Raw genomic sequence first — 288,358 nt, forward strand, 5'->3', positions numbered from 1 at the left:
ATCTGACACTGTCAAAGACACTACACCTGGAATCTAGAGTCAACTTTCGTCAGAAGAGATTAATAAAAAGTCAAAAACATCTTAGTGCACTCAATGGCAGCTTTATGTCTTAACTAATCCAACTAATCTTCACAGTGTGCGACTTGTATTGCTAAAATGTTTTTAATAACCAAACTAAAAACATAGCAAATACTATATGGGTCTTTTGAAAAGCATCTACTCATACTCGTAAAAACAACTGGAAAAAATAAAATCCACTGGGTCCATCTTTTAAACTCGGTTTTAGGTCATATTTTTACTACATATAGATCATTACAATGTATAACTCCAAATAGGCTATCATTATATATTATTTTCCTACTCTTGATAGGCCATTCCCCAACGATAACGGACGATAGTTCACTACTTAGAAACTTTTGAATATTAAAATACATGTTGATACTGTAATTGAATGAAAATACAATTATGTTAGATATATAAATAACAGAATGCAATTCACACTCAACAACAAGCTATACAAAGCCATAGTAAATCAGAGAGCATCATCATAAAAATCCTATTTAATTGTAAAAGAAAGAGAATAGCCCTAGTAAACAGAGGTTTACATTCATGACAAGCACTATAACTTTATAGCTTCAGTAATTAAACAATCATTAAAATTAATTTTATCTACAAACTTTGGCGTAAGGCATTTTTAAATTATCGTGCTCGAGTGTTGGCAAGCACTTGTAGGAATTACTCTATTGAGAATTTCATTAAGCTATCTACATTATCCGTTGTATTCTTAGTGTTAAATTCCAGGAAAGACTTCGCTCGCTTTGCTCTAGCGCTGGAGAGCTATGTAGCCTTGTAAGGCGATTAGATCTCACACTGCCGCGCCGCCCATAGAGGACGCAGATCTCCGTCATCTCACTTCCCGGTACTCACTGTCTCACCGGTCACCGTCTCACCGACTCTGATATAACTCGCACCTGCCTTCAAAGCCACACCGCTCTCGGATATAAAATGTCATCTCTTGCCTTATTTATGGTCAAGGCCGAACCGGATTTTCACACGAACTTTTTATATCTTCATGCACTTTACGACTGAACTGTGTTCAGTTTTCCACGAGGCCGTTAATTTTACAATGATTTAGCCTTTATGGTTTACTTGGAGACGTGTCAGTATTTCAGTTCCAAGCAGAAGCCGATAGTTTCGGTCTATTTCGCTTTTGATATTTTTAGTATCATAAAGCGCGTTCTATATTCAGTACTGTAGTATTTAGATTGTTATAGTTACATTTTAATGAACACCCGTATATAAGTGTTTATTCTTAGAATCATGTTCAATTTGAGTTTTAAAAGGTGTATTATCTCTGCCCAAACTTAAAAAGTAGGCTAATATGTTCAATACAAAGTTATTAAATCTTGTTTTCGTTTATAAGATGAATACCAGAGCCAAATATCCGATATTCCTAATTTTCCTAATAAAAATGTAATTCCATACATTAAGTAACTCCGCTCTTGACCTCATTAAGGACCAGGCAGGTCCTTATTAAAATCCTGTCTTTGTCTATCCTTCTGTGCGGCAACGCCTGATAAAAAGAGCATAGAGACTTTAAAAGTTGGGTTATCTTTGTACACGGAAGATATATATGAATTTTGGAGTCAAAATATCGAAACAATATAAAACTCTTATGATCTATTTTGAAACACATTTATCAATGTCTAGAAGAAGTATTTATTAGTAAATATGTCCACGTATTATTTCGTTATTTAAAATATATAAATATTATTATAGTGAATTAATTATCAACTTTTGTATGAGGATGACACACTTGAACACATTAAATATTTAAAATTAAGTTCAATATATAGAAATTCTTTATATTGTCTATAAAAACTAATCATAAATCATAAATCGCGTAGCAGGAAACAGTAATTATATATTTTAAATTAAATTGTGAATGTTGAATTTAGGTCTATTACACCTTACTCTTGGTACAGCACCTGGAAACTGGCATTCTCACAGACTCGACTCCTGGAATTTGGAGTCATGTCTCTTGAAGAGTTCCAAAAACGGTCGGCGACGAAGGAGTTCAAAACTAACTCTACATCGTTTCGACGATAGAGACACTTAGAGTACAAAGTATAAAAATATAGAATAATCTAGGCGGAGAGGTATGCTCATTGTCTCATCAGATGCACAATTGAGTCCACTGCGATGATTCCAGAAATGATCTCTAAACATGATGGAGCATCCGAGATTTCTATACATAACGTAACTATGTTGGAAATGGTAGATTCAATGTGAATGTTGAGTTACGCTGCAGTTCACCTTCCTCATAGTGTAGCTTCTGGAGGATCAATCATCAATTAAACTTACCCAAAATAACATTACTATGTTAAATAAAATATCATAAAAGTATTTAATTGATTTCATTTTTTTTGCAATTGATTACTTTTGTTTTTAAGAAAAGCGCTAAAACTATTAAGGCTAAATATAATTAAAAACCGAATTTTCTGGGCATAGATGTCAATGGCCACATCCCTTAATCGGAATTGGTGAGATAACGAACCCATTGATAATTGTTGTTGAACCCATGTGGTTTTAGGGATGTTATCAAGCCAAGGTGTAAGTTAGAGCGTCTAACTGTGGGAACGTAGGGTGTATACGCATGCGCTCATGATGCCGTAATAACTTGTTTGCCTTATGGGGATTAGCTAACTCAGAATTTACCACATACTGGGTCGTGTGTATCGAATGATTAACATTGTGTCGATTTAGAGTGCCATTTAAGAGTTATTTAAGTCCTATGATTGGGAACGATGCTTGGTGCGGAATGTGTTAATTACGGTAGCCCATGTATTATTCAGCAGAGTGTACCTCAAACATCGCAGTCTGGTGCGCATGCGTATTACAATACAATGGAGTGAGGCAGAGACGGTCGTACAGCTTACAATAAGTTTCAAGTTCGTGTCGTGACGGGCGAGCTGATGGAGACAGTCGTATATTGTCCTCTCTAAGACTGCTAAGAGAACTTACCATCTCAAGAAGTATTCCATCAGGTGTTCCATTCAAGGAAGATAAGATATTCTGTACTCGTAAAAACTACAGTACTGATATTTATTCTACGACAAGGAGCCGTAGTTACATATTCGTAAATGTTTCTTATGCTTTATTGTGATATCTAAACTTTAAACTGCAACATTACAGAGTAAACAAAACTGTAAATCTGTATGTACGAAGGTTTAATTATTAAACGATGAATTAGCATAGACGTTCTACAAGTAATTGTAAAGTTACGTTGCTAATAAATTGGGGGATAATCAGACCAAACTGCTCAAGACGTCTTGTGTTGGAATGGATTCAAACCAAAATTGGTATAAATATTTTATGATACAAATTTTAACTGAAAACATTTCTTAGCCTACCCCCCCCCCCCCTAAAGAAAGCAAATTTCCATGCACAAAAGGAATTTTTCAAAACAATTCAGGACGTTCTTGAGAACTATAGACTTGATCAAAAATCGTTAAGGAAGGATTTATAATAAATAGAGGTCCAGTATAATCGATAGCTTAAAATATATTGTAGAAAAGCGAGAACTTAAACTTGCCTAGACCTACCAGACACCAGTGGCCCAGTACTCTCAGGGTATTGAATCTTTTAGAGGCAGGAGCTTTTAAGATGTGCATTTAGTAATGGCAGAAAAGTTTCAATACCACGGAACTATCAGAAACCAGAAAATATCAGTAGCCAGCAGTTCGTAGGTGTAAGCTCTAGGAGTTCTTGAGAGATTTCAGGTGCTGGAATATTCCAGAGATCAGAACGTTCCAGACGTGGCAATTTTTGGAAACGACAAACTTCCAGTTTTTGGGCACTGCCAATAGCCGAGATTTTATAGAGACGATCACCTTCAAGAGGACGGGAATTTTTATAGCTTTACTGTCCAGAAGATTTTAGAGAGTTTTAGTTTAACTCTAAATATTAAAACTTTCTAGAAGTTTTCAATTCAAATCAAAGAAGTTTAGAATCCCGCAACTGGTAAGGGTCTACCAGAGGCCAGAATAACTTCAGACCTGGAACGTTTACAGGAGTTTCAGACAACAGGAGTTCCGTAAGCTCTATAAGACTAAAAGCTTTCAGAGATCAAATCTGGTTGTTTAAAATGGACGAAACGTCCAGAGAAGAGAGCCCTCTCAAGGCCTAGAGCTTCTTGAACCCAGAAATCCTTGGAAACTAAAGTTTATAGATCAGCTTATTCATCTATCTCAGATATCAGTACTAGTAATATAAGACCTAAAACACACATCTTGGAATATTCAAGACACTGGATTATAATAAGAGACTTACCCTCTTGTGGTCCTGAATGACCTAGAGGCCAGGAGCTCTCTAACGCCATGAGCTCCGATATTTTGTAAGTTCCTAGAGGCCATAAAATTGTAGAGGGAAATCCAAGGAGGTTTAGACATTGGGTACACATGTATACTGGAGCTGTCAATGGTCGAAATTTCTCAGAGATCCGGAAAACATCCCATCCTCTAATGGTTCTAGAGGAACGAATCTTTCAAACGCCAGATTATTCTAGAGGTTTCTGTTTGACAGCTAAAAAATAAATAAGAAGATCCCACAGCACCAGATTTTTAGTCACTGTAAGATTTAAGAGGTTCCATGTACTTAAAGCTTACATAAGCCGGTCTCCAGAGATTCTATAAACTAGAAGTTTGGGGTGAAGTATTCAAGAAATCCTTCTCAATCATATACAGATATCATTGGCCAAGTTTCCCAGGGGTTAAGGTCTGAGATGTACCGTGTTAATAAAAATATAAGTATTCCTAAATATTGGATTTTTCTAGAATATACATTGTGCAATAGGTGAATTTAGCAATATCGGTCGTTTTCGATAATCGTTTTACGAGTTATTTCATTTTTATTAAACTCGGCGTTCAGTTCTTATCCATTAGAACTCTATATTATTCTTAAATCTTTCCAAATTTTAAAACCATTACAAGGATTTTTTTTGGACAATCAATTATCGGGGAAGCAACAATAAGAGGTATTTACGTTAAGGATTGCGTTTTTTAAATTTTAATTCTATTAAATAGCTCTAGAAATGACGTAAAATGTATCTACGTTAACATTCTCACTCAATAAATATCTACCTTCAATCTTGATAAGATACGAAATTAAAACACGTAAAATGACAATGCCACTGTTTACAGACAACTCTATTGTTCAACAACCCATATTCTCTAGAAGTAGTAAGTAGTCTGTAAAAAACAAAATACAACGTTTCTTAGGTAAATGATGAAATATTACCCATATTTTGTGTTATCAGATAACTAATCTTTTATGAGACATTAACTCGGGAAGATTGATGGCCGCGCGACTAAGATGCCGGCCGTCTCTAGATCTGATATAAAGATAGCGCAGGTTCAAATCCTGTCTGTGACCTAGTGATATGGCACTAATTGTATCAGTGCCATCGACCTTTTAATTTATCGACTTTCCCCCTTATTCTGTTTCATACGATCCTCGCACAGGTCAGTGACCCGTGAGGACGGGCAGAATAAGGCTTAAACGGATTCGGTCTCTCCTTAAAAAGCTCTTTAACGTTCAATTGTTCATGCATTAATTAATAACTGCAAAAAATATTTGAATCAGCAACTCAAAATATTTCACATTCAAGTAGTGTTAAAAGCATTTTCTATAACTCACTGAATGTTAATATCAATAAAAACTCAATAATGTGAATTACAGCATATTCAATCTTGAGTTTTAACGAGATCATGGCATGCACGGATAACTTGTTGATAACCGTACTGCGACGTACCCAGCCAGCACGTTGAGGTTAAGCTGAACTACGTGCTTACTGCACGTAAATGTTGACACGTCTGTGTGCAATATACAACCACGTAAACTAGCACCGTCCACGTGCGCTCAGTATTACCAGCCTCTATTTCCAGCTCGCCCTATGCCACTGATTATACACTCTACCTTCTCAATTATATCACACATATAGACAAGTATCATAGGTCATCATAGATGTGTCATATCCATTCAAAGTGTTGTGTCTGTTCCTATATTTTAAGGACCCAATAGCATCTTATTGAAATCGTACCGTTGTCCATGCGTCCGTCTATACGATAACTCTTCATAAAAAGGTCCTAGAGACTCGGTGTATAAATTCTTCTTGATCTTAGGAAGAAACCTCTTTATTTTGAGATTAAAACATCGAAGGGAAGTTCTTGTGTCTTGCTATCTGTCTGCTTAACCATCAGTGCAAGTTTTCTTGATAAGGAGATCCCAGAGGCTAGAAACTTGGTGCATAGGTTCATCTGGGTTCAAGGAAGATCTTTATTGATTTTGGCTCAAAAGTCCTGCAAAATTACTAATCCAAGAAAAAATTGCACTTCGGTCAAAAGGTAAGAGGTATAACTAATTAAATAATTAAAGGAAGTTGAGAATTTAGAAGTATCCAATACCTGTAGCTGGACATAAATGTGCTATATATTCTCCCTTCCCCTGTTATACATTTTATAAATAATAGATTAGGAACTTCCAATAATAAAAACCATGTTTTGACAATAATGATTTCATTCACATAAAATGAAATTTAATTATTCTTTATAAATTCTAAATAAATGATCATTAAATCGCGTTATTGGTTGGACGAAGCCATGAGTTACCACGCCTTAGAATCAACACGGAAAACCTTTATCAAATGTTGTGCAGGTCTTCTCAAGAACAAATTCCCCATAGGAGTATAGTAATAATAATAATTTATTCCATCAATAATTTACAAAGTATAATTCACAATAATTTTTTTCGGAATTTACTGACCACTATTACCAGTAGTGTGGCCAGTGATATAATTTAACAATAATATTAGACACTTAATCTAGAGTCCAGCAACTTAAGTAGTTATTTAAATCGAGCCTCCAATTGTAGTGCTTTCTTTTTATTTTATTTATTTTTTAATACTACTGACGTGAACCAGTGCTAATAGGTTTGTACTCATATTCAAATATTGTTGAATAACGCCGGCCAACAGTGATTTTATTTTCATTGGTTGTCCAACCTGTTCAGAGAGCAAAGTTCAGTTTTGCTCTCCGACAGAGGTTTGTCCAAACTGTGCCTGACTCAGTCATGCATTAGCCGGCATCATTCTGGATACTTAGTGACACAATTCATCAGAAATAAATACTAAACTATCCATTTACAATTTACTATCCTATCCACATTGTGTTTTCCTATATTATTATCGATATTTTTTATTATATATTATCGATATTTGTCACACCATGGTTCTTCTCACTTGATCCAAAAGTGATTTGTGTGAGTTAAGAGGCTACTTAAGACACAAGCGATAGAAATGCTTTACTAATTTACGTTACGATCCGTCCAATGATAAGAGGACAAGAGGCACTTAGTCACTGCTTCTACCTTATGACTTCGCTCTGGGGATGAATTTTATTGGCCTTATATAAATTATTAATGTACACTCAACTAATAGAGCTTCCATAGCAGTGTTCTTGACAACTGTTTTGCCGTGGGACATCACCTGCACGGATTCAAACTTGTTAAGCAGCAATTGTGAACTCTCTGTCGACATAAATCGAAGCGTGTCCAATCAAAATTTGGTCAAGATGAATCCAACTGTAATGACAGGCGTAAATTAGTTACTTTATTTATTACTAATTTCTACCCTAAAGCTTTATCTTTACCATGTTTTAATTCCCATTTTTAACTAAAATAAGTATATGGAGTTTTTGTCAAGATCCTTTTAAATAACAAAACTCTTGGCATAATAATTGCTAAAATAATTTTCATCTTGAGCTCTTTTGTGTCCAGTAGATTTAAGTAAAAAATTTAAGTTTGGATTTACAAGAGGAAGATTTGGAAAAAGGGGTGAATTTTTGGGTAATACATATGAACCCTTTAATGGTGTCAAATAGATACACTGACAAACACTGGCATCTGTTACTACCCGATGATTGTTAAACAAATTATCCGTTGACTAATGAAATAATAAGGTAATTTTGTTTAATAAGATTATTTATCATTTAATTAGTGACATATATTAATTTAGTTTACAACCACATTTTACATAGTTTTACAATCACGCAAACAACTAAATACCACTTATTGTGAATATTCACGTGAGTGTCTCCTGAGAGTTCTTGCCGAATACTGTTCAGATCAAATAATGGAGACTGCATATTACGTTGGTCCACCCACATTTATCCCACGGTATTATATTGTGGGGTGGCTGTTCAAATAGCGACTTCCACAGACTGTTTGTCTTGCAGAAGAGAGCTATCAAAAATATTGCTAGATTAAAGTTTTGAGAATCATGTAGGAATTCATTTATGGAGCTCAAAATACTAACATTACCATGTTTGTATATACTAGAAACTACTGTACACTGCCGGTTTAAGAGCCCAATGGTTCGAGGTCGGGACATTCACTACTACGATACAAGGTATCGTGAAAATCTCAGACCTGCTAAGCATAGACTGAGAAGATACGAGCAACTTCCTTCTCAAGCCGGCATAAAGTTTCTAAATGGGCTCCCTGAAGAAATAAAATCAATAAATGATGAATATCGGTTCAAGAGTGCTTAGCGACACTATTTAGTGTCTCATTCATTCTATACAGTATTGAATTCAAGGGCCATCTCACTAGCTTCAATGTGCGATAGTACAGGGGCGCTGACATCCAAAGTTATTATTTATTATTTATAAATTTTACTGCTTGACAACCTTTATTGTTAACTAAAAACTATATTGTTTATGTTTATGATATTTTAAAATTTAATTCTCAGCATAAGGCATTTTATTATTTTAATGAATATAAAAATTATTATTATTATGTGACGCATGCTATGCAATGTTAAAATTGTTTATGGCAATTAAAGGTACCTATATTGGATAGTAAACGTGCACTCGTACTTGTGATTAATCACAAATATTACCAATATAGCACGAATTTTGAGAAAAATTACAGTAACATCCATTTATGCAATAAATATGACTTGTACTATGTAGTGTGATCAATTCAACATGACATACAGGAGTGGCGCAAGCAAAATCATCCAAAGAGTATTGGCTGATATACAATTCCACTATTCATAAAAGAATACGCAAGCAGGTGTGACTGGACGTAAATATCCACGTTATGGCAAGCTAATGTCCACCTATTTTAAATAATGAAGACTCGTGGCTGTTTCTGAATCGATTACTTGTTTTGAGACATAAATATCTAACAGCGGGAAGTGTGGGCGGAGGAGGTGACTATGCGAGCTAGGTTCCTGTTTTGACAAAACTAAGAGCAGTGGAGTCCGTAGGCGTGATGTATTCATGCAGGCTGGAGTTGCAGGACAGGCCAGAGACTTCGGCCAAAGGTCACATACTCTCTTGGTATCACTACCTGAGGATAGTAGGCTTTAAATTTAGTACGAACGACAAGTTTTGCCGAAACTATTCTTTCCATATTACGACACTCATCAATTGTTATAAATGCATCCAGCTATTTTACTATGGAACTATCCAAGTTGCAATATCATGTAAGGTACATTAACTTTTATGACGTTACATAATGAATTGAACATATATAAATTTATAACGAATGTCAAGCTTTACCGAAACTATTGTACCCACATTAAGACACCCGTCAATTGTTGTAAACGCCTTCGCCTTTTTAATAATGGAACTATCCAAACTCCAATGTCATGGAATAGCCTTTAACTTTTATGACGTTACAAAATCAATTAAACATTTATAAATGTATAACGAATGTCAAGCTTTTCCGAAACTATTGTACCCACATTAAGACACCCATCAATTGTTATAAACGCATCAGCTAATTTACTATGGAACTATCCAAGTTCCAAAGCCATGTAATGGGCTTCAACTCTGATCTGACAGAAAAAATTGAGCATATATATATATATATATATATATATATATATATATATATATATATAACTTATAGCTATAACACATTTTATTTGTTCATTCATAAACGAATGAATCTTTTAAAATGTGTTATATTACGACTCACCAATATTAATTCAGTAGTAATAAATGTTATAATACGAGATGTAACAATTCACTAACAAATAACAATAAATAATAATAAAATTGCCAGCCAATCTAAAATCAGTCTAGCATTATAAGTCTCCAAATATTTGTTTGAAAGAGAATAAATCCAAATATTAAAGCAAGATTTTGCTTGCTGTTCTTTGGATTCTGCAAAACTTTGTTCTCGAGATACCGTTCGGACAGACAGACAGAAATGAAATTTGTTTAGCCCTCGGGTGCCGAGATTCGCTAACGCTCATCCACACGCTTAAACGCAATTAATTAATAACATTTTGGAAAATAAAAATATAAAAACCAAAGTAAATGTGGGAAGAAATTTAAAGAAATGTGGGAAGTCTCATGTCCATTCATTTATCAAAATCATATAATAGTAGCTTACAATTCATCAAGATTTGCATGACAAGGCTGTACAGACCCAATGGTTATTGAAAGCAACACCCACTACAGCGCATAGACCACGGTAGAGGTCGGTTTGAGCACATATAATAGCGCTATTACAAGGTATTCTTGTCCCTATATTTCATTGCTTCGCCTCGACCATGGGTGGATTGTATTTCTCTATGCCGGAAACAGTTGTATTGATAAGCCCATAGAGACCAACACAGGGATGCACTTAGCGGCGTGAGGTTGGCAGCATTTGTCACGGACAGCGCGATTGTGTCTGTGTTTACCTCCATTGTTTATTATGCTCAGTAAACTATCGCCACTCTATCATAAGTCATTTTGAATAATTGCTGTTCAAGCAGTTGAGTGTAATCTGAAGTCAGTCAATCCTTTGCGAATTTCCGGTCTCCCGTGTTCTTACTACTGAATAATTATTGGTGTCAAGTGTTTTTTTATTGCAATGCCGTATTTATAGTATAATTAAAGAGAATTTTATATTTCTGTTATCTATTCCCAAATCTTAAACCATACGGTTATTTACCGCTAAACCAATACTTATTCCAAATTGAAAACAAATAAGTTCTAAGAATCAGTTTACGGTGTTTTCAGTGAATCTATCAAACTCAAATCGCTATGAACATAACAGACTTTCAACTAATCCAACTGGCTTGGAACTCTTACTTTTTTAAATAAAAATAAATATGAAAAGTATTTTATGATATCGGATAGTTCTCTGAGGCATTTGGGATCGGGATCCTGTAGAATTGTATTATGATCTAAGAGTTTTTAATTTTAACCATTTAAAGTGCTGCCGTATACCACACTGATAGCCGTAGGCATTAGTGCCAGACCATTGGCACTAGAATTACTTTTTAATCTTGTAACACCTTGCATTAGCATATTATATGCAGAGAAGGGTCTCAATCGTCATAATGCCCTTAATTCTTAGCATAAACAACCTCCTCGCATTATCTGTTTATTACCTAACCTCTTTGCTTACAATAATGTTCAAACCAAAACTGTCTACTACATTATTTAAGTTATTTATGTCATTTTCTAGTCAATATTAAAATCTCCAGTGATAGTTATATCTAGTTTCAAACCATGCCATGCTGGAAAGCTTTCATGCAAATTATTTTAAAATAAGTTGATTTTACAAGCTGGTGACCTGTAGAAGGTTACGATGACATAATTTTGGCTGTTCAGGACTACTTCAGAAACCTCAAAGGCCAGCTCCTTCGCCGAGTAAGACACTTTATCATATACAGTAAAAAAGATGTTCTTCGTAACTAGTATCACTGATCCACCATGAACTTTGTCCTTCCTGGCAAAGAAGGATGCGGTTATTTAAGAACGGCTTGTCTCTCTGTTGGTCGGTCCTTAATAGGTGACGTGAGTGAGTGATAAGGACTTACACATGTACATGACACCACAGTCTAGTGAATATATTCTGCTCTCTGTAAGTATTGTAACATATTTATGTATTCATTGTCCACATAGCCGATGGAAATGAAGGCTTATGAAAACGTCCAAACCTCTTTCTAATTACCTCATTAATTTAATTACTTATCTCTTGTAATTGAGAAGGTAAGTTAATTCGCACACTAATATCGATAATGTAAAAATGTGGCTTTTATTGATTTACTGTAACCTTGGTTTAAGGTAAAACCTTTAGAATCCATATTATGAAAAGTGTGTGTCACAATAGCTTAAAACACCAAAATCACCAATACTATTTTGTATATTTGCGACTTTATAGTATATTCATGTATTGTTAATGGAAATAAATTATAGTTGATATCAGTTTGTGAGGCATTATACTTTGCTTAGTACGTATTCACTCACTCAAAGTTGCTCTTTTACGTTGGCGATTTGTGTACTTTTTCCCAAACTGAAGAAACTTTAACATGTTAAGAGTAGTATGAAGAACATGTTTATGTCGTTGGACAAGTAAAACACGTTTGTCAGCAAGTTTCATATAGTTTATATTTATGTACTGATCTTTACGCATGACTAGCCCAAGCAACAAAACATAAACCTAACACCAATAAATCATTTTCCAAAATATCAACACTTTCCTTATTAATAAAACCAGATTTTCTGTATTAGAAATCCACACACTACTTCATCAAAACTTTTTCACTTATATAATTTAATTGGATTGAATGTTTATTACTATTAACATATTTTATACAAATTTTAAAGTGCTTAGTTTGTAACTAAATGGAGAAACAATGATGTATTATTGAGTTGAAGTAATAAACACTATGCAAATTAAAATTCGTACGATTACTTGCACTACAGTGTTAATTATACTTTAAGAAATTCATTGTTGGAGTTTACTATTACTTATTAAAATTTCTTTAAAAAGGAAAGTTTCAATTTTACATGGAAATCTACTGATCGTAAACTACGAAATGCTCCAACGTGGTGAGTTTATTTGAGTTAACACGAGGTTAATTTATAATTCTGCTATCAAAATTCATGTTTCGCAGAGAACAATCTGAATAATGACGTGCATATAAGCTATATTAGGTGATATATTGGTCTTAAAAATCTATGACACCCCGGTAACTAAGATAATTTTATAAGGGTAAGGTTTAGTCATTTCGGCTTGTCATTGACTAATCTTTCACAACTTCGAATATTATTGTTGACTTTCGGGACACCTTATAATCTTGATGAAACATGGTTTTGATTTTATATAACTTTATAAACCTATAAATTCATTCATACATATAAGCCTACTAAATAAACACACACATACAGGAATTATATTTTATATTTAGGTTGTTTGTAATTCAGGTCTCAAAAAAGTATATTTTATTTTAAGGATTTTACGCTTAAGTTAAAATACTGTAGTTGACATGCTGTATCCAGGTGTACAGAAATAACAAATAAAATTGTTTAAATGTTCAAACTTATCAACGAATACATCATCCCTACTCATAACTCAGCCTGTCAAACTAGAATATTATGATATTCATTATGTGTACACAATTGCCCATACAAAGAGACTTAATCAGTTCCTATTGAATCTTGTAAATATTCGAATATATGAAAACCATTATAAACAAGTTTACAAAGTATATCAAGTACTGTAATTTTGGAAACATAATTAGTTATTATAATGTATACATATCACAAGTACTACCTTGTTATTTCTTATTTTAATTCCCGTGATTTATTCCAGTCGTGTTCTCAATTCCATTCACATTACGTAATGAATAAAACAAATCCGAGTACCGAACCTTGCGGACGCCCAACTGAGATCACTTACAATATAAATGAAAACATTATACAAAGGTTTGCCGGGCGGCCCATTCTCGTCTTGATGGCTCTATATATGGCCCACTTGTTCTCTATGCCTCCTTCAAATCATAACTCATCACTTATTTATAAGGGTAATCTGTATGCCGCAAGTGTATTGTTTCTGCATTGTAATTTTTTCGCCGGGTGATTTTGTGACCTACTTTTAAAAAGGAGAATTATTGCAATTCAATTATGCGATAATGACAAATTGACATTCTCTTTTATACACTCGTAAAGTACGCTAAGTTACAGGATTCTCTTAATGTAAAGGAATTCTATCAATTATATATGATGATATTATAAAAGTAATTATATGTCTGCAATATTTATTTTTATGTACCTTTTATAGTAACCGTGGTAGTTAGACAATGAAGTGCGTTTGTACCGCCAAAGTATAAAACAGTGTCACATTATTATTTCTCATTGCTCAAAGTATTGAGGCTAATTAAATTTCATCAATTCTTAAAAATTATTTTAATGATAGTATTGCTGTGTTTTAAAGGAAATGTGGCAACCATATGGAAATGTTAGAAATATTGTGTTACATTATAATAATCTGAGATTATTTTGCATTTGGTGTAACTATTGAGCAATAACTTTTATATTCATTTGTTTATATATAAGAAATATATAGTTATATTTTTTTCTATGATTATGAATTTAACTATATTAGTAAAATCTGCTAGTTTACTTTAGTTTATCTTCACTCTTTCTTTATATAGTCATTTGGCGGTATACTGTCATATAGTTACAATGGCCGTAATGGAACTTTCATTCTGTAGCTGTTATGAAAAACTTATGAACGAATTAGTAAATAATTCATAACTACCAACTGCCACTTAAATACATACCTGTAAAACGTCCTGAAACTAGATATTTATGTGTAAATGAAATATTTTCTTCACAAGCTCATACAATATTCTATAGAACAACAAAGATAACTTATACTGCCACGTGTTTTTACATCTAAAAAATTATATTTACATGATTATATTACGGAACAGTATTACATTGCTAAATATTATTGTCTAACAAGAGTTTAAACAAAGACATGTTAAACGTTCCTGTATTCGGACACGTAGCCTGGAATAATTTCAAGGATGTCAACATATGAAGGGAGTAAGGAGAAACCAAGGTTCTGGATGAGGTATTAGAAACTTCACGATGAGTAACTAGCATTCTATGAAAGTATGTAGCTTGTATATAACAACACTTGGAATCATATTGGGCTCCTGGCTTTGAAATCGGTAATCTTTTAAATACTGTTTGTATAACAAAACGCCTGATCAGTTTGATATTATTAGTCATTATATTACAAAGGAAGGTAAATCGATATTTATGACAGAGTATTAAACCATTATCAACCAATTGACTGTTCTAACCGTAACAAAATAGAAATCAAAATTGTATTTAAAATTCTTTGGCTAAACAAGAGGCCAACCAAGACCTGTGCTGATTTAATTTTGTGGGCAATCACAGGAATATTTTATTTGACGACTGGCTAGTAACACGTCTCCTTTGTCGCTATCTTGGTCTTGTCATAGAACGCCAGAGTGACAGACACGCACAGAACTGCCCCACATTCCCCACACTGACTCTCCACCTCCAGGTTTGTTGCTGTTGCGTAAATCCTGTCCGGCAAGCCCGACTCGGCTCAAGGATATTTGCACGTGTTTTGAATAATTTTCATCAGCTTGTTCCTTTTTTTCTCCGATCTCATTGTACGCGGCGTCGAGGAAATGTCGCAACTGATAAGAGCCAACCGATAAAGCAATTAGACCTGCTCATTACGTAACTCTTTGGTACTTTTGTTTTTTGGTACTTTTAACTCTTCCATTCGTTTTTTGTGGAAACTGAGTAAAATGTTACAAAATATTGGACTTAAGTTCTTGAATTAAGTATCGCGGTACCATTAAAAAATTTTATAGGGCCTATCTGTATCAGCATATTAATAAATGAAATTTGTTTTAATAATTATAACTTAATTGTTACCTACATAATTGTTAAAATGGGATACTTTGAGAGTAAGGTAAAAGGAGTTATTTTAGATTTTATGAGTGATTTTATGGTGTATTGAAATCTTTGAGCACTGAATCACATGAATCTAGCAAGCCACTGTTTTCTGAGAGTGGACTACACCACTTCCGGCACAACGTAAATACTGGAAACCAATTGCCTATATAATCTACTTATTATAAGGATCATCCCAGTTTTAAACTTCTCCAGCCTTTAGAACTACTTATTACAGTTTTGTTTTGAAAAGTTAATAGTTCATATCATTTTTTGTTTGTTTATAAAAGATTAACAAATAACTAAAGGAGTTGATACCACATATACCTACACACACAGGAATCCATACAAGAAGAAGAACATACACCCATACAATTTCGATAACTTACAATAAAAATATATTAGTGAATAGATATTAAAGTTAAGATAAACTAGCAAACTATTTTAGAGTTAACATAAGACAAATTATCATACATATAAGATAGAAATACATAGACTATTCTAACACTGAATCATCAGACAAAATAAAGTAATTTCTCTAGACCAAATACCACAGAATACATTAAATCTTAATATCAAAAACAAGAGGATTGTTATGCAAAGTAAGTTTACAACACCTGGAGTTATATAGTGAATTTAGAACACCTGGTGACTTTACAATAATGGAATTTATTCTTTTGAATCAAGACTTAATATGAGATTGAGAAGAACCTTTTTCGTCAAGAAATGTATTAAAAAAACACAATGTTAATCAATATTTGAGTTATTAAATACAGTCATACATTTTATTATTTGTGTTAAATTGGTGAATCTCGATTTTTTTAAAAGAACAGAATAGAAATTTACTAGATGATGAACACTCGTATATTGGATGGCAACCAGAACTCTCAGATCTTAAAGGATTAACATTGCCAGTATTAAATCCACACTAAACCGACAAGGATGATTGGAAGATAAATCAATGAAGTATTAATGGAACACACAAAGTAAAACTGGATTTTAACTCAAGTAATATCTACCCAATTTATGATTCCAAATCTTTCAAAATTCAAACTTTTTTTGTATAAATTCAAACCTAACATGTACCAAAACCTTCTCTATGTTGGATATTTTTTTTATGTGCCCATAGCAGTATAATTCACGAAACCCTGTATCATACATATGACAAATAAACTCAATAATAATTTAAATCAAACGTGTATTTATTTATACCAATAGCTAGTTAAGCAAGGGCAAAGAAGGAGTTAATCAATAAATAAAGTAAAAGAAAATTAATATACTTATGCCTTGATTTACCCACGGTCTCTAAAACCTATACTCTTCATAGAATCTGACAAAGGATATTTGTATTTCGTTGCATCGGACTTTTTCTTACTCATTTCTGGAGTACGGCATTTGAATCCTCTAGAGGCTTTTGGCCTCTGGTACATTCTTCTAGCTTTTGGTATATGAAAATTTCCCATCGTTGTGGGAATTCTGAGTTTAGAAATCTACAGCCCTTGGAACCTTTTCTCGTTTAGGAGAACTGGAATGTTTTAAGACTATAGTCTCTGGAAATCTACGTCGAAAGAGCTCTCGCATCGAGAAGTCTTAAAATTTAAGAGCCATCTTAAGTTTTTTCATCACCTAGCACCTTAATTTTCCATCGTCTCAATTTTCCGACTCGGGAGGACTTTGAGATTTAGGACCATAGAACTTCCCGACGTCTTGATCTCTTGACCTCTGAGAAAACTACGGGAAATCTTGGCATCTGGCAGGGGGATGAATTTATAAATCATTTCTTCTGTGAAAATTGTTCCTTTTATCTAAAGGAAACATAACATACAAAAATATTTTCTCAATTTCGGTAGATGGCAAGCTAGGTTTAATTGAAATTCATAGATCACTAGGACGTTAACACTTGTCATGTGTCCTCCAGGCTTCAAAATCACTCGCTATAAATGTTTTGGTATAATTTTCATAAATTACTATTTCATAAGTTTCCTAAAACGTTTATTGCATAAAATTCATACAACCATATTATTCTAGAGTAGTTGTATAAATAATTGTTTTACAAGTATTATTTTATAGTTTTGAGAAGTTAAGTTATTTTCGAAAAAATAACAATATTAATTAGAGTGAATTACAAGGACAAGTACGAACATGATACTTCGTACAAGAACGAATAGTACAGTAAGACTGTATTGTAAAATAATAGCGATACCTTTGGCTAAATACACACTCATGGTCTATATTATTTAAAATTGCTTGCTTTATTTAATATTTAATCTTTATCTAACATAATACGGTTGAATACTGTTAAACAAGTAGCTGATCCTAAAACATAAGTCAATTATTTTTTTTTTAATCTGTTGCATAATAGCATTCAACAAATAGAAAAGAATATAAATGTTTTCCTGAAAATAATTTAAAACTTTATATTGAGTCATTTTTCTTAACAGAAATAACTGCTTCTTTTAATGAATGGCAATACATTGGAAAGAAAGAATTGACTCGATTTAAGAACTCCTGTTCACTTACTTTCAGTAAATATAATTGTTATGATTTTTAAGTTAACAATATGACTCGCAAATGTACAAAAATGAGTGTTAATAAAACAGTAATAACAGTCTAACAGTAATAACAGTTTAACAGTAATAAATATCTTTTGAAATATTTTTATAGATCAAATCACGCAAGTAACTCCAAATATATGCACATAAAATTATTGGACTTCTCCAGTACGTAATGTTTTTACTGCGGATGGCTTATTTAAAGTATATTATGTCTCCTGTAGTTTCGAGATCCATAAACTGCACATAACACTAATATATGGAACACAGTGTATAGATATTTCCTTTATACAAAACTAGGCAGTGAATGGATTATGCATTTACTTAACTAGATCTTTTGACTCACCCATCACTAGTTTATATGATAATTATAACAGATCTTCCTTTCTGAATTTTTCAAACACCGAACCAATTGGTCTCCAAAAGCCGAAGCGCCACTGTATGCACTACATGTGGGTTATCCCACAACTTCTTTGTGGGAATATAAAATTTTGTTTGTTTAAAGTATGTTATTAGAAGGTATGTTATTGTATGTAGTATGGAAGGTTTGAATAGATAACAGGATTTCGTTATATGCTCGTTAGGATCGTTAACGTTTGGTATCGTTATACGTTACAAAAGTAAAAACAAGACGTTTAAAGGATTGGAATCTATCCTGTTCGTCAGGTTGGGGAGGTACTAGGACAAAAATATAGATAAGAAAGAAGAAAAACAGAGAAAGAAAAATGGTCATACACACCCGAAAGCTGTTTGGAGTTCAGTCCGGGCGTTGTCACTGCACAGAGTTCAAGTCACGAGTACGAAAATCACAATCAGAACGACATCGCACTAGCACAGGTGAAAGTGTTATAGATTCCAATCCTTGAAACGTTGTGTTATACCTTTTGTAACATATAACGATGACAAATGTCCGAATTCCTCTTATCCGTTTATAATAAATTGTTTTATAAACGATTATTCACCTCAGCAATCCTCGTTTGTATTGATTTATACCGGTTTTCTTTTATGCGTGTTTTCAGACATGAAATTATATATGAAGCTTAAAAAGCTTATGTTATTTTTTTGTGGGCTGGTCGATCATCATCATAAGTTACACATAAGTTCATTTCTTTTGGTTTTCATAAGTTTATTTGGATGTAAAAGTGTTTCTTAAATTGTGATATGTAAAAAACCATTTATAATTGTTAGTAAGTTACTATCACGAATTTGTGAAAGTTTGTTTTCCTGAATTCCAACAATATTATTATTATATTTTTCGGTAATACATAAGGGGTCAATTTACTTTAAGATATGAGTTGGATATATACTCTCCAGCTCGTATGTGATCTAAGTAACTAATTATTAATCACAATCGAACAATACAGAGATTACACCTCCTTCTAGACTCATAATATGTTCATATTAAATATAGATTTATATACGAGTATTTTAAAATTATTTCTTGATCATGATTTTTTATTGCCATTTGCATTCAAAGTGATCATATTATATTATGAATTAGGTTAATTCCTCTTCTTAATAACTAAACTCCTCTACTGTATACGCAGCCCACATTAAATCTAGTATCCATTGTCTTTCAAACTTTAAGAGCCAGGAGAGTTATATTTTGCATGTTTAAATCATTTCAATATTCGGCATATACCGGTAAAATATTTTGTAGAGTTTATGACTGGTTATCTTATATATTCAAAAATTGACGATATTTATCTCCAATTTGTTCACGAAAATAAGCGAAATGCAGGGAACAATGAAAGCAAGGTGAGGAGGAGAGAGTGAACGGTGGGGAGAGCAGAGTGCGCGCCGCCAGCAAAACAAGAAACGAAGAAGAAAGAGAGCGAGCGGATGACGGTCGGTCAGTGGTTGTATTGGTGCCGACTTGGACGGACCTAGACACGCCCGCGAGCCCTGTTGTTGTTTTCTCAACAAAGTAGACAATAACCTAACAAGAATAACTAGAAATAACAATTAACTCCACAGAAACTCACAAATTTAACACGCTCTGGTTGTGAAAACTATGACACAATTTCATTTGTAAAAACTGACTATTGAGGAAGTTTAACACCACTAAATTTCTAACCGAAAAATGGGACATTGTTGAAGAGGAAAATTTTGACTCTGAAGTGATTGTGACGTTGAATTGTGACAAAGAGATGATAGTATACCCTCCGCCCGTGACCATGGCGACCAGACGAGGGGTGCATCCGAGATTTCTGAAGAAGATGACGAACATCAAGACTCCCAAACGGCAGGTGGTGCAATGGAAACAGACCAATGTCGAACATGGTGTTGTCATTGTGGACGAGAAACAGTTGCTCAAACTGATAAAGACTGAACCCATCGAGAAATACTACGATTTGGACCCTGAACCTTTTGCTACGTAAGTACTCTTGTAATATAGCATGTCATTTATGTTATTCATTTAATCAGTTATATGTTTTTTTTTTATTTTGTAATTTATGTAAACCGGAGGGATATCGAACTTTTAGTGTCTTACGTGAACCCAATAACACCAAACGATAAAAAATTGCATAAACGACAAAAGTTTTACATTTTTTTATTAATCTTGTAAAAATAAATATTTTTTCTTATTATTTAAATTTTTTAAATACACTTCGCCTAAGAGTAACGTATGATATACTATGATAAAGTTACACTTTTTCTATAAAGACACTTAATGCCTTTTATCTTAAATGTGTTAATATTTATAGCCTTGCTAAATAAATGTAAAGTTCCCTTTTGAGTTTTCTGAAAACCCTGTTATATTCTTAGAATTAAAAACATTTATCACTTCAAATATTTTCACATCACTGTTGACTGTTTTTAAGTGTTATTATTGATGGTCCAACTGCTTTGGTAGAAAAATCTCCATTGAAATAAAACCATGCAAAGGAATTTGATCATTCACTTCTCTTTGCAATAATAATTTGAAAATTGTTGTAATTTCATGTTCTATACGCTTATTTGTTATTCTTATTTTTAATTAATCATTATAAATTTCTGTTTCTGTTTTAATTACATTTACAATTAGTTAAATTAATAATTTAAAAAGACATCAATAGTAATTCCACTTTTTATGTGAGGCATTTTGTATTCAATAAAAACATTTTCAGACCCACATAATTGAGATAAAATACTTTATTTCAGTTATGTGAGTCTCATTATGTCTTTGTTAAAAACGAAAGGCGTCACACAAATAAAAATTGAATTGTTCTTGAAGTGTTTGTTTTTAATTTTTCTTAATATACATAACAAAGAAGTTTCTAAAATGAATTCGTTAAATTTTTAACGTTTTTCTGAAGTTTTGATAACAATCCATAAAATTAAACCTCTGGTATAAACAATCAATAATACAAAAATGATTATTGTTTGACAGTTATAGATTTCATCAGAATGTGTACCAAACATTACGTTTGCGAATATATTTTCTTTTAATTTAGTAGAAGATTATTCGTTTTTATTACTTTTTAGACTGTTTAGTTTGTTTAGAATATTAAAAAAGGAAGCAGGATATGCATATCTAATTGTGTAATAATTGAACAATCGAGGAAATATTTTTTACAACCGAAAAGAATACTGTACACGTTTATGAAAAGCATAATTTTAAAATTATGCTTTTCATAAACGATCGGTAGTAATATCTTTTGTTAAAAAGCATGGTTAATTCTGACCCACCATAAGGCTATGGATTTATTTGTAGTCTAAAAGTGTTTATGGTACTCAGACCAATGCATTTATTCATTATTTTATTCATAATCCATGATATATTAGCATCGTAGAAATACTTGATCGTGATCATCACTGATACGATCAGCGTGATTTCAATAACTATTATTTATCCGTTTTAAGAAAATTTTTACGATCTGAATATATATTTTATGAAAAATATTTAAATAAAATTCTCGACCATTTTTGTGACATCATTTCTTTATCTTGTCAAGAGAGACACAATATTGTTGATAATAATGAATTTTTGCGTTGTAAGAAATAAGTAAATTTTCTTCACAAATGAAAAAATTCACAATACAGCATTCTAACCTATATTATTCTTTATAGTGACACGCTTGCATTTTTAAACTGAGCTCTAAGTGTTATTTTTCTCATTACAATGATTGTTATTTTAAGGATTTTTAATTTCATTTGCATTTTATTTCAATTTGAAAGTAGTTATGAAAATAAGTTATAAAACGTAAACTTGCTGCTTTTCACTATTACGGGAGACAAGTTACAGTCATTTCGGAATGTCTTTCGTTGCAACTTGTCGGTTATTTCGAGACTTCCTTGTATCGGTTTATTTACTGGCAATTTTCCCATCTGTAATTGCGGTATCATAAGTCAAATTTATATTAATGTGACTTATATAAAATAAGTTATTCGCAATTTAATTACCTGTACAGATGAGAAAAGTGTTAACAAAGTTTTTAATTTTTCTTTTTCAAGGCGACCAGAGAAAATTACTCAAACTAAAAACGATTCCAAAAATAAATTTTACCACCACCTAAGAAAATTCATTTTTCTAGTCTGATTTACAACTGATAAGAATCAATTTTATATGAACATTTGTTTAATCCGAAGAAGTTTAATAATATGTGGAATATAAAGTACTAATATAATTGTATTACGAAACTGAAACACATACACAACAATAACAGTTCGGTAAACAACCCGAAATGTGTTCTAGTGGTTGTTATTGATGCACATTGTTTCATAGGTCTCGTAGGAGGGCAACCGTGGTAACTTATTTTACCATGGAAAACTCTAAACAAAACCTTTGAGCTATCTTCCTAAATATTGGGTAATTCTATTCTTCGCCAAATAATTTTCGATAAATAAACAGATATAACGGAATATCGAAGAATCGACAGAATGCAAACAACAGTCATTACTGAAGAGTCTGTAACTTTTCTTCTTCTCGAATTTTCCTGAATTTTCCTGGACTGTAGCTACCTGTTACCATTCAAACTTTTGAATATACTTCTTAGTCTGACCAAGAGGTAAGTCGTACAAGTTTCAAATTTATAAGATTTTCCTGTCGAGAGTGATCACACAAATTACCACACAAACTGACGGATAGACAGAAATTGTTAAAATATTTAGAAGTTCCTGTCAAAACCTTAATAACTATTTATATTATTATATATTTTTTAACACCTTAAACAGCTAAATATTGTCTGCTGTATTTATTTCGTAACAGCTTACTTAAAGTGAAAAAATAACTACTCTTTAAAGCAATATCACACACAGGGACTGGTTCCTATATGATGTCATCTGCTTCGTAGTTATTATAACTAATAATATGTTAGCTACTGTTTGTTTATTATTTATTGGTAGTGCAAACAATTTTGTTCTGGCATCACTGACAAACAGCTGTTCACACCTACTGTTACAGAGTATGCAACAAACCTTTAAACATACTAGAAGGTAAACGTGTTATTACCATAATAAGACGAACGACATGGTGATAAGCTGATTTAACAGCTGGGGCGCGTGCGGCCTGGAGCCACGGCCATTACCGCTTGGCCCTGCCTCAGTATTGATGTGCTGAGGTTTGATGGTAACTGGGACCGTGATTATAACTTATCATACGATTAACTTTCGGTGATTGGCACGACCTCAGTCTGAGAGTCAAGTACGGGTTGAGGTCTGAGTGTTTGGCCTCAAATTGGTCATGATTTGATTCCGGTTGATTCACAGATGCCGTTCAAGATAATTGGGAAAATTATTACCTCTTACATGCAACCAAACATCTGTTTGAGGAACTACTGTGGGAGCATAGTGGTTGTGCATAATGATTCATTGATTATGGTTTTCCAAACTTAATTGTTTATTTCATTGCACGACACAATATACAAGGTAGTAGTGCTCCAACCTTGTATTCCGAAACAGGCTCGCGCGCAAAATATCAAGTCTTTAGCTCATTTCATTGTCGAATATGTTCAACGCACACAGACAATTTTTGCATCAATCTGAATCAGAAAGGGAAATTTTGTCAGCCTACTGTGCCTTCAATGACGCTAAACCATGTTCCATAGTCGGACATGTACTGCAATAATCATTCTTGTTTCTGTAAAAATGAAATTTCATAAAGAAAGTACACTGTACATACGAAATCTATCTCAAGATAATTTTCCATATGGTACATTCACATTGTTTTCACTAAGTTAGATTTCATATCAGTGTTTAAATAATAAAAAGTTCTGGTGGGCTAGGTACGGTACTACAACGCAAGAGTGTGCTGAAATCGAATCTGGTCACTGACTTTTCACATTGTATTTTTACTCTATTGTAATGTTGGGAAAATTAACTACATATGTTAATATATCATACGTTAAAATGTCTTACTAGTGTACTTAATTTGTTTACAAATTTAGTCTGCTAATTTCTCGCTGCATCATGATTACCCATGGACCAATATTCACTAACGCTCAGCCAATTGTCATGAAGCGATATTCACCATAATTTAACTCAGTATTTTTCATATATAAATGAAGCTTCGTACACAGCTTCAAGTCTACAGATTAATTCTTTTTCGAGATATTGAGGTAAGAGAGACAAAGAAAATTTGTTTTCGTTATCGTTCACCCAATTAGTTTTTTTGCATTAGTGTATACATTTAACAATTAAATACTGCAGTTTTACAACTGCTGCAACATGGAATAAGAATATGATGTTAACTCTTTAATTAAAGATACAACGTTCACTAAAACGGCTTTAAGTTTAAATTACAGATTTTCTGTCTGTTCACCACTTTTCAACAGTACCAGTTTTCAAACATACTTAAAAGCGAACCAATGTTTGAAGCGTTTGTAAATTTAGTATTAGTTCATTTCTTTAATTATTGATCTCTTTTTTCATCTGCCTTCATATAGAATACGAATATAGAATAGGGTATGACGTTAAGAATGTTTATCTTACATTTTTTTATATACTAACTATATGTAGTTTTATAATAATATACATCTAATACACATGATTTTTGAACCTAGGGTTTAGTAAATTTTACTAACATCAACGAAAATCTTTTATTTTGTGTAATATTTCAATACTTTCCATTCTAAAACCATGAGCAATAGTAAGGTTCGAAAAAATCGTAGTATTACGTAATATCATTTACAGTTTATACAAATAAAAACCCTCATTTTTACAAATTTCAGTTATAACTTATATAATATTTATGGTTAATTTGGTTCTTAGATTTAAAAAAAAATTAACTAACTACCTCTATCCCAAAAATGGTAAATCTCATAAAAAGACATTGGTCCAAATATCTTTAATCTTAGATAGCTATAAGAACTACGTGGCTGGTGTCAGCTAACAGCATGTCTTCCGGTATTGCACTTTGACCGAAATATTGTTTACATGTTTAATTTAAATATGTTGGCCTCACAATGGAGTGCTCTCTCCGTTCAATTTGTGTTATGAACAATTAATCCATAAGTATTTGGTGCAAATTAGTCCAATTACATTACCTTAACGATCGTAAAACAACTATAATATCAGAGTTTGTTTGATTAAAAATTGTATTTTTTAATTTGGCCATCTTTAAAAAATAATAACGATCTAACATGTACTAAAAAAACAACGTTGTAAAACCTTCAAACAGCAGTGTTTTTTTTTTTTTTTTTTTTTTTTTTTTTTTTTTTTTTTTTTTTTTTTATCATACTTTATACTAATAAAGTAATCCACTTCCCATTTCGCAAGGAAGACACTATTGTTATCAGAAAGCACCAAGTAAATGGATGTATTTTTTTATTAATGATGCTGAAGTTATCAACAATAAATCCTACAACTCTTCATTACAATGTATTGAATAATATGGCGCTATAGAAAAGAATAGTTTGCTACTGTATATTTTAGGTTACGCTCACATTGTTTTTGGATTACAAAAATAATTTCAAATTCTGACCTAAATTCTTTGTAATAACCTAAATTGCTAATCCTCAATTTACAGGGATTGTAACGTTTTTTAAAAAGTAAAAAGAAGAGAAAAGCTTGAAAACACAAAAACTGATGACTGATTTAGCTTATATACCACAAAGCACTGCGAGAATATTTGTTCAAACTGTCTTGCTCGAAAAGTATTCGTGATTCGATGTTGCTGAAACAGTTCCAGTAAAGATTTTAAATTCTGAGCTAATTTTCTTGTAATAAGCTGAATTGCTAATCCTTAAACTACAAGAATCGCGTTTTCTAAAAGGTCAAAAAGAAGGGAAAACTTGAAATCACAAAAACTGATGACTGATTTAGCTTATATACCACAAAGCACTGAGGGAATGTTTGTTCGACCTTTGACGTGCTCGAAACGTATTCAATATTCGATGTTGCTGAAACAATTCCTGGAAAAGTACTCCAACTTCGCAATAAAGGTTTGCACTTTTCCGAAGTGCAACCTAAATAGCTGAACCAACATCACTGCAAATAATTTAAAGACCGGTATTAATGGTCGGCGAAATGAATGGTTTCAGTGTGAAAAGTCGTGAGTTCAGGGAGCTGGTAATGGCTTGTTTGGGCAGATGAAGTCGTGAGCCTTCCTAGCACCCAACGGTGGCTGACAGACAGATGGACGGTCGGACGTGACACTTCTATGTTCTGTATATTCACGATCAGCTGGGAACAGCTGAGGAGACCACTTAATCACGATCAGCTTCTGTAGTTTGTAGGTGGTCGCAGCAACACTTTGTAGTGGTTTTTGTGGCAATCATTAGATCATTTCCTGTACTTAAAATCAAAACCAAAGCGTTTTCAGTACAGTCCTATTCCATTGTTTACAGTTTCAAATTCAGATCACGAGTACATGTGATAATGGTGCGATGTTTTTGGCAGGGTCAATAATATAACATTTTTAGCCATATCTCTGTATGACTCGTTTCCTAAACATCGGAAAATATAAAAGTACTTTTTTACATGCCATGAAGTCTAAGCATTGCCATTGATGGACTATTAAAATCAGGTACCTACAAAAACCTACAAAATAATATTTTAATAAAATCATGCCAAAGGCACATTGTAGTAGGTACGGCAGTTGTCACTAGATAATTGAATCAACCACCATCAAGTTTTGCTGCTGCTTGGATGGGTGACCGTTGGGCGATCCTGTCCTTACAAACAACCCGTCTGCTCCACCATTGGTATTGATTTGGAAGTAACATTTAAGTCGTTGGTCCCCAGGTTGTGTTAGTGAGAGCTTCTTACCCCTGAATAAGCCTGGTAAAATAAGTCATTCTTTACTTTTCTTGAACTTTTAATGTGCTTGGTATGATTATATATCCTGTAAAACATACAAATCTTAATTTTCAGCCATTTTCTTTTGGGCTTAGTTATATAGGTGCCCAAAATCTTTATTCTCATGCTGCGATAACATTGCATGATTATTCTGTATTCGTGGTTAATTTATCTTAACATTTTCTCTTAACACTATAAAACTTGGACGCAAATTAGACCAAATGTCAACATATTAACAATTAAAATTGTATGCAACGCCCCCTATAATTATTTGAACAGTAAGTGATTTAAATAAGTGACATTTTGTGTAGCCAAACCTTTTTATTCGAGGATATTAACTCGATAATAACTACATATGAATAAAAAATGAGATAGTTTTGTCACTATATTTTTGCATTAGTAAATTAGTCCTAATACACACGACCCAAACTGACAAGCTGACTGAGTTTTTACTAGGTTAATGTAATATTATACAACAATACAAATATTTACTTTGGGTTATAGAAACAGAAGTCCCCAAATCCCGTTTCCATATGAGTTATGGTTATTTCTGTTTAGTTAGTTGATTACGTGTATTACCTAATCTAGAAGCAATTCCTAAATATTTAATTTTTTTTTAATTTATGAAATATAATAACTTTATTAGAGGAATTTAAGGTCGAAACGTGGCTTCTATAAAAATTCTGAATGACATACAACTTCAATAAGTTGTACCTGCACCTCATTTTCAATAAAATGAGGTGCAGGTTTTTATCAATCAGAGGTACATTGTTCTTATCGCTGAATCTTAGAAAAAGAAAACTTAGTGTTTTCCCTCACCATGCTCTACAAAAGCAGACCTGAGAGACTGAGATCCAGTGGATTATCTTCATGTACCAGTCTTTCTACTGACATCCCAACATGCTGACTCAGCGAGTATAGGGTTTCATCAAACCGGTAGCTCAAGTTTCGTAACTGTCCCAGGTGATAGTCGGTGACGATCAGTGTTTGTGACATACTGAGCAGCCATTTCCTACCATAACAAACAGAGGAGATCAGCTAATCGCGTCAGAACTGGAACTGAAGTCTTTGGTTAGTTGGAATTTTCTCAGTGGTCGATATTAAATTAAATAGTAATTGTTGATCTGTCCATTGTTACCCAAGCTAATATGACATTAGCAATCCATATGGATTACATAACATTTTGAATTAACTTAAAGGCAGCTCTAAAGGTTAACTTAATGGTGCGTTTATGAAAATCCATTGACTGGAAATAAGTACTGAGCATAAAATGATAGAAATTGTTATATCCTTGAGATTAGATTATTAAATAACTGAAAGATCATTAAGATCGTGACATAATACATACATACATCTGAGCAATAACTCTTCATAAAAATTTTGAAGAAAGTTCACACTTGCTACATGGGGTCCTCTAAGAGCAAGAACCCTTTTGAGTTTGAAATCAACTGTCTGCAAAGCGCAATAATCCAGGAAAGTCACATAAGATGTATAAGGAATGCTATACTCCGTTTTATTCATTTATTATATTTCCTTTGGTCCTTTACACCATTATCTCTTTCTTTTAAAATTTTTTTTTAATTCTTTTAAAAGTTTCTAATGAAGTGCCTTTTTGTTCTTCTTTCTTCCAGCATCTCCACCGTAATATAAAGAAACTTCCTAATGGAACAATTCTTAATACAAATAACTAAGGGATTAAACTGTATTTCTCCTTTTATTGCTTTCCCACATCCTCTAATCATTTCCTTCCTCCTTCCTTTCATCGCCTCTAACGCCTCCTTCACCGGATTCGTGTGGGAGCAGACCACTCTCTCTCGCCGTGAAGCCGATGCTCCCGGTCACCCACGGTCCGAGCCTGGGGTAATAGAAGTATCAGTGGTAGAGGTTGCTAGAAGATTTAATTTGCCGAGAGCCCACGACAGAGACCGTTACAGAGCACAATTCATATTCAAGTCGTACTAGCACCATGAATCACACCGAGAGGTAGGCGCACGTCCCACAGCTAGCTGGGCGTGGCTTGCTTCGGGCTACTAACAGTGTCCGCTAATATCTCGTCCCGTCTCTGATGAGTAACAAATTATAGCTATAATTTAAAATAGTCCAAGCCATATTATTACAGAAATCAGGGTTTTGACAAATTGAACTAATTTTATAATCCTTTAGTGATTGGTAGTAGGTTATTGCTCACGACATTTTGGGAGACTTTAACGAGTGGTATGTATAAACTCGTGTGAAAATGCATCTGCTCTCAGTAGCCAATAAAACACATTATTATTTACGCATATTGCAATACTTCTTGACACACTCATACCTAGAGTCAGTTACTTAATCTCTAATAATCTCTAATACAATATTCACGTCATTGAGGTAAACACTATCACTGTACACATGCATTGTTCAGAACCATTCAGAATAAGTTGAACTGTCGCGTCGTTCAAAATTTCGCTCATAGTGTATTAGTTTACTATACTCCTAACAACGATATAACTATACATAGCCTTCTTTCTTGCTATGTGGCTGTAGGCGAAGTTCACGATTTGTATATTTTCGTGAACTACTCCGATCTACCAAACGAAAGATCGATTTCTTTAAACATGTTCACCATTGTATACTGAAGTTTTGCCAACGTACTATAAATATATAAATAATCTATGACGTAACATTTTGCGGTCAACAAGCTCATAATCAACAAAACTATCCTGGAAGCATAGTTTTTAATCGGTTTGGAAGTTGAGAACCGGGTGTACCATCTTGATTGTAGCCACGTTAAAAAATGTTTAATGTCTAACTTATTTGCAACATTATTAAAAGCATCTGGAGATTATGTTGCTTCATTTAGAAAAATGAGGGGTTGGTTGAGAGAGGGGGCTATCGCACTCAAAGTTGCTATTAGGGTTGACAAAAATCTATTCTCCTGCAATCTGTGTGATTATATTAACTAGCTGAAGCTACGGTATGGCTCCCTAATGCTTTAATAAATCACTAAAATTTGGGTATGAAACACTTCAGCTATCTATTGAGTTAAACAAACAGATACACCATACTTGTTGTATTTTCTAGAGGTGGTACTAAAACATCTGCTTTAGAGAAAACAGATAGTTTGTGTGTAGTCTCAAGACCTAACCTATAGTCTACAGGTTATGCTAATCAGTAATGAGTGTGAAAAAAGGAAGTAAAAAGTGTATAATAAATGAAGATAGTTAGCAAGAAAATATATCAGGTCACCATTGCCACAGCGCAGTCTGAAAATTAAATACTACTTTTTGCTCAGGAATAAGCGATTCCACAACTACTCGAGCCTGTCTCATGTTCTCTCTGTGCACATTACAAGCTCCTTCCAGTAATTTGTATGTTGAGATGGGCATAAAACTCGCTCAAACAAGGCTTCATTGCTATATGTCTCATTGGCGACGGACATCATGCCGGTGTCACTTGGGAATTTACAACTGACATGTTCTCTAAATCAAGTAGAAAAACTGGTTTTTATTATTTTTGTTCAGAGCTCTTGTTTTTCTCTTTCTGCTAAAGTATTTCCTTAAAGCTTCGAACCTTAGAAGGTCATGTCAACTAAAACCGTATTAAAGCTGAAAAACTCATTTATTATTGTAGAGAGGAGGAAATAGAAAGATCATTTTCTACTTTTGATCACCTTTTACTGTTAACCTAATATTATCTGCTCGCAACTCAACACCACAGATTTCGATTCTATAAATTATTTCCAATAATAAACCTGAAGGTAATCTTACCGGAATAAAAAGGCGGTGAAGTCACTTAAACATATCTCTGTATGCTATAGGTGCTATGTTCACCTTACCTATCCTTCAGCTTACATTATATCAGTAATGCATTGCAAGTTCCTTTAACGCTAGTATATACTTATTTTCGCCTTATGTGTCGTTAGGACCAAACTCATAAGTTTAGTATTTACATATAAGTCCACTTATTAAGTTTTTACAAACTACTTTTACCAAATAATGTTATTTTTGTAACATATCGTTGATAGCTTAGCCGACAGTATTGAAGAACCGACAAATTGTGAATTTTTGCCTTATGCCGGGTCATTCCCTAAGAATTACGAAATGCGTTCTATGTTTCTGGAACCTGTACTCTTACAGGACCTGCAAGACGCTGTCAACTCATTAAAGAATGGCAAGTCTCCCGGATTAGACGGAATTAGTTCAACTTTAATTAAACACACATTTCCTAAAATTTGTTATGTTCTTTTATTTATAGTAAATTTAAGTTTCCAAACAGGAGTTTTTTCCGGAAAAATTGAAGTCAGCAGTTGTTATTCCGATTCACAAGAAAGGCCCCTCAACAATTTGTAGCAACTTCCGCCCTATCTCTTTGGTTTCTACCATATCTAAGGTCTTAGAGAAAATTATGAAGCGAAAATTGATTAATTTCCTCACTTTGACGGAGTTTTTTAGTCGCAATCAGTATGGGTTCAGAGAGGGCGTGAGCACCGAAACTACACTTTTAAATTTCATTGGATTGATATCTGAGGGACTTGACCAAAACAAACATGTTAGTGGGCTGTTTTTGGACATAAAAAAAGCCTTTGACACTGTTGATCACGGAATATTATTGGGAAAAATGTTTGACTGTGGGATAAGGGGAGTTGTTTTAAATTGGTTTCAAGATTATTTAAAATCTAGAAGACAGTGTGTAAAAATTAATGGAGTTTTCAGTGCAATGGGTGAAATTAAGTGTGGTGTACCTCAAGGATCAGTTTTAGGCCCTACTCTTTTCTTAATTTACATCAATGATCTTTGTAATGCTAGTCTTCAGGGTAGTATAACTTGTTTTGCTGACGACACTGCTTTGTGTTATTCCAGCTCCAGCTGGGGTGATATAGAGCTTGCTATGAATGTTGATCTCAAAGCGCTAAAGTGGTGGTTTTGTAAAAACAGAATGGTTCTTAGCCCTGAGAAGACAAGTTATATTAATTTTAGTTTAAGAGGTCAAGTGCCTTTTGACGCCGGTGCAATTATTTATAAATGTTTTAATTGTCTTTGCAATAATTCTATTTGCAATTTATCTTGTAAACCGGTTGCAGAAGTAAGTGAAGTTAAATATCTAGGCGTAGTGTTGGACAGAGAATTAAACTGGAATAACCACATATTAGTATTGAAATCTAAATTAAAAAATTATTTACGAGTTTTTTATTTTCTGAGGAATTTTTGTGACAAAGAGATATTACGTCTTTTTTATTTTTCATTGGTAAACAGTCGGTTAGACTATGGTATTTCGTGTTGGGGAGGCACTTACAAGACAAAGCTACAGCCTATTTTGAAACTTCAAAAACATTTTATTAGAATTATAGTAAACAAACCTAAAACTGAAACCTCATTCCCTCTATTTGTCAGCCTTAATATTTTACCTCTAAGATTTATGTTTGTGTACAAAACTTTAAAGTTGTTCTACGATAAGAGTGGAAACCTACCGGATGTTGACATTAATGAGTATAGGTTTAAACTTCGCAATGCAAATAACTTTAGAACACCTAAACCAAAAAAAACATTTTTTACTAAAACTTACTTTTTTTTAGCCCCAAGAATATTTAACAAAATTCCTAATGAAATAAAATTTAAAAAGTCAAAATTCTGTTTTTTGAAGACATTAAAACAATGGTTGTTTTCTTTCTGCGACATTGAGGTTTTAATTGAGGTTCAGGAATAAATGAATTAAATTTTCATTAATTTTCCAAGCATGGTCCACAAAATTTACCCTGAAATAGATTCCAGTAGCATGTATTATCTTACACATGATTACAAAATTTCAATAAAATAGCTTATAGGGACTTTTTTCTTTTTAAATTTAACTGTCTGAACTTTTTATTTTTTTTTAGTTTTTAATAATATAATTACACGGTGTCCTCTAAACAGGCTTGCCTTGGAGGCCCTAAATTTTCTCAGGATTTAAAATATTGTTTTATATGTACATATTAAAAATGTTATTAGTTTTTATTCCTCTAGTTGTGTATTTTGTTAGCTTTTATCTGATGTATACTTTAATTAACATTCATATTGTAGTTGCTGTAATGTACATAGTAGTTAAGACTTAACAATTTGGACAAAGGTTTTTTTTAGTTTGTATAATTTGATTTTTTTTTTTCTTCATTAAGGTCAGACCTGGGAGAGTTTTTGTTTTGTTTTGTTTTTTTTTCACGCTCTGTAACTACTGTATGTATTTATGTTATCCTGAGAAAATAAATTTATTCTTATTCTTATCTCTTATATCTCAGTATGAGTAGCGTATTAAGTTGTATTCTTAGAGCTCTCACCTTGCCGCGATTATCAGCAGCGTTATTCAAAATCTCTCAGTAGGAGTAGCGTGTTAAGTTGTATTCTTGGAGCTCTCAGCTTGCCGCGATTGTCAGCAGCGTTATTCAACATCTCTCAGTAGGAGTAGCGTGTTAAGTTGTATTCTTGGAGCTCTCAGCTTGCCGCGATTGTCCGCAGCGTTATTCAACATCTCTCAGTAGGAGTAGCGTGTTAAGTTGTATTCTTGGAGCTCTCAGCTTGCCGCGATTGTCCGCAGCGTTATTCAACATCTCTCAGTAGGAGTAGCATGTTAAGTTGTATTCTTGGAGCTCTCAGCTTGCCGCGATTGTCAGCAGCGTGAGTAACGTGTTAAGTTGTATTCTTGGAGCTCTCAGCTTGCCGCGATTGTCAGCAGCGTTATTCAACATCTCTCAGTAGGAGTAGCGTGTTAAGTTGTATTCTTGGAGCTCTCAGCTTTCTGCGATTGTCAGCAGCGTTATTCAACATCTCTCAGTATGAATAGCGTATTAAGTTGTATTCTTGGAACTCTCAGCTTACCGCGATTGTCAGCAGCGTTATTCAACATCTGTTATTAAGAGTAGCGTGTGAAGTTGTATTCTTGGAGCTTCCAGCTTTCCGCGATTGTCAGGAGCGTTATTCAACATCTCTCAGTAGGAGTAGCGTATTAAGTTGTATTCTTGGAACTCTCAGCTTGCCGCGATTTTCAGCAGCGTTATTCAACATCTGTTATTAAGAGTAGCGTGTGAAGTTGTATTCTTGGAGCTCCCAGCTTGCCGCGATTGTCAGCAACGTTATTCAACATCTCTCAGTAGGAGTAGTGTGTTCGGTGCTGCTACCAATTTCATTCACACCGGGATATCTTTATTCTACATGACTTGCAATTTGGAATGACTTCATTCCTGGCCTCTATGTGGCTACTGCTGACAGTTATTGATGGAAAGTCCTAAAGATTAAAATAAACGTAGATCTTCCAGGTTTTTAACGGTAAGTTTATTTCTTATAAAATCCACTTCTTGAATGTTGTGAACCTAAACTCTTTTGAGCTCTTGTGCAAGTAAAATAATCCAGTGGTATACTTTTTTTTATTGAGGCACGTTTGCAACGTTCATGCACTAAATATATGCTAAAATTTAAAGTTTCAACGTCCATTTAAATCCTCTATACCGTAGGTTGAAAAGTTTACCGACTTACGTGTGGTTAAATCTTTGCGATTTAATTATTTAAATTTCTTTTTATCTTGTCTTCCTCGTAATTAATTCATTTATGTATTGTTATAATTCATGATTGTTATTTAACTGTTTAGCTCTCAGTAATCTCTTCATGAGACAAAAATGGCTGAGTGTAGAACCTGACACAACATTAATCCTTTAAGACTGTGGAATATCCTTATCCAGACTGCAAGGTCGTGTGAAGGAACCATGTTCTTAATCCTGTCGTCGAGGCTCTTGCAGTGGAAGTAATGGACGGAGGAGGTTGACGGGCTGGAGTTGAGTAGTAGATTGTTTAAGGAAAAAGGAAATATTAATAGGTGAATATCAAACATAGTCTGTTATATTTAATTTATATGTAAGCTCAAACAGATTCAATAAATACCCTATGTGTATCAGCAATTTAACTTATATTCCATCGAAAGAAAATATACGGAAGGAGAAACTGTTTATTTGCTAAGAGTGCAATCGCTATGTCTCTGTGCACAAAATTATAAATGTCTGGTATTTTTATTCATAAAACTTGCTTCATTAAAGTAATTTGCTAAAACTATACATACACTGTGAGTTTATAGACGTTAAACTAAGTGGTTTTTCATTACTGAATAATAATCTCCTCCCACAAATAAGCTTTAGGATCGGAATAACTAATACAGTCAGACGGATGTTAAGTAATAAAAAGTTTGTCTACTGCGTTAATTTACTTTTATTAATCCTACTTTTACCTTACTGTTGTTAGATTGGAAGTTTCCCTTTCTATAGGGCGCTATAGATTGATTTCCATTTACTTACTACCGCCGAGGTTTTCTGGGCATATACTTATCTTTATTTAAACCTTTTATACATAGGAAAGATTTTGCAGGAAACAGGACACTAGCCACCGGTCAGTGATACAAGAAATCAATAACACTACGTTTCTAGGTCCACAATCCAACCTTTTCCTCAGGTGGATAAATAACTTAATACATAATTATAATCTAGGTTAGTAATTGTAACTATATTTTAGTTGTGTATTAGTTATCATATTAAGATAGATATCAGATACTGATTAAACGTACAGGTACTGATTTCTAGTACTACAGAAAAATCCAGTTCCTTCATAAGTTAAACTGTTCAATTCTTTTAATCAGCATAACATTGTATGAAAAATAGTTGTTCGACACAAACAACAGTGTCTAAATGCATGCATGACTGGAAATAGGTTTAGTGCAAAATCATTACAATCAATTTTATTCACATCCAACGAATGGCCTTCTTGCAGGCAATGCACTATCATCGTATTATGCAGACGATCCTGTAGCCACAAAGAGATTGTTGATCATTAAGTGTCTGGAACTGCAGTTATGAGCCGTTGAGTGGGTGAGAGCCATTTAATTCAGTTGTCTTTGCTCGACTGGTACAATGATGTAAGTCCTCGTGGGTTTAATACTGTTCACAGACCAGTTATCTTCATTAATGTAACGAAGGTAACAATAAACATGTCACATCTAAACATGGTTCTCCTCTATAGACAGATACTCGTATATAATGGACATACATTAGTTATCTCTTCTAGTCAACGCAACTTTGGAATTTTTCATTTCGTATTTTTCTGTAAAATAATACGAAGAAGCTTAGCAAGGCCACGAGATAAGAGAAAAGTTGTAAGGTCAGCATTTAGACAGCTCCGATTTGGCATTCCAAATTATCATCTCGTAAATTATGGTCAATTGAGGAATTTCATTAGTTTGTTTATCGCCAGAAGAACAAAACGTCGAATTCAGTGGCTATTGCTTCTAGTTACTATTATAAATCTTATGCATTTCGTTACATAGATTATCACGTTGCTTAAACTGAATACAATTATAAACTTTCTACTCTATCTAAAGTTCTAGAAGATAGTGGATTGACATTTCAATGCCATATCTCCGTACACTACTACTAAAATATTTTTTTGAAAACAACAATACCGGTAAAATTAATGTTTTACTTACAACATCATACTGTAGTTGTTATGTTGATGAACCCTGAATAGTATATTTACTATGTAACCTGTGAAACGAATGTTTTCATTTATAAAAAATTAAAAAAGATATTAAGAAACTGTTAGGCCATCTTGGCAATTGGAAGGTTTCATCTGCTTTATATTAACACTTTTAAATCTAGTGCTTGAATTAAGTTTAAAATCGTTTACGGTAAAGACGGTTAAGAGTCGAAATATTGGCTTTATTTATCGCATTACGCAACGATATTCATTTCCTAGTAATACTAATGTTTGTAAATATAGCTCCCCAAACCTATTCCTCTTGATTATATTGTGCTAGTTAACGAACTTTATAGCAATCTTTTTTTATACTCAAAATTTAATTTCAATTCTTTAAGATAACAATTAAGATAGAAAGGAATTTTAGAGCTTAAAATATATTCGTCTCTTTGAAAGGACGTTTTCAAATTGCTCAGATTGAATAAAAGTTCTAAAACACTTTGAATAAAATAACCTGCAAAACCATATCTCTTAGTCGAATTTCACCATTTTAAAACGTCTTTCGAATAAACAAAAAAAGGGTTTGTGCCGATTTCAAATTAATTTATTAAAAATGTAACACGTAAACTGCCACAAAACATTATGCAGAACATTAAAAAAAACAAATAGGCTATTTTTCGTATGAAACCCACCATAACTGATCCTAGAAACTTACTATTACGAGTTTCTTACTAGTCCTCGTAATTAACCTAAATTTCTAAACTGTAAAGGACTGAGAATATTGTTATGGAAAATTAAATTAAAAAGCTTACAATGTTACACTTGGCCGGTAAGCAAATTTAACTATATCGACGCCTCCGAATAAGAACATCGTATCCCAAAATCTGCAATTTTTTCAGGAGAGCAGTTTGAAAGTTATAGAATATCCCTGAGCCCAGACTATTCTCTCTAAAGTAATGAATTTTATATTGATAAATACACTTATGCTGACACACATTTTAGTAGTATTGTGCATGAAGAATTTTTTATTATTTAGATTGTTTACTGAGTTACGATTTTTTATACTCACAGTTTTCCAAATAAGAACATCGTAATCTTGAGTTAAGATGTTCTTATATGGAAGATATTTTATCTTCTATTCACAGTTTACCAAATAAGAACGTCGTATCTTGAGTTGAGATGTTCTTATATGGAAGAAATTTCATCTTCACTGTTTTTGACTCGGGTAACACAATGAGTAAAAGTTACTGTTATTAGAAAAAAACAGTTTAATTTTATTTATTAAAGAAACATTTTCATGATTAAAACTATATAAAGCTATCATTTTTTTTACTATTAAGAAACAAATTGTGATTTATATTACATACAAAATGCAGAATACAGTAGTTTTTATGCTTTAAAAACAGCTCAAATTACTACTTCCAAACTATATTTAAACCTTATAGAAACATAAAACTGTTTTAAATTGAAATACAAAAAATACACAATATTTAGTATTCATAAATACAACTCTATTCACAATCTCTTTCTACACTTGTGGTGGTCTTACTATGTTTTAGTTTTTCTAAAAAAATGTTGGTACATTACTGGAATTTGCATACCATTGCACAAAGATAAAAGATCTTTATATTTTGAAGTTGTTATTGCTAACTTAGACTTGTAAGCAGGTCCTAAAACTAAGTCTTCAATATTTCTTCTGCTTCCATGTGCTTATGGTACAGATCAAGTACAAAGCATGTCTCCTCAGTATGGTTATATTTTTAAAGTCAGTGTTGTAGGGTTATCCTTTTCCATATGAACTTCCTTTATACAGTTCCACTTAATTTTTTTCTCCATTTATATCAATCTGCCAGTTCCTGTTATCAAATATTACCAGATCTTTACATTTTACAATGTCTTTTTGACATACCTCTTTAACAATATATTTTTCTCCACTTGACTTAGCCATCCTTATGAGCATGACTCATTGTTCAGGAACATAAATGGTTTTAGTTCTTGCTCCTCCTCTCAATTAGTGCATGCTTAGAATCATCTTCATTCTGTGTGTGCCCTTTTTCTAAAAAACAATGAAGTGATCGTTACACTCAGTTTTTTTTTGCCATAGCTGAATACATACTGTACATGATACGATTTCTCTTTTGGCCAGGGCAGTTATCGGAGTAAAAAAATAAATTCCTTGACACCATCTTTTACTCTAGACAAGATAAAATCCATAACGAAGCTAGCAAGTTCATTGGAACCTTTTTTCCCTATTTCTTCATGCCAGAAGTTGCTGTATCCTTTGTTATTACCAATATCAAAAATTGTGAATTGTAACAAGCGTACTTTCTCTTGTAATAAAATATACTTACATCGGATTGAGGGGATGTTCAAGGTCTTCTGCAAGTCAAAGACAGCTACACTTACTGACTTGTAACTTTGTGCTCTTTTCTTATCTCTATCTTTCATTTCTCGTACGGCATTTTTGTTTTCAAGTGGAGTTCTATATCTTTAGCAATTGATTATTTTTTTCCTGCATCACACAATTTCAAAAGCATTACATAACTCACACTGGTCTTTCTGGGAACAAAAAAGCCCAGATTGAATTCTGAAAAAAATATATATCAGTATATTTGCCTGATTGCACTTTCTCCACCTTGGTCTATTATCCATTCCTGGTATAGCCGATACATTTTTGCGATGCTCAATCCTTGCTCAAGATACCTGTCGCTTACTTTCCTTTCTTATATAGTGGGATTCGACACTTTAAAAGATTCAATGTGATTTCATTACACTTTGTTTAATAGAATGGCTTATAATAATCCGCTTACCACGCTCAGTGTGTTTCCCCCTTTTATCTGGGGTTACTGTAACTTCATCAGACTTTTCCAGTTTATTGAACGCTGTCCTACCCCACATATAAGTTATGCTTAATGTATCTAAGTACAGTTTGTTGCATACTTGAATAGAGGTGTTTTGAACTGGAATAATATATTTATTTGATTCAGCTGACTACTACACCAAGATGCTAATATTACTATTTTCTGACGTTGAACAGTTGATTTAAATAATCAGTGAGGCAACTCATGAGTTCCAAAATAACTTTTATAAGAATAGCTCATTTTATAGAACAACAAGAACATTGTGTTTTTAAACTAATGCCTTGAAATGTTACAAAACATAACATCACATTGTTTTGAAATGTTTGTAAATTTTACCATTAACTACAAAACATCCCATTAAAATCATTGTATCTCAAGATACGATGTTAATATTGGGAAACATAGAATTGTTAGAAAAGATACGATGTTTTATTTTTATTGATTAATTTAAAGACAAAAAGCAGTTTTAACACAGAATTTATACATAAAATAGAAGATTTTCTTCTCCATTGTTTATAGTAAAAATATAAAAAAGTTACGATGTTCTTATTCGGAGGCGTCGATATATTAGAATCTTCATTCTTCATGAACTAATTTTTGTTAATTAGAAGGACTCTTTTGAACTTAAGGACAAGCTATTAAAATATGTAATTAAATGGATGTACTGTTAATTTATTACATGATATAGTAGGCTTACTTTATACTTTTAATGTAGCAATATCTAATTTTCTTCATTCTTATCTTGCTTACTTTCATAGTAAATAAGTCATAAATTGATACATAGGTTCTTTACTATTAAATATATCACGATTGAAAACACAGCTGGTCTACTGTACCTTGAAAACAGATAAAAGAGCAAATCTTACGCTACACGTTTTGTACCAATAACTACAATAAGTCAATTAGACCCTGAGTCGGGAACTCTGGGCAAAGGCGTAGTTCTCTCTTGGGGGACAACAATATCGAGTAGGAGCAGTGACGTCACGGCTTTGGGCGGACAACTCAGCTCGTTTGGCCCAGGTCAGACAGACAACGTTGCTTTTTAGGCGCTCGATAAAAATCATTTAACGTATTTCATAAGTGGGAGTCCGCTTCCCACTCAGTTGTCGCTTCAAGTCAGTCCATTAGTGTGTTTGGCTTTATCAACGATTCCTAAATAGTCAAGCCATTGACTCTTCTTCTTCTCCTTAAAAGGCAACATTTTGGGACCCCGCGTTGTGGATTCTTTAGAAGTTTTTCAGGTTATGTGGAACTTGTATATTTTACATTTGTTCCTATTTAATGTTTCTATTAACGTTCCAGAAAAGATGATGTAGGAAATCCCAAGAATCGCGAAAATTCTCCATCCATTTATGAAGATAGCTTATTTCCATAGAATATCCATAGCACTTAATTAAATTTGCGTATTTCGTTGAATTTGAAGATATCTATAAGTAATACTTGAACATATTGTTGGCCTTGATCATGGAATTGTGTAGTCTACGAGGGTCAACAACGGATATCAAACTGAGCTTTTTCGGTGCCATTTGTTCTGTATAGAATCCATCCTTAATGCGAGAGTTCCTCGCAAAGCATGCGCACTTAGCAGGGGGCTGAATAGCAATTTGCATAATAAAACAGGGAAAGATGGTATCTCGAAAATAATTCACCATTATCTTGAACTCGCATGAGCTGTTCGGTAAGAAATAAATCCTACTGGCACTTTTTATTGGCTCTGATAACATTAGAAAGACAAGAAAAGAAACGATTTGGCATCGCAAAAGAATCAATGTAAGCTACCATTTAATTATGTGGATTACATGAGCCATAAATTGTACAAAGCTTTTGTGGCCGACTTTATACGCAAGGGTCAAAAAAGAGAAGCACGCCCTCTCGCGGATACCTGCGTACCGATGACCGCATAAAAACCGACTATAATCGCTGACAAGAAAAACCTGCGTTCTATTTTTGGAACTTCTAAATAATGACCAGATGAGGCTGACGAACGAGGCCGCTGTCGCTGCCTTTCCAGGCGACGCAATAAAACTACCGTCTCCTCCACCTGTTTTGTTTTCCGCGTTTTATTCGTCTCTTATTGTACCGATTGTGTCAGTCTTCATTGCCTTATCCAAGTAATTTTAAACACCTGTATTTCAACCGTGTGATACTATTTGAGTGCTTTTTTACCTGACTGTTGAGCAAATTTTTTAACTCTATTACCTGCTTAGAATGATTAGATCATATTGTATTTCTTGGAGCTGTAAACGTGTTTGTAAGTATTGAGACAAAACAAAATAAAATGCATAACTGTTTTTTTTTTTTTTTTTTTCAAAAGGAGGCACGTTATAAAATTGTATAATACGTATTTAAAGTAAAATATTAACTAATTGGATTTCGGACATTTGTCATCGTTATTTGCTTAAAATAAAGATAAAACACAACGTTTTGATGGTTGGGATCTACCCTCTTATTCAGGCATTCTTGAAAATGCTACGCATAAAGTGAAGGTTGTTTAACCTCATGCCTTAAAGTTTTTGACACCTAAAGGAGAGGATAGATCCCAGTCATCAAAACATTGTGTTTTTTTGTTTACATATAACAATGATAATTTTCCAAAATCTTGTTACCTTATCAAATCATCAATTGTAGAAACTGTTAATATACTGAAAACGTTTGAATTTTAATATTAACCTTTAACAAACTTACCTTAACTTGAATTACAAATTTGATACATATCCCATACAGTTAAGTAGAAAGAGAGACAAGTTTCATATGTGGTTCAGTTCAAGTTTAATAGAAATAAATGTTTTCGGGATTTAAAAAAACTAGCAGATTATATATGGTTGACTAACTGGCGCTTTAATAGCTGGGATATGATTAACGTACGCCTATTGCGTAAATGCATGTAAAATTGAAATTTTGTCTCTAAATTCTATGAGAAAAACGCAAAACTACATTACTAAGAAGTTCCTAATCACTTATTTCCTTTCATTTTATGTTAGATTTGAAATAAAGTTTTTCTATTAGGGAACTTTTAATTGAATAGAGCGGTCCTATAAAATCATGTAACACACATAAGAATATGGTTATCAATCTGTCGTAAAATAGGTGAATTACCTATCGCGTATTTGACTTATCGTATTATTCTTGAAATTGTCTACTTTGTCTCTATTAAAACCTTGCAAAACATGAAATTTTCATAAAACATATATGACATGTTATAATTTAAATTCTTCTATCCTTCGAAGTTCTGCATCTGCATTTGTATTCTGTGTTTATTTTTACATCTTTTTTATATTGCTTGTCAAATTGACTCCTAATTTAGCAATACTATTCTTCATTTTATCAAAAGCAAATTTCTCAGTCCATTCTTGTTGTTATTATAATGCCGCTTTTATTCACAAATCCTGGGGAAAACTTACAGCCCAGTTTACTTTTGTAAAGATAATTGTAACAAATATGCTATTATTTCATCTTAGCACACTAGTCGAATTCTTTTCTTTACTTTCCTTCTAAAAATAACAATTTTTTTCCTTAAAGAGATTGTAATTTATTTCATCGTTTGTTTAGGGTAGATTAACACATCCCGCCACTAACGGCTCATATCTCAATTTGTTTTGAATGTATCCAGGCGTATCAGGACTTAATTTACATCCTGATATTTAACACAATAATGAACGAAATGCTAAAATATTGTTTTTGTAGTATTAATAAATACACCGTATTGACGCTTCGGACCTTCATATATTAATAAGAAAATATATTTAAATACATATTTCAACTACATAATATTTGTTTTAATATATACTGTGAGTTAAATTTCTGTATTCGATAAATATTTCATATCTACGCCCTTTTTATGGTTTTCTCGATATTCGTGGGAAATGCATTTGCGAATATTCTTTCAAATATTAGATGTAACACTAATATTGTTCCTCCAATATTGCAGAAGATGTACCGTCGTCTTTTATTACACTTATTGGATGAGTCTCGTTCCCATATACCGCTTAGGTTAGAATAAAACATTCCCGTGGGTGACCTTTAATTCACCAAGGGCCTCCTCAAGTCCTCCGACATTTAGAGAGCTCTTGCTTCGATAATAAGTCCTTCGCTTCTACAAGACATCCTCTTGAATGCACAATCAGCCTTGTGACTCCACGATGACAAGTCGCCTTGTCGGAGTGACATTAATGTATTCCACATCCACTGTTCGTGACCACAGATCACGCCATCTTTGCTGGTTGGAGCCAACTCGAACTTTGGCGAGTGCATCTTGCCATCCGGAGATATCGCAAAATCTCAGTGACCACCATAGGAGAAACAACATTTCCGTTTTCTGCCGACAATGTTTGTGGAGGCAAATGGACACATTAAAATCGTGTTATAACTTGAAACCAAGCACGATTGTATAAATTTATTATTATTTACTAACCCAGTATTGGATTCAAGGACTGTCAAAGTTGTCGCTTTAGAATGATTTTTATAACTCCTCATTTATAAACATAGAAACAATAAAACTATATGAAAGCACTACATTTTTGAGAAACTATAAATTGTTAAACTCCTATAGATAATATAATTTTAAAGAAAACGATTTATTTCTTTAAGGCCCAACTCTAATGATATTTTGTCACCTTACGTATCTCGTGTGAATAACAGTTTTGAAAAAACTGGTTAGTGATGTTTTGAGGGAACCTTTACTTTTCGGCGGTGTCACTTTCCTGGAGCTCGTTGAGGATTCATAACGCGTAGGACTCACCGACGGGATATTTGATTACATGGAATCTTCTGTTACAGCTTGAAAACCAAAAATTACATCACCTTTGGCAGATATTAGTTTTGTTGTCTCCCAATGTACAGAACTAGAGCTTGTTTTATTTAATTTTTTTTTTAATATTGCGTCAATATAAATATAAATGGGGAGGGGGTAAAATACAGAAACGTTTACGAGGAGTACTTAATTATATTGCCTATAACATTAGTTTATGACCGATTGTGTAATAGGCCCATGTTTGGAACGGTATTTATTATAAATGTTTATTTATTTGTTTTGTAATAAATTAGCTTTGTAAATCTTTATTATTGCATACGATTTAGTTTTAAAACCGAATCAAACAACGGGTACTATAACCCCTACACTTTGAAAATAATGATGAGAGGATGACTTTGACTTTTACATGAGGCCGCTAAACGAGTGGAACGTCATAATAGTTTGATTTATGTAGGCAAGTACACGCACATGTCATTTCTCCACAAAAGGCATGCAGTGGTCGAGTTTATGGTTTACACACGTACACCTAAGGCGATCTGCAAGTGCGCTGTACGTGCTCACCGCGTGCACTAACGATGCACTTGTTCGTTACTGAGTAGACATGTCACTCGTTGGTGTGTTGCTATGTAGTTTGTACTACGCCATTTCAAGTTCATAAAACAAAGGATTATAAGCACTGTATTGCATTGTACTCCAGTTGGATTACTGTCCCGCTAGCTTTGTCTCGTTACTGCTATCCTTATCTGTGAAACTCGTCGACGTTCGACAATTAAAGATAAATCATCACGTTACATCAGGGCCCACCTCCCACCTTGCAGCCTACATTAATGGTGCCACTCAGACTCTTAGCTGAACAGCAGGTATGCTACATTGGCAGCCGTACTGGAAGAATTCACCACTTTTGTCCAGTAAACCATAATTCCTTAAGATTAGAAGAAGCATTTGAACTCCGTTACAAACTTTACTAGGAACGTTCACCTGAATAGCGAATCTTAAAGTAATTCTGAGACCCTAATAAAAAGGAGAAGCCACTATTGAACTCACTAATTGTTGATTCTCAAGTTAATAGAGACATCTCCGAAAATCCTTTTCTGAAGTCAGAGATAATTCTAGGCATACTTAAAATCTACGAGGACATCGTCTTACAAATATATGTTACCTCACGGGAATCGAACCCGGGAATCGAGACATAGCCTTACCCCCACGTATTGGTGAGAGTCAGTGTTATATGAACATGACCTAGTTCGTCTTAAATCTAAAGAGACATTTGCCCTACGAAAATACGTTGAGAATCAATTCGTTTTTTGGTACGGCTCGAAATGGAGGGTTGATCAGTTTAGAAAACTCATTACGATTAATCTTTGACTTTTCGTGTATTTTTTTGGAAGACGCTGAAAACTTACCATCAAAGACGTAAATATGGGGTGAAATAGTGACGTTTAGATCATTTTTAGTCTCTTTAAATCGTTTGCTAATAATAACATAACAATTATTTGAATATTTTACGGTTGAAAAACTCATTCCGATTACGTATTACTCGTATTATTCCCACAGGAGAAACACCGTATTGGAATTGGATACAGTTCCATGGGAATATCTCGTACTCATATTGTGCCATTGCTAATTCATACAGTGATATCCATACTATTTCAATTTTAAAAGTTAATTCAAATCATAATAATTGAAACTCACATAATAACATTGAGTTTTAATTAAAACACTGTAATGATTTTTATTGTTTACAACCCCATAATCAATAGTTCTAAACAATCTAGCTTAGTTCCATTATTTATATAAGTATATTACCAATTTATTATGTACTAAAGAATAACAATACTCTAACTCACAAATAAATCTTTTTAAATTTATATACATTTATCATTTATAAAATTCGTTGATTAAATAGCATACCCATTGCAATTATGAAAATTTTAAACTTTTTCATGATAAGTTGTAAAGTCATCCCTTTTTTCTCATTGAGGTCATGTTACATGCACAAGGTTCAATACTAAATTTAACTTCAAATGTAGAAAGTAAATGCTCTGTTTTAATACACCAAAGTTATAAGCATTCGTTTCTGAAAGTTGCGAAGTCAGTAATACATGAGAGATCGACTCGGTCAGTCAATCCATTTTGAACATGATATGTAACTAATACTTCTAAAGTAGTACTAATAAATAAAGGTATCAGCAAAATGGTTTCTTCACAAAACTGAATCTATTAATACATCGATATTGACTGTTAAAAATGGCATTAACTTCTGTACTAATCGTTTAAAAAGTAAATAATCTTATTACAAAAATACATTAATTGGCAGCTGCTCGCTATATTTACCTCCCGTATCGTAGCAAAACCTTTTTCCTTCAATTGGAAGTAGTTTTTACGTCAATGAACGCCATCTAGTGGACACCAATTATCGTCGTGTAATTGATTTCTTTGCACTCTCATTCAGCATTACAGGCTGTTTAATTACTGGGAAAAGAATTAAGTTAAATCCATAAAAACAAGTCTTATCAACCACTTGGCTAGAGAATACACGAGTTGCCTTTTTAATCTATTGGTAGGTGAATGCCAAAGCCGTCCTAGCCCTTAAAGGAATTCCGAACGGATAAGAAAACAGCCCTGACAAATATACCGAGGTCGCTGTCCCCCATTACTAGAGACCAAGTACTTTCATTATCATTAGTGGCTAGACCGACCTCGCGCTTGGGCCAAGGGCTTCGCTGATAAATTGGCATAATTTGAGCAATTTATTCATTATTGTCCAATTCTATCGCCACTTTTGGGCAAGTTATTTCTTTACTTTGGCACTTACAATGGAAGTACCTGGAAAGAATTATCACCAATGAGTTGCCGTTATTGAGTTATCCATCGATGAAAGTAATGAAAATCCTTTTGGGGTGTTCCTTAGGAACTTAAGGCTAACAGCTGAAGGGCCTGTAATTAGGATTTAATGAACATATAAAAGCATTGAGGACATTCAAAATATGCTAACCATTTCAATAACACCGGCCATACATATACTCGAAAACAAACTTGAAGTGTTACACATGTGAAAAGAGTCACCTATTGTCAACTAGAACACTTTCAAATTTACAAAAGTGGGAAAATTTAATCCTATTGTATTATTAAATGACAAATGTTTTTTAACAAATCCTTTATTATTTTATAAACTTTTAACAATATAAATTAATCATGTAAAATAAATACAAACATTATCCACTATGGTACATAAAACACATGTCAATTTGGTTCAATTATTTGTTTACTTAATTTATTTACCTTAACCTACAGTTCCTGAAGATGGATTTTTCTAATCCAAAATGTGCATACGAGTAAGAAATTAATACTAGAAAAGTGTTAAAGGGTTGTTTATTCTTCTTACTTATATTAAACACTCTTTTGGGAATACATTACTAAAACTGCAATTAAGATTAGTTAAGAGATAAAATTAGAAATTATTCATGATGAAACTTTTACTTATGCTAAAAATATAGCTTTTGTAAAATGGTAACATCTTCCAAAGTTTTAATAAGTACGGATAATGTATGAGTCTTTAGTCAGAACAATTCAAAATATTCTTTAAAGCTTCACTGTCCGAATTCACAAAAACAGAAAGACGGCAACTTCGAAAAGTAGCAAATTGGAACGCACCTTTGTATACATGGCTTTTTATGTTTATCATTGCATTTTTAAAGTCAAATTTGAGGTTTAGAACCTCAATAGCATACTGCTAGAACCAGCCATAAGCAACAACACATCCATAGTAACTATGCATAGAAATGAGATCCTCGCATGGGTCGTAACCTGTGCGCGAGAATCGAGTCCAATCAGTCCACATTCAGTAACTAAGTGATATATTAAAAATTAGCAGCAATTTTACACATTCTCTGTTTAAAGTGGAAATAACAGAGGCAATATATGTGGCCGCACAGACTGTGGCTCTAACTATAGCGAGGTACAAATATGTATTAAAACTGTAAACCATATGGGGCATAAATCGTTTGCCCTGCGTAACTCATTTCCAAATAGCAAACATTCCACGCACGATTGATTTCATAAACAGGCACAATCACAAGGTTTACCTAGTACCACCTAATTTGCGAATACACCCATCCTTTCTAGAGGTCCCACACATGCCAACTCACACACACACACACACACACACACACACACACACACACACACACACACACACACACACACACACACACACACACACACACACACACAGAGAGAGAGAGAGAGAGAGAGAGAAACACACACACACACGCACACAGACAGACACACACACACACGCACACAGACACACACACAGACACACATACACACAGACACAAGCGCAATCACATGCACGCAAACAGGCACACACACACACACAAAACAGGCTGACACGGACAAACAGACACCCACACACAAAACCGAGATACGTAAGTACCCCGGCATTTAAGTTGCCCTGTAAGTGGACTTAAAGAGATTATCTATCCCTGTTCTACCTAATTCTACTAGCCAATTATTAACTATTTTCTTATATGAATAGTAACTGCATGGACCGGGAGTTTTCATTTGGTGGGGTAATTTTGAGAAAACAGTACTAGCTATATAATAAGTGTCTGTAAAATTTATAGATTTATTGATTCTTGGTGTTATAATACCCGAGTTAATCTGTGTTCTTGTAACGTATGGGTGGTTGGTTTTTTTGAAAATATTTTCTTGATTTTTAAAAATATATAAGATTATTGTTCTTGCATATAACTGAGTTATATTAAAAACCTTGAACTCATTAAATAATAATTCAGATGAGTAACTAGTTGGTTTTTGTAATGCCGCTTTCATAATGGCTTTCTGTGAAGTATGTAATGGTAGAAGAATAGTTTTATATGCTCCGCCCCAAGCAATGATACCAAATTGTAATAATGATTGTACATATGCGTGATAAACTGTTGTCATCAAAGCTGGCGTTAATATTTTATGAAGAACAGAAAATATATAAATAAACTTTCTCAATCTGTTCTTTAACAATTGCATATGAGCTGTCCACTTAAGTCTACTATCAAATATTACACCGAGGTACTTGTAATCTGACACTCTTTCAACAGTTTCGCAGTCACAATACCTTAACACTGAACCTTAAAAATATGAGAACAATCTTCAACCTTTCCTTCTTCGACTTTCGTATCTTTATGGCTTACATGTAAGGTCAATAGAGTGCTTCATCATAAAATGAGATAATTTATAGCAAAATGACTCTATAATTCTAATTCCTCTGTCAAGACTACCTTGAGCGTAACCGGAGAAGGAACCAGTCGCTAAGTGGTCACCCAAACGTAATGGCACCCACCGGTGATAAACTTGGCCATCAGAGGAGTCGTAAATTACCTCACTTGGACCGCTCAAGTAGCTGGAACAAGACAAGGCGGGACTGGTTAATCTCTTCTCACAGCGGTGTGTAAGATGCACATGTTTTTGAGTATGAAGATAGCGATAGCCGTATTTCTCAATACAAAGTTTTGAACTTGTCGTCTTTTCAATTTGATTGGTATTTTTAGGTCTCACTTCTGGGAACTTATTCACTCTCTAAGTATTAGCCAATTCGTAATCCTCATATTTCACCTATGAGAATTTGATCAAACACAGCCCTTGTTACTTTTCTTTTTTTCTTCGATACTCTACTCAAACTTTTTTCTCGCAGTAGCTTTTTTGTTTTTGATAAAACAATTTAAAATAACAATGATAAATCTTCTCAAATTACATACACTTCGTCAGTGATAAACTATAAGCAAACAAGGTCAAATGTTATACAGCTTAACACTGTTGTTCCCTTTTTGTTGGCTTATTTATCTTCTGTCGTTAAGGAATGTATCCATCTAAATTTGAAGTTACTTCTCGATAATAACCAAAAAATGTCCTCCAGCTTTTTGATTGAATTCGACTCATATTGCTAAACCAATAATTGAACAATGAAAAAGATGGGTTCTGAATTTACCTGCTTAGGCTCAGAATATATGATCTTATAACGGGATTAAACAGCTATAGATGCGTGTATTTATTACCTCGGAGAGAAATGGCGGCTTAACATTTCATACTTCTGCAGTGTGAAGCCGACTTAGAAAAAATTCTTTTTGAGTTTGTTATTCATGACTTATTGTGATTATGGTTCTTCAGAATGGCTCTTTACTACTTTACCGATCATGACTAGGATTTTCCATTATGATTCTTCGTGACCAGTATGAGAGGAGTGTTTAATGACCACCATATGAACGATTTGTGAAGTGACATAGTTCTCCTACCCAGTCGTTAGGAAATCTCAGCCCTTCCAATCATCCCTTTCCTATTTCCACCTTTTTGCCAATGTTTCTTGTACATTCTTATAAATCTTTAAACGTTTACAAGCTATGAGTAAATTCTTTAAGCACGTTTCGCAGATTAATCAAACGTCAAGAATTTAATTGAACTATTACTCTTCACTTATCGTTTTATTCAAAAATATAAACCTTTTTAAATAACAAATTCTGAATAGAAGTGATAAGGGTTGCGACTAAAAGGAGACTAAAAGTGTATTGCAACCAAAAAAGTGATAATTGTACCAATTTACTGATTATGCGTCAGTTGTTTGTTTCAATTAAATAATCCAAAGATAAATTCCCGTGCTGGAGGTTATTGGGAACATAGATGGGCGGACAACTTTCTACCGATAAGTGGATATTGGAGCAATGACTGTAATCTTACTGAAGCACTAACTTGTTCTTTCAAAATGCGTAATCTCTAATCCCGTTACACTTTTAAAGCACGCAAATTAGGTCTGACAGGCCGTTAATTCCAAGTAAGTGCTTCTACCAGATTATCGAGAACTTCTGAGGTGACTTTATAGGAACGGGCGTTGTCTGAGGAAAAAGGTACAAAGCTATACATGATGGTGACTCAACTTTCCACAGTAAGGTCTGGATGGGTACTTCCGGCGAGGCAGGAAGTGATCTAGAAGGCAGCGACACTGTGGGTCTATCTGTCTTCTGCTCGTCCTGTGTCCACCGACGCGGTCACTGAACTACCCTACCCTGGACCGACCGCAGGAAGTGTGTAGGGTAGGAGTGACTGAGTGTCGCGTGTCCCTACGTGGGGTAAAACACAGCTTTGTTGTAAATCTCGTTATCTGGCCGATCTATCAGGTAAACTGCTTGGTCTCGGGGAAACTGCCGGTCTCTGTTTCATTTCGTATGCAAAATTATATTATTTATTCAAATCGTATAAACATTATGGAAATGCCACACACAAATATGGGAAAGTATGTGATTTTTAACCCATGAAGAACTTCGTGAATGGTAACTAACCACATTAAAGTTTTATACCAATACTTATGGACCTGTGCAGACATCTTTCCGAAGATTGCGTTGCTGCCCCCAATCCCTGCAAATGCAAGAATCCGTTGAGTTTTAAGAAAATATATATTTTGTCTGAAGCAAGTTTTTTTACTTAAAAGTGAAAGAACCACAATAAACGGTTTGTAATCAAAGACTTCCCTATCATAAAATGCAATTCAAATTGAAAATGATGAATATGAAGAAACTGTTTTGTTTTCCAATGTACATCCAGTGAAAAGTTACCAATAATTAATTAACGATACACACACTTATTTTTACAGTTGTTTAATAGCATAAGTCTTTTCATTATACCGTATTACAAAATATTGTTTTTTGTTATGTGAATAAATTTCTCATAACTTAATAACTGTTGTACCAAAACAAAGATGTTATCCACCATTATATTTGTATTTATAAATAACGGTGCGGCAAACTCCAGTTAACAGCTGCAGCAGGTGAAAGAAACTTTTAATCTCTCAGTGCCACCGCTTATCTAATCTAAGGTGTAAGAATTTAGATTTGGATTCTACTACTAATCTACCAGTCTATTCTAAGATTAATTGGCCAGTCTACCACTGGAAATCATGAATTTCAGTTAGCGAGAGTGGTATTTAAAAAAAATGCGAATCTTTTTTAGGTTAGCGAGTTTTCCTTGTGAAAAAGTGTTCGCAATTTTGTCAAAATTGTACCGATGTGTTTGCAGTATCTCACACACAGTGATGTAATATCAGTTCTGGACGATCTTAAGTTCTTATTTAGTTATCTTGGATAGCTGACATAACCCCTATATATATATATATATATATATATATATATATATATATATATACTCAATCTATGCAAATCCTCATCAAAATAGATTTAACCATATTAACAGTCATACATCTGCGTTTTGAAAAATGAACACCAAGTCAGATTAAAGCCAAAAGAAACTAAATGAAATAATTGAATTGGAATAGGCCCATGCTTGATCAACACAACACAAAGCAACAATCAAACGTTACTGAGCCAATTATAAATCCTCGGCAAGCTGGTTTGAAATACTTGAAATCCAACCCAGTCTTTAGCCTCGACTATAAACTGGACACGATTCTATCGGCCCATTGTCAGAACCGGTGTGGGTCGGGAGGCCAGCTTGTATCTTGTTACTTAAATTTAAATGTGGCCGCTTCCAAAAGTTGAATAACATAATTTGTTGGGTAAATTGGCGCGTTTGTGTCTGAAGCCCTCGGGCGGACCGTAATGGCGATAATGAGCCTTCAGTTTATGAGGCCGCTTTGCCGAAGAGTAGGCGCCATCTATACTACAGATAAGAGAACATTTGACTGACTCAGGACTCGCTAACTGTTCCGGACCTTTTTTGCCAAACGCCACAATGATTGATCTCTTCCTACCATTTGGGTCTGCACAACTTATCATTTACGCTGATGCTCCGGTATTAGTAAACACCTTCTACGCAACGGTAACATTTTGACACATTGATTGGGCACCACGCAACGCTTACATTATTTATTATTTCGATCTTTGTTGCGTAGACTTAGTTAATTGTTAAATAAGTATGCTCTAATAAATCTTTTTAACCCAAAGTAAGGATTTGTTATTAAGATGAGAGCCTACTCTTAAATTTCGTAGACTTAAGAGACCACCAAGTAACTTTAAGGTTTTATAGGTAAACAACTAACTTAAAGGTAAATATGCAAGGCAGGAAAACGCCACACCACCAGTCGCGTAACAGACTTCGCTGAGATTACATGCATAATCTTAAGTCCGTAGTTTAATTTATTCTCAATAAGACAGTCCATCATACAATAAAGAAATGTTATACCTCCCCTCTCGGTAGATAACAGGAAATTATGTCAGCCTACTCAATGGCAGGATTATGCAGGAGGGTGATAGGTTTGTTAGGTTGGACGCTCAACCAAATCCCGTGGTTGGACATGCACCATTATATCTCATTCTTGTATATGGAAAAGTTTTTTATTTAAACTTTAACGTCTACAGATAAATATTTCTCGAGATATCTTGCTATATGATACGTTCGCATATTATAAATTTTATCATTAAGTTAGCTTTCATAGCAATGATTAAATAATAAAAGTTTCTTTTTACTCTATGACATCGAGTTTCCAAACGATTATTTTTTGTATGATGAAGCAGTTACGCTACATGTATAAATATTTTAATTTTTAAAATACCATGTGTTATATTTGGTTTGTTTACGAATTTATTTATTCTAATATTTTCTCTTTATCATTCAGATTATGCTTAACACTTATGTAAAAATATTCGCTAACGCTCAGCTAAATCCCATGGAAAGATATGCACAATAATCTAACACAGTTTTCCCCATATAAATATGAAGCTCAATGCCAAACTTAAGTCAAGTCTGTGGGTTATTTTGTTTTGTTGATATCTTACGGACGGACAGACAGACATAAATGAAACTTTTCTAATTCCCATTAGACATAGGCTTCACTAACGCTCAGCCAATAACAGATGTCTTCATACCAACATACCATTGCATCCTGCTCCATAAGGGCCATAATTTCACGGGGTGGAAAAGAGTTTTTTATTAGGAATCGTTGCAAGGGCGACAGATTGCTTCCAAGCATTCGTCAGTGACGTATACTTAGAGATTTGCCATCTTGGTCCATAATTCATAGTTCAAAATTAAGCCCAGGACTTTATGGGCATTATTTTCCTCGGAATTTCCAAGCACCTTTACTTGGATGTCGATTTATCCCTAGATAATATCCTGGTCAGTAATGATAATTTTTAGACATCCTCTCGAAAATTACTCAAAAACTCTGGATCTCCAAAAGTTTTTGACCTCCCACAATTGAAGTATCCATGCTTATCTAAAGATAGTTATATACTGCATCCAGTTGTATTTAGCTGCACATGGCTCTGAAGGCAATTATCCAACAAGGATGCTATCTGAAGCCTTTACTTGAGTTTTAGGATTTGCTTATTAAGCATTTATATCAATTTTATTTGGGATAAATACGCACATTCCCACTCTCCTCTTTTATACCTGCACTAGACTTTAAAACTCGTATACTTCCACTGTGGCTCATCAGATTAAGGAGTCAGATGTTTGACGTCTGAAGAAGAGAACAGACCACAATCTCCGGTTTCTTAGATCTTGTTATCCTTCCAAATCATTAATCATCTATAATGGACTTTAAAGCTTTGAAACATGTTCTGAATTGTGTTTTTACTGATTTGCATGGTAGTGTGTATCTTTAAGTTGATTTTACAAAGAACTGTCACTGAGGTAAAGGAATAATCACAGTCGTGTACATTATGTATAGTCGTGGTTTTTCCGAATTGAGAAACAAATCTGTTTTGTTAGTCTATGAGCCAGTACAGCGGATTTACTGGTTAATTACGTAATATGCGTTTATTAGTTTCCATTCCATCTGGCTTCAAAGCAAAATTGACCCAAATATACTCACTGATAGGGTTGAGTGTTTAGAATTAATTAAAATTTATTGTCTTGCAGATTTATGACTTTACAAGTTGACGTAGACGTATAATGGGGGTGAGTCAGAGAAACGCAGCTATTCCAATTCTCTGCCCACACAAACCAATCGTATTTCCAGGTTTTTAGCGACACCTTTTCCAGCGAATTGTGGGTGGTGACCGGTGTTTCGTGGGAGGTTCATTATGTATATAGCTCAGTTAATTTATGTACACTGGGTTTTCGCATTACTGCTAATAGTTGTCCAAGGCCTCGTCCCGAAGCTGCCCGCTCCGTTGATTTGATTGTTATTTATGGCCAGACTACAACATCTCATCTTTCAATTTATATTTGCATCTGACCTGTCACCGATTTTTATTGGCGTATAAATTCTGCGGCCACTACTGTATAAAGTTTGCCTTCATTCTTGTCCATTACCAAGACATCCTCTCATTCACACGTCAAGTTGATTATCATAAATGAATATTCACCGTGGTAAAGAATAGACACTTGAACGGTGGGTATGTTGGATTACCATCCGAAAGCACTAACTAACTGGTGCATTAACTACATATAATATCTGTCAATAAAATTAAAAGAGTTTGTGTGTGATACCAGTATTTACTAAGCTATAATTGGTCCAAATATGATATTTAATTGAAATGTATACCTGGCTTTTAATTTTTTTTCAGTATCTGAAAGTTTGTGAAATAAAACCTAACTTTCTTTATAGTAGAGAACCTCTTAGGCAGTCAGTGATATACTGATTCTGTATAGTGAATGTAATCAATTTTAAAGTAGAAAATTACAACTAGTAGATAAATTCAAAGGCTTTTAATATTCAATGCATTTATCCTACGAAAAAGGTCTTTAGCTCATTTTATTCTTCCACCATTATTTCTATGTATCTATGTTGCTAGTTTATATTGGCATAGTAGATGTCATGTTTGTTTTAACTTGTAAGGTAAAACAAAGTTTATTTGGACTGCGTTCAACCTTGACTATACCCAGTCAAACACAGGCTTGTAAAACACGTTTATGATAAAACAGGATTCTTAAGAGGCTGCCTCCTTAAAACACTAAATAACCAAAGTAACGATTACGCCAAATTAGCAGATCTCCTTGGGAGACCCAGCAACTGGCCATCTCACCTCAGTATAAACTAAATTACCTCTCCTATCGCCTCAAGGATCCCAAAATTCCGTAAAAGGCAAGTCCATGAAAGTGACCTTAATGAGGACTATTCGTAAATGGCCAACGTAGTAGAATACTGTTATGCCCAAATATACAATTCAGAACCACAGTTTGAGTTATTGTATATCATAAATATTTTATTTTATATTATTCATATAATTCAAGAACCCAGCAGTGTTAGTTATACAATAGGTTGTGAGGCTAGAGGTTGTAAAATAATACTACTCCAGAAAATTCCACTTTTTATATAACCAACCAGCTAAGCGTCAATCATTTGAAAGCAATCGACAATTTAAAAAGTTAGGGTAAATTTAAATGATCGCACCGCACTACCCATACCTCCATTATCAATAGAACTTGTCCCATTATATCTAAAATTACGAAATACGTAATTAATTTAGTTGTATATCTTTAGAGAAATTTGTTGCTGTTTGTATTTTAAGATTTGAGGATCATATAAAGTACTATCTTTGACAATCTAGGTTCGTACGTGAAATATATTACAACTATAAGTGTCTACAGTAATAAATATCATTAAATGTAGATTTTCAGTTATACCAACAATACACTGCTAGTACGACTTGTACAGCTGAGGTTGAATTTGTATATTGCTCGGACTAGATCACGCCCTATATCTAACACTGTAGCGTAAAACCTAGAACGTAAATATTACGAAGGCAAACGCAGCGCCGCCAGTAACGCCAAGCACATTTACGTCAGTGCTACCCACAACTGTTACACAATCCCAGACAATCTACTGCCTCCACGGAAGCGAGTACGGCGCTATTAACGCTAACTGCGTTACTTTAATGAAATACCTATTCTAGGGAGACACTTGAGGCTATAGACAACGCAACGTAGATGTCCTTGCACGGCAGGAATGTCGATTCCAACGTCGCGTCGCGTACGTATGACGTCCTCGCACTAATAATGCGACCCGGGACATTTCAGTGATATAGACAGTTATAGCCACAGAGGTATACAAACAATCACACACACACACACACACACACACACACACACACACACACACACACACACACACAAAATTGTGTAACACAGCTTCTATTGAATCCAAAGGTGATTAAGCCCATTAAAACCACTATAACTCCTTGTCTTGCGATTACAGTCTCAATGCTCCATGTACAAACAAACATTCTTCAAGGGGTAATGAAGCTAGAATAGCCCTTATTGCACATCACTTCAGGAGCTATTCTCGTGTACAAGGTCACAGAGCATTCCTGCCAGGCGTCCGTCTGGGAGAAGGAATTTACCGGTTTTCCCGTTTAGCAACTCCTGGATTGTTTCCTTTTAACATTTATGGGTTATTCCCTCAAGTAGCCCATTAGTGTGCGTATCACTCTGGGAAGAATTTCCTGAGATCACTCATGAAAAGTGCTAAAATCTGTGGCTGTAAAAGGAAGCAGTGCGTCACGATGTTGTTATAGCTTGCGTCAATAGGGCAAATGCAAAGTGGTTTTGATAAAAACCACAACTGATAGTCTAATCCTCAGGTTTTATGTGGCACTTTGTTTTATTATGGTTATAAGCAACTTTTGCGCTCATAGCGATTTATTGATCTTCGTAGATACAGGTACAAAATAGTAAGAATCATTGCTCTTTAATTGCGTCTTTGTTGAAATTGTAGTAAAGCAAACGAGTAGCTATTAAATGTTATTTTCCGTTTTGAGGAAGACACTCACCTAATATTATATAGATTATCTAGACCTATTCAATAAATTTTGTATTAAGATAGATCTGTAATGGCACGTTTCCGATTAGCAGATAATTAAGTGCTATAGCAATCAATGGTGTCAGTTTGACAAAACTATTCAGTTAAAAATTTATACAATTTATTCTACCACCGTTTAATATTATTATTATAGTAGATATCCAGAGGATTCGGGCAGAAAAATACACATTTAAAATATTTAACTCGCCTGTGAATACTGAGGACAAATTGTACAGCAGTGATATCTCCCGCTGCTTCTAGAGGTTGATAAATTACGCCGCCGATATCCACCAGATCCGTACAAGTAGGGGTTCAATATTTCCTTCGCCGCACACGGCCACCTATCAGCAACGGCCACCCGTCGTAGCCTTCGACAGAAGATGGATGCGACTTTTGCGCCATTTTACCACCATAAAGTAAATTTATCGCGGGTATAGCCACGGAGTAGTAAATCTTGTGATGGTCTCTCGCCTTGACGTCTCAGCGCCGCCGGTAACCTTTGTATAGTTCTGGTCAAGTATAATTGTGTGTCTTCGACGGGGCCTTGAGCTGTTTGAAACTGTATTGGCGAAGGATACAAATACATTAAAACCTTTCAAACAGTTTTCTGCGGTAAAATAAACAATTTGAAGTATCATTTATTATATAATCTGGTTTTTAGCGATTTCCCAATGGTAATGAGTTGTTACAATAATTCTTGTGGCAATAATTGAAATTTAAACCATTCGTAGCCCTTTCAATGCGTTCTGAGGTTTTAAAACTGCATATACTTGTAATTAATCTTAATATATTGTGTTATATTACATTCTTCATTAGAATTAACTTAAAACAAAGGGAACAAAATAACACTAAGGGAAGGGCTTGATGGTTTTTAATTTTCATAAAATGAAGCTTTGAAACTTTTTTGTTTGCATAATTTTATAAAATCTAGAGCGTATAAAAATTAATTTTTAATTTCAACAGGAATTAAAACGTTTCAAAATTCTATAAATCATTCGCAGAAACTTGCAGCTTTTAAATTAGTCAAGTTTTAAGCGAAAGTCACTTTTAAATTGAGATTTTGAACTAATATATTTGTTCATATTTTGATTTAGTGCATTGAAAATTAGTGTTCTGCGAAGACTTATAAAAATAGTTCAATCTATTTAGTATTATAATAGATTATTCTAAAATGTGTTATATAAAATCGTATAAAAGTTTTATAATCATTTCTGGTATTTCATGGGAGCCATAAGAAAATTGTTTCATTCTCCTACATCACAGCTTTTTCATACTGCCTTTAAAGAACAATAATGGAAATTTGGAAACCTCAGAAATTATAACACTGAATGCCTTTACCTAAGTTACCGCATAAAGTAACTTGAAAGCTACTGTCTTTCTGTTTTTCCCCTCTTAAATTAAAAGCTAGAAACTACTTAAACCGCATACAGTTCTGGAATGAATACAGTAAATTATATTACAGGAGAGATAGGCGCAAAGTCGGTTTTTTCTGAAAGTTCAGGGCTTCACCAAATTGGCGTTACATTTATATTGTCTTACAAAAATTTATAAAATTTCTTAAGAACTGCTTAACAAAATTTTTTTGAAATTTTGCTTAGACTTTAATGTATCTCAAGGGTGTTTACTACAAAAATGCGTCGCTTCCCGACTGTACAACTCAGGCCTATATCGCCTTTAACCTTAGATATTCAAACATCCGGAACTGGTCCTTTAGAAAGGGCCACTTATGAAATCTTTGTTACGTTGAGGAGAAAAGTTTAACAACTTTTGATTAGTCGTTGGTGGTCTATATTTATGGGAATCCACTGCAACACATTAGCCCTTCAGGACACGTGTCCACCGTCTCGACACTTTCCCACAAAAAACAGAGCGCAAGCTTTCGAATTTTGATAGTTATTTTCTTGTTTGATACTTTATCGATACTTAAAATTCACCCCAAAAACTTGGCTCCCATAGGGTGTATGGCACTATTCAAATACAGTTGCCTATTGCTCTTGAAACCAAGAGCTTCCAAGAAATAAGTAAGAACAAAATTTATATAAAAAATACCAATTATGATTTATGTTAGAAAATACCAGAGATAAGAATTTAACACAAATGCAGAAGGAAGCATTGGCGCTTTTATTGGTTGAGGCTGGTAAACGAACTTTGAGTCTATGCAGGAAAATAGTTGAGTATTTTAACGTAAATGTAAATATCCGCCATATTAAAACATTTTATTGGTTAAGACTGTCTAACGAATTCATCCAAATACAGTCAGATATCCAGACCAAACTTGGTACAGATATCAATGCATACTATATAATGTACGGTACATTTTATTTACACAATTTTGGATTTTACTATCGTGGCTTGGTTTAAGGGGGCCATAATCGGAAACTATGCACAAATCTTCCGAAAATTCCATTACTATAGTGATTGAAATAGGTAGAATTTTATGGAATCTACCTAATACGGTTTTCATAGTAAGTAATAGTATTCTCTTACAAATAGACTATAGCAATCTACTTATAATACATTCACATTTTTAAATTGATGACGATTCTCATTGACTAAATTATGATTTAAACCACTTTGTATTCTACAGATTGCATATTAGGTCCTAGTCAGCTGGGTTATAATGAGAATTCTTTGAGGGATATCAAAAGTAATGTTCCCTTTTTACGCGACATATTCTTAAGTAAAATTACTTAATTGTACTATAATGGAGAATTTCAGGATAAAGGCAGCACAAACGATGCACATAAATTAAAATCCTCTTAAGTAAATGTTTAATTGGTACCTTCTTCCATGTTTGCAGTTGGTATTTTAATTACTTGTGCGGGGAGGAAGTTGGACAATAGATAACCTTTAGCTGGTACTTAGGAAACGGTGGTAAGGAGACAACATATAGAGACTCTCAGCCAATTAACATCCATTTCGGTCCACCACACCTGTGGGGGCCGAGGAAGGAGGGGATGTGGACCAGAGGTGTTGGTACTGGGAGCAAGGTGATAGCTATAAAAGGCGTTTATTGTGCTGGCCGGTTATTATTCTAATGGTATCATTAGGGGTAATAGAGGGGCGGCAAAAAGTGCGTCACGCCGAGAACAGGCATTCTCAACAAGAGAACTCCATTTGCCTTGTGCCCTTGGAACCTCGACGAACTTGGTCACCTCTGTGGACCAGCAGAGTGGACGACGACAGTGGTGGTTCAGATGCGAAACGTCACTATAGATGACTCACTCAGTGTCGGATATGATCTTGTCTTGTCGGCCGGCGAATCAGGTTGGCTCTGCCATCTATGGAGAAATTTTCTATCTTTTGAGCCACGAGGCTGATGATCCCAGAGCATTTCTCTCCTGGAAGATTGATTTGAACAGTCCCGTCCGTGTTTACGAGGAGATAGTAATACACCAAACTAAACCCCAGTTATGAATTGTAATTTAGTTGTATAATTTTACAGTGTATAAGGGTTTAGAATATTAATTAAACTGACAGAAATTTTAGAGAAACAATTATACAATTGAACCGTGCGGCTAGCAATTCAACAAATAGTTAAAAACAATAGGTGTTTGAATGTGGCTATGAAATCACGCTACCAAACTTAAAAACAATAATATATATTTTTATTGCATTACTTTTTATCATTATATTGGTTATACCAATGAAATGACACAATAATATATTTATTAAATGTCTTTATATAAATTGATCGCCTGATCTAATAATGCATCACCAGTTAAACATTTCTAGGTAATACCCGCACATGAAATCTGCCATTTTCTGATTAAGCTGGGAGGGTCATTTTTCTTTAAATTAGTCACTTCGTTTTCTAATAATATATTTTCATTTCATTTATGATTGAAATTTTTAAACAAACAAAAACAAAAAAATAAAAGTAGAGTCTAACTACATATATAAATATATGGTCAGATCTCAAGCCTCCAAAATGTATCGTTTGATCTCCATTCTTTAACACAATTTGCATAGGGACAATAAGATAAACCCCAGTGAAGGACTCAACGACAAGGTCCTGTCCCCAGTCGGCGACCGGACAATATGAATTGTGAGGCTTGTGAATGGACGACACCATACATTCACATCGTGTGTGGGGAGTGCGCCATTCATACTGCGTGAACGACAAGCGTGTTAATATTGCGAGGAAGTGCTCGTATACACGTTTACAGTTGTGCTTTACGTGGCTGTGACAAATGACCTTGGGGCGAGCCTCTATAATGAAACGTAAGCCGCGGAGCGAGTTGGATATCGTCGGCTATTTATCCTGCAGCTCGCTGTTGTGTGAATAGAGAATATAAATCGAGGAGTCGGCCCACACGCTCTCACAGACACGGCAACTTGCATAAGTAAGACTTACCGAGCTCGGCGATCCCATAGTCGCAGGTCGCAGACGTGCACTCTCAATTTACTGCTTATTGTTTACGGTTTCTTTTAATGGCTGGATGATTTTTCTTGACAGCGAGCCTGATCGATTGATGCCTTATTTTATAAGAAGTTCTTTATAAACCTACCTAATGGTGTATTTGGAGTTGTGCATATAACTTTTGCGCGAAGTTGACTGACAGGATGATTTTTCTTGACGGCAAGCCTGATCGATTGATGCTTTATTTTACAAGAAGTTCTTTATAAACCTACCTAATGATTTAGTTGGAGTTGTGCATATAACTTTTGCGCGAAGTTGACTGACAGGATTATTTTTCTTGACGGCAAGCCTGATCGATTGATGCTTTATTTTACAAGTTCTTTATAAACCTACCTAATGGTTTAGTTGGAGTTGTGCATATAACTTTTGCGCGAAGGTGACTGACAGGATGATTTTTCTTGACGGCAAGCCTGATCGATTGATGCTTTATTTTACAAGAAGTTCTTTATAAACCTACCTAATGATTTAGTTGGAGTTGTGCATATAACTTTTGCGCGAAGATGACTGACAGGATGATTTTTCTTGACAGCGAGCCTGATCGATTGTTGCTTTATTTTATGAGATGTTCTTTAAAAACCTATCTAATGGTGTATTTGGAGTTGTGCATATAACTTTTGCGCGAAGTTGACTGACAGGATGATTTTTCTTGACGGCAAGCCTGACCGATTGATGTTTTATTACAAACTAAGTTCTTCATAAACCTACCTAATGGTTTATTTGGAGTTTTTTAAAGAACTTTTGCGTGAAGGTGACCGGATTTTTCTTAATGTTTTTCAATTACACAAAAAATCAGCAGCTAACGGTTTTAATAACCGGTATATGATCTCTCTTCCTCAGGTGAATAACTAGTCTAACACAACTGCGAGCTTGCTTGAAACGTAGTATTAATGAGATTTTGTATAACTAGACAATGGCAAATGTCCGGAATAGGATTTTCACTTTCAGAATCATTCCATCGTCACAAAAACTCTGAACAAAGTATGCTGTTGCGTGCATGTCCAACAAAACAATAAGTTTTCTTTGTTTTCCAAAATTTTCATAAAACAAAATTTTACAAATTTTACGAATCTAATGCTTCATTAGAATGAATGGTGGAAATTACCATATTATACCACATTCCCAAACAAAATATTATTGTAAAGTAACAAAATACGAATGTGGATTCTTAGAGGTGAAATGCCATAACTGACACCACATAGAAGGATTTATTTTTACAAACCTACGATGAAGATAATTCAGAAATAAATCTATATAATTTATTTTGTCTGCTTAAGTCTTGGTATTTCAAACGTGTTTTTTTCCATAAATACAGTTTTTTTAATTTAAATATTTTAGTTTTCTTTCAAAAATATAGTTTTAATTGAAGTCGTTTACATGTTCACGGTACCATGTAGAGCCGATAGGATATCTACGTTCACTATATAATTCTAAACCTAACATATGTTTTCAAAGCACTAATAGTTTCGTAGTCGTTGGAGTACACAACCAAGGAACAATTATTAAATTTAGTGCTATTTATGTGGCTAAGGTGTAACATTTTAGATAACACAACACAAACATGTATTTTCCTATCAATTTTCGCAACACATGATTTTGCTCTAAAAAAGTAACAAGTGACAAGGTCAAGCTTAAGGAAGTAGAATCTCTCTTGTGGAATACAGTTACCGAATTGGAGATTTAATCCAAGTTGAACACTTGCGAAAATGGGACATTTTTCGATAGTAAAGGTAAGATTAGGGTAGGTCTGCAGGCAAATGTACTAATGCCGAGATTCACCCACACCACCTAAGATCTGGTCGAAATAAGTCCACTAATGAGTTCTATCTCCCAACATAAAAACTGGGCTTTTCTGTGTTGCTTAGCCTTTCTTATCCAGCTAAAATATGGGATAATGCCCTTTTAAGTCAGATATTTTTAAGCTCTATACGGGGCTTCTCTGAAATTTATAAACGAGTTTCATTTACGCCACTAGACATTTCTAACTAAGTTTAACAATGGACTAGCCAGCTAATAAAGAATTAGCTCGATACAAAATAGGCATGATATTCCTCTAAATCACTATCCAGACCCATAAATATCAACCTAAAACTCAGTACCAAGCTACACTTAATGCATCTCCGGTTATACCAGGTATCTTGCCTCAAGTTAAAATTGGGTAAAATGTCTCGGAAAACCTTTTAGGAATCTCAAGGTCACTCTGGATAGGCTGAATAAGAAACCATAAAGGATACTGACCATCTGACTGTCACTATTTCTAGTGACTGCCATTTTTTTTTTTTTTTTTTTTTTTTAGGTAAATCGAAGCCAGAATCCTTTTGTGCGTGGTGGGTTATGGCGAGGTTTGCTAGAACTCTTAAAACACTTGATACTAGATTCCTACTCTAACTATATTAGTGTGATTGTTATTTTCTTATTTATTTATTTTATTTTTTTCTTAGGACAAGAAGCTTATAAATTGCACTTAATCCTGTAAGAACCTTTGCGCTGCTTCCGGAGTGACAGGATATTCAGGGTGGATAAGGTTAGGGAGTAGGGGCCGCCTCCTATCGATATCCATGAGGAAGAATTAGGGTACTATATCTCAAAGCCATGTCTCCCAGGAAGAAGGGTAGGCCAGCTCTCCGATCAAAGTAGGCAGAGGGTGGCACACCCTTGTTGAGGCTAGCAAGAACCTGTGAGGTTAGGGAACAAACCCCACCAACTCCAACAGTCATCTCCCACAGTAGACTAGACCTATCGAATTGCCCATAAATCCCAGAATCTCGACTTTTGCGGTTAGTGATGTGCCGCTCCTGGACATCCATAAGTGCCCAGATTGAAGTGACCCATCGGTTTTTGCTGTGCCCAGTGGTAGGTTCAACTGGAAGGTATATAAACCACCCAAAAGTGATCTCTGCTGCGTTAGTGTGTTAGTTGGTATCAAAGAATATTTATTTTGCCATAGGAAAGGTTTTAACATTTAGGCATCGATAACATATAAATTATTATTACTTAGCAGATTTAAACGACCATACAGCAGCTCCAAGCCGTAAATCTCGTCCGTGTGCCTCTAGACCAGAGACAAGCATACTGACTCTGATCCCTTCCCACAGCTCGCCTCCAATCCGATGCCAACTTTTATTAAAGCGCGGTCTAAATAATGTGATTTATCTCGTTGCCAAATCACAGAACCAATCCGTGGTGAAAGTACTGGGACTCGCGATACCGCATGTAGCCCACCGCACCGCCCGCATAGCCTGCTCGGGCCCACGCCGAGATTTGACACATTGCCTCCCACTTCGGCTCTAGAACGGCTAATGGCATCTGTCACGCCAAGGGTCTCGAGTGTGGAGTGAATCGCATCAAGAAAAGGTCAGCAGATTTATTGCCGCTGACTGTAAAATCTGTGACAATAACAATACAATTAATTAGCAAGTATAGACAGCACAATAGGTACCGGATACAGTGTATATTAATAATTAAAATGTATGTATATGATAGACCAAATGTCATGGCTACCAATCCATAATCCTCGTAAGATCTCCATAATTACACTAACGCATTGGACTTCTTATAATAAAGTTTAATTTAATATATTATGTGATGGATGAAGACAACAATTTGGTCAAAGCTCTAGAGGAAAATTATCAAGAAATTTTGAAAGGTTTTGAAAGGACCTGTCAGCAAAATATATCTACATATCCTTCAGAAAAGTGATGCCCAATAATAAACGACCTATTTTACTACAAATCGCAACTTCATACAACCGTGGCTCAAGACCTCCATATAGGGAAACCCATCAAAAGCTTTCTGAACGAAAAACTGTCCAGCGAGTCCTTTTTATTTACAGTTACATCCCCTTAAGTTACATTTAAGACATCCCTTAACTCTTTTAAATCGACTCCACTCTTTCTATCAAAAAGCCCCAAAGCCTTCTTGCCTCTTCTAGCGCCAGAATCAAAAGACCGCTATTCCAAAGGATCACTGAATTTTTTTGTCAGTGATGGATTTGGACATTTTGATATACTTCATAAGGGAGAAGGAAAACAAGTATTCGGGAAACAATTGATCACATTTCAACTAAAACTGAGGTTCCATAAATCTGATACTCCATCGTATGTTTCATATAAGTAATAAACAAATAATCTGAAATTATTGCAGATTAACAACATTTTATTTTTTTTTACTGAAAACAAGGAATGTTTGTTCAAACTTTTTTCATAATACATATGTTAACAGCTAAAGTATCTTTCATCACAGTTTCTTTATCAGTATCTCGCTCGAGAGAGTTTGCAAGGGAACTATTAACATGGCTCTAATGGTTAATGTGATGCAGAAGGTAGTTGTAGAGGAGTAATCTTGAGTTCCACTATCTTTGTAAGCTGTGACAAATGATACGCTCTTTACCTATAACAGTAATATCTTCATCGGATATCCACATCTCTACGTGCTTCTACGTGTTAATGAGAACAGTGAAGATATGTGACACTCTTTTTCACAGTCACACTTGTCTAGCTACTCCAGACCAGTACTTTCGTGGTCTCTAAAACAGGGTTAGTTTGTGAATTTCGTTAGGAACTGAGACATATACCTGACACATACCGGTAGTACACAGCACTTTCAAATGTAAATTGCTTCTCTCGCATATTGTAGAATCAGTAGATCCAACAAGCTCAACATATTCCTCACTCGAGACTCGGAAATGAGCAGAAGCTTGTAAATCAGTCAGAAGCATTAGGATATTTTCTAGTTTTTAAACTGTCCTTTAAACTGTAAATCGCTCTAAACCACGACTTCTCGCGTAATTAGCTCTTCTTGATTCAGAGCCATCTTGCGATGCATGATACTTATAGTTAAATGAAGAAATAAAAGAGATAAATCAAAATAGGAAATGTTTCGTGGTCAACCGTGTGGTCAAAGATAACTTTATATATGTTTAGTAGCTAGGAAGAGTTTGGCGGTCAGATCACACCAAATGGCTGTGCACTACGAGAGACCAAGGTGAGATGATTGTTCAAGTCTCGCCAACGTGAGTGGGCCACTTGTCAGTCGTGACTGGCGGATCAAGTCACGGTACATAACAGGGAATAATTACCGCACCGTTCGACGTTCATCACTGACTTATAATCAAACATTGTGACTAGTAAGACCCACTGAGGTGCTAGTCACTGCCAGATAGTACAAGCACTTCCATAATGTCCCGCTTGTTTGTAGATGTTTAAAAAACAGAGATCACATTCCCAGTACAATATATATATGTAACGGATCCAATTCGGAGGTGGATTCATGTGAATACCGCTGTTTACATTTTTTATTATTTTTATTTAGAATAGTCCAAGATGGTCAGTAAAATCAGAAGTGAAGTCTCTGGTGTAGTTTTTCGACCTTTCACTCAGTCTTTTCGGTTCATCATCTCTTAACTAAAGATGGCTCTTAAATACAAAATAAGATGGATAAGCAATGTTTATATGTGGTGCGTAAAGGAAGACCTTGAAAGGGAAGATTTCAATCGGATTTTTAATGCAGTTTCGTTAATTTGGTTCAGAGTTTGAATCCCGGTTTTTTTGTCTCCATATTCCATTTTTATCACTTTTGTTAAGAAATTAAACAGTTTTATAATAAAACTAGGCTTTAGACGACCCAATATTATTACAGATTTTATTTGTTTTTGCCTTGGTTAACTCACATAAAGCGACCGGAGCCTTGATACACACCGAAGGGATAACTCATAGTAACCCGTTTCTGATTGACTAAAGTTTATATACTGCTGGATTAGTGTCAAAATGACTAATGTGGTTATTCACTATTAGCCTACGTTCTTTAGTGCTCTTGTTGTGGGGTTACAACTGTTAGCATATTTTATCCACATTTCCATATTAACTCATGTTTAATTTCATTTATCGAAACTTGTAGTTATGATTCTTACAGACTCAGTTTTCTCAGTTTTTTTATTTTATTTAATAACACCTTTTACGTTATATAGCCAAGCCCGTACTCAGACCGGTTTTCTGATCCCGGGCTCAGCCTCGCTACACATCTATTTCAAGGCACCGTGTTGACGGACGGTGGCGGGGTCCGGCCGAATATCTTTTCCAGGACCCGCCAAATTTCAATATGGCCCTGGTTGTAGCAATTGATGTTTTATACTAAATAGCAATTTAGAACAATTGAACAGTTAGAGCGAAATGTGTTCAAAACGAAGTCAACATAACTATTATTAGGTAATGGTAGTATCAATTTTGTAGTAATGCATTTCAAATTGGAGCCATGTGTAATGCGCGCGAAAGCAGGGCCTCCAATTTCCAGTGAGCTATTATGATTACTACGAAACGTAAGAGCGCGGTAAAATCAAATCTTTGCAACCACTTTTAACATTGAACTTTCATCCTATTATTTTTCCTTCTATGGTAACTACTTGACGATATAATACCAATGTCATGATACTCCTTTATAGGGACGACCATGATATCATGTACATTTTAAAGGGGAAAACATTCAATATAATTTGAATTTGGTTTGTTTACTTTATCTTCCTAATATTAGTATTAATTTAGTTACCATACATATAGATAGTATACATATCCTTAATCCTCTATAAAGATCTATATAACGTTTGCTGGTTTTATTGGTATCATGATTCCAATCACATTAAGTGTACAAACATTGCGTATAATTGATGTATGTGAAATAGGTTAAAAAGGGATCTATATACTTAAATTTGAATTTCAAGAATAATGTATGGAGTATTTCGTAATTTAAAACGCACTTGCATCACCGCATTTAAAACTATTGCCACATTCGACCACAATATTAGATAGATGTTAATCTAAATTATACAGGATTAGACACATATAGGAGCCTGAGGGTTTCGTCTCCTGACCACATCCACCGCAGCACGTGCGGACGCGTGCGTGTGTGTACGTGTGGGCGGCAGCGCGTGTAGGTGGGTGGCGTCCATGCCGTATTTAAATGAGCTCACTTCGCTTACATTATCAACCATCGCCGGCACAATCTCTTTAATAATAGTGCTGCACACGAGCGGCGCTAGTGTGCGCTGCCGCACGGGCAGGCGGTGGACGGCTACGCACGTTTTAAATTGGTTGAATCAGCACAAGGATTTTGTCTTGGATAGCCCTTGTGATATTCCAACACAAACACACATTTTTATCCAAGCCGTACAAAATATTTTTGGATTCCCATAGCTGTTATGCACACACATTTTTCTATAAGGAGTAGAATTGGGTTTAGATATGAACCATTCTCTATCTTTTCAATACGATTACATTAAAATCCCCCTATCTATGGAAACCCTAAAAACTATGTTTGATTTAAGGAATTGTTCTTCTTAAGATTTTATTCTTTTGTTACAATTTACGTGATAAAAATAGTAACTAATTTACAAAGTAACCAATTAAGCTTTAAATCTGGGTGCACTCACCCCCGTACAGAGCTCCATATGAACAATATAAACTTCAAGCACTTTTCGTATCTTAAAGTTAACTCGTAAAATTATGGTACATGTCTCATTTAAAAATACGTAGGCTATGCAAATAAAATGTACTACAAATCGCACCTTTTTGCACAATACAAATTAATAACAAAAACTCCTTTCATGCAACTTTTGGGTTAATGCCATACAAACGATTTTTATTACTCAAATAGATTGTTTGGCTCTAATTTAATATATAGGATGGGATTCTTTAGATTTAGCGTTATGTCCAAAATTCAAAAACATTTTTTCACTTTAGTTTAAAACGATAGATTCAAACGTTTGGATGCTGTATGAACTTTTTAATACGCTATTTTTGACAAGTAAATTCTAGTCACTACATTGTTACTCGTATGGTAATATTTAATTCATACAAATAATAATTTTAGTGTTTGATTGAAATTATCATATAATTTCAGTAACCTCTGGTTAGTTTCTACAACTATTATACTTGCACTCACTTCTACATCTTGTACTTTCTCATTATGATTCCGAACCTGTTCTCTTGTCACCTGCTGGTTCAATTAACATCAACACATGGTATGGAATTCAACATTTGGCCTGTTATGTTCTAAATATATAGTGTTAATACAAGTAGAAGCGTAGTACTTCTATTATTCCATTCAATACTTGGAAAATTGCAAAATATGAAAATTATAGAAGGTACAGTATTACCTTACTCTTCCAAATTGCATTTTATATTTGTCACAGTTCAGTGCTCCATGGATATAGCCTGCTTGTTTGCATACCTCTTTTTCTATCTCACGAACCAATAGCAATTCATAACACTATTCCCGTAAAAACATGGCGTCCCTCAAGGGTCTGTTCTCGGACTAAGTTTATTTGTTTCTACTAAAACAGCTACCAAAGAAATAGGGCTGATATTTTGGCTGTCACTAAATCTAAAAATATTGGTAGGGTCATTCAGTTAGTTTAGCGGCTGCCAAGTTTTAAAAGTTGAAATTTTTATCTGATGCACTATATTCTTTTTAGCCTTAATTCAATAAATACGCAAAGGTGTCATGAGTTAAGATACACACTCAATAATTAACTACCCCAAATTACTGTTGTAAAATGTTAATACATATAAATAAAAAAATATTTAAAACAATATAAACGTATAAAGTAAATAAAAATTTATTTGATTTTTATATTTTATTATGCTTTTCTTATAGCATGTAATACAAGTTATCAGGCTCTGCATCTGATTTTCTTCATTTAATGTTTTTTTTTTTTCAATCAGTGATACAACTGTGCCTACGCACGACGTTACGTATTCAGTTTATTAGTTAAAATTAAACACACTAGTGTTTACGTAATACAATTAACTTTATAATTAAACGTTTATAAACGTGACACACACATCTATTATTCCATCAGACCCTTAAGCGTTCATGATTTATTTTATTTACAAGTCGCCGGAAGATTAACGTCTCCCCGTCATCAGTATGACCCGGCGTCGAAGTCTCTACATTACGACGTGCCGCGAGCGGAACAGCTTATAACATTATCGCTTACAGCTGCGATAACTCAAACTAGCAATAGCCATAAATCGGCCATCGGAAAGCTCGCAGTGTTAGGCTACTACGGCTTATAACTACCAGCGGTTGATGTGCTATTTTGCCTTTATTGTCAATTATGTTTACGGGTAAACAGATTAGAAGCGCTCGTAGGTAATGGGGACGTGAATAGTTAATTGATGTTTAAACGATGTCGGCAAACAAAATTTCAAAGTTTGAGTCATATAATTGTCCACTTTGATAGGTACTGTAACGCTATATGATACGTTCATGAATGCTGCATTTATTAATGAATGAATATGGTCATCTATAATTACTACGGGAATAATTCTCTGTTTTAATTACACGACTGAAAATGAATGATTTTCAAAGCAAAACAATGTTGTTATTGACGTTTTTTATTGTGATCAGTTACAAAATGTAATATGACGTTATATATTTTAATTTATTTAGTTCATTATAGATGGTTATTGATTTGTAATGCTAATGTATTCCATCGTTATGTATTCTATGAACATAAAAATAACGTTTCTAGAACTAGTAACTTCTAACTTCTTCAATGTACAACCGAAAAAGCCACGATTAAGTATGTAAAATCATTTTTCAATTTAAAAATCTTGCGTCAGACATATCAAATTCCCAGTTCATAAGAAAAATGTTCAAGGTTAAAAAAAACATATACTTAAAACTCACTGAGTCAGGAGAAGCATAAATGGAAACCCAGGAAATTGCATTGATGTAGCACTGAAACACAGTCTTATGGCTTTGTTGTCTTATTTGACACCTGATGAAGAGACGAGATACTAGCTCTCGAAACGTTGAGTTTCTATTGTGGTGTCCGTTTTCTTCGTGAGTTACACAAATGCAGTAAATACAATACATGCCGAAAATGTTCTTTTTAGATTAATTTTAGGAATTTACAACTGAGGAAGAGATGAAATTTATGTTCTCGATATCATTTTGTTTATGTAAGTAACGATAACAAATATGATGATAATAAATGTTCAAATTTGTTCAACAAAAACGTTACTATGTACTGTGAACTTCCTTATTTATGAAATTAATCTTGAGGATACAGGTGAACTGGTGTAGTCTTGAGTCTGGCTAACGTACTACTAACAAATCACAACTATTTTTATCTTGATTTAAAGATTTCTTATATTTCTTCTCTTTGTCATCATTATTGCAATATTAATATTTTTATATATTTATATATTATAAGTCTAATTTTATTGTTGAGTCTAAATTTGTTTTTTTGTTACCAAGACATTTATTTATGTTGCAATATATTCCTTGCATATTTTAATATCACTACTTCATATTACTAATCTAGTTACTATTTTAATATTTATTATTCAGTTTTATTACTACTTTTTGTCAATTCCAATGCCCTTTTCCAAGTATTTTCCGATTTTACAATTTTTAGTAAGTTATTGTTACTTTAATTTGCCCGTTATACTATTGCTTATACTGCAAAATAAGGTTCATAATCGCGCTAATTTGTCCATTGCACAAAGATTTATGTGTAATCACTTCCAATTTCACTTTCATTTGGATATTTTTAAATTCATTTTAACGTCAAAATGTAACAAATTGAATAATTAGAAAAGTTGTTGTATATCAAATTTGTTTTCGAGCGCATGTTCAAGTTTACTCCTGTAAACACTTTAGATCCAATCTTTCTTTACACGTCAATCTGCGTAAGCATTAATATGCAGCAGCCATTTTCACCTGTTAAAGCACAGCACCTCAATTATCTACGATGATGAAACACGATAAGTTCAGTCAGCTGTTCTGTGCTCACAACAGCAGCTAACACAGACTATCAGACCAGCTGTGAGTACCAGATGTAGCAATCATTAGGTATCGGGTGTATAATTGACACGGGCAGATACATGTCAGCAATTTATGCTTTGATTCCGGCCGATATAATTACGGGCAGTGATCAACATGGCAAACATATCATTACCGAAGGCCAGTCCTAACACTTGGGAAGGTAAATGTCTCTGAGTCAACCTCGTAACGGCCTTTGCTCTCAAATCATTATGATAAGTGCAATCTGTTGGCATTTAGTGCAGTTGACGAAGACAGATTTGAAATCTAACTTTCTACATTCAGTTCCATTAATATTTACAAATTGCGAAAACTTTTAAAGGCGAATACAATTAATCAGACTCTTTCTTTAAAACAAAGTGTTTTTCTAGAAATTCCATCTGCCTTACTTACGCAGTGTAAGTCACTTTGAAGTGGAATGACCCTTATCTCTTTCAGAAGGAATAATGCATTTCAGCTATGAACACTGTGTAAGAAAGGAAACTGGCAGTTCCAAGAGAAATTCTTCAAACTATACTAAGAAATATTCTAACTGAACTCACCTCTAACGAGAACAATAGTGGTAGTGAATAGTGATAATATAAGTTAACGTGTCCAAAGTCTATCCCCATTTTCGTAAGCTATTAAAGTATTCCTTGTATAGAGCAACTATGGTTTAAATTGTTTTTGGAAAAAGTGAATAATTGTATACATGTTCTCAGTTTGATTCACAGATTGTTATTTCGGTTCGTGCATGGGGTGGTGAGGGGTTTATGGGGCGTATGGGGTAAGAGGAGCGGAAAGGCAGGAGCAACCAGTAGTCTACTAGAACTATTGCAGATGTCGAACTTATGCGCCTAGGTTTTCATTGTACTCCGTTAACATAACAGTCCAGGGTACTGTATCTCCATATATTTGCAAACGTAGTATATTACTTCATCAGGTTTTTACACTTTTCGAAATCGATGTACTACGGTATCCATTTAAGCACAGATATTTATGTTTTAGCCACATATTCACTAATAGAGTAGACATGTGTTCTGATCGGATGAGCGTTTTTGAACTGCGCGATTAAGTATCGCTCCATATTAAAGTAATCTATGAGTATATAAATAGCACAGTCATATACTTTTATAACTGCAGAAGTGAACCATTTAGGTAGTGAGAGCGAATAATTTAAAAATTACGTTTTATATTATATGTCATTAGAGCTGTAAACTTTTATGATACTTTATTCATAAGCATCTTATTGCTCCTTGCCATCTTGTTTGAAAAACCCCTTTTTAGTACATAGAGGAGTGTTTAATCACTATAATTATAGATCTGTTATAAGTTTACTGCAAAATTAACGCGGTAAAATGAAGGACTCGCCTCCAAAGAGCGGGTAATAAACCCGGAAGCAAGGCTTCGCGGCGCCATTAACTGCCTCTCTTTTGCCCCGTTCGTCACCAAGGTCGGGTTAATGGTGGCAGGAGTACGGCACAGAATCGTGCAGCCTGTGATTAGGAGGACTGTGGCGGCGGCGCTGATAATAAAGCGAAGTGAGCTCATTTAAATACGGCATGACTGCCACCCACATGCGCGCATGCCCACACGCGTGCGCACACTCGGTATAGAAGCCACCGAGATATATCCGTCCAGCAAGGATAATCGGAGTGCCCCGAGGGATCGTTCTGGGCCCAATTCGATTTCCTTATAATCAATGCTATATTATAAACAATCATGTTACATTATATTACGCCACTACAATTTTCAATGATAACAGACTCGGATACAAATTACGTGTAAATTGGAATCATTAGTAGACTATAAGACTGATATCCTGTTTAAGCGACTTGTAATCTTCTAGCTCTATTTCGAGCTTTTAGAAACTTAATGCTCCGATCGAAATTAGGATTAACCTAAATTACGTTACATCGGTTAACCTAGACTTAGCCCCACTGTCTAGAGCTAATCCGTTTCGAACTAAACGATTTTACGCAAACTAAAAACAATCGTTTATTGGTTGTTCAACATTGAGTGAAAAAATCCACTTTCATATCCATTTTTTTAGAATTGCTATGATGAATCATTTAAAATTAATAAATCCACACGCGTTTGTAACGAATAACCAAACAGAGGTTTGTATTGTTTTTTATGGCGGCTATTTCCTTTTTCTCCTTAATAAGCTTAAATAAACTGCGTAAGTAGTTTTTAATCTTTTACGATTTTATACTTTCTGTATGAATTCAAACTCGATACTTTAGAATAAATAAGTTGTGTTTTTGTTTATATTGGTAATTTTTTACTGTCAATTTGTTCTATTATTATTTCATGTAAGTCGCATTTCTTGTTGTCCGTTTGAAGCCAACACTCTGAGTTGTAGCATCTGTGTTTAACCGGAAAACTCTGAGCTGCCTCGTCCTCCGTCACAAACCATTGCTTTTACTAAGTGTTCAACAATCTTCTCGACCAACTCAGAATATGTTCTGCCTCGCATGTCAACGCTGTAAAACGACCTTCCGCGGAAGATCGGTAACATTAACTAGTTTCGACCCAATCGAGCGCGAGGCCAGGTCGCATAATTTTCACAGACACTAACGCGGGCCATAAATCCGCATGGCTACCCTGGGCAGAATTATTCCTCATTATGGTGGCGGTCGAACAGCGACAGTGGCACAGTGGTATCGGTTATCACGGAGTCAGAAGGCCAGCTGTTCAGTGAGGCCTTAGCGCTATGTTTATTGGTGGGCGGGTTCGACCAATCAGAGACTGGCCTAGATACATATCAGCTGATTCTATCAGTGAGATCACGACTGGCTCGTGCACTATGACATGGCACCTGCTTGTCGCAAACCATACAGAACAACATGTAAGTCCTTGCTGGGATCGGAACCAAGAGAAAGGTTCCCTTTCATTTTTACCCGCGGATTTCCCAAATGTTTGGTTTTTTAGAGTTTTTAACAACCATATCACTAATCATCGAACTAAAATTACTGCAATTAATCAAAACCCGACAACATACCTGAAAAGGTTTATACGAAATGTTGGTATAAACCCGATGTACAAGGTCATCTGAGTAAGAGATATCAAGGATAAAATCGTTCATATGGGCGTAGTACGACACCCTTGTGCTCTAAAACAATGTACCAGTGAACAACCTCAGGAAGAAAAATAATATAAAAACACTAAAATTCATTCATTAAACAATAAAAATATATAAAAAACGTTAATTATATCTTTAAAATTAGAATTCTGCTACAATTCTACGATGAAAAATAAATATGACCACCTGTACAGTCGGCTTCTAATAAAATGTTAACACTACACGTGGCAATACTTCTCACTTTCACTTCAAAAACTTGTATAAAAATTAAGTTTATATTTACCCTACAGTCTTGCATACTGATTTCTTCAGAAAGAGTTGTAATATTATGATACGACAAAATACTGTGCGTTTCTTGTTGTTTGGTTGGATTTGTCATGTGTAAAACCAAACACTTACTCAGTACCCAAACTAAAATTTCAGGTTTAGCCCTGTTGAAAGTGTTATATATTCTAAATAATTAATTTTTAAGATAAGCAATTGTTATACAATATACAATACAATATATTTTATTTGCCATATTATTTATGATTTTTAGGGTTTTATGGTCAAATATAAAATACAAATTTTTATTTAAACAAATATGTGTATTCAAACATAAGTAAGAGTTTTGAACAAGGTATTTTTGAAAAAAAATGTTATCTTTGAATAAATATGCAAAATCACTTTCACTAAGAAGGATGACAGCTACTCTAAAATCTTTATGAATTACCAAACAAATACTTTGTTTTGAATGTGTTTGGTCTTCATGGCCTAAACAAGAAAATAGCATTTTTATGTTTTGTTCATTGGAAATGGAATTAAATATTTTGGTAATGAAATTTCGGTAAGGTAAAGAAACCAACATCATTGTGCAGAAATAGTGTAAAAAATTATGGTTGCCTGTAAAGTCGGTTTTACGGGCGAAGATTTTACGTGACAACGTCTTTTTCTCGGTAGCATATTTATTGATATGAATATTATTAAATTGCACAATAGGAACAAGGAATTGAATGAAAATAAGAATTGCACAAATTTTAACTATAGAAATATATTTTGTTTACTAAAACATTGTACATAATTTGAAATTAATTAAAATTTGTTATTGTAAATGGTAAAGTTGAATAAAACATTTACTAAGATTGGAATTTGGAATTCTTGCTAAACACAGTTAAATTCTAACTTCGCGCGTGGTGATTGGTCGGTTTAGTTCGTTTGTTTGGTCGCACTGTTATGACAGGTTAGAGGTTATAATTTGTTATTTTAAATGTTTGACTAGCAATACGCGCTGTTTCTTCTCAATCGACTGAATTACGATTGATTGCAGAGTGATTTAAACTAATAATTTACTTAACACTATCAACATTTGTCAATAGTATGACATAACCTATAAACTCAGTTTCTCAACTTTTGTGTCAATCTAACAATTAATCAATCAATCATAGTTTACGATAATGAAATATCAGTGTACAATTATTTACCTTTATTGTTGTAGTTGTTGTAAATGACGAATCTAAGCACTCCACATTTTCACGAATAAACATAGTTATCTGCTTTATCCCGTTCGGCGGACCCACAGTTATCTGCTTTATCCCGTACGGATCCCGTGCGGCGGACCCACTGGACGGGCATCGTAACGTTACCGAGCGTTACACTTTTTCATCAGTGACTCCGAGCCGCAACCTGATTTAAGACGTTGTCACGTCAAAAAATGATATAACTGATCGAAAGTTGACTGTATTTGACACATACTTATTAGATAATAATAGTTCTGTAACGTTTTCACTCATGATAAAAAACAATAATAATGCCACTTTAAAAAAAAAATATCCCTAATAACTTCTCACAGTACAATCTTGTCCTGCTATTCACAGCAGTCACAACACTGAAAACTTTCACTTTTTCCGACTTGCGTAAAAACAATAAGTAATTTGTTTGTACGCTCACCACCTCCCAATTAATGAAAAACTTTACTGTTTCAAATGTTTTCTAATCGCTAAAAACTAATAAAACTCGAGGAACCTTTGTGAGGGAGTAAATTGGTAAATTGCAATGTAGCGAACAATCGTAATATAAACAAGGAACTCCCACAACGCGATATCATCACAAATCAGATGTAGGTTTGCAGCCAGAGGTACACAAAACTCACTGGTACCAATGGTACTGAATGACATGTTTCTCACAATTAACGTCAGGACGAGCGATCGTACTTATTATCTAAAGTACACTTTACAATATTGTGTAAAGTTTTTATGAATCATAAACCTGTTGAAACATATAGTAATATAATCATTAAAAATACTAGTGTATTTATTTACGAATAACTGAAGTAAACGTGCATTTTATAAAACCCTTGGTTAAAAGACACGTGAAGGGTTCTTTGCCACTGGAGAAACACTATCAAAACTTCCGTAAGTGGTTTTTTGTTACGTTTAGGGTAAATAAAAAATGTTTAGTCTTTGACACTAGTCATTATTCGAACAGTCAGAAAGTGGCATTTTACTTACAACGAACCCCGCCATTTTTATCGTCATAACATAAAGCAGACCATCTTGCTTATAATAATCGCATTAAAATATTCCATCCTCTTCGGGACTTTTCTGTAGATGAGCTTGTGTCGTTTTTGTCTTCGAGTCACAGGAGAGGTCGGACTCTAGAGGCCTGAGTGATTTATCGACTGTCCAGTGGAGGTTCTAGAGCGATCCATCCACCTCATGTTCTACTAATTGACCCCGGTGATCTATAGACTCTACATTTCAGCCGAAGCTAATTATTCTACCACAACGATCGACTGCCTCCTTACCAAGCAAAGCTCCTGAATACTTAAGGTCTCTCGTACACGCATGCAAGTTCCTGTGCCAGTTCTGTCACTCAGTACACTCTCTATTTGGGCTTAACGTCTCGTAAAATACCTCCGAGCCATTATTCTTGACAATTTCAGGTTTGTTTATGCACTCGAGTGATTTGGTTTGTAAATCGACGGCTTCTTAAATTTATAACAGAGCTTACTGCATTGTTTTAAACTCTCCCACACTTTAAGTACGTTTGGCACACAATTGCACAGTTTTGTTCGAACAAAACAAAAAGCGTCAGTGAATTTTTATTGCTTGATGCGCAGACATCAGTGTCTCAGAAAATATATACCATGTTTTAATCATCTTCTGGAGGTAATTTTATGCGGTTGCATTGTTTATGATCATTATCATGATTTATCTTAGCGATGAATCTGTATTGCCAAGTCCAATGTTTTTCTGTCTCGTGTGTTTATCGGTAAAAGTTTACAAATAGTTATTCAATGAACAATATCAGACATTGCAACTAAATACTTGAGTGGAAAATAACAAGCTGGAAATGATTTTAAGCCAATTTGAGTTTGGCAGAATATGCGACAGGTGAGCGCGTAATCCAGTATTCGTGAAACTGAAAAAGCGCACAGATGAATGGTTTGACTTTTCTCTTCCATTTTTCAAAAATCATCTGTTACTGTTAAGGCGTGCGCGATTACTTACACAATGATTTTCTCATACCTTGTCATCTTCCAGGGGATTGTTTGCCAATGTTCGCCGCTGCCGCAGCCGGGAGACCGGGGAGGTGTTTGCCGCCAAGTTCTCCAGCAGGGCGCGCTACGGCGAAGACTGTACCCAGGAGATCCACCACGAGATCGCGCTGCTGTCGCTTTGCTCGCCTTCTCCCAGGATCGTCCGCCTCCATGATGTCTTCCAGTCGAGCAAAGAGGTCATCATCGTGATGGAGTTGTAAGTTACACAGTTAGTTAGTTCAATCTATCGCTAGTTTACTGTTTCACTGGAAAATAACTAATATTGATCTCTATTAGGTTTTGTACAATCACCCGTTTACACCTACAAATGAGTAGTTCATATTGGTCTCTAATGTGTGACAATAGAAGCTCTACTATATTTTTATAAGGATCTTGTTTTTTTATCTGGTTCGCTTGGAGTAAGAACACAAACCTCTTCTTTTCTGCGCAAACTAGTTTAAGGTATATTGATTTATATTTGGATTTACGAATAAAAAGATATTATACTACTTATTATAGATTAAAATTAGTACAAGTAAGTTGGGTTACATAACATTTTGGAGAGCATAGGAAGAGAAGGGGGAATTCTTCCCCGAAGATGTCAATGCTCCAGACCAGATGTCTCCATTTCTTCTTCGTAAGGTAAAAACGCCTGAACTGATCTGATACGTTCTCGTCAGGTGGTGCCATAAATATCCCAGTGCATCAAGTGAGGCAACAGACGAGGTTTTGACCACAAATAGGAAGCCTGGGACCTGTAAACCACAATCTCGTCTTGTTCAGCGAAGACACACGATATTGTCGAGCCTGGAGATGCGAGGCTGAATAATACATAGACACGTGACGCGTAGCCATTAGTGGTTAGCACAGAAGGGAACGCTATCCAGGAGCAAATAAGGGAGTCGAGATGTGCGGTCTGTGACCAGTTAATCAGCGGTACCCTGTGGCTCTACTGGTCGGATCGGACAAGAGGCCATTACTTGCGATCAGCAGATATCTGGATGTAAATATGACAGCTTTGTGCATATCCTCGGGCATTTAATTGAATAACGTTGCCTCTACTGTATTGAATGCCCTCGAGTTAATGTCTGGCCATCTGCGCACTTATTTGCCTCCATTTGTAGGAATTCACAATGGCTATTGTTTTATCCATGACTATTTAAACTTGTGGTAACTCCCCTCTCATTTAACTCAACCGAAGACTCAAATAATGTCTGGAGTTTCTGATTTCAGCGCCCCTGGAGGAGACATGCAGACCATCATTGATGACAATTTGGTCCCGTTCGAGTCGGACGTGGTCAAGTTCGTCCAGCACGTTGTAGAGGGACTCGCCTACCTGCATCACCGTAAAATTGTGCACCTTGATATCAAGGTAGGGCAAACCTAAATAAGAGTCGTAATTATTATTTAAATTCCAATTCTAGTATTTACCAGTGGCATACATTTTTTAAAATTATTTCCGGTGGAGACTGACACTCTGGGTTGAAATACACTTTAAAATACACTTCAAAAATAGGGGATGAGGAACCCTTTCCCGTGAAATTTTTGAAGGTTAGGACCTCATAAATAATGAGGTTCTCTAGCATCAAATATAATGGTTGCTATTTAGATGTCTGCCCTTTTAAAATTTCGGGGTGTTTGGGCGCCGTGAGCCCCCCTTCCCTTACCCTTATCTGTGGTATTTATTAAAAGAAGACAATGTGTAGATTAAATGGCAACAGTCACATACTCGTAATCAGAACAACGCAGATGAATACAAGCAACAGAGGAACTCGTGAACAGAAAATGCGGTTGATAATAAGGGGTGTTATAATGGAGTTTTTTTTATTGTTCTTGACGTCCTTGAAATTGTATAGATCAAACTGATAGAATAAGCTTATTTCTTATATCAACGTTATCTGATTGATATAAGAAATAAGCTTAGAACACCGTCTATGGGATTTAATCTTGTAGAAATTATTTTACTTTAATTGATTCATACATTAACAAAATGTACTCAGTATTAATAAATACATATATTACAATGTTAGTTACATATAAGTAAAAGTTAGACTATGTCTTTTATATCTGCACTGCTAGTGGTATATCTGCTGCTACCCACATCTTTACACGCAATTCAGTAGGCGTAGCACATGTATGACCACTGCTGGTTCGAGTGACCAATGTTGAGTTTGTCTTATTGCCACGATCAAGAAAATACATCAAAAGTGTATATTATGGCCTTTGTAATTTATTTGATACTTATTATTTTGTCCCATACTTGATTTTTCCTTGTTTCCCCATCAAGAAAATATACATACACGTACATACACAGATCGGAAAACTCTGCTTCTGTCAAAAGGCATCTAAGATGGGTTTTACAACGGCCTTTAAATTTAAATTAAAAGTTAGATACTAGCTTTGTTTTTTATGTCTAATGATTAATATTTGCCAAATATGTACAGTTAAAATTGCATTATAATTACACTATATTTGTTTTTAGAACTGAATAATATTTTAAATATTTGAGAACAGTTAGGGCTGGAATGAGGACATTAGTAAAAAAGAAACAGAAACAGCGAACTTTCATCTAGCATAGTTCTTGCCGACTGCTTCAAAGGGAATCTTCGGATTCAAATTCTGTATTCCCATATTGTTTTTGGGAAATTGCTTAGGTTAGATTTGTATTTACCTAATGACCTAATGATTGTAAATCTAAAATCAGCATGAAAATTAATGATTACGCCTTTTAAATCTTGCGCACTATAAATGTAAACAAATTTAAAATAGTGGTTAAAGTAATTAAACATACGGTTGTGATGTTACAAAACAGCAAATACACAGGGTAGTTGCATTTCATTTGAAAGGTTCTTTTAATTAAGATTGCACAACGTTAGATGCCAAGATGGGATTTTCACTACTTTAAAAACCATTGGGGCTTAGGCCGAAGGGATTTTCGAAATGAAAATAGGTCTATATTCATTATAGGGACCGTAAGAATGTCCATGTAAAACTTTAAGTACAATCGGTTGAATAGTTTACGGAAAAAAGCAAAACAAACAAACAAAGGCACTTTCGAATTTATATTATTATAATTGAATGCTTAAAAAACTTATTTTTGAAATTCTTTTTAGGTTTGCCGATGTGTTTTTGTACTAAATCTGAAATTTTATATAATGTTTTTTAACTCTGTTTGACTATAAATCGTGGGGTATTAAACGCTTTTAAACGTTTTAAAAGGTTTTAAACGTTTTATTAGTGAACAATAAAATTTTAACGTTTCTCTATCCAACATGCAGAGCAAATTCACGCCCATTTTTATTTCACTATCAACCTCATTTTTCACTAGTAATCCGACCTTCACGTCAGTAACACTTAACTAGCTTGGAAACAACCTCAGAATGTCGGATGGAGAATTGTAAAGATAAAACAAACCGTAAATCTTTACGATCTATAAAAACTGTAACTATCAATCCAGCCCTTTCCCGTCCACAGCGAGCGGTGTTCGGCCTCCTTTACGGCCTGATAGAGAGCGGAACCCGCGTTATCAAAGTTCCCTCTAATGGGAAGGATTTGCTCCCTAGTACGCCCAACTGGCGAAACTTTATGTGGGCATAAAATTTCAGGACTTACTGTCCAACTGTAAACCCAAATAATGCCCTCAGCAAGTACCACTGCCCGGGACGTTACATGTAAGTGCATTTTTATCACCCCGTTCTACACATAAGCGATTTTAACGTGACAAAATGCTTTGCCTGACTTTATTGAGCAATTTCACCCTATTCATGATTATTATACGAGTAATACCACTTCATAACTGAAATTCCAACAATTTCACTCAATTGTATAATTTTTTTGAACGAACGTGCTATTTAAAATATTTGTTATATTTGAAGCATAATATCATAATAAGTAAAATGTCAAAAATAATGTAAGGAATTTAGATTTTTTTTATTTTGGGATCCAAACAATCTCAGATTGTAATTAGGGGCCGAAATCTCAGACAAACCAAATCTCTTCCTAGATTGTTTTATATGAGAAGAAATAGCTAGTGGTAATACAATTAGGAAGTAAATGAGTGAGAAATGTTTATTGATAAGAAGAACATTAAACGAATTTCTATTCACATCCACCCACATTCCTACATGTACAGGATAAGTAAAATCCCATTCAGATACAGGAACGAATCAAATAACCACCTCCCTCACGCAATGTTGTGATATTTTGTTATATCTAGTACAAATTATATCTAAAGTATCCTAGGTATCTGAATGTTTAGTGTCTGATCTTATCACTCCAGGATTGCCGATATCCGAGCGGTCTAACACGTTGGACTTTCAGTCTGAGTTAGAGATAGCGCAGGTTCGAATCCTGTCTGTGACCTTTGCAGTTTTTATCAGTACCATCGACCTTGTACTGTATCGACTCTCCCCCTTATTCTGTTTGATAAGATCCTCACACAGACCAGTGGCCCATGAGGACGGACAGAGTAAGGCTTAAAAATGTATCGACTTCTCCTTAAACAAATTTGACTATAACCTGATTTAATCGCATGAACTGTTCTTGGCTAAAGCGTCAGATCATTCACACAATGGCGGCTTTCTTGATTCCACATCAGTTAGGCTCAAACTTCCTACTAATTAGGTGCTATGAAACTATATATTTTAACTTATTTCGCATTGTTAATACTTGCGGAACAACTCTCATCAATGTGACGGTCAAATCTCATCAATCCGTCACCTAAAAAATTTCATCAAAACCACCTCTTATTCATTTCTAATATTGATTACCGGTATTGAAATCAGCAAAGAGCTCATCGAGTGTAATTTAAAAAAAAAAAACACTCTTGGCACAAGACTCACATAGCTCACTCAAGCCCCAGACAGTTTAAATCCTTTGACATAGAACATGCTCGTCAATCCCAGGCATCTAAATTAATGAGTTTGATACCTGATCGGATTATAAATGTCAGACACGTGTCATATTCATTTAGTCTCATCAGTTGTGAATAAACCACTGATTTCACTCGTTAGACTCATTTGTTTATATTAAAATTTATATTATCGTGCTTTAATTTTAAAAATCCAAACCTTAACTACTACACAATCTTCTTGAAACTTTCTTGAAGCTAAGGAAATATGTTTGGCATTCTGATACGTACTAAATTATATATAATAAGCAAGATGAACACATAATCTCTGTATAACTTGTGTTCATCTGTATAACCCTGTTTTATCCAGAATCACTTCTTAACAGAACACAGCATTATGATATATTTTAATTTATTACTTTCTTTGTTTGAAGTTTATTTTTAACGATGGAAGGATTGTGAAGGAAACAGGATTTTTTTTAACTGAACTACAATACGTCTGCATTCATCTACCAACCACCTACGTTGGCCTCTGGTCAGTCGTAGGTGGTTGGTAGACTAACGCAGACGTATTGTTACCTGTATTCTGTAGTTCAGATTAGTGTTTTGTATAATTTTTTATTAAGTACATGTTTTAGAGTTAGTGAAGTTGACACACAAAATGGTGGTTGTGTTTCCTTAGGCTTGCCACAACGCTTTGGTATGATTTGTTTATTTTAACCTAGTTTGTAATTATGTATTTGGTTAGTTATTTACCTGAAGAAGTGATCAGATTGCAGATCTCGAAACGCAGTGTTACTGATTTTTTGTTTCACTGGACGATGGCAAATATCCGAAAAAATCCTGTTTCCTTATTACTTTCAATTTACAACCTGACATTAAGCCCCATTTAATGTTAAAACCCCACAAACTTTATGTTGCAAAGCACGAAGTCTTTGAGTTTTAAATGTTATCACCAGTCGTGACTGCAAGCACGATCTATCCACAAGCACGATCAGTAGACATTCCCTCAGGCTCGCGACAATCCGTTCCTGTCACTCATTCCCGGAACCACTGCTGTGCCAGGCTGCAGTTGAGGATTTATTACACGATCCACGTCCACCTGCGTCGGTCTGATTGTCTACACCTCTCTTGCCGTCACACCTTGTGCAGCCAATATATAAGCTCTCCGCCAGGTCTGTTGCCCGCTGTGATTGGAATGCCACAAGGATCACTGCTCAGCCCAATGTTATTTGTAAACTGTTTCAGCCCGTTTCGTTTTATAACTATGTCTTATTTAGCGTTTGTTATATTCCTCAGTATTAAAAATCTCTAAATGCTTACCATTATACGTTTCATGATGGAATCAAGTAAAGGGGAAGTTCCCAATCAAAGAGGGAAAACCTGATTTCTTCAAACTAATATCGTCTAATGGTACAATTTAAATTTAAATAACCCGTTGACGTAATGGTACCGAGTTTCATACTAAAATATTTCTCTATCTCTAAAATTACTATTCTAATCCTTGATTTATTTTAGTGGTATTATTGTTCTAGTAGATATACTAAAGAGGTTCTTTGGGGAAGAACATACTCTTCGAGTTGAACTACTGTAGTTAACAGAAAGCGACTATGTTGTAGCTCTCCACTAACATTAATTTCTGTGAACACTAGAACCAACAGGTCATGGACATAGCCTAAGAGGTGCGCTCTACACAGCAAGTTTTGCTGAGTAGCCTGGATCCATAAAGAATTACAACCTCGTCGTATACAAGCGGTTCATAACGGTACAGAAGTTGCTGGCTGTTCTGATCTTATTATGATCTCATTAGGTGAGTATAGGATACAGATTTCAGTATCCAGCTCAGCTTAAAGATTTAAGCTCAAGAGGATGGAGTAAGAATCTTTAAACAAACCTCACTTAGCAGAATCTTAAACTTGATTAGAACTCGACCTCGAAAGAGGATGTGCTTTGGTACTTTGTGTACGCAATTTATTCTATCAACACTATCATTCTTAGTATAATCATCAACAATATATGTGCATCAGCTTTATCTCGTTACACTGCTCATGTAGACCTAATATGAGATGCAGTCAAATAAAGTTATTCAGATGAAACGCGTGTATCGATCGTATAACACGATTCGAGTGGTTGTACAGTACGTTATATGTAACACACGGCACGAGCGCCGAATACGCACACGATTATATATCCTAAAACAACAATGCCACTAAAACACTCATGGATTAGAATAATAATTTTAGAGATAGTGGTATGTTTTAGTCACTAAACAGAAATCAATGGTAAACCACCATCCTTGGTTTAGCGTCCGGATTGGATTTCGATCAGATCTTCTTAGCACTTGTATTCTGTGAAATTAATTATTAATGACGACACCCTTCCTTAAATCGTGGCCTTATATGTAGTCTATCCACCCACCTGTGCGATAACTCCTGATAAAATGAATCTAGGGTCATGAGTTTTGGTATATGGGTTCATCTCGGTCCGAGGAAGAACGCTGTTGATTTTGGGGTGATAAGGTCACAAGGCAGTACGTATGTCTGTCTTTCCGACTGCCTATCTGTGTCACAACTCTTGAGAGGAAGGTTGCAGAGAATTTAAATATGGTATGTAGGTTTCTCCTAGTTCAAAGAGAAATTCTATTGATCTTTTAGTCAAAAGGTCAAAGGATAGTAAGTCTATCTGTCTGTCCAATTACTGATCTGTGCGATAACCCTGGATAGTAAAGTCCTAGAGATTTAAAACTTGGTGAAGAGGTCGTCTTGGTCCAAGGTAGAGCTCTATTGATTTTAGGGTTAACAAATCCGTCCGTGCGCCACCATTAACGTTCGCTCGAGTCCTTCAATACTCCATTGTATCAGTTTATTTCCAGTGCTAACGATTTGAAATAACGCCCATACAAAGTCTAATTGGTATGCGCCAAATCAACAGGTTAGAACCTGACTTACATGTTAAGTTTCATTGTTATCCTAGTTGAATCAACAATGAGCGGTCAACAAAAGCTGTTTGAAGGTTGCAGTCGCCGATGTCACTGTCTGGAGAAGGGATCGCTTGATTAGTCTGCCCATTAGCCGTCGTCTGACAGGCTTATTGCCTTGATCCGAATCTGTGGCTGACCAAGGCCTTACTATCGCGCGCACAATGCTATCTCTACGGATCTACATGTCACTGAACATTGCGCCTGCGCGGCACTCTTCGTTTGTCTCGGCGCATGCGCAGTGGACATATCTTTACGGTGGTCGCCATCCTCGGGCAGGTTACACCACTGCGTCGTCCAATAGAAGAGTCATCAGTTTACAATTGCCTCGTTTAGTCGTAGACGGTACATATTACTTACTGGTTACTCTGTTTTATAGTCCTGGTTTACACCCTGTGTACATATTATGTTTATTAGCAGTGATATATTAACCTTAATAAAACTACTTTCTATTTAACTTTAACTGTTGCTGGTTGCCTTTAACTGTTGATTTATTGGATGAGCGTTATCGACCGCATGAGGGGCTGGAAAAATTTTATTTCTCAAAGTCTGCTTAATTGTCTCTCTGCACGAGAACGAACAGACCTACAAACGAAATGTTTAATGGAGCTTATCACTCGAGGGGCTGGAAAATATTGATTTATGTCTGTCTGTCTGTCTGTCGATATCTCGAGAACGAACTGGCCTATAAACTTCAAATTTTTCTTCAAGCTTTATTTCTATATAGACAACATTGAGTTAGTTCGATGATGGTGCATATCCCTCCAAGGGATTCAGCTGAACTTTAGTTAACTTTTTTGTTGTTTTTATGTATATAACCATGATGTCAGTATGATCACAGAGTAAATACATTTACACTCAAAATGACCTGTAGATGTTTAAATTTTCATACAACTTCAGCGAAGCCTGTTACGAGACACATGTTGTTATAATAAATGATAATGCTGGATTTATTTTCCTCAAGCCGTATATAAATAACTACTAGGGTTTTTTGGTTTTCAAACATTCTCTATATTACATTTTCTCTTTTTCTATCTTACTTCGCTTCTATCAAAATAACTAGTCACTGATAGGACAAAACAAGACAGCAATGTCTGAGAAACGATCCGATAAGACAAACATAATGTTCAAAATTCTGATGTCTTCCGATTTACATGCATCCACTTGTGTGATATGGGAAAAAATCAACTAACCCCTAAGCAGATTTAATGATAGTTTTGTTCCGCCTATTGCAGATAACATTGGTAAGTCTTCTCTAAAATCTGATTGGTTATCATACACCGTTGTTGTTTAAATTTCATGCAATTTTCTACAATATATTTTGTTCGCAACTTTAAATTTACACATTAAATTTCCTTTAATTTACTAATTCATAATACTCATTTTCTACTGTTTGAGAAGAACACAGTTAAGAGAGAACAAAATGTTGAACAATCTATTAGAATGTTTCAGTGCAATTAGATATAATTACTTTAGCGTATATAATGACAGCCAGCATACGCCTTGTTTTACCAATTCTATGGGTCGATATGCATGACCATAGATGAAGAATAAAGTTTCAGTTTTGTAAAACCAGATGTGTATAGTGCAAGTATGGTGTATTAGTGAAAAAAGGACCTCGTTATTGTCAGGTCCATCGCTGTAAATTTGACACCCGTTGTTGTGAAATGTTGCTACATTATTGCTAAATACGATAGTCTCATACATTGGTGCTAGAGTATTGCTTCAACCCTTTAAGCTAAAATCATTTTAACTTTAATTGGATAACACATTTAAACAAGATACGAGTTCTCCACACCAACTGTGTGTCTTTGCTGAAGTTGTATGCGAAATTTCAGGTTTATAGCTCGATTCATTAGGCTATAAGTGTTATTATGTTAAAATGTGTGTCGTTAAAATGGTATGAGATTTTATTCGGTTTGTTTACAAATTTATCCTGAGAATTGCTCATTTACATCTTGGTTACCCGTAATACCAGTGTAGAAAAGGTTTGCTAACGCTCAGCCAAGTCCCATTGTGACATGAACCATCATGGAACTCGTTTTTATATAGGACATTAAGCTTAATTCACAATTTAAAGTCTATGGGTTATTTTGTTCTCGATATGTCCTATGGACAGATAAACGAACGGGCAGAAAAACAGAAATGTAATTTTTAGTCACTTCAGTGATAGGCTTCGCTAACCCTCAGCCAATTAGTGACAACACACTCCTATTATCGATGAATGTGTTTTAGCATGTTATTCTCGATGAACATTGTTACTCTCTCCAGTTAAATAATATACACATTGTTAGGCACATTGTTGTCCCCTTACAAAATCCAAGACAAACGGAATTGACTACTGATTATTCAGTTTATACAGTTTTTCTCTAGCTTTAACTTATCTAATTACAGAAGAAAACAAATGTTTTAGATCACTATTTATCAAAATCTATTATATAAAAAAACATCCACTCACTAAAGGTCCATACGTATTGAAATCTCTATCGAATTATATTACTAATAAATTAACAGAAATAAATAACTTGAATCCATTCGGTAAATGCGAGTGGATCTAGTACTATTAAAATAGTCGCGAAATTAAAACGCCAGTCGTAGTTGCGTCTGGATGATTCACTTATCTGACTCAAGCATCAGCTGTTCACTTACAATCAGATCGACTTATAAACTGGACGTGTCAGATTAGAATCTAGTGTTTGCTATTGTAACCAATCTGCTGTTATAGAACAACAAATCATCCGCTTTTATCTATAACAAATTGTTTCTTTTGTTCTTTTGCCTCTTTTACGTCTGCGTTTTGCTGGAGCTCTTTAAATTTGTATCATGAAAATCCATTCTCAGTATGCTCTTGAGTCATTTCAGTATTTCACAAAATTGCGTAATTTACTGCTTATGTTCCGAAAAAAATGGATAATTTTGGTTAACGTATAAAACCTTAACGAAATATAGTACATCATGCACGGTCTTGCAAAGTATGTTAATATTTAGTGTATGAAGGATCCTATAATATTTAACAAAAACTATAGACCAATTATTTGGTACTAGTAACATTTTTGAAGGTTTTCTGCTATCTAAACTAGATCTGATAAGATTTTAAACATCTCCAAGAATAACTTTCCAACAAAGCATTATCCTCTGTTACTATTGCGCCACATTGGACATTTACAAACCCCCTTAAGTCCTTAAGTGTATATTGAACAGTTCAATTAACTTTTTATTTTAAAAAAAACCTAAGTAAATGAGGTAAACACACACATTGAACACAACATTGACACTAATCTTTCGACCTGTTAGTTTGCTATTTACAAGCAAGTATCATTTTAGCAAAATAAATAAATTCACATCATATTATAATTATTTTTTCAGTGCTTAGTGTACTATATATTTTTGCCACAAAACTTGTTGAATGTATTCGCCTCAATTACTACTAAAAGTATTTAGATTTTAAGTATTTTATACCTTACTTTTTATTGACTTTTTTTAGTGAATTAAAAATTGGATTTATTTCGTTTTATAACCTGAATGGTTAAGTAGAGTACATTATTTTATTTGCATGAAAATCATTTTTTTTATTTAATAAACTAATTATTAAATACGTGTATGTAAATCATAACTTAAGTGCGAATCGAATAAAGAATAAATGCCAAGCCAAAAAACTTACATAATAAACTCTCACGGGGATCGTGGACTATAAATAATTGCAGCTACTTCCATCGACACTAACGATCTCAGGCGGCGAATACTTGAATTACGATCGACGGTGTTTATTACTTCGATACAATCGGCATCCACAGGCCATTGTCTGATTCACTTAGAGGTTGGTACGACTGGCCTGTGGACTAATGCGACGGCACGTCCTCACGCCTACCAATGTGTTCTGATAACTGATAGTGTTATGGTAATGGCTGGAGTTATTTATGGATTTATTGAACAGTGTTGAGTCAGGAATTGCTTCACAGGTGTAATGATCGTGTGTCTGAAGACCTATTTACAACCTCTTTCAAAAACTCTAATCAAGATAAATTAAATAATGTTAATAAGTCGTAGTTGTTCACGCATTTTTAAACTGCTAAATTATAATACATAGCTTTCTTTTAAAATTCTCGATTGTAAGTCCAGAAGGAGAGCACCTAGCGTGTTTCAGATTTGGAATATGTATTGAAGCAAGAATTAATAACAACCTGGTTTCCCTCGTTAAATGATATCTTTTATACCAACGTGATATCATTTATATGGAGTACCAAATTGTACCAAGCTTGAACCTTTTTCTGCATTCATTTCGCCAGTTCTTAATATTCTTAATGAATCAATATCTCAAGAACTGTTCTATATCCAAAAATACTTGACTATCAAAAATACCTCAGAAATATTATTCTCGTTTCATTCTGTGTATTATTCAGTAAAGAAACGTGAAAGATCTCCAAGCTATCTCCAGATGTTATATTAATGGAATTTGGATTTGGCTATTATTTTATCATCCTACTAGAATTCCGTTGCATAAAGGGTAAAAATTTAGGACTCAAGATCTTCATTAAGTATTGGGTCTTCAATTGATAATAATTATTTAAAAAGTTTCTTCGATTTTGAATCTTATTTTTTAAATTGTTACAACTTCACAAGAACGAGCTTTATAACTTAGTACTCGTAACTAACTAATTCTACGCTTAATACTTCTGTACATCGGTAGTTGCAGTTAATACTATACAAATATAGTATACACCAAATGATGTAGTATTCTGAAATACCTTATTTAAAAAGTACTAAATCATTGATTGTTTGACATTTAACCCGTTGCACTCCGCATGTCCAGCCAAAGGTCAGCGGCAGTGTAGGATCCTGTACACTTTCCATTCTCTCAGCAGTGTAAGTACTGTTCCCGGAAAGCATCAGCAAATACATGCAGACAACAATAGTCTGTTTTCACCCTCGGAAGTATCTCAATAGAATCTTTTACAGGGTTACAGCGTCGTTGTCTCCGCCGTCGTGGTTCTTCGTAGCCAATAAAATGTTTTTATCGTCCCCTTCCAAGGCTGTCGACCCAGAGCCTCGAAGGATAGAAAAACTAGCAGTCTGTATAAGGCAGTGCCCCTACATGCCATTCCTAAACGGCTATACCGTCGACTTAGCGCTGCAGGCCTACTTCTATGGCAGGGAGGTTCGTGAAGGTTCTACAAGCTTTCGATTTGGCTCAAAATAGTTGTAAGTCATCAAACTAGTCAATGTACTAAAACAGAAGCTGTACGTTGTGCAAGTATTTTTAACACTTGTTGAATTTAATCCACAGCGCCAACAAGTCGACACCTCCGAGACCATTAGCTCGGACACTGACAGTCGTCTAATTTGTCAATGTTTTCCAACCATCGATTTACCAAAGATTAGCAAAACCTTGTGTTACCAGCCCCACACTAAGTTGTAATCAACGCCTTCATGACCATTCTTGGGTAATTAAAATTTAGGGCCGCCCACAGGAAAAGGCGATTTGGCGGTGGTAATGAATTTGTCTTGCGCGACCTAGGCGGGCAGTAAATCGATATCTCTCCAGGGGGCGCTGTCGGATCAGCTGATTTGTCACGGGATTTGTCGGGTGATGGGAGTCAGAGAAGGCGACTTGCTCTCACGTCCAACCTTATACTGGCCCACGTAGGACCAAATTTGACAATCTTGAAGGGCAATCGACCATATTATAAAATATACGTAACACATTGGAAATGATGAATTATGTAACGTTCTCTACAGGCCAGCGATAGGTTTTAAGAACATTCTTATTAGTATCGTTTTAGAATTTATTAATGTTTTACAATCAATAACGGTATTTGTAAGTAGATTGTTTTTACATTCCCCATTCAAACTATAATAATTACAATTTATTTATCTTCTTTAATTATGCAATAATAGATAGGCAAAAAGCTAGTTACAAGACAAGGCAAATCAAGAAGAGAAAGTGAAAAATATATAACTAATAACAACGAATAAGTTCAACATACAAAGTAACATAAATTAATGAGATGAAAATAAAAACTTAAGACAGTCAAGCTTTCCAAAATCTAGTAGTAACAACAACTAGTAAACATAATCAAAGAATATGCTATAACAACTGCAATAAACATTAATAACAAACATAGCAACATTAAAATCTGCTGTTATAGTTACCGGTGAAATAAGCTTACAAATTATGGTTAAATTCTAAGATTTCAATTTTTATTCAGTTCCTTCAATTTTTATTATTATTTTATTATTTCGCTAAAAACTCTTAACAAGCTGATTTTTTCAGTGTGAGAATAAAGAACTTAACTACTTTAGGCTCAAAAATTTTAGATTGCGCTTTAAGTTCATAATCGAACAAATACAATTTTTTAAATTGTAATAGGAAAAAGAGTATGTATCTAGCTATTCTCATCCGAAGGTTAGAATTGCAACATAACAAGAACGGCAGCTAAAATATTTCATTCGTGGAAAGATTACAATAAGGTCCTGATATCACCATGATGAATACTTACTATCACCAACGCAATCCTGAGCTAACCCAAACTGTACAATGCAACTGTCTGTTTAAAATTACGAATTTTATTAAGCATTTGAATTATATAATTGTTAAATTAAGAGGTTCATTACCAGTCATGTTAGTATTTGCATTAGAAGTATACGATATCTACGATGACCTATCAGTGATTTACAAAATGTTAACCACTACGGGTACGCTTTCTATTATGTGTGGATCTGTATCGTCAATCGTTTATTTAATACAATTTTAAACAAATACAGTCTCCAGATAAAATTTATAGTGCAACAAATAATTACTCGTTAGTCTCAAGCTCGTTACATACTTCAAAGTACTGTGTAACTTTACAGTTCACGGGTACAACTCCTATACAGGTATGTCCTTGTTAACTTTTCAACACCGTAGGATTGGTTTGTTTCGTATTTTATAAAAAGGAGATGCCGATCTCCTTTATTATCCTTATTCTACCCGCCCCCATAGCCTACTAGGCTCTGTGCCGATCTTATCAAACAGTATAAGCAAAAGTTTCGATACAGTACAAGGTCGATGGTACTGATAAAAAGTGCTTCGGTCACCGACAGGATTTGAACCTGCGCTACATCTAACCTGTGTATTAGTTACACAAGAGATAACTCATTCAATGCTAAACATTGAGCATAGAAATGAGAACGCTTGTACTGCTGTCTGTGGAGTAAGAAGCTCAAGTAGCTGAGGTGTTAAGTACGTGCGCAGCCCTAGTATAGAACCTTGGAATTGTCTGGAATAATCCTCCAGAATTTAGCACTCTTCCGTACAAAGGATAATGTATATTAAATCTCCTGTGTAACAAATAGCTCTAACACAGTGACTCTACATATATTATGATTTGACAAGTATAAAACTCGCTAGATCGCTGAGTATAGGCCAACATTGTTTATTCGAAGAAATAACAGACCGCAATAAATGCCGCACGAAGTGTGCCTAATTCCCCACATCACGCTCATCAGAAGTCCGCGCTGATATGGACTATTATCCTCACCGCGTCTACAGGTTCCCAGAACCATCAATCGAACCATCTGTTAGTTGATCTATTCCATAGTTATTGCCCGACAAAAAGCCTCAACTACGGCGGAATATACGGACAATTACCGCCTCCTGGGAAGCGTGGACTGCCCGCGACCGCATTGTTGGTGGGATTGACTTGTCAACCACCAGAAGAGCGAACAGCTTATAAATAACTGTCTCACTCTGGACGTGCCGTGGGAACGGTGAGGCCCGCACTTCTACTGCCGGTAACAGCTTTGTCGCGTAAATCTCCGACTCAATAAAGTAGACCTTTTATTGCTTAATTAATTGCGAGGGAGCATTTGATGACCTGGAATTCAGCTCGGCTTCTTACAGCTCGTAAAAACCCTGGAAAGGTCAGCTCACGTTGGAATATGCTTGTGCTGAGAGCTTAAACATTCTCTCAGATTCCATTCCTTGGAGGTTAGCTATGCAAATCCTAATTTAGTGGCAATTTACGCAAATTGAATACGAGCCTCGCATACAGTGTTGCTATATCATCCTTATAAATTAATTGTCCTCAATCTTTAGTTATTTTCAAAATAATTTCACGCAGAAAATATTTATTATTGGTGTTACTGAACGGTTCTATAAATAACAAGCAGTATGCCACACCATGGTGTGTTACAGGCTTCGTCGAGCTCTTTCATTAGACTACTGTGTTGCTGTGTTACATGATTTGTTACATTACTGCACACAGTATTTTTACTAATATACTACGTTAGCGATTTTATCGTTAGTATCGTAGTCTTCCTTAAGACCAATGTGAAGTGCTAACGCTCAGCCATACCTCAGAGTAACATTCTCCATTACCTAACTCGATTTTGCTTAAATAGAGATGAAATGTTATGCAAAATTATAGGTATTATACCTATAATTCAAGTTTATAGGTTAGTTCGTTCTCGTTACATCATACGCACAGACAGACAGACAAGCAGACAGAAATGATATTTTTCATCCTTCGCTTTCACTTAGCGTATTACATCGACATATCAGTGATAGAGTGATATAACAACTTTACCATCCCCTTTCTTTATCCACCTTCATTTCCACTTTCATCTGAACGGTTCTCACTGAATATATACTAGGTTTTCTTACTACAGAACTCCATAACCAATGACAAACCAAATTTAGACGTCCTTATAATAATACTAACTTTCCAGATCAGTGTGTGGACTGTAAGCAGTTGTTTCAGTGTGTTTCATCTGTCTCTTGGACACTACGGTCCTATAACAACAGCAGTATGTTAGAAATGATTACTGACTCCACATGTAGGCCTAAACAACGGACATATATGAGTTCACAATTTCGACCAGTGTTTAGTTTAAATGTGTTCTTTACAAAGTACGTTATAATATTACGTTTGATATACTAAGCATTTAAGAACCGTTCTTGTAATTCAAAATTAGTAGCCCGCCACACATTAAAGTCTATATTTTGAACTCATTAATAAATGTTAAGTTTTAAACTTAATTATTGATTTTAATATAAATAGTGAAAATGTCATCTAAGCCTTAACGGTTGCTAGAAATTATGAAGTATAGCGCACGCAACCTTCCTACAGAGAGGATTTGATTAACCTAGTTAGAATTTGACTCTTGCAGACCTGATTTTTAGATATATTTTTACTCCTGCATTATGGAATCCCGAACGAGGTCCAGGTTAAGGACCTAAAGAACCGCTAGAGGTGATAAAGCTGAAGCGGTGACCAGACCTGAAGTATCCGTAGTAAAAGTTCTCATCCACATCCCACATAAAACATTCCCGCTTTTTAACTTCCGGCTTCATGAGTAAAAGCCATTCAGTTAACACGTAAACAGCTTTATAAGTTTTTGTTACACTTTACAGTGTTATGTGTGAGAAATTACAGAAAGAAACTCCGGCATAAATGTACATATCAACGATTGTCTTGACCAATGTATCCTTGTAGAAAGATATGTTGATAAAGACTATTCAGCACGAATTTGTGAAGGAATGGCTAGTGTAGAGAACGTGATAATGAATATCACGTTCAAATTCTCAACTTAGGAAATTGTATTTTCTTTCTGCACAACTTCCGCATGTAATTGTGGCAAATTGGAATTACTTTGAGGATAAAACTTTAAAGCTGTCAGTGTTTTTTATTGCTCTTGGCGCAATAATAAATGATAATAATACTGCAGATTTACTTTTGAGCATTTTGTATAAAAAGTGTTTCTTAAGGTTCTATATTTTACTTCTGTACACAAATACACTGTGTAACTTTGGCCAATTAGACTTTTTAAATCCTCAACTTCCTACCATACCTATTATTAGGTTATGGAATTCTTTGTTTGAAGTTTATTTTTGACAATGGAAGGATTGTGAAGGAAACAGGATTTTTCCGGACCTTTGCCATCGTTCAGTGAAACAAAAATCAGTAACACTATGTTTGGAGATCTGCAATCTCATCTCGTCTTCAGGTAAATAACTAACCTAACACATAATTACAAACTACGCTAAAATAAACAAATCATATCAGAGCGTTGTGACATGCCAAAGTCAGGAATCACAACCACCATGTTGTGTCAACTTCACTAACTCTAAAACATGCACTTAATAAAAAAATAAACACAACACTAATTATTAAAACTGAACTACAGAATACAGGTTACAATACGTCTGCATTCGTCGATCAACCACCTACGACTGACCAATATAGCTATTGATGGTTGTGATTGCTGACTTAAGCGTGTCACAACGCTCTGATATGATTTGTTTATTTTAGCCTAGTTTGTAATTATGTGTTAGGTTAGTTATTTACCTGAAGTCGAGATCAGATTGCAGATCTCCAAACATAGTGTTACTGATTTTTTGTTTCACTGAACGTTGGCAAATGTCCGGGAAAAATCCTGTTATTGACTCATAAGAATTTTAAATAATAATATTTCCACTAATTGCATTAAATAAAAGAAGTTCATTAATTAAATCTTTCCTTCCAGGAAGTTTAATTTTTAGAAGAAATTATTTACAAATTATTGTTTGAAAGTTGACATGGTATTTGTGGACACTTATGTATTTCAACCAAAATCTCAGTGAATATGTATTTTTCACAACATTTAAAAATGTTTCATACTACTTTGGGTTGATTGGAGATATGCACAACAGATAGTTTACTAATAAGATTTGCACAATGCAAAGCTGAAACTAAAATCAAGGTTACTTATTTAAGAAAGCTGAGTTACTTCAATTTCATGTACAAGAATTCTAAACAAACGATAGTTCTTTTAATATTCAATAGTTCCCCTCAAGAAAACAGCATTGATTTCCATTCCCTTTTTTGTTTTTTTTGATTGTTTTGTTTTTTGTTCTCTTAGGACAAGAAGCTTATAAATTTAACTTAGTCATGTAAGAACCTTTGCGCTGCTTCTGGAGTGACAGGATATTCCCTTGCAATGATAACTAATATAAAGGTTTAAGAGACATTTAAACTGTCCTATCAGTCAAATTCCTAACTAAAACAAGCGCATGGACTCATTCAACCACTGTGGAGTCGCCATGTTCGGTAGCGGAGGCAGCGTAGTGTAAACAGAAGATATGCTCCAGACCCCCTCAGTGTGGGAACCGAACTCGGCGCCAATAATTCCCGGATAGTGTATGAATCCATTACCGGACCGGGAAGAGTTATGTCCTCCGCGATTGCCTACAGAGTACGGCTCTTGTCTAGCGGCGGCTCTGCTCCTGCGGTCGCGGGTGTAAATCTGCCTGGGACTGGTTTATACGGCAGCCTCGGAGCTTATGGGTCAATTGGACGAGTGGTTGTTGGACAATATGGGAGCTGGAACTGGAAGTTGTGCTCAGTAGCCGTACTAGTTATTGTGCTCTTGTACTACAAAGTGGTTGGCAAGCACAATGTCTTGCAGATACGGCTTCCTTGACCTCTACTAGTTGGATTGTGTTGTTTTTATTTCACTAAGCAGTTACAGTGAATCTATCAAAGTATTGGAGGCGTATTCAGGAAGTTTAGATATGACCATTTCCTACAAACTTAGGCCCGTTAATTGTTTATTCTTGAGTTTTTGTCATAATTTGTAAAATATTCTAAAACTCATATTAGTCCTAGAACTTTCAAGAACCACGCAGGTTTTTGAACTTTAAAACATCTCACACAGTCAAACCTATTTGAAATTATAGTGCCATAAACAAATAAACGCGATACGTTCTGTAAAATTTTATACTTATTAACAATATTTCAGGGTTTAGTAAATTTTCAAACCAGTTACCCAAAAGGTTTCGGAACAATGCCATGCTATTTCTGATTGGAGTCTTTGCCGTCGTTATTTCGCAAACTGCCAGTTAAGCTGGAGCTAAACCGTTTCCTAGTCGATTCACCAGTTGGTGAATACTTTTTTTTACTGCACATGGCTGAATCATCATGTCAGATTATTATCAGATGAAACATTTCAACATTTGAAAATCCAAACCAATATTCATTACAAAAATAAACTGACAACTAAAATCGGTTCACGACGGTTAAAAACATTATTTACAGTTACGTATGTAGGATTTGATTTTTGGGAAAGGGGTATATGGTTGAAGAGCAAACTACTCCGGAGGCATGGAATAAATTTAAATAAATCTAAATTTAAATAATTTAGACAGCCTTCATTCAACATTAAACTGTAACCTGTTCCAAATAAGTTCGATTGCTGTCATGCATATTATTTTTTTTAGGGCTTGGGGGGAGTGACTCCTACCATCTTATACGCCCCATATTTACGCCACTGATTATTTACACGAGTAATTGCTTAAAATATTTCTGCTTCGCTGTAGAGAGCCTCTTTAGTCAACAGATGTTGAACTGAAACTTGTTGATTAAAGATGGTCCCCACAGCGAAATATTTAAAGTAAGATCTTTTTCACCACAGTGTTAAACGGACTGATTTTCGTTATGACGACGACCGCGTAAGCCTAAGAACAAAGAATATAAACTAACATCTCTTAAACGGATTTAAATGACAAATTTGAAAACTAAAGGTCACAGCAGGACAAGGATGCCGTAGATAGCTGGGATCAGCTGATATGAAAGACGGAAGACCATTGTCTGGTGACCACGACCACGGCAGGAGACAGCTAGTGCAGCCTCGTTCCTATTGTCCAACTCCCACCTGCCGGTGTCGCCAGATATGCAGATGACACGCTAGGAATGCCATGGAAGTTACGATATCGTGACAGCGTTCTCGGTCCCTGTCAGATGCCATCTAGGTTTCCATACTAGGTGAGAACCATACAAGCGCGGTCACTACGCTTGTTCTCCTCTACGTTTTTGGATGACGGTGGTCATTTTTATTCGAAGTGTAGACACTGGTTAAGGATTTCGTAAATCGAATATTTCTAAGAGCCAAAATATCTTCTATGACACATAGACCAACTCACTGTGGGTCTGTACTTTTGTTGAATTCCACAACATAAAAGTAGCCATGCCGGAATAAGCAGAAATTAAGGGTTGCTCCGTCCAAGACATGCAATGTTGATGCTAATAAACAGTTACAACGTAGTTTAGAAGGACGCGACAGAACGTGACGAGAGTTATCGCACAGACGGACGGATGGACAGCCCTTTTACCTTTTGACCCCAAAATCAAAAAAATTTCATCCCTAAACCAAGAGAAACCTATGTATAAAGTTTCAACCCTTTAGGACTTTTATATCGAGTTATTGCACAGACGGAGGGATGGACAGCCCTTTTACCTTTTTACCCCAAAATCAAAAGGGTTCTTCCCTGAACCACGAGAAACATATGTAAGTTTCAACCCTCTAGGGCTTTTATATCAAGAGTTATCGGACAGACGGACGTATGGATAGCTCTTTTTCCTCTTGAACCCAAAATCAAAAAAGTTCTTCCCTAAACCAAGAGAAACCTATGTATAAAGTTTCAACCCTTTAGAACTTTTATATCGAATTATTGCACACACGGAGGAATGGACAGCCCTTTTACCTTTTTACCCTAAAAATCAAAAGGGTTCTTCCCTGAACCACGAGAAATATATGTATAAAGTTTCAACCCTCTAGGGCTTTTATATCAAGATTTATCGGACAGACGGACGTATGGACAGCTCTTTTTCCTCTTGGACCCAAAATCAAAAAATATCTTCCCTAAGCCAAGAGAAACCTACGTTTAAAGCTTCAACCATCTAGGGCTTTTATATCAAGAGTTATCGGACAGACGGACGTATGGACAGCTCTTTTTCCTCTTGAACCCAAAATCAAAAAAGTTCTTCCCTAAACCAAGAGAAACCTATGTATAAAGTGTCAACCCTTTAGGACTTTTATATCGAGTTATTGCACAGACGGAGGGATGGACAGCGCTTTTACCTTTTTACCCCAAAATCAAAAGGGTTCTTCCCTGAACCAAGAGGAACCTATTTATAAAGTTTCAACCCTCTAGGACTTTTAGATTGAGTTAACGGAGAGACGGGCAGATGAACAGCTCTTTTACCTTTTGACTCCAAAATCAAAAGGGTTCTTCCCTGAACCAAGAGGAACCTATTTATAAAGTTTCAACCCTCTAGGACTTTTAGATCGAGTTATCGGAGAGACGGACAGATGAACAGCTCTTTTACCTTTTGACTAAGTCAAAAGAGTTCTTCCCTGAACCAAGAGGAACCATGTATAACGTTTCAACCCTCGAGAGCTGGATGAGTTATCGCACAGATGGATGGATGGACAGCCCTTTTACCTTTTGACTCCAAAATAAAAATATTTTTTTCCCTGAACCAAGAGAAAACTATTTATAAAGTTTCAACCCTCTAGGGCTTTTATATCAAGAGTCACCACACATAGAGAAAGACAACGATACGATTTAAGGAGTACCTGTCGGGTTCTCAATAAAAAAGGATCTTGTTTCTCGTTTTAACGATGTGTTGATGTCCATTTCATCCACACGCAATTCAATAACAATTATTCCAACTCTGGCACAATTAGGATTTTATATGGGTGGCGGAACATGTCAAGCGTTATGAAAGCAATTCCGTACAAAATCTCGTTTCCGAAAGGGGTGTACGTGAAACCCGAACCCGGGGCAAAAAACCGCGAATGAATTTCGGGAAAGTGTGACACAGGATAGTCTGCGCCGAGACGCGCCGTGCTGCGCGCTCTGACGGATGCCTCTGGAAGTGTATCGAATGTCGCTAATGGGCCACGACTCCGCGAGGTGGGCTCCGTGATGGTTGTCATTTGTTGGCGGCGCACATCAAGGCTCGCCGTGTTAGGCTTAACTATCCAGCGTAAATCCTCCTAAGACGGAGTGATCGCCACCGAGCATGCGCTGTCTGCTTCATGGCCATGCTCTCTCGTACAATTAGCTCCCAGGACGCTTCCGGCGTTCAATGGCTTCTTTAGATCTTTTACTTCAACTTTAAGGGATTAACACAACCAGGAGCAAAGGAAAATGTTTAAAATGTAGCCTATTTGTCAGAAAGTTTGAAAAGGTTTTAGATTTGTCTTTTTTAACAGATCAATTGTTTTACTATGTAAAATGATTCTTTTATAGTTTGGTACGTTCTGTAAAACATTACTAGGTTAGATATATCCGTTACTGGTATAAGCCTTAATCCTTGTAAGTCCATTTTTAAATTTTGCAGTTATTATACAAAGTAGGCTACCCAGAATAATCTTCTTTTACTTTTGAATCGGACTTTAAGGCTGGGAACAACACCTATATTGTCACTGTTGTAGTTTATTCTATGAGATAACATAATGTAAATCAATTATACTGTATACATTTAAACCACACTGTTTAATATGTAAAACTTTCATTGGTATTCAACCAGATTGATCCCCTAGATCCTTGGACAGGTAATTCGAATACAAGGTATTTTAAACCATTTAACTCATTTCGATACGTTCTAACTATTTTCTAAGCCATTGTTCTATTAATGTGGGAAAAATTTTAAAGAATAGGAAAATGAGATTCTTTGTATTTTTGTTCAACAATAATTGTGGTTGTGTTAGCTAGAACATCCGCTTTTGAGTCATTTCGTTTGTAAAATTAAATACAGATTTCCGTGAATTGTAAACCAGCACCAAATATAATATCCAGTAAAATAAAACTGGGCGGTGCCTTTGGATTAAGTACCTTGCACCGGCATACGCAAATCACACATAAATCAGTCTGGAAACCCGTTTTACTACATTCTGTAAAAAATGTATTCGTGAAAACGTAAAATTGTAATCTTTAATCTGTAATTAATTAATGACATTAATAGCTACCGTGTGGGGTCCAGGCCAATGCCGTGACTGAGCGCTGCGCATGCGCCGAGGCCACGAGCTATTTATTACGCGTGCGCAGATTGGTTATCAGAGCGACACCACGAGATTATGCGTAGAATGCTCGCACACTCGGCGCCTGACATGAACCTTCGACAGCGCGAGATATATCACCGTGTCCACCAATAGGATCTGAATCAGTATCGGGAAGATAACGAAGAAAAATGCAAGGTTTTTAAACGGTTACAAGACATTCCCATTCCAGAAATGAATGCCAACGGTGTGAACAAGTTTGGTAAAAATTTCGAAAATGTCGAAATTCAAACTAATTGGCCTTGATCTTAAATTGATTCTGTTCAAGGATAACAGTATCTCAGGCGGCAGCCAATTAAAACTAGTTATATAAATTTTAATTAAAAGTGGTGTTAATAAGGATTTTGAGAAATTAAGAGTGTTATTAAATTCAAGAAAACACTTGTTTGGTTGAAATCGACACAATATCCAGTTAAAATTGATTGAAGTTTCTAGTAAAAGTTAAATATAGTTCGACAGAACGAACCAACCAATCCAACAAAATAAATCCATCACATTTGTTAATAACTTACTGAAAAATGCCATATGATTAACTTTAATTTAAATTCTGTTTGTTTTTAATTTCGTTATTCGGTATTATTCTCGTACCGATCATGGTTACTACAAGAGCAAAGCTGAATATTTTACTATTACATTGCCGTCCTTTGACCTTTTGACCCCAAATTCAATATCGTTTTTCTTTAAAGAGGATGTCAAGTTTCTAGGATCTGTCTATCAAGATTTGTCACACAGATGGAGAGACACCGACATGGTTTTAAAAAGGACTGTTTGGGGGGGGAGGTTCATTTTATACGATACAACAATATACGGATGTTTGACATGATGAGTTAGGTCATTTAATTCAAATAAGTACAGAGTGTTAGCCTACTAATTTATCTATTCCTTCTTCAGAGATTTGGGAATTTTGTAAGTATTTGTTTCTACAAAACATTAAATATCAATAAATTCACAAGTTTTGTGATCAATAATATATCTATTTGTTACAGGGTATTTAGAACATATTTTATACTTGTATGCTGTGTGGTCTGTCACGTGATTAGTGTACGTAACAAGGTAGGATTGCACCACACCACGTGTCGCGTAACTGAGGTGACATACAGAATGTCAAGTCATCTCATTAGTAATACAAGTTACTATGTCACATGTTAAAATTTCATGAGTGTACTCAGCGTGTCTATTAATTAGTTGTCCTGTGGTTTCCCCGTTCCCTCATGATTATCTAAATGAGCAAGCAACCCTCAGAAAATCCCACGGGGTGACACGCACCATCATCTAATGGATGTCGCTTGAATAGGAATAAAGCTTCATCCAAAATTTCAAGTATTTAGTTAGTTCGTTCTCCTCGAGATGGACAGACAGACACAGAAATGAAAATTTTCCACCCCCACGAGAGTTAGACTTCGTATCAGTTATGAAATTAAATGAAACGTTTATTCTCTCTTCACAGTCAACTAAATATAACAAAAAAACAATAATATTATATTTATATGCCTAGTTTTTCATCAAATAAAGTGTTAACTAATTAAGATGTATTTTTTTATTCTTGAACAATAAATGTTCAATAGAATTTACAAAACGAAACAGAAATATACGCAATGTTATGAGTCGGTGTTGTGAGTTATAGTTTAGATTGATAATAGCACTTGACAAACTTTATTTGCTCGGGAAACTGCAGTGACGCAGTATCTACGGACTGACGAGAAAACATTTAGTTGTGGTAATAAAATATTTAGATACAGTATTAGAGGGATAATATACATTACAAATTCCTGATGCTAAATTAAATGAACCGAAGTATTTACATACTTTTACTTTCTCGGATAAAATGACACATCTTCGTTCAGCCACTCACTTGGAATCTTCCATACGCAGACCACAGACCGTGGTTTCACAAGCAGGCTCTCGAGGGACTTAATACGTCCTCGGACTATCTCTTTGAGATTTACCAGCGTGTAATATATAATCGCAGGGTTTACCGTGACATTATGCATTACAAGTCTCGCTGGAAGACACAACAAATGTTGCAGCGGTAGATTCATAAATTAATAAATGTGAGTTATTAAACAGTCGGAACTCCTTGGACGGACGAATATGGGCCGAGAGAGGTAAGCGGCCGGCTGCACAGGTTCGCCTTACAGCGACTGGAGGCCGCCATGTTGACTCTCCTTGGTCTCTATTGGCTAACAGCTGATCGCAGGTCGAACTCGTACTCGTACCAGATGATTCCATTTTCCCGGGCTTCACTCCACTCTGCGAGGCGCGGCATCGCGTCCTGTAACCAATTATCGCTACAAACAAGCCGCCGCACCGCTCGTACGAATAACGCGCCGAGAATCTGCCAGAAATGTTTTCGAAGTTTTTGTGAACGGCTATTCAAATATATTTCTACAGTGCCTTTCATGGTTTAATTTATGACATTTTTCTTCCTAATTTAATTCGGCTTTTCGTTTCCATCCATTATACATTTAATAATCACTCATAGGTACTTTATGATGGCGGAGTCCGTTAGCACCGAATCCGCCATAGCTCCGAATGGTTCGACGTTCCCGGACAAGAGTGCAAATTATTCGGAGCGTCTCGTTTATTCGGTCCTTGAACAAATCCAATTCAAAATTATTGAAAAGGTCTTAAGTTATCAGCTCTCACTGTATTCCTAAGTTTTTATAAATTTGACTGATCTCTTTGTTGTGTCGGCTCAAGTATCTGTCAATTTTCTATAATAATTCTAAATAAGCACATTCATATTCACAAGACTTTCAAATTTCATATGTGGCCGTTGGAATAAATCTATTCAATAAACTGCCTTACATTAAGTAAATTTTAAACGGTTATTTATAAGTGGCTGGTAGAAAGGCAATTTCATGACTTATCAGAGTTTTATTCATCTGACATCAATGGGATAGTTTTTTTATTGTATAGTTCTGCTAAATAGTACACTTTTATCTCACAAACATATTTTACTATTATAATATACTTTTGCATGTAGACTACTGCGTCTTTTATCGATGACTGTATAATTTACATAGTTTTGATATTATTTTACCATTAGTATAAGTATTCTGACGTGATCTATAGTATGTACTGTCTAATGATCAATACAAATCTAACCTTATTACCTTCTTTAAAATAAATATTAGAGTACATCAGACAGTGAGTCAAGTCACATTTCCATTCTAAAAACTATGAATTAAATAATACCTAAAGTGTCCAAGTAATTTTATAATGTGTTTTTTTTTACTACTAAATTGTGTAATAAAAACCTTCGACAATGCCGTTAGGCATGGGATACTAAATGAAATTTGATAAAATTATAGGTACTAAGATAGTTTTTGTTCAATTATGGAAAAACATATTTAAAAAACAGTAAACACTAAGTGTTCTAATAAAGTATACGAGAGAAGGGAATATTGTCAATAGTACATACTAAGCTTAGTCGTCGGATCGCGCTACGAACAGTGTCCCAGTTTGAAGTTTCTGATGAATATTTTCTGTGATGTAAATAGTCATGACGTTATATTACAGTTTAGATCACAAATATTTCATACATGACGTCGATCTCTTACGTGGAAACTTGTATCACAAAAAACACGAACTTTTTTTAATAGTTTTAATGCAGAAATCCTATTTGACAGACAGCATAGGATTTAACCGCAGAAAACCAAGAGGACACCGGTGGACTGCGCCGCATTATCCTATTCTCGAATCAAAAGGTGTTGGTATCCGAGTTTGAAAGTTAACCACAAACTAGCAAGAAGAGCTACAATAATGGGAATTAAACTAGTGGTTCCGTTTATTTTTTCGTTTTCAAATACAAACGTAGCCAGCAAGGCGGCCCAAGAGATCCGGACCTCCTCCCCAAATTTTCAATTTACAATGACTTTTTTAGTAAACATGTATGTACTGACATGTACTGCTGAAAGGCCGTTCTCAACAAGGAAACGGGTTAAGAACTTTAAGGAACAAAATAGGGCCTTACTCTCTGTCCAATACGGGAAAATATCAGTTGTGTGGACCCCCCAACATTTTTTCCTGGCTACGTTCTTGAAAGCAGACTTTAACTTTAAAACAGCTTTTAATAAATCCTATTTTTTGCGTCGATAACAGTGAAAAAAGGTAAGTTACGTTTTCGGCTCTTTTCATCCAAACTGGAACTATGAAAATGTATAATTCGGAGACTTGCTATACGCTTTCGACCAAATTTGTATACAAGGTAGTTAAAAATGTACTATTTCTGTCTATGAAATTTTACAATGATGTACAAACATTTGTACTGGGTGACTTAAAAAAATCAGTATTTGTCAATAATTACTTATTGAGCTCTATAATGATAGAGCTCAGTAAGTCATTATCATGGCCGTGTAATTGTGTACACTGTTTTTAAAAATGTTTAATTGCTTGCTCGTTTTATTGTCGTAATCGCTAGACTACCCTTTTTGGAGCAACTTAATTTCCAATTGAAAAACGCCAAAACCCTATTGCCCCTTTCGTTGTTAGTGACATACAAAGTGGAAGTTATTGCTTTTACATTATTTCCTTTGCAACTTAAACGCAGAAATAATCTAACGATTACTGGACCATAATTAGTTTGTGGTCAACTTTCTAAACTTTTAGATCCGAGTGTAAGCCTCACAACGTCTCGCGCAATATGACAGTAACAAGTGGACTAATTACGTGGGATTAGTCAGGGATAACTGCAAATAAAACCATTTACCATTAATGAGAATAATTAGTTCTCTATTAACGGCGGAACCTAAATTACACGAGCGGTAGTTATTGGGGATCAGATACGGTTATAATGGAAGCAGTGATTAGCGCAGCAGCCGCTGCAATCCCCCCCCCCCCCCCACAAGACCACGGTCTATCAGTGGTGTGCTCAAACAGGTTTGTAATTTGTCACTATAAATATAACATATTTCTGCTTCAGTGGTTCCTCTGGAGTTAAAAAGTCGCTGATGTCATATGAAAAACTTTATCGCTCCTGAGGGTATTACATATGATAAATGTATTTATTTTCTCATTCTGCCACAAAATATACATCAAATAAATGAGAAAGTTACATAATTTAGAATCATAAATAATATAATTACACCTGCCAAGACTGACTAAATGCCATTATTTAGATTTAAAAATAACTTAATACAACTTCTTTTAGTCCCCTTACACAGCTAATCATTATAAAAACTTGTAAATATACTGACTTTTGTAAATAGCAGAAAAGAAAATTTTAGGCCTCCACGGCACTTAACCTGTTTGGAGGTTCCAATTATTTAACATTACAATTGTTTTACAGCGTCCAGATAGTGAAAGAATGAATTTTTATTTAATTTTTTTCGTTCTGTGTTTTTTCATACTATCAGTGAGTGCTTTTTTTTTCCTTATTGCATGATAAATTATTGAAATTAAAATAAGTAATAGAAAAGGTGTTGAAAAAATATTTTGCTGTATGTCTGAGAGCATCTTTAAGTAAAATAATTATGGAAAATACTTGTGGAAAATACGTAAATGCTGATTTTTTATTAGGAAGTTAAGTCATTCCAAAGTTAGGAGTCACTCTCTAAGTCTTTTCAAAATTGTTTAAATATAGGTAGGTAATTATTTAATATTGTTTGGTAATTTGTTTTTGTTAATAAGTTCTTGTAAAAATGTAGAATTTGTTTTTAAAACTGTAAATTGATTCCAGGATCTTAATTTGTTGCTTAATATCAAACAGCTTGTTGGAACGAATTTGTATTGTATTGTGCATGTATGGGCATTCTTGATTGAGCAACATCTTTTGATACAGTGAACACCCGCCCGTAAGTGTTCATAAACCACCGTTCTGTGTCTCCCAGTTCAGTAGTTAACGCTGCCTCTAGTATAACACTTGTCTTCGCCCTTTAGGTAAGGCACAGTTAGACAAACAGAACATGGTTGTTTTCCAAATATATAGACTAAGCAGCGTCAACAGTTAAAGAGTTTTGAAAGTCTCTTCATACGACTCCCTGGATTTCAATTTTGTTATGATATAAACAGCTTTTTTCTGGAGTCTGAAAGCTATCATTAAGTCTGTATTTGCACACGCTTCCCAAACCACTTTGCTCCCCATCACAGGTTTTGTTTCACTATACAGCGGCAGTAACTATTAGAATATAATGCAAATAATGGTCTACATACTGTATAAAATAATTGCTTTTACACGTAACGTAGCTATGGTGGGAAGGGTTACTTCAATGTGAATGTTGAGCTTCGTTTCAGTTCACCTTCCTGTTAGTGCAGCGTCTGGAATCTATCTGACTCTGTCACATGCTTGTGACTCCTGGAATCTGGAGTCATTTTCTTCTGAAGAGATCCGAAAAAATTCGGTAACGGAGAAGCTCAAAATGATGTGTACAAAACTCCGTTACTCCACCGTGAAGATCGTGTCTAAAACATCGCAGTGCACTCAATTCTGAGGAGACTATGAGAATACCTCTTCACCTAGGTTACAGTATATTTTGTAGTCTAGTTGTCTCTGATGTCGAAACGATGTAAAGAGTTAATTTTGAGCTTCTTCGTCATCGACTTTTTATCTCTTCATACGACCATGACTCCAGATTCCAGAAATCAAGTTTGATGACAGAGTCAGATTCCAGACGCTGCACTAAAAGGAAGGTGAACTGGAGCTAAACTGAACATTCACAGTAATTGATTGTTTTAAATTTGCACAATGTCCACAAATGCCGTAGCATGGACCCCATAATTATTTTTTATCAGTTTAAAAATCTAACATTTTCCTCTCTGTCCGAAAAATTGTCATGAGGTTGTGTTTTAGATAATATTTTATCATTATTTTATTTAAATTGGATCAAAAATGTAACTTAAGTTCCTGAATCTGATTCATAATCCGATAGAATACTTTTCCTTAAATTATGACAAATCAATTTTGGGTAGACCGAGTATTCGCTTCATTCGGTTTAGGTAGACTATGGATCTATTCAGAAGGTACGATTTTCATTTAGGAATATACTGTATAGTAATACACCCAGTCAAATGATGTATAAAATTATCGAGTATTATCGTAATATATTTATTTTGACTCTTGATTCGCTTTGGTGTTTACATAGAAATTTGTAAAAGATAACGACATCGTTAGATCATTATCGTTAAAAAAGAATTGCCCCAAACACTTTAACACCAAGAAACACAATTAATACTGTCATTTAATGGAATGAGGATACTGTTACTTGCTGTTGTTACCTGAGGTTTTCGATGTTATTTTCTATCTTCCAAATTTAAATCTCTTCCCCATTTTTACATCATTGAGTATTTTTTTGTGTTTACGTGCTGTACACGAAGTAGGTCGTGTGTGTCAAAAACAAATTATAGAGCACCATACCTTGAATCAAATAAATCTAAATAGATACTGAACACTCTTTTCGTGGGAGATCATTTTACGAGTACATTGAAGGTGAGTCTGTAGTTGGCATTTAGATCACATGGTGAAAATGCAGATATTTCTGAAAAAAATCCACGATTTATAAGTGAGTGCTCGTAAAATCACCCACTTGTGACACTGAGATGGTAATGAATATCGTAAAACGACAAAACCTACTGTGTTTTTAACTTTTCATAGCAGTGAGGCTTATCACGACAGCCTGTAGGCTACATAAGCATAATAAACAAGACCGCTATCACTCTGTGCGGTGCTCGCAAGAAAAGTTGGCGATGTTTCAAACGCCCGTGTTGTGCTTCCCCCGCGCCATCCCTTGTGAAGATCTGTCAAAGCGGTTATCCGGGGCGAGCGGTTGAGTTACGGGCCCCACGCAAGCGTCCGGCGCGGCGTTGCGCGTCCGATAAGGCGTAAACAAACCTGACGTTCCAGATCAAGAAGGCCCGGCACCGCTCGCCAGGCGCTAATTTAGTTAGCCGTGGCTCGCCGGTCCGGCCTGCCCCGGAGTATTCGGATTAATTAGCCGTGTTGTAACCACGCTCCACCGGCTTCGCCGCTCGTTTTTGCCCCCACGGAACAAGGCTCGCGGTTTTCCGAATGCGATAGTCAGCGAGATGTCGGCAACAGCAAAAAGGCCGGTATCTGTACAACTGGTGAGTAGTTCATTACATACGGTATATATAGAGGTTGATACACTGTTACACAGCTCCTGGCCTTTTTGTGCCGCCTCTGTGCAGACTCTCCCGACATCTCTTCTTCAGCAGGGTTTTATAGTCTTGTACCGACATAGTGATGAATCAGTTAAAAACATGCGATATCTTCTTAACTACTGTATCTCCTCAAGACTTCGACATTATAATATATGTAGTACGTATCCAGGCTAGATCTCAGTCTGTAGCAGTGGCGTATATAGAAAATTATTTTGGAGGGGGCTGGCACACTGGGTGCTTAAGGAGGTATAGAATAACCTTAGAAAAAGAAGGCATGGCAATCTTGCTCCAGTAAATTGGTGAGCTTTATGGTCTCATTAATGTGTGCTTGCTTAAAATAAACTAATGGTTGCAATTTTAACGTTTGTCTTTCATAATATCAAAAGGAGGGCTTGAGCCTCTCCCCCCCCCCCTTAGATACTTCCATGGTCTGTAATGAAGTCAGCTTTTCTGATCGAGGAGAGTTTTGTTTCTTTTTATACCTGTATTACTTAAAGAATAGGATGGAAAAAGTATCATATGAAGCCAAAAATGTAACTATCGTATCAACAAGTTAAATTTAAATTTCCACCACACATTGATGTACGGTATATTTTAGCTATACACACTTATTTGGCGGTCTCTTAGGTATTTTCTTCTTAGCTTAGAGGGTATTTGTTCGAAAACATTAGCAGCGTCATTTGGTAGTTTTACCAAGCACTGTAGATTGAAAACAATCGCTAAGTTACATTAGATTTAACAGGAATCTTTCTACATGTTTAATAACAAATTTAAATAAAAGGAAAAACATTAGTTTCACATCTCTTCCGGAAAATTTCTAAAACTGAAAGTAATAGTCTTATGAACAGTAAAAATAACTCTATTACGTGTGTAAATTGTATAAATTGACCACTGTGTGAGTTATGAACAATCCAGCTCTCATAGCTTAGTATTTTGATGTCATTTCACAAAAAAATCATGTTCGAACACTTTCCTCCCATATCAAAACTCTAAAGAATCCACAAATTATTCAAATAGTCATAACCAGATGATTGTTTAGGCAAAATATGTATAGAATAAATGTCATATAATTTTGCATAGTTTTCTTTTTTCTTTTTTCAGGGTAAACTTTGTTTTATCATGTTTCATTTCACTCCTTAGTTTCTTTTCTTAGTTCCTCATAAGCTAGAACCTTCAGTATTTGATTTTGATTCTGTATTTTAACTTTAAAAGGTCCTTCAAATTTCCTTCACTATCAGTAGAGCCTCTCAATGAAAGCGTGCGAGTGACCAAATACTTAATGGAAGACACAATGCTCATAGGAGCTTTTTGTACATTCAGTATTTGATAATTTGCTTGACTTCATAAGTGAGCCCTAATTGGAGTTCTGTTAAAAGCCGTTAAATTTGTAACAAAAGCTTTATGAAATTCACTGCTTTCATGAGATGACAATTTCTCAGTAGCTTTTTCGTTTCAAAACTTTGTAACAATAAAATGGTTCATCTACTTTGGATTTGGATACAATATTTAGGATAAGCTTTTTAGATTTTAGGCAAACATAGCATTTAACTGTTTCAGATTCAGGATTCCAGGATAACCACGGCCACTTTTTTGGTACCATTCTGGTTTAAATTATCGATTTACTCGACGTATAACCTTTAAAAGGTATTCAACATTTAAAAGTTAAAATTTCTCATTATCTTTCATTCTTTCAATCGTTGATGTCGAAGATGTAACGGACTTATTAGGTCATTACTACTTTGCACAATATCATTAGAACATTCACAGCAAACATCTTCATTTATGTATGTGTCATTCTTAGTTTCTTTTCTAAACTAATTTAAAATACTTTACCTCTTCATAATGTGTAACACTAATCAAAAAATTTAGAAAAGAAATAACTCGCAATAGTGATTTACTGTACAGAAACAATGTAGGTTAGATTTGTAGGTTAGATGTACTCGCGTCGTGCCAAAGCCAAATAAAAGCGCGGGTCGCGCATGCGCATGACGTTCGCCATAGAGTAATGAACTTGGTTGAAACGAACTAAGCCAAAGAATATACTGGACGGTAACAATAGTTTCTGTCTATTTGATTGAAAATTTGATTTGATACAACAAAATATACGACAATTTAACTTGGCAGATTAGTTATATTCCTTTTTACCACCTATTTAGCTTTTATTCATAGTCCATAGGCTAAAGAGCGAATCAAATTATTTTATTTCACGGTTAACTAATTTGAATATTTGAACCTTTAATGAAAATCCATAGGAGTCAATTGATCTCTCTGACACTCCGGTTCCACTGCCCTTGTTGAAGACCAACAGATTTAGTATTAATGTGCGTATTATCGGGAAAATATAGTTTAATTAACAACCCATGAGGACATTTATTTAATATCATTCGAGGCACTACTCTGGGTTTACACCTTATAATTAGGATTTGCTATCAACTCCTATTAAAATGTGTGATATTTTAAGATCCTCGCAGAATATACTGAAATTAATTTCACTTAATAAACATGTCACAGAACAAAATCTCCGAAATACATCGAGTCTGTTAGTTGTATATAACCTTCAAGAGAAGTTTGAATTTTCGAGACCACTGTCTGACTTTATGCTTCAGTAAACACGGCCAGCGCATCCTTATTTAACCGAGGTCTGTCAGTGTTTAACAATTCATTAAGATGTTAGTTTTCACGTTACTATTTTAAGACCGTCCTTGAGTCAACATCTGTTCCCCTCTTCAAATATTTATTAGCGATAGTTCACCACAAACAGCTGCTTTTGAAAGGCCAAGGATGAATGACCAAGGCCTGTGCTACCATCGCTTACTCCATCTGACGGTGACATGCTTCTACTTATTGTGCCACTCGCATTGCCATACCCCGCGACCCTCGGATATCAGATCGCCATGCTAATGAGAAAAGGTTCAGTGAATGTTAATAAGGTATCCTTGACTGTATTGTCTGAATTTCTTGGAATGAACATAATAGTTTATTCATCTTCCTAGACCTAGACACCAATCTTGATACCGCTTTGTTTGAATAAGTCTAAAACGGAGAAACTTTTTATCAATTTAATATCCACTCATAAAATTAGTATATGAACGGATTCGCCACAAGTTTTGATACGTGCCTCTCCATATGAATTAAAGTTTAGTATCATGTTCCTTTATAATTTCTTTAGGTAACAAACAGAATTCAACAAAACATACATATATGAAACTGTACCATGCACAAATATAGATGATTTACCTCATTTGATCTTGTAATTGTGTGTCTTTTATTTATTTATAAAACTTTACTTACTTACTTTTACTTTTTTTAAGGAGAAGCCGACCTCCTTTTATGCCTTATTCTGCCCGTCCTCATGGGCCACTGGCCTGTAAGATGCCTCTTATCAAAAAGAGTAAGGGAGAGAGTCGATACAGTACAAGGTCGATGGTACTGATAAAAAGTGCAACGGTCACAGACAGGATTCGAACCTGTGCTAACTCTAACTCAGACTCAAAGTCCAATGTCTTAGACCACTCGGCCATCGGCACTCCCTAAAATGTTTGATATAGTATTTGAAATGAGGTTTAGAGGTGGAATAATGTAGTAGTTTTACATGTTTTCGACACAATATTGGTTCTTGAATATTTTCAACCGATTTATACCTTTTTCCAATAAAACAATGTATTTCCCACCCATTAAGCAAATTTTTTTTATTAAAAGGTTGAACAACATATGATTTCTTAGAATTAAGTAAGTTACATTAGTAACACGTAGAACTCATGTTCCTATTTGGAACTTACATTGTTTTTAACGTTATTGTCAAAAGAGTACAATAATAAAATAAACAAAGATAAAAACGACTTAAATAATATTTGTTTATTGTAACTCACTTTATAAACAATCACCTCATGTTGTTGAAAAGTCAATAATAATTACAAATCAAATTACAGCGGAAATGTCATTTTTCCAATTCATTGCGCAAAAACCAGTTTCTTCAGTATTCTGAACCATCTGGGATAAGATCTGGGTTCTGGTTCAATATGAGTGATCCGTTGGCTCCCAAAAGTGTCTGTCTATTTCGGTAAAGAATTATGTCATAAATTGTACATATAGTTGCTTCTTTCTTTCCCTTATCACCAAATATTTGTTTTCTTGCTTTGATATTCCTTAGTTGGATTGAATATCCATCTACCAGTCCAAGCGGAAAACTTTTTAAGTCCAAACCAAAGCCCAACCCATGGTATTCTCCTCATCTACAACTCATGAAAGACCGTGTCGTGGCACTGCTTTGTCGTTCGCCTCAGTATGGACAAAATGCTGACATAGAAGCATATAAAGCAGCCAAGAGGACCTACAGACAAGCTTTACAAGTTGCGAGAAGGGAGTCAAATGAACAATTCATTAATACAGCGGATAGCAAGTGTAAGGCTGCTTGACTATTGTGAATCGTGAAACCGGCAGAGATAGACCATCACATCATGTGCAACCCGATGCAGAGGACTTCAGTAAGTACTGCATCAGTGCTGTGGACGAGATTCGACAGAGCCTCTCTCTTCCATCATCTTCTGCTGTCGATCTGCTGCAAACGCAGTACCCCGGCGGCCCCTTCCCGGCTATTCAATTGGCGTCCAGTGACTGGTGGTGAAGTGAGTCGTTTGGTTTCAGGGTTTAAATCCTCGGGAAGCTGTGACGTATATGGCATATCGTCAGTAATTGTGAAAGGTGTAATCGATGCAATAGCTCATCCTCTGGCTAAATGTATAAATGCTTGTCTACTGGAGGGGAAGTTTTCCCGCTAAAGTTAAAAAATGTCTAAGGTAGTAGTACCTATTTTTAAGAAAGGTAACTACGGTGAAATAAACCGCTACATAGCGATCTCTCTGGTCCCCTGTTTTTCCAAAGTGTTTTGAAACCGTCCTAAAAACTCAATTAACTTCTTTTTTTTCGAAATTAACAGTCTTTTTCAATAAGAGTCAGTTCGGATTTAGGTGTGGAAATGTCCACGATCGACGCGGTCGAGGGACTTGTGTCCCACATACTTTCCAAGTTTGAGCTAGGTTTACCTACAAGAGCCACATTATGTGATATTTCTAGGGCGTTTGACTGCGTCGACCGGGAAAATTTTGTTGAAAGAGTTCCAATTAAACGTAGTTGTTTGTTTTTCGGTGGTTTGGTTATTATGGAATAATTGGTATTGAAAATTCCCTTTTTTAATTCCTATCTCAGTAAATCGTTTTTCAAACAGTATTCAGCAATAATACCTACTCTAATTATGCTGAGGTTTGTCATGGGGTACCACAGGGATCTGTTCTGGGCCCACTTTTTTTTTAGTCTTAATTTGTTAATTTAGATATTAATGTCAATTTCAGATCGGTTATGTTTGCTGATGACGTTACGTTTTTTTACAACTCAACCTTCATTAGACTTAATTTTTAATGATTTTAAAATTATTTTAAATCAAGGCGATAACTGGTATAAAGCCAATATGTTATTTATGAACACAGAGAAGAGACCAACACTTGGTATTTACTCTTAATAGAGCAATTTTGAAAGAAACAACAATTGAGAGTGTAAAATTATTAGGAATTTTTCTAGATCCTACGCTGTCTTGGCACATACATGTTGATTATGTTCATAAAAAAAGTGAGCAGAGTGGTATATTTATTGCGAAAACTAAACTTTATGTTTCCAAAGATACGCTAAGAATGGTTTACTTTGCACTGTTTCAGAGCATCATTAGTTATGGTCTGCTCTTGTGGGGCAATGCATCTGGTATTGATAAAATTTTTATTGACTCAGAAAAAAGCCATGAGAGTTATAGCGGATGCTAATTTCAAAGATCATTGTAAGCCGATTTTTAAAAAAGAGGCCATTTTATCAGTTATTAATCTTTACATTTTTTACTGCTTGATCCATGTCAAAAATAATTTTTCAAAACCTGACACTGAATAAGCACATTCATATTCACAATACCCGAGGCTCGCTAACCTGATCAACAAACCTTTTCACAAGACTTTCTAAAATTCAAACTTCATATGAGGCCGTTGGAATAGATCTATTCAATAACCTACCTTTGAATGCTCAGAGTGTTACATTAAATAAATTTAAAACGGTTATTTATAATTGGCTGGTAGAGAGGCCGTTTTATTACTTATCAGAGTTTTATTCATCTGACATCAGTGAGATAGTTTTTTAGTGTATTGTCTGCTAAATAGTACACCTTTGTCTCACTAACATTATTTGTATTAAATTAATGTAAACTATTGCGTCTTCTATAATGAGTGTTTAATTTAAATTGTTAATTTTACTGTTAGTATAAGTATTCTGACGTGATCTATTGCATGTAATGTCTAATGATCAATAAAAATCTTATCTTATCTTATCTTATAGTTGCTTCGACACATTCTTGATCATGGCTGGTACTAATTAATTTTCGTGAGTTGGAATAAGAGTCTTTCTTCCTCGATCCCTCCATCTCTGCACAGGTGATCCCAGATTCCATCTCAGAGTGTTGCGATGGTGTAATAAAAAGTAAAGTAAAGATGTTTTATTTTACTTACTAGGCGAAGCCTATTATTGTTATTGTTATTATTATTAATATTATTATTAGCCCTAGCTAAGAAGCCCTCTCTAATACTTAACCTGGAGGCCAACGGCTTGAAGGTGACTTTCGAACTACCAACAATGACCGGACAGGCAGGCTGCTTGCAAAGACAGGATCGCTCGCTGTCACCCATTCAAGCAGCAGCCAAGCTCGACGTTGCTTGATCTGGTTATCTTGCAAGATGAGAAAAGATCAATAATATCATCTTTACCATCCATCGTGTGATAGCCATTGTACCCGCTACACTGCGCCATTCGTGTGATAAATATAAGTAAGAGCTTCCATAACCACTCAATACACATTTCATTAACAGGTTCTTCACTTCTAGTAATAACAAATCAAATCACATTTGATAACCTAATACTATTATATTAGGAATCTACATCTGTCAGTTACCATGCGTTCCAATATCTCAAACAGTTGGACAAAAAGCTGTGTGATATCGATGTTAATTTATGAGATGTCGGCCAAGAGGCGGTGGCAACTGTGCCAAGTCTACGGCAGTCTACAGAGAGCGATTACTGTTACAGTAACGTGGGCTTTAGCACAATCCACATCCACGAGTGGGGGTCGGTAGACAATCTCTAATCCACTCAGTGGATAATGATATCTCCATAGATGTGCAAGTTCGTTTCACTTATAATGTTACACGACAAATTACGTCTGCAGGTAACCGGTAGTTTGCCTGTTGTTCACTGAGACGTATTATTAAGTGTTTCTTGTATATTATATGATCTGTATCCCTCAACAAGCAAATTGTGTTCCTTGAAAATATTTGCACATTTTGGATACATTCCTTAGTTTTGGACTTCGTCAATTTATTTTCGACAGCATTAATGTAAATCATGCCTACTATTTTTTAACAATTTAAGTCATACATGATATCAAAAGAGGGTGTGACATTCGGTTATATTCACTTCTCATAATGTTGAGCACTATGAGTCTGAAAACTTATAATTATAAAACGTTTCTCTCAAACCATTTCCTCTAAAGTTTGTTGGGGCGACTTTAAAGGAAATAGGTTTGTAGACGTTTCTGCCGTCTTCTTGAAGTGTCAAATATAAAAACATTAGGTAAAACATGGCATAAAATAATTATAAAAAAATAACATAGCGACGAATGCAGCAAAGTGAAAGTTTTTTTTATCTCTTTAAAGCCTTACCTCTCGGCTATGTTGGCTTGTAATATAGAAATAAATAATATAAATTTGGCTTGTAATACACTGTGGCTGCTATTCCTGTATGATAGGACCTCCCCGGGTTTTGAACTCGCGATCTCTCAGTTAGAGAGCCGTGACTGTATTCACTAGTCTACGGAGGAGGACAAAAGTCAAAGTTTACAACGACAATAATAATATGTAATAAACACGCCATACGTATGACCTACCGTCAAATTCTGATAACACGCAAAACAATACGTAAATAATTTGGTTGTCAAAATGTTGGTTGTTAACGACTTTGTTGTATTAATAACCATGTTTTTTGTGTGTTTTTTTAGGTTTTTACTTTCTTGCCTGCTTAATCACATGTTTTCGATTTAGAATCTGAAGAAGAAAACTCATAGTTTAAAATAATTTAAACATATAGTAATGTAATATCAAATTTTAGTTAGCTCGCTACTATAAACACGTATTAGACAGACAGATGTCCAGATTAACTTACCAAAATTAAAAATGTATAAATTTCTATGTGTGTTACTTTTAGTTATATGTGCTTGTAATAGAAAGCTAGAACACGTTTCGTAATTATAGCGTTTAACTTAGAGCAAACATCTTCACAATTATATCAATTACATCCCACTTTAGAAATGTGGTTAAAAGACACATTTAAAGATTGCTATTTTTTTGGGTCAGCCACTCATTTTAAACACGATAGTTCTTGTTCCTAAACCACACTAAGATTGGACTGTACCAACATACTTTCCAGTTAATTAATTTACCCAACTCAGCTGGTGTTGCAAAGTGGTAGGTACTCTGAAACGAAGAAGAATCCACTATTCCATTCCAGTAGGTTTATTACAGTCGTAGTCCAATTCCCAGCAGCCTAACGGCGCCGGTCGGAATAAACGAGTCATCATCGACTGTCGAGTTTGGCAGGTCTATAAACAGGAAATTAAGCAATTCGACCTCTAGTAGCCGGTTACCGTGTGCGTGTCAACTTGCCGCGAGGTCCTACTCTGACCTCCAGAAACGTAACTGTCGTTTTACACAACAGTCTTAACTAAAGTGCTTTTAGTAATAAGATAAACTTTAAAATCGACGTGTTAATTAATCGACTTTCAAGTTATCGAATGTTCCATCAGTTACCATCATAGATGAAATCTTAGTGAGAGCAACAAGCACTGTGCTTAATGGTTGACAATACATGGTGACCGGGTACAATGTAAGTATTGTCTTTTAACATTTGGGGGAAGGTCTGCTTGGGCTACTTTAATCACATCAAAACTACCTCTGTAACATAAGGGTAAGAAGCACGCTCTCCTTCCGATATATGGAGAAAGTGTGCCAGGAGATCCGCTGAGAGCGATATGTCGCCGCTGAACGTGCAAACGGGTGCGGAGATCTGTAATGTGATTTGCTTCATTGATGAATAAGTAATACGATCCTTACACGTATAAAATAGTACAACAGATCATGTATTGTGTAGGTGCGAGTAGTACTGTGAGTAGCCTGTGAGGTCAGGCCCTCATTCACGACGATCTCTCTTTCATCTGTGGAGATGCCTCTTTGTCCACAGCCTCATCTACGATTAACGTTATTACCGTTATTTAACAGTATTTAGGTCGGATTACAGTCGGGACAAACCCCACAAATTTGGTTAAAATTTCCAGGTGGCCTCCCACATAGTTAGAAACTTATATTTCACGATGGGAAACCTTGAAAGATCGAGGAACGGAAGGGACCGGCCTCTGAGAACCAATCCACCTCATCGTTCGATCGGACAGCTTGTGTTTTCCCTGTCACACTGAAGCGTTGTGTTCACCCGTGTGAAACCCTACACTAATAAGGCACCGGAGGAAAGGTCAGAGCCGAGTGTCGGGGTCAATGCGGCGAGTGGAGGGGACAAAAAGTGTATCAGCGCAGACGCCAAAACAGGTGAGCAGAGCAGTGCGGCGGCGCGGTGTGGCGCGAGCGCGCGGGCGGGACGGCGGGTGAATCATCCCATCCGCCCAGGAGCCGCCTACGGGCGGCGGGTTGCATAACCTCACCACCCGTCAGGTAGAGGAAGGCCCGGGTCTGGCAGAGGAAGTGTGGAAGGTCGTAGTGGACTTGTACATTCCTTCCATTTCCCTTCAATAAGCCCCATTGAAGAAGCTGGTCCAGGTGCACTATAAGCGAATTTTCATACTGACACAAATCACCAAGTAGGCTGAGTGTTAATGATTTTGTTGTAAATTTATTACTATCTGCCGATCCACAAACATTACAGAAATCGTACTTTCTGTTCGATTTTCGCCAATTTGCGCGTAAAATTTCCAAAGATATACTATTCTTGGTTATATAAGAACACACTGTTTCAGCAACTATTATATAAGTAGCCTTTGATATTGAATGGATCTTATCAAAATTTGACGTATTCGTTGTGATTTTCTGAATTGGTCGAAAATTCAAGGTCAGATTTAAATAAATTATGACCCAATAAGATGAGACCTTTCATGATATGATCAAACTGCTGTCTGGGTTTCTTTGTACTGGTAAGATCTTAGCCAAAATTTGGATGTATTGTTTATTTTATTGCTAGTTTTTACCCAGGGTTGATTCTGAACTGATTAAAGCCAAAGAAGCAGAGCCCCATGATGAAAATGTTAACACTATTGAAGAAGCTTTGCTAGTATAGTATCTTTTAAAAGAACACCTTATAGTCATTTTGTGGTATGATACTAACGCCAAGCCCTAATATCACGATGCATCCATGGTAACTTTCCGCAAGACATCCCAAGAATGGATTGAGATACAGACTAGGAATTTTGAATATTTGGCTACCACTCAATGGGTTGGTAAAATTCTTACCCTGTCTATCTGTCTTCCGCAAAATGTCTTGAGAACGAATTATGCTGTAGATATGAAATTTTGTATGGAGTTTCGTTTTAACTTAGGCAAGATCCAGTTTGGCGCACTATGGTACATGTCCTTCATGAAGTTCTGGCTGAACGTTAGCGAAGGCTATCGCTCAGAGGATTATCTCGAAAGCGAATTGAGATATAGACTTGAATTTTTTTGATAAAACTTCATTTCTACACAAGCAAGATCGAGTTTGATGAGTGGCAGCCATATCTAACTCACAGCAAGATACCTCGGGAATGGATTGAACTATAGATATTCACTTCTACATAGGCAAGATCAATTTCAATGATTCTACATATCAATGGAATTATGCTGAGCATTAGTGAATAATATTACTCAGGGGAATACATTGATACCTAATTGAGCTGAAGACTAGAAATTCGGATTAAACTTAGTTTCTATACAAGAAAATTCGATTTGTACAATGGTGTATGTGAAACGAATTATGGTATAGGCTTGAAGTTTGGATTTAACTTCATTCTTACATAGGCAAAGATCTTCAGTGGGTTTCTCGCATGTATCTAGGATGCAACCAAGGATACGCCAATCGACTTGAAACAGCAAGGCGGGGTCCGGGGAATTTTATGACTTTTTGAGGTTAGGTCTAGTTATTTTTTTCTGCCTATGAGATGATCCACATCCCACCAGTGTTTCGTTGAGATAACGCCCGTAGTCTCGAAACACCGAAGCATGTTATGGGACACCTACTATGGAATTCTCCTACCTTGCAGTAAATTCAGGAATAGAGAGTTCTATTGGCATATAGATGCAGTCCAACGCATAAAACTGCATATAACTACCATTTACTCTACTATTAGTCTATTATTCTCCAAAGCAGCTTGATGTCAAGACCCACGCTTATCAATAATGCACTGCAACTTGGTCATATTCCGTGTCAAGATATTGTGTAGAAGATAATGACACTAACTTTCACATCATGCTTTTGCATTGTCAGTCTCAATGTACTGTTCTCTACATTAGGTAATCATTACCCATAAATAATTGACTTTCCCTGTCGGGGATACAGCGCGGCGTTCCTTATTACTACTAAACAACTTCCCTATACCACAGACTAGCCACATGAAGATGCCACCACCTCATTACACACAGTCTCATAATGAGTTATAACAGGTAAACTATTAATCCCGCAGGTCAAGAGTCAGATCCGCGTGAGATCATCCTTCTGGCAAGTCCGGTGCGGTGTAGGCTCGCTATTATCTCGACCCCTCGCCGCTCCGTAATCAAATATGACGTCACAGGTTGCTTCATCTATTGCTCAGCCGGTGGAGGATCATCCGGTAATGATAGGGTATCAGAGTGCTGAGGGGTGGGAGGGGGAGGTGACTCAGTCATCTGCATAACAAGCGGCAGCGTGAGGCTGAAGTGTCGAAACCTCAGGTCGGACCCACGGCAGCGTGCTTGTACACATTATACGGCAGGGTCGGCCCAGCCACGCCTACAAGGTCGAGAACAATTAACGAGTTGTTCTTTCAATTCATCCTCTACTCTTAGTAAAACAGATCTGGCTGTGGGTACCTAATTAGGGTCCAAAGGTCGCTTGAGGTTGAACTATATTGGAACCGATCTTCCCGCACTGGTCGACTTCTGAGCAAGAACTAGACTGTCGAAGAGTGGGCAAGAGATTATCCTAGACAGATTTTGGAAAAAAACAGTCTATTATAATTTACAATCTCAAAATCAGTGTGAATCATATTTGTCTTTATAAATAACTTTTTCAATTGGTCTGTAATTATCAACATTTGCTTTGTGGTAGTTTGAACTGTACTGATCCGCAGCTAAGAGTACTTCATTCAGCTAAGGAGTTGTGAAGAGAGAAAAGTAAAGTAAAGTAAAGGTTTCTTATTTTACCAGGCGAAGTTAGGGCTAAGAAAGCCCTCTCTGACACTTAACCTGGGGACCAACGGCTTAAAGGTGACTTCCGAACCACCACCAATGGCTTAAAGGTGACTTCCGAACCACCACCAATGGCCGGGTAGGCGGGCTGCTTAGGACAGGATCGCTCAGCGGTCACCCATCCAAGCAGCAGCCACTCTCAACGTTGCTTGATCTGGTTATCTTGCGAGACGACAAAATATAAATAATATCATCTTTACCATCCTATTTATAAACAAGATAGTGATCATAGTAGTATTTGAAATATGAAAAATTTTTTACATAACAATACAATAAAAAGCAATACATGTATACATAAAAAAGCACAAAAGTGAACATAGTCCAATAAATAGTGATGGATTAACTAATTTTTCATAATTTGTTGATAGACCCAGCACATAATTCAGGAGGTATGAATGAAACTAAATACTTTAAATACTTACCAAGCATTCGTACAAATTACTGTGTGATTATGCCTTTTTATACGTAGTGTTACATGCAGAATTAACTAACTAAAATTTGTGAAATTTTAATACTAAAATTCTTCTTGCATAATATAATATATAAGAAGAGAGAAGTTCCGTATCTAAACCAATGAATTGGAAATATTTTAAACAAAAGTCGAACTAGTACTATTTATTCGATTTACTAATGCTATTTACTAATTATATAGTACAGCGTACAGGTAAACTAGTAAGGCCGTACCGATAAAGGAATGAGGAAAGTCCGAGTGAGGAAGGCCTGTAACTAATTGTTAGCAATCGGCACCACGCGATCACCAGTGGGACAGTCAGGACGGTCAGTCAGTTCTTTAACCAGCACTTTGGAAAGATCAGTGCTCGTCAGCCAGCTGTACGTCGTCGTACGGATCATAGAATTCCGTATACTGTGAGATTATGCTGACTGGGCGTCGAGCGTGCACACACCATGTTATAAAAGTCTATTATGTTAGGTTCGCCGCCAAGAGCTGTTTTCATCTCAGACAGATTTACATTATATTGGAGACCTGTTAAGCTTCGAAAATACAGAGTATTCTGGTTGTCGCATAGTGCAATCAAAAATGTGCAATTTAAAATTAAATGCAGCACTGTGTAATGAACATTTTTTATGTTATCAGTCATGTTGACTAAGAATATCATTGCAGAATCGATGTATCAAATTAAGAGCCGATTGTACTGGCAGGAATGGTGATTTTAGCACCATAAGAAAAATTTGGAATCGCATGCAATGTTATATAATTACGAGAGACATCTCATTTTATAGTTATAGTTTATTAGGGGATTTACATATTTAGATTTAATTATTCAGAAATAAATTTAAAATCTTTTTGTACATTATCGTTGAAATATTTAAAAAGTATGCACTTATAAAACACTAAAAAGCGTTTGGATTCGTGGTAATTGTATCTTTAAAATGAGACATTTCCCATAACACTGCGATTAATTGAGCTCTAACACGCTTGTAGTTTAATATTGTTATAATGGAGTACTCAAGGTCGTTTTACTACAGTCGGCTAGCTCTTAATATAAATGTAATAAAATTCATGTTATTGCATGCATCTATTACTGTCTACTAACACCTCGCAACAAGATAGGCAAAATGTACACAGACAAGTACTGCCTTATTGCGCTCTGCGCGTAATACTGCCTTTATTTCAACAAGTGCGTTAGTAGGCTAAACATAATCGAGGATTTTGCTGTGCTCTGTACGCAATATTGACTTTATTTCCATGAAAGCCTTAGTAAACATTATCGAGGATTTTACTGTGCGTAATAATGCCTCTATTTCTATGAAAGCTTTAGTAAACATAATCTAGGATTATTTACTGTGCTCTGTGCGTATCATTGCCTCTATTTCCATGAAAGCCTTAGTAAAGATTATCGAGGATTTTACTGTGCGTAATAATGCCTCTATTTCCATGAGAGCTTTAGTAAACATAATCTAGGATTATTTACTGTGCTCTGTGCGTATCATTGCCTCTATTTCCATGAAAGCCTTAGTAAAGATTATCGAGGATTTTACTGTGCGTAATAATGCCTCTATTTCCATGAGAGCTTTAGTAAACATAATCTAGGATTATTTACTGTGCTCTGTGCGTATCATTGCCTCTATTTCCATGAAAGCCTTAGTAAAGATTATCGAGGATTTTACTGTGCGTAATAATGCCTCTATTTCTATGAAAGCTTTAGTAAACATAATCTAGGATTATTTACTGTGCTCTGTGCGTATCATTGCCTCTATTTCCATGAAAGCCTTAGTAAAGATTATCGAGGATTTTACTGTGCGTAATAATGCCTCTATTTCCATGAGAGCTTTAGTAAACATAATCTAGGATTATTTACTGTGCTCTGTGCGTAATAATACCTTTATTGCCATGAAAGCCTTAGTAAACATAATTGAGAATTTTTGCTTTGCTCTGTGTGTAATATTGCCTTTATTTCCATAAAGGCCTTAGTAAACATAATCGAGGATTTTACTGTGCTCTGTGCGTAATAATACTTTTATTGCCATGAAAGCCTTAGTAAACATAATTGAGAATTTTTGCTTTGCTCTGTGTGTAATATTGCCTTTATTTCCATAAAGGCCTTAGTAAACATAATCGAGGATTTTTACTGTGCTCTGTGCGTAATAATACCTTTATTGCCATGAAAGCCTTAGTAAACATAATTGAGAATTTTTGCTTTGCTCTGTGTGTAATATTGCCTTCATTTCCATAAAGGCCTTAGTAAACATAATCGAGGATTTTACTGTGCTCTGTGCGTAATAATACTTTTATTGCCATGAAAGCCTTAGTAAACATTATTGAAAATTTTTGCTTTGCTCTGTGTGTAATATTGCCTTTATTTCCATAAAGGCCTTAGTAAACATAATCGAATATTTTTGCTGTGCTTGGTGCATAATATTGCCTTTATTTCTGTGGAGGCGTTAGTAAACATAATCAGTCACAAGTATCACCTTCTAATTTTTCAAACTTATCTTTCGGTGGATTGTTTAGAAGTATTACTAATTATGATTTCAAGCGTCATTGTTTTAAGCAGATAACAGTATTAAAATGTTAAAAGAGCTTCAAGTTACGTAAATTGAGTTTAAAATTTTAGTAGTAGTGCAATCCCCCTTCTAGTAGCAGGGCAATTTGATTTACATTTATTGAATATTGTTGGATAAATAATTTTTTGGAAGTATTTGACTTAGTACTTCAACAAATTAATATTTCGTATTGCCTATGATATAAAAATCTATAAATAAATTGTTATTTATTACTATAGTTTAAAAATAATATTAGTGACTTAGATTTCGTTAATTGATGTTACGTCTAGCAGTCTCATACAATTTTTATATAAAGGCATTTTTATGCAAAAATTCAGGGTTATTCCTACGTCGTCAGAATATTACTGGTAGGTTAACTCAGTGTTGCCAACCTGAGCGTGAAAGCTGTCTATTAGCGCGGTCAGCGGGAAGTGCCTCTCACACTTCTCTGCGCCAAACCACTCCTGGTCGGACACTTTATTAAGTGTTATGTATGGAAAACACTGTGTGTGCATGGAAATCCGCATGTTTATACTTGACAGCTAAAGCTTTCAAACCCACGCGCCATTGTACAGGTTTCACTTGCGCTTTCTGTTGTAATCACAAACACAAACATTAACTGAATTATTGATTGAATGGGGTTCTGTTATTAAGGAGAAAGTACTTTTTTGTATCTTGCAATAAAGCTTTTAATTAAGAAGAATATTCTAATATGTACCTAAGAACGACTTTGGTTATTTAATTAATTAATATTCAGCATCGATATTAACAAAGTTAATTTTATATTTGCGCGAATTCAGTTCGTTAAAAAGTTGTCTTAAGAAACTAATAACATTAATAAAGAATAAAGGTATACTTATTTTACAGTCCGAACAATTAAAATTTCCAAGAAACATACAAAACCTGTATTAACTATAAATTGAAAATGTGTCCTCAATATGAGCATTATATGTATAATGGTGTCCGTAACAGACTAATACTCTTAATTTTTTATAATTTTAAATTGAAGATATCTTTGGTTTATTTAATCCTGATACCCTCATGGGAAATAACGGGCGTTCTATAGTCTCGTTTTTATTTGTATTATTTTTAAGTTTTAAGTTTATTGATTTGGAAATAAAATGTATGGTTTGTACGCTGTTTGTTTATTTCAAAGACACATAATATTAACATTATAAAATATTATTGCAAAATACGAGATTAAACTCTTTCACATTAATAAAAATCAATGTTATTTGCACACGTCTTGTAAAGAATATGAAAAACCTGCAGTTTGCCATATTGTGAGTTTACGTAATATAAAATATAAAAATTACAAAGTTGTAAATTAAAAACAAAAGTATATTTTTGGTGAGAAAGTACTCAAAATGGGTCTATTCAAGATTCACATTGTGATTAAAAAGCGGAAAGACACAATTTCTTTCCGGAGAAACGATTATTATATTTTTGCCACACTTAGTTAACATCTAAACCAGTGTAGTTTTTATGTCATAATTAACTATAAAACTGTATGATTGTTTACTAAAGATCTTACCTTCTTTGCGTAATGCGTCAATGTTTAATTTATGACTGGTTCACTGCCGCCTGCAATAATATACTGCAAAATGAAAGCACTGCAGCACGCTAAGAATTTAGTGTTTTTGAAGGGACAAAACTAAGTACCCAAGCGAGACAAATTTTATTCACTTTGTGAAAACTTCTTATCATTCATTAAAATTAAAAAGTATTTGATTATATTACAATGCCATAGATCAATCACTAATTTTCCAGTTTTGTCAGGCTGTGCTGGCTGTTAAATAATCTCTCCTCAATGCTTCCTATCTTATCTGTGTTCTACCGATTGCAAACTGGTATATGTGGTTGTCTATCGCTTACTGCCGGGTTTCAACTAGTTTTTTATCGAGTAATAGTTTGACGTTTTATCCAACCATATCAGTAAATCTGATCTTCACTGCTGGAGTGACTAACTTTCGTTTTCCGCACGCTAACTACGTTTATGTTACCGTGTATCAATTGTAAAAATATTACAATCAAACATTGATTAGTGATTATTTGTTTATTATAATTCGTATTTTGACCATTTGAAATTGAATAATGTTCAAGAAGCCATGATGCATCGTGTAATTAATACACAAATGATTATTAATAAAATCCTATAGTTAGCGAAAAGAGCCATGTGCGGTTTCAAGTTAAATTTCCTTTCTATTGCTATACGTCCAGTATACATTTTTGGGGAGTTATATTTTTTCAAACCAGAGAAACTATTAGAACCGATATAGTTATATATTATCAACTAAAATAAAAATAAAATTACATATAACTGCAATTCTGAAATGGATATTAACACAAGCACATATTTACAGTAAAATATTGAAGTTTTATACTTCGCTGGTTGCCGTATTTCAATAATATTGGACCTGTATTTACGTATATCAAGGTTTCTACTAGTTTTTATGAAAACACTGTACGTAATTTAAGATATAGTGGGCTAAAAATGGTGACTTTTTTAATAGTTGAAAGCTAATTTTGAAAATACTTTGGTAGCCTACGCTGCAAAATGGTCTTTTAGATATAACGAATTAAAAACCCTTCATTGAAGATACCAGTTCGAGAGATTTATAAATTACATTACATACACAATTCTACCCCGGTCATATATAAACACAATAAACATACTAACTTATACAAAATACGAATTATATAGTCTATTTATATACAATAACAGGACGGAAATACAAATATTTACTATGTGTATGATAATATCAGATGTAACAGTTTACAAGCATAATTATCAATTACTAATTACAACCAAACCATTCCACTTTTTTAGAGACCTCTTTATATAGCCTACTTATTACTGCTCTTATATCTTATGTATTTCAAGCTTTACTTAAAGATAAATGTAGTTGCATAGCCCATTACTCTGCTTTTATTTTGAAAATATTCCCCCTAGGATGGACAAGTCACAAAACAGTAAAATTAGTAAGTGATATATTTTAAAGTCAAATATTCATGAGTAAAATATTTAATGATAATTAATTATGATGTAATGGGTATGTTTTGTCATGTAAAAAGGAAAGTATATATTCTACCTATAGGTAACTAACCACTCAAATGGTTTACACTATAGAAATACTAATAAATAATGTTCCTGTTGCAGCCACAGAACCTGGTAATGATGGGCGATTTCCCTGACTGTGATGTGAAAGTTTGTGATTTTGAAATCTCCAGAGTCATCGTGGAGGGGACAGAAATTAGGGAAATCCTGGGAACACCCGAGTATGTTGGTAAGTTTAATAACTTTTATTCGTGTTCTCTATAAAGTGAATTTTAAAATGAAAATTCACCTTAATAATCTAATTATATTAATATACTTGTATTATTTATATTGTAGAGGAAAGCAAAATCATTACAAATTCTATAAAAAGTTAGTTGCAGTACTATGAACTTATAAATTTAACAAAGAGCTCCAACAGTATATTTTAATTTTAAGAACCGGTTTTACTGGTGATCATCTTGATTTTAGCTCCATAAGCTTAAGGTTTAACCCTTTTACAACGAAGGTGTCATTTTTAAAATATACTTAATACACACCCAAGCATTCTTTTAGATACTTAGATATTTTTATTTGTTATTCAGAATAAAAACACTCAAACTGTTTATCTTAATCATTTAAATACTCAAAAAGTAGGCACATTACTAGAAAAACTAAAATTGTTTTAACAATATCTTTAAAATATACTTAATACACACCCAAGCATTCTTTTAGATACTTAGATATTTTTATTGGTTATTCAGAATAAAAACGCTCAAACTGTTTATCTTAATCATTTAAATACTCAAAAAGTAGGCACATTACTAGAAAAACTAAAATTGTTTTAACCATATCTTTAAAATATACTTAATACACACCCAAGCATTCTTTTAGATACTTAGATATTTTTATTGGTTATTCAGAATAAAAACGCTCAAACTGTTTATCTTAATCATTTAAATACTCAAAAAGTAGGCACATTACTAGAAAAACTAAAATTGTTTTAACAATATCTTTAAAATATACTTAATACACACCCAAGCATTCTTTTAGATACTTAGATATTTTTATTGGTTATTCAGAATAAAAACGCTCAAACTGTTTATCTTAATCATTTAAATACTCAAAAAGTAGGCACATTACTAGAAAAACTAAAATTGTTTTAACCATATCTTTAAAATATACTTAATACACACCCAAGCATTCTTTTAGATACGTAGATATTTTTATTGGTTATTCAGAATAAAAACGCTCAAACTGTTTATCTTAATCATTTAAATACTCAAAAAGTAGGCACATTACTAGAAAAACTAAAATTGTTTTAACAATATCTTTAAAATATACTTAATACACACCCAAGCATTCTTTTAGATACTTAGATATTTTTATTGGTTATTCAGAATAAAAACGCTCAAACTGTTTATCTTAATCATTTAAATACTCAAAAAGTAGGCACATTACTAGAAAAACTAAAATTGTTTTAACAATATCTTTAAAATATACTTAATACACACCCAAGCATTCTTTTAGATACTTAGATATTTTTATTGGTTATTCAGAATAAAAACGCTCAAACTGTTTATCTTAATCATTTAAATACTCAAAAAGTAGGCACATTACTAGAAAAACTAAAATTGTTTTAACCATATCTTTAAAATATACTTAATACACACCCAAGCATTCTTTTAGATACTTAGATATTTTTATTGGTTATTCAGAATAAAAACGCTCAAACTGTTTATCTTAATCATTTAAATACTCAAAAAGTAGGCACATTACTAGAAAAACTAAAATTGTTTTAACAATATCTTTAAAATATACTTAATACACACCCAAGCATTCTTTTAGATACTTAGATATTTTTATTGGTTATTCAGAATAAAAACGCTCAAACTGTTTATCTTAATCATTTAAATACTCAAAAAGTAGGCACATTACTAGAAAAACTAAAATTGTTTTAACCATATCTTTAAAATATACTTAATACACACCCAAGCATTCTTTTAGATACTTAGATATTTTTATTGGTTATTCAGAATAAAAACGCTCAAACTGTTTATCTTAATCATTTAAATACTCAAAAAGTAGGCACATTACTAGAAAAACTAAAATTTTTTTAACCATATCTTTAAAATATACTTAATACACACCCAAGCATTCTTTTAGATACTTAGATATTTTTATTGGTTATTCAGAATAAAAACGCTCAAACTGTTTATTTTAATCATTTAAATACTCAAAAAATAGGCACATTACTAGAAAAACTAAAATTGTTTTAACCATATCTTTAAAAATATACTTAATACACACCCAAGCATTCTTTTAGATACTTAGATATTTTTATTGGTTATTCAGAATAAAAACGCTCAAACTGTTTATCTTAATCAATTAAATACTCAAAAAGTAGGCACATTACTAGAAAAACTAAAATTGTTTTAACAATATCTTTAAAATATACTTAATACACACCCAAGCATTCTTTTAGATACTTAGATATTTTTATTGGTTATTCAGAATAAAAACGCTCAAACTGTTTATCTTAATCATTTAAATACTCAAAAAGCAGGCACATTACTAGAAAAACTCAAATTGTTTTAACAATATCTTTAAAATATACTTAATACACACCCAAGCATTCTTTTAGATACTTAGATATTTTTATTGGTTATTCAGAATAAAAACGCTCAAACTGTTTATCTTAATCATTTAAATACTCAAAACGCAGGCACATTACTAGAAAAACTAAAATTGTTTTAACCATATCTTTAAAATATACTTAATACACACCCAAGCATTCTTTTAGATACTTAGATATTTTTATTGGTTATTCAGAATAAAAACGCTCAAACTGTTTATCTTAATCATTTAAATACTCAAAAAGTAGGCACATTACTAGAAAAACTAAAATTGTTTTAACAATATCTTTAAAATATACTTAATACACACCCAAGCATTCTTTTAGATACTTAGATATTTTTATTGGTTATTCAGAATAAAAACGCTCAAACTGTTTATCTTAATCAATTAAATACCTACTCAAAAAGTAGGCACATTACTAGAAAAACTCAAATTGTTTTAACAATATCTTTAAAATATACTTAATACACACCCAAGCATTCTTTTAGATACTTAGATATTTTTATTGGTTATTCAGAATAAAAACGCTCAAACTGTTTATCTTAATCAATTAAATACCTACTCAAAAAGTAGGCACATTACTAGAAAAACTAAAATTGTTTTAACCATATCTTTAAAATGAGACAACCAAAAAATAAGGCCGTAATGTAGTTTGAAGTTTAACATAGTTCTTAAGGAGAAAAGCTCAAGGTTATTTCACTATAACTGAATTTTAAAGTTTTTTCATTTGTTAAGTAACAAAATGCTATTTTCTACAAACTTTTTAGAACTAACACTACTGACTTTAAAACTATTGCTTGGGATGTACACTTTATAATTAAAATACGTCCTGAAATGGATAATTTTCTCAAAAAAAATCTGTTCTATGTTTCAGCACCAGAGATCCTGCACTATGAACCAATAACACTTGCAGCTGATATGTGGTAAGAAATCTAGACTATAACTTTTTCATAAGGAAAAAGTCAATAAGTTAACATTACCAAAGATAGTGGCATAGTGGCTCTCCCATAACACAACAATAAATTTTTTCCTTATCAAACTAGAATTCTCCTCATTATTAATGTACAACCAAACTGTGAACACCAAGATGAAAATAGATTCAATAAGTTGGAAAGCACCAACTCAGAACATTTCTAAAAATATCTCAATTTACAGTCACAGTATATTTTATAACGTTTGTTTTTGTATCTGATGATGTGAAAAATTATCTACCTTAACACTTCGCACTAGACGATGATATGTGTATTGTACTCAAAAAATAAAAAAGGTAATAATGGGAGTGGAATGGAAAATGATGGTCTAACATTATTTGTACAAGTATATCAAGGACGTATCCTGTGAGGGAGTCCAAGGGATCCGGGTCTTCCCTCCTAAATTTTCAATTACTTTTTTAGTAAATGATTATTATTATTTAAATAATTCTGACTTACTGATATGTACTGTTGAAAGATCATTCTCAACAAAGATACGTTGAAGAACTATTTAAGAAATAAAATGGGGCTTTACTCTTTGTCCACTACGGGAAAATATCAGTTGTCTAGACTCCCCCAAAATGTTTTCCTGGCTGCGTTCAAAGTTTTGGCTGATACACTCAAGTATTATGTAATTATGAAAGTGAATGTGGTATTACTTATTCTGTACTTCGTCATTATAGTTGTAATTGTATTGAAAATAAACGAGGCTGGAATTAAATTTAAAGTTTTGTGTTCAGAGAGGGATTTTATATAAACCTCAGACTAGGCTTTTGATCCTCTGGGGTTCAGTGATATAGTTGGAAAACCTTGAATAGGCTTAGAAACTTAATAATAAAATTTATCAATATTAAAATTTTAAAACTTTCATACAAAACTAAATATGATCAACTCTGATAAAATTTTAGCCATTAAAAGTATGTGCATATTAGTATTTTTTCCTTAATCATTATAATAAAACAAATCTCATCGAATGTTTTGTTTCAAAAGTGGAAGCACTGTGAAAAGTCATACTATACTCCAAACATTTAAAATACTTTACAAGTTTGATAATGGTAAGCTAACTACGTCTTTTATATACAGGTATGAAAAGCAGTCTAGATCTGTATTATCTCTGCTAAAACCACTGTCAAAAATCATCCAAATGCCATCTCTTCCTGCTAATTTTGAAACAAATTTATATAAGAATATAAAGTCACAAAGAAGTTTTTAACCTAATGGGACCTACTTTTGGTGTATCCAAAATTTAACTAGGAAGCATCTCCAACTCAGAATTTTCAAATAATAACCTCCCCCATACTCCCTGTACAGTCTAGTTTTCAATTTGGCTTATTAATTTTGCAATATATTGAGTTCTTACTTTTGGATACATCAACAAGTAATGAAATTTAAGCTTTCCAGATTGAATTTAAAGTGTTTGTTCCACTTCCAATAATGGATCACAAGGAGTAGTTGCATTGATGGTACATCCTTTACTGAAAAATGTTTCAAAATATTTTATACATAACAATTTAATTTATTCTTTCACTTGTGTCAGTTTAAAATTTAATATGAGAAAAATACACAAATCAGACTTGTGTATAACTCATCTAAATATAACTTTGTGCTTCGTGTAGGTCTTTGGGTGTGACGACATATGTTCTACTCACCGGATTCTCACCTTTTGGTGGAGAGACAGACCAGGAGACTTTCCTCAACATCTCCCAGGCAGCTCTGGACTTTCCTGATGAGCTCTTCGAGGACATTTCTGATGATGCAAAGGACTTCATCAAGAGATTACTTGTCAGAGATCCAAAGTAAGATCTCTTGTCAAACATGGTTAATGTAATTTAAATAGGTATATAGGTAATAATTTTAGATAGGTAATTCATTAATTTTTCTAAATTAAAAACCAAGCTCATCCAAACTCCAAATTTCAAATCCAAATTTAGGTGCCTCACTAAGGTTAGTTCTCAGACCTGCATAAAGAATTTGCTAGTGTTATGATGTTTGCTATAAATGGTAGTTTATAGGTATGCCCACAGGATGGCCCTATGAACTGCATTCAAAGGATACTTTTGTTTTATGTTTTCTGTGGGGCTAATTGCTCAATTTTAATATTAAATTTTGTGCATTTGATATAAACTAAAATATTGAAGTATAATAAAATTGTTAATGGGCACAGAAAACGTGTCTTTGTCAATGGATTTTAAAGTTAATGTTAATCTTTCTCCCTATATCTTCAAAGTTTGTTGCCATACACTAAAACATAACATCTTAGATGTCATTTTAAAAGGTCCTATGAATGTCATATTAATGCAACAACATGGTTTTTAAATGTAAATATCATATTTTAAAGGCATACTTTTACAAGATTCAATATTTTATAACCTCATGAATCGTATGTTTCTGAGCTAAAATAAATTGTAAAATGTAGTTCTTTTATGAGCCCAAGAAATTGAGAGTGGCAGGAAAGCATGCTAAGAATAAGAAGGCAGGTGTACATGCCACATAGACTATACTATCATTCAAAAATAAGGCTCCGCAAAGTTCATTTGTTTTTGTGCTTGTTAGATGTGATGTTGTTGTCAGTCTGTGATGAAATGGCAGGACAACAGCAGCTTGCCTGTAACAACCAATCAGTAATGCATGTATTATCTCTTGAGCTTGGTACAGTGAATTATAATATTAAAATTGTTACCCAATACACAATCATTTATTTGATGCACTTATGTTAAGACAACTTCTGTTATTGTTTTTTATATTAAAAATTATGGTTTAAGGAGCCGAATGACTGCCCGAGAGTGCCTGAGGCACAGATGGTTAGCGTCCAACCGCAAACCCAATGGGACCAAGACTTCACCAAGACCAGACACCATCTCTTCTCCAGATCCTGCTCGGAGAGTCGGCTGTTCATCCTGCCCTCCGTCCACCAACCAGAAGAACCTCCGCAAGTACCTGTCCAAATCCAGAGAGGCTCTTTTTGAAAAAGTGATCTCCCGATCCAAAGATCTCCCGCAAGAGAATTTGAGAAAGTCCACACTAATGTCTCGCTACAACAAGACCCGCAGGATGTGTGAGAGTCAGATGTCCTTGGTCTCCAAATCCCGAGAACGTCTGCTTATGTCTGATCAACAGTCTATGATGGCACAGAATCTCCACAGATCTAGAGAGAAATTGTATGGGCTGAGAAGTCTATCAAAGTCACATGAAGTTCTCAACCTGTGCAAAACTGTTGGGGCTCTTAACTCTGATTTTAGTGTACCTGAATCTTCACCATTGCGTGGAATTTTGAAGAAGCTCACCAGAGCTACTACAACTGATTTTTCAACTTTGGCGGGAGAGATCAAAGAAAGAAATTCAAACTGTTCTTCAACATCCAGTTTGAATGAGAAGGATAAGACTAACCCTGAGAAAGCATCTAAAGAGCAACTAGATAAGGAAACTTCCAATAGTGCAACTACTTGTTCGGAAACAGAGAAAAGTTCAAAACAAGATTTAGCCATACCACCAGAAGTCCAACCACTTCAGTCTGTTTTGACTTTTATGTGTAATAACAACATCAATAATGAACCAAAAAACGATTCTTCAAAAAATGAAGACTGTAATAAAGAAAATGTAGCAGTTGATAATCATGAAACGGGTGAATTCATAGAAGTTAAAAAAGAAGATGAAATTACTCATGAGAAGAAAGAAAAGCACAGACCACCACCTCTGTTTACCAAGCAGTTGTCAATTCTTCAATCTGATGATGATCCTCAGTCCCCAGAAGCTAATCTTGATTCGTTATCGTTGACTGAAGGTACGAGTACTTCGTGTTCTGAAATATCTGACGAAGACGCTGGCAGTCTAGAAAGAATTACAGGTGATATCTCAACTGAAGAAGATGAGCCAAGGTACACTGTAGCTCAGTTAATTTCTGCTTACAACCTTCATCAAGAAATAGTCACAAAATGCTCCCTTGAAGTAACCATGAATGCAGAGAACGTGGAAACGAAAATACCTCCACTGATTGAGAGGGTTCCAAATAAGAAATTCCCCACCGGCCCTAATGCTCTGAGACTCTTTATCCCAAATATTGACATAGCTTCCAGGTGTACAAAACGAACTGCCAGAAAGAAGCCAACAATGAGACCAGCACCAAAAAGAATAGAAGAGATTACAGAAGAAACTAAAGATAATATAGAATCAAATACACCTTCAGGACCACTTACTCTATCAGAAAATCTAATTTGTGAAAATTCTCTTACTGATTCAAAATCACCTGACAAAATTGTTAAATCTCTATCAATCGATGTTGTAAAGTCAGTCCCTCTCAAGTACAAAGTGGAGAAGAGTGAATCCAAAGAGAAGTGCCGACTATCAAGTGACAACCTTCCCAGGAATTTTGTGCGCTCCAGCTCCATCTCTAGTGAAGCTAGTTTTAAATCTAGTGGTGCATCCAGTAATGTAACAACATCAATGGAAGAACTATCGCCTAATGAAAGGAAACCCCGTAGTAATAGATCTTCAGGCATTGCCTCAAGTGATGGTGACCAGTCAGTAGATACATGGGGAAGAGCACTCAACTCAACCGCTGGCTCATCTAGAACATCCGACAAATCATCTCACACTACACCAAGGCCAAACAGAAAGTCCTTTTGCAGCCCAAGAGGCCCCGTCATCCACACGGACTCTAAAACCAGGAGGAAGTCAAGTCCAATAATGAAACCGTTTTACTAATGCAATAATCACTTAAAAAATGAAAATGCAGCTATTGACTTTTTTGGTAAAGATTATTAGGACTATATTCTGCATTTCTCTTTTTATAAGTGATATTATTGTGATTGTGATTTGCTCAATTCATTGGATCTACAAAGTGTCATTTTTGTTTGTAACATTTATCTCAATTGTGTTCAAAGAAATTTCTGTCAGTTCTTTATTATTTCTAGAATGAGATGACGTTGATCAAGCTCTACGGAGACTAGTAAAGAGTTCCGCTTTCAAGAAGTTGACGTGTTCTAATAAAGAATTGTCTGTCTTGACCTTTAGTAGCTTTTCTAGTGCCAAATAAACTAAGACAATGGACAATTTTGTGCTAAGTGTGGGTTCTAGTCATATAACATGAATGGCCCACACAAATTTTGCACAGACCCTTAGTTTTGTATAAGCTTACACCTAAAAAGGTGATACTTTGCTACCACCCTATTCAAAATGTTTGAGAGGGCTTTAGTGTTTACAAATAAGTTAGCATTCCATTGTATTTTGTGTAAAGACATGAGGAAATTATGTATTATAAATCTAATGTAATGTTTTGTTGTGCATTATGACATGTATAGTGTAAGTTTCTTAAAAGACAATTTATTTTTCAATGTAAATACCCGTGATTTCATTCAATAACTCAATACAAAAATACTACCATTTTGAACTCAAAACATAACCTTCAAACACTTAAACAAGCAAATAAATTATTATTTAAGTCTAATTAATATTTATTTTATTTATTTATTTATTGCTCATTGAATTAGTCTTATGATATTGTTCAAAATATCCATATGTCTAGATCGTGATGCGTTGTCTTGTACAAATGTAAAAAGAGTTGTCTGTAAAGAAAGCTCTGTCAAGAGACAAATAAAGTTTCCAATAACTAATGTTGTTTTTCTTACTTCTTTCATGGTCTTATAACTAGAGCCATCATCCCTTAACATGTCAAATCACTAACGAGTTTTGACAAGCAAAAGGCTGTGACTGCATTAAGGCGTCACAGAATTCCTCAATCAGCGTAGTTGGAACAGAAAATGGAGTCAATATGAAATACAATTACTACGCAAAGTCTGTATGATGCAGATGAAAAGAATAAAGAATTTTTTTTCTGAAAATGCAGTTAATGACCTAGATTCTCAGTAGTAAAATTGTTATAAAACTATTTGAATTTTCTGAAAAATGTCATCATTCTTCTTAAGCTCTTCATTCAGCAAAGCATTTATTATATCAGTAGCACTTACTGGTCTAACTAAATTGATCGAGTGAGTCTATGAGGCCTTCATCCAGTCACCGCCTTCTGTTTGTCGAAACCCATCAGTGATATGTAGGAAATCTGAACAAATTCCTTGCTTGCTATAGTGTTAAAGTTTAATTCGTTGATTACTGGAAAAGTGTAATTGAAGCATAATTGAACCTGATTATTCTAACAATTCTGAGGTGTATATGTTTTTGTACTCACTATAAGAAAAAGGTCGATCACCAACTTCAACATAGCCATTATTCAACATACCTTGATGAGTACAAACTTTTTGTTCTATAGCTGTAGTGTTTATTGTATTAACACTAACATAATCCACTAACTGTTCAGTGCAAACAGAATTACTAAAAGTCAAGGAAGGTTTCAAATTATCCTCATAAACAAATTGTGACATTCTCAGAGATTCATAGTTGATATTATCCCAGCCTTGCATCGGTTACCATTCATTCTTTTTAACTCAATTTAAAAACATTTCAAGTTCAGTTGGATTAAAGTGAGTCTAAAAAGTCTTAAGAAATTAAAAAAAAAAAAAACAGCTGAACTCTAGACACATTTTTGTGCATTTTTACTCTGACTTGCCTCTATCAATCGATACTTCACAAGTGTAACAACTGTATAATAAGGGTGTAAAATTATGGGTTACATGGTGTTACTTTACTAATTAATTAACTGATTTCCACGCCTGAGATAAGAAGAGAAAATACATGTTCCCACATAATCCTTGAAACTGCCATCCTATTCAAATACTAAAACTAATAATTTTATTGCTAATTGAGAAAACCTAATTGTAACAAAGTCCTACCTTTAATTCACATAATAACTAGTAGGCACCCAAAATATTTATGAGGTTTTCATTCTGAGATGTAAATTGCTATACTGATTCATTAGTATAATAAAATTCATAGTATTTTAAGATTAATAGTTGACAATGGATGTTTCAAGACAACTGTATTATGGATATGTGCGATTATCATGAACTACAAATACTGTTCATGCATCACATATTCCAGCCATGATGTGATTTTTCTTTTATTCACTTTTTTTCTGCCTTTGGTAATGGACTCGCTTTGGAGTATCATTACTGTATTTTTATTTTCATATTTCTTGCATGCTTAACCTTCTGTTTTAGGGTCTGTTACCTAAAGGGAAGCACATAGCAGTTCTCGACTAGAAACATCGTAATTCAGATGTTATAATATATATAATGTTAACAAATCTCCATAATACTGTAATCCCTTCAAAAAGCCTATGTTATCGTATTTAACTCTGTACTTCTGGAACCGATCCCGATAGTCGGACCTATCAGTAGTGTGCCATCCACTCAATGCAGGAATTTTAATCGCAGTATGAATGTTTATAAGTCATATATGGCAAATCCAGTCACTAATACCAACTTAATAATACTACTGTATATCATATTAACTAACAACTAACTTTAGCTTGACACATTGATGCTTACACATGTCACTGAACTATCCCCTAAAATGTTATTGAATTATCTCTATGTGCCACCCAAAACTAAATTTCCATAATATAACTTACTGGGTATGCTAATAAAAGACATATATTTTTGTTTTTATATTTCCACAAATATTTTCAGAAGTATTAAATAATTTTGGATGAGATGTTACATACAGGCTTACAAGAATAACATTTATAATATTTTAAATAATACAGTATTCAAAATTAAAAATAAACCAGCTTTAAAAATCTTTCAGAACACAGTTTAGAACTTTATATCATAACAGTTCAATAGTTGAATATTGATAAGGGTAGGGTTATAGTGAATATCGTTATACTAGTGTTTATTATACACTACTTAGAGGATACACTAAGAGGTTGTATTGTCTTTGAAAGTATGAATAAAAAATACAAAAGTATTTCCCCTTCAAAGACAGGATTAAATCCATAAGCTCATTCATGTTCTAAGTAAACTATATTAATTTGCTTAAAAGTTATTGTTGACAAAACAATCATTTGCATGGATTTAATTATTAGGACTTTTTGCATTGTTATACAAAAAAAGTATACTACTGTGTTTCATGTATGCTTGGGTTCATCATCTCCAGTCTAGACTTCATGCTGTTCATCATGTATCACTTAATAATAATTATTATTATTATTAGGTGATAATAATTGTTATAATTAAATTAAATTATTATTATAACTTTGAGAGGAGGAGTCCATTGCCACATTTTTATAGTTTCTTAATGTCTGATTCAAATAGTAGTACTGCTTTACTGCTATTTTACTTTTGTAAAGTACTCCGAGTTATTTGAAAGTCCAAACTCACCAGGATCTACGGGCAGTCAACCAGAAAGTTTACAACCATGTGAAGATATGTTGCATTGGGGTTTTGGCTAATTAAAGAGAACAACAGTTTTCTTTGTTACTTATTTATTTTCAACGAAGTTCATTACAAAAAAGAACACATCTCACAAATCTTACAAACAGTAATACTGGATGAGGAATTACCTATCATCAACAATCGTACAGAAAAATAGAGATTTCTAGTAACTTACTTCTTAATATATACAACGAGGGACTCTTGAAGGACGAGTTATTTCTGTCCATTTCTCTAAGTACATAAGTGGAGAGGCATGAATGATTGAGTATTTTTCTAATAATATCATTTCTACAATACACCAGAAGACTGAGTGTAGTTAAAAAAGCATGATTTAAAACCACCTTCAGTATTTTTTTTTTTTTTTTAATTAGGTGCGAAATACTTAAAATCAGAATAATTAGTTTAAGTATCTTGTCTGGAAATAATTATCAGTGTACATTTATCCATAATATGCCAGTTTTAACAAAATGTTTTAACTTACTTATAACATATATTTTACTGTTTATTTGTGACAATTCAGCTTCTATCAAAACATCAAATTTATAATTAATACCAAAGTAATGTATTATAAATATTATACCTATAACAACTAGTTTCATTCAGGTAATATCAATTAACATATTGTGTTCAAATGCTTTTTAATCAAACGTTTTAAAAAGTGATAAATGTTTCCTTGATCTCATCTGAATTCATTTCCAAAACCATAACAATTATGTTTAACATGAATTTCTTGGAGACCTCTTATAAAACCTATTTTTCTGATCATTCACTCAGAAGTAAAATATCATTCACTATGATCAATACAGTTATGCCGACTCAGCCATATTTCCAAGAGAACAATGAGGAGGAATGACAAGAATCACGCACAATCAAAAGATATTTTACTTCTGTAGACATGTATGTATGTACCAAGATAATCTATTTTCAAGATTTTACTTTTTTTATTTTTAGATATGCATTATTTAACTTACTGCATACAGGATACATTCAATAATGTTGTGTACAAAGCAATAATCATCATAAATTAATCATTTAAGTTTTCTAGCTAAGGACCTTCTTCTTTGCTAATGTGTTATAATATATGAAAAATGTTTGATTTTCAATTAAAATTTATCATTTTTCAATTTGAAATCTGTATCTATTGCCATAACACAAAACCACATTACTTAAATTGGACCATTTTTCATTACTCTGTCAAGCTGAATTTTTTACATATAAACTAAAATTCTATAACTTGTAATGTTTTTATTTAGAACAATTACTCAATAAATTACAACAGCTGTCTGTCTACTGTTATATACTATTTTTTTAGTAACGAGAGTTCTTTTGTGTATATTTATGTTAATTTTAGTTTTCTATATTAGTTGAACACAAAATAGGAATTGAAATTTTTTTTCATTATTTTATCCATTCTTCTGCTTCTTAAAACCAATTGTTTTTAGCTCTAACCCATCTTGAACATTAGAATTAAATATTAAATATTTGTATTTTCATTATACTTTTTAAATAGTCTTCAGAAATTAAAATTATAATAGCCTAGTTAAGCTGATATGTTTGAGATTAGATAATTCTTGGTGTATTAGTGTATTGCAATACATCCTCACTTGACGTAGACAAATTATTGAAGAAATGAGTTTAAATGAGATCAAGAAAATATGTAATAGATAAGTTTAATTTATAGACAAACATAGCTGGAGAGTAAATTACAGCCTAGGCTGGAAAGTAGACATATTCTTTGCGAGCGTGCTAGTTCCTAGATGAGACAAAACAACCACAGAATTAACGTAGAATCACTTCCAAATTAAAGTCACATGCACATTTTCCAACCAACTTTAAAATACTGTACAAAAGAAGTCTTCAGCAAATAATATGAGCATCAAACTATTTCTGTTCGGCCGGCAGCTGCACGTCAAGTTTACAATTTTTAGCCACACATAAAGTACATGTAGCATTGTAATCATATTTGGTGTTGCGGATTTCTATTAAAGTACATTAATTTTCAAATCACTGAATATGTACATAGTTTTATTCCATGACAGAAACAAGTCAACAGTTATTGTGTTGGTGCACTGAATGTGCTTATTACTTTTATTGTAGTAAGCTATTAGGTAACTAACTAACAAGATGAATTTGAGAATAAGGAAAATGATCAAAACATGTATAAAGATTCAAAATATAGTCATAGCTTTCAAAACAAATCTGGACCTGCCTTAAAAATGTTTTTTTATATAATAATATAATACTTTCAATGGTCCTGCAAAGAAACTTTAAAACTAAACCAAAACTTAACCAAAACCTTTTTTTAGTACTCAACAAGTATATACGTTTGGAAATTCAAAACTTGATGTATTACGCTTTTAACCTTCACATATTTAAATATACTTTGTAAAATATACATGCACAAAAGCCTATTTATAGCATTTGTATAGTTAACTGTTAACTGACTGCATACAATGTAAAGAATAAATAGTAAATACTAACAGCTACCAGCATTGAGGTATATTAGTTATCGCTACAAATAAAAAAAACAATTCCTTTGAGAAATTTCCACACTTCTGTAATAACATACTTTCCCAACAATTTGGTAACTTAACACGTTCTATTCTCCATATAAAAACAGCTCTAACAACAAGGCACATGAACACAGCAACTTAACATACTATATACAACACGACAAAACAATATACGATGAGACATACATATATTAAATATATTAAATACAGATTTGTTAATGCGAACAGAATATAGCAGTATTTACACAAACATAAGCTTCTAAATAGACGAGTTATAAATGAGGTGAGAAAAACTGAGACATCAATTAATTACTTCTAGAATTACAGTGGAGGGGAATGATTTCATTTAATTTTTGCTCCACCTGTAAATTGTGAAACCTCTCCAATAGGAACTTCTCTTTCGCAGTATCTGTGTTAAAACTTAAAATTACAGTTAATTTTTAAAAATCCTTTTATTGTACGGTACTCATTTTTAATGTTACAACCCGTCTAGAATTATGACTTGATCTAATTCACAATATTTCAAATTATGTATGAGTACTTTTTTGATAAAAAAATGCTATTAAGCACCATCTATGAATGTTTTAGTACTCCTCAAAACTCTACAATAGATATTGATATAATTATTGCTTGAATTTTGTTTGCGAATTAATTAAACTGTATCAGACTCACTTAATTTTTCTCATTCCACTATGTTTATACATATATTTATTTGAATAGTTAGTGTCTTTTTAAAAATAGCTATCACATCTAGCTCTACAGTTTTTGGTACCCTAGAAGAAAACAAATTTTGCACTCTCATTAAAGTGCCTGTTTTAGATATCTACGTGTTTGGGCAATATATATATATATAGGCAAATTCCTCAGTTTTGCCTATAAAGACGAGCTGACACCAATGGCCATTATTGTATCTTGAACTGAAAATAAAACAATATTTCATCTTTATTAATATTTATTATGTAATTTTATCGTACCAGAATCATTCAATAAAGTCAGAATTCTAGACGGATTAACTATATAGTTTATTGCAAACACAAATATATGATAATGAATCAAATTCTATGAACTACTTTTACACTAAGTAATAACACTTAATTATTTTTGATATGTCATTTTTTTATTTATTTTTTGTGTTACTGGATGATTAACTTCAGTATAGCCAGACTCAAAGATATTACCCTAGTGTATTAACTTATGTTTCTTTAATTGTTAAGGTCTATTTTATCTAACATATACATGTTTTAATAGACATGTTAGTCACACTGTGTGTTTTTTACTTATACAAATCAAATTTATAGATATTCAAGACATATATTCCTAGAGGATAAATTATGGTTTTACATATTGTATGTTAAGTAATAATTAATAAATAGGAACTCAATTTTAGTACAGAAGAATATTTATTAATTACAAATTTAGAAACGTATTTAAACATGTTATTTTATTCCTGCATGTGCACTCAGTTATATGAGGCTATGTGAAAAATTAATCACCCACTAATAAAGGAAATTCGTAAGAAAAGATTATAAAACTAGTAACATGATTTGAGCTATCAACCGGGGAACAATTTACCGGGAACTTTGAAACACAGATGCAGCACAGATTGTAACATTTTCACTAAACTATCAACTTAACCTAACTCGTAGAAGGTACTGTAGATGCGTTTAGTGACAGAATCCAGTGATTTTGCGAGTTTCTAACCAGAATGTCAGTAGAGTAATAATAACTTAGTTTATTTGTTAGTATAAAATATGCATCAGTCTTATACGTTCTATTACTAGATTTACAATATTTATCTGCTAAGTTGTTACATCTAGTTGGAAGCTTTGACAGTACTGTTTAGTACTGAAGTGACGGACGCAACAGTTGGTAACACTGCGCAGAGCAATGGGCGGTGATACGACTCAACGAATTTTGACTTGTAATCTAGTTCAGTGATGCCGCCTTCGTTCACATTTCACTGTGCCATCCTGCAATGTTTAAATAAAAATATTTAAATGACTTCAAAAACAAAACAAATATGAAAATTTGAAAGGAAAAGAATGACAAGTATATTATTGATTATAATGTATGGTACAATTAAACAAACCTTGCAATGACACTTGACGGATTTTACTTCCCCATGTGAGAATACCCGAGGGTGCCACTCTTCTCCGTTTTCAAACAGCCTTCCCACCGGATATGTACAGCCACCAGCTGCTAGTACCTCGGCTTTGGTGCGAACCACAGAAACCTGCTGATCCCCAAGCCAGTTGGGGTCCCCTGGCACTCCAGAGGATGTAGCCGCAGGACATGTCTTGCAGCAGCCCACTCGTCGCACCGCCAATGTTTCGTCACATTCCAGTGGTGGACACACAGTCCTCGTACACCGTACATTCAGTGTTGAGCTCTGTAAACAGTATTGGATTAGTGTGGCCACTCCTAATGACCTATGGTGTTCCACAAGGATTATTCTTACCATTAGTGTTGTTCATCTTACAAACAAATGACAATTTAATGCACCACAATGGCTTTTATTAGTAAACGATGATTAATATCAACATAATATTTACTTCTGAGCTTAATCTCCTCTGGTTTTAGCTATTTATGGATCTTATATCAGTAACTTTTACTAGTCTTTTTGTTGCCAAATGGAAAAAATGTACAATATTTATTGCCAAAACTACTCACATTGCAGCTGCAAATGGCACAGGTGTCAAAGCCATTAGGAGGCAAGTAGGGATGCCACGTGCTGCCAGGTGAGTATAGCTGACCAGCAAGATAACAGCCTTGTGAGATGTTGCTCGAGTCAAATGTGGAATCTGTAACATATACTCTGGTAAGGAAACAGGATTTTCCGAACATTTGCCAACGTTTAGTGATACAAAAAATCAGTAACACGTGTTCTGGTAAGTTCTAAAACAAAGTAAATTTTACCCTCACACATTTTCATATATTTTTAAATCAAGGAGATAAATAGTATAGGACTTCAACTAAAGAGAACTACTAAAGTTATTAATGATCTGAATGCATGCCATCCTTATAGTTAGAACACTTGAACAGGATTAATATAATTTTTGGATGATCAAGAATATGTTGGGAAAAGAAGCTGAGGCAACTAGGATAAGGTCAGTCTTGAAATTAGAGATGAGTAGATAAAATTGTCAATAAACTTATGAAAAAATGGTTAAATTTAAATCCTCTAGTATATATTGATTTTATTGATAGAACTTAATACAAGATCATCAAGATCTGAATTGGTGTCAAACAGTATAAGCATTTTACAATTTGTCAATAGTAGTTTCCAGGTTAGGCAGTTGTGGTTAATGTTCTTATGTTGTTATAAAACACGATTGACTACTTCATATTAAATTTCAAAACTAGCTATAATAAAAATTTCAACTTAACATATTTGTAAAACAAATATAATAAATAAAGTATACTGAATCACAATGTATAAACTTTAAATCTAGGATTGATCAGTTTTTGTTGATAAAAATTATTATTTATTGCAAACTTCATAAAAAGCCTATTATTCTACCCATTAAAAACTGAACTGGATTATATTCCACTTTTTCTTAATCTTTTTTTCTCTCCCTTGAATGAGTACCTTACTGGGACCTATTTAAGATTATATATGTAATTGAGCCCTTTTATTATGGATTTTGCATCTTAACAGCCTACAGAACAGATCTTTTCGTGTTATAACGTTTACCAAGATATCCCTCAATGCTTAGAAATCTACTTATTTCTCATTAACTTATGTGGAAATTTGGTGTTATCATATTTTTCTCGTCCTAAATTTAATGTTAGTTAATAAATATTTGTATAAGCTATTGGTATTTTGTTATTATTTTAATTCTTTTTTAATGTTTTTTGAATTTTTTTAAATTTTTTTCAAACCAATCCATCTACGGGGAGAGGGGAGAGGAGTGTTTTTTTAGTGGGTAAAAATCTCCACACTACCGTCCATTGTTATCTGCCGTAAGATGGGCGGCGGAGTATTTACAATGGCGGTGTTTTTGAAGATTTTTTTTCACATCTCTATTAAAAAAAATTCCTTTCAATCGATTCAGATAATCATTGTCTTCAGAGTAACAACTTTACCCTTAACTGCTCACATTCATTCACAAACTTTGCTCAACTCTAGATATAACATAATATAGTAACCATAACTTATCATACTTCCAAAAAATGAAATTCTATTTCGATCAAATCGTTACAGGTCAGTTCATTTTTTGTGCATGAAAAACACAAAATACATATTGCTTAAACGTAAAGTTACAAATTCAAAATACTAACTGTCACAAGTAGGGCAGCACTGGCCGCTGGGTTGTATCGGGTTGGTACATGGCAAAGGGGGGCATATGACTGGGTCACATTTCACTCTGCCGTGGTGGCAGTTACACATGGTGCAGGGCTCAGAGCGGCTGGGCCACTGTGTACCCTCATCATGGAACGACTCACTGTGAAAACATGTTGTCTGCTCTGGGATGTTGGCATCACTGTTGATGTTGTTGACGGGCGGCACATTGTTGTCGGAGTAGTGGGGAAGACACGACGGCGGAATAAATACCTAGAAAACACATTTTTTTTAACACACTATTATTTTTAAAGGGAATGATCCAAATCCTTTGTAGATGAATACATAGATGAAAGAGTCAGGGAGTTCATGCAATTATTACCATATTTACGATTGACTGATAATTAATGACAACTAAGAGAACTACAATACAATTATCTAACATTCATTCTGAACACAATGATTAATTCTTTGAAATTTTGTCTCCCTTAAAACATTTTGAACATGGTTATAAAACGGGGGACCAATAAAACATATTCATAGTATACAAATATACTAAAAGTTTTGAAAGACAATCTGAAACATTAATGATTTGCTAAACAAGTTCCATAGGTTATTTGTCTTTATGAATATATAAAAATTTACTTTATATTCAGACATGGTACAAAACATCATTATAAGTTGTCAGGAATTAAGTTTTTTTAGAGTATTAATACACTGTACAAGACCTGACATTGAACATACAGACTGTGACAGATGCCTTACAGTGGTAGTATGAGACTGATTGGACACACTCAGCAGTGAAGGTGTTAAACACCCCCTAAATCATGCTTTTTAAATTATGGAATTAGATAAATTAGTGAAAATGTTAGTGATGAACAGCTTTTTATGGTGATGAACCAAGCAATACCCTTAGTCATGCAGCAAAATAAATAATAGTGACTCATCACATCAGGTTCCCAGGTTTTAAAGAGAATCATTAAATTGTGTCAAAAAGCAGTATATATCAAAAGGATGATTTAAGTTTTATTGGTTCCTAATAAAATACTCTACTTTGTGCATCCAGTCATTATCTTAATTCAAAGCATAAATCATAGAATAATGCTGAAGTTTATAGACAAAAATATTATTTCAGTACAACACAAAAAGTTAAAAAATATAATCCATAAAACTGTACTGAGTTGCATAGTGAAATAAGTTAGCAATATGTCTACAATTTAAACAATTGCAGAGTGTTTTTATTATTACACAGGAGTAATTGAAGGAAACATTTCTCCTTTTCTATTTCACCACTCTGAAAACACAACACAGCACACAAGGAAAACACTAACACATGCCAAGATAAGAACAAATAAACACACACTACATGCAATTTTTTTAGCTCGGAACTGATAACTAACTGTGGGCAGTGAAATACAGAGTCCTACTTTATATAAAATTGTACAAGACCTACAACCAATATTGAAATTTCACCCAAAAAACTGAGATCATTAGATCCAAATAGTGATATCTCACTGTAAAAGAATTGGGCAGAACTGTGACAATGAACAGAACATAAAGCAACCCACAACAATAGTTTACTTTATTTCAAGGACGTGGCCAGCAAGGGGTCCAAGAAATGCGGACCCTCTCCTCAAATTTTCAATTACTTTTTTAGTAAATGATTATTATCATTTTAAAAATGATTCAGTATTACTGACATGTACTGCTGAAAGACCATTCTCAACAAAGAAATGAGTCAAGAACTTTTTAAGGAACAAAATGGGGCCTTATTTTCTCTGTCCACTACGGGAAGAAATCAGTGGTCTGGACCCCCAAAAATTTTTTATTGCTACGTTTTTGCTTTATTTATGAGTTTAATTGATTAATAGTTTGTTTTTAAGATGTCATGTGATATTATAAGATGTCATTTTAACTTATTATTGATTCAAGGGAAAGATGACTACAGTGAAAAAACACTGACTTTGACCCAACAATAAGTTAAACATGAAACCTAATTAATTCTTTTTATGGTAAAATTGTATGGGAGATGTCTCATTAGAAATGTAAGTAGTGTGTATCGAAATGCGTTGCGTTTGTTTTTAAGTGTGTAACTTTAGAATTTTAAATGATGAGATACAGAACGGTTGAGAGTTGTTCTCAATAGCCATTTAAATATATAAAAAACCAAAAAGTATCTGGATACATAAAAAATTAATCCTGTAATAATATAAATTTATTACAGAAATAAGTATGTTAAATTTATAAATATACGTCTGTGCGTTAGTATTGTTCTGTACAGTTTAATTTCTCATTGCCAGAGCAATAATTCTCATTAGAACTTAGGAGGATAACAGTTATTTTTAATAATAGGTTGAAGTTTAAAGAACTATTCAGAGAAATGTAATTTATTTTTATGAATGATTACACTGTTCACTGTGTTAACTTAGTGTTTTGCTGGTAAGCAGTAGCATATCCGAGTATTGGGGACCAATTTCACCTTTCACCACTTCAGTTCACTCTTTAAAGGCAAATAGTAACAAAGTATCAGGCAGTACTGTTACTTAATAATTGCACTATTAATTAGACTTTACTATCACCGTTTTCAATAACCCCAACACCTAACAGCTAATCCTTATAGACAATACTTACAACTCTATTTGAGGAATGGAAGCAATGCTACTGGAAATTTCCAAGACAGTTATAACTAGTTATCTGCAGATAGCAAACAAAGAAGGCAGATAATTATTTACTGTCTGATACAGGGATGTCAGATTGTGCATCAGATGTGTGTTGATAATGAAATATTAAACAAGCAGTACAAGTTAGTTAGTTGCATAGTTTATAAGGTTAAGATAAGAACTTTTATTTTGTTATCGTAGTTAGATAGCACATAGTTTTTTTTCCTCTGAAGAAGAGAAATTTGTATCTAGAAGGGCACAAATATCAATATGCATTGAGAGTGTTGACAAAAAGAATACAACCTCTTGATGATGCAAATAGTAATGGCTTTTTATTGAAATGAACTTATTTTTAATAAAATTGTGAAACTGTACATGTAGGGAATTCCAAATTGGTTTCCTTTGACCTATGGGATGTCATAATTATAGTACCTGAAGCAAAAAAAAAAAGAGCACAAACAAACAAAAAAAGGAAGAAACCGGGTTTGTAGTATCCAATGAACAATTTCCTCCATGACTACAATTTAAGGTATTACCACAAAGTAATACTCCAGACACTATAAGCAAATGACAGAAAATCGTAGAGAGAACATTTTTGACAAATGAGACTTAAGATACTAATTATTTATATAAAAATTGGTATAATTTCTAAACTAAGTTAATAGGATGATATAGTGAAAAGGGATGTGGAAGCGGGAGGATATACTATACTGTATCAGGTTTACAGATATTCATAGATACAAGAAAATATTTGGGTGACAAAGTAGACATATATATTATTTCTGAAAACCTGAACAGTTTGAAGAGTTTGTCTTTGTATCCAAATTATCTCACAGCCCATTTGTCAAACAAAAAAACAGATTTAGCACCAATTTAGGTCTACTGAATAGTGAAATACGGACAGAAACTAAAGATTTTTTGCTAAAGTAGAATGCTAGTGCAGAAGTAGGTGCTTTTAATTAAAGTAATACACTATTCACTAAATGCAATGTTTTGTATGTAACATGAGTTGTAGTGAGATGAGTTAGTTTTTATATGATGAGAGATACAATACTGATTAAGTATTTAAATATTTATAAAAGTCTTTAACTGAATCAAGGAAATAGGATGATATAGCGAACATAGATTGGGAAGTAAGAGTATACACTGTACTGTATCAGATTAATATATACCTTCAGAAAACGAATATTGAGGGTACAAATCTACTGCCGGATGCCCTGTAAAGTAGGCTTGCACTTTAGGCATACAAAATCAAACTCAAATTTACCGTAGAAAATATAATTGATTCAACCCAGAAGTGCTCATACAAGTACAAAATAGTAAATAAGAGTCACTCTCAATTTTGCTTAACCTCTGATCCTCTTAACCATGGAAACTGAAAAGTAACTGAAATATTACTTATTTTGTGTATATATGCTTCAGTTTCAAAAATATGGTAGGACTCCATCATATTACATCATACTGAGTGCATATTATAAGAAAGCTACGGACTTTAACTTTAAGGTTTATTTATTTTGTATACCTCCAGCAATACACCATTTTAAATTTTATAACAAATAGCAAATAGATGGCTAGAATATTAAGGCTAATAGCTATCATCAACCAACAGGCAACAAAAAAAAAAAAAAAAAACAACCCAGTAATTCACATATGGAAAGTAAGAGATTACAAAAAAATCAAAGTAATAACAAAAAGCAAAAATAATTAATACCAAAGCTTTGGCAAATAAAACCAAGAAGAGATAGATCATTAACAAATTGATAACAAATAATTAATATACAAATATTAATTAATAAGGGTCCTCCTTACTGCTCTAAAATAGTACAAACGCTACTGAAATAATTGAAGCTATATCAAATACACAAAATGTTGCATATAAATTCTGTTTATATTTAGGTGGTATTTATAAAAACTGTTTCACTCTCTGACTTACAGTTCGAGGACTTTAGCTGTGCCCATGACCTTGAGTGTGTGGTGATAGGCGGGGGGTGGCGGGGTAACATTATGTGCTGCGTCCCAAAAACATTTCCTGTGACTCATGGGTAAAACCCTCCTTTCAGGAATCGTATTTGCACAAATAACTCATCAAATTCGCTAAAATCAGTCTGTTTTGTAACAGTGCTGATTGTGGTGGAATTAAGTAGTAAGAGAAAACCAAATAATAGGAATAATAGGACTTATCCTTGTTTTTCAGTTGTTATAGTGTTTTTTAAAGTGTTTTTGAAAATAATGTATTTGTCAATTTTATCTGCAAATCAAAATCGTGAGTTTAAAGTCGTTAAAGAGATTGTTGCGCCTTCATCTCAGCGGCTAGCACGTAAACGCAACCCGCCACACAGATAGCGTTTATTTGTTGAGAGTGTAGTATCTGGGCCCTACGAGCACAGCTAAATTCCTCCAATTGTACATGCACCAAAACACTGTCCCAAACTTAAACACCAGTTATTCAGGAGATTAAATTTCAGCCACAATTACTCTCTGGATGATTTGTATGCCATTTAAAAAGGATACTCCTATGATGTTCCTGTTATTCAGCAGGAATGTGCATGTGTCACGGGTGGATTTAGCATAAAGTTTGAGGAGTGGGGATCACAATTGAGGTATCTGTGGGTTATGGAATTCCTGTATGGATTGAGGGCTTTGGGGACTCTTCCTCGGAAAATTAAAAAAATACTCCTCTTAAACACTCTTTGGAAACTAAATATGTTTGAAAAATATTTGGAAAGGAATCATGACCCCTGTGACCTTCCTCTAAATCCGCCACTGGTGTGTGAATCCATGAGTAAGTGCTAGTGAATTTATAAAGTAAAGTTTTACAGTTTTAGATAAAGTTACTTATTAAGTCTTTATCTTCCATAGTCCAAAACAGCAAAAAAGAAAACAAAGCAAATTTTCTCATTCTAGGTTATAAGAGCATCATTGTAAGAGCATCGTTAACACACTGTCAGACTGTGTGAAATGAATAAATCTGTTAGCATGGGTGTGTAAATGGTATTGTTGACAGTAAAAATTACCTGTTTCCAATGTGCTCTCAAAAGTGATTTTGATGTGTGAAGATCTTTAATGTTGAAGTGGACGACGCCGGTGTCAAGTCTTGTGAGCTCTGTGGGTGTCAAGCCGAGCACAAAGCCTTCAACATTGTTACCATTGAACTCTTCTAGGAGACGACGAGTGATCGGGGCTCCAGGAGCAATTAGGGGAACATCCTCCAGGTATAGGCCCATTGTGCGATCATCTAGTTTAGCACCAGACAGGATCACCTGAACAATGAAATTGGTTGAGAGATGGTAAAATCCACTTTGAACAGAAGATAAATGTGGTCATTTTCTAAACTGGTAACTTTTTGAAAGATTGTTTAATACATTTTGTGAAGTTATTTATAATGAGACTAAACATTATATATTTTATTTAACCATATAACTTGTTAATTCACATCATCACGCATTTTGATGTTATCTGTTTACTAAATGTGCCTCAAACTTAACAAAACAATGACTAGGTCAAATGGTCCATTAATACATTTGTGAAGTTATTCTGTAATATTGTACATATATAATCTACAAAGTGGTCAACTAAAGGCAACATTTTCTAAAATATTAACAGTGCATTGAGGAATTGTATGATTTATAATTAATATATTAAATAATCATACATTTGCTTTCCTTTTGTATGAGTTTTTAATATATTGAGAAAAAGATTGTGTGTATCATAACAGCCACAATCAATGTAGAAGTCTGAACTCAAATAAAAAATTGTTTGTATAAATTTTGTAATTGTTTAGCTTATGTTATTTCATTTCTTTGTTTAACGCTTACTATTGATGATATATGATTTGAAAAGGATTTTGGAATTTTGCCATCCTTGTACCTATTTTTGTAACAAACAATGGTAAATGTCCAAAATCTCGTTTTGTTGTTTTCCCTTTCAAATTACTACTATATAAATTTAATTCCAATTATTACCAAATTATAAAGTTAATATTTTCGAATTGAAAGACAATATTAGGCCGATATTAAAAAAAATAAACATTAAATGAGTGTGCACTTGTACAAAGATATTTATTTGAGCCATAGAATTTTAGGTGAAAATCCTTTTTGATCCAAAACCTATTATATGTACATGTTAAATAAAAGGACAACAACTGTTCTATGTGAAAATAATGCAACAAACCTCATAGTGCAGATTACACTCATTATCCACAGCTGCCCAAATCATCCCCACAATATCACCAGCCGCCTGTTCTGTCTCTAACAGTAACGAAGGTGCTGGAGCATCCCTCGCATCCGCTACAGGCCGAGGTGTTAGTCTCCCTCGGACGAGGCTTCGTGTTGCCGTTGTTGCCACATTGATAGCCAACTCTCCATCATATAACTGTTCAAGGTGGCGTGTGTTGATCTGGTCTATCGTTCCGTTCGCCCAGCCATTGTGAAATGTCGGAGTCAAGTCCTCCAGTTCGAGCAACCGTCGTTCCACGACTGCAGACAATGGAGTTTTAGTTTCGGGAGAAATTACTAAATCTGCAATTTACATTCAGATAGCCAATGTTAAAAGATATTACATGAGGTAAATGACAAATGCATTCAGAAAGTTTGCCTTTGCGGATTTGGCATGGTTGGAGTTTTTTGTCACTAAGATGAGAAAAGACAGTAAAGTATGCCATACAATTTTCTTTGTAATATTTTTATTTCAGTTTACCAATACACTTTTGGTAGCATGTCAATTAGATGAAGGGATAACTGCCCAGAGCAGCAAAATGTAAGCATCGGTCAGTAGGAGAATTATAAAAGAAGAGTAGAAAAGAAATTAAAATAGAAAAAACTGTAAAATATTGTATATAATAATTTTTATGTGACAAAAATTGTCCCCAATATAAAAAACACACTTAATTTTTTTTGTCCCATGGCCTTGTTTGTAAAAGTTTGTGTTCATAAAACTGCTGGTAGTAAAGAAGTATGATTAGCAGTTATGGAATGTGTTCGCCTGTGCATGAAACATTAGTTGAAATGATAATAGGAGAGAGATTGTTTTATTTTCTAAATGTTTTATTTTTATCTTTGCATACTTATAAATGGTACCTAAACATAATAAACTTTGAAATAGCTCGTTTGTCATTGAGTGAACTAATGACTATGCTACCAAAAGAATAATTTTATTGTGTGACAACAGAGAATTTGAAAATTCCTGACTATTCTAATAGACTAGAAGAAGAGGTCTAATTATTTTTATACATTGAAGTATACTTTCATAATTTGAAGCATTTATGAAAATACCGTAATAATAAACATTTTATCATGTATAAATTTTATAGTTTTGTATATTCAGAAAAAAAAATACTTACCAAGACCAAGCATGTCTGGTTGTGCAATTCCGTTAAGGCGTACATGATACTTTAGTGCTCCGTTCTTGTCAATGTACATCCACGCCATCCCAGAGGTCTTCTTATCATTATTGTCAGGAGGGGATGAGAGTGGGGTATGGAAGAGCTCGCAGGTAGTTCGTGTTCGCACAAGACCTGACATGCTCTGACCTGCCTTGGTGCTCAGTGTTACAGACAGCCGCTGCTTTGACATCTGGTTGAGGTCTGCATTGCTCACAGCTGACCTTACCTCGATCACATTTATGTCTGATGATGGTTTCTCCACTCTTGCCATCTAAAATTTCAAGACAAACATAAAATTCTGGGTTTATTTCTAAAAGTGTAACATTTTAACAGAAATAACAAGTGATTCATGAAGGCATTAGGATAATTATAAGTAGAATAAGAAATTAAAAGGAAAAACAAAGAATATTATAAGTATTCTCTAGCAACACCCTTATAGTTGAAAGGATATGGCCTACAAATAATAGTCCAGGTGTCAAAATTGAGGTTAGACCTGTTCAACCTTAAGCGGGATTTCAAGCGACATTGAGATAAGAGCCAATCTGCCAGTACAAGTAAATAATGAAATCGATAAAATTAATGAATTTCTTGTATAAAGAGAATTAACTGTCAGTCAAGAGATTGAATAGAAAAATAGCAAAAAGGTAAAAAATACCAAATGATAATTTTTGTAACAGTTACTGTTTATTAGAATGATAGAAATCAAATAAAAAATTCTATCCCTATTGATCCCATAGAAAGCCAGTTTATACTCGTACATTTCAATTTGAATCTGACATACTGAACTATGAATGAGCAATTGTGTTGGTCATCAATGTCACTAGTTAATTAACAAATGTATTGAAATTTGAATTAATTCATTTAGAGGAAACATGTTATTAAAAGTTTTCTGAGACAAAGTTTTATTTGATTATTTAGTTTTACTATTAAATTTTAATACACTTTTCTGTACTCTTAATTAGGTTATTTTACTTTTATTCTGATAATTTCCTAATAAACAATATGGAAATGCTAAGAATAATTTATTGTTATAAATTATTGGTATCATTACTAATATAATACACAAATATTATGTTGTAACTGTATTCTTATTCTCTAACACCTTGATGAACATGAATCAAGATTTCTGAAATTATAGAAATGAATTGTTTTTTAGTGACTAGAATTTATTATGCATAAAAATATAGGATTTAAGTTGCAAGAGTAATATATACCTAAAAATGGGAACACACATTGTAGTAAGATAGAATAATTTATTGTATTATTAAGTTATCTTCAAAAATATTTTAAAGAATTTATTTCAGGATAAGAGTATTTTAAAGTGCTTATATATTGTGCTTGTCCATTTCAGCAGATTTATTCACTCATTTTGTTCATAACAATTTTCACCTAAAACCCCATTTAGATCTAAATTGATTGAAGAATGATTACGGTACCTCCTCTAGGACGACCCTTTCCTTGCCAGAGGTAGACTGGAGTCTGACAGTGACCGGAGTGTCAGACATATCCTCAGGTCCGAAGATCCCCGTAAAGATAAGTGTAAGGTGGATGGAGGGAGCTTGTGTGGAGACAGAGACTATGGCCGTCCCCGCAACGTTGGGACGGGGTCCTTCCAGCAACGCACTGTACAACTCCGTAGCCAACGTGCGAAACCTGTGACTTGGAGAAAATCTTGTTGTTACGCAAAGTTGATGTTAAAGGTTCCACTTGCCCACAAAACATCAAAAGAGTAAAAATAATTTGTGGCTATCTGTTTTGTGATAGGAAAATTATTTATCTTAATATATAAGTAGTATAAAGTATTGGATTATGGATAAAACGAAAATATCAACCAAAACTAACTTGGAAATAAAAGTACTAATTCTCAATTTTCAAGTTCAGACAGAAGTAGATAAATATGAAGTAAAATTTACTATATTTATTGGAACTGATATAATCATTTAAAAGAATATAGGAGATATTGATTGGTTTAAAAAAATTGCAAAGATCTAAGTATGGATTTTTTTAACCATAGGGCGTAAGTTTTCATGGATGCTGAACAAAGAGTTTGATCAATCTAGTGGATTACAAGAGTAGAAACTGTTAACTCTCCATTATCAATTGTTATTGACCCATTATATGGGCACGCTCTTCAATAACTGCTTTGATGAGAAAACTAGATTTAACATTGTTTTACTCAGTGATAGATGAGATCAAAATTAAATTAAATGTATCACTGTTATTTAAAAATAATGATATACCGTTTGTAATCTAGCTTGACTGTTTCTATGCTGCAAGTAGGATAGTTGCAAAAATAGTTATGTAGCAAATGAGACAAAATTACTTTTGAGTAATGTCGTACTCATTCACCAGTTCATTTACTAAACCGAATTGACCACCTCACCTGTAAAGTTGTCCTGTGATGGCCAGCTCAGCTCGCTCCCACAAGAGTGTCACCTGCAGGCGTTCCTCCCGAATCAATCGACGGTACTCCCTCGGTATACGGCGCCATACGCCACATACCTTTTCTGTGTCATTCTGGTACTTGCTGTATGGTGTCAGCACCTGCAAACATACCAAGATAAGAGAGGATAAAGTCTTCATCAGTAATTCACTGATATAGAACTACACAACAGTGTGCATCTTCAATTGAATAATAAATATCAACTAATCTTTAATTCCATTCAGACACAAATCAACCTTACAAACCAGATGTAGTAAAACAACATTGTGTAACTGATAAGAACAATGTAGACCATCATCTCACCACATATGGAATCAGTGGTACCACTTTGAGGGAACAACATGTGCTGTAACTGTTACACTGCCATCATTAATAATTGTGTTCATATCATCTGTGTTGTGTAATCAAACAAAAATCATAATTGTAGTGACATAGTTTTACCATAATGCCATAGTGTGACTCCTGCATTAAAGATTGGCTTGTCCATTTACTTTAAAAGATTCTAAACTTAGAAGAGAACCTTCTTATAGAAAAGAGATGCTGAAGGGTTTTATGTTAGTCAAGAGCATCTATGTTGAATCTCTGTTGTTGTTAATCTCTTTTAATTGAGTTAAGAATTCAAAGATTGCAGTATAATTGCAGTTGGTACATTCCATCTGTCAAGAAGCAAGGTCTGTTGAAATTGAACTGACGCCTTAGTGGAAAACAAAAATAAAAAATAAATAAATAATTTGTTTGTTAATCAGAAAGAAATTTTTAAATTTCTGATTTGGAACTAAAAAATTAGGAAATTAGTTTTGGAACTAAATTAGACATAACTCTCAAACATTAGTTGCTTGTCTATGTTATTTTGAGTTATCCTACCCTGTAAGCCCTACTTAACAGCATTTTTAGCGCACAAGAATGCTTACTTATTTGATTTAACTCCTTCAACTAGGATCCTCACCTGTTCCTCAAGGATATTGCCCCTCATGTCAACAAACTGCACACCCCTAGGTCGAGCCGTTGCGTAGAAGGAATAGTAAAGATTCCGCCGATGGAACGTGAACCTGCCGGTGGCCTTATAATCCGGATTGCCATCTGTAGTCAGAGGTGTAGTAATCCCTTCCGTTTCCATTGTCATCTTTGATGTCAGGACTGCAGCGAAATCTGCATAACACAAAAAACTATTAGTTTTTAAAAGTGTATACTTCACAAAATAAACAACTACAATGCTTTAATTTTTCTCATGCAAGGTTATTGACAGAATAGTTCCAACTAATAGTTATTCAACCATCTATTTTATCTATCTTTTATTCATTGATTTTAGTGGTTAATCAAGTAGTAAAAGCAAAATAAATTTCTCTCACGTTTCAGATTTTTTTCTTCTTCCACATTAATTGACGGCTGTTCTTCTACTACATCTGGACCTGCAATGTAATTTTAATGTGAGTTTAGTTAAAATCTAAAACAAAGTAATAACATGACTTATTAGTATAATTAATTTAAAATTAGCTGAATACTGTTCTTCAAATAGCCACTGAAATGTTATTATTTCTATTTACAAGAACAACAAAACTAAACGTACTAACATTATTTTAACAAATCAATATACAATATACACAATGCAACAGCCTCTGTTTGAACATAAGAAGTTTACATCTTCTTTAGAAGATTAATCTTTTAATAATAGTGGTTTATCACTAAATTAAAAGATCAAAGCAGATTTTTTGCAGTATTTGGCTACATTACCAACATAGCATTCCTGGAATGTAGCTTTTAGGCTAATTCTGTACAACATAATCAATTTAAATTCCAACACTGAATAAATACGATTAACTCAGAGAGTTGATTCAGGATTAGGGAAGTTAGTGTTACAAGCCTGCATGGAATATACTGCAATATAGCTACATTTGTGAACCTTGTACAGTATTTCTATATGGAAGGAGCTACCTCTTCATGCACTAATTCTCAAAGTAACAGTCTTTGTTCCCTAGAACACAGTTAAAAGTGAAAGGTACTGTATACAACTTCAACTCTGGTATGAGGAGTGAATAGAACAATATTCATACTAAGAACAAATAGTTTAACAATAAATTCTTACAGGTATTTATTACAAAACATTCCTAAAAAACTTTTTACCAATTGTGCAAGTACTACACGAAATAAATAGTCAATGCTGTTGCCAGACCCCCCTCCTTGCCATCTTTATCTTCTTGCAATCAATGCATCATTGAAGTTACAACAGTTTAAAGCCACCTACCTACTTTGTGTTGCCAACCTATAAGTAGCATTGGAATTACACCAATTTGTACTTGCTATCTGGTCAGCCTCATAACAGAATTATAAATACAAGCAATGGAGGCTTCGCTTGCAATCTGAGGTGGCGAATTTGATGCAAAAATACATCCAAGCGAAAAACACGATTAATAATTTTATAATCTATTAAAATTGATATCTAAGATATTTTTTAATTTGATATAGATCAGCCTATATATCATGAGTCGGATGTATAAGACAACTTTCAATTTTATCTTTTAGTGGACGATTTTTAGGCTTTAGCCTGGAACAGCACTATTTAGGCTAAGCTCAATTTATTTGATATATTTGAAAAATACCATGCCAATACCGAAATTTGATCTTGAATTCTTTAGGCTAGAAGCTGAGATGTTAAAATGACAAATATAATCATTTTTTCTTCTCTATTTTTTTTATTTATATACTCTAAATTCTTAGAATTTTTAATAAATAAATACAATTAACGGCAATAATAAATTAAACTTCAATGCATTTAAGAGAAAATTAATTTCACGGGTTTTCTCGTTGCACGTATTTTAGAGTTAACTATATGTGATATATACATAAACATTATATGCACAATGCATACTATTTATCAGCCTCAACCAGCTGCATTATCATGAACTAATACAAGAAGCAAACTAACTCTTGTAGCATCTGATTAATTATCAAACAAAACATCACATATGTTATTCATTCCTATTGTGTTAACGTTATCTTTGTTATTTCCAGTTAAAGACGCAGGATGCTCTCTCTACTGTGTCAAGTAACCGAGCATTGACTTTGAAAGGATGAAACCAATGTTATGTACGTATAAAATTGAACAAACACCCCCCCCCCCATGCTGTGTTGATATAATAATCTGTCCCCGAACAGATCCCAGATTGTTGATCCTATCATCCCACGAGGATGTTTACATCTCAGACTGTGTGGACACTTCCGATTGTTCCAGGTCTCGGTTATTCCCGTCCTGGATGGGCGGGGGGGGAGAGGTGGGTCTGGAAGAGAGCCAATAGTGTCACACTGTCACAGGACACAAAACAATGTGTGAGTTGTTCACTCGCCTCTCGACTCATTTGAGTTCTGTGACCCAGGACTGTATCTGTGGAGAGATTAAGGTGCATTTAGAATTACGTGTAGGGGTCGCTCTTGGATACCAAGATCTCTTTGAGGCAATAGAGACGTTTTCAGTAGGTAGAAGCAATGTTTCAAGGGAAGAAAACATGGTTGCTAGTGTCACAACTGATTTGAGATGTATGATGGCTAAAAAGATTGATCTTGATCACCCTTGAAGAAATGGTTTGGGGCTCTAAAATCCAGTGGAACCCTTGTAAGGGTTTGAAGTTAATAGGCCTGGACCTATGTAATGTGTCAACCGGAAACCGGCCAGTGTCTTACTCTTAAGATGAGGATGTAGTGGTGGCTCTGATGATTGACCCAACTTTACAGGAGGGGTACAAAGATTCGCACAGTACTCAACAATTTCAAATTCTTTCAACGTTTCTAAGAGCCGTTGAAGGGCTAAGAGCCGTCTGAGATTTGACTTTTTCGAACCATTTATTTTTGTCTTATTATGAATTAAAAACATATGTATTGATACAAATGTATTTAATATATATGTGTTTACTTCAACTTCTATAGGCCGTAAACAGTTCAGAATCAAAGTTTGTGACTTGAATGACTTTTGTTAAGTGAGAACTCAATCTTTGGGATACATTCTAGTTCTCCTTGGATTTCTGCAGCAATGCATATATCATCGTATAGCTCTTTTCTAGTCACCAAAACCTTGAAGATTACAAATTTAATCTTCGCTTTTAACCTACGAAGGTGTACAGTTTAATCTACGCTTACATTTAAATCGTCCATCCAAGTAACTACTCAAAGGCTATCCGTCTGAAGTAAATTCATGAGGTCAATTATTGTCACTACTTCCAAATACGCCAATTCTATATAATTATATAGTAAAACTATTAATAAAAATATGCAGATAAAAGACAAGGTTTTTTTTATGAAAACTCGACTAATTATAGTCTTCCAACTACAATGAATTTACAAAGGAAAGAGGAGTGCTAAATAATATGTAATTGTTTACTAAGAACTTTTCTAGATAGTATATTCCTGCTCTGGTCTTTCAAATATTTCCTAATACTATCAGTCTAGTAATGCTCTTCAAAAGTACCAAGCGAGCAGAAAAGGTTAGCAGGTCGGATGCGGAATCTCTTAAGTAGATGCAAGGCAGAGCCGTTATCAACTCGGGTCAAGTAAGGTTATTGATACGTAAAACACACACATACACTGCGTTATTAATATCGTCTTCTATAAATAATTTAAAAAAAGAACATGTAGGAGATGCAGAACGTTTATACTCTCCTAATACGTAATGATTGGAATTAATTCTAGTATTTTTGAATATTTAAACACACAATATAATTAACGTATAACCAAATACAGTCTAAACAATTTATCGCTTTTGTAATTTACTTTTTCTTATCAGTATTTTCAAAATGTGTTTGTTTTAACGTTTTGTAGGCCTACCTTTTTTGGAAAACATCTATTCAGGCTTCACGCTAACTCGGATATTTCGAGAATTAGTCAAACATACAGTTATATCTTTTCGATAAAACCCCTTATCTTATGTTGAATTTTCTTCAGAACGTATTATGAAGCAGAGTACCGAAGTTATATTATATTATTATTTATTCTATACTCTTAAATATTTTGTTTTACTTTTCCGCTACTTTAAAGCTATTTAGCGGCATTCTACATTTATTTTCTTTATTATTAACTTTTTTATAATCGTTTTAAAGGATCACGAAGAGAGGTTATATAAAACCAGTGTTTTAGGATGGTAGGCAAAGGTAATTTATGAAATGATCAACGGCAAGTCTGTTAGACCAGAATATTGAATAACTTAACTGAAATTCTACATTTATTTTCTTTACTTTTTTATTTTTTATAATCGTTTTAAAGGATGACGAAGAGAGGTTATTTATAAAACCGCTAGTTTAGGACGATATAGGCAAAGGTAATTTATGAAATGGTCAACGGCAAGTCTGTCAGATCAGAGTATTGAATGACTTAACTGACTGACCAATTTAGGTAACACTAGAATTGCAACTGTCCAATGTTCATGGCTTTGTACACTTATATGATGTTTATGATGTGTGAATTACATTTTGTTTGATTGAACAGAGACCTGGACATATCAGGTGTTAACGGATGACGCAAGTAACACAGCTCACTTCACCATCACCAGATGTGGTGAGGTTAGCTTGGCGGACGAGGGAAAGCGCACACTGACACTGCGCAGGCGCGGTCCGTCTGGGACAGTCAAGCGCAGGCGCGACACATACTTGGCGCCGGCGCCGCGCCTCTATACTTCTTCCCGTTATCAGCGCTATGCACACAGAAACGTGCATTTAAATTTGCTTTTTATTAAAAGGCATGCGACTGATAAAATAAAATTTACATTGCAAATAATCCTAATCAATTTTTTGTTAGGTAGTCAAGCTAATTTTTTATTTTAAATATTTAAATAGGTTTCGTACCAGGCAAATTGATTTTGTGAAATAAAAACATAATGTTTCCAACTTCAACAAAGCATGTGGTTGAACTGTAATAATTGTTTTTTATTACCTTACAAATGATATAAATTTAACTAACTCACAACCACTTATTTTTTTCTGCGTTTGAATAAGTATTCAGGACCAAAAATTAAAACAGTTATCTTGATAAATCTTAAAAAAGCTTAATCCCTTGACACAGAGCCACGCAAAATCCTAAATCACTTCCCAAACCCAAAATCATAACGTTTTCATTTTAACGTTTTAACACTAATCAGACCGAGGTGTTCTAATAATACTTTGAAAATAAAGCCTCCTTCTAATCGATAGTTATTTTTTACACTACATTGATACTACCATAGATGTACTTTGATTTTTGCCTTATTTCAATAAGTGTTCCGATATGCTATTGATTAAAGAATTCAATCGATACTGTTCTGAAGGAGGTTCCAATCCAGAGAGGCAACATTTGTGTTCAACGGACACTTGGCTAGTGATTTGAAGGCATTACGAGAACGTCATGAGCAGTTATTGCGTTTACTGTTCAATCATCTATGCCAATACTTCACCAATTAGTACAACTATATCTATCCAGAAATGAAGAAACGTTTTTCCTCGTACAAATATGACATGTTCCACAATCATTTCCGTAAAGTCAACAATAACTCAAAAGTTTGAGACTCACTGTTCACGTCTCCTGGGCAAACTTTGCAGCAACGGTCAGGTGCGAGGACGGGCTCGTCGCAAGATGGTTTGGGACACTCATGCTTGATGTTCCTGCAGTGGACCTTCCCCACAACCCTCCGCTTCCTGTGGTACTGCAACAAACAGACAAATATTCGAGATGATGTCAGTGCACTAAAAATCTGAAGTAACACATTATTGGGTAGAGCAGCCCACACCGAAATAGTCCGATGGTTGCCGTACACTGTTCCCAGTTTAGATTTATGAAAAGTTACAGTAAAGAATCATTAGATAAATACATATCTACTTTTGATTTCATTCATCTATTTTTCAGGCTATACGTAAACCAAACAGATAACGTTCATCACGTCATAGTTGTTCCCGCTAGTAGGCAACAGCGATATGGCAACATCGCCAAAATGTCATCGGACTACTTTGGTGCGGCCTGCTCTAGCAGGAAAACTATTAGATCGTTCTTTAGAAGAAAACCTTTCTTCCTCCCTACCGTTTAGGTTTATTACGAACTTTATATTATTACTCATTACTTCCAATGGTGCAGTGTAGCGGGTACAATGGTTGTCGCAAGATAACCGGATCAAGCAACGTCGAGCGTGGCTGCTGCTTGGATGGGTCACCGTTGAGTCCTTCTATCCTTGCAAGCAGTCCGCCTGCCCGGCCGTTGGTGGTGGTTTGGAAGTCACATTTAAGCCGATGGTCCCCGACTAACATCTCTGATTTGGCATGGTAAAATAAGATATCTATAATTTACTTTATTACTTTGTGCTTTTAAAGCATCTCTCGTTTTTTAACTATTAACCAAGAAACAAACAAATCTTAGAATTTAGTTTCGGCTAGAGTTTAATACGCAGTGTTGATTGCAATGTACCAAAGATAGAGAATGAATAATCTCCCGTTTCATATAATCGATTGTTTCAGTATTGAACAGACTGGTAATAAATGAAATCACAAAGACACCACTATCTTTTCTAGTAGGCCTTTCTTATCTTTAGCTTAAATTCGTTTAGATTTCAAACCAACTTGAATGACTTATGTATACCTCTGATTTCCTGCATCGATAAACTCTTTCTAAATTGTAGTACATTCGTGATTTGAACATTTTAAAGGATACGTTGTTTTGCTTATCATAAATTTAGCAGAAATTTCATTACTGTACTATTTCATTTCAGCATATACTTTTCTTTATTCAAGTATATGTACCTTCAGGAACATACCCTACTTCCGAACATGATGCGCTGTTAAAAATCGTTTTTCCCAATATCTCTTAAGATACTTTTAAATACTTTACCTTTATTAGTAAATGATTCATAGTATTTTAAAGACAATTTGTAATTTTTGTCAACACATTCACAACGAAAACGTATAAAATAATAACATATGAGACTTCTAATATCAGTCCACAAAACTGTGAGCTCATCGTTAACTTTCGGAATCTATCCAAAATGTTGGTAACCGATAGGGCACAGGGCATTGTCTCTAGCATTTTTAGGACTAACTGATAATATCTACGGTACAAGATTTTACGGTCGTTATTAAATAACCAACCCGCACTGTTAGATTTGAGAATTTATCTCTTCCTATCTTGACTCCTACTTAATCTGATGAAATAAAAACAAAGCTTTCGAGCCTCCGAGTAACATGACACTAAAACCGCGGAGCGAGCGCAGCGTAAATCTGCGCAATTATTGAAACATAATAGGGTCAAAGACCGAACGGTGTGGCTGCCTATCAGTGAGAGATAGCGGTGGAGGGGGTGGACAGACAGACGATGGAGATGCCAGCATCTCCCACCAGTCTCTGCGCCGCGCCGCCGCTTTATATAGCAGCCCGCCATCTATTTTCACACGACTTATATCGGGGCTTGTTGAATGACATTTCCATCTCCCAGATTTTGTGGCTGACCGTCCATTCCTCACGCCCATTCCTCCGCGTCACCGGTCGCGGAAGCGAGTGAGAAGTGTTTCCTAGAACGTAAGAGGAAAAACATGACGAATATATTTTGAGTACCTCACGATTTGTCACCAATCTACAGAGTCGATGAAACTCAATGTCAAGATATGCCACGAGATGGCATTTCGTGAAGCCCCATCTTGTCTCCCGATTGAAACTCGCCGTAGGTCACCGGAGACGTCAAGTCCATCACTGGCTTAGCTGAAAGCTATTTAATTTTCAATGTAACTTAGAAACAACAATTGAACATTTGTTAGAGAGAATTATTGCCGGGAGAGGTGTTGTATGTTCATTAGCGATTTGGCAACTGGGAACTTTCAGCGCAGATGGCCATCATTCTTTCACTTTTTATTCGTTCACAGAAGTAAATTTGTTACTGTTGCACTTTTCTCTGTTTTTCAGACAAAAGCAAAAGGTCAAATTACTATTTAAACAGTTTTACACAGCAGCAAAGTAATCGTATTGGATAATGTGGAGTTAGAATAACAAAAACACAATGTTCAGATTCTTTACTTCAGGTAAAATTAATACAACCTTTATATTGGCCAGTGTATAAATATTACTTTCTTTCGTTACATTGTGTAGACAGACGGTGACCGATAAGACTAAAAGGGCACCTTATGTGTTTCGAAACAAGCAAAGGCTATGTAATCAATCCTACGGTCACACTTAGGATAAGTCTCCTATGGTACCTTATTGCGTAAATGTAGAAGGCCATATACGTTTCCTCGCCGTCATCCTAGTAGAACATGGATTGTCCGGGAGTACCAAAAGGGACCTAGGCTAGGACGCCGGTAATCAACCTAACCATACTGTGGGTTTCTACACCAAATGGTGGAATTACCAATGACTTCAGTTATTTCGAAGCCATGACCGTTTCTTCCACAACGTCCTAGTGGGTTGTGCTAGCCTGGATTTTTGGAAGAGGAGCCTAATGCAATGAAGTGCATTTACCATCAAAAGTTGCTGTAATGAGATGCAATAGGGCTACCCCCTGAACCCCATTTTCTAGAAGAGTCACCTCTTTGACGACTGAAGAGCGACTGTTCAATGTAAACACGTTACGTGTTTAATGTTTTCGTAATTTAATTTTTTTCTATATTAATCCTTTTTTTTGAAGATGTCCTACACTGAGCAACACAAGATTAACATATTCTATAAAAATAAAAAAGGAAGTTTTTCCAAAGCTCTTAAACTAACCACAATCCAAATGGTTTTTGGGATATCAAGCGAGATATTCTAATCAAAAGATGGCCAGGACATAAAAAAGATTGGAACTATGAATGCCGAATGTTAAAGTCTTCAGATATGTCCAGAACGACAGCAGTTTATCGATGTATGTCAACCCTGATGCAAAAATATGCATCACTATTATTACAGCGTTTGGTGAGATAGCAGGGGCGAGAACGATCGGTTTACTATATAGTTGTTGTTCAAATTTTATTAATCTCCAACCGTTTCTATGGTAACTCAACAGTGATACTGTTTCCATAAGTTCAAGTATCCCGAATATTTACGGAGACCAAGTGGCATTTTGTTTAGGAGAGGCCGATCCCCTTTTACGCCTTATTCTGCCCGTCCTCGTGGGCCACTGGTCTGTGCGAGGTTCCATCAAACAGAATAAAGGGGAGTGACGATACAATACAAGATCTGTAGTACTGAAAAAAGTGCTTCGGACACAGTCAGGATTTGAACCCGCGCTATATCTAACTCAAATCTAAAGTCCAATGTCTTAGACCGCTCTGCCGTCGGCACTCCCACTCTTAGTTAGACTCATAGTCAAAACTTTCGGACTACACTATGATTAGCAGTGTCTGGTGAGTTAGCAAGAGCGAGAACGATCGGTCTACAATTGTTCAGATGATATTTATCTCCTGCCATTCCTAAGGTAACTCAACAATGATATTTCTATCAGTCTAAGTATCCTGAATGTTAACTGAGACCTAGAAGTGACTAAGAGGATTCAGACAGTCTATTTAAACCTACATCAGCCCTGACGCGAGAGACAATAGCACTATGATTAGCAGCGTCTGGTGAGTTAGCAAGAGCGAGAACGATCGGTCTACAATTGTTCAGATGATATTTATCTCCTGCCGTTCCTAAGGTAACTCAACAATTATACTGTTTCTATCAGTCTAAGTATATCCTGAATGTTAACTGAGACCTAGAAGTGACTAAGAGGATTCAGACAGTCTATTTAAACCTACATCAGCCCTGACGCGAGAGACAATAGCACTATGATTAGCAGCGTCTGGTGAGTTAGCAAGAGCGAGAACGATCGGTCTACAATTGTTCAGATGATATTTATCTCCTGCCGTTCCTAAGGTAACTCAACAATTATACTGTTTCTATCAGTCTAAGTATCCTGAATGTTAACTGAGACCTAGAAGTGACTAAGAGGATTCAGACAGTCTATTTAAACCTACATCAGCCCTGACGCGAGAGACAATAGCACTATGATTAGCAGCGTCTGGTGAGTTAGCAAGAGCGAGAACGATCGGTCTACAATTGTTCAGATGATATTTATCTCCTGCCGTTCCTATGGTAACGAAGCTTATTAATCAAATGAGCCAGACTGTGATAGCTATATTTAACTGCCGCCGCCACCAGTACGGCCTTGGCGGCTGCTGCTTATTCGGCACGATTCCGGTTGTTATGCTAATCTTCGCTGATAACGGCTTGTTTTTGGCTTTAGAAGGCGCCGTTTCCGCTGACTTACCGCGACGTCTGGTACCTGGCTCCGCTCACACCACCGCACTAGAACACCGTAACAGTGTGCAGGCTTGTGTGATTAAATAATTGAAGATCTCTTTGATAAGCTCGATTTTAGTTTATACAATTACAGCACGTTATTATATTCAAAAGGCTGTTGAACAAATGAGTTCGGGTAACCACAACAATAAGTGGTTAGATCGGTTCGAATATATTGTAGTGACTTCAAGATTATTATTTAGGTATTGACCCTAAGTCACCTCTAATTAAAAATTAAATATTATTACTGGAATATCAGAACGACTAATATAACCCAGTGACCGAACTTTGATCATGAAGTATTGATTTCTAACTTTACACATATTAATAAATCGCCATACTAATTTTTTGGCTTATGTTGACAAATATTATTCATTTTGAGTCTCTTATTTTTTCTTATATAAAATAAAAATTATGCAAAATTAAAAAAAAACACAATTTGCTAATCTCTGCTTTTGGATGATTAAGTTAAAATTAATTCTTAAATATTGGTTGAATAAGGCAATGTATTTCTGATTTACTAAAATTTAACTTCGGCCATAATAGTTTTAGATAGTGTAATACAAGTGAATATTCTCTGGACGGTTTAGGGACACGATCTCTTCTGTTAACAGTTTGAGAAAATAATCACTGGGGCACCCTAACTGCCTGGTATTTTATGTATTTTCATTACAATCATTTAAGAGTAAGTATGTATGATAATTTATCACTGCATAACACTGAACATGGAAAATGTATCTATGAAAAATGAGATTATTCAACGCAAATTTTGACTGTAGAAAGACTGTGTTACTTTGATTAAAAATTACTTTTCTAGAAATATCCAAATATTTTTTTCGGTTCTCAAAGAAAAAGAAGAATACGCTAGATGCAGAAATGAAAAATGTTGATTTGATGAGTCTTTTATCTAGTAACCGATCATAATACTATTCCAAACAGTAATTTTAAACCCATATGATCTTCCCTGCAGCATAAATAAAAACATGCTCTCCTTTAGGGAGTATACTTTATCAACATACATAATCTCTACAAACGCGTAGTTTTTCCACAGCCATGTAGAATATGAGTGTGCAATAATTGTTAATCTATTCATAAACTACAATTTGTTGTCCTTTTACTTTGCAAATAATTTTAATGGTTTTGCAGTAACCTGTTATTTTCTTCCCAACATGGTTTGCATAGTGATGATACTTTACGACACAATGTCTTCGAACCGATAAAACAATTATATTTAAAACGATTTACTAATTAATTTATATTTTATTATATCTGTTTCATTTAGTTCTTAGTTTAACAATTTTGCTGCTTAGTATTTAATATCCAGTCTGGTCGATATATAATTTTGAATTTTCTGCTTTAACGAAGTACAATTCATACAATTAATGTTCATAGTTTAATACTGTATTCGGTACACGACATTGTTGTATGTGTCTCCATCTAATTTGTAGCACATGGATCTTTTTTAAATACAGGTATGTTATTATAAGTATTAAGATCCGGGTGTACTGACGATCGTTTTGATTTTAGCTCCCTAAGATCAATGGTAAATCTAAAACACTTTCATAGCCTTATATTTTATCATAGAATTATGAGATGTTTGATCTTAAAGATATAAACAACACAGTTTTTTAAAATATTATTATTGGTTGTAGCATACAAAAACATAGTGTTATTCCATTACATGTTTTAACATCATAAAGTGTAAACTGTTTTTATCATGAACTTATATAATAAGACACCTTCAAAAATGTTAAGACCGTCAGTACGGAGGTAAAGTTTTTGGAGATTAAAAATGTTTCCGTATGGAAAACACTCGATGTTGTTTCATTGCAGCCAAATCGTAAATTCTCAACCTTATTCCTTTTGAGACTCAATTCAAACAGCATTTACGTAAAAAACTGTAATCCTAAAAGATCCTGAAACACGAGCTCCAGAGGACTAGGAAAGACGCGTAGATGTTGAGAAGATGTTTGAGGAGCGGTGTCAGTGAGCAGGGCGGCGAACGCTTCAGTTCAAAGCGGGTTTACGTGTTGGATAGTTGGCAGCATGTATCAAGGACTTGGCAGGGCGACGTTGCCAGCCCGGCAAAACACCCCTGATAATGCGAGCTAATAGCCATTGGACACTTTACCAAAATGTGCTCATCAGCTAGAATAGTCGCGTTGCCAAACTGTCTTGTCTTCACACATTTAGCACTGACACCATGTGTTATTCTTACTCCGTCTGGACACGAGCAGGACGGTCTCTCTGATTTTTGGCGCGGAAGTGGAGCACGTGGTCTATCTCAGCTACAGTCTGTAGGAATTAGCAGTAGATTCGTTCAAACTTTCCGAGATCCACACCAGATGTCAACACTGATCATCGTGGACGTAATGTCGATGGTTTTACGACAAACACCTTTTAAATACTTTATGAGTTGTCTTCGAATAATAAAAACTGATAACCGACATAACCTACGAGTTTTATAAATCAGCTGCGCCTTCCCGTTAGTATGATCTAAAGTATGAAATCATCAGCTGCAGTCTTGTTGGAGCCCCGACAATTGCAGTAAAGGACGTTATTAAATCAATCCGCTCCAGGTCGGAAGTCACAGTAAACAACCACTTGTCTATTAACCCATCAATTCCACTGTTCCTTCACTGTCACAGAGCAAGTCCACTCCAGTGTTTGTCCCACACGAAAAGGACTTCTACGTTTATCCTCATCAGACTGAGAGTCAACCCTTCAACAATTCCTCGATGGCACCACCATCCACCATCACCGTTGCTCTCCGGATAACTGCGTCACACTCACAAGCTTGTAGCAATCGAGTCAAGCGAGCCTTGACTCCGGACGGATTTAGAAGTCACACCACGCCCCGGGAGCCAAACTGTCTGGCAACCCGTATCGCACCTAGGTCTGTCGCAACCGCACATCTGTATCAATGCTGTCGGTACTCATTGCGGTATTGTCGGTGACCGTGCCAAGCTTACCGCGTCCGTGTCTGCTCATCCTCCCAGCTCGACCCCCACAAATCACTTATTCCAGAGGGCCTTTACAAGACTCCTTTAAAATAATTCATTTCTCGGTCCTAAAATTCCAAATATTTTGTATTATATTCCATCCCAATTGAAAAATGCATTGAGAACATAAATGCCACATTTTCTAGAAGAAAACAATTATTCAACAAAATATCCATTGGCGTTATACGATTTGACAGCTCTTACCTATAACCAGTACCTATAAGCTAATAATTAATGTCTACTCCATATTTCTGATTTATATTGTACTTGAAGGTTTTGGAAATTCATTACGCAAGAGTACAACAGGTACATACACCAGTGTGTTTTATCTTTGGTATTTTGGTAGTTTTCCTTTTCTAAGATTATTCAGTTATGATATAAGAAACTCTGATTAACTATGGTGATATTCCAGCGCCTTTTGAATAATCTTTTGTAAAACAAAAATAGGAAAACGAAGAATGTTGCATTGTACTATATTGCAGTCCACATTAAATAGGATAGTAAATATACGTCCTCTTCAAACGCACAAGGCGAATCTAAATCCAGCTGGTCCGATTACCCTCCTCAACCCAGAATAATTGTCCTCTTCAACCTCCAAATCCTAAGAGACACTCACGTCCTGAGAATAACTATTGTTCAAACCGTCATGATGTATATAATCTCTGCAATTCGTTTACCTTCTGACTTCTAAGTACTTTTAAGATAATATTTTTAGCTATCCAACCCCTGGATGCTTCATATCTCTGGAAGGTTTGTGGTGCTAAAGGTTTGCGGAAGTTCCTGGCCAATGGGATCTTCGAGCCTCTGATAATTTCAGACTATGAAAATGTCCAGCATATGTAAACTTCGGTCCTTAAGAAACACTTGGGTTCAGGAAAATTTCACTTTCCATGATTTTTCGAACAACGGAAAATCCGTATTTGGAACATTGAAACAGCAGGCATGAACCACCATCCTTTGGACTCATGGAGACTTATGGAACTTCTAATCTCTGAAACATTTGGCCTACGGCACAGCCACCCTCCAGGAGCTTCCGGATCTAGGAGCCGTCATCCTCAATGTCACTAAGCTATAATCTTAGCACATATGCAATTTTAAGTTAGTGCGGATGATATTAGGAACAACATTTCTAAGATACCCTTTCATTAACTTCGATTCAATTAGAAAACACGATCTCGGTAGTTAATGGAAAACTACGTTGCCACCATAACCTCTCAGCAAGGATGTTGCTAAAATTATGACATTTTAGTAAAATCTATATCTAGACTTACCGGCACACATTCACATCTGATGCAGTACATGACACCGAACGGTGGCCCGAGATCTGCAAACCACGTCGATCCTAATTCCTTCAATGTCTTCCCGAACTGGCATTCTGGAACATAAAATTCATCATTTAAAGGTGAAAACTGATCATTATAATCAATTAATTATCTCTCACTTAATGTTTTAGGAGTTGTAAAATTATTCTGTCGGGAGTGTAGATTCTACAAAATATCCAAGAAAATTTAGTATTAATTGAAAAGCAGGCCCGGTTACACAAGTTCACCTTCTATTTACGCTGGAAAATCCATTTGGATTTCAAAAGAAAATGTAAGACTCCATAACTTCAAAACTAAAATAACTCCACGAACTTTGGTCTGTTTGTTGAGCTAATTCCTAGTCAATCCATACAACAGCACGTTTCATTTCTTCTTTATGCAAAAAAATGCCATGACGTAACTGTTTATTTACTCCTCTTATCTACAGAGTGAAGAGGGTATCGTAAGATGTTATTATACATAGCATAGTTTTGAGCAAGGCCATCGCGCTGCTTTTGATAAGCCTATCTAAATATCACAATCTGTGGGTATTCTGATTTCGAGCCGTTCAATTTAGTGCGAACTGTGAAGCGATTGCTGAGGGTATAAAAGAAGAGGATCTGGAGAAAACTGAGAGGATCTGATTTTTTTGTATCACTAAACGATGGCAAATGTCCGGAAAAATCCTGTTTCCTTCACAATCCTTTCATCGTCAAAAACAAACTTCAAACAGAGAAAGGATCTAGAGCATTTAAAGGAGGAGTGGAATTAGAAAAATTATGGAAATGCAGCTGGTTAGAAAATTCAATGTCTAAAGCGGGAGTAAATATAGATTTCTAGGATCTTTATGAGGATTTCGTGCAAAAATTTAACTCTAGAACGTAAAGGACTAGCGGTGGCTGAGAACTGCAGAATTTCCGGAACCTTTTCAAGCGGTTCCAGTTGGAATGTGCAGACTTTTTGTGATATTCACGACGGACGAAGCTGGAAAATTCAGGATTAAACCGATCAGAAGTGAGATCTGCCTCATTAGTATGCATGTCGTGCTGTACGAGCGAGTGCGTGGCAGCCGCCGACCCTGTATCAGGAGAAGGTTGGGAGCGAGGCGCCAAGAGTGCGGGGCGCCACCCGCCACCTCGCAACGATCTGCTTAATTACCGGCAAACCAGTCTGGGACACGGCGTAGTGTCCGTCGTCTCGATCATCTGTTCAGAGAACAGGCCGCAGTGGGGCTTTCCTCATTCAATTGTCGCGTAGGGAATTTAACGTTTTGATTAGATGATTCGTCTCGGGTCTTCGTCGAACACGTTTATCTTGAGTATTTAGCGAGTTTCCTCTGAATGAGCAAACTATTTTTGGCTATTTATTGTCTTCCTTTTAAAATAAGATTGTTTACAATCATTACACCTCTATTATCGATAATTAAACTATAGCTACAACATATAGTATGGAGGGAAAATAACTCAGCTGTGAGCATCCCATTAGCTATTTTACTCGTTAATAAAATAATATAATACTTAAAGTAACTTGTTTTTTTTAATTAAACAAAATTTGACTTTGTAAAGAAAATATAGCCTATATGCTATTTTTATATTATTATTTTATTTTTTAATTAAGCTTTCTTGAGGCACAGATGAATACAAAGCATGCTACTGTATGAAACCATAAGTCATGTACATACTGTAAAATTGTCACCTTCAACTATCTTATTTTGGGTCTGATTAGAAATTTGCTTAAATTTCCTATCCTAAGTGCCTTTGTTTTTACGTGAATTATAAAATAAATCTTCTACTTTTACTGTATTCAGTGAAATTATCTTATAGGTATGGATTTAACAAATTTTTCTAATCCAAAAATCGATTGCAGCAACTGTTAAGTATAATAGCTTGGGGGTACAGTTTCTTTAGATTAACACCTAGATACCCGAAATTCAAGACGATATAGTATGGAACTAACATTTTGGTTTCATTTAAGTTGTCGAATAAATCTCGAAGATCCTAGCGCATGTTGCAAAGTCTTTATCTAACTCTCCGCCAAAGGAACACTTAATTACAATGCAAACAGTGACTCGCCCAGCATAAAATGAGACATAAATTACCAGTAGCACTCTACCCGCCATAAAAGTGACAATTATTGACTTTAATTCCAGGCTTGGATAAGTAACGTCTTCTCTGTTAAGTAACGTCGCGGAACAGCTGAGAATTACGCATGAGTAAGTCGAGTGACGTCACAGCTGATCATAGCCCAACAATTAAACAGCTGAGACTTACATTCATCAGGTCAGCAGTTACTGGAGCACTTTCAGAGTGAGATCACCGCCGCCCGACCTTGAGGCGTGGTGAGAAACGCGTTCCGGTACGTTAGCGACGGCACCCGTCAGAGCAGAACCGGGAGAAAGGAAGCGGGGTGGGCGATCCGACGGGGGTCAGGGTGGTCAGTGGTTAGCCTCAGCTGAGAGCATTGAGTCTTGGGTTCGATTCCTCTACGATTCCATCACAAATTGTGAGATTCATTTTTACGACAAGACAAATCTATTTAACTTTAATACAGACCCATTACTCGTCATCATGCTAAAGACGGGAAATTGGCAAAGGATGTAAGATGCATGGATGTTAAATTGTGTTTCAGTTTGATCCTGATGTTGACTTTTTATATCGACTTTTTTTACACTACATGTAACTCATGCTTCTGCAATAAAGATTAATTGATCGATTGATCATTTGCGTTTTAATTTTTATAAAGCTATTTTAATGGGTCTGCAAGTTTAATAACCTAGCATTATATGTTTTAATCGGGAATTTGGTAAAAATAAACTGTATAATACACACCATGGAAGAATCGGAATTGCATAATTATGTACCGGTAATCGGGTAATACATAAGTTTATACAGTGTTGTAAAATAACATTGTAAGTGTCTTGTTTCGTATTTAAGGAATAATTTTTAAAACTTCAACTAACAAAGGGGGCTGTGTTATTGGAATGTATTAACATGCTCAATGGAGCAACTCTAGAAAACACATGATTGTGAGATACACGAAGTATAAATTAGCTGGAAAGCAACTAATTTGATTTTTATAGCATAGATTAATCTGTTCCAATTATTTTCTCTTTGATTATACTATCATGGCCATCGCAGAGGGAGTTGCAGCGTATCAACCCCTACCATCTGCTGACACTACTGATGAAGCATATGCGAATTAACTTTACTAAAATTAATTAATTTAATCTGGATATTCCTTTTCCAATTGAAATATCATAATCAACCGGGTCCTAATGCACAACCCTGCGGTACTCCACTATAATCACATGCAGATGTTGAGGCACCGAGGACTCTTGTAGAACATTATTCCTGTGCCCGTACTGGCGCCACCGTGCAGGAAGCGAGGTACGTCGCGCGTCGGCGGGAGTCGGAACACGCCGTCGCGAGGTCAGCAAAAGTAGAGGTCGCAACTCGCGATGACGGCTGGGCCGATCCGAACCGAACGTGTCAGCAAAAAGTGGTATGCATTGTCTCGCCTTGTCCAACTACAACATTGTATGCTAATGACAAGGCTGGGCAGGCGCCCCCTCCCCCCATCCATCACTCCCTTCAATCGCAACGTGTAATTTCAATAAACACACGCTCGAGTGAAACAAACTGCCCGTCCCGTCGAGCCAACGTCAACAATCAATCTGTAACGACGGGTCGAGCCGAGCCTAAACGTGCCAAGACGTTTTTCGTGGCTGCAGTTCTGTCTGATAAAAACTACTCTTGCTAAAAATAGGTCGGATAAACAAAAAGTACTTTAGGTCCAGTTTTGCTCGTACATAAGAAGTTAAAGGTTACACATCGATGCTCCATTCGAAGACTGTAAAGAGCAACAGGAAATGGTTCTACTTATAGTTTTGTTTTTTTTGTTGCAGTGTTTTTTTTCTTTTCCATCCTGCTATTTGTTTTCCCTATGATGCTTGAACGATAATTTGAAAATTCGTGACTAAATAGCGACTATCCAGTATATTATGATGGCTCTTGTTAGGTTTAATCATAAGGAAAATGAATAGCGTGCTTTGTAAAACATACAGTCTAAATTAAAGTATGATACCCTTGACATAGAAATAATTAGGTTCATAATCGACCAATTTCAATTATGCCAACATTTCTAGAGTAGAACGCATAGTGATGTACGTAGTAGCTTTACAAACACCATGAGATAACTAGTGCACTGAAATAAATATTAGTATATATAGTATAACTAGTAGTAAATACCATATTTTGCCAAATGGTGCAAACATATATTATTGTATTCGTAAGCTATATAGTTAGAAAGGTCCTCTACGAACAATACCGCTACTTTCGACACCATTTTACGGCTCATACAAAAACTAGTAAACTATCATTTTTATCTACTTAAAATCAAAATTACAAGAAAACGATATATAGTATAAATAAAAACGTGTTAAATTAGTTCATGAATGAACGAACGAAGAGGATAGAAAGTTAGGGGGGAAGAATTCATCGAAAATTACCAAAAATTATGAATATTTCTTTATAATCTGTTACAATAAACTGCAATAACGCCGTTGGTCAGCATTCCATAATGTATGGATTAGTCCATTAAAATATTTCAAGATTTATTTCAAGCAATAAAAATGTTATCAGCAATCAACATTGAACTGAGAGTTCAATGGTTATGAATCAAATAATTGGTACTGATTGACCTTCTAGCGATATCAGAAGATGACACCAGAGAAAACCAGTCTTGCACAAAATAATGATTCATCTTCATTGTATTAGTTTATTAATTTATTTATCTAATTAATTAATCTTGCGTATAATTAGTATAGAAAAGTGTGCTTCAGCGGGATGCATTAGAAAAATATGATCTATAGAGAGAATAGCAACACATAAGATCATGAAAAGTAAATATGATGGTTAATTTATGTTATTCAACACAGGAGATGAGGAAAATCTCTGTACATATTATTAAATACAGGGCAATGAATAAAAAGGCAGTTTGGGGTTTTTTAACACACCCAATTCAAAGTTTCTCTAAGTTCTGACCCACGTTTCCTAACTTACAATAAAACATATGAGGAAAATAAAAGGTCTACATAACCCTATTTCATGGGTTCCCCAAACTTAAATCACGGATACATCACTGTCAGGAATATATATTTCCATGTGTAAATCTTCATAAATAGACAAATGTTGAAAATAAATCTGAAGTAAATTACTGCTTCCGCCTTCTTCTTGGGCTTAATATTGATTTATTGCAATAGTTTTCTAACAAGTACATAAAGTGAAGAGTAGAAACACAACATACGTGAGCTGAAAATAAGGAAACAAGCATAAGGAAATTTTAATCTTACAAAAATACGACTTGGCATATACATTTATGATTTTCTTATGTGTTTTCGTGACTGTTATATCTCCTAAGGAAACGGCTTCTAAGGAGCCGATTTTATAGATCATGTTGCTCTGAACTACCGCGCACCCTTGGAATTGTCCGGCTTTAGAGACTTCCGTCTTCAAACACGTAGCCAGCGAGGGTGTCCAAGGGGTCCACACCCCCCAAATTTTCAATTTTGTCAATTACTTTTGTAGTACACGATTATTATTATTATAAAATAATTCAGTATTACTAACATGTACTGATGAAAGCTCGATCTCAACCAATGAAACGGTGACTCCCCCAGCATAAAATGAGACATAAATTACCAGTAGCACTCTACCCGCCATAAAAGTGACAATTATTGACTTTAATTCCAGGCTTGGAAGAAAATTTTAGCGAACCAAATGGGGCCTTACTCTCTGTTTACTACGGGAAAATATTAGTTGTCTAGACCCCTCCCCTCAAATTATTCCTGGCTACGCTCTTACCCGTCCTCTAGGATCTCACAACCTCTAAAAGTTCTGAACCTTCATGACTAAACTTAAAATACAAAGCGAACACATATAGTTTAAACGCTAGAAGCGTTTATAACTGTAAATCATTTGGCTCACGGGTACTTTCGGCCTATGTAAATTTTGGTTTCTCAGAGCTTCCAGTCTCTGGAGGCACCTTCGTTTTTTAACTCAGGTTTCAGAAGTTTTGGTAGGTAAGCGCACATCTTATAGCATCTTCTAACTCATAAGAGTTTCCAGCTATTGCCTAATGATAGTACCGGCCATTTAGCAACAACTGGCATCTAGGATCACCAGCTTCTAGAAGTTTTAAAGACAACTGTTATCCTCAAAACCGGCTTATATTATTAATAATTGTGAAATGTTACCTAGCGAAGATTTAGTTGATAAATAGAGTGACCAATCTAAATAATCACTAATTATATGGTACAAATTCAAGAACTGTTAGTTTTTCTAAAGTAATGTAATTTATGTTGAGAAAACTGCAGTTCATAATTTTTTTTAGTGTGATTAAATATTTTGTAATCACATTATTTTGTTTTTGATTCTTTTAACTAATTTTCAAAGTTATGAAGAATTATAAAATTTAAAAGCACGTGTATATGATAAATTATGCAGGCGGTTCTCGGTTTACGCTTAAGCCTGCATATTTCTAGAACATGATTCTAGTAAGCCCTTGTTTATGATCACCCCCTTATTCATATGTCACTGATATAAAGACAATTTTGGATACCCTTGGTCTCATACATTTATATGCATAAAATCCGCATGCATATGCACATATGTCCAAACTGCAGCAATAATATTTACATATACTGAATTGGCAATATTGTGCCCCACAACAATAATAAAGTCACTAAATGAAACTCTGGCGTTAACTGTGTGAATTTCTATAAACTCATAATCAGTAAAAGAGCAGCTCTTAAAGAATACATAATGATCACCGCAAAATAAATGATAAACCAACATCTACATTTACGTGAGGATGATAAGACACCAACCAATATTTTAGATACATCGCCTAAAGGAAACGTAGGTCAGTTACCGAAAGTCCTTGACTCGTAGCGGGCTCCGACTGTTGAAGGGAACACATCCTCAGGACACAAAAGAGTGCAGTAGTTCCTCGAAAGGACAGGCAGAAGTGAAGATCCGTGTAGCATTTATTGCAGTAACACATGGTCATGTCCTTACCGCGCGAACACGTTTCCTTATAGGAGGTTCCCAGTATGGACTCGGCGTGTTATTAACATATCTGCGGTGGAGCGGCGCCTGTTTGGAGGCTAGGGCGCGAATACCGGACGAGGCTACTTGGATGTAGCAAGTCTCGGTGGATTTCTTCCTCCCAGAAGTGAATGTTGCTGATGCACTCGGTGGGGCAATTATTACAGTTGAAGCGGTTTCTCTGACCTGCGTGCTGTTCGTCTAACAAGCCTTCGCTTCATGGGCTTGTTGAAGGCTGGAGTGTAATGAGAATGTGTATTGTAACCGATAACAAAATATTTACCACCCAAAATAGTTGGAAGAAAGATGGATTTCAGTATATCTGTCATCTTTAAAAATTAAATTGAATACGCAATCGAAGGTTAATTTGTGCATAGTTGTTACTTTTTTGCAGTTACTTAATGCCAAAGTGCTGCAATATTGTTTTCACAAATTTTAAAATCCTGATTTTGATAATATTGCACTATATTGAAAGACATTGCACTTTATCACAATCGTGTATATTTGTTAAATAGATAGGCTTTCAACTAAAAATTCAAATCTTCATTTCTACGTTGTCTAAGATACAATCGAACTGACTTCAGTACCATCGTTTCGGATATCCCAGTGGCTCATCACAGAGATAAATGTGGTCATAAATATGCAAGTGGCTTCTATAATTGTATTGCTGAGCCTTTTAAAACACCTTATTTTCAAGAATCGGCCTATAGTTTTTCCAGAGCCTTAAGAACCCTGAGGATTTGGTGACCCTAATTTGTAAACAAGCTGACTTATAAAAGTGTAGAACAAGAGGCAAACTAGTAAATAAGTTAAAATTAGTAATTAAATAATTAACACATAAAGAAGTGAAATATACACATAAATATCTACAGTGGCAGTACTACAACCACAGTAACATCAAGAATAATTGCTACGCAAAAACAACAAATAAATAAGTATATCAATACATAAAATTACCGTGGATAAATCAAACATCCAGACAAAAAGACCAACCAACACATTACTGCAATCTTTGGGAGCTTCATAGCTCCTTAAAGGCTCCCTTAAACACAAACTCAGTAGACATACTCACAAATCGTGTGTAAAGTGTCGTCACATCGAAAGTCATAATCGAATGGATATATTTAGAACTCGTTTAGGGCGTATTAAATACGATCCTGCAGAATTGGTACCATTTGGATATTGTGGCATTGGTTTATTGCTGTTATGCAATCACGTACTTTTCATAAACATAGAACTGCCGTCCTGAAAGATTACGATGTGTTGGAATCGAGTGAAACAAAATTGGTTTTCCGTCACGCTACATGTAATCTAAAATCCTTTTCTTCAATGCTCCACAACAGAAATATAACTATTGCCTGTCGAATAAGTGTTTCCATTGAAAAAACTTTGACGCCCTAGGTCACCACGAAACGAGGTCTAAAAGGATTTCTTTGCGGAAATACCAGGCTGGGACGCACGCCTTAATTAATTCTATGATAGAAACTATCAGTGTTATTTATCATTCCATGGATGTCCAGGACTTTCAGTCTGTCCGTGAGGTTGATGAACGTGTGATTTGGCACGGGTTGTGAATCAACATGCCCGATCTCAAGTAGGTTCATTGGGGCCTCAATTATCCGGAACGCGGTTATCCGACGTTCCGGGATATCCGAAGTAATTATAAGAATTAGACTTGGTGTTGTATATACTGTTATTCTGTTTTCTGTAAGGATTACATTATGAGGATATAATTAACGAGTCCGATCCCTGATGTAGGTTTGTGCGTGTATGCAAGATACCGCTGCTCAATGCTTAGATGCAAACACCAATCCGAAGTAAGGTTTTAATAGCTGTACGCCATATCCAAAATTTTGATCATACTAACCCCTGTCAACTCCGGATATTCGCGTTCATAGTGTAATAAGATAACGTATACTACTGATAACTCGTTTACCGAGTAAGTACTGTATGTTCGTTCATATTATTAAAATTGATTAAAAAAACAGTACTATTTTAAATCTCGGACAAATACTATCGAAATAACATTTACAATTAAATTCACCCAGCAAATAAATTAGATAAAAGAATTCTTAGAAAAATGTAGGAAAATCAAAAACAGTGGTTTGTATTGAAACATTTTTGTGTTCAGTAATCTGTATGAATTCAAGTAAAAAAAATTTAAATAAGTAGCAGCAGCTCAAGAATCCAGATTTTGTAGCAGACCCCAAGAAATTAAATACAAATATAACTTATGAATTTTAAAGTGTTTGGATGTTAACTACATCACAGCGTTATCACAACGCTGTACAGCAAGAGTAAACATACCCAGGTGTCATGACTGCAGGACATTAAATTCCAATGCAACCTTCAGCATTTACAATTGAAAACTGATCATTTGTCAGTAATCTATCATGTAAAACCTTCACCGTTGTGTGTTCGTTTCACTTTTTTCCGCCGCTGGAATTCATGCAATTGCAATTTCTCTTGCAGCCACGTGACCTTGAAACAGTGCAGCGATTCAAAGCTAGATTTCTTTAACTCCACTGCTCCTTCACTAGCAAACATCGTGTTGAAACATCGACGTGGCGATTTGAAGTCATCAAAATGATGTAACGTGTTGACGACGCTGGGAAAGGAATGCGCTGAGGTGCCAAGTAGAATGACCCGAGACAACGTGTTAGCCGCCGTGCCGCTCGTGAGCCGTGAGAAAATACTACACTACACTCAGAGAATCCTTCACACTGTTCATGATATATTTGGTAATAATCGTTATAAATTAGTAATATATCTTCACCCTTTTGCGAATTCATCTGATGCCTCAGCCCCATGGAGTAAAACGGGTGAAATTACCTCACGCCTTCCGATTTCTGAACACCCCACGCAACCAGTGTCCATATTGCGTTGGGTAAAATGAAGGCGTGTTTGGCAAATTTGCAACCCCAACGATTCGTAATGTGAACCACAAATTGTCAGATATGATACATTTTACACAGTTCAGTCTGAAACACTCCTTTCACTTGTGTCCAATTCGAAATGTCTATAGACACTTATATGTTATAATTTCCATTGATGAATTCAAAACAAGGCATACTATCACGAAAGTTATATTGCATTTAAAAACAATTTTACGTTCTTTTCTTGTATTTTAATAAAGAGCAAGGCTTGCAGAAAACAACGTTTTTAAGAGAACAAAATGGATTAATTTAATTGGTCATCATAAATCGTGTAAATTACACTGTCTTAACTTCAATAAATTCTAATTGATGCTTGAGTCATTATAAAGTATGTACGATTGCATGTGCACTATGCTAAGCTGAAATCATATTGTGTTTCATCAAAAATAAACAGGGAAGCCTACAGAAGAGCGTGTTCTTCATATTCAAACAATAGGCAATATCTCTACGCGGCCAATTATAACGACATGTGACCCGTTGCTGTACGCACGTACGCACCGCGACGCAGGACTGGGGGCGTCGCGACGGAGTCTCACTATTCTCGCGTCGCGCCGGCAAGGCCGCTACGCACAATTTACGCAGCGTCGCGGCGCCCGGCGGTTATTTCTGAGACGTGGGGGGCCTTGTAAGGCCTGACAGTCGGCCACTTCCTCTCGCCAACACTGCACTCTAGCGACCATCGGGAACACCTCCAGTGACCGTGGTCAGTCACAGAACCGATGTGTCGTCATCTGTGACGTCACGCTCCCTTAATAGCTCCTCTCTCTTACAGACCGGAGATCCACCTTCGATACAGGGGTTCGTTAAACACTTCCACTTCCTTGTAATTATCATTGTCCCCTGATTCATTTCACCCCAGCTCGAAAACAGCTGAGTAAAACGTCAATTTAATTTAATATTTATTGTAAAAACTGGTGAATTCTGTGCAAATTTTGTTACTTAGATTGATTCAATTATGGCTTATCTTTCCGTATTTGTCAGCTCACAACTTTATTGATCTAAATAATTATGCCTTTGGATAGCTTTTATTTACAATAATTTTGTGTCGTAGGCAAGCTGCAAAACCTGAATAATGTAAATACATTATACATTTTTCTATTTATTTGTAAATAAATATTTTTCTATATAAAAACTGTGCTCATTCTCTACATTTAAAATCTCCTAGCAGCTTAAGTCATGTAAAAAAAACTTAAAACTTGGACAAACATTTTCAAAGAAATACATTTTTTGTTTATGGTCATGATATAAGAAGATATTTTGGAATAATGTTTTATGTTAACAGCAACTGCAACATATGCCCCTCTCCTTGGCGATGGATAATGGAAAGGGACAAAAAAGCCAAGAATGTTTACTTCATTTGTAGGTTTTACTTGTCTGATACATATTTCAGATCAGAATTTCATACTAAAAACCTTTTAAAACGTTTAAAAATTTAAATAGAGTAAATATGTAACAAAATACATCAACACTTTTAATGTTTTGCGAGTTTGTTAATTTTTGAATATTTTTAATGAGAGTTTGACTTGTATTTATTTCATATATCCGTACAACGCAAAAGGCTTGTTTTTCATTTTTCATTTTCAACGTTTATATGAGTTACGTCGAAATTTGTATACCGAACAGCTAGAAAACGAATAAACTTAAAAACATTCGGTTTTTAGACACAATTACTGGTTTAATTATGTTTTAGGTAAAGAGGGGAAGGATTGTTTTAAAAATGTTTTCTTAGAATGGCCTTCTATTCCAGGAGTACTTCCTCAGAATTATAAATAAGCCGAAAAGTAGTTCTCATTGGTCCATATACTATCTAGTTAGATTCTACTACGTATTTTCATTTTTCAGTAACCAAGCAGTTATCAGGATTAGTGAAGTTTTAACTCGTTGTACTTATTTTTAATAATTCCGTTATCTTAAAAGCTTTCTATGAAGTTTTACTATTTCGTATGCATCTATAGTCTACATAGTTGTACTGATAAGAATGACAGCTGTCAGGCAGGAAAGATTGATATATAAATAATGTTTAGGAAACAAAACCTGTTTTATACATTAAATCACTCATACCCTTGTTGAAAGAGACATGTCTTATACACTCACTCCAGCTGGAATGCCAAACAACTGCTATAAACGACCTGGAAGTCGGCAGTATTTCCAAATATAAATGATAATACACGCTGGTGCTCCGTTTAATTACTGAAGACCGTTCCAAATCAGAGTCGGAGGTCCATTGTAGGAGGGAGGAATTGAGTAGACTAGGGTCCAAAAAACAGGAGTCTGTCTTACTTGGTTTTCACTTATTCGAAGATGTTTGACAGGATCTTTGTTACCATTGAATGTATTACACCCCTACAATACTCAGTCTAGAGATTAATACTTAGGACCTCTGAAGTAACAAGGACCTTCGAGAACCTCACGTGCGCTCTCTTATCCCCTTGGTTGGGCCACAAAATGGCAAAAGGTCCAAATTGAAGGTAACAATAAAGTTCTAATATTTTTACATTGGTGTAACGGTTCAGCAAGATGGCAATGAGAAAATCAAATAATTAAAAAAGTTTGTAAATAAACTAATTCTACGATGAAAGATAATCACACATTCTTTAGTGAGTCCATAACTGAAACAAATTATTTTGTTACGTTCCGTTGTGTCCTTTGATAGTCCATTGCATTTAGAATAGTGAATAGTCAACTAGAACCCTTTTAAAAATTACTTTATTTCAGTGTGAACATTAAACTCTAAATAAATAATAAACAATAAATAACTACATATACACATGTGGACCATTTAAACAGATGTTAAATTTATATGACTCAGTTGTAATTTTAAGTAATAGTCTGTATTTAATACTTAAATTTTTTCAAAGTTTCGGTTTGTCGTATTTTTAGATTGTTATTTAAAATGTTTTGAGGATCTTTGTTATAATTTAGATAGATATGTAATTCTTCTTTTCTGTTTAATTTATCTCTTTTCATTTCGATATCCTAAATTTTCATATTCTTTTCAATATTGTTGTAGTTATGGTGGGCTTTTAATAAATGTTCAGCTAAATTTGATTTTATTGTAGACATGTCATTTGTTTTCAAAGTTTGCAGGCTATATGTTTATACCTTTTATTAACATTTTTGCCAGTTTGTCCAATATAATAGCTTTCGCAGTCACTACAGTTAATTTTGTATACTCCATATTGTTTGTAGAGTTCTTGTGTCATCTTTTTGGTTTACTTTGTTTCCAAGAAGTTTAAATGTATTATTTCTAATTTGGTAACTGATGGAAAAGTTTGAATTTTGAAAGCTGTTTCGAACAGCTTTGATTATTTTAGTATTGATTTGTTTATTAAATTACAATTAATCCAGCAGGAGTTTAGTTAAATTTGATTGGGACTTCATTTGATGGCGATGACATGATAAACTACGAGATTCCCAAAAATGTCCCAACAGTTCTGATTAAACTCCAGTGTCAGTAGAACATATACCGTTGTGATAAGAACTAATCCTAAAATACGAGTACGGTAGGTTGTACTTTGAATCGCTCGCCTATAGTGATAGTTGAACACCGATGCCTATAGTGATAGGTGAACACCAATGCTTACAGTAGTAGTTTAACACCGATGCCTATAGTGATAGTTGAACACCGATGCCTACAGTGATAGTTGTGTAACTCCCGACGCTGCGCTCAGCGATACAATCGCGATAATTATGGCTTTGTGGCGGGTGTGTCTTCCTTGCACGATCTGGGGCCAATTTCGGGTTCCCTTTGACCACTCAGTCGTCTGGCCAGGGAGCTCTTCCAAACCGTTGACGCATGCCTCGCTTGGCACGCTCCTAGCCACATTTTGATCACTCAGATCGAAAATTGAACTTCTCCGTACACCGAATGTTTTTTAACATTCACTAAACCTCCATTAGAAGAGTTGACTGTCTCTGACCTTTCGTCAAATGTCGTGACATTTTAACTGACTCCGCCCCGACTAGACTGGTGCTCTTACGAGATGTAACGCTCCATCACTTTAAATATTGTGGTCCTATTCCTCAATGTAGAGAAAAAGAACATAACTAACAGTACTAAATTACATGTTCAAAATATGCTGCAATGGAAACATACAATGACGTAGATAAAATATTAATTCGTTTTATTAATGTGCACTGATTCGTAATTTTCAAGTCCTTAACTTTAAAGTTACACAATTATTATGTTATCCCCTTTAACTCCCCTTTCTATTCCACTCTATATACGGCACTAATCACTTAAATATTTCCAATATTTTTATTTTCATAAAAATCAACAGTTTTAAAATAAACTTCTGACAACTTACACTAGAAAACCTAATTGATATTTCTCCATAGACGTTACAAAGTGAATACAATTTTTTTATATTCTGTGTTAAGTAGTTAACCCTATTTTTAGTAACATTTAAGGCAATTAGGTGGTATTACTGTAGGATTTATCTTTACTGTTAGAGAATACTAGGCTACTAAGTGGCTTTCTGCTGAGGCTGAAGTAAAGTGTAAGGGAGCTTAGCGAGTTATAATGTTGTCTTCAGTATTAGTTTACTTTTTACGTCAAATTATAGAAATGTTTGGGTTTCCATTTTACCTAGATGTAAAAAAAACCAAACTTGTATTAGCTGCGAATTCTCCATCATAACGTCCTTGCAGTGACGTTATCATTAACATTGATAACAAATGACACACGGCCATTCACACCCGTGCAGACCGGTCATGTATCACACCCGGTTGTAAAGTTGCGACAACATTTAGCTAAAATCGAGAGGAGTGACAGTCAGCTGATTGAGAGGCGTGACAGCTGGCTTCGTCAATACGCGCACGTCACTCTGCCGCGATCAGTCATCTTCATTCTCCGTAGGCTACCACTCAATTCTTCATCGGGGCGCATGCGCAGTACAATCGTTTGTTATTCTGTGTCGTCGGGTCTCGTCTCTAAAGCATTTATCGATGGATTGTTATTTCGAAGGGCTTACCTCAACTGTGGTAAATGGTTCGATTTGAATAAATACTCCAAACGAGTTGAGTAATTAAACTCAACGTCGTGTTATAGAACTCTCAAATGATAGGTGTTGGAAAGAGTGAACAAAGAGACGTCGTTTTGGTCCGTTGGAAGTCATGATATTTCACAAAGCAAAAATAGTGTCTTGCTTCTCATATACTTATAATTAATATTAATTTACTTAATTGTTTAGCTATTGATGATTACTAGCATAGCGTAATTTTTAAGATTTAATTTCAAAAATGGAGTTTATGTTTTGTTCTTAGTCAAAAATGTATTTAAAATCTAACAATGTTGTTCCTCTCCTATAAAAAGTAGTTCTCGAGGTTGAATACCCACAATACATTTTAATTTACTGTAACATGGGAAATAAATTTTGACCATGCAAGATATATTATATATTTTTCTTCCTGTAAGGACAGTATTACAACAGTCAATGTTAACGTTTTGTTTCCCAAGTGAAGAGTATAATCGATACGTAAAACTAGTGCCACTCTGAATGATTGACAGGAAAAATCTTCCCAAAGCACACGAATTCAAGTTGTAACTCAAAACGGAACATTAATAATTTGATATGTGGTTAGTTTGATCACTGCACTGATATGATATTAAGCAAGATCAAACCGCTGACCTCAATGTTATATTCGGAGAGACAAAAGAGAGCTGATCAACCGGAAATGTAAGGTTCTAAAATTAATCGTTGTCCGCAAAGGCCAAGGATACGGACCGGTGACCCGTGAGGTTGCCGATGACCCCGGACCGCATGGCGTCTTCGCGCGCTGCTGTCCCTGCATACGACATCACTCGTCGTCCCCCCACACTGACCTTCCTTCAGGAATCGCAATCCATCCCTCTTCAGACTCCTGGCTCTCCACGACTCCCAGGAATGACACCGCAGCCTCCAGATGGTCCAGGAAGCTCGGGATTATTAGCACTTTCTCCGACCCCTCTAATCCCCATCTGGCGCCATTCACGGAGTCCCGGGTTCTAATCTGACACCTGTCGGTGTTTTGTGCTCCGTTTGTGACCGGCGCGAGGTCTGAATGAATATCACCGGGAGGGTGACACTTTCAAAGAAGCTTTTATGTTTCATAATTAATGTCCGACATGTTGGAAAGGTAAACACACCCGTTCCAGATGGTTGGCAAAAAATGGTTTAAATGAAAGAAATATTCGGTTTTCGAAAACCATTCAATTTATAATGCAACACAAACACTGACTGATAGAACGTGTCAGGATTTTTCGAACCTTCCAATGTTATCACAAATCTAATTGTTAATTGCGGAGAAATGAATGGGCGTTCCACAAGGATTAACCCTGGAACCGATATTTTTCTTATAGAATTCTTAAACTACGTGAGTAATGTTTGTATTTGTGCGATATGTCAATCCATAGTGTAAGGCGTGTTAAGATTTAAACGGTGCGAGTTAATGTGGTCTCAGAATGTGTCTGTCCACAGTTGGCTGCACGGCGAAGCCGACTCTTCGAAACATTTATCAGGACAATTAAAATTCAAGGAAATGTGCAGTCATGCACTCGGCTTGATTAATGATTATGCTGAATAAGAATTAATAGTCGTTAGGGGCGTTGTCTGGCGAGGCGAGAGCCAACGATTGAGTGTTCCCCGGCTACAAATGCTGCAGCGGGCGCCAGGCGCCACGAATGGTCTGATAACCCTCGACTTGACGGCGATTGTACAACTATCGCGAAATGTCATCCGCTTGCCTCCTGCCTCGCTGGGCCGGCGCCGCGTTGTACAACGCCGCTCCACGCCCCTCACTCACTTGTCACTACGGCTTAGAGTTTGCGATCATTTATTTACACAGTCAGCAAGGTCTTTTTGCCGGTATAAACATATCAACGTGAATATCGTATCGTTCTTTTGCAACTTTTTCTGCCAGAAGATCTTTGGTTTCAACAAGTTATTATCTGTCTCTTTCCGTTAGGAAAAACTTAAATAATACTCCTTATTCACATAGTACAACAAGTCATCTAAGTTTATACACCATTGCAGTATCTAACAGTCGTAATGTTTAATCTAGTAATGAGGAAGGAATAAATACCGATGCGTAGCAAATATCGTGTTTTGGGACTACCACAGGTGTCAGTTTTCGAACCACTTTTGTTCCTATTTTTCAATGAAAGTAATATCAACAAAATATCCCTTTTCGTGTGTTTCCAGTGAAGATGAACAAGATAGAACATGTGTTGGGAGTTGTGTACCTGCCACCAGGGCTGTCGGGGAGTGCCTCCGCCGTTGTACGGACGTGCAAGTGTACAATCGCATACACATGTGCACTCCGAGCCACGCCTCCTCTGCCAGTGTCTCAGCCGCCGTCGACGCCCGATTCAATGGTAATCACGACCGCTGCGCTTTCTAAAAACCGTTCACTGCGAACCCATCGGGCCCCCGTCCCGGAGTCCTCGGGTCCGACTTTTTATCACTTGTCACCTCCTAAGTCGGTCGCTGACGGAGTAAATTTCAAATATCATAATTTCAAAGTTCCAGTACTATGACGCCTCAAAGATATGAAAAGAACAAGCATCATCATAAATCACATGGACCCTCTTAGAAGATAGCGCACATCACTGTTACAAAATGTTTTGTTAGACAATTAACTTTATATACAACTATGGTCTTTATATTAACATGTACGTGCAGGCTATGATGCTTCTATTCTAAACATGTATATTTTAAGGATACACAAAGAAATAGATTAATTTTATATACATTTTGAAAGACTATATTTTGATTTACAATACTACAATACTACACTAATGGTTTGTGTCTAACCCTTATAAAGGTTTTTTCACACCGGCATCCACGAACGTCCTAGGACGTCTTGGACGCGATCACACAGAATCACCTAGGAACATCAAGTGGACGTGCATGCGCATTCGTCTCACAGCCAACACGTGGTTTTGTGCGGGACGCGCGCGCTGTGCTCTAGACCACATGAGTTGACTGTGCTCTAGACAAATCACCGACTATTGTTTGTTCAGTACCTTGTAAACTGATCATTGTTGTAAGGTGAATATTTAAAATGGAACAACTAATTATTGAAGTTCGTCAACGGATACAGTGATTGAACAATATAGAGATTGAGAATTGAAAGGCCAGGTGTGGATTTAAATTGTTTACAACATTGGAAAACATGATATATTGCAACGATGAAGACAATACTTTAATAATAATGCTCTGGTTTTAGGATTGGCATAATATATCACAATTAATAGTTTATATTTAATCTATACAATCATAATTTTGTATTAACAATTTATATATCTGTACAAATGAATTTTCTAACAATATAATACAATATTAGCTGTTTCAAACTACTTACTATTATTCATTATTTCACGTCCTCATATCCCAAATTCCTATATTTATTCAAACTTCATATATTATATTGAAATCCGTGTTTTACTTACATTATCTCCTTAGCCTTTCTATCTTAGTAATAGAATTAAGAGTTTTGGTAATAACAAATTTCAACAGAAATCGGTTTAAAAATTAAATTTAGATGTATATAATCCTAGATAGCAGCAGATTATAAGCTTTTGGTAAAACAAAAAGTGTACTCATAAATTTGAAATTAGATAATTTATGTAGGTTACACAAGTACCCCTCTTTTTCTGTGACCAAGGTACGATACAATAAAGCCAGAGTGCATAGTTCTCAAATTTTGTATTAATCTTTATTCCTTGCTACACATTCTGTACCTTTAGTAAAGCGGTCTAAATTTGTTCTGTACACTTATTACACTTCATTTTTTACTTTCTGTTAGGAGTAGATACCCAATAGCAAAGAGAGGCCCACTACTCAGACAAACAAAACTTCCATTGGACAAAAAGAAAATAACATTTATAGAAACTCATTTAGTTGATTTTTTGTACATATTGGAATAATAAACAAAAAGCACTGAATTAATTTATAATTTTTAATATAATAAATAGACTATATTAGTATAGTAATCAACTAAAACGCTTAAAAAACATTTGTTTGTTACACGCGTTTCAATAATAAACAGACTATAATTATCTTTAAAACCCATTAGACAGTGCAATCTCTTTAAAAACAATTTTACAATCTTACTTTATGAAACATGATAGTCGGGTGTAAGTAATGAAATCCATTATAAATCACCTGAATGAGCGAACGGAAACTTAATTCTAAGAATAAATAAACCTAACTAAGTTTTCCACGTATCACTTTCATACGTGTCCCAAGGTAGCAATCAAGTTAAATAGGGCGATAAGGAGTTAGAATAAACAAGAAGTGTAATTAGCCAATTAATTATCGTAGGCGCTGAGCGACGCTGGAACAAATAGGGCCAAATTGCCTCCAATTGCCTCTCGTTTGGGAATTAATTATTATTTTCCACTTCCCGCAGAATAAATTTCACTAACAAGCTACCGCCCGAACGCCGTTCCAAGTTTAACACGTACTTATACGAGTAACTGCTTTTATAGTCTGGAGTTCCTCAGGGGCCGGTACTGGAAGCTTTTCCTTTTATTCTTTAGCTCTGTAAATAACACTTTACACGCTAAGAATGCCCCCTTTTTGTCCGACAGTCGGGTTTAACACGTGTTTTGTGTAAAAACTGGCCCTTGGAACGCCTTCAATTTATCCTAATGGACAATTCGAAAATACATTTTGTGGCGGAAGATTCCTCCGTGCCGCTATAGTGTCTTTCAAACATGCTTTATACGACAAGCGTTTGTTTGTTGTACAAGCGCTTGTGTACATTTAGGCATTCTCTGGGAGTTTGTGGGCAACATGCCTGACATAACGTTGCAAAAATTTGATACTTGTTTATTTATGACAGTTTGCATTGAAGAATGGATACCAGATAGCTTAGTTTCATGAACGCTCGTTAGTTTATTCAATATCATTATATCTTAACAAAGTCGCTTGCACGAAGAAAAGTTTTCGTTTCGAAGCTCAGGCACACTTTTGCGATAAAATGGATTCACAAAGCCTTAGGTTATTGTAAATGTTAGGCGTTATTTAAGATTTAAGAGTCACAGCAATTCCCTCTAAATGCATTACTAATTACTATTGAATCTGAGATAAGTGGTTCTAACAATCTTTACAGCCACTAAGACCTAGCTGAATGTTTTAGCACAAACTTGAGGAAACGAGTATGTTTTCGGTGGCACAATAACTTCAATGAGGGCCTATGGAAGTAAATAAATGTCTGTACAAATTCCAAATAATTTTGTTGAATAATTTTAAACAAAATCAACAATTATCAACCTATTTTTATAATTCTTAGTGGAACCCTTAGAGCCAGATGGGTATAACTATGAAGTTAAAGTCATGATAGTTTCTTAATGCGCATTTTTTATGTAGTATGATTGTCTATGTAAAATCTCCACCGCATTTTATTGAGACGTTTACAAGATTACAAGGATAGTAGTAGTAACATTATTACAGAACAGTTCTTGGAATGGTTTATAGTGAAATTTGAGATCCAAAAGTTTCTTACTTGCTTGAAAAGTGGTAGATTTTTACTTAAGTTCATTTTAATTTTGTAATTTAGCATTAATTTTTTTATTGAAGCTTTAAAAGATAATTCTATTTATTAGTCAGATTTCATAGAAAGAGAATTTTTGCATTTTTCCGATAATGACGCCTAGAATTCAAAACCACCATAATTTGAAAGTTTATATATAAAGGGTATGGGGAAAATGTTTTTTATCTGCTAATAACATTTACAAACTTTGCACGACCTTGTATGGCTATGTTAACTATGTACTTGTTTACGTAAAAACCACCACATGTCTACATTGGAGACACGGCCCTGTGGAGCGTAATGTAAAGTTGAAATAAGATCAATATTAAAACTTTAAACAGTCGTTACTATATATGGGGTAATTTTTTTTAATCGATTCTATCAGAAAATAGAGCACTCTGATTGAATTTCAATACTTTTACGAAATTCGATATTCTCTGATAGAGTGGTCATGACTTTATTTCGCACAGATACAGTATTTAGACACAGCTCGGGTAATTTCGTTACCCAGTCTTAACCAATAACATTTTCAAGATGGTGACCATTCACATTTGTGCAACAACTTAAAACTCAACGAATTCCCAAACTACTAATTAAAACATATTAGCTGATTACAAACCAGTTTTATTTTTACACGATTTTGATATCTTTTGAGGTTTTAAGGTGGCAGTCGTTTTAAGTGAATATGTTTACAAACATAATTTCGGATTGATTGTAACTAAGCCAAGCCCACGTTTTTACAAACAGATTTGAATGAGTTATGAAAGGTTGTCTAAATATATGAAAGCATGACAGTGTATTAACATGCCAATTTTCAGAGCAAGCGTCCCATCAGTGTGGTTATAATGAAACATCTTATAACTAATTCTGCGCCTTCAGTTTGACATTTCGAGATGTCGGCCACATGTAAAATCTAACATTCTTCCGACTAAGGCGAAGGGATATCAGTTTGAAATAAATTGAACTTTAGCATTTCAAAATCAATTGAGGTTAAAAAGACGAATAAAAAAATTGTATGTTTTTTGATTAGAATAAATGTTTTCAAAGGAAAATTTCCATAAATTGATATAATTGTATATAACAAATCTCCAAACCCCTTCCCATCAAAACTATTGATCGATAAACAAGCTTATCAAATATAAAAATTGTTGGTAAATGTTGATTATTCGGCCTAGTCTAGAAAAAAATTAAAACGTGCTCTGTAGCTCAATCGATTGAGATGGAATGGTTACGATGGAACTCTATACATCAGACAATTAACTAATAAAACTAGAATTGTTCCACTTATCCTTTTCATAGACAACTTTTGCATTAACGATTGCTAAATCGTTTTTTAAACGATACTTGAAATTTTAATGCTTTTGAATGACTGACAATGTATGAAAAATATTTTATCTATCATTTTTCTCAAAGCTAGAAGATTTGCAGAAACGGAATGCCTCATAAATACCACGCCCAAAATACAGATTATTTTTTTGGAAAACCTCAGAACTAAGATGAAGAATATTACATACACTTTACTACAACGAAAATATTATTTCTTTAGTTCTTGTTCACTAACGTGAACTCACAATACAGTAATACAGTAAAAAATGCAGTTTTCAAGGATTCTTTTCCTTCTTTAGTTTCTATTATAATGTCATAAGAGCCATTTTATGACAATAATTCCTTTTACACTATTATTCAACGTATTAGTCTAAAATGAATGCAACTAAATTGTAAGGTTTTACGTCGTTTTTATTATAAGATTTTACACCTGAAGAAGATGAAGCAAGCTTTCGAAACGTGTTTCAGTTGAAACACAACATGGAATATGACCAAGTCCTGATACCCATTGAAAATGATAGTCTATGATTGGTGTGTTTGAGACTGCCAAAGAAATAGCAATACTTATGTACAATACACGTTTCAGCCTAAGTTGTACAAGTTAATACGTTGTGTCTGTTATACAATAACAAGTAACGTGTTTAAAGGGTGCCGGATAATAGCCTAGTGTACGTTATACAACATCAAGGTGCACATATTTACCATGTACTTGATCACTTCGATCCAGAATCCGCGTAAGACGGGGGATCCCGGAAAGAGATTCATTAAAATAGATAATCTACACTGAATGAATAATTGAATTAAATTACTTGTGCAAGCAAATATTTTTGTACTAATAGGAATTTGCTCTGATAACACAAGGTCAAAAATGGGAGTAGAGCTATCAATATGATTCCCACACCACGTAACATCGCGTTAAAGATAAAACGCGTCCTACCAAATTGATACCGTTAAGGTTATCAAAGAAAGTGATGAAAACTTTCAAGTTCTTAAAATAAACTGTTTCCTAACAAGAGTAAAAATATTCCATTAGTTATGATGTAAGGCAAATATAAACTTTACTCTTTACTTGGAAAAAATGGACATTACTACACCATTTTGAAAGGTATATAAATACAAAGGCAATCTTGCGTTCATTTTAGAATGATATGGGATTTTTTGAAGACATTATGGCACAGGATTGAAATGGTGTAACGGATTATGGGTTATATTTTTTATTTGTAACCCTATTACCTTTCCTGATAGCATAAAAAGTAGAGAGCGAGAATTAAAGACATTTAATATTAGATTTTGGGGCAATTTTTTAATGAGGCTGAAATAAAAACTGCTGAAGTTATTTGCGACATATTTTTATTAGTTTACGAATTACAGAAATTTCGTTTTCAATTGAATGCAGTTTATGACAACGGCATGTTATATTTATATTTTTCTTGTGAAAAATGATTGTTTTAATGACAGACACGCTACTCTCTAATACTTAGTTAGTCTCTATTTACTTAGTTAGATATATTTAAAAAAGTTTATATCTCTTCCTTCGACAGATTTTCTTTGAACCCGATTACAAAATGTACCGAAATTATGTTTCAAATTCCTCCTCTCAGAATATTAAAAAACATTTCTCCGAAAAACTTCATTCATATTTTTCTGTCCTAAGAAATGGTATTAGTGCTTTGACAACAGTTTTCTTTACAAATTCAAAACAAAATATATGAACCAAAAAAACAATTGCTACTTATTAAACTTGACAATTTTGTACGATCCAGACCAACTTAATCATCTTTTCAAATGATCAAAAATCACAACAATAATAACAAAATAATACTTTGCTGAGCGTAAGCGAAGCCTATTACTTCAAGGGTTGTGAAAATCTTATTTCTGACTATCTTTCAGCACGATATCTCAAAACCTAACTGACTTAAACTTTCTTTCTGTATAGGCAAGATCGAGTTCTTGACGGTAGTGCACGTCACTACATGTGACTTTGCTGAGCGTTAGTGAACACACACAATCACATGACGTTTTAACGTGTGACATGTAGCTATAGGCGTGAAGTCTGTTACGCGACACGTGGTGTGGCAAACTCCTACCTCACATTGTTATATATTGTTATAACGGTGTATTAACCACTGTGTAACTGTGGTGAACGACAGTCGAGGAGGAATCGGAGTCGGAGGTCACTATTGACTATTTACCACTAATCGACTGACGGCAGAGTCTTAACGATATTGCATAATACATAACAAGTGCTATTAGACCGCTAGTGGCGAGATAGCCACCTGCTTCGCACCGGGCTTGACATTCCAAGTTTTCCTAACTGGACTTTAGGGGGAGGAAGTAGACCGAATCCATTAAATGATTCAATATACTGACCAATTTTTCATAGATCATGTACGATGTATGTGAACAAGCTTCAATTGTATCTCATAAAAGAAAATTATGATGTGACCAAAAAGTGTGTGTCCAAATACCAAAAGTTTACTTAAAAGAACCGCAAACGGACTCTGCAGTTATGTACGAAAACATTATTTCTGTTTAGTATAGTTTATTGACAAGTCTTCATAATTCTTAATAAGTCTTAATAATAGTCTTCATAATTAACTATTTGTACAGGAATTGTTTATTTTAACTTGCAAATCTTGCGATATTTCAAGTACAAGAAATAAAACTAACCTTGTTATCTTCTAAATTTCCAAGTTACCGAGTCGAAACATCACTCACACAAAGACAGAAATGGGATATTTCGGTTTTGATGAGGAAGAAAATCATCAGCAACAGATTGACCACTGAAACGCTGGAGTTTCATCTATTACGAGAAGATGCTTCCCTTGGCGAGACTAGAGTCATTTATTGTTTTAGGAATATTTTATGAGGTGTGACCGGAAAACTTAGAAGATATATGAGTAACGCAGGCCGTTGCAAACTTTAGTGCCAGTTGTAGTGGTAGACTCTTGAGTTTTACCACATCGAACCAGTAGCGTATATATAAAATTATTACTAAGGGGGCTGACGAGTGGTTTAGGAGGTATAAACTACCATCCAAAAACAGCGGCTTGGAGATCTTCCCCCGTGATATTATTGAGCTTTCAGACCTTATAAATCTGTTCTACCTTAAAACAAACTACTGGGTGCAAATTTAATATTTGTCTTTCAAAATTTAGGGGGGCTTGCCCCCCCCCCTTTTATATACGCCCTTGATACGAGCACTGTTCAAATACTTTTACGCACTTATATTTTGGTCGTACATGAGGTGTGTCATTAAGACGCACCCGAACCCTTTTTATTTTTTAATTGAATACTTTTAATATTTAACCTGTAAAATACAAATATTCTTTTTTAAATTACCAACAAAAATATCGGAAAAAAACTGAAAACAAACTGGATGTGTATCAATTAAATTAGACACTAAATAACCACTAGACACTAAATATTAGTGTGTGTATTTAGTTATGAGACACTTGTCATAACTCTGCTACCAAAAATAAGGGCGTAAAATGTGTTTGAGGTTTACCATTGATCTCATGGGGCTTAATTGAAGATGGCTGCCAGTACAGTCAGGTCTCAAAAACTAAAAACATTTAAGTACTACTAATCCATTACACAATTTAAATCCTAGGCTATACTACCTTTGCTCTAAATTAATGAACACTCATATTTTATCTGTATTTATGTAATTTTTCAAAATTCTATCCTCTTTATTTTTTTAATATAACTATATTTTACTACATATACCATAAGAATCCTTATGACAATTTACCCGGCTTACTTGAAAATCCTGTTAGTTAAATACTTCATAGTTATTCATACATGTTAGATAGGTTTTCTATATGATACCTATACATGTACGAGACTATACAAGTATTTTTGCACCCATCCAAAAAGGAGCTAAGGGTGTTATAAGAATAAATATGGTTGGTTTAAATTTTAATTTGTATGGACAAATCAACCCTACTATACACATAGGGTACAAAAAATAAACAAGTGATTTTTCTGTAAAATTCACAAGGCCTTAGAATAAGACTTTTATGATCCCTTTTTTTATTGAGTGAGTCAATTAAAAAGTGCAATTTTTACTTTTCCTAATCTCGTTGAGAAAATAGTACGTTTAAATATCGAAAAGTAATTTTTATTTCAATGCCATTTCTAAAAATGCCAGTTCCGTTTTGACAGGATTTTAAACATTTACAAATAAGTTCGTTTTTGATGCAAATGAAATTATAAGAAAGGTGGCAAAGTATCATAATTAAGTTTATTATAATATTAAAGTTAAATTCTTTCAAAAACTTTAACTAATGCAATAATATAACTAACTTTGGTTGATATTCGGTTGTGTTATCTTAAGTGCAATATACTTATCTCAATATTCAATTTTGCTTATCTTAATATCTCTAATATAGCACGTGCTGCTAACCTTATCTCCGACACGGGAAAATATAGATACAGTATCTGTCGAAGCATTAACTGCTTGAAAATGTCTTTTAATAATAATTAATAAAAAGATAAATCTAAATGTTCACAGCATTTTATTTTATCTAGAAAGTTCACAAAGGATTAATTTTAAGAATTAATTAATCTATTGTAATTAATTTTGTTAATGGGTGTGATTCAATAAATTAATACCGTACATAAGTGAATAAATTTCAATACTGGTAGCCGATATTATTTTTTAGATCTATTTAATATATCAAAAAAGCTACTTTTTATTCAATTTTGTGTGTTAAAATTTCTACAACAGCTTTGTTTAAAATTCGATTAGTTATGTTTATTATTTTGAATTTTACTATTCGAAACAACTTTAGTATGTTGAAAAAATATATACCTTGAAACACTGAGCTTAATTAAATTTTTACTACATCAACGGCCAATAATCATAATAATATTCAATTTTTATATATTAAAAAACAACGTACATAAATCAGTATAAGTATTTTTCTATGTACCCTCTTATAAAAACACAATTCTATCTTCTTTAGTGAAATAAGGAGAGAAAAATTTACATATAGGCTACACTTTACGGTGTAAACTGTTTTTAAAAGACTTTCATATTGTTATGTATGAGTACTTTAGGGGGTCCTTTTGAAAATAATCCAAAAATATTTTTTAACTCACACCAAAAAATATAAAATTAAGTACCCACCTGCAGCCTGAGTCCTCCTCCCCCCCTCGTCACCTATGAGGGGTGAGTGTTTTCTAGGGGAGACTGTAGCGAGAACCGAGAATAACACAACGATCGCGAGTTTAACATCCATGGTGCGGCGAAGATCACGACACTCGCATACTCACTGCGGACACACGACTGACAGGCAGAGTGCGCGGCACAGGCCCAGCTGCAATAGCTGACGGCAAGGGGCGGGAACCGATGGAGGGGGTTGCCGGCTCAGGGGTGAGAACAGGTGTTTACAGGGGAGGCATTATTCCTCATATATTGTTACATTAATTTAATCCATATTTTTGTACTAAGTAGGCTATATACAATTATGTATTGTCATAAAAATTAATTTTTATATCCATATTTTGGGCGAACTACAGAGTTATAATTTGATGTGAAACTTCATATAACCACGTGCTCAATAAAGGTTTTTACACGCATAAATCTGAAAGTTAAAAAAAATAGTCAGATTGAAACAAAAAATATTTATAAAAGTTTTGCTGAAATGGAAAATCATACATGTACGTGTATAATATTATATATAAAATTATATATATATATATATATATATATATATATATAATTATATATAATCGAACCTTACTAATAATACTATGTTAAACATAGTAAAATTTTAGTATGTATTTATTTTTATTGTACATTTTTGTATATACTCAAACCTCCCCCACCTAACGAAGAAGCAAATCCTTGAAACGTTGTGTTATACCTTTTGTAACCATAAAATGCAAATGTAACCATGGAAAATGTCCGGAATCATGTTATCCTTCCATCGTCAATAATAAACTTTAGCAAAGAATTGTCGGTGAATTTATGAGTATCGTTTTGAGGATGTTTTATTTACATTTAAAAACGAGGATGCACCATAGATTAAATGTTTCGTATTAAATTTTTCAAATTGTTAAGTTTTTTCGAATTGATATTACTGTAAATTTATAATTTTATATTAAAATCGTATTATATGGGTAATAGATCATATTAACATTACATAGTAGAATGTATATCAAGAATATTATATTCCTTATTTAGAGAAAAGTTTTGGTGGAATCGTAATATCACAACTCCACCAAAATCTTCACCAGGGGAGAAACATAACGTCTTTTTACACATGGCATCAGAAACTCACGACTGATCAGAAAGCCATTTATATTTGAAGAAAAATTAGACCTGGTCCGTGCATCACAGGAATGTTTTGGCACGACGGCGAGCCTGATAACGTGTTTGTGAGCACGCGTACGCCAGCGTGTGTCATGATTTAACTCTGTGTAATACGATATGGGCCAAGACGGCGCCGCCTCACACTACACTCACTGATCTTATCACTTATTCTCCATCTTCCGTTGAGACATATGTTGTGGAAAAATTTATATTTCTGATTTGAGTATAAATCAGTTTTTAATTTTATTTAATATTTATTATGTACATTTAGTGCACATGTAGTATATAAATCCATGTAGCAGAACATGAAATATATAGATTTATATACTCTGTGTATACGCAGTGTATATAATTAAATTAAATTAAATTAAAAACTAAATTTGATAAAAACAAGATCATATAAATGTTTATGCATATATGTATTTATAACACATACCTTCAATATGAGAGACTTTACTTTACTCCAAGTATTTCGTACCTTATCGTTATACTAATCCATACGCCGAGCTCTCAGTATTTAATTCACATAATAGCTACCTTCTACTTACTACTTATTCTACTATTTACTACTTATTCTACTACGTAATACTTATTATACTGCTTACTACTTATTATACTACTTACTACTTAATATACTGCTTACTACTTATTATACTACTTACTACTTATTATACTACTTGCTACTTATTATACTGCTTACTACTTATTATACTACTTACTACTTATTATACTACTTACTACTTATTATACTACTTACTACTTATTATACTACGTACTACTTATTATACTACTTACTACTTATTATACTACTTACTACTTATTATACTACTAATTCTACTACTTACTACTGACTTACTTGTTCGTAAAACAAGCTTGAATACGCCAGCCTATTCCAACGCTTAAGATGTCAAGACGAAACTTTTTCGTCCTTTAAGATATATTGTTTTCATAAATGCACCACTTGAAGTAGATCCTCCCATACTTTCAAAAAAAGTAGTTACAACTGCATCAAACGGCAGCATAGTTCGCACGAACCACATAGTCAGGTGTTACGTCACGGCACAATGTACACACACGAATAAGACCTGTGAGTATGTCCAAGGCAGGCAATCCCTACACACTTTCACCAACTACCATATATGCCGGAAATTTCCAGGAAGGCAAATCGAGCAAGCTATATCCTTCACACCAGAATTTGTACAATATAGTATATCGCAGAAAAAGAATCCAAAATTTGAAAGTGTTTTCTTTTTCAAATCTGATTGTACATTCCAATCTTGATTGAGTAAAACCCCTTTAAGCCAGCATAAAATATCTTCTGTTAGGGATAATTCCAAAATAGCTCATTTAAATCTCTAGTATTATCACTATAGCCATATATACATTCTAAGAAGTCTAGAAGTCTCCCTTTCGGTAGAGTTTATCCCTGTGCTATAGTGCTACTAGTACTATATCAGTGCTATATAGTAAAGAATAAAAAATTATAATGCAAAGTTCGTTTAAATTCTTTTATTGCTTGGCGCCATCACATCGATTGTTCACCGAAAACGGGAAATTATCGTGGCATAATATTGCACAAATTTTAAATTCAGAAACAATGTCAGTTCAAAAAAATAATTATTATTGTACCGATTTTTATTTACAGAATATCACTCAAGTTGCGTGTTTATGAATGAAGAGGTCTAAGTAGTTTTACGTGTTTTGTTGTATATTATCTTAGGCTAATGAGATCTAACCAACAGAGCTGCAGAGGCTGCATAAAAAATATTTACGTTTGATCGTGTCCAAATAACATAGTTGTTAGAGTTGTGAAAAATAATTTTATTTTCACTAATTTTATGGCGTAATAGTTATTAACCACTAGTATTAAATTTATAATTATCTTTTTCGATTTCAAATTTGTATCAGTTATCTGCAGGAAAGGTTTGTTCAGTTATGGTGCAAATTTTTAAATACGCCAGTGGTTAATTGACCTAGAGTAACCTTGTAGTATGCATTAGTGTTGAGAAATATTTTCAGTCGCGATAATTTTTACTTCCTTCACTTTTATCAACAACACTGACATTTGACTCTGGTATTGTGCATGGCATGTTTACATTCAGTTTATGCAATGTTATTTGTTATTACTAGTATGATGACCGCTTGATAGTTTGATGTTGCACTCAACAAATGCTGAAAATACAGAGACTATTAAAATACTTTTCACATGGTTTAAACCTGTTGCTCTATTTACAGGCTACGGTACTAATAGTTCTGTTGATTGAACCTCTTAAATTTTGTACACCTTTCAGTTCTATATCTTTACAGATTTACACATTGAATCTCTAAATTTTGCAACTTCATAAATTTCAGACCTGACATTGCAGCACCTTGTAACTGCACAGTGCAATTCTACATCTTGCAATTGTAAACTTAGTAATTAGGCACATAACAATTTACTAAGTGTTTAACACCTTGAGCCTCTGAACTTTGTAACTCTATACATTACAGCTCTACACCTGCAACTTTACACCTTACAGCTCTGCACCTTGAAGATCTTACACTTTGTAACTCTTCACTCAATCAATCATCTTTTATTTTCGTTGACATGAATTACATGTACCATATAGGTCTGCTTACATATACATCGTGTAATGAATGTATTACCATAATGAGCAACAAAATTAACAATAGAAGATTTACACCTCTACACCTTTCAACTTGACACAAGCTTACACCTTGAAACTCAGTATTGGATATAATCCAAATCTATTCATCTCATAACTAATTAACTCATAGCTAGCCAATTATCAATCTGGATATGCTCACCATACTTATTGGTATAAGAATGCTAAATCTGGATATTTAACATTAAAAATTTGTTTTTTAGTTAATAATACTTTTAATCAAGATAAATAGATACGATTCAAACTCAGTCATAAATATTTAGATTGAAAATTAATTGTGTCATGGAGCATCGATTATTATTTCTTATACATATTCACTATTTTAATAGTGATGAACTTCCTCGGGGTATATTATTTAAGACTTTCAATTTTATATGGACCACATGGAAACATTTTTAAACATAGAAACAGAAATAATATTATAATCAGCTATTTAAGCTCCAGGTCTAGTTAAAGAACAACCTAATCTGAAAGCGTGATCATTAATGTATTTCAAATCGTAACTAGAAAAAATATTGAAATTCTTGGAATTACAACAAATACTTTTCCCAAAACAAAGAAACCTTTTGTTTGTACACCAAGGCCGGTAACTGAATGAAGTTCTCACCTGACGCGGTGAGCGGGGCAGACAGTTTGACGCTGCCACAAATACCACCCTAGCCATCGGCCTGCATACCGACAGTGAGGACAGGGGCTCGGGTAACTGGGAAAACCCAGGGTGCAGGTGGACAAAAGTCTGTCCTGCGTTGTCCGCGGCGTGAGGCCTGTCTTGTACTCCCACCCATGAGGATCTGTCCAATTAGCCATCGAAGTAAAAGGGATTTGCGATTTCTGGAAATCTCCAAAATAGGATGACACTCAAAATCTCCACAAGGTGTGAAAAGTCATGCTCTGAACCGTGAGCCATCAGGTATTGGACCAATAGATGAGTCATCAAAGGATTGCCGCTCAGTGAATGCTGATGATGTAATGCCTACAACGTTAAAACTTGGCGGCAGGGACGTGACAATTTATCCAAACCAAAGTCTACTTGCGAGTTTATTTTGAAAACCAACTCGTACTCGTATATGAGAGGATTAGCCCTCTTCGACTCAGACTTTTGGGCACGTTTGCCTGTGACGTCACCGCAGAGAGTGTTGCAGCAGACTACTTATATAGAATATAGTTCTGCTATATACTATTATAATACATACCTATAATGGTGATTGGTCAGTCATCTGAATACTCAATAAATGATCATTTAATTTTAAATACATCGTCCATTATATCGTCCATTATATTCAATTTCAAACTTTAATTCAACAATCACACGTTAAGAAGCTTTCTCTGATGACACTGAAAAGAGAACAAATTTGAAATTGTAAACTAGGAATTTTATACATGTACTTTTCTTTGTATGTTCGATTTTAAAATGTAATTTCTTTGGTTACACTTTTTAAAAGTATAATTTTTAAAAAGTCACATTTTGTTAAAATATCTGTTATTTCCTTAAGTTATGATTCATATCGTATTGTAAACAATTCTCGTTCTTGTTTTAAACTATTTTTTCTGTGGGCCTGGTCACAAACGTTTTCAAAATAATTACATTAAATACATTAATTTTTTGGTAAGTCTTTTTCTATTTTACAGGTCTTTTAACAGGGCATATTTAAAAGGCTTTGACTATGAAACTCAGAAAGCAATTATACTAATAGAAATCCATCGCACAGCCAAAAAGGATCACTCCTTCATCGTTGTAGGCGTTATATTCCCGTTCTGGGTTAAAAACCAACTAAGCCAGAACGCCTATTGCTGAAACAGAATATTAGTTCGCAAACTAAAGCTATTCCAGTTATGCAGTAAGTGGAAATACGTCCATAGCAGTCCATAACAATATTGCGTTTATAACTAGTCTGCATTCCTGAGAAAGTCAAGTGTCAGAAGGAACGAAAGGTCGGAAGACACTGTCAATGCCAAGACAAGTGTTAAGCAAAACAAGGCCACAGCTGCATGCATACTTGAATTGCATATTGAATAGAAGGGATTACCTGCTGGAGAGGAAATGGGATTCTTGAACTTACGGAGAGAATTCTGATTGGTTTAAAGAAGCAAGAGAATATTATGGCCTGATTAAATGGATGATCAAGTAAACAGATTTTGTTCTCAGTTTATTATTTTTACATATGATTTTAAACAATGACAATTTTACACAGTAACTGGATTATGGAAAATACGAGTAGATCAAAACAGTATTTGCAGACATTTTCCATTTGTATATTATAACTACTAGTAACAAGATTATTGCCATCTTAGTGTTACGGCAGCATCTAACACATTAAAGAGTTTTGACATGGTTATGTATTACAGTAACAGAGTTTTAGGTAACAGAAAGAAACAAGATTGCATAAATTTTCCTCTTATATATGTTACAACATTAAAAGAATACAACAGTAATTTTTTTTTTTAATTCAATAATTTTGGCATGTGATTTTAAACAATGACAATTTTACACAGTAACAGGATTATGAAAAATACGAGTAGATCAAAACAATATTGCAGACATTTTCCATTTGTATTTATTAGACATACTGATAAACCATTACGATCCTATTTCAACTTTGTGTTACAGAAGCGTATAAAATATTAAAGATATTTGCCATAGTTGTGTGTTACAGTAGCAGGATTATGGAAAATACTAGGAGATAAAAACAGTATTGCACGCATTTTCTATTTTTATACGTTGCAACAATAGTAACAAGATTACAATCGTATACCATCTTTCTTTTACAGCAACATATTTCGTTTAATGTGCATTGTAATGTGTATTTTATACACTCCATTTATGTGTGTTACTTGCTGCAATAACATATAACAGCATTAATAACATTTGCTGTCAAAAATAAACTTCAAACAAAGAATAATTATGTTTGTCATACTTGTCAGGATTGCAAAACTTTCCATTTTTAAATGTTAGAAATAATGGTAATAATATTGCGGACATATATCATCCTTGAGTAACAACAGCGTGTGATACATTAAATAAATTTGCCATAGTTACTTGTTACAAGAACAAATAGATGAAACGGACAGTTAGACATTTGTGTTTGTTACTTGCTACAACTATAGATAACAGAATTAGGGCATTTGTCATCGTTACGTGGAACAAACACAGATGACATAATTACACCCAGCTGTTATCTTTGTGTTACAATACAATACAATACACAAATCTATTATAATAGATGACATGATTATAGATTATTAGTTTCATACTCACTGACACAAAAACATTCAACAACAGTATTTCGGATAACTTCCATTTGTACTTGTTACAATACTGGTGAAAGGATTACCTACATCTGCTACCTTTGTGTTACAACAACAAATGGCATATTAAAGACATTGACCACCGTTGCTTGATATAGCATGTATAACATCATTTCGGACATCTTCCATTTGTACTTGTTACAAATACTGGTGAAAGGATTACCTACATCTGCTACCTTTGTGTTACCACAACAAATGACATATTAAAGACATTGACCACCGTTGCTTGTTATAGCATGTATAACATCATTTCGGATATCTTTCATTTGTACTTGTTACAAATACTGGTGAAAGGATTACCTACATCTGCTACCTTTGTGTTACAACAACAAATGGCATATTAAAGACATTGACCACCGTTGCTTGTTATAGCATGTATAACATCATTTCGGACATCTTCCATTTGTACTTGTTACAAATACTGGTGAAAGGATTACCTACATCTGCTACCTTTGTGTTACAACAACAAATGACATATTAAAGACATTGACCACCGTTGCTTGTTATAGCATGTATAACATCATTTCGGATATCTTTCATTTGTACTTGTTACAAATACTGATGAAAAGATTACTTATATCTGCTACCCTTGTGCTATAACAACAAATAATATATTGAATACATTGACCACCACTGCTTGTTACAACATATATAACATCATTACGGACATCTGCCATTGTTATGTGTTACAACTACAGATAACATTATACGATTTTTTTCCGGACATTTGCCATCGTTCAGTGAAACAAGAAATCAGTAACACTACGTTTCGAGATCTGCAATCTGATCTCTTCTTCAGGTAAAGAACTAACTAACCACCTACGACTGACGAATGAAGTAGACGAAAATATTAGACGAATGAAGACGTATTGTGACCTGTATTCCGTAGTTCAGTTTTAATGATTAGTGTTGTGTATAGTTTCTTATTAAGTGCATGTTTATAGAGTTAGTGAAGTTGACAAACAACATGGTGGTTGTGATTCCTGACTTAGGCGTGCCACAACGCTTTGGTAAGATTTGTTTATTTTAACCCAGTTTGTAATTATGTATTAGGTTAGTTCTTTACCTGAAGAAGAGATCAGATTGCAGATCTCGAAACGTAGTGTTACTGATTTCTTGTTTCACTGAACGATGGCAAATGTCCGGAAAATCCTGTTTCCTTCACAATCCTTCCATCGTCAAAAATAACCTTCAAATAAAGAACATTATACGATTTTTGTGTTCTGATTAATGAAGATGGCAAATGAACAGTTTTAATCAATATATAATCAAATCATGCGATAACTCACAATGTTGGTCGGTAACTTTATCATCGTTTGCACTTAATCATTTATCTCGTTATTATTTATATCGTTTTGAACAATAAAATCTAGGCATGGACAAAAACCACATAAAACAATAATATTACAGTTTTACTCGTATGTTGCTATTAAAATGTAAGCACGAGTTATCCTTGCATACCTTCACATACAAGCTCCATTTATTCTTTATAGAGATGGCCGTTGTTCAATAATGCCGTCGGTTCAAAGTCTTCAGTACGTTCCAGGGCACTTCCCTTGTCTTCTTCTTAACACTCTAACACCTTTTTAAAAATTTTATTTCTCTTTAACTACCTTCAATTTTGTAGTATACATTAGCAAAAAGTGTTTGAACTTAAGGCAGACGATTCGAGATTCATTTAATACAAGACAAGATTCCGTTTGATATAATACCGTTTATAGATTTTTTATATAGTCTCTAAATATATATACATAAAAAGTCGGGTTAGTTACATCGTTTATGACTCAAGAATGGGTGTACCAATAATAATGATCTCTGGTTTGTTGTATTCGTCTCCACCTCTAATAGCAGAATGACTCTTAAAATAACGTTCACGTCAAAATCAGGTAAATAGATAAAGAAAAAGTTGTATACATGATAGTAGAGATTGAAAGAATCTATAAAGTGTAAACAACTAACTTCTGTGATGTGTCTGAAGAAGATAGCCTCGCTATCGAAAGGCCTCACAAAACAATAAAAAGTCTTAAATATTGGTTTTATGTAATGTAAGTTAAAAAAGTAACCAATATAACCTCCATCTACAGCATGTAAACAACTATTTCATTTAAACTGTTTATGCAGTACAACCATATGTTTAATTAATTTAACCACTATTTTAAATTTTATTACGTTTACACTCTTGGAAAGATTTGAGTAGGCTTCATAGTAACAACACTTCTTATTTGAACCTTTTCTGCAAATACTGTTGAGCACAGATTAAGGAAATAACCCATATAATTAAACAAATGTTGGTAAAAATATACTTTTAACTGTACATTTTAACAAATATTAAACATACAATGCTTGGTGAGTACTGTAATCCAGTACAAACCGACATCGGCGCGCCGTCGGAATTATAACTCATACGCATAGAACGTGCTCATAAACGTGTAAAGCCTACTAAATTGCGTGGGAAACCGAAGGTAACTGCTAGTATAAAATAAAACACCTAAGATAAAAACTACTCATTAGTCAGACAAAATGACCATGTGTAGAACAAATTAAAGAATAGTCACCAAAAATAAGAAAAAGCTTATAAACTCAAGGAGAGGCAAAATTCAAAATTGTCGGAACTTGGTACTTGATATAGATGATTTAGTGCATATTGAAACCGGCTTTTCATTTAAGTTAGCATGACTGTTTAACACATAATTTGAAAATGTTCCATAATAACCCTTTCACAACACCTAAAACTCCATGTACAGTATTTGACCCTAAGACTCTTGAACTGGAAGAGGGTGTATGTATGGAGCATTATGTTAGTAAAATACTATTTTTACTATACCTCACGAATAACAATTGTTTAACTTTAAAATCACCCACAAAATGTTTTTTCTTTACCCTATAGCAGGGGTCTAAAGATTTGGTGGCACACTTTGTTATTCATCTAGTTGAAGTAAATAACTATTGTTCTTGAAACGTTAAATTTAGAATAAAACTATTTGTTAAGTTTTGATTTTGTTTCCTATATAATTAATTTATTTTACAACGGATATATTTGGGTCTTTAATCCTTTTTAATGGAATAATAATTATGTCATAAAGCATCCAGATATAGAAAACACGTAGACGCCAATATCACCCACGGGGTAAGAGATATTAGAAACCAAGAAAAGAAAAAGGGTTCCACAGGCAAGAACTCCTCAGAGTCCTAGAACTTTTATATCTCAGAAGCTTCCAAGACATAAAATTTCCACTCTTATTGGGGAAATTTATCACTAGCGAACTATGTTAACTAATTATAGTTATAGTGGGATGTCTGGATTCGATTGTATCTATTGACTTTACTCTTTAATTATTGACAGACATGTTTACCTCCGTTTTGATAATTAATAGTGAAAAAGTGAGTTTCACGTCTAACCTATATTTTATCGGACAACTTTCAGCCTCCGTAAAATTATTAAGTCAAACCTTTCTTGTATTTTTTTATTTTCAAGAGCCGTAATCGCCAATGTGATATTATGAAAGAAATTAAATAAAAAAACCTACGAAAGAGAGTAAACACGAGTACATGAGCCCACTGTTAAGCTGATCTGAGAGTTACTACAAATTTATTTAGGCTCGCTTTGTTTACACCTCTTCCCCTCCCTGACGACCGAAGAAATAATCGACTCGCTTGATGAGTCATGTATTTAAGGAGACGCTTGCTCAAACCCGCGTGCGGTGTATACGATATATTACAATCTACTTTAGTCTATTTTTATCCCTCTGAATCGCTTTAAACTAATTTGGTTTCAAACAAATACAAATCCTAGATTACTCCTCGGAAAAGTTTCAGAATCCAGAATTTTATAGTTTTTTATTCACTTTTTAACTATTAGTAACATGGCCTTGTAAAAAATATTGGAAAAGTGTTGTTTTCATAACTACTAAATCTAATTTAGGGCTTAGGAACTCTAAATAATGTTAATAACATGTTTCAGATTTTGAATTAAATTAATAGAATAATATACATTCAGTAATGTAACAAATAATAAATATGTTGCACTAATTTCAAACTACAACAAAATATAAAATAACAGAAAGCAACAAAATAAACGTAACATTCTAATGCACTTACTCTTTAGTTTTTCGTCAGTTGTTGCGTATAATATTTTTAAGTTTCGACTAAGGTATTAAATTTGAAAAGCTGAAATAGAGATTGATCTTATATTTTTTATAGAGTTTGCTTATATTTTAAAATTAGCTGATGTGCGATTTCAACATTACTTAAATGAATCAATTTAGGTTTCAAGTTTAATTAATGAAGTAATAAAACTTTAATTTTAGAGTACTAAACTTACTAAACTTTAAGTACTAAGCAATTTTAGAGATTATTTTGGATGTGTTGAATGGCATGTGCTGATAATGATCTCTCAGAATTCTGTCGATAATATTAAACAAATGAGTATTTATAATTTTTTTTTCTACACCTAAAACAGTTTTTAAGATAATAAAAATTTACGTTTTAAGCCTTAAAATTCGCTTAGATTTGTATTTTTCCTCAACAAAATTAGTTTAAGAGTGGATGACAAGTTTTGAGGCTTTAGCTTTACAACCTTTTTTCTAGAAAATTCATCTAAAATTTGTTCTAAACCAGATTATTTTGAAATTTTAAAACTTTGTGGTCTAAGCCCTTGGATTTTCAACTTTTCCGAGCTAGTAATCTATGACTTGCATATTCTCAACCAGATATAATTCACAAGCTGACAAACACGTTTTGATGCATTGTATTCTTGAACATTTCCAAATGAGTAATCATTACAGATTACAGATGGATACAAATTAATTTTTCCTTGAATTATCAAAGCTTTCCAAGTTAACGATTTGGGCTTTTATTTTTCCTAAAGTAAATTATCTAAGGTTTTGTTCTTGAGGGAATCTCACAAAACTCTCATATAATTTCAAAACAAGCTGTGAACTATCAAAGTCCGTCCACCTGAGCTTTGTACCTTTTATTTCCTTCTAAATGAAAATTATACCTATCAAGATAGTAGTCTGCTTGCCAAATATCCCGCCCTATTATGACTTCCAAGGCAAGTAGAGACAAATATTTTGTAATGTCACAAAGACGTACGAGCAGGTGACTTTTGAACTGATAATGTCCACCAGTGTAAATAAACTTGACCTTATCTCATATGTGAAGACAAAAATAGAACCTCACGACTGTTTACACTCACTTTTCACTCAAAACAAAGGATTAAAACATTCCACTTCTAGTATTCATAGAGGAGTTAAATAAAACTGTTAGCCGATAAAATCTATATCGAATAGACTAAGATAATACAGATAGGCACTGAAGTCATAGTTGTTTTGCTTACTATAGTAGTATTTCCTCTATACACATGTTTTCTTACATGTACAATGGAGTTTAAGAACTTTGAAACCATCATTTCATTTTCTTTCCGCACCGTATCGCCTTTTTCCGTACACTATACAGTTCAAAACGGAAAATAATAACCCCATGTTTTCAAAATACATATGTTAAACGTTAATAGTTTGCAGTAAGAAAATTACCAAGCTGTTTTACATTTTGTATTTGGTTCATTTAAATTAAAGTTATAAATTTCAAGGTTTTTCCATTTGTAAGAACAAAGAAGAGGCTTAAGACTCAAACCCATCAAATTCGGTTGTTCATTTTCTTCATTTAGTACGTCACCTACCGAATGACTAATCTTCTATAGTCATATATGACTAATTTTATTGCACTATACCATTATTTTAAAATATACCCCTGTATTTAAATTAGACTGTGATTTATAGCTCACCTACTTAATTAAAATTATGTAATTACCCTTTAACCATTGGATATGACCGTAGTAATTAGGAATGTTTTACGAAACGCTCTGAAGCGCCCGTGAGTACCTCCTGGCAGCATTAAGCCCGCTAACAGTCCGTTATCGCGACCGGATGCTGTTAACACAGGCAGGAAGTGACTAAACTCACCTGATGTTCTCCACCAGTACAATGTTAGCTCTGTCTATCTTTGCTCGAGCGCAAACTTTGCTATGTCGACTAAACACTTCACAATTGTTTGCTTTCTCTTATCTTTTAATAGAGTATGACTGCCTCCTGGTAAGTTATAGCAGGGCTTTCATGTTTGTTGGTTTTTACTCATTGATTGCTTTACTGGTCTCGTGTATTTAGAGTTGCAGTTTATTTGTTGCGCATGACCTAGCATCCGCTTGTTTTTGCGTTTTCATCTGCCAATCACAAATTATAAACTTGGTAGATTTGATTGTTTCTCATTTTGGAACATTCACAAAATACTAAAACTGAAGGCTTAAAAATAAATTAACTCTCTATTAAGTCTTAAAGTGTTAATAAATGAAAGGCTCAATGATAGAGTAATATTTTTATATCTATCACTAATAGATAGGATTGTTTCTCATTTTAAAAGCATTCACAAAATACTAAAACCGAAGACTTAAAAATAATGAACTCTCCATTAAGTCTTAAAGAGTGAGTAAAGGAAAGCCTCAATGATAGAGTAATATTTGTATATCTATCACTAATAGATAGGATTGTTTCTCATTTTAAAGCATTCACAAAATACTAAAACCGAAGGCTTAAAAATAATGAACTCTCCATTAAATCGTAAAGAGTGAGTAAAGGAAAGCCTCAATGATAGAGTAATATTTTGTATATCTATCACTAATAGATAGGATTGTTTCTCGTTTTAAAGCATTCACAAAATACTAAAACCGAAGACTTAAAAATAATGGACTCTCCATTAAGTCTTAAAGAGTGAGTAAAGGAAAGCCTCCATGATAGAGTAATATTTTTATATCTATCACTAATAGATTGGATTGTTTCTCATTTTGAAGCATTCACAAAATACTACAACTGAAGGCTTAAAAGTAATAAACTCTCCTTTAGGTCTTAAAGTGTAAATATAGAAAAGAGTAATGGTTTTATATCTATCACTGAAACGCGATCTTATCAACTCTACGATAATCAACCACAAGAAGCTTCGACCTCATTGGATCTTGGCAAATGAATGTAGTGATTAGGCAATCATTTCATTGGATTAATTTGGACCATTTAACTTTGTACACAACGAGAGATATTGAACCAGCATTGGAGTTCAATGCCAAGAGCGGTATTGGATCCTCGGAGGAGTTATTTTTGTTTTCAATGCCGCAAAATATTTAAAATTTTTGATATATACTTTGCAAAAAATAAACAAGCTGCTGCACCTTCGAATTACTCATATACACACGTTTATGCCGCACAAAATTATGTAACGGCTCCTATTGTCAATGCAATTTGAAAACAGACTATTGCACAATCAGTGGTATAAACGAATGCTAATTTAAATATAGAAGAATAATACTGATATACAAAGCACAATGATTTGTGTGTACTGCTCAATCAAACAATTACAGTACATTGTTCTTTTACAATTGGCATGAAAAACGACACGTATACAGATAGACTTATGATAGTACAGGTAATAATTTATAACGTAACGAGAGCTTACTGAGGATAATGTCATATTAATGTTTCCTAAATAAATCTTCTCTAAGCTCCAACTAACTCCTAAAAATGATACTGTTTCTTGTTCAAATTTCTGCAATCGTCATAGAAGTATTGCAAGAGGGTAGCCATTTGAAAATGTATCACTATTCGCATAACAGTTGTTAATATTTTTTATTTCTTAATATTTTTAACTGGCCAAACAAAATGTATTTTAAATATTAACATTGCTTGAATATTTTACAATGTATAACATGTTCGGACAGGTCTGTAAATTGGTCTGTTGGTTGGAAAATTAAGTAAGCCTCAAAGTATTCAAAGAGCTTCCATCATAATTCGGAAGTCATGGAATAGGAATTAGCATATAGGTATGGATGCTGGTAAAAAGTAAAAACGCAATGATGATGCATAGATTAAACATTGTTTCCGTAGAGTTTCTTTAGTAAACACTCCAATAGTTAGGTTGGATAAAAATAAAAATATGTTGTTTCTTTGCAGCAAAGAATGACAACCAACAGAATAAGTCTAGTTCAGTACCTCAAATTATATTACGTAAGATAAATTATAAAGGCATCGTTATTTCGGTGTCATTATGTAGCATAAAATACGTTAGTTACGGAACAGCATTACTTGGGACTATTACATTAGCCGTTCTAGAAAAGAATTGGATCTTGGATGGACTTTATGACCTGAACATTTCATTACCTATGATGTGCAGGACGTTACATAACAAGGCGGCCAAACCAAGGTCTGTCCTCGACCTTGAGAACTGATAATACCACGACAAGTCCACTGATATCGGTCTGACAGGTACGGCGGCTTTCCATTTCCTGTCCACTTAAATAAACAGCTAATGCAGTTAAGAGGAAGTTGGCATTGAGAGTAAGGCACTGAGATGAGACTGGTAATTTTCCTATGCGGCCTTCATGGCAGTTTGTGTTGCCTTTTTTAAGCCATTATTACGAAATTACGTTGCATAGTACACATTAGCTACAACTAACTTGAAATCTTGAATTTAACTTCTAGATTTCTCGTGATTTTTCTAACGCACAAGTTCTTAAAGCATCTAGATTTGATTCTAGAATTTGAATCGATTTGCATACAGAGTGAGTTAAGGAATTAGAGCAAACATTTTAATATCAGTAATAAAAGACTGGAAGTTTTTACGAAGGTGAGGGTTGTCTTTAAAGGATTTCGTAATCTATGAAGTTATGACTAAATAAAGTTTACTCTTTTCAGAGAGCAAAGCATATTCAATTAGGTTCATATTAAATAACATTAAACGTGTTTACTTGTATATACCCGTTTATAGAATGTTATCTTTTTATACAAAGTGAACTAACACTATTTCCTGTCTCCTCTTTCTTATACACTATTTATCATTTATCTCTTCCCATTGTCTATCTATCTATTCAATATCTATTACCTGACCATTGTCAATCTATTCTCTTCCTTCATCTTAAATAAAGTTAGCACTCTTCATAGAGCAAGGTATATTTACTTTGATCATTATTGAAATAACATTAAATGTGTTTACTTTTATATGCCTTTTATAGATTTTTATCTTTTTATATAAAGATAACCGGTACTATTTCCTATTTTCCCTTTCTTATACATTATATTTCATTCCTCTTCACATTGTCTATCCATCAAATATCTGTCACCTGACCATTGTCAATCTATTCTCTTCCTTCACCTTAAATAAAGTTTGCTCTCTGAAGAGAAATGGCATAATTCAATTTCATCCATATTTAAATAACATTAACCGTGTTTACTGTTATATATCTTTTATAGAATTTCTTTTTTTATACAAAGAGAACTAGCACTATTTCCTGTCTCCTCTTTCTTATACACATACATAAAAATGGGGGGTTTCACATTTCCTTATGGGAAGGTGAATTATCATTCACCTTCCCATTGTCTATCTATCTATCCAATATCTGTCATCTGACCATTGTCAAACTAGTCTCTTTATTCATATTAAATAAAGTTTGCACTCTTCAGAGACTAAGGTATATTCAATTAGATCCAATATTGAAATAACATTAAACGTGTTTACTTTTTATTCTACTTCACCTTTACACTCTAACATTATCGTCTGACTTCCTCAATTTTTAGTTTTCCTTAATTCCAAGTTCCATTTACCTCAATTTGCACCACCTTATATCTCTCTATGCTCATGATTGTGTTCATGAGACATTCCTGATCAGGAAATTCTTTCAATTATCGTGGTAACTCGTTCTTAGTTGCTATGCCTATAAAACTACTTTCTCAGGAGAAACTACCATCTCATCAACCGGATTAGTATATCTTATCACCCTATTCTTGAGGGGGGTCATGGAGCCTGATAAAGGTTCTATTTGCATATCTCATACGACAATACTCGAGTAGGTGAAGTCATGCGGTACCCTATCGCCCACTTGACTCCACATTCCGAACCTGTGGCTCGTGATTTGATCCAGTTTAATTAAATTTATGCGCGGAATACGATTGTCGATTACGCCCATTTATCTTGAGCACGTGTCAAAATAAAGGAGTTTTAATCGATGTTATCGCGCTTTGCTTGTAATCGCATTCTTTATTTAAAACTAGAAAAAAATCTAGCCGCTTTATAGTAGTTTAAATTTATAATCAAAAATACTTTTGTTAGTAAACCTTTAATTATAAATCATTTGTGTATTAAGAATATTATTTAATTACTATTATAATTTAAACAAGTGTGGAACAAGTATTAATGAGATATACAAGTTTTTCATTTCATTAGTATTATTCACTGGTATGTGGTAAGTATGCATATTAATGCCACTGGACAGTTTTTATATTTGTAATAAATCTATCAACCACACGAGTTTGACAGAGCAGATAATTATGGTAAAGGTCTGAAGAACAGAACAATTTAAAATGCAATAAATAAAACAGTATACATAAACTAGAATCATGACTTTTCCTCATATTGTGCAACAAATCAGTTTTGTGCGACATATCATTCAACTACTCATCTGATAATTTCGATATTTTGAAGAAAATAGAATTTATTTAAGTGTTCATAATTTAGGTTCTTTACATATTTGTATCAGCACATTATTAGTGAATAATAAATTAATTTTCTTTCATACTCTTTTCTTTGATATAAAGAAACATAGTAAAATGTCTCTTCATCAAAAGACGGCATGCTTGGCTGCAATATTAAAAAAAACTAAAAATACATTAACAATTATGAAAGTTTTACAAATTAAAAAGTTTTCAAATTACTAGTTTCATATCGTATGTTTTTCTGAAACTAAAACAGTCGTCATCTTGAAGCCTTATAAGGTTACAACACGTTTAAAAGTAATCTTGTTTACAATTTATTCCAGTTTTCTAAATCACATAAACCACTATCTTTAAATGTGAATAGTGCTGCTATGTGAATAGGGGGGCGAGATCTTAAATGATAAATCAGACCCACAGTGTGACTGCTGTAAATCACTTGATCCCTACTATCAGGATAAACGGACAATTACATTCCCCCTACAGTCCTAAGCCATTGATTGATGGATGATACATACTTTTTCAGAGTTGCGCGTGCTTTCTTTTAAAATTTTTATATTTTGTATATAAAAAATATAATTTGATGGTGGCAACTTCCCCTGTCTTACGAGTCCCGGCGTTGATAGGTGTAACGGGAACATGTTCTGGTTTGGTTAAAAACAAATTGAGATATTTGGGAATCCAGAATATAGTTAGCTTTCCAGTCTAGACATTTAGTAAAGATCTGATGAAAAATAATCCCATTATGAAACATCCTCAATACCGGTTTTACAATTTTTACTCCAAATTTTTGGCCACCACTAGGCTGTAAAACAGCTTATGTAATGTTAACATCAAACAATGACGCGTTTGGTCGTTTGTGCGGAACGAAAACGGGAAAATATTCATATATTCGGCCATTCGTCGTGGCTCTATTTCGAAATCACAATAATGAGAAAAATAACCGATACAATTCATTATCGAAGGATCCACAGAACGTAACCACAGCCTGGCCCTAACCGACTGTAACTTTTTTTGAAGTTAATATTCTTTGACTTATTCACCTCAAAATCAATAGAGTTCTACCTAGGACCAAGAGGAACCTATTTATCAACTCTCAAGTCTTTAGGCTCTTTTATCAAGTACTATCACGCATACGGACAGACAGATAGACAACACTAGGTTATGTATATGTAACGTTTCACGTCTCATCACTTGTTTCGATATCAGGTTCTTCAGTTTATACCTTCCACTTGAACCACATAAAGGAATTTTGCAATGATTTTAAGAGTCAGTTTTATGAATTTTTAGGTGAATAAGTCGACTTCTAGAGCTGCGAAGATATTTAAATACTTCAATACACGGGATTGATTTAAAATATACCTATGCCTATGTTCCTCATATAATCAGTTTTCTATCCCTACACCTTTCCCCTTAATCTTTAACTATGTCAATCTGAGAAAGGAGCCATATAAGCTGATTTTAACTCACACATGCTTCTTTAGCCATGAATGAGCCGTGGGAATAATGAATATAAAAGACATGACTGTAAGAGTCAATGAACACATTGTCGCCCAGTCAAAACAACCACAAGCAAAGGGCGACAAAAAGGCAGTATCATGAAACTAATTAGCGGCTGTTTGAACTGATTAGAATGGCGCATTGTTGGCGTCAAGATGTTGATGAACCCTTCCAAAGTCACTTATCTCGCCTTGACCTGGACCTAGCTAACCTGTCCTGCGGTGGTTCACTTCCACGCCTCCTTAACTCATATCATCAAGGAAGAAAATTGAACTTCCCCATAATTTTGGTAAAGAATATCTTTTTAGCAATATAAAACATTAAAACTTTCAGAAATATTGTTAATGTTTTTTAATACATTATTAACACGTGAGTTTGGATGTTACTTTAGAAATTAAACTTTTTTTAAGAAGAAGAAGAAAGAAACTTTATTTCTCACAAATAAAAATGACAGATACGATTTTTATAATATTGTACAGACTGACCAAAAAAACATTACATTTACTTACACATAAACAATACATACATATGCAAGTACAACTACTATTACACTATACATCACTATGAGAAATAAAGTGAAAAAATTCCAAGGCAAAGCCTGTTTGGAGTGATAAATATCATAAAATTAACAGAAAACTAGCAGCTTTACAAACAATACAGTAATATTTTTAGCAAAACTTATTTATTAAACTTACTGAATAGTCACCATATCTTAATACTATACTTGTATCAAAATAATGATACATTGATATCTTTCGATATAGTTGAATGTATGGGAGAGTTTTAATGTTCCAGGAGCCGAGAACTAATTTGTATTTTATAAGACACTACCTAGATTACAACGGCTAGGTAGCACATTATTTGGTTTGCAAGAAATTGAAGAGAAATTTTCGCTAAGAAAGTTTTTATGGAAGTCGAAATGAGATAGTATCAAGAGGGTTAAAATATAAAACTACGTTTTGCCCCAATGTTATAAGTTATTTTTATTGTTTTTACTACATTATTATTACGTGAGTTGGATGTTGTTTTAAAAAATTAAACTTACTGAATAGTCACCATATCTGAATACTACACTTGTATCACAATAATGATACATTAATATCTTTCGATATAGTTGAATGTGTGGGAGAGTTTTAATGTTCCAGGAGCCGAGAACTAATTTTTATTGTATAAGACGCTACCTAGGGAAATGTTCCCTAAGAAAGATCGATCGTTAGTCTCACTAGTTTTTATGGAGGTTGAAATAAGATGGTATCAAAAGGGTTAAAATATAAAATTACGTTTTTCCACAAATAATGTGTTTTAGCTTGACAAACTTCAAAGTGACCGTTGTGTATCTAACTAATGTTAAATCAACAGTAGGTGTCCATACAAGGAGTGGCGAATACTTTCAGTCTCTTTATCTAGCTATCCGACAATGAAATAACTATTACTTATGTGTCTGAAGGTCGATTGTAAGTGTATGAAGCAAGAAAACTTAATCTAAGAAAGAATTCTTGTTTTATGTTTATTATCATTTCGACCTCCACCGCGTGGCACTAGCGTGGCTGACGAGTTCATTATGAGGACAAATTTCTCTAGCGATTTGAAGAAAATCTAGGTTTTGTACATATACAATAGAGATTAGCCCTCGACTCATGGAATATATGGTTTTTTTTAATAATAGAACTGTTTTGTTCCTTTCATCAGAGTTAGATATCCAAAGTTCAAAACCTGTTTTTCGATAGTAGCTACAACGCTTTTAGATCAAATTGTTCCTAATTAAAGATCCATTGTACATATTATCGCAAAGGTATAGGACTTGAACGACCATTCCCTCATCTTTCTGCCTGACGACGTTTTGCCTGAACGTCCCCAAACATCATAAACTGAGTGTTTTTGTACATTACTGTTAGAAACCCGTTAAGAGAACCAATTGGACCAGAATTAGACAATCTCGATCATCGGTAATCCTCCTCCGAGACACTTTCACATTGCGGTTTCCTCGGGATTTTCAGCCGAGCTTTTTCTGGACATTTGAGTGCAGACACCATTCTAAACCAGGCTATCTGATGTGGGGCGGAGTAAACAGATCTGGATGACCTTGTAGAGGCGGTGGTCAGTTAGTTTGGGTGACATTGAAGGAAGAGTGACATGTCAATCTCAGGCAAATTTGCCAATTCTGCCATATGTCGATAAAAGTTTAAAATGACTTTTCTTATTATGTTTAGTTTGAAACATTTAGCTCTCATTAAGTGTAATAAAGTAATGGTTTAATTCGTTGTTGGTAACATCTGCAGTGGGAGAAAATTCGCGTGTTAGTAAATAATTCAAGTATAAACTCAATGCCAATTACAAAACAACTTAATTTAACCTTCACTATGTCAAGAGACATACCGACTTGAAAGACAACTGAGGTAATATCTAGATACCTCCGCCATAGTCAGTCTCAACATTTTAAGCTATCCCATTCCTTTTTGCCCAAAACATCCTTCCTAAGGCTGGTCATCCTTATCTAAGGAACAACACGTGTGCAAAACTTTGACTTTGCAGGTTAACTCGTATAATCGTTAATTTATGGACTATTCGATAAACAAACTTTTAAGACTACCGACCAATCTGCAGGAAACGTTTTGGTTACATTCATCAAAGAATATTCTTCCTATTTAGTGAGCTATAATGTATTAAACATTTAGGAAATAGATCAAGTTTCCATCTTATCCGTTTCCACAGTCAGCTCTTCCTCGGCTTTCGCTGACTCGTCCATCTTTTTAATATACTCTATTCCGTTCATTTCTAAAATTCCGTCCTGGAATCTCCAGTATGACGCTAGGTGTTTTCTATTGTTTCATGATCAAGAACTAATTATCAGATTGAAATCCTAGACGACCACAAGTGTCACTAGCACCCTTCAGCCTCCCCCGCGGACAAAGACCGTGGTGATCTGTCGTCTTCTGTTTCCAAACACTCCCCTGCCCGCATCCACCCGATACTGCCCGGCGCGCCCGCAGACTCCATTGTGGCGGGCCCAATTTCCACAAAACACGGCGCGCGTTTCGACGCGCTCGCGCTCGCGCCGCTCTTCTACAAAAACCGACTGATCCTTCAGAAAAACGTTGGTTTTCGATTTCGCAGGCGAGCATAAGAAGGAGATTAACTTGCCGGATACCACAGCGTCTTTTAGGGCTTTATTTGCGGATTCCATAGCCACTTCGATCGCCGTGTTGACTCCAGACTCACTCGACTTATCCCGTAACAAGATGCATCGCATTGAACTCCTCGATTCTAATTCTAACATCCACTGTGGTTATACAGCATAGTTTCAAGCTATGTAAAACAAATATAGGTTGTAAAATGTATTAGTTTCTGAGTGTTTTATAATATTTTTTGTTGCTTTTCTTATGAATTGTTTGGTTAAACTAGATTGATTTGTATACATAATGTTATATTTAGTAAAGTGTTTGATGTAATTTTCTTATACAAAAATGTTTGTAATGAAAATATGTATTTACTATTAAAATTAAGGTAGCCCCACTTATGATATTAGTAAATGTAGGTTGGCCTAGTTTTAAACATATGAAAAATCACAAATCATATGAATTAATTCGTTGTTTGGAGTAGGCTTATGAACTGTTTCAACTTGCTGTAATTAAATACTGCTCTATCTTATGTTCGAATCCCTACAGTCTTGGTACATGGGCAGATATGTAGAAGGGAGAAGCCCCGAAATTCTGAAAGACAAACGAAAAAACTGCATCCAGTAGTTTGTTTAAAATAGTAAACATTTAAAACAGGTCTTAAAGCTCATCAATTTTCCGAGGGAAAATTGCGGAGTATCCGATTTTTGGAGGTATTTCACACTTCCTAAACCATCCAGTTTGTCATCAACTCCGAAATAAGTTTCTATACACGACACTGAGTATGGACGCAGTTGACAGATTCTAAATATGTTTATTTACATATCTTTTGACAGATTTTATTTGACAGAATTTTTCAAACAGTTCGATATAAGTTTGACCATCAGTCATTAATATTTGAAGCTTATTAAGCATGGGTGTTATGACTTTATTTTAATCTATTACTGAGAAACTTTAAACGGTTTGTATATTTGTAAATAAATCACGATTGGGAATATTTAGGAATTACTTAGTTTTCCTCTCACCTCTAGTACAGTTGAAGTTTATGACTTGTTTTCTGCCATTTCAGTTTAATGTAATATTTAGTATTGCATGGTAAAATGCAATTCAGCTCAAAATCCATAACTTTCTGACTTATCAAAAGTTCAAAGAAGAGAACAATAATTCTATTTTTGTTTAAATTAAAGAAAATGCAACGTCATCAGCAAGGAAACGTCAATTTTTCAATCCAACCCATAACTATCTAAAATCTATATTTATTACAGCGTATCTTTATCTGTATAGGTTTAACCCTTTGAGCAAGCAGTAATAAAACTAGTAGCGAAGATAATTATCAATGAGCGGTTTTTCCAGTTTTATCGTCATACAATTTTACATATTAAACACAGTTGTACGCAATAATAATTATTTACTGTTGTATCGTAAAAACTATTGAATTATTATTAAGGGTATTGTATCCTCATAGCTTTGCAATTTTCAGTTATTATTTTAAAACAAAAAAATACAATATCCATACCAACTTTTTTTGCTAGAATTTTTGAAACTGTATTCTTCTTCAAGAAAGAAATTAACAACGTTTTCCACAAAATGTACATTTTCGTAGCTCAATGGCATAATATAAGTATGTATGTTATAATAATATACAATTTTAAATTTACAGTTTTATCTTTAATTTTTCATAAATGTATTCCTTTTTAAGTGGGAAAATTATTTAGTTTTTTTAATAAATAGCCATAATACTATGTACAAAAAATTATAACAATATTGTAATATCTTATTACTTTTATCAATGTTTGATCGCCTTTATGCACAACACCATTGGAACTACTTTAACCAATTGGTCGAGAGGATGTAGAAAGTGTACTCCTTTTCTAAACAGAAATCACTTTGTTTTCCTCAAAACAACTTTTAAAATTATCATCATTGTATAGTATTTTGTAGGTTTTGTTAATGTTTGATTACATATGAAATGCAACTTAAGGGGATGTCATGTTATTATGTAAAAATCGTGTAATTTTCGTACGTTTTTAATAGTTTATTAAAAATCTGCCGTAAATCGAAGTCATAATCCGTAACATGTTCATCCTCCCATAAAGGCACTTTCTTCAGTCTTGTTGCAGAACTGCATAAAAACAAATGTAGATAATAATTTAAAAATAATAAACATTATTTATTTTTTTAACAGGATTTACAAAAATACGTTAAAAAGATGCATATTAACATATTGTATCAACGAAGAATATTAACAATTCATTATTAACAGAACACTATTCTATATTAAAAGAGACAAACAAAGTAGGATTCCTCCAAGGCGAGCCTGTTCAGATGATTCTCACATCATAATATAAGTCATGTTTAGCTAAAATGTAAATTAAGTTAAAAAAGTTAAAGTATATACGTAAAATGAAAATATTGTAATAGTTTGATTAAGCTCTATCAAATGAATAGCTTATAGTATTGACAAAACAAAAAATAAGTGGTTCAGAGTCTAACACACACAAAACCAAGACTGCAAGAATATACTAAAATACTTTCCAACAAAAATACAAACAAACAACAACAAACTAAATTAATTAATACCAATACTGATATAGAGCGCTAGCAGAATGTAAATATGATTTTAAGAAGTAAGCACATATGCATATAAAACAACGGACATTACTAAAAACAATTTTAATCCCGCATATTAAAAATTAGATTTTCAAAATCATCAGCCTTAAACAACCACCTATTTAGTGCTTTACCAAACAAGTAAATTGTTGTGTAATACGCTTTTAAATAAGGTGGTATACTGTAAAAGATTCGTGGTTCTAGAAAAGTTTACTGAAGTAAGTGTTTTCAGGTTTCGGAACAAAATTGTGTCTCAATTTGTACCTGTAAGTGCTATCTGCAGCGTATAATTTACTTCTTACATAAAAGGTTTTAAGATTGTTGTATACATACACATACCTTAGACGTAAAACATTGAAAAAGTCAGAAATTGGATAAGAAAATTCATGTTTGTGTTTCTTTACGATGACTCAAATAAAATTTTTTTGACACATGATTACAGGATTAGGATTTGTTATATACGTTCCACCCCAAGAAGTAATTCCGTAGTCAATCCTGTAGATACATCATCCGCATTAGTTCACTGTTGCACATTTCCCTTTAAACAAAAATAAAAAAGTCTAAGAATGCGAAACATTTTTTAGTTTTAGTTTAGATACATATATTTTTCGGGTTAGACCGTTATTAAGCATTATACTGAAATGCTTATACTTTCTCATAGAGTGATATTGTACGTTACCTCTCTCCAGATAAAATATTGTTGTAAAGTAGAGAAACTCATCCCATCATATATTTGAGTATATCAGTTCTCCCCCCCCCCCCCCCCCCCCACAGTTTTAAAATATAGAGCACCAATGAGTTAACAAAGTAAATAACACGGGTGCGATATACATATATTCCACATCCAGTATGTATTGGTCGCTCGCCTGCATTTGTCGTACTATCGCCATGTTTTCAGTTTAAAATTTCTGCATAGTTCACCTTATTTTAGTTCACAATTACATTCATTCAAGTATAAATAAAACATACTACGTTCAAAATGTGTTAGGCTGTACATTTTTTTCCTGACCGTCCTCTTTTAAAAGTTACATTCATGCAAATTAAGTAGATAAATTTGAGAATAGAGGTTAAAATACCTTCTCTAAGATACTACTGTATGTATACGAATAGCATAAGACATTTTAAAAATGTTACATAATAAATAAGTTATTGTGTATCTATAATAGAAGCGTTTGTTATCCGTAATACGGAAATTTGTATTGGATGGTTTTTTTCTCTATCTCCATTACAAATATTACACTTTTTGTGGAACAAAAATTGACATAATACTATTTGTTTTCTTGATTTTTAAATAAAAATTATGTAATGTAACATCTACACAAAATTTATAAAATAGAATAAATGAATATTTTTGTTATTGAATCCCATTTAAGAAATATTTAACTTTAAATAACTCATTTTTATTACGTAATAAATACATAATAATACACGTATAAGCAAATAGGATGACAGGTACATAAATTCTTTAGCTTCTGTTCTTTAAATGTGGAATTAAAATACCGATTCTCGATACGAAATACCCGTAAAGGTTGTACCGAATAGACGAAACAATTGGGGAATTGCGGTTGTAGTAACAAATACTCGATGTTTAAAACGTACATATAAGTCTAATTGTGGCAAACACAATCTACAAGCAACACTTTTAGATGTTAAAATAAAAATACGACTTGCCATGTCGCTGCCAACATAGAGTTATAAGAATTTTAAATTAAATGTAAGGGGGCCTGATGGTTCCAATTTCCTTTGAAATTTTGACCATGAACTTCTTCACTTAATAAAATTAAAAAATTACTTCCCTTCCCGACTCGCATACCCCGGTGTCAGCTTCTTGGCTCGACATTGCAGCTGTAGTCGCAACAAGGGAAATTATATCAAAGTAGTCCTCAAAGAAGAATCATTCTAGGACTCAAGAACTCGCCTAAAACCAAATTGCGACGGGATTAACCATTTATCGAGACAACTTATAATCAAGACAACGTGGTCTCGTCAGAAAGAGCCCACCACTACATCTGTATTAATTTTGCAAATAAAATATCATTGGTAAGTTACTTTACTATTTAGTTCATAATAAATTCAAAATTGATGTTTCGCATGAAAGGGCTAATATGTAATATGAAGAGTGTAAATTTTACTTACGTACAAGGCGCAAGCGATGAGGGTGAGCTGTCGAACGCCTACAACGTTCAAGAGAGAAAGAGTTACTCTATATATATATATGTATATATATATATATATATATATATATATATATATATTCAATAAACATTGAATCGCAAAAAGTACTTGCTCCGCCGGGAGTCGAACCCGGATCTCTCACTTGCCGGGTGAATGTGCTACCATTACACCACAGAGCGCTTACTTTTTCCGATTCAATTATTTTGTATTTGGCCGTATCTGTCACATATGCGTTTAAATAAGCAAACTAACATATGATCGGAAGACCAAACACCTGTCAAACGACTTTTATTTACGTTAAATTGTATAAATGGCAATAGCCTTATTTAATTTCAATAAACATTGAATCGCAAAAAGTACTTGCTCCGCCGGGAGTCGAACCCGGATCTCTCACTTGCCGGGTGAATGTGCTACCATTACACCACAGAGCGCTTACTTTTTCCGATTCAATTATTTTGTATTTGGCCGTATCTGTCACATATGCGTTTAAATAAGCAAACTAACATATGATCGGAAGACCAAACACCTGTCAAACGACTTTTATTTACGTTAAATTGTATAAATGGCAATAGCCTTATTTAATTTCAATAAACATTGAATCGCAAAAAGTACTTGCTCCGCCGGGAGTCGAACCCGGATCTCTCACTTGCCGGGTGAATGTGCTACCATTACACCACAGAGCGCTTACTTTTTCCGATTCAATTATTTTGTATTTGGCCGTATCTGTCACATATGCGTTTAAATAAGCAAACTAACATATGATCGGAAGACCAAACACCTGTCAAACGACTTTTATTTACGTTAAATTGTATAAATGGCAATAGCCTTATTTAATTTCAATAAACATTGAATCGCAAAAAGTACTTGCTCCGCCGGGAGTCGAACCCGGATCTCTCACTTGCCGGGTGAATGTGCTACCATTACATTACTTTTTGCGATTCAATGTTTATTGAAATTAAATAAGGCTATTGCCATTTATACAATTTAACGTATATATATATATATATATATATATATATATATATATATATATATATACATATATATATATATATATATATATATATATATATATATATATATATATATATATATATATATATATATAAGGGTGTTCGTTTGAAAACTTCAAACTCGTGTAAAAAAGACTTATAGCCCAAGTATCAAAATTCTCTAAACGAGAGTGTATAGTACTAATTAGGGGAACAAAAAATATTTTCAAAATGGAGGTGCTTCCTAAAAGTCCCAAAGTAAAAATTTGGAAATGGCTACTTGGCAACTATATGGGTATTTAGTTGCATAATATATAATATATATATATATAAATAAATATATATATATACAGTATATATAATGCAACTAAACACCTATAAAACCCAGTTAGTCCTTCAAATTGCCATTTTCCGAAAACCATAAAATATATAGACAGTTGATTCAAAATCGAATTTGTTAATTCGGTTACTCTTAAAAGTAGAACATTATTCAAAATGTGGCTATGTTTGATGTCAGTTAAGTTAACTCTTAAGAAGCAATCATAATCTGTCTTGACTTGTACGCTAAGTTCAATAGCATGTAGGTAAAATATGCTAAATTATATTCCGAGCGCAGAAGGTCGCCAGCGATGCGGATGGCTGTCACCAGTTGGAGTGAGGAAGTCACTGACTCATTTCCCTGAACCGGCGGCAAAAATATGATGATTAATTGTTATTGGGGTGTTATAATAAGCTGAGTCCTGGCACTGTGGATCCATCAGTCACAGAGACAAGTGGCTTCTTTGGGTTTCCGCCACCTCAGTGTGAACTACTTTAAAACACGAGAAATTACTAACCGGAGTTTAAAATTTACTCAGCTTGGGTTGCGAAATACCGCTTTGCTAGTGAAGGTGTTTGTAAAAATATAGTCGGGTTTTTGATGCTATAAACATAAATTCGTTGTCAAAAATGTTGCGTCATTTAATTCCTTCTGTAAAAATAGTTTTTAAAGGCATGGCCTGTGTTTGTTGTACAAAACTACATTTCAAATGCTAAAAAACTTGTAATTGTATTGAGTTAAATCAGACAAGATATTTTATTAATCTAATATAAAATTACTTAACATTAAAATTCTAGCCAGTCTCGTTTTTAAAATAAATATAATTTCTATTCCCATTGGGTGGGGATTGAAAACTCCTTCAGCCGATAAAAGCTTTTTACTGATTTCTTTAATTTATATTTAAAATCATGTTCATCGGCATTCAAACGTCCCAAGAAGGTTATTACATAATTTCGGGCATAAATAATCGACTGACTTTTGAAATTTACTTCATTGGTTTTTCGGAACTGCAAGATTTCAATAATGGCTGGTAGGATAGCTGGATAGTTCTTCAAAGTGCTTAATGTTTCTTATCCACTCACCCATATAAAATAAATAAATGGAGAGGGTAAAGTTAATAATTTCTCACAAATAAGAACCTTCCTCCTCCACAAACCATAAATCAGGCGAACATCTATAACAATAAAAAATCAATTTATAGAAGTCAGTAATGCAGATTTCAATTTTTTTTTATTTATATTTTAACCAAAATATTTACAACAATGGTCTTGAATAATATTATCTTACTTTTTTAGTATGTATTGACAAAGTACGAGAAAATATCATAATAAGTCTTTAACCTCATAGAAATTATGGAATCAGATCCTATCTCCAAAGTTTTAGATTGCAAGGACATCTCAAATTCTTTTGGAATGCGATGCAGCATATTTCATATGAAACTCCTAAAATCTGTTAATGTCAAAAGAAGAATTGATTTTCAGAACGGGATAGAAGGAAAGGAAGCACACACCAACCGGAGTATAAATAGTAGCAAACCTGCGGACGAAGAGTAACTATTATTTGACGTGCGTCAAACAGTTGTTAATCTTCAAGCAAAAGAAATAACATTAATATTTATGAGCAGTGTAAGGTATGACTCAAGTAACCCCAGGCATACAACATTAAAATTACGACTTATTTATGAACCTGGCAAAAAGTTTCTAGTGTTAGGTATCCAATCTTCCTACATCCATAATTACTTAAGATTATTTTTTACATTTTTTTTAAAAGAGATCTGTCGTTTTTGTTTTTTACAACACGTATCATCCCACAAATGAATTATCCGATTATAATGCGACATGAAGAGTAGTATTATATTACGTGTTTATTCAAACAAGAGATTATATATTAATTTAAACATACTCTCCAATAATATAAAGTTTTTATTTTTGTGAGGCCTTTCTTACTCAATGAGTACATCTTCGGACTCACACAACTGAATAAAAGCAATAATAACAAGAGTAACATAAACAATTAAAAATTATTAAAAGAAGTACAAAATAAAAAATTACTTGATGCATATGAAACAATTTTTATAAAAAAGAACCAAAATAATCTGGTAAACCACGAACCTGGGCCTTTTCAAAATTCACCGTTACTTTATTTGATTTAACTAAATATAAACTTTATTTATATATATACATATAACATACTGTGCTGTCATACAATATTACCTCTTTGTATTTTTGATGACATATGTTTTTATTTAGTACCAAACCGTTTATGTTAATATTGTTATTATTGCTTTTATTCAGTTATGTGAGTCCGAAGATGTACTCATTGAGTACGAAAGGCCTCACAAAAATAAAAACTTTATACTATTGGAGAGTTTGTTTAAATTAATATATAATTTCCAATAAGACAAGAGCTTCAAGAATGTAAGAGATTATATCCTCCATGAAATTATGAATTTGCTATACATTTAATTTCATATACCTTCAAGTAGGAAGTATATTCCAAATATAATATAATTCGGATTATCTGTTTCTACAGTCCAGCATTCTAAGATAAATTACATTTTTTTTTTGTTCCCAAAACGAATTCCATCAAAATTCGGTGCTGACTTTCAAATTACTGTAGTATTCCTTTAAAATAAACTACGTTTTCCAAAATAAACGTTAGCTGGTTCTTCATTATGTCACAGAACGTGTTAGTATAACGTGGGTTCATGAAGTTAATGAATTTTTGACCCATTCCGTTTTGTTTGTCTAAGTCCATGGTCCGAAGGCGTCCAAGTAGATAATTACCTGAAGCACAAAACCCGAAAGTGCAAAACGTTCCCTACCATGTCGGAGATGAGTCATGATTACTTGACTAAAGCGGTGACTAAGAGGTGAGAGTCATCACTGAGCTGGTATCTTGTACCTATGAAGATATGCTGAATTTATTTGTAAAATCAAAATATCTGCACTCTACCATGTTTAGCTATGAACAATTTCAAATTACCTCTAACAGGGACCTCATTTGGAACTTAAGCACTAGCAACAAAATGTTCTCTAACATTCGCAAGATACTGATTGTGAATGGAAGAACACTCTATCTAGGCTACCTGCTAAATTTTGTCTTTGTTGTTCAATGTCGACTCTCAAAAACCTCATTAAGGAATGTCATTTTAATCTCTGCACTGACCATGGCAAGCTGCTCCAATATGGACACCACTAATAAATGCTTCTAATACGGACCTAACCCCAGAATCTTAGCACTAATAGCTAAACGTTCCAAGCTTCCGTGAAATCAATGATGATTAGTGGAAGGGTTTCCAAGTTTTTCATCTCGGGTTCCCTATTCTGTCTTGTGCTCCATGTTATGACCAAAGACCTGCGAAAGGATCATCTGGAAACGTGTCTCAAAGTTCCCACATCTTTGCGGTAACATCGTCGAAAAAATCTCTCTCTATACATCCTGCCTTGTTGCTCTCGGCACGATTCCGCACTTCCTCCAACAGAGATTTTGTCCTGAAGACAAACACGATATAAAAATATTATCATATCATCTTTCACACAAGGTCTTAGTAATCTGAAAAACCCGCATTCCTGCAATTTATTTTATCTGAATGTTCACGAGGTGCAGACTTGAAAATTGAATTACTTATGACATACTTGATTAATGACCATAAAACTGGAGCTCAACCACTGCACGGTGGACTCTCATATTACAGATTAATACAAATTTATCCAGTAGCTTAACAAAAGTCTCTTAACAAGCATAAATTAAAGACATACTCGTGGTTATTGAACAACCGAAGTTTCTAACGTGATCAAATTGAGCGAATGGGAACAAATGTTGAATTGAGCCAGACGTAGGTGAGGGTCTAGAGAAGTTTTCTTGATTTGGATCAAAACAAATGTTCTATGTTTAGATACATCCGAGCCTTCCGGTAGCGCCTAGACAAAACAGATCTCTCACGCGTGTGGGGACGCAACCTCGTAAAAGTCTGTCACACAAAATTCGACCTACACAACCGCCCACACTGGAAATTAATGTGTAGAGAACTTAAGGAAGATTTACAATAGGGACGAGTGGACGAGTTAGCGATACTCTATCATGTTATATATTGGTATTGACACGTGAGAAATTCTGATCCAGGCAAAGAAATGAACATTAACAATTGTCATGATAAAATAAATAAGCGTTATTATACCATCATGAACTACTGATTTTATAGTATCAAATTCGACCATATTTGCGAAAAATAACTGGAATCTTTTTTTTATTACGTAAAGAGGTTTTAGATTACGTTCCTGATGATTCCTCATATTTCTCGTTGTATCTTGAAAAAAAAGTGTAAGCCAATTGATTGTCTCTTAACATTGATTTTACAATAAAATCAGCAACCGATCTTGTCTTTCAAGAGTCTTCCAAACTTGCGTTTCAGTGCATAACAGTAACACACGACTTAATATAGGGTTACTATAGTGGTTCTATACAAACAATTATTTTATACAAAACAGCAATTATGTACAAACGGCAATCCTACACAAACACACAGTTTATACAAACAGTAGTTCTATTCAAAGAACAGTTTTCTAAAAACTGTAGTTTATCAGCCCTACTCAGTCATGATGAACTTCCATCTTAGGAAGTCTGGATAATTGTATTGAAAATTTTACATATTTAGTTTTAGTGTTTAACATCCTGTATATTGTAATCGAAAATAAAGTAAACTACAAATGTTTGATGTTATACACGCTATGGACACAACTCTCATATTTAGCGATACTCGCCGAAGCACGTGATAGAGATCACTTTAACCTCGTGCATTATTGCGGTTGTAACATGATACGGCAGATGAGTACATTCACTTGCATTATTGTGATAATAACGTGATACGATAGATGCGTGTAATCACGTGCATTATCGTTATCATAACGTGATACGGTAGATTAGTATAACCACTTGCATTATTGTGATTGTAATGTTATACGATAGATGAGTATAACCACTTGCATTGTTGTGACTATAACGTGATACAATAAATGCGTGTAATCACGTGCACTATTGTGATTATAATGTGATACAGTAGATGCATGTAATCACGTGCATTATAACGTAATACGGTATATGCGTGTAATCACGTGCATTATTGTGATTGTAACGTGTACATATAATCACTTGCGTTATTGAGATTATAACGTGATACGGCATATGCGTATAATCACTCTTATATATTGTGATTATAACGTGGTACAATAAATGCATGTAATCACGTGCACTAATTGTGATTATGATGTGATATATGCATGTAATCACGTCCATTATAACGTAATACGGTATATGCGTGTAATCACGTGCGTTATTGTGATTGTAACGTGTAGTACATATAATCACTTGTGTTATTGTGATTATAACGTGATACAATAAATGCGTGTAATCACGTGCACTATTGTGATTATAATGTGATACAATAGATGCATGTAATCACGTGCATTATAACGTAATACGGTATATGCGTGTAATTACTTGCGTTATTGAGATTATAACGTGATACGGTAGATGCGTATAATCACTTGTATATTGTGATTATAACTTGATACAGTAGATGCGTATAATCACGTGCATTATTGTGATCGTTACGTGATACAATGGTTACGCAAAATACTACAACGATAGTAACTTTCCTATTTACTGCTTCCGTTTTAATGTAATGAATTAATCTTATTATTATTCGTACGTTTTTCTTACTACAAAGCTTCAATCGGAAGTAAAGATTTCCGTAAGCTTAAAATTTGAGTCTTACTGTATAATATCATTTACCATTTCAGTAACTCTAATGGCTTTCCAAATCTTCTATTATATAATTTTATTAAGATCATTATTACTTTTTTAAATATTGTGCTTTAATTTTGAAATACGCGTCATCTCCCAATAGTAATCATTATTTTAAACGCGTGTGTCTCATTAAAGATACCCTTTCTTTGTGGCTGTTCACGTAACAGAAAACCATTTTATTTTAATAATTTTATAACTTCAGTTTTGTTAAAAGAGTAAACGATGTTAAATAAATTCAATGATAATGAGCTGGTAACTTTTAAGTAATCAGATGTTTGATTATTGGTCGCAGTAGAATAATATGAGTGCTAAAATTTTTATCTGAAAATGTTTCACTATTATCACACCATTTTTATAACCACTCCCGTCGTAGTATTAAACTTTGGAAATGTCTTATAGCTCCTATTAATTCTTCATTATCACTATAATTTTATACTAAAAGATATATATATATATATATATATATATATATATATATATATATATATATATATATGCCGATGATCGACATCAAAATTTACTTAGACCCGTATCTGCACATGCTGTCCAACACAATAAAACCTTTGAAAATTGTTTCTCTCTAATTGGCAACAAGAAGTTTCAAAATTATGACAATAAAGACTACACCAAATTATTACTAAGAAGATATGAACAAGCTAACATAATGGCTCTTCAATCAAAATCACCAATTGGATTAAATTTGAGACACAGTTAATTTTAATTTATTATTCAAACATTTTATCTATCTCTGTGTTTAGGAAAGGTTACATGTTTAATTAATTTACTTGTTTTGATACCATATGTTTTTGTTGTTTGAAATGTTTTTATAACCTTCATTCTTTTGTTTGTTTATATTTTATTATATACATGCTTTTGATAATGTTACTGAAAAGTAACAAAATATTAAGCATTTCGATTTGAAGAAACGTGTTTTGTTTTCTTTTATACCTATATATATATATTTTTATGATATATATATATATATATATCATAATATTACTAAAATATGTAAAACTAATTTTAGTCAAACTTTAATTTTCTATCTTTATCCAATATAAACGTATAAATTTTCTGTAAAAACATAAACAGACAGACATACAGTAAACTCAACAAGATATTTTTGTACGTTACATGACAATTTGTATACATTTCAGTCTGACAAACCAAATGATGAAATTCGATTGTGTAATTCATGGACATCGCTGTTCTTATGGATTTATGTTTTGATGGATTTATGGATTTGGTAATACTTTAAAAAAAATATGATTGAAAAAACCAATGTGCTTTACATTTTTGAGGAGCATCTGTGAGTTTGGATTATTTAAGCTCTAATTTTGAGCTGTTAAGAATATGTGTGTGCTTCAAGGATTAGAAGCAAGACAACTCTTCCATCACTGCACAGAACCGAACCTATTTTTACAGTGCAAATGGCATTAGTCAAATCGCTTTAGCCAATGTGTGCTATGTTAGCACTATTAATGAACATGGTGTTAAGTTGGTGATTAAGCGTTCCTTGTCCTACTTGTACTTTAAATAATGTTAGAACGATCGTAATGTTTTGAAAAGAAAAACACATATATTTTATTTATATTATTTTATTATATTATTATATTTTAAAAATTTATCATAATTGGAAAATGTTATAGAGTTCTAAATTGGAAATAGTTTTTACTTTTATATTAATTATAAAAATCAATATTTTAAATTTCCTAAAATACCAAATTTTTTGATATGGTAAGCAACTTCAAAAGTACAAAAATTGAAATTTCTGATAATGTCTCTTTTGGCTTTACCAGTTTTTTAAGGTCTAATTTACGTATTAAATTACTTTAAAAAGTGCTTAGCTGTTGTCATTACTTATTGTTGAGATTCTTTACGAAGTTTACATAGAAAAAATAGGCTACCTTTATAAATAGGCATCCATTTGATTCCTGCAAATTGTAAATGTATTATCTTAAATTTTGGAATTTTCGTTCGTTTTTAAATTATTTTTAAATGTGCATTAAAAATTATGTTTTTTCAGGTACAACCATTTAGTAGCAGGAAGTTTAAAGAATATAAAAAGATTCAATTGAACATTGCGCCGTTTACTATTCAACGAACACTCTTAACATAAATAAGTCGCCTTTCCCATTTAAACATTTATAAATATCTTAAAAACAATTGAATATTTCTTTTTGTCAGATGTTAGTTTTACGGTTAAGAATATTGTAATAAAGACCTATTTTAAGTTTTCTCAATGTCAAAATCCATAAAGAATATCAACACTCATATCTTCGCTATTAAGGGAAACATCCAAAAAGTGTCAAGAGTAAAAATGTCTTAAAATAACATTTAATCTCGTAAGTATTAATAATAATATACAAGGTGTTCAATAAAAAAGTTGACCATCATATCAGACAATGGCGACAATTTAAAAGTTTGATGTAGACATTTTTACATAACTTTTGGAAAAAGACTCCCTATTTACATTTTTCTATCAGACTATATATTCCAAGATCACAAAGGTGGCCCATTAAAACAAAAAAAGAAACCACCCTATATACGTACGTATGTCGTAGATTGCATATGTACAAGATATCAAAAACATTTTTGAGAACCTCAAAATAGCGTTTATATTTTAGTCATTACTTCACCAAAAACTGCCAATTTTGAATTTTTTTACTTGAATAAATTTATAATTTTTTGGAACCGTTTTTAATCAGTTGATTGCAGTTGCTACTCTTTATTAAAACAAAAGTAATTTCAGTTTCATTAAAAAAATAATAATATTCATTAAGTAAGTAAAAAAATAAATTAAAAAATTAAAAAATTAATCATATTCAGCAGTTAAGTCTTAAAAACGTATACATTGTGAAGATTTGCAACGTAACATAATACTGACTATTTTTACACATGGGAAATGAAATCACTATTTTCATTTATTAAGAATGTAACACTTGGAATGCTAATAATTCTTTGTATTATGAAAATTAGTTAACATTGTAGATTCTAATGATATTGATATGATATGAGAAGTCAGATAAAAATTAAGACAGTGATAATGCGACTCTAGTAGGTTGACCTTGGGTCAAATAAACAAGCAACTTTGTATCCACCGCATCTTATTACGTACGTAAATGATGCGCATACAGTAAACATACGTTATCTCCACATCCGGCATTGATTGGCCAATTAGTAGGCCTAGTTCAATACCGCTTGATGAAGAGACGTCAGAGGCGTTACTGTGATATAGGGCGCCGTTATCAGAAACGTGTCCACTGAATCAAAGGTCACAAAATACCGTCTGGTAAAAGTAGTTATCACTTGATCCAATTACAAAGTGACAAAGCACAGTGTATACGTGAATGTTGGTGGCAAATCGGGAGAGATAAATTTCCTAATATTATATACTATATGATTTCGGAAGCGTGAAACCATTTGTATTGTGTAAGGACAGCTAGTTTTTTAAATTGATACAGGAATTTTCCCCAAGACAGAAATCTGTCGTGAAATACGCTAGTTTTGGATGGGGTCAGAGAAGGAGGTTATCTAAAGGGTTAAAATACCAAACTATAAATTATTCAAAATCTTAATTTCTTTTGGATTCAAACACATATAACGAACCGGGAAATGTCTAAATAAAAGGTATATTGGACTCAGGTAACAAGATAGAGGAACTAAAATGGCGATTTTCAGCAAAGTAGTCGGTTTTTATAGCAGATCAAAGAAGGCGATAAACTAGGCATAGGCGAGCGGAAAGAGAAACCAGGTCAAAGCGGTTTCACCAATGAGGAGTGGGGAGGAAACGCATGAGTCATCCACTATCATGCGTTGCACCTCATTATTTCAATAGTCTCTCATGTGAATAGTGTAAGCTATTATAGTTAATTTGAAAAATAAAAATAACAAACGTGCTGTGTATTCAATATGTTATATGAATGACTGAAAATTTGTTATCGTTAATGTAGATTTATACTTCTTTTATAATTCTATTCCTTATCAAAATTTCTATAACATATACACTTTTTTTATGGACCAAAATATCACTATAATATTATTTCTCATTTAACAGGTTTGTCACGATACCAATACTTCATTTAAATAACCAATTACAATTTTAGTTTTACAATGAATACGTACTGATTTTATCTTCAATGTAATCGACAATAAAAAAACCATTCACTGCAGAAAAACTTACGGCGAGCGGAGAGTGAAACCAGGTCAAAGCGGTTTCACCAATGAGGAGTGGGAGGAAAAGCATGAGTCATCCACTATTTTGTTTTGCGCCCCATTATTTCACTAGTCTCTCATGTGAATAATGTAAGCTATTATAGTTAATTTGAAAAATATAAATAACAAACGTGCTGTGTATTCAATATGTTATATGAATGACTGAAATTTGGTATGGTTAATGTACATTTATACTTTTTTTATAATTCTATTCCTTATCAAAATTTCTATAACATATACACTTTTTTATGGACCAAAATATCACTATAATATTATTTCTCATTCAACAGGTTTGTCACGATACCAATACTTCATTTAAATAACCAATTACAATTTTAGTTATACAATGAATACGTACTGATTTTATCTTCAATGTAATCGACAATATAAAAAAACATTCTCTGCAGAAAACTTACGGCGAGCGGAGAGTGAAACCAGGTCAAAGCGGTTTCACCAATGAGGAGTGGGGAGGAAAAGCATGAGTCATCCATTATTTTGTTTTGCGCCCCATTATTTCACTAGTCTCTCATGTGAATAGTGTAAGCTATTATAGTTAATTTGAAAAATATAAATAACAAACGTCCTGTGTATTCAATATGTTATATGAATGACTGAAATTTGGTATGGTTAATGTACATTTATACTTTTTTTATAATTCTATTCCTTATCAAAATTTCTATAACATGTACACTTTTTTATGGACCAAAATATCACTATAATATTATTTCTCATTCAACAGGTTTGTCACGATACCAATACTTCATTTAAATAACCAATTACAATTTTAGTTATACAATGAATACGTACTGATTTTATCTTCAATGTAATCGACAATAAAAAAAACATTCTCTGCAGAAAACTTACGGCGAGCGGAGAGTGAAACCAGGTCAAAGCGGTTTCACCAATGAGGAGTGGGGAGGAAAAGCATGAGTCATCCACTATCGTGCACTGCGCCCCATTATTTCACTAGTCTCTCATGTGAATAGTGTAAGCTATTATAGTTAATTTGAAAAATAAAAATAACAAACGTGCTGTGAATTCAATATTGGATGTAACACGACTGACAATTTGTTAATTTGTAATCTAAATTTATATTTTTAACTTATTCTATTCCTTATCAACATGTGTAAAATATATACACTGTTTTTAAATGGAGATAAGTATCACTATAATATTTATTTCTCATTCAGCAGGGTTTTCACGATACCGGTACTTTATTTAAATAACCACTGACAACTTTAGTTAAGAAATTAATAATTACAGATTTTATCTTCAATTTAATTGACAACGTAAAAATCCATTAACTGCAGAAAACCTATGTGCTATTTCGATAACAATTTAATAGACGTATAATACTGGATAGGTATCTCAGCAAAACGGAACAGGGCGCTCGACTTACGCACGCGTTGCGACGGCACACTCTTGTAGCCAAACTAAACAGTTTTATAAAAAAATATTTAAAAAATAATTTTGTTAACATGTCAATTACGACAAATTCCCCGCTGAAAAAATTGCCTGGCCAAATAAAGAAATAGTTTCTCACAAGTGTTCTTACCAAAATGATGGATTGTAATAAAAATTCAAACCAAACTAGTATTTTAAAAACTCTTATCATCATACCAATATGCTTATGTACACGAGTACAATATTTCAGAATTTTATTATAACTGTAAGTACGCTTAACAACAGTCTTAACGAAATACGGGTAAATTAAAACTGAGCGCCAGTTTTGGCATTGGTTCAATGCTATCGCCAATAAGGGGGCGTGGCTCGCCTTCCACTTCTGTAACGACTCTAACATTAGAATGCCAAGTTTATTTCCTTCTTTAGTCTGTGATCTTTATCTCGGTGGCTTAAACTGATTTAGCTTTTATTCGTGTGTAGATGGTTATAATTTAAAAATATACCTCATACAAAATGTTTCATAGAATTTTTTAACTTATCCGAAAACTTCCTTTGATTTTTTTCCGGAAAACTGTTTTCTCTTAGATCCTGGTCTATAACTCGTTTGTTTAGTTTCCATATGTGTGTGGATTTCACCCTAACTCGTAATCTGGTGTAGCAACCTGATTTTCCAATTTTACTACACACTATACATCTAAAAAATAAAATTCTACTCGAAGCAGCTTCAAAACAGTGGTCTTTTTAAAGCTAATGGCACAAAAACTTACATAAGGTCAGAAAGTCTAAATTTATGTTTTCACAGTTTAATTTATCTATGTGTTTCATTCTTTTGGGTCCATTTAGGTTTCTTGCCATGGTTGTTGGTTTCTTCGTATTAGAGAAATGAAAAACCAAGATATTTTTAAATCCTTCTTTTTGAATTAGTCAAAATGTTTTCCTAAGTTACGCCTTGAAAGACTAATGTTCACGTAAAAATACAGTCATCACACGACACATAAAAAAATTATATAAATTGCTATATTTATGTAGAGAAAAACAATCAAATATATCAACACAACATACATATGTAGGCCTACAATTTTTTATGGGAACGTTTATAATTATTTATATGTAAAGAGTCTAAAGATACTTATCTGTGCAAATCAAAAAATGTAATATATGCACAGTATTATTATTTAAAACCAACAGCACGTGTAGGGTCTTTCATTGCCGAGTTATCACCGTAACCCGCTTTGCTTTAGAAATCCTTTCAAGACAATTTAGGGTCCCGGCCCACAAACCCTTAGGCACCACGCTGTCTACGACACGTCGACCTAGGTCAGTCACCCCCTAGGATATGCTGTTACAAATGCCTATGAGGATTACATATTTAAGACTTTCCACCTGGTCTTAACTCACTCTGAAGTACATTAGCGCTACTCCGTGACTAGTATATTTATGATCTAAATTTGTATAGGCTCGTAATGCCTTATGAAAGCATATTTAGTTTGATAAAATTAAATTTATCCATAAGGTATTCACGGTCTCAAAACTTTTTATTTTTATATTTTTATTAGGCTATATAAGTAGGTAAATAAATAAGTACTTATTATAAATAGAAAAGTTGAAGTTAACATTGAAGAGTACTCATGTGATCTGAACTTCAATTTAGATACTATCTCAAGGGAATTTAGATGTATCTGTCTTTTCGCTAGAAGACAGATACTTCAATTCAATTCAGCCCAAAGGCGCCATGCCCGCACCGATATTTCCGATCGGTACTTTCCCGATCTGAGATCACTTCCCAGATCGACAAACTTTCCCGACGTCAGATCACGTTGACCGATCTGGCACGTAATCTGGCGTCGGGAAAGTACTTATCGGAAATGTCCCTGGCCATCAGTGCGAGCTTCGGTTCCGGCGGTACCCTCGAGATAGTACCAAAATTCAATCTCAGATCACGTGATCGCTAGTAAAGGTTAACTTTCACTTTGGCACTACTAGTAACATAGTTATGATAATCTAATCTTAATCTACTTATATCGCGTAATAACAACTAGTATATAGGGAGAGAGGAACCTCTGGATAATACCAAAGTACATTTTTTCCTTCACATAGACAAAATGCTACACTTTCACGGTTCAAAAACCAACGCCAACTGAACATAAAAAACGTTCCCAAATAAATTCCCGTTTTCAAAATTTCAAATTTATTTACTATAATTGGAATTAAAACAAGGAGTATGCTGCACGTGTCACGTGACAGACTTCGCTGAGGATGCATGCAAAATGTTATAACCTAAAAAGTCTATAGGAACTGTCTTTGGAAATATGAGTTTCTACGTCATGTGTTAAAATGCCATATGGTTGTATTCAAGTCTGTTTTCAAATTTATTTGTTCTGAGATTTTTTCATACTCACAATGGTTACCCAAGTAAAAATATTCGCTAACGCTCAGCCAAAACCTATGGCGTAAGATGCACAGTCATCGAACTCGGCGTTGCTTTTATATAAATAAACGCTTCATGCAAAATTTCAAATGTGTAGGTCAATTTGTTCTCGAGATCTCTTGCGGACAGACAGAAATAAAATCCAGCTCCACGAGTGATAAGCTTTGATGACGCTCAGCCATTTAATTGTGGAAACCCGATTTTGTTGAGCGTTTAGTATTTACGCCAACTTCTATTCTTATTAGAAAACCTACACTGAAACTGTGGTTTGTGTCAGTTGGTAAAACATTGCCAACTAATGTTTAATCTGATTGGATAAGAAAAGAAGTGAATCACTCTAATCTCTGGAAACCGAAATAGTAACTGTGTTGTAAGTTTGTTTGTTGGCTAGCGTGATAGCTAGAGTTTAACGTAAGAAAATAGTTAGATATCGTTATACCACGATCTTAATCAGGAAATTACAACAGTGTTTAATTGTTTAAGTGAACAAACTTATAGAAATGAGAACAGCAACAGTGTTTTTGTTTGTTAATGTTTACTTAGTTATTTTGGCAATGTCAGAAACGTTTTTCATAACTTTTGGGATACACATGTCCTAAAAGTAAAGCATCTATGTCTATACTTGGGGTTTTAACTTTTTATCATAGCAATCACGCTAACATTATGGAAGCTTCAATTCAAAAATACTTTTGTTACAGTGATTTTGTATGTTATTCGTATTGTCCAACTGTTAATGGTTTAACGTTAAAATCTCATAAACTTCTTTTGTTTTCTTTAAGCTCTACACTTTTATTTTCAACAAGAACCTTATTACATCAAAGTTGTTTTGAACAATTTGAAAACAATACAGGAAAATAAAATTAACGTTCTTTTTTAGAACCACTTCAAGGACAACTGTGTAAATATTTTTTCACATTCAAAAACATTATATCGGATATACATTTGTACAGTTCTACTTTCTGTATAGTGCTATATGTATATCTAAATTGCTAAAACTGTATATACAAGTGTAAAGCTAGTATAATAAATGTTTGGCTCCCCGTGTATGTCTAGGTATACTTTCTCAAACAAAACCAACTTTTCTTTATTATGCAAGTTTGATACGTTTGAAAATGGATCAAGCAGCACCTACTTACTAATAAATTACTAATGTATATGTATACAAGATTGTCAATACCTTCAACTGTAACATCTAAACTTGGAAAATGTCACATTTTCTTTGTGCATATGGAAATCTGCATTAAGCATCTCCGTCAAGTGGAACTAGAATTCCTTAACTGACCATTTCTGCAATCAGCTCCCTAATCCTCGCAACTGTACTCTTCACTCTCGCTGCTATTTCTCATAGCATTCCAATTAAAATCTTGAGAGTCACCACCATTTCATCTTTCTTCTTTGCCATCAGGTTTAGCAGGTGTATGCTATCAAACACCCACCAACATAACCAGAATCCAAAGAGACTATTATTTAGCCTGATCTACTGTAATGTGGATGGAAATTACCACAAAGAACTTTCAGGAGCCCTTTACACACGTTGTTATTCGCCAATTCACTATCCAAAGTAGTGGTAGAATGCCAAAAGCTGCACTAGAGCACACATTGCTCATCAATTCTTGGAACCATCCAGTTCTGCATTGCTCTTCCAAGAATTTAAGGTATCTTCTTTACTGTTTCATTTCTGTGTGGAGACGCCTTCATAATGGTGACACCAACTCTTCCAGCTAAGAGAACTGCTTCCTCTTTGTTACGGGCAAAGTACACCCCTTTGCCTTGAAACCTTTGCCATAGCCATATTCTCTCTCTGAATTGGGATATTCGCAAATGCTACCGTGCCACAAAAGTTGTACTTTGTCCAAAATGGTCAAACTTTCATCCGGTCCAAGCGAACATACTTGAGCCACACGTCACTTGTCACCTTACGTCTTCCCAAATAATACCGTGTTACAAAGGCTCTGCTTTGCCAAAAACGGTCGCACTTTCATCCGATCCAAGCGAACATTCTTGTGCCACGCCACTTGTCACCTTAAGTCTTCCCAAAATACTACTGTGCTACAAAGGCTCTACTTTGCCCAAAACGGTCAAAATTTCATCCAGTCGAAACGAATATCCTTGTGACACGCCACTTGTCACCTTAAGTCTTCCCAAATACTACTGTGCTACAAAGGCTCTACTTTGCCAAAAACTGTCACACTTTCATCCGGTCTAAGCAAACATTCTTGTGCCACACCGGTTCAAGTCGCCGGATCTCTTGTATATGAATTATCCGAAATTGATGCCTTCCGAGAATATTTAGCAGAGCTTACAGATCTTGCGCCCATTTCTTCTTTCCAGAGGGTGACTGTTGCGGGCGCCGATAGGCGCTTTTCTTATGTTAGCTATGTCCAGTTGCCGCCTATCGGCGCTTCGTGCATCGTTATTTTTATTTATTTATTTTTTGTGCATCTCGAGAGTAATTCTTATTTACTCAATGACAACAAATAGCTTTCTATGAGTTTCAGAGCGTAACAATTCATCGTTTGTTGATGGCTTGATCGGCTTTTTACAAAATTAGCATTACGAACAAACTGTGCGAGTCAAACGCCTATGGAAGCTTGCATTTCATTATCACTTGGCACCAAATATTAGTTCTTAATTTTATTAAAAATTGAGGTTAGTCTACTAATGTTTTATGTGACTTTTCTGTGCTGTATACTCCAACTTTAGTCAATGTAACACTTTATTATATGTTTGTTTTGTCATATAACTTGCATATCATGTATGATGAAGAAAGACCTTCACGGTACATAATATACTTACAAAAATTTAAAAAGTATTCTATGCAAACTAGCTCTTTATAAACAAAAATGGAAAATTGATAACTATGGGCATTCACAGCATAGAGATTGAAAGTTGGTGGTGTGTACAATGAACGCTCATAGGCGTGTGATATTGTTTATATAACAAAATAATATAAGTTTGCAAAGTTTGTTTGTGTTTGGTTTAGTTTTTTTTTTTTAATCAGCACTTAGGGTGAGTGTGACGATATCCAGTGAAAGTATTAAGCCATCCCAAATAGATAAGGAAGTTAAACGATCTGTCTGTAACAGTCAATTTTATAGTATCGGGAATTGATAGCTCCTTGAGTATTTAGCAGAGCTTAGAGATCTTGCACCCATTTCTTCTGCCCGTCTCAATTTTGTGTTTAGTTAAATGATGAAAGAGGCTCCTCAAAGATGTAACTAAGAGTTTTCATAGTGGAACTTCTTTTAATTGGGTTTAGGTCATCATTTTCATGTTCTTCATGATAAGAGAATCGTCACCGGTTTTAGGGACGAATTTCCCTAGTTGGAATAAGGCGATCAGTTTATTTGTTGACAGGCAGTCTTTTCATCACTCCCAATTGTGGGAGTTGGGTGATTAACATTCAGTTAGTATTGTGTGCACAAGTGTCCTACCCATGATGCATTTTCTCTTAGATCTCTCTCCCTTCCTATTGTTATCGAATGTTTCCTGAAATACAAAAAGACTTCCTCTCAGGTAAAAGTTCATTCTCATGACCTTTGCAGAATCTCTTTCCAAGATGCAACTTCAATCAAGTTCTAAGTCCAATAGATTCATGGGTTCCATCACGAACTGGTATGTTGCGAATCCATTCGGTAGGATTTTCATTTAAAGGATTGAATTTTATAACATTTAATACACTCGGGATCTGTGGTTAGAATGTTCCTTAACTGTGCAAAATGAGTTTAGAAAGTATTTTTTTATAAGAACTTTCCAACCTGATACGACAAGCAAACGACCAATATCGGAGGTCAATTGGCACCAAATCTGTAGACTAAGACAAATTATTGAGTTTAAAAAAGTTAGACCCAGTTACTCGTTAGTAACAATTGATGTATTTTCGGTTAAATTTGGTTATAGCTATGGTATTTTTTTACATCCAAGGACAATGTTTCTTCTATATCTAGAATAGATTTTTTAAGCCCTTCCTTTAAATAAAACATGGCGCTTATTGAAATTATATTTCGTAGAGCGTAGTACTGTATAAAACTGTTGCCAGTGTTCGATACATTATTTTTACTCCTAACTCATTTTTCAAAATTGAAAATATCTTACAAAAAAAGTGAGATAAGACGTTTTTAAGATTATATGGCTATAAATATTATTTCTATGGATGGGTATTAGTATAACAAATTGGATATGATGTGTTAAAAATATTATGCCAGAAGCTGCACTGAGAGGAATGTGAACTAGAACAAAACTCAACACTCCCATCGACTCAAACTTTTCCACCAAAGCTACGTTATTTGTAGAAAACTCGGTTGCCCCACCGTGCTTAGAAACCATGTCTAAAACATGGTAGTGCACTCAATTGGGCATCGTATTGCATCTGATGAGACTAAGTTACCTTTTCACCTAGATTACACTAGATTTTGTATTCTAAGTGTCTCCGATGTCGAAACAATGTAGAGTTAATTTTGATCTTCTTCGTCACCGATTTTTTTGAATATCTTCAAACGAAGATAACTCCAGATTCTAGGAGTTAAGTATGTGACAGAGCCAGCTTCCATACACTGCACTAAGAGGAAGGCGAACTGGAGCTAAATCCAACGATTATACTTTTTTTAAGGTTGTGCATAGTGAACATAATGTATTAAAGACAGTAATAAAAATAATTATTTTCGTGCATTTATTTTTTCAGAAAGATCAGAAAGCTCAAAAACTCTTTAGATTGTAATCTGATCAATTCCTAAATGGGCCAAAATCTATTATATGCACGAATTACTATAACTTTTACCAATTCAGCTATAAAACTTTAAAACAATTTCCTACATTCATAATGACTACTGAGAATAAGTTTTACTGCATTATCAGTGAAGCTGTCAAATGTTTTATCGCTATAAAGATAACGAACTTGGAAATATTAGCCTGACTTCGAACTATAGTTTTTTCTAGATTACATCTTTATAAATTAATGATATTTATATTGTAACATTATAATATTTTATGGCTCTCTCAGACATTTCTGATGAGACCCTCCAGAATTTTATTCCGTTACATGATAGGTACTATCTTGCTTGGTTATTAAATAATCACATATATCTTATTATTATAACTTGGTTACTTATATTGTTAGTGGTTAAAGGAAATAGCGAAATTTTTGATTTGATATAAAAGCTTAATAACTATGAAACTGTAACTCAAGGAATAAAATTGCCAATCATCAACTTTCACTATTCTTAATAGTGACATCTAGGATCTTAGGCTTACACGACAGCTGTCTATCACGCTATCTGGTTCAAAATTTATAGAAAGATGGTTAACACAATTAAAATATCGAAATTTTAATTCAGTTCGTAATGCTTTAGCGCTGTGTGAACCGGAAATGTAGTTAGTAGTCGTTAGCGTAAGGTGCTTCTTTAAATTAATAAATATCTTAAGCTCTTTATCATCGAGCTCGGTTAAAATAGAACAATTCCAACACAGAGCAATGTATTCTAGTATATATTGTGTCCAAATATTGTTTTTAACATAAGGCTGACCACCTGTGTGCGTAAAAGCATTTTCCTGCCTCTCCCTAAAAAAAACATATTTTGAGAGTAGTTACCAGCTGTTTAATGTAGCAAACATGTGCTACTCTGCGATTGGATATTACTTAGAGGACTTCTTTGGAGGCTCTATAAATAATTGTTTTCTATAAATAAATATATTGAGACTAACCTATAAAACTTGTAAAATTGACCTTAATTGTTTGAGTGGTATTCGTCCAAACAGCTGATAATCTTTTACTTAAATACTAGATCAAATTCAAATATTACTTATCTTAAAATACTCAATGTGAGCCACGGTACGCAAAAGAAAATAAATTAAATTAAAGTAGCATTGAAGAATGCCCCGGATCGTTGAACTCTCGGAATGAATATGGGCCACAAATATAGAGGTGTAAACATCCCAATTGGAACCAACAGAGTTAGTAGTCCCGCATTTAGAGATTGCTTATTGTTTGTACAACGTTTCTGGAGTAAACACACTTGTTTTCGTCGCAACAAGAGCTAGCCATTCGCGTGCCAGCCAACCGCCATTCAGTAATGTTAGGTTAGGTTAGGTTTGAGGTTAGGTAAGGTGCCGAGGTCAGCGCTCCATTGGACAGGACGGTAAATTAACAACGGCAGTGTGATTTGTAGCCACCAGAGCGTGCAAGCGTCGTCTACTCAAAGGTGAGGACCGGCTGGCTGGCTGGTCCCAAGAATAATAAATAGAAGGCAAAAGTGGGCCCCGCATCAAATTGGCCACGGGAAGCTGGCGTTAAATATCATTTCTGTTATTTATCACCGTCGGAATGGAGTTTCTGAGAAATAAAACGACGTTTCCGCTGGCCTTTGATCGTCCACTCATCCGGAGGCTGTAAATCAGACACTGATACGTCCTGGACATATTTGGGTTTTGTATACGCCCAACCCAGTCAATCTTAAGCGTCCGTCTAGAATGTTTCAAATTTGTCTAAAATATTTTTAAATTATGAAGACCAACACAGTAAGATAGTACGTGGATATCCTTATTTTTGTTGAATTTGCCTTGTATGTGTATGGTGAACGTCGTCAGTAGACTTTTCTTGTCTTACCTAAAACCCAATTTCAAAACCCAAATTTAAAAATTATATTTTCGAGTGTGGCAATAACGATTTTTATTTTATTTTTTCACATTTGAAGCTCTTAGATACTTAAAGGTGGAATAGCCTCATCTGTATAATAATTATTTTTGAAAGGTTAACCTATTTCTTTAACGCATTGATGGTACTTTTAATTTGTTTTCATTGAACATCATTCAAATATGTTCAACGCCAATAGCATAATTATTATTTCCATAGAATAATACATATTTGTCGTTAAAGGCGTTCGCTAAACGATCTTAAAAATTGGATTAAATGCCTGCACTCATAGTAAGTAGTAAGTGACAAGCAAATGCAACATACATATTAAGTTCCAAAAAAAGATTTTTAATTCCCCAAAGTTTTACATAATTTTGTACATTAGTTGGATTTAATTCAAAATATTAATTTACTGGTGAACTCCCGAATCCTCCTTAAGCATGAAACCAGCGAACAGGAAATTGTAGAACCGGTGCCCTCCAATATTATTCTTATTAAAATTAGAATGGCGAGATAGGGTTACCGACGAATTTTGTTACTGCGAATACTGATATGATGCTGGGAAGCAAGAAAACAGGTATATTTCGAATAACGATTTAAGCATAAAATAAGTTTATCGCTGTGTATACCAAGACATTTCCAGGCATATAAGATTATAAACTACATCACTGGAAACAAATAAGTAAATTAACAACAGAAAAATAGATAAAAAATTATTGGCTGAAGGAAGTAATACAATAGAAGAAATCAAAAATATGTTTGTAAACTAATACTCCAGAATCGGAATGGGTAGGCGAACTAGCTGACTTTATAGGCAGCTAAACAAGTATCTGACGTGTACAGCATCTTATGCCTTTGTTAGTATTCGGGCCAGTCAAGAAATAAGTTAATTAGAGATTTTGTAACTAGTAAAAGTCAGTTCAAGAACAAACGATGACCATAAGGTAATAATCAGTGAAATAGAATATTATTCTCACAAGGTTAGCACAGTTAAATTACAACATTATTGGTTACATGTTTTTTTTTTTTTTTTTTTTTTTTTTTTAGTGTATATTATAGTAAAATACTGTAATGATTCATACTAGTCTAATGCGAGCAAACATCTAAGATTTTCTAAGAGTGGTGCTATTAGTAACAACCATTTTATCTAGGTCAAGATATAGTAAACATACAACACTTGAGATCTGCTCTCCTTGGGACGTTACTCTACAAAACTACAAGCTCTACAAGCATCGTCTGCCGCCATGTTCGAGAGCTACCATACAAGTGATGTCGTCAGTCTCCACTTGGCAGTCCGACTGGTCGTCAGTAATACCACCAGACACCTTACGCACAGTGTTGATCATTACCGCAGAAAATACAACCGGCCTGAGTACAGTCTGGAGAAGCATACTCTACCGTCATGTTAAATCAAGCAGAGCTATTAATGTTGACTTGTAAATCCACATTACTGTCCGGTTGTCACTACTAACTCCACAGAAACCTGTACAAAGTAGACCATTACCACACACAACCGGCTGAATGCAGTCTCAAGAAGCATAGTCTACCGTCATGCTAAATCAAGCAGAGCTGTTAATGTTGACTTGTTACTCCACATTACTGTCCGGTTGTCACCACTAACTCCACAGAAACTTGCACACAGTTTACCATTACCACACAAAACACAACCGGCTGAATGCAATCTCAAGAAGCATAGTCTACCGTCATGTTACATCAAGCAGAGCTGTTAATGTTGACTTGTAACTCCACATTACTGTCCGGTTGTCACTACTAACTCCACAAAAACCTGCACAAAGTTGACCATTACCACACAAAACACAACCGGCTGAATGCAGTCTCAAGAAGCATAGTCTACCGTCATGTTACATCAAGCAGATCTGTTAGTGTTGACTTGTAACTCCACATTACTGTCCGGTTGTCACTACTAACTCCACAGAAACCTGCACAAAGTTGACCATTACCACACAAAACACAACCGGCTGAATGCAGTCTCAAGAAGCATAGTCTACCGTCATGTTACATCAAGCAGAGCTGTTAATGTTGACTTGTAACTCCACATTACTGTCCGGTTGTCACCACTAACTCCACAGAAACCTGCACAAAGTAGACCATTATCACACAACCGGCTGAATGCAGTCTCATAAAGCATAGTCTACCGTCATGTTACATCAAGCAGCGCTGTTAATGTTGACTTGTAACTCCACATTACTGTCCAGTTGTCACTACTAACTCCACAGAAACCTGCACAAAGTAGACCATTACCACACAACTGGCTGAATGCAGTCTCAAGAAGCATAGTCTACCGTCATGTTACATCAATCAGAGCTGTTAATGTTGACTTGTAACTCCACATTACTGTCCGGTTGTCACTACTAACTGCACAGAAACCTGCACAAAGTTTACCATTACCACACAAAACAAAACCGGCTGAATGCAGTCTCAAGAAGCATAGTCTACCGTCATGTTACATCAAGCAGAGCTATTAATGTTGACTTGACAACCACATTACTGTCCGGTTGTCACTACTAACTGCACAGAAACCTGCACAAAGTTTATCATTACCACACAAAACAAAACCGGCTGAATGCAGTCTCAAGAAGCATAGTCTACCGTCATGTTACATCAAGCAGAGCTATTAATGTTGACTTGTGACAACCACATTACTGCCCGGTTGTCACTACTAACTCCACAGAAACCTGCACAAAGTTTACAATTACCACACACAAAACAAAACCTACTGAATGCAGTCTCAAGAAGCATAGTCTACCGTCATGTTACATCAAGCAGAGCTGTTAATGTTGACTTGTAACTCCACATTACTGTCCGGTTGTCACTACTAACTCCACAGAAACCTGCACAAAGTTTACCATTACCACACAAAACAAAACCTACTGAATGCAGTCTCAAGAAGCATAGTCTACCGTCATGTTACATCAAGCAGAGCTGTTAATGTTGACTTGTAACTCCACATTACTGTCCGGTTGTCACTACTAACTCCACAGAAACCTGCACAAAGTTTACCATTACCACACAAAACAAAACCTACTGAATGCAGTCTCAAGAAGCATAGTCTACCGTCATGTTACATCAAGCAGATCTGTTAATGTTGACTTGTAACTCCACATTACTGTCCGGTTGTCACTACTAACTCCACAGAAACCTGCACAAAGTTTACCATTACCACACAAAACACAACCGGCTGAATGCAATCTCAAGAAGCATAGTCTACCGTCATGTTAAATCAAGCAGAGCTGTTAATGTTGACTTGTAACTCCACATTACTGTCCGGTTGTCACCACTTACTCCACAGAAATCTGCACAAAGTTCATCATTACCACATAAAATACACCCGGCTGAATTCAGTCTACCGTAATGTTAAATCATGCAGAGCTGTTAATGTTGACTTGTGACTCCATATTACTGTTCGGTTGTCACCATTAACTACACAGAAACCTGCGCAAAGTTGACCATTACTATATAGAGTGTGTACGAACTTGACCGTAATATTTTGGGGGTTTGTTTTTCGAGTCATGGCAAACAAAAAATGTAATAAAAAAACTGCCCAGAATGTTTAGTTTACTTTTTGCCAGTCTTTATGTTATTTTTAGATTTTATTGCTTATTTCAGAAAGCAATCAAGGTCAAAAATAAAAATTGTGTAATATTTTTGTTCGGACAGTCTTAAATCAGAGAGCAATTAATATTATAACACCATAAGCGTTTGAAGATGATAAGTTGTTGAAACTTAATAAGGAACTAGTCATTAAGGTTATACAAGTTTTGGCAGACTAATAAAAGTTGTCCAATGTAATTTCAAATATTTTGACACCTTGATCATAAATATATGTCAATAAAATAATGTAGACATAAGCTTTTAACTGCTGTATAGCACGGTTAATATTCAGTGCACTACGACAGTTAAAAGCTTACATCTACATTATTTCTTGGTTGATTTTTATGTTTTAGGTGTTAAATTATTTATAATAAACTTTTAACTACTGTTTTATTATTTGCATAATACCATAATCTTGTTAGTTGTTATTTTATTAAGGTTTAAAAATTTCAACCGTACGCCATCTTCACAAGTGATATATTATTATATATTTGTTTGATTTTAAACTACAAGAACAATAGTTGTGCCGAATTTAGTTTTCTTTAATTATTTAATAAAATATAATATTAAATCTAAATACAAATACAGTGAGACAGGCAGTAAACTGAGCATTCCAGATCCATATTTATATTACATTTTTTGTTCGCCATAACCTGAAGGTCATATCCCCATAATATTACCGGAGAGTTCATAAACACCCCGTAAAACACACAAGCAGCTGAAAGGTCAGCCTGAAATAAGAAACATCTGCCAACATGTTGGATCAATTAAAGCTACTAATGTTGTCTTGTCAACCCCCATTCAGTAGTATGTATAGCAGTAAACAATTACATAAAAAACATTCAGCACAATATTTACAATCATACTCATACAATAACAACGAAATATTGTTCCGTGTGTAAAAATTGATTTACTAAATGGAATACTAATATTTTGGTCTGTAGCTCACCTATAAATACGATGATGAGGCTCTATAATTTATTGATGAGTAGAGTCGATATTTTCTGGGATGAACTCAACACAATCCGAGTAGAAGTGGCTCAAAACATGCCTAAGTTGTTTGGAAAAATGTCATATAAACACGTAGTTTTGCAGATTTGCTTTTTAAATTGTGTAAATAATTTATTTTTATTTTATTTTAAAAGTCCGAGGCTTCTGAGCATTGTGGATCTTCTGTTACTGTTATAGAGTTATAAAATTTGGTCGGAGTTCTTATATATTTATTACATTTATATACTTTTTTGGTTACTAATTAGTTGTAGTTATTGATTGTAGTTACTTTATGTGAAGTCTTTTAATTTAAGTGATATCCATTATGTGCAATTCAAAAACTTGTTAGTGACTTAACACTAATAGATTTAGGTCAAAATGTACTACTTTGTTTGATATTATTATAATAAACTGCTACATATTTCACTAGATGTATTCATGTGTGTTTAGCATCAAAGCAAATAAATCTTGCAACTCTTAGATTATAAATGTTTATTTCAGTGTCGACCCAATTCGGATCTATTCCCAGGCAGAATTTCCAAACATTAACTATGAAGATAATAATTATGGTAATCAAACGTAGCTATGGCTGGAAGCATTTGTTCAACACGAAAGTTCAGCTCAGCTCCATTTTACCTTCCTCTTCGTGAAGCTCCACCGGCGAAAACCCGGTTGTTCTATCGAAATCTGAGATTGTGTCTGAAATATCGTAGTGCACTCAATTGTGCGCCTGATTAAACAATGAGAATCATCTCTTCATGTTCATTACATGTTCTGTAGTCTAGTTGTCTCTGGTGTCGAAACGATGCAACGAGTTCATTTGAGCTTCTTCGTCACCTACTGTTTTTGGATCTCTTCAGACGAACACGTTTCCAGATTCCAGGAGTCAAGTCTATAACAGCGTCATACTGCAGACGCCGCACTAAGAGGAAGGTGAACTGGAGCTAAACTCAACATTCACATTGAATCAACCCTTTCTACCAGAAACTAGGTTATGTGTACTTAAATCTGTTTCACAATTACAGTTTTGGTTTATATCTCCAAAACATCTTGCATACCATATTTATGTTCCACCTACCCGTTTTAAAACACGATTTGATTACTTTGGATTCCCCAAACATAAACTCTAGATACGCCACTAATATGATAATCACATGACTAAGCGTGAACTACTGCAAAGCAGAATTGCAATTATCATCTACCAACAATGTGGACCATCAAGAGTTACTAATTTCGACTGTTTTCAGTCTGACTGGTCATCAATAATTCCAAAAACCACTGTTTTTAGTTTTTTCCCACAGTCCCAGTAAAAGGAGCTGGACTACAAGATATACTAAGTTTGCCATGGACTACACTAGATCGCCCTTGCGGTTGGCTACTTTCAGTCATTGAGGTCACATATGCATCATGTGTAACGGCTATAACGGTATATTTATTGTTAGCCTTGAACGAAGTGAGCAGTTTAGTGTTGTACAGTTTTAACATTATTAATTTTTACTGCTCTTCATAGTCATACAAGGACAACATAAATGTGTTTGTTTAATTTTAACCCCTTCGCCAAACAACAATTTCTGAAAGTCATTTGGGCTCTACTATTAGTTTGTAATGATGATATATTTCTAAATCAAAGCTTCCGTCTATTTCGTAATCAAAAGATAAAGTTTTAGGCTTTTAGTACTTATGTACTAAATACCAATGTGAGATAAATACTTTTCTTTTAATTCAATTGTTTTCTACGTTGTTTCCTTTCATTCTTAATAAAAATTAAATATTGTACACTCTATGAGAGTAGATATTATATCCTAACAGTTATCTCAATGTTAACGTAGAAAATGAATCAAGATCTTATGATATTGTTTTTAATAATGCTAGGAAATCTAGATAAATAATAATAATAGTTGTCACGTTAATAACTATGCTTCACAGGTGGCTCTACACTTGCAATAATAATTTAATCCTGATTAACTACACTTAGTCATTAAACAATGTTAGTAAATAAATTTTCTTGTTTCAAAGACCCATTTAACATTGTGCGTTTTCTGGTTCATCAGTCAGAATGTTTTGACCCATGAAAGATCCGAAATGATCACCCAGTAAGCACTGGGCAAGGATCTATCAGGATTTTTATCTGTAATGCTGTCTTTAAGGATCTATCGAGCTTACTTGGCTGGAGGGCTCGCGTTTTGAAATATTGGCGGAGGAAAAGATTTCAAATATTCTCTTCTCAAAATTACATTACTACTGATATCATAATGACAATTTCACAAAATAATACGGATTTCTGATTATGTTAACCATAAATGTACCATAAAATATTCTAATTGTTTGTTCATGTCCCTCGTCATTGACTGTACTTTTTCTCCATTTGGTCCACCTTACCCCATAAAACTTAACTTTTAACTACTTCGCAGTCTGTTTGTGGTTGCTAGTTTTTGTCCTCGATTGCAGAAAGCTGCAGGATACATGTTCGTCTAGAGTCCGTCTTATACTCGTACTTTGGATTTCAGGGAGAGTCGAGGTGGTACTGCCGAATCAACACGAGTAGATCTACTTACGTGGAGTTGGGATGGACTGCAGTTTGGTTTCCACAGTGAGATAAAAGTATCTCAAGATTTCAATTGTGTAAGCAAAGTTTCTACGCTAAGAGGACCTGCAAACTTAGATTGTAGTAAAGATCGTGTTTTTGACAATCAGGTTAGTAATGCTACTGCGTTGAGTTGCATTCAAGCTATCGCTTGTCACTGATGTCAGCTTTGTATCAAGAGTATAATATTGATGCTAATAACATAATCTTTTTCATCATGCACAATCATTCCTAGAGTTCGGTCTCATGGCTCTATTATTAGAGGATTCTCTACGAGGATGTTTCGAATCAAAACATTTTCTACGTGGAATGCGTTGGTCACAAAAGCTGAAGGATGTATGCAAGAGTATATATTGTAGTAATTAGCGCCCCGAACATCATTTTTTAAGAGAAGCTGATCCCTCTTTAAGTGATTCACCTTTAAGCCTTATTCTGCCCGTTCTCATGGGCCACTGGCTTTTGCGAGGATCTTATCAAACCGAATAAGGAACAGATTCGATACAGTACAAGGTCGATGATACTGATAAAAAGGCGTCACAGACAGGATCTCAACCTGCGGTATCTCTTACTCAGATCCTAAGTCCAACGTGACGTCTTAGACCGCTCGGCTATTCAGCACTCTCCAATGATTATTAATTATAGGTTAGTTATTTACCTTCGAATGAGAGCCACTCCCTTTTAGCATAATGTGAAGAACATCATTGTTGTAAAAGAATTTTCTGCACGTCTTCTAATATAATGCTAGAATTTTTTTTACAATCACAAACATCAAGTCTCTAGGTGAGGCCATAGTGAACCATCAGTTTAAAAAGAACTAACTTAAGACTAATATAAATTAAATATGTTAATAACAAAAGTGACGAGCCTAATTACAATTTAAACCTGTAGAAAGCCAGTTTACAAACGACCACCCATCAGATATTCAGATCCTTCCTTTGCGTTTCGTTACTAAATTGTTATTGAAATTTACGTTATTGCCGATAAAAGTTAACGGTGGCGGCGAGGTGCTCTGATGGGACCACGGACGAGAGTCTCTGAAGCATTAACTGCTTGTTTGCGCCTCATAACCTGTCGTGGAACCAGAGGAATTAATTTGGAACTGCGGCGGCCACACAGCGCTACCGGCCGGAGGCTCTGACAGAGCGGAGAGACTTGGTCCTCAATCAGAAGAGTATTATTTGTCACAGAAAACATACAAGAGCGTATGTCGAAAACAGGTAAATTGCAGAGAAGTGATAAGTGTTCAACAGCCCATTAAAATTAATCATTTCTATCTTTCTACAAATAGTGTGTTTCAATATATATTTTTAGATTGAATCGATATTTGAACACTTCACTTCTAGTGACAGAAGATATATTATTCTTCTTTAGATTGCTACTGTATGACTGCAAGAGACGTAACGTAAATTATCAAAGGCTTTTATGGTCACCACTTATCAAAATTGAGTTGGTACAATCAGTGCTCGGTTGGATAGGTGATCAATTCTTTAGCCATCTTCAAGCCTCATCACGTACCTTTCCTTAATACAAATCAAATCAAATCAAATCAAATATCCTTTATTTCCATCAGACATGTAACATGCATTGGATTGCGTCATAAATATTAAAAAAAACACATATACAGTTTTGTATCTATAAAATTATTATTAATCAATTATTAATATATTATATATTATAATTAATCAATTATTAAAACTAATTAATTTTACATCATACAGACTATTTATTTCCAATAAATTTCACTGAGGGTGTAGAAACATTTTTCTATTAAAAAAGCCTTCAGTGTTCTCTTAAAGACCATTATATCATTTACATTCTTTAGGTCCACAGGAAGAGAATTATAAAAAATTACGGCATTATAAAAACAGTGATGTTTGAAAAAAGAGGTTGCATGGGGGGGGGGGGAATATTTAATTTGTTGCTATTCCTGAGACAGTGTCCGGACTGCGGAATTAGTGACTCGAAAATGCCCTGGTTTTGCTTAAAAAAGACCAATGTGTGGTAAATATATATACTTGGAAAATTAAGCAGATTGAAGTTCTTAAAGTGTGATTTGCAGGATTCTGATTGACGGATGCCAGCAATAGCTCTCACCGTTTTCTTCTGCAAAAGAAAGACATGGTTTGTTCTGCAATTTTTCAAAACCCCAAATTTTCAACAGCGTATTGAAAAGGTAGGGGATAAACTAATGCAAAATATGAAGTTAGAAGCACATCGGTGCCCGTGAAGATGAAAGTCTACGAAGAACAAAAATACCAGCACAGACTTTACGTGCGACATGATTTACATGAAAGGAGAAGCTAAGATTCCTATCGACAATTAGGCCTAAAAAACTTGACCATTTGCTCAGAACAAACCTCTGTATCGCCAACCCCAACACTCAAAGAGTCCATTGCGTCTTGATGAAATTGAAAAATCTAGCAATGTAGTTTTATCCAGTATTCACGGCCAAACCATTACTCTGAAACCACTGGACTATTGAATTACACTGAACAAACGTATTTATCTACCCATATTGAAACGACAAGACTCATCAATTACAAGTGATATGAGTCGTCAGCAAACAAACACAACAAGCCCCTCGAAACACAAACTGCTGAGGTCATTCACATAAAAAATTAAGAGGAAGGGTCCAAGTATGGAGCCCTGTGGCACACCCGTCTTGACAATACTTGCTCGTCAGAAAAGCATCTTTTCCTAGTATTTACGTCAACGTATGGAATTTCCACAACTTGTCTACGCTGACTCAAGAAAGATGACAGCCATTGATTTGCCAAGCCACGCACACCCACTCTGTCAAGCTTTTTGCAAAAGAAGTTCATGCGAAACCATGTCAAATGCTTTTCTCAAATCAAAAAAAGATACCAGTAGAAAAACTGTCCTTCATCAAGAGCTTTAACAACTTTATCCAAGAGAGCAAACATTGCCTTCATTGTTGAGCCTCCCTTGACAAAGCCAAAACTGTTTGTCAAACATAACTTTATTACTCTCCAGGAAAGCCGTTAACCTTATCAAAACTGCCTTCTCAAACACCTTAGAAAATGTCGATCCAATCGAAATAGGCCTGAAATTATCAAGTTCCTCAAACCAGTCCCCTTTTATGTAACGGCTTCACTATAGACAACTTTAAAATGTCAAGGAAACAGGCCATTTTCAAACGAAAAATTTATCAAATGAGCAAGTGGCCTAACAAAAATACTCCGTACATGATTTAAGAAGCTTCGATGATATATTGTCGAAGCCAGAAGAAGCCTTTGCTTTTATAGATCTGATGATGTCAGATACTTCCACTTCAGAAACAGTGAAAAGAAAAATGAAGACAACCCCTGCACATGATTGTTGTTGAAGAAGAGACAACGATATGGAAGATGAACTTGCATTCGACACATTAATGAAGAAAATCATTGAACAAGTTAGAAACGTCCTTCGGATCCCTAATAATGACTCCTTTACTATCCTTGATGGTTCGAGGGATATCTGCCAAAAACTCTTGCCTTACCTCTATGCTCGTTCACTATGTCCCACACAGTCTTAACTTTTATTTGAGGAAGTCTGCAGTAAATGTTTAACTTTAGATGACTTAGCTTCCCTCACACTAGCCCTATATTGCCTCTTCAAAGAAAGGTATTGTTTTCTTCTCTCATCAGAAGAACTCAGGTCTTTAGTTTTATAATACCAATGCGCAACCAAATCACGTAGCATTCAATTTGCTCCTGGGTTAAAGACACTTTTGGCATTTGGAGAACGCCCACGAATCCGAACCCTTTTCTCAGGAAAAGCCTGAATGAAATAAAAACTCTTTAGGAGGACATAAACAAGCTCATCTTATCATCCATTGTTCTAGCCGCGTAAACATCATGCCATGTTTCCCCACCCAGAAGATGTCTAAAAATACGAAACAATTATCTTCTACAAATGATCGTTAAGCATAAACTTAGGGCAATCAGGACTAGATAAATACCTGACATGTGAGATTTGTGCATGGTGATCGGACAGTGCATTTATCACGACAGAGCAACTGAAAATGTCTTCAGAAAGATCAGTATATACGTGATCAATTAGGGACCGGGAGTTTTTAAATTCCTCGTAAATGAATTTACTTTATTGCTTAAATCGTGAGATGCCATCATGGATAGAAGACTATCTACTTTCATGTCAGCAACAGAGAGATTAACATTGAAATCACCCACAAACAAACAGTTCTAACTTCTGGATTTTACTTTACAGAACATTGAAAGAAAACCTTTTATACAAGAGGAATTTTAGTTACTTGAATAATTAATTAGGACCATCTTATAATCAAACCCGAAGAAAAAAAGGTTCATTTATGTATATAAAAGATGACTGGAGAGAATTAAACCTTTATTTATTTGAAAGTAACTAATTTCCCTCAATAATAGTTTCTTAAGAGACATTAATAACGTCTTTTCCGTAAGTCATGAATGATTAAAAAGGCATATAATTTTCTCAGGTTATCTTCCATGTAAAGTTTCTAAATAAATAAATAAAAAATTTCTTTATTTACAAGCGGTTCTCAGTAATATACTGTTTCCCAGATTATCTCTTGCCAATTTGATGGTCTATCTTGAAAATAAGTAAAATATAAAAGTACACTATAACAAAACACAATTAAAACCTTAACAACTTAAAAGCTTATAATTCTATTTATTTACAAATATTCACTTAGCTTAATGTAATTTTGCATAAAATCTTATAAGAAAATCACTAAAACTATATTAAGAGTAGGCCTAGTCATATTTTTAAAACTCTTTAAAATGAGATTTAAATGAGCACTTGCACAGTTTTTTTTAGATTAACGGAGAGGTCGTTGCACAATTTCGGAACAAAGTATGGAAAGCTTTTATTTCCGATTTTACAATTTATATTCCGGAAAAATACGAGTAGCAAATAGCCATGGTGGGTCCTGCGTTGCAAAAATTCCTCCAGAAACTAAAATTTCTCAATCAGGTAATGGGGTTCCCTTTGTGATAGGGCCTTGTGGACCATACAGAACGTTACCATCCTACATATGGCTTCCCTCTTTAACAAATTGACAGCATCATGATAAGGCGACACAAACGAATAGTTTCAAGTCGAAAATTAAACGAATAGCAGTTCTTAAAGTCTCTGAATCCGATCCATGTCGCTCCGTAAGATGTTGTTGCCGTACGCGGGATAGCAATATAGTAAAGCGACGGCAAAACTACATGAGCCGAAACTTACACCATATCTCTTCTCTTGTATCTGATTGGTTGGAGACCACGGAATGTTTTGTGCGGACAATGTCCCGACTAGTCTCGGTTTGTATTGTAGCTGGTAGCGTCCTCTGCTGCTCGGCCGACTAACACTGTAGCTTGGGCTTCTCTTGTATCTGATTGGTTGGAGATCACGGAATGTTTTGTGCGGGCAATGTCCCGACTAGTCTCGGTTTGTATTGTAGCTGGTAGCGTCCTCTGCTGCTCGGCCGACTAACACTGTAGCTTGGGCTTCTCTTGTATCTGATTGGTTGGAGATCACGGAATGTTTTGTGCGGACAATGTCCCGACTAGTCTCGGTTTGTATTGTAGCTGGTAGCGTCCTCTGCTGCTCGGCCGACTAACACTGTAGCTTGGGCTTCTCTTGTATCTGATTGGTTGGAGATCACGGAATGTTTTGTGCGGGCAATGTCCCGACTAGTCTCGGTTTGTATTGTAGCTGGTAGCGTCCTCTGCTGCTCGGCCGACTAACACTGTAGCTTGGGCTTCTCTTGTATCTGATTGGTTGGAGATCACGGAATGTTTTGTGCGGACAATGTCCCGACTAGTCTCGGTTTGTATTGTAGCTGGTAGCGTCCTCTGCTGCTCGGCCGACTAACACTGTAGCTTGGGCTTCTCTTGTATCTGATTGGTTGGAGACCACGGAATGTTTTGTGCGGACAATGTCCCGACTAGTCTCGGTTTGTATTGTAGCTGGTAGCGTCCTCTGCTGCTCGGCCGACTAACACTGTAGCTTGGGCTTCTCTTGTATCTGATTGGTTGGAGATCACGGAATGTTTTGTGCGGGCAATGTCCCGACTAGTCTCGGTTTGTATTGTAGCTGGTAGCGTCCTCTGCTGCTCGGCCGACTAACACTGTAGCTTGGGCTTCTCTTGTATCTGATTGGTTGGAGATCACGGAATGTTTTGTGCGGGCGATGCCCCGACTAGTCTCGGTTTGTACTGTAGATGGTAACGTCCTCTGCTGCTCGGCCGACCAACACTGTAGCTTGGGCTTCTCTTGTGCTGAACTTTGAAATGATAGTAAGTCGAACAGTTTGGCTTTGTCTCCCCCTCGTGGTTCAGGTTTGCTTACAACTTATTGTGCCCCCAAACCCCTTTTTATTGTATTTACTCGTTTAGTGGATGACCCTCTTAGTTTTGATGTGATAAGAGGGTATCCTACTTTCAACCCCTCTTTTATTACTGTGTGCTGTTTACCCTGTTGTACTGGCTTAGTGACATTTACTAATGTCATGAGATGACCCCTGATCTGTTTGCAAACCGGCAAACTGAAGGAGCTAATCCCATCTCTTGAGACTCTATAGTCGTGAGTACTAATGTTGCAGACGTAGGTACTGACTTATGTGCCTTCAAAATAAAATGATACCACTACAATACACAGTTACACCTTGTACTGGGCCAGGGGTCGTCTAGTGACTCGCCTACAGTAATTCAAGACCCACCCAAGGAAGTCACGTGGACCAAACCAATGCTTCTTGTGCCATGTCAGGGTGAAGACATCATGGTCGTATTCACACAGCATATTTCTTATGTTAACTCTACGAGAACCCCCTTTTCATAATCGTGTAACCCTTTCCAACCCCACCCTCTTATTTAAATTTGCAATTGATAATTAATTACTGCATATTTACTCCTTACAAGCCTTTTGCATTGCTTGTTTAGCCCATTCGTTTTATTCTGACATTTGATAACTTTGTAAAAATCTATTTGTTCCCTACGAGACGAATTCTTTTTTTATAAAAATCGTTTATTAATAGGAATAATATAATAATAATAATAAGGCTATACTCGACTTTCGGTTACGGGGTGAAATTTGACATTGGAACTTAACTTAGTCGATCATAATTTGACAGGGCTGTGGAATGTTCTGGCCCACCAACTTACCTGCAAGTGTAAGATTAAACTGTTGGCCTCCTTCGTCACGAATAATGCTATGAGCAAGACAGGTGATGAGTTATATCTTAAAATAACTTGAGAAAATTTAAACGATATAAATTTATTCAACACCATCCTTACATAATCCTGTGTTTTTGTCATATTCTTTATCATCAGTAAAGTTGTTTTATTGCAGTTACTCGAGATCAATACAACGATCTGGAAGATCACCGCAAAGTTACAAGTAGACGTCCTCGAATACATCCAGCTATCAAATGATCTCATCAAACGACCTATACAAATAACGATGGCCAAAACCCCCGTTGAAAGTATTATATTGTGTAAAAGTTTAAAACATTTCTATGTTTGTTACCCATTTGATTCAAACTCTTTTGAAAGTGGATCCTTTCTACGTCAAATGCATTGTATATTACGAGCTCCTACTGAATGTTATAAATGAAAAATGGTCCAGCCTCAATGAAAATATTTATGACATCATGGGGAATCTAACCCGTGACCTCACTATTAGAGAACCACAAGTTTGTCTCTATGCTAAGCTGAAGGTTTTATTTTATAGGCTTTCGCATTTATTTTTGTGTGAATAAAACGAGATGTTTCTGAACATTCTCCATTGTTCAGTGATACAAAATATCAGAAACACTACGTTCCGTGACCTGCAATCCAATCTCTTTCTTCGGCGGGTATCTAAACAAACACATAACTACAATTCGGGTTAAAATTAAAAAATCGTACCAGGCGTTGTGACACACATAAGTCAAGAATCACAACAACCAAGTTGTGTATATACACTATCTCTAAAACATGCACTTAATAGAAACAAACCCCTAATTATTGAAACCGGACTAAATAATACAGGTCCAATAGGTTTGCAATGCCCAACCAACCACTGAAAACTGACGATTCGAAAATATGTTCAATAGATTAAACTTAGTGACACTAAAAACATCATACAGACGTTAAGATCCTTCTCGTCTCATTTTTAGTAAGAGAATAAATCAAAATCGAAGTCTTTAAGTTGAAGTTTTTAAGTAATTGCGTTTAAAATAACATGAAGTATGTCCTTCAAGTACAAATGTTATAGTTCTGTCTATCACGCAACAAGATGAACTTGGTACACATAAAATTTACAGGCTGACTCGTTTAGATTAGCGCCAAATAATGGCCAATCGTATTTCCAAGCTCCGTGTGGATATCCCTCAAGCGCTAACGACCCGAGGAAATACTTCCTACAACTGGAAGATGAGTTTGGCGGTCGAGCTTGGTGTGAAATCTTGAAAGGTAAATTGGCACTAAATTTTCTCAAAGGTAAACATAGCCTTGATAAACGCCCGGAGCTTCACAATCTGAAGGAAAGGAAGAAACATCCTTTTGTAAATAAGGAGAGTAAAAACAACAGAGATGGATCAGACTGGGTGTAAACTAACACATCTCTAGTGGCCGTTCATGGGTAGACCAGACGTTCAAAGTTTCACTTGTAAATGTAACATAGGATCTCGATGTTGTTGTAAATGTTGCTCGTAGTCGATGAATAAAGATTCGTCATTTGGGGTTGAGTGGAAGGGAGGGATAAACCGTCCTAACTCCGCCTCATAAATAAAAACATACTTCATTTAATTTTTCAGCTAATTTCTTATTAAAACGCAAGCATACTGTATCTATGTATTTAACATGTAACACTTGTATATATAACAATCCATAATTTTACACACTCTCAAAATGAACACTGATATAAGATGTTGAAACTTATATATTAATAGTCATAGTTTATATTAATATACGTTTTAACTCATATTTTCACTTACACCTAGAGACACAAGATTGAGGCTTATAAGATTACAATAAAGATGAATACTATGATATCATATATGGTTATGGTTATGGTTATGGTTTACTGAGAATTTACACTATACGGTACGTTCAACAACACCCGTATCAGCGTATGATGTTTTGATGCGGGTTTTGATACATAGTGTATTACGATATAATACAATAATATAATATATAGTGTTTTGTTTTGTAAATAGTATTGTGTATTGAGCTAGATAGAGAATTATTATATCAATTCTATGTTCCGTGCTTACCTGACATTCTGCAACTATGATTTTATACAACTAAGCCCATAAAGTGAGAGATGCGGATTTTGAATGAAGCACGTACTTTTTGAGAATCATTCTTTATCGAAATTATATATAATAAACTGCAGAAAATTCTTTTTAAAGCCGTTTGCACTATATTTTGCTAAAACCTGGCTTCAAGTGCATAGAGCGAATAAAATATACAATAAAAGATATCTTCAACCAATCAAAAAAATTATACTCCCAAATTTTATTGTGAACTAGCAGGTGCCCACAGCTTCACGCCCACTTTTCAGAATCGAAGGTTTCAGATTTTTGAATAGTTCTATTTTAGGTTTTGTTGTGTAAAAAAGTCTCTAAAATCTAATTTCGTCAAAAAGCGTCAACGTCCGTCTGCCTAAATTCTTTTTTTGTATAAGATATTCGATGGCTATAGTTGAGTTTGCTTTGTGCACAGATCAAGAAAAATATATCCACGAAAATCAACTTCTTGAAGTTGCAGTTTGTTATTTTTTGTATCTATAAAAAACTGTATGACAAACATACAATTGAAACTTTACTGCGGCCAAAAAGAGACAGTTCAGGCTGATTAAGTTCACTTACGGTTTAATTTATTTACCTAATCAAGAAAATAAATACATATGTAGGTTTTCAAGACCTTTTTGGGCCAAGAAACGTCTACTACCAAGATGTATCTATCTTCGGTCTAAGATATTTCAAGTGCAATATAGTCAGAGTTTCCGTTGTTGAAAATATACGAGTATTGAACGACTAAAACGTTACTGAGGGCAAAACGTATCAATTCAGCCCCTATATGTTCACTTCCGGTCTAATTTATTTAAGGTGCTACATCTGAGTTTGCCTTGTTGCACTGATCAAGAAATTTATACGTATGTTGTTTTTCAAGACCTACTTGGATCAGAAAGCATTTACTACCGACACTTGTAATCTAATTCTGGTCTAAGATACATCTAGTGCAATAGTTACAGTTTTCCTTTTTGTCCCGATGAAGAAAATATATATACTTAGATACGACTGAGTTCCGGGCGTTTAAATTCACTCCTGGTCTAATTTATTTCCAACTCCACAGTTGAGTTTGTATGTTGTTACACTGATCAAGAAAATATACACATAGCGTTCTGGAATCCAACTTAGATAAAAAGTGTCAATTTCCGGTCGACGAAGTTTCTGCTGCTATAAGTGATTTGGATTTGTTTTACCTCGATCAATAAATTATATGTATACGCAGGGCCGGATCTATCATTTCTTCTAGGGGGGGGCAAGCTTGACTTTTGGCGCCCCCCCCCCGATTACCAAACTATTTACCATAAGTTTTACTACTATATGCTTTGTATATGGGGTTGAAATAAAATAAAACTTAGGTTGAATAAGAAAGTGTTATTTTAATGAAATAGAAATGTCTATTTTACAATTTTACATGAATCCAAAACAATACAATTGTTTTAGAAAAAAACAATACTAACAATTATAGAATCTTTATCTTCCGAGCCTTCTTTGCTGCAAATGTGTTAATTATCTGATCAAAATAAATCAAAGAAGCCCTTTCATGTTCAATTGATACAATGCTTAAATTAGTTAGTCTTTGCTGTTTTCATAGAATTTCTTAAATAGGTCTTTATAAGCTTCAATTTGCTGAAACTTCTCTCTCTCCAGATGCTACAGAGACTGGAAGCGTTAGAAAGATTTTAAGAGCTACATATATGTTTGGATATACCCTCTTTCAACTTGCTCTTATGCAATATTTTGAGCAAAGGATGCTGCTGTTGAGTCTTCCAATCCATCTTCCATATTTAAGGCATGAAATTTAAAAACTCTCTATTTCATTCACAAGCTCTTCTTCATTTAAGTCACTGGCATATGTTGTAGCTAATTCTTTTGCTTTACTTTTCAAAGTTTTAACATCCATTTTTTTATTTGATCCCCACACAAAAAATTAAACTTATCAGCAACGATTTTTAACGCATCTTATCTGTTTAGTTAGCTCACTAATAATTCTATCACATATTTGAAAAAGTGATCTTTTTGAAAAGCTCTTCTTCTTCTTCAGTAAAATTTGGGCCCATCATCTTCATGTGTGTCTCCTGTCATTTTCTTTTTCTTTCTCTTTCTTGATTCCTTGTACTCTGCTGTTATGCCCATATTATTAGCTAAAAAATGTTGCCTCATCAATTGCCTCTGAAAAACAGTTAAATCCCTAGTTGAAGATAATACATTTAGAAGACCTTGTATGTTTCTTGCAGCATTGTCTACTGTTGTGTCCTCTCTTTGTAGAAAACTTGCTAACTCTATCAATTTTTCTTGAGGGACCTGAATACCAAAAGCATGTCATAATAACATATTCAAAAACCTTTTTATGTTTTTAAGTAGCGATTTAGCTTCAGCTCTTGTTTCAGGAGATGAGAAACTCATGGGTAGTTAAGTCTTCAAGAGAAGAGAGCACTTTGTCCATATGTTTATAAATAACCTCCACAGAATCAATCCTTGCTGACCATCTTGTTTTACTTTCTGATTTTAACGAAAGGGGAACATGTTGTTTTAAAACTTCCCACCTTGATGTAGAGCCATGAAATAAGTTGTAGAGGCTGTTTATAATACAAAATACGATTGTGCTTCAACACAGGCCTCTGCTGAATGAACCCCAACTAAATTTAAGGAATGGGCTGAGCATGGGACAAAGTAGGCCAGTTTGTTCTCTTGCACAATCCTTGACTGGGACACCCTTGTACTTCCCAGCCATGTTTGCTCCGTTGTCATACGACTGGCCCCTGCAAAACATCAAGTCTAGACCATCTTCTTTGAGCTTTTTAGCAATGCTTTCAAAAAGCCCCTCGCCTGTTTTTTCACTCACAGTAAAAAAATCTAATAAAGCTTTCACATACCTCTGGCCCTTTCGTCAGTATGTTTAATGTAACGAATGACTTCAGTCATTTGTTCATTTTTACTTACAATCAGGGGTACAGTCGAAAATCAATGAAAAAATATTTAGCTTTTTTTATGTCCTGAATTATGTCTTCTCTAATTGCATTTGCAATGAGATCAAGAAACTCATCTTGTACTGTGTGAGAAAAATAGCTGAGCTGCCCTTTCTTTATGGCGACCAATATGCTCACGCAAGGGTCTCATTATAGTGGGAAATTAAATCTATAGTGTTGAGAAAATTTCCACTATTTGGATCTGCAAAGTTACAAGTTTCGTTTGTCCCTCTGAATGCACTACCCTGGTTTGCCAAAAATAAGACAGCATCTAGTATACAGCGTAGTACTTCTCTCCAGTGGGATTCCTCTCTTTTTTATCTGATCCTGCAACTCCTTGTCGATCCCTCCTTTACCAAATGACGTTTCTAATGCTTTCCATGAAACAATGGTTTTCTTGTGGTAACTGGGAGTTTTCATGTTCTGGCAATTTGTCACTGAGTTTTTTTCCAATTTGTGAATCCCTCCTTTCTTGCTAAAAACAAAATTGTTGATTCATGTTCTGTGTTCAAATGACGAAAAAGCCTGCATGGAACACAGTACAAAGCATTCATTGTCTCGCTGTAAGCCAAATAAGACCTTTTGACCTTTGAACCATTTTTCAAAATTTTGTAAAACCAATCTTTTGTAAGGTTTCGGCCCTCCCTACCGCTTTTACTCAAATCAGGATTATGATCATCGTTTTCACATCTCCTTTGTATGATGTAACATCTTTGTTTGTCACTAAGCTGAGTTGGCCAAGTTCCAGGGTCATTAAAATTAAAATTGTACTCACATTCACTTCACTCTCCTGTTCTTCATGGTTAGGCCCTTTTGAGTCTGAAACTGAAACGGCTTCTTGAAATGACGTAGAAGAGGCCCAAATTCAGTAGCATGCGAAGTATGTGGTTTTTCACAAATAAAGTCATTGTTGTCTTGTTCCTCTGCACAAACGTCCATGAGATCTTCTCCTCCAGCGTTTTCTTCTCCCACCGCATCCTCTTGAACAGACGGTTTATTTCTCGTTGCTTCAGGTTCGGCTTCGTCTGTAAGCAACAGACATAAATGCAAACATGACCAAAACATTTTTAATTTTTTAAGTAGGTTACATGTACAACATAAACAAATTATTACATTGTGTAACGTTTTATAAATCATGTAGGCCTAACTAGAAAACGTTACAAAAATATAATGTTGTTAAATAGTGCCAATAATGCTAAAAAACATGCTATCTTAATTGGGATACTATTACAGTACTAGCCTACAGCCTATTCGATATATTAATTGTTTTAGTAGTAAGGGCCAAGGGGATATTATTACAATCAATGTATTGTTAACATTTTAGTACGTATGTTACCGTATTAAAACTATCGTTAATAATAGCATAGAAAGTAAGTGAAAGAAGCATTTTATGTATATGTTTTTTAATGTATTTAGTTCTGAATATTTAAATGTGTTTATGCTACGCAGGTGTGGTGGGCGTCGGCCGACGAATGTGAACGGGAGAGGATTTTCATTCAGGCAACGAATCTATAAAATATCTATAAACTAAAACTATATTTACAATTAATGATCTATAACCACTATTTTTTAACATTAAAACTGAAGTTTGTTGTTATTATGCCGCTATAGCCTATAAACTGTTTTGTACTAAAAATGAATCTTAACAAATTAAAATACAACAAAAATTAGTTACCTTGGTCTTGATATTTTGCAACCATGATGACATTAAAGTTGACGATTTCGCGGCCTCTTGTTGTCTTTGCTTTAGCTTTCTTTCTGTGGAAACACCCTGATGGTTTTTTCGACATGTTGATCTATGTTAGTCACAGGTAGAATATTCATACAACTGCGACATGAAATCTAACCTAAAAACTCATCAAAAGTTCACGCTCACGTCAAGCGGGAACACTCACGAGTCACTAGTCAGGGGCGGGAGCGGGAGACTTGCGCTTGCGCTTTCTAGTCCTAGTCAAGCCGTAGACAATGTTGCCAACCCACAGCCTTAGTTATGAAAATACCCTGCCGCTTTAAAGATATTTCTTACTAGGCCTATGTTCTTTTGGTTTGCGCAAATATAGTTTACTGAAGTAAGAAATTGTATGTACGTAGACTATATTGTGCTATTGACACTTGACAGTAGAAATGGTTAAATGTTTTTTTTTATGGTGGCCTCATCCCATCATTTGGCGCCCGGCGCGGCGCCCCCCCTAACTCGGCGCCCGGGTCACATGCCCCCCCTGCCCCTCCCTGGATCCGGCCCTGTACGTAAGCTTAAAAAGACTCAATTTCGCTGCTTGTGTTCTGCTTCTGGTAAAAGGGGAAGAGCGTGCCATCCCTTTGCTTTTCCTTTAACTACGGTCAAAATGTCATACACAATATCAAGGGAGCCAACCAGTTTCGATTGCTTTGTATGTGTAAACACTCACGGCTTTATAACAAGGTTTAAACACTATTTGTAATGCATCAAATAGCACAAAATAGTTCATTCGTCACTGGTGCAATCTAAAGTAAATATTAGGCGTCTTTGCTATCTGCATTACACTACTGATCAAGCACTGTAGAATTATTTTATATTTTCTAAAATTTAAAAAGTAAACCAATATTACTGCATTTTTGGTGAACTTCAGCTGAAAGTGTCAACAGCTGTTTAGTGTCAATTAAATTTGGAATAATTTTGGTGTATTAAATGTAATAACTGTTACCTCAAATTCTTAAATATTCTAAGAAATTGTTCATATTTTTTCTCTTCCTCAAAGCTTTCCTCATATGTCACGAATATTTCAAAAAAATAATTACCGAATTGGCCCAGTCGTTCCAGAGATTAACACATCTAGAAAATCAGAAATCGAGTTTTTAAATACTATTACTTTTAATCATACGTTTGTGTGTGTGTTTGCGTTTTAGCTTTGAAAACAATTGCTTGGCTATTTAAAAATATAATGGATATTCATTTGTATACAATGTATTTTTGAAAAATAAGGTAAAACCCAATATTAGTTACAAAATGTATAACTAGAATTCAACTATTTCAATAGAATGCTGTAATTTTTACTATTTAATTGCTAATTCAGTGGCCATACAGGCTTCAAACAATAGGCCAATGGGTTAAAGGTGTCTTCAACTATGACAATTACGCATCTATCTCTGAACGCTTACGAATTTAGGAATACAGGGTTTAGGAATTTTAAAACATGTACAGTTGAATTTTTTATTTGTTTATCTAAAATGAATTAACTCAAATCTCGGAGTTGTGGTTGTTTTGATTACTTGTTCTATGATAAATTACGACGGGAATGGTTGTAGTTTTAAATATTTTAAGTTGAGACGCTTCTAAAGAAGCCTTCATTCAACATTTAGAATAAATTCTGTTCTATATTTATCGACTATTTTCACTTATATTAAGCTTGTGTTCCCGCTTGAACTTGCCTCCCACGCCTGCTAGTGCCATTAAAAATTAAACTTAAATTTTGGCTTATATGTACACCGTTAACAAAACTTTCATAGCATGCTGAAAATAGTTAAAGCAATCACAACCCTACTGATCCTAGTGAAATCTTAAAACATGTTATTGTAAACACGAGATCGAGGACGGCCGAGGATATACTACACATCAACAGCAGAAGTGGAGGCTGCAGACGTGGAGACCTTGCGCTATTTCTCATCAAAAAGAAAACCAGGCCAAATAAATTAAACGGTTTCAAAAATAAATTGTGTGAGTAACGATTGTAAACACGACGGCTCGTATCTCTGGGCGATTATTTGGGGAGTCGAATCGAAATAAGCAAGACATCCGGACTGAGATCTAACGGAGCTTCTAGTATACGGCAGTTCTTGCGTCACTCTGCTTTCAAGCAAGCCGCTTGGATTTCAACTATATCTTTTAAATACGCAATAACAAAAGATCTTATGACAACTCTGTATTGGAAACGAGTTAAAACCAAGTGATCAGCCATACTCTACCCAATTGGAGTTATCCTTATTTTCATTTTCATAAACTATGTTTAAAAATCTCAAATGTGTTGCTATATTTTTTATTGTGAAAATTTAAACGTGAATTAATTTACAAAATAATCTAAACAAGATCAGACTAATTGTAATGATACTCTTAATGTAATTACATTATATTTAATTAATTGTTATATAAATAAACCAATATGAATTTACCATAAAAAGTAGTATTTAAAAATGCATTTAGTTTTATCTAATAAATTTCTTACAAATTATTCATTTTTTTAGAAGATATTGTAAAGTTTGCTACAAATCTGAACAGCCCTTAAAAACAAACTTCGTGGTAGTGACAATGAGCTGTAATTCACCTTTTCAGTTTTGTTTTTAATTATTATTTCGATAGCTGAAGCTGCTACGATTGTTATTGGCTAAATTATTATTAAATTATATGTGACAAATTATCTTTTGGTTTTTTACCCTTATGTTACCTTCTACAATCTCATTTTTATTGCAGCTGAAAATAAATCCTGTTTGATGGGAAATTTACCTATCGATATTACGAAAAACAAGTTTGTTGTTATTAAGTGTCAATCAGTTCTAGTCTACAAGACTACTATCTTTTTATTTTATTTTTATTTATGTTCATTGATTTTCACATCAGTGTTTAAATAAAAACATTTCTGACGAGGTAGAGAGAAAACTGAAATCAAAACTTTTCACCGAACTTGACTATTGTTTGCTCACTGTATAATTAAGCTACATGTGTTAATTTGTCGCATGTTAAAATTGCAAATGATTTTACTTAGTTTCTTTCCACATTTATTTATTCTGTTACTTTCTCGTTGCCATCGTGGTCACCCATAACATCAGTTTAGACATATTAGCTAACGCTCAGCCAAATTCCATACAGTGACATGCACCATCATTTAAATCAGTGCTTTCTATATAGAAATAAATTTTCATACAAAATGTTAAGTCTATAGGTCAGTTCGTATGTCATGCGTACAGACAAACAGATACGACAGACAAAAATGCATTTTTCAGCACCTTGAACGATAGGTTTTGCTAGCGCTCAGCCAATTAATTCATCTTTCTATCATGAACCCTCTGTACACATTATATACACGATATATTGTTAAAATTATTATTGTAAATTCTCAAAATATACAAACTATAAATATATTACAACATAATGTTTAATAAAAAAAGTAGCCTTGAAACAATTGAGTGTTTTAATCTTGACTTTGATATGATATTAAATCAATAAATTACACAGTGTAGCCTTTTGTTTCCAACTTTAAATTTCTTAACTATATTCAAGATTTTAATTGATGAACTGAAGAGATTTCTCTAACTTTTAAACGCAAAGATAGTAATAACTTTCCAATTCAGTAATTCTACATAATGAACTTCAATAAAGTATTTTGTATGGGCGACTAAACCATTCTTCTTCTAAGTGCGGTTAGGCGGAAATAAAGTTTATGGTCCAAAACCCTAGTCCCACTTCTTTTCTCAACCCTTCCTCCCAGTACCTGGACAGGGATTCCCAACTACAAATTCCTACACGTTCTACCCTGTCCTATACAATAATTTTGACTTTAAGGAAGCGGAATTACTTTTTCAAACTGTAAAGAAGATTTACAATGACACTGCCATATTGTTTGGCTGGGAATTCCTTCGGAACAGTCAAGTTAAGAAATTCTTTATTCAAAGTTTATATGATGCGGAGTGGTTTGTATTTGAAAGCCATTCGGAATACCGAGGTGTGGGCCTGATTTTATAACCCCATAAAACCTGACGGCAACTTAAGGTGGGGGTGTTTATTAGGCGCAATAACGATATAGATTAATGTATCGCTGGAAGTGAAATGATTGTATATTCAGCACTGTGTACACATCCACGCTTTGACTAAGCAAACTTCATGTACAAGCACTAGATTGTCCACCCTTATTACAGGTGATCCTGACTATCGAGTATAGGACAATATGGAACAATCCTGACAATATTATGGCTGGCCATAAGTACTTGCACTTTAGGGATGTATTACAAAAAGGCTTAGTGCTGGATCATGACAGGCCCAGAGATAATGATGCTGAACCTCATGGTGTGGAAAATAATTAAGTTTAGGAAGCATTTTTCAGAATGGCTGTGGTAATAACCAACACAAAGCTAATAATGCAACTGTGGGACAAAAATTGAGTGCAAGAAGTTCGAGTAATTTCACACTTAGCTAGAAGGTTTTTCCGAGATAGGCACATGGTTTTAGAGGGAACGAATCCATTTGATATCCAAAGTGGTATAGTTGTTACTATTACTCTGGAAAAACATGCATCTGGAGAAATACCGGAAGTAGATATTGAAGCTTCTTAATGAAGGTCTTGTCCACGAACAGCAGCATGATTTGGAAGTCACTTCATATGAACATGATTCCAGTAGTCAAATTAGTGACAGAATCGGATTCTAGACGCTGCACTAAGAGGAGAGAGAACTTAAGCTAAACTCAACATTCACATTGAATCAACCCTCCCCACCATAGCTACGTTATGTATATGATTTGGAATGTCATTCAATATGGGCACAGACCGGTTGAGGATGTGTGGGTGGAGAGAAAACATGGAAATACCAGTAATTCCATTAGGAAAATAGTTATTGAAAATCGCACAAATATGAGGAAATCATAGAACAAACACAACGTTGTAGTAATGGCAAGGCGCCCCATATTCGTGTGTAGAAGACGGAATGTGGATGTTATGCGGATGTAATGTAAAGTGCTGAACTAATATAGTTCCAATGACTCAATACGTAACGGTATAGACAATGATTCATATTGTAGAGTACTCTTGAGGCCTGATTGAACAGGCCATCATCGGTGTTAAGATATTTTATATGAAACGTGAGATCTGCTGCAAAATCATATTGGACTCCATATTTAGGTGTAGTAAACCCATCCCTTTCCCGGTCATACTTGCCATATTGTGTTGGAGGGTATGAACTCTATTCATGGGAAACTAACCTGAAGTTTGTGTTTTTTAATATTAAAATGTGTTCTAAATGCATGTAAAATTCATATATTACTGCACACACAAGGATACTAGTAATAATGTATAATTTACGATTAACCATAACTTCAACAATTTAGATTAACTATAACTTCAACTTAATTGGCCCATGTGCTCTAGTTTTTGACCTTGTGCACTTCCTCTGGACTTTCCCTCTTTGCTAATATTACTCTTACTTCACTTAGTAAACACACATTCCATTACTGACAATGCTCAGTTTGATTATTTCAGATTTATTAAGATCTGCCAAACTAGTATTGTCACAGTTTGCTTCTATATTTATCCAAACTGCCCCAAAAGAGAAAAACTAGCATTACGTTTAATGTTATGACTCCCTGTCACCTTTTAGTTAGGATTTAATTTTTAGTATTTAAGCCAACAATATAATGGTTTTACAACAAACCCAAAGTTTTGGATTTGTATTATTTTATTTCTTTTAATTAAATATTCTTAAAGTAGCCTATTTTCTCTTGAGATTTGTATTAAAACATAATGACTTCCTACTTCAGCACTTTGCATCGACCAAACTGTTTTTTTCTAGACTCTCAATCACTCATGAACACAAGTAATATCGTGACATATATTTTGTTCCTTTAGCTAGGTTTAATCATTGTATATGTCTTATTATACTAACACTTATTATTACGTTGCACATTTAATAACCAGTAATCAACATTATTGTAATTCAATGTAATCATTGTTTCAAATTTTTTAGCTATTCTTTTAACACTTCCCGTTTTCCATATTGCATGTATCGGTCGGTGATAGTTCTGATAGTAACTTTAGTACGTTTTTTACCGAGTTGTCGAATGTACACGTATTAAAAAATGTAAGGTCATCTTTAAATATAAATTAATATTTAAACCAACACTAATTATTAGTTTATCGCCAGCTGATAAGTGATTAAAAACAAGAAAAAAGATTTTTCAGTGTAAACCCACGTCAGCGCCTTCGTAATGCGGACGTGATCGACTTGCACCGACGTTTCTTTAACAATGGCTGTTCTAAGAAAGCCACATTTTTAAGGTGTGTCTGCTAGAAATGGTGATGGGGAATTGCGTCAGTGTTACCTAGTCAGCTGGATCTCGGTAAGGTTTTATATTGAGGATTTTCATTGATAGTAGTGTTGCATCGATCTTCAGTTGGGTTATTTTTTTACAAATCTTTATTATACCTTTTGTAAAGAGAGGAAAAGTTTTACAAACTACAAACTAGTTCAACGAGCGTGTTCAGGCATTTAAAGCAACATTTAGGGACATCTTTATAACAGGTTATATGTTATCAAACATGATTGCAGGAACGATGTACGTTATTTGTTGAATAGTAATTCATTAATTATGTAATTTTTTAAGCCATAAATGATTGAAAATATACTCTATGAGGCTATAATGGACATACACTGTAAATATAGAATTTTTGTCTTCAGCTTTTATAATTTTTCGAAGTAAAAATCTACCAAAATATCCGTTTTAGTGGAAATAAAAACCATTTGTTTCAATCGCATGCTTTTGAATGTACATAAACACTATAAATGAAACCTATACCACGTACTAGAAGGTCTACGTGGACACCGTTTTGGATTCTGATTGCAATAAATGTATTTCCGTTACTTTTCATTTCAGGTGGTTAAAATAAATTTAGAACATCCTAGTCTCTATAAATAGGTTAAAGTGGTTGTTAATTTTTAAAATCTCGCTCTGCGTGTTTTTTTTCTATTTCTTAAAATGTCTGATTGCTTAACCCTTTTTTCGGTTTCAGCGTAAAAATATAATAAATACCAATAAAAATGTCAATGTTTCTAGTCTCCATGCACATACTAACTCGTCTGTAGCTTAGTGACAGTTAACAGAAGAATCAGATCTGTACTTCTTCATTTATTAATATTTGTTTCAGAGTTTTTTCACCGGGAAAAGACAGCAAATACCAAGTATAAAAACGTTGTTTTCCATACTTAAGCCAAATTACCACTGCAAATGTATACACAGCAATTTTAGATATTTCCATACAGTCAGTATTGAATAGTAAGCGAAGAATTAGGGATAGCTTCCTACACGTCAAGGGCATAACTGTAATTACATTTCGTATTAATTCGCTAGGACTAGCAATAAATATCTACATCAACACTATCATACAGTATATATTAAAACTTATTCTCATTACATAAACAACTGTATGCTAGAAAACGTTATTGATAACTAAAAATATAGATATTAATGGTCTTTATAGTATAAATTCGTAATTTCTTAATCCGGTTAATTAAGTATTTAAATTGTGACTCTTTCTCCATAATCAACCTCTGATTAGATTAGTCATAACAGAAGTTTTAAATAAAAATAAATCAATACTTTCCTCTCTCAGTCTTCATTATAACTATAAACATACAATGTGTTGCTGTTCAACTTTGTCAATATCAAGATACGCCGTTCACCCTTCAAGACTTATTGTTATTCCTTTATTAGGGAGAATCCACTTCCAATATTAAAGCAAACCTTGTACACATTTAAGAGCTTAATTCCGTATAATATGGAAGGCAATAACCTCACTCTTGTGTTAGACTACACGAATGAATGTGTCTGGCCTGTGTAAATATAAATTTTAAACTACACTCTCTAGTATATAAACAGGGCATAGTTAGGAAGGCAAACTCCCTGAAAGGTGCTTTATGGAATAATTGATAATTTCAATAATTATTTGGAGTACAGAATTGTTTACAAATAGTTTACAACAGTCTGTAAATTAAGAGTTGTCAAAGTATTTCAGGAAGTACAACTTGCCATATAGTATGCTTATACATTACAAACGCTAACCCTAATCAATCAAAGGTCTTCGGACTGATCAGGACTTTGCTAAGAAAGGTAGCATTATTTCATTAGAGCACATGGTTTTCGAGGTTATCGTCAAGTCCAGTTTTACGAGCCAGTCTATGCCCCGCCACTGCCACATACGACATGACTGGGTCCTGTAACTCTAGCCACTGTACTGGGTTAACCACCGGCATCCCCAAGGTCTGCGTTAGACATAAAAACAAACCAGACGAATAAATTTGTAACTGAAACCAAACGTTCCGAGAAGCACAGACTGCTTTGTGGATACCATCTTTGTTTTCTTCGACACTAATCTGCATTCGGTTGGAACTTTTCAAGCATCTCCTATCAGAAAGCAGTTTTTTACGAATAAAGCACCACCCAGGAATCACTTATGTCAATATTTAGTCTCAGTTGAATATTTGCCAGCGCGCAAAAATTCTTATGCCTAAATCAGGATTCGAACCCGTGATCCATAGAGTAATAAGCTGAAACGCTTCCCATTCAGCCACAAGGTACGCCTCGGGTAGAAGGAATGCGCACGAGTGCCTGAAGTGTATTGTAACCTCTGCGGGTGCGGCCTGCACCAAATTGAACGAAGCTCTGACCAAGCCGAGCTCCTTATATAGTGAAGAATTACCGCGTGAGTCACAGCCGGGCAGTCGGTCGATCCCTCCATGCTGTAATCGATTATAAAACACCCATAAATTACTGTCCGGTCCGGTCATACTGGAAATTAAGCTCCTGTTGTATCCATATCAACAGCTGAATTCTGCGTCTCCCAGGATGATTATTATTGGGGTTTGATTTCAGACTAAAACAGCTGACAGATTCCCGCAAGAATATGGTTTTATCTTATCTAATTTAGTGCCTTTGATTTCCAATACATTTCCAATAGCAATTTTATCGCTAATTTTTAATACTTTCACCCTTCTTAGGTTAAATAGTGCTAAATACGTATAGATTATTCGATTGTTTTTATTGGTAATTACAAATTTTCCATCATAAAGTGAAATTACAGGTTTACGTTACATACAACTTTATAAATACTTTCCAAAATTATTCATTACCGATTGTGATTTTGTTTTCTTTCTTGAGTAAAATTAAATCAAATAAATATATTTGATTTACTTTTTTAGTGATTATATATTTTTCCTGCAGGACAAATGTGAGTCAGATATTTATGTTAAATGGACTTTCGTTATTTGGTACCTGCTTTTTACCAAACAGCTACACTAAACTCTATTATTTATTTTATGTATTTAACACGACGACATACTGTTATAAGACGCGGTTTCCTTTACATTCGACTTCAACATTTAAACTTATCGTCATACCATAAACATATTAATAACCTTTTATTTTCATGACGGAAAGCCCACTGATATGAACAATCATAAAAGATCAAAACTTTGTAACGTAAATCGTTTTGAGTTTTGAATTTATCAATAACGAAAACGACACGGTTAAGATAAGAGTTTAAAAGACAATGTGCTGAAACATGTTTAGATTTAGTATCTACAACCCTATTAAATAAGTTTAAAGAGGTTTTGAATACACTGTGATTAATACAAAACTCACAATATTACTGTGTAGTGCATTCTTTTTAAATAATACAAGTATACCATTTACAACAATAAAAATAGTGTAATTTAAAAATTACTGTTTTTTTGCTAAATTCATACAAGGAATTTTATAATTGAATATGTATAGACGAAGAAAGAGAAAATCACACATGATACGAACTCCAATTGGTGTACTGCATTTTCCATTTAACTAATTTAAATGCCGTGTGCTGTTGGGAGAAATGAATTAATGCGAAGATTTATCATTAACTACTATAAAAATGAAATAATATTAAAATGAGAACTGTAATAGTAGATTTTTTATTTTACATTGAGAGTAAATATTTTTTTCAAAATTTCAAGTTTTACTAATTGAAGTGTCAACATAATCAAACGGGTCTCTTCTGTAAATCTCATTTTCAATCTAAAATAAACTGTTCTACAAACAGTAAACAATCTAAAACCTCGGTGTTGTATTTATACACAATTTCAGCGGGACTCAGAAATAGAACACGTAAACAAATGCGAAATGCACTCAGACACCGCGGAGCGAGGCGCCGTGCTCGAGTCGGGCGCCACAGCTACGCCCAATTCGCGGTTTCGATTTTTACTACCGCACTATATTTAGCGTGTAGTGATGCCCCAATTGGCCTAACTGCCGGAGAATGATCGGGTTTACGGTTAGTTTCGACATGTGGGCAGTCGATGCCAGGGGCAGGCTGGTATGTGTCCATCAGTCGCGATACTTGAGGTTTACACATGCAGCTGGCCGCCCGGTCCTTGGCGCTCAAGTCGATAAGGTGGCGACAGATGTGGAAACAACTCAAAATCTTCACGTAGAGAATCTGCCACTTTATATTGATACAACATTAGTTTCTTCCACTCGGCCATCCAGCTAAATCACCATGATGGCAATCTTTTGAAAGTACATCATACACTTTGAATTTTTTTCGTAACCGGAATCATGGTCCCCATAAGTCATGGTGTTAAGGGGATGAGTACACTCAAAAGCTGGTGACTCAGAATTGTGTTCACAGAATTTGCTTTAAAAATAAATCACCTGTAGATTGGATGAAATGTAAATTTCCTCTTAGTGCAGCGTCTGGAAACTAACGCTGTCACAGACGTGACTACGTGAGTCATGTTCGTCTGAAGACAGGAAATACAAAGGAAGTTTCCAAAGGAACTCTACATTTGTTCGACGTCAAATACCTACACTACAAAATATAGTGTAATCTAGTTGAAGAGGTATTCTCGTTGTTTAAACAGATGCTCAATTGAGTCAACTACGATGATTTAGACACGTTCACAAAGCACGGTGGATCGACTGAATTTTTTACACATAACGGTGGGGAAGGATTCTTGAGCTAAACTCGACATTCATATTGAAGAAATCCTTCATATAATAGATACTTCATGTGGATTGTGTGTATTTATATTTTTTACATATTAATTAAACAAAACAGGCCCGAGAACATAAACCTGGTGAATACCATATTTTGCTTAGATATTGATAATTTATTTAAATTTGATAATAATTACGACATGATCTATCTCATTCCAAGTAAATATCTTACCCCATAATTGTGTTACAATTGAAATCATATCTTATAATCAACACATATAAAAGCCTTAGGCAACAAAAGGACACATAAGTCAACCAGATTTCAAAAAGTTGAAACTATTGACTCTGCCAAGTCTATACATTTTGGAGACGGGTTCATCCCACTCATGTAAATGTGCCCTAACAAGGGACAAGACGTATACGGGTTATAAGACAAAAGTCATTAAAAAAAGCACCAACACCCAAAACGTCAATTACTCGTTTCAAAAACTTTTTGGCGCCAAAGTTATTCTAAAATCTAGACGAGTCTTTGGCAAATAACGTGATTTTAAAGGTAATAGAAAAATTGAGTTTGGGTTTTTAGGTTTTACTAGCAAACACTATAGACATAAATGTATCTAATTCATTGACTGTATCTGTAGAAGTCTATATTTGTTTTCTTCAAAACCAAAGTCGTGTTTGAAAGTATTGAAAATTTTTTTTAATATCCTAACAGAAATACTTGTTCAGAAATACAACTATTTAGAGAATAAATAGTCATCCATATTCATACGAGTTTAAGAATATGTATTTTTTAAGTACAGAATGTGCCAAAATCCGCATGTCTGAGATTTGATTCTACAATGTTTAACTTTTACTGTACTTATTTATTATAGTACTGAACATAATTTAAAATGTACGAAGCACTAGGGTGAAAACGAATCCTAAATGTTTTATTTAAAGTTTGTCATTGACGATGGAAGGTTTGAAAGGATAACAGGATTTCGAACATTTGCCATCGTTATAAGGTATATAAATGGTATAATACAACATTTCGAGGATTAGAATCGATCCTCCCCCACCTGACGAAGAGATTCCAATTCTCGAAACGTTGTGTAATACGTTATATAACCTAAAACTACGGCAAATGTCCGAAATCCTGTTATCCTTTCGAATCATAAATATTATTCTTTTTTGCCGTCGGAAACCTGTTAAATGTTTTTACGTATTACATTATGACTGCAATTAATGAGATAGAAAATAATATGTTATATGTACTTTATAATACATTTAAAGTTATTTACGAATAAAACATGACATTTTCTGTTGTATTCATATAGCAATAATAGTATTAACATTTGAGAAAAATGTCTTTTTTGCACCGTTTCAAGTAGTTTATAGTTTTATAGTAAAATTTTAAGTCGGCTGAATTTGATTAAATCTAGAAAATTTTTAAAAATATATTTATAAAGACTTAAATATTTTTTGAAATGGATATAGTACAAAATACGAATTGCAGTGCTAATACTGGTACCAGTTTTATCATCTGGTACCAAATTTATAAACAATTTTGTATTGGGAATATTTAATTAATCGTATTAAAATGTAATATTTATTTCAAATTATATATTTATATCTATGTAAGTCTATTCACGTTATTTGTCTATATAAATAATACTTATTTGACAGAATTATTTTATTTGTACTATAATAATAATTTTTATACAATACAATATTATTAAATGTCCAATAATTAGTATGATAATGCGTTCTCTCACAACACATTTAAGACAAATTATATGAAACGTTACGTATAAATAAACTGTTAGAATCGCTGAAACATTTTTATTCGGGTCATATAAACACTGTTTTCCACTGCAGCATTAAAAATGTTCCTGAATATCCATAACCATAACATTTCACAGCTTCCAGGCTCCTCACTCTTTAACTTTAGAAATATTTGAAGTAAGTACGCTGCAAACTTATTCTGACTATTCTGGTATGTTGCAGGGATCATCCTTAGATATTGATAAATATGAAACTGGTTATGGAGGAATGAATATGAAATGAAATGAAATGAAATATGCCTTTATTTAAGAGGCGGAGTTAGGGCTATTTAGCCCTCTCTACCACTCAACCTCACATAATATACAGATATATGTACAGTGAATGATCTTAACTAATAACAAATTTTAAATTAAAATAAATGCTTAAAAATTAACCAAAATATATACATACTACTTAATAATTAAAAATAAAATTTATCAGCTTAATATGTAGAAAAATTCAAACAAAGTTAAATTAAAACTTAAATTAACAGATTACTTTTTAAAGAATTTCTCGTTATTACTACATTCATTCTCTCAAACACACAGCCCGACCACAAGCACGCCACGAGCACCGCCACCCGTCACCCCCACAGACCGGCCAGCAACAAGTCCTTGACCTTTGAATATGGCTAAATATGTTTGAATGAATAAATTAAAGGATAAATAAATACAATATTTAGTAATTCCTTATTTTAAATGTGTCATGACAATTCAGAAGACAAGGAAACCATGGAAAACAAATCCTTTTTAAAATGGCTGCCTTTTAAAATATTTGAATATTGGTCATCGAAAAAACTAGCTTTTACTGAAAGGTTTTTAAAAATTCGAGTATAAATGCAATCTAAATTGCGAGGGTGATAATAATTAATTATGTATCGTCAATTTGGATATAACAAAATGTTTTGTACTTTCGGAAAGTGTATGGAGGTGTTTAAAAGAAGAGAAGGTTTTGGGGTATCAAAGATTTAAACATGAACTGGAAATCACTATTCGTTATCTGGTATTTAAAATTAAACATAAAATTCAACTAATTCAAAAACTTATTTCCCCATTCCTGTTTGAATATTCGGAAAAAGATTTGTGAACGTATTATATTCAGTGGTATTACACAGTTAAATCAAAACAATTAAATCATTCCTAATTGAGAATTTTATCGCTGATACGAATGTCCAAATTCAACATTAACAGTTTTGAGATACACACCTCAAGTTTCTATCAAAATCGTTCATTCTATCTATAAATTGCAAAGAGGTGAAGTAGATACTTAGAAATATTTTATATGCCAAAATGTAACATCCGTCTAAGATTGATTTTCCAATCAAGAACATAGCCAGGAAATAATTTTGGGAGTCCAGACAACTGATATTTTCCTATAGTGGACAGAGAGTAAGGGCCCATTTTGTTCCTTAAAAATTTCTTGAACGGTTTCTTTGTTGAGAACGATCTATCAGCAGGGCATGTCCTTACTAAGAAAAGTAATTACAAAAATTTAAATTGGGGGATCCGGAGCCCTTGGACCCCCTCACTGGCTACGTCCTTGTTTCCAATAGATCATTTAACCTTGGCCGATTTTTACCCTGTAATTGACATATGGTGCAGCTACGAAAGTGTTTTATGGATTATCTGAATTTCTAGCCCGGAGCGTTTATCTCATTACCTCAGGATGACTCAGATTTGTTACCTTGCGAAAGTGACATGCCCAAATTAGAATTCGAATCCAGGTCTGTAGGCTTTAGGTTAGTTTAGTAGGCTTAGTGTCCAATGAGACAAAGCATTGCCGGCAAAGCCGGTTTATTTAATGTCTTATAGCTGGCTACGCCGATATATTTCCAGTGAAGGATCCCAACCGTGCCTTACAGGTGTCCTTAGCGAAATGAGATATCATTTCTTTTCTGTAGTGAATAAAGAAAAATGCCAGTTTGACACATTGATACAAGCGATTTATTTTCCTTCCAGCAGTAGATTCCTACGTCTCAGGACCACCCAACTGTTCTGCCTTCGTCCTGTTTACACCGAGCGACCGGTAGAACACCGGTGAGCGCCACCTAGCTGCAGACATACCAGACATTCCAGAAGGGAAGCTCGAGTTCGTGAGCTCGCATCGATATGAGCTAGACTAAGTCACCGGACGGCCGTTGTGGCACGGACATCTGAAATATGACCTTTTAGAAGCCGCACCGGACAGTAAATAACTCCTCTTTAGGTGTGAAAACCCAATACCTTATGAGCTGAAATTTATTGATCCAAGAAATTGACGCTAAATGGCCAGGACTACCTTGGATGAAGACCTTTCTTTGAAAACACCATTCTCAACGCATCCTTTAAATCATTTCAGATACAACCTCACGACTTTATTAAGGCGTTCACGACTTTTGTGCTTCGCCTTGTCTTGTTTTCTATTCGGAAAGAATGGGCAGTTTAAAACCAGTCAAATGAGGACTGGTACTGTTACTTTGCAGCTGATAAATTCCGTTATAGCAAATGAATGTTTATTTCCTTTCTTTATAGTAAATATGAACTGTCCAATAAATGTAGAGTATCGTTATGTCCTCTGAACCATATAACTTCCGATAACTGGAACATAATGTAATAATTTATTTCCACAGTTTTCAGAGACCTCACAATCAAAAAAATAAATAATGTCTCAATTGTGAATCGTTTGAATTCATTTACTGCATGATTCTTTTGATTACTGTATATTCATCCCTCCCCACTCCCACCACCAAAGAATATTATACGTGACTTTATGTAACTACCACGTCCTTCAGAATTCCTTAGATCCAAAGACTGTTTTACTTTTCGTGGAAGCCCATGGGTTCTGTCAGATTTTTTCTTTAATTTGATATATCTTATGGAGACACTGTTCCTTCAGTGACGCCTGTCCACTCTACCCCTTATCAGCCCTAGGATGACTTAGTTAATTATTTAATGGCGGTTAGTAGTGGGGCGGGGCGGTCACGGCGACATCTCTTTCCCCATCTGACGTCTCTTGGAGACGATTTTCTTTTCCGGTGCTACTGAAGTTCTATGATATTTCGTACATTATCTGATCCTGGTTATTTCCAACTACAATCAAAGATTTTGTAAATAATGATTCGTTAAAGTACTAGTTTTATTCACCTAAATAATTTTTAATTTAGATTTTTTCATTAATTGCGAAATATTTTAATTTACC

General features: G+C 34.4%; 2 protein-coding genes across 5 annotated transcripts; one reads left to right on the forward strand and one right to left on the reverse strand.

Annotated features, from left to right (window-relative positions):
* The first annotated feature begins 20,191 nt into the window (after nucleotides 1-20,191).
* LOC124366104 (probable serine/threonine-protein kinase fhkD) lies at nucleotides 20,192-139,825 on the forward strand. The gene is made up of 7 exons (XM_046822358.1): nucleotides 20,192-20,720; nucleotides 80,208-80,420; nucleotides 81,437-81,575; nucleotides 130,735-130,861; nucleotides 134,120-134,168; nucleotides 135,833-136,012; nucleotides 136,979-139,825. The coding sequence occupies exons 1-7, from the start codon at nucleotides 20,494-20,496 to the stop codon at nucleotides 138,915-138,917; spliced, it is 2,874 nt and encodes a 957-aa protein (XP_046678314.1). The 5' UTR covers nucleotides 20,192-20,493; the 3' UTR covers nucleotides 138,918-139,825.
* Nucleotides 139,826-142,576: 2,751 nt separating this feature from the next.
* On the reverse strand, nucleotides 142,577-202,541 carry LOC124366105 (dorsal-ventral patterning protein Sog). 4 transcript variants are annotated; one of them, XM_046822363.1, is made up of 14 exons: nucleotides 202,388-202,541; nucleotides 175,338-175,441; nucleotides 166,347-166,479; nucleotides 161,171-161,230; nucleotides 160,768-160,970; nucleotides 159,762-159,922; nucleotides 158,815-159,031; nucleotides 157,337-157,649; nucleotides 156,169-156,473; nucleotides 155,013-155,258; nucleotides 149,338-149,611; nucleotides 147,727-147,857; nucleotides 147,146-147,445; nucleotides 142,577-147,026 (listed from the first exon to the last, which is right to left on the reverse strand). In XM_046822363.1, exons 1-14 carry the CDS (start codon nucleotides 202,497-202,499, stop codon nucleotides 146,988-146,990), a joined length of 2,598 nt encoding a protein of 865 aa, XP_046678319.1. In that variant the 5' UTR covers nucleotides 202,500-202,541; the 3' UTR covers nucleotides 142,577-146,987. The 4 variants fall into 4 exon arrangements, with proteins under 4 accessions (XP_046678319.1, XP_046678316.1, XP_046678317.1 ...); XM_046822360.1 differs by having other exon boundaries at nucleotides 156,169-156,515; XM_046822361.1 differs by having other exon boundaries at nucleotides 158,815-159,037.
* Between the last annotated feature and the right edge of the window lie 85,817 nt (nucleotides 202,542-288,358).

The sequence above is a fragment of the Homalodisca vitripennis genome, chromosome 7 (genome assembly GCF_021130785.1).
Source record: "Homalodisca vitripennis isolate AUS2020 chromosome 7, UT_GWSS_2.1, whole genome shotgun sequence".
In the NCBI taxonomy this organism is placed as follows: domain Eukaryota; kingdom Metazoa; phylum Arthropoda; class Insecta; order Hemiptera; family Cicadellidae; genus Homalodisca; species Homalodisca vitripennis.

Bases quoted from the DNA above. Each gene is read 5' to 3' on its own strand.
- LOC124366104 (XM_046822358.1), top strand. From the start codon at position 20,494: ATGATAGTATACCCTCCGCCCGTGACCATGGCGACCAGACGAGGGGTG. The intron at 20,721-80,207 runs GTAAGTACTCTT...GTCATCTTCCAG, and splicing joins GACCCTGAACCTTTTGCTAC to GGGATTGTTTGCCAATGTTC. The intron at 134,169-135,832 runs GTAAGAAATCTA...TGCTTCGTGTAG, and splicing joins ACACTTGCAGCTGATATGTG to GTCTTTGGGTGTGACGACAT.
- LOC124366105 (XM_046822359.1), bottom strand. From the start codon at position 202,499: ATGGATGTTAAACTCGCGATCGTTGTGTTATTCTCGGTTCTCGCTACA. The intron at 159,038-159,761 runs GTGAGGTGGTCA...ATTTTCTCCAAG, and splicing joins ATCACAGGACAACTTTACAG to TCACAGGTTTCGCACGTTGG. The intron at 147,027-147,145 runs GTTTGTTTAATT...TAAACATTGCAG, and splicing joins CCGTCAAGTGTCATTGCAAG to GATGGCACAGTGAAATGTGA.